This window comes from Scyliorhinus torazame, chromosome 9, assembly GCF_047496885.1.
Source record: "Scyliorhinus torazame isolate Kashiwa2021f chromosome 9, sScyTor2.1, whole genome shotgun sequence".
NCBI classification, from domain to species: Eukaryota; Metazoa; Chordata; class Chondrichthyes; order Carcharhiniformes; family Scyliorhinidae; genus Scyliorhinus; species Scyliorhinus torazame.
The window spans coordinates 140,633,893-140,922,250 of NC_092715.1; the positions used below are offsets into that span (position 1 = coordinate 140,633,893).

At 48.0% G+C, this 288,358-nt stretch overlaps 1 protein-coding gene and 1 non-coding gene across 7 annotated transcripts; both read left to right on the forward strand.

Moving 5' to 3' along the window:
- The first annotated feature begins 88,688 nt into the window (after positions 1–88,688).
- Positions 88,689–223,117, forward strand: gramd2b (GRAM domain-containing protein 2B). Of its 6 annotated transcripts, none has more exons than XM_072516562.1 (15): positions 88,689–88,817; positions 179,180–179,308; positions 191,994–192,075; positions 202,638–202,707; positions 203,380–203,483; positions 209,918–210,013; positions 210,098–210,169; positions 212,086–212,166; positions 214,687–214,792; positions 215,495–215,614; positions 215,968–216,058; positions 217,288–217,398; positions 220,658–220,751; positions 221,286–221,341; positions 221,989–223,117. In XM_072516562.1, exons 1-15 carry the CDS (start codon positions 88,705–88,707, stop codon positions 222,014–222,016), a joined length of 1,353 nt encoding a protein of 450 aa, XP_072372663.1. In that variant the 5' UTR covers positions 88,689–88,704; the 3' UTR covers positions 222,017–223,117. The 6 variants fall into 6 exon arrangements, with proteins under 6 accessions (XP_072372663.1, XP_072372665.1, XP_072372668.1 ...); XM_072516563.1 differs by lacking the exon at positions 88,689–88,817 and adding an exon at positions 155,658–155,972; XM_072516566.1 differs by lacking the exon at positions 88,689–88,817 and adding an exon at positions 174,901–175,074.
- Positions 184,460–184,653, forward strand: LOC140430154 (U2 spliceosomal RNA). The gene has a single exon (XR_011949337.1). It is a non-coding gene; the product is annotated as a U2 spliceosomal RNA (small nuclear RNA).
- Positions 223,118–288,358: the final 65,241 nt, after the last annotated feature.

Here is a 288,358-nt window from a genome sequence, read left to right on the forward strand (position 1 = left end):
GGGGATATGGGGGAAGGGGGAGGGGGGATATGGGGAGGGGGTGATATGGGGAGGGGGGATATGGGGGAAGGGGGATATGGGGGAGGGGGGATATGGGGGAGGGGGGTATATGGGGAGGGGGGATATGGGGGATATGGGGTAGGGGGGATATGGGGGATATGCGGGAGGGGGGATATGGGGGAGGGGGGATATGGGGAGGGGGGGATATGGGGGAGAGGGGATATGGGGGAAGGGGGGATATGGGGAGGGGGGATATGGTGGAGGGGGGATATGGGGGAGGGGGGATATGGGGGAGGCTCACCCTGCCTGCTCTGACGAGGTCGTTCACCTTCTTGTGGCACTGGGTGCCTGTCCGTGGTGTCAGGGCCGCAGCGGTGACGGCCTCTGCCGCCTTCATGGTTGACAGAGTCAAAGTCCTTTGCGAGATCGAAGAAGGCCATGTACAGAGGTTGAAGCTGCTCCTTCTACCGTCCCCTCAAAAACAGCGCCATGGTTATTGGGCATGCGCACACAAGGCTGAGTTCGACATTTACATTTACCCCACCTACTCCTTGTGAACTCCACATTCTCATTACTCTCTGAATAAAAACATTTATTTTGAATTACCCATGTGGTTTCTTGGTAACTATTTTATATTGATGACCTCTAGTTTTCCTCTTCCCCAAATTTGCAAACATATTCTTTTGCATGTTTATATTATCAAAACTTTTCATAATTTAGAAGACGTCTATTTGGTCTCTTTCAAGAGAAAAGAGACCCAGCCTGTTCATCCTTTCTGAACAAGTATACTCTTATTTCTTGGATCTTCCTTGTAAATCTTTTTTTGCCTACCCTCTGGTGTCTCTATATCCTTTTCAAAATATGGTTTGCAATGTGCATCATCCAGGGATGTGTTGACAAGGATTTTGGTTATGCTGCCTTATTTAGGCCTTCGACTCTCTCAACTGGGAATGGGGGGGTGGATTGTGGAGTTAAAAATGAATGAAAATTAAATGAAAATCGCTTATTGTCACAAGTAGGCTTCAAATGAAGTTACTGTGAAAAGCCCCGAGTCGCCACATTCCGGCGCCTGTTCGGGGAGGCTGGTACGGGAATTGAACCGTGCTGCTGGCCTGCCTTGGTCTGCTTTCAAAGCCAGCGATTTAGCCCTGTGCTAAACCAGCCCCTGATCTCCTCATATTTGGCTGTTCGCAGAAATTTGTCACCAGCCTCTCTGACGACATGGAAGCCACGATGCACAGACGCAAGATGAGTGCAAACAGTGGTCAAGCAAGGCTGTGTCATCACACGGGCACTTTTTTCTACCTTCCTTGCTGCAATACCCCATCGAGCTACCCATCAGAATGGAGCTATTCTACAGGATGAGCGGAAACTGCCCAACCTACATCACCTCCAGTCCAGAACCAAGATCACTCCAAATTCTGTCATCAAGCTGCAGTACAATGATGAAGCCTGTGTATGTGCAAGCTCCAAACTATTGTTGATGCATTCACGGAGGTGCAAATTAAAGACTGGGCCTTAGGCTAAACATCCAGAAGTCAAAGGCCCTCTACCAGCCTGCTCCCAGTGAGCAATGCTGCCCCCAGAATATCAAGATCTATGGCGATCCATTGGACAATGTGGATCACTTCTCCTATTTTGGGAGCTTCCTGTCAGTGAGATAGACATCAACGATGAAACTCAACATTGCCATTGTAGCCTTCAGTCAACTGAGGAAAATAGTTTTTGATGATAAATACCTCAAATCCGGCACAAAGCTCATGGTCTACATGGCTGCAATACTACCTGCACTCCTGTATACATCAGAGACGTTAAATCCCTGGAGAAATATCACCAGCGACGTCGCTGCAAAATGCTGCAAATTCAATGGCAGGATAGGCTCCAAAACGAATGCCCTCTCTCAGGCCAACATCCCCAGCATCGAGGCACTGGTTATGGTTAATCAGCTACATTGGGTGGGCCATTTGGTCCATATTCCTGACAGAAGACTCCCTAAACCAGCACTCTACTCCAAGCTCTGTTGTGGAAAGAGGTTACCAGGAGGGCAGAGGTATCAGGGATGTCCTCAAAAGCCTCCCTGAAAAAATGCAACATCCCCAACGATCTTACTCAAGCCCACCCAAACTGCAAAAGAAGTGCCCACGAAAGTGCCAACCATTTGATGTCTTCACCAGACCGAAGGTGGAGGCCAAGTGTAAACAGCAGAAGGTGGAGTTTTATTGGGACATTGGTGAACCATGGGCAGCACGGAAGTACAGTGGTTAGCACTGTTGTTTCACAGCGCCAGGGACTCGGGTTCGATTCCCAGCTTGGGTCACTGTCTGTGCGGAGTCTGTACGTTCTCCCCGTGTCTGCATGTGTTTCCTCCAGGTGCCCCAGTTTCCTCCCACAGTCCAAAGATGTGCAGGTTAGGTGGATTGGCCATGCAAAATTGCCTCGTAGTATCCAAAGGTTAGTTGGGGTTACTGGGTTACGGGTCAGGGTGGAGGTGTGGGCTTAAGTAGGGCTGTGTAGACTCGATGGGCTGAATGACTTCCTTCTGCACTGTACATTTTATGATTATAACCAGATCAGTTTTAACAGCAATTGATGATAGTTGTCATAGTCACCATCACTAATGACTAGCTTTATATTCAAATATAAATTCCACCATCTGCCATGGTGGGATTTGAATCCATATCCCCAGAACATTATCGTGGGCCTTTGACTTATTAGTCCAGTGACATGACCACTACACCACCATCTCCCCAAAACAAAGGGCAGAAGGAGTCTATCAAAATCCAAATATCCCATCCATCCACCTCATCAAACTCCACCTGCCCCACTGGTGCAGAATGTTCAGATCTAGCATTGGACTTCTCAGTCAACTCAGGACCCACAACTCTGGAGTGGAGGAAAGTCATCCTTGGTTCTGAGGGACTGCCTATGAAGATGATAATGGCCGTGATTTTCCAGCCCTTCCCACTGACTTCTTGTTTCACTGAAGGTGACTCCTGTGGCAGGGGCGCTGGCCAGAACTGTGTGCAGTACTCCAAGTGTGATACAAGTTTAGTATAACTTCTCTACTTTTCAATTTTCACCTTGTAGAAATAAGTCTAGTATTTGGTTTGCTTATTTGTGTGTAGCTTTTTAACCTGTGCTGTTACTTTCAGTGATTTGTGCATTCTCAGGCTCCTTTGCATTTCTAAAAAATTATTTTTTTAAGCGTACCCAATTTTTTTTTTTCTTCCAATTAAGGGGCAATTTAGCTTGGCCAATCCACCTAACCTGCACATCTTTGGGTTGTGGGGGTGAAACCCACGCAGACACAGGCGAATGTGCAAACTCCACACGGACAGTGATCCAGGGCCGGGATGCTAACCACTGTGCCATGTGCCGCCTTCCCCATTCTTAGCTTACTAGTCATTTTCGACCTCTTTATTTTTCTTACCAAAATGTACTATCTCATATTTATGTGTTGAAATTCATTTCCAATTATATACCTATTTCTGAAACTTTATTTGTGTATTTTGTGATTTTTTGTGGCCCTCCTCAGTACTGAATATCCACCTTCTCCTATCCCCAAACTTTGGGCGGGATTCTCCCGCACTTGGCGCGATGGCCTGACACCGGCTCCAAGAGCGGCTCGAGCCACTCCGGCGTCGGGCCACCCGAAAGTTGCGGAATCCTCCGCACTTCCAGGGGCTGGGCCGGCGCTGGAGGGGTTGATGCCGCTCCAACCGGCGCCAAAGGATAGCAAATGTTGTCCCCTTGTTCAAGAAGGGAAGTAGAGACAACCCCGGTAACTATAGACCAGTGAGCCTTACTTCTGTTGTGGGCAAAATCTTGGAAAGGTTTACAAGAGATAGGATGTATAATCATCTGGAAAGGAATAATTTGATTAGAGATAATCAACACTGTTTTGTGAAGGGTAGGTCATGCCTCACAAACCTTATTGAGTTCTTTGAGAAGGTGACCAGACAGGTAGATGAGGGTAAAGTCTTTGATGTGGTGTATATGGATTTCAGTAAAGCGTTTGATAAGGTTCCCCACGGTAGGCTACTGCCGAAAATACAGAGGCATGGGATTCAGGGTGATTTAGCAGTTTGGATCAGAAATTGGCTAGCTGGAAGAAGACAAAGGGTTGATGGGAAATGTTCAGACTGGAGTCCAGTTACTCGTGGTGTACCACAAGGATCTGTTTTGGAGCCACTGCTGTTTGTCATTTTTATAAATGACCTGGAGGAGGGCGTCGAAGCATGGGTGAGTAAATTTGCAGATGACACTGAAATCGGTGGAGTTGTGGACAGTGTGGAAGGATGTTACAAGTTACAGAGGGACATAGATAAGCTGCAGCGCTGGGCTGAGAGGTGGCAAATGGAGTTTAATGCAGAAAAGTGTGAGGTGATTCATTTTGGAAGGAATAACAGGAAGACAGAGTACTGGGCTAATGGTAAGATTCTTGGCAGTGTGGATGAGCAGAGAGATCTCGGTGTCCATGTACATCGATCCCTGATAGTTGCCACCCAGGTTGAGAGGGTTGTTAAGAAGGCGTATGGTGTGTTAGCTTTTATTGGTAGAGGGATTGAGTTTCGGAGCCATGAGGTCATGTTGCAGCTGTACAAAACTCTGGTGCGGCCGCATTTGGAGTATTGCGTGCAATTCTGGTCACAGCATTATAGGAAGGATGTGGAAGCATTGGAAAGGGTGCAGAGGAGATTTACCAGAATGTTGCCTGGTATGGAGGGAAGATCTTATGAGGAAAGGCTGAGGGACTTGAGGCTGTTTTCGTTAGAGAGAAGAAGGTTAAGAGATGACTTAATTGAGGCACACAAGATGATCAGAGGATTGGATAAGGTGGACAGTGAGGGCCTTTTTCCTCGGATGGTGAAGTCTAGCACGAGGGGACATAGCTTTAAATTGAGGGGAGATAGATATAGGACAGATGTCAGAGGTAGGTTCTTTACTCAGAGAGTAGTAAGGATGTGGAATGCCCTGCCTGCAGCAGTAGTGGACTCGCCAACACTAAGGGTATTCAAATGGTCATTGGATAGACATATGGACGATAAGGGAATAGTGTAGATGGGCTTTAGAGTGGTTTCACAGGTCGGCGCAACATCGAGAGCCGAAGGGCCTGTACTACGCTGTAATGTTCTATGTTCTATAAAGGGCCGCCCAGGTCCCGCGCATGTGCAGAACCGCCGGCATGTTGCTGCGCATGTGCAGGGGGTTATTCTCCGCGTTGGCCATGGCGGAGCCCTACAGAGGCCAGCGCGGAGGGAAAGAGAGCCCCCATGGCACAGGCCGCCCGCAGATCGGTGGGTCCCGATAGCGGGCCAGGCCACCGTAGGGGCCCCCCCGGGGACGGATCCCCCCGCACCTCCCCTGAGGACTGCGCTAGACGACCCTCCAGCCAGGTCCCGCCATGTGGGACCATGTCCATTTCATGCCGGCGGGACTGGCCGAAAAAGTGCAGCCGCTCGGCCCATCGGGGCCCAGAGAATTGCCAGGGGGGCCGCTGCCAACGGCCCCCGACCGGCGGGTGTGATCACCGCCCCTGCCCGAAAACCGGCGCCGGACAATTCGGCAGCCGGTGTTGGAGCGCGGGACGGGATTCACGCCGCCCCCCGGGGATTCTCCGCCCGGCGGGGGGTCGGAGAATCCCGCCCTTTGTTTTTGCGTCCTTTGAAAATTTAGAAATCTTGGGCTGAATTCTCCATCGTCGGGTGCTCCATTTTGCTGGCAGCTCGGGGGTTTCCTGATGGCGTGGGGTGCCCAACAATGGGAAATCCCATTGACCAGCCAGCGAAACGGAGCATCCCGCCGGCGCACTGAACCAGGGGCGAGATTCTCCGACCCCCCGCCGGGTCGGAGAATTGCCGGGGGCTGGCGTGAATCCCGCCCCCGCCGGTTGCCGAAGTCTCCGGCACTGGAGATTCGGCGGGGGCGGGTATCGCGCCGCGCCGGTTGGCGGGCCCCCCCACTCGATTCGCCGGCCCGGATGGGCCGAAATTCCGCCGCTAAAATGCCTGTCCCGCCGGCGTAAATTAAACCACCTACCTTACGGGCGGGACAAGGCGGCGCGGGCGGGCTCCAGGGTCCTGGGGGGGGCGCGGGGCGATCTGGCCCTGGGGGGTGCCCCCACGGTGGCCTGGCCCGCGATCGGGGCCCACCGATCCGCGGGCGGGCCTGTGCCATGGGGGCACCCTTTTCCTTCCGCCTCCGCCACAGTCTCCACCATGGCAGAGGCGGAAGAGACTCCCTCCACTGCGCATGCGCGGGAATGCCGTCAGCGGCCGCTGACGCTACTGCGCATGCGCCGCCTGGAGATGTCATTTCCGCGCCAGCTGGCGGGGCACCAAAGGCCTTTTCCGCCAGCTGGCGGGGCGGAAATTCGTCCGGCGCCGACCTAGCCCCTCAATGTTGGGGCTCGGCCCCCAAAGATGCGGAGCATTCCGCATCTTTGGGACGGCGCGATGCCCGTCTGATTTGCGCCGTTTTGGGCGCCGGTCGGCGGACATCGCGCCGTTTCCGGAGAATTTCGCCCCAGAAATCTGGCGCGGAGGGACAGAGGATCCAGCCCTCTATTTTTATTCAAAAATCTAAATCATTGTAAATTATATAATAGGGGCTGGTTTAGCACAGTGCTAAATTGCTGGCTTTGAAAGCAGACCAAGGCAGGCCAGCAGCACGGTTCAATTCCCGTATCAGCCTCTCGGAACAGGTGCCGGAATGTGGCGACTAGGGGCTTTTCACAGTAACTTCATTTGAAGCCTACTTGTGACAATAAGTGATTTTCATTTCATTGTGAACAGTGATGCCACAATTGATTCTTGTGAGACCTCACTTTCTAACTTCTGCCACTCTGAAGAGCTAAACGTTATGTTACTCAGAGTTTTCTGCCCTGCAGCTAGCTGGCTATCTATTCTGCTCTTTGTCCTATAACTGCACATTCTGGGTGCGATTTACCAGCCTCATCCCGCCCGATTTGGTGATGCAACGAGACCATTTAGTCCCACGAGAGGCCTTTCGTGAGATTTGCAATGCTCAAGACATCTCGCGAGAGTCAATCGAACTTCGCGAGACGTCACGGTCTGGATCTCATTAACCCTTGGAAGTGGTACCGACTTTAGGAGTATGCACGCACCTCTCTCTCCCTCACACACATACACACACTCACATCTCATTCTCTCACATTCACCCCTCTCTCTCACAAACGCTCACCCTTCTCTCACACACACACTCATCAATCTCTCACTTACAGACATTCATCCCTCTCTCTCTCATACGCACCCACTCATCATCACTCCTAGTCCATCCTCACTAATACACACATTCATCCCTCCCTCTCTCACATACACTCATCCCTCTACAGCCCTCTCTCACTCACACACTCGCCCCTTCTCACATACGCTCACCCCCTCCCACACACACACTCACCCCCCTCCCTCACACACACTTACCCCTCTCTCACACACACATTCATCCCTCTCGCTCTCTCACACACTTCTCTCTTACAGACACACATTCATCCCTCTCTCTCTCACACACACACATCCCTCCCTCATATCCAATAGACTTATCCCCTCTCACACCCAACACACGCATCCCCCTCTCACATACACACACCCCTCTCTCTCTCACACATACACACACTCATCCCTCTCTCACACACTCGCTCATCCTCTATCACACTCTTTGCCACCTCTTTTCCGTTGGCTCTTACCTCACCTTATGGTTGTGTTATAATTCCCTGACTGACCACTAGGAGTCTCACTAGTATATGTTAAAGTCAGCTGACCCCTCAAACTGGCTAGAGGGAATCAAAGAGAGAGGTTGCTTGGACATGATTTTACTGTTTTCTCATCTGTTCTCTTATGTATAGTTTACATACACTTCTTAAATAATATATTTTTATCCTCCTCATATTCCACATTTTCATCAAATATACAGCCAACAACAGATAACCAACAATTACAAATACAATAGCAATCCCTGACCAACAACCCCTTTATCCTACAAACCCAAACCTCCCCCCTACATCCCAAATACAAAACATGAAAGAAAAAGAGAATCCACGGTCATCCCATACATGATCACCAATAAGCCACATACCCAAACCCACCCCTAACACCATCCCCCCCTAATATTCGATGGCATCCATTCTCGAAAGTGCAAGATAAACAATGCCCATGAATTGGGGAACCCTCCCTCTCAGCTCAAACTTCAGCTTCTCGAGCATTTAAAATTCCAGCAGGTCCCCCCCACCATGCTGGGGCACAGGGCGGAGTAGTTGACCTCCACCACAACAGGACCCGCCTTCGAACAATCAGCGAGGCGAAGGCTAAGACATCTGCCTCCGCACCCACATCCAGCCCCGGCTGGTCCGATACCCTGAAAATGGCTTCTAGGGGCCCTTGCTTGAACCTCAGTGCGCCACCCACAAGGTGATCTTGAAGACCTCCCTCCATTACCCCTCCAGTTTCAGACAGGAGCAAAACATGTGAACATGGTTTTCGGGGCTCCTCCCACAATGCTCACACACTTCTTCCACCCCCTCAAAGAGTGGGCTCATCCTCGCCCTCATGAGATGCGCCCTATACACAACCTTCAACTGTATCAGCCCCAACCTCGTGCACAAAGTTGAGGCTATACCCTCCGGAGCACCTCATGCCACAGCCCATACTCTATACCCTCCCCCAACTCTTCCTCCCACTTTGCTTTAATCCCTTCCAATGATACCTTGTCCTCCCCCAGAATTCTCCCATAGATCGCCGACACCACCTCCCTCGCCATTCCCTCTGCCGTCAATACCTCCTCCAGCAATTTGGAGGCCGGTGCTATCGGGAAGCTCTGAACCTCCTTCCTGGCAAAATCTCAGACCTGCAGATATCTAAACATCTCCCCCTGCCCCAGCGCATATTTCTCCCCCAACTCCTCCAGCCTCGTAAAACGGGCCCCCAGAAACAAATCCTTTAATACCCTAACTCCCCTCTCCTCCCATCTCCAAAAACTCCCATCACACTTCCCTAGCTCAAACTATGGTTCCCCCGATTCGGCATCTCCCTTGACGTCGCCCACAACTTAAAGTGCTGCGTCAATGCCTCCAAATCTTCAACATTGCCACCATCACTGGACACCCCGAATATTTACCCTGAGCCATCGGGAGCGGCACTGTTGCCAACGCCCTCAGCCCTGACGCCCTGCACAGACCCCTCCATTCTAACCCACTGGGTGTCCCCCCCTTTGATCCAGCTCCTTACCTTTTCAGCATTCGTCGCCCAGTAATAATACAATAGATTCAGAAGGCCCAACCCCCCTACCTGCCGTCCTCTCTGCAGAAGCACCGTCCTAAATCTAGCCACCTTCCCCCCCCCCCCCCCCCCAGGTTTACCCATACTTAATGTTAATAAATCATTATAGCTTTAACCACAAGTGTTCTTGTACTAAATAAGGCCATCCAACAAGAACATTAAAGCCGCAGGCTTTTCTGCCAAGAACAGCGAGATGAAAGAAATGAAATGGGCCAATCAGAGGAAGGTCCCTCAGAGCACTGGATGCTGATAGACTGACTAGGCCTTGCGCTGATTGGTCTGATTGGTCTCTTTCATTTCTGTAATTATTTTTAAATTTGTCAATTGTTCCTGAGTTCAAACTGGCATTTGCTGGTCACTTGGCGGCCACCAGCTCTGTGACACCCTGGTAGCCCTTTCGACCACAGTTTGGGAACCCCTGCATTAGTCAATCATATGATACTCTATTGAAGGGTTTTAGAAACCTAGATAAATTAAATCTATTACATTACCTTTGTCTACTCACTTTATTACCTCGTGAAATAATTTAATGAGTTTAGTCAAGCAAGACCTTCTATTTGTAATACATGTAAACTATTCATTATTGTATTCTTGGTTTTTAAATTGTTTCTTTTTTTTTCTTTACTAGGGATTTCATTGTTTTTCCAACCATTGCAATTAAGCTGGCTGGTCTATAATTTCCTGGGTATATTCCATCTCCCTTCTTAACTGGAATGATCACATTGGCTAACTGACAGCCCTCTGGTACTAAACAATTTTTAACAAGCTATTAAATATTTTTAATAGTGTCTCTGCTTTCTCTTCTAGATTATTTTAAAATGCGCAGATGAAATATGCCTGTCCCGAATTGTTATCATTTGTGTATTTAGTCAGTTCATTTAAAATTTCTCCTATTTATTTTAAATACATAACTTTTCATCTCATTTTACAATATTATATCCACTTGATATGTCTCTCTAATGAAGCAAAGTACTTACTTAAGTATATATTAAGAAATGGGGTTAGTTCAGCAAGGAATTGAGGTGGAGAATCAGCCTTTTAGGGCAGCACGGTAGCACAGTGGTTAGCACAGTTGCTTCACAGCTCCAGGGTCCCAGGTTCGATTCCCGGCGTGGGTCACTGTCTGTGCGGAGTCTGCACGTTCTCCTCGTGTGTGCGAGGGTTTCCTCCGGGTGCTCCGGTTTCCTCCCACAGTCCAAAGGTGTGCAGGTTAGGTGGATTGGCTATGCTAAATTGCCCGTAATGTCCAAAAGAACGTTAGGTGGGGTTACGGGGATAGGGTGGAGGTGTCAGGATAGGGTGGAGACGGGGGCTTAGGTAGGGTGATCTTTCCAAGGGCCGGTGTCGACTCGATGGGCTGAATGGCCTTCTTCTGCACTGTAAATTCTATGATTCTATGATGATCACATTGAAAGGAGCAACAAGTTCAAAGGGCTGAATAGCTTAATGCTGCTCCTATTCCTTATCTTATTTTTCCCTGAATAAACACCTTAAAACATGCTTTTTTGACCAAGCTTTTGGTAACCTGACCTAATGGGCAGGATTCTCCATCCCGCCGCACCAGTTTTCTGGTGTGGCACGCCCCTGCCGGCAGCGGGATCCTCTGACCCGGCAGCCAGCCAGCCAATGGGGTTTCCAATTGTGAGCACCCCCACACCATCGGGAAATCCATGGGCGTGAGTGCACTGCCAGCGAAGCAGAGGATCCTGCCGAAGGAGAATCCTGCCCAATATCTCTCTATGTTGCTCGGTGTCATACTGTGTTTTAGAATGCTCTTGAGAAGTGCATTGGAAGGTTTAATCACGTTACAGGTGCTGTTATTGTTATAAGTTATTTTTGTTGTTTTCTTAGTATTACTTCCTTTTCATTCACTATCTGTGATTTTAACCTTAGTTGCCCTATTTCCATGCCAGCTTTTCTTTTTTAGTTTAGTTGCCTGTAGGATATTTTACTTTTTCTTTGCTCTTTGATAATTTAATTTGCTACTTCCTCTTTGCCTTTTTTTCATATCTCTCCTAAATATTGCTCCATCACGTTGTCCATGTACTGAGTGTAGGCTTCTTTCCTTAGCCTCAATCTTTTCCTTGTCCTTATTCATCCAAGGATTTTTAGGGTTATTTTGTTTAGTGTATTTTAGTGGAATATATTTTTCATGGACTCTGATCGACTCCATTTTAAATGTTTCCCATTTCTGATCTAAATCATTGTTTGTTAACATTGTTGACCATCTTATCGTCTCAAGTTCAATTCTCAGCCCCTCAAAATGGATCTATCTCCAATCCTTTATCTTGGAGCAGGATTTTTCAGTCCCACTTTCTGCTGGGATCGTCTAGACTTTTGGCCAAGCCGCCACCTTTACCGGCGTTGGGTCCTGCTGCAGGGGGGACGGAAAATGTTGGCCCTGGTTATGGTCTGTGGGGTAGGGCAAGAAAGTGGAGTTGAGGAAGAAGATCAGCCTTGACCTTATTGAATGGTAGATCAGGCTCGAGAGGCCGCACGGCCTACTCTAATTTCTATTTCTACTCCTCATGAAATGTACCAGCCTAATGGAGATGAACAGTAATTCCTACATTTCACTGGTGACACTTCAAAGATATTTTATTGTTTTTAAATCACTTTGGGATATCCTGAGGTTGTGAAGGGCACTATATGAAGCTAAGTTCTTTCTTTTTAGTACAACATCAATGCTCCATCTGTCAAAACTGGCAGTCACTGCTGTATTATGGACTCATTAATACACTTCACTTGTTATGTTACAAAAGAAAATCTAAAAACTAAGGGAATCGCTGGAGGACATGAACAGGAATTCATTCAGCTTCACATTTGACTGCAATCTTAAATAGTTGATTTAGGCTAGGATGTATTCTGTCATATGCTACACTTCAACTGCAGCTTTTTAAACACATCATTTGATTCATATTACATATTAAAACCTAAGGAATTGAATGGGTAATATCAATTTCAGATTATGCTGAACAAATGCCTTGTTCTTTTTCCCCTTCATTTGTCTTCCCTTCACACTGCTCTCTTTTGTATGTTAGTTAACAGAAAGTGCTCAATGGCACAGAACAGAGCTCTCTCTCTCTAGTAATCTCTTATAATTTTCACACCCACTTTATGGAACACCACCATTAAAAATGTGCTCTCCTTAGTGACCTGGTCATATCCTCTCATGGTGGTTTTGAGTATTTCCGTTCGGGTTTTAAAATCTGGACATAAAAGAGGTGGTATTAGTTAAAGTGGCTTGAAGCTGCCAGATTGCTGTGAAAACCCAACTGGTTTCCTAATGCAGTCTGTAATGGTGCACTTTCAGAGAGTTCATTAGTTGAACAAAATAGGATTTATTTAATGATCTTCAAGGGCAGCAGCATGTTTGCAGCTGGTTCTAAAATACTGCAGCCTCGGAGAACCCTTCTCCTAAGATGATTTCCCACTGAGTCCCAATTGGTCACCCAGGCCAGGTGACCTTTACTCTGCTGTGTTGACGTTATAGAGACAATCACCACACAGTCCGATTTACCTCGCCCGGGGGGACTCCAATCATCTCCTCTCAATGGAGACAATGGGTTTTGTCAGGAAGGTGATTGATCCCCTCTGGCATCATTTGTTTGTTCGCTCTGTAAAGCCCTGAGAAGAACTTTTATCAGCACTTAACGTGTCTGCACACCTTCCAAGCATTCCAAGAGAATGAGCAGAATTTTGTGGGATGTTTTCCATTATTCATAAATACAGGAATTTCCAGTTCATACAGCTGAATTTTACAGCTGTTATAACACCCATGAGGACCACGAAGAAACCATTGTTGATCTCCTCATAGGACTCGTGGAGTACGAGCTTCCCAGACAGGAGGCCGCCCAGCTGGAGCTCATTAGAAACAAATATAAAAGCCGGCCCAAAACAGGGCCTGGTGTGGTTAGTTCTCCCAGCAAGGACTCTACTGGGAGCATGTTGTTGCCTTGAGCTGAATATTGTATATAGTTAAATAAACATCTGTTCTTTTATCGCTGGCTTCCTCAAGTTACAAAACTAGCGATGAGGAAAAAAGGAAACTCCAGACTTGCTCGTTGAACTGCCTAGCCACCAGTAATTTGCTATCCTGGGAACTAGGGTCATAACAGTTCAAAATGTCGCTTTTCAGGAAGTTTGGAAGTCTGGACGACTGGAGCCAGTATGAGGCGCGTATGACGTATTATTTCCAGGAAAACGGGATTTGGGGAAGACCCTAAGAAAGTCCTCCTCCTGATCGCCTGCGGGGCCCAGACTTTTAGGATCATAAAAAGTCTGACTTACGCAGCTGCACCGGATTCCAAACCCGATAAAAAGCTGGTCGCTTTGGTTTCTGAATACTCTGACCCCAAGTCTTCCATAATTGTGCAGCGGTATTATTTTAATACGGCGGTGCATTCTCTGGTGAATCGGTCACTGACTTCATTCATATGCAGTTTACAGAATGGGCTGGACCCATGGTGCCAGTAATGAAGCCCGACAAATTTGTCCGACTCTGGAGATAGTTTCTCGCCTGGACTGGTACCCGACCCCTAGTGTGGAGAATTTGTATAAAAAACTGGCTGGAGGATGCTCCTTCACGAAGTTTGACACGAGCCACTCTTATTTACAGGTGGAGCAAGACTCGGAGTCCAGGGAATTTGCAATCATAAACACTCATCGGGGATTGTTTGAATGCACCCACCTCCCATTTGGGGTTTAATTGGCTCCGGCAATTTTCCAGCGGGCAATGGAGAAAATCCTGCAGGAATTGCCAAAAGTGGCCATCTATCTGAACAACGTGCTCATCAAGGCACCACAGAGGAGGGGTTTATGGACAACTACAGGAAGTGCTCCGGCGGTTTTGCCAAGTAGGTGCCCGGCAGGTGAGGCAGCCGCGACGAGGGGGTCCCCCACGAGCGATGGTGGTACGCTTTCACAGGTATCTGGACAAGGAACGGGTGCTGCAATGGGCAAAGAGCACACAAAGCTGTACCTGGGACAATACCACCCTGCGTGTTTACCAAGATTTGAGCGCTGAGGTGGCCCGGAGGAGGGGAGGCTACTGGCAGGTGAAGGAGATATTGTATAAAAACAAGGTGAAATTCGGGCTGCTTTTTCCAGTGCGACTGTAGGTTACGTATGAGGGTCAGCACCACTATTTTGAGGAATGCGTTAAGAAGCAAGGGCTGGCCCTGACCTGTGGACGTTTGGACTCATGTTAGAACTTTTAAGTGTATGTGGTGTCTCTCCCGTTTTGAAAAGTGCCTGCATGTTTGGGTCCGTTTTTGTCATTTCTTTTTTCAACCTTTTTAGGGTGTTGGAAGGTGGTAGAGATGTGGGGGGTTTTTGTGTGCTTTTTGCGTGGTTTACCTGAATGTTTCCTGTTCGGGCTCTTTGATTAGTTGGAGTTTGGCTGGGGGGAAAATAATAAAGAAAACAGTTAAAAGGGTTGGGTTAAAATGGATGCTGCAGGGGAACTTTGCAATCTTTTTCTGTGTCTGTATGGGAAGGACTGAGAGTGCCTGTTATTTCTTATCTCTTTTTTTCTTCTTGTTTAACTTGAATTGTGCTATTGTGGGGGTTGTTTATGACTTGTACAGAGTGTTTTCTTAAGTAGGGCTGATCTGGGGAAGTGGAATGGATGGGTCAGGGGAGGGGTGAGTGGGAACAATGGGTGGGAGATGTGCTGGCACCGAGGCTGGGAGCCCCAGGCGAGCTGAGTGGGACTAGTGGGGGATGTGCATATAGTTAGATTAGAGCAGGGGTTGGGTGATAGGATGGTGTTGCTCGGTGGGGGGGGGGGGGGGGTCGTTCTGCTGACGGGGATGGAAACTGGGCATGGCAACAGTGAGGAGGTCATGGCTGGAGCTAATCAGGAGGCGAGCCAGATGAAGTGCGAAACATGGCTGGGGGGCTGGCCAAGGAAAGGGGATGGCTGATCGGCAAAGTGGGGGAGGTGAAGTGCCCCCCAACCAGGCTGATCACCTGGAATGTTAGAGGGTTAAACGGGCCAGTGAAGAGGGCATGTGTGTTTGCACATCTGCGGGTTCTGAAGGCAGACATAGTCTTGCTGCAGGAGATGCACCTGAAAGTGGCAGACCAGGTTAGGTTAAGGAAGGGTTGCGTCAGTCAGGTCTTTCATTCGGAGCTTGATTGTAAGACAATGGGGTTGCGATCCTGATGAATAAAAGGGTACAATCTGAGGTGGAGGGCACAGTCGTGGATGGGGGTGGCAGGTTAGTTATGGTGAGGGGTAAGCTCAAAGGGCTGAGAGTAGTCCTGATCAGTGTGTATGCCCCTAATTGGGACGATGTGGATTTTATTAGGAGGATGCTAGGGAAGATCCCCGACTTGGACTAGCGTAAGCTGATCATTGGCGGGGACTTTAATACAATCCTGGACCCGAGCCTGGATCGGTCATGTTCAAGAACGGGCAGGTTGCCAGCGATGGCAAAGGAACTGAGAGGGTTCATGAAGCAAATGGGGGGAGCAGATCCGGGGAGATTTAGCTGGCCGACGGCGTAGGAGTTTTCATATTACTCCCACATCCACAAGGTGTATTTCCGAATTGACTACTTTGTTGTGAGTAGGGACCTGCTGGCCGGAATGGTGGGGGCAGAATATTCAGTAATTGCCATATCGGACCAAGCTCCGCACTGGGTAGACCTGCAGTTTTGTAAGAACAGCTTTCAGCGCCCACCATAGAGGCTGGACATTGGATTACTCGCGGACGAGGCGGTGTGTGAGAAGCTGAGGAAATGCATGCAGAATTACCTGCAGGTGAACGATACTGGAGAAGTCTCGGCAGCAGTGCTCTGGGAGGCACTGAAGGCAGTGGTGAGAGGGGAGCTGATTTCAATCAGGGCGTACAGGGACAGGACAGACAGGGCAGAGACGGACCAACTGATTAAGGAAATTCTACGGACGGACAGGATTTACGCGGAATTCCCGAGGCCAGAGTTACTCAGGAAACGACAGAGGCTGCACGCCGAATTTGGGGTGCTGACTACAGGCAAGCTTGTAGAGCAGCTTAGAAAGGTAAAAGGCACGATTTATGAGCATGGGGAGAAGGCCAGTAGAATGCTTGAGCAACAACTAAGGAAGAGGGAAGCGGCTAGGGAAATAGGGAGGGTAACGGATGGGGAAGGTAATCGGGTGGGTGATCCGGCAGGGCTGAAGAAGGTCTTTATGGACTTTTATAGGAAGCTGTACACTTCGGAACCAGCCGGGGGACCGGGGGGGGGATGAGGCGATTCCTGGATGGACTGACCTTCCCAAGAATGGGGAGGGGGTTGGTGGACGGACTGGGGGCCCTGGTCAGGATCAAAGAGGTATAGGAGGCCTGAAGGTCATGCAGTCGGGTAAAGCCCCGGGGCCGGACGATTTGCAAAAGATTTGCCGGGATAGTGGGGCCAGTGCTGGTCAGGGTCTTTAACGAGGCAAGAGACAGAGGGAGTTTACCCCCAACGATGTCGCAGGCCACCATCTCGCTCATCCTGAAACGGGATAAGGACCCGGAGGCCTATGGGTCATACAGGCCGATCTCTTTGATCAACGTAGACGCCAAGTTACTGGCCAAGACCAGAATTGAGGACTGTGTACCGGATGTAATTGTGGAGGACCGAACCGGGTTTGTAAAGGGGAGGCAGCTGGTGGCCAACCTAAGAAGGCTGCTCAACGTGATTATGATGCCCCCGGAGAGTAGGGAGGGAGAGATAGTGGTAGCCATAGATGCTGAAAATGCTTTTGACTGGGTCGAGTGGGATTATCTGTGGGTGGTACTAGGATGGTTCGGGTTCGGGACGGGGTTCATCGACTGGGTTAGGCTATTGTATCAGGCCCCGGAGGCAAATGTAAGGACGAACAGGACAGCATCGGACTACTTTAGACTGCCCCGTGGGACAAGACAGGGCTGCCCTCTCTCCCCACTGCTGTTTGCTCTGGCCATCGAGACGCTGGCAATTGCACTGAGAGCTTCTAGGGACTGGAAAGGGCTGGTCCAGGGGGGGGGGGGGGGGGGGGGGAGTGGAACTTCGAGTTTCGTTATACACGGATGATCTGCTGTTAGATGTATCGGACCCAATGGTGGGGATGGACGGTATTATGGCAACCCTGAGGGAATTTGGCCGGTTCTCCAGATACAAACTGAACATGGTTAAGAGCGAGTTGTTTGTAATTCAGGCGAGGGGGCAGGAGAGAAGGCTGAAGGGATTGCCGTTCAGGCTAGTGGGGGAGAGTTTCCGATATTTGGGGATTCAAGTGGCACGGGACTGGGGCAAGTTGCATAAGCTCAACCTGTCCCGACTGGTGGAACGAGTGAGGGAGGAGGTCCGGAGGTGGGATGCACTCCCGCTGTCATTGGCGGGGAGGGTGCCGGCTGTTAAGATGATGATTCTTCTGCGGTTCTTGTTTGTTTTTCAGTGTCTCTCCATCTTTATCCCGCGGTCCTTCTTTAAGAGGCTGAATAAAATTATTCTGGGATTTGTATGGGCAGGGAAGTCCCCGCTGGTGAAGAGGGTGATGCTTGAAAGGAACAGAGGAGAAGGGAGGCTTGCGTTGCCGAACATCAGCAACTATTACTGGGCAGCCAACATAGCGATGATAAGGAAATGGATGGTGGGTGCGGGGTCGGTTTGGGAGCGGATGGAGGCTGCTTCGTGCAGGGACACTAGCTTAGCAGCCCTGGTCACGGCGCCTCTGCCGCTTCTGCTGGCACGGTACTCCACCAGCCCGATAGTGGTGGCGGCTCTTCGGATCTGGGGCCAGTGGAGGAGGTATGTAGGGGAGGTAAGAGCATCGGTGTGGACCCCAATCTGCGGCAACCACCGATTTGCCCGGGGGACATGGACGGGGGGTATCGACTGTGGAGGAGGGCGGGGATTGTGAGGATGGGGGATCTGTTCCTGGAAGGGAGCTTTCTGAGCATGAGGGCGCTGGAGGAGAAGTTTGCGCTGGCGAGAGATAACGACTTTAGATACCTACAGGTGCGGGATTTTGTACGCAGACTGGTGCCGTCCTTCCCACGTCTCCCGCCAAAGGGGAGGCAGGACAGGGTAGTTTCTAGGGGAGAGGTGGGAGAGGGTAGAGTCTCAGACGTCTACTTGGAGCTAATGGGAGCTGAGGATACGCAGACCGAGGACCTGAAGCTTAAGTGGGAGGAAGAGCTCGGGGGGGACTGGAGGACGGTATTTGGGCAGAGGCCCTGAGCAGAGTAAACACGACCGCAACATGCGCCAGGCTCCGCTTGATCCAGTTTAAGGTCGTGCACCGGGCCCACATGACGGTGGCCCGGATGAGCAAATTCTTCGGGCTGGAGGGCAAGTGTGCTAGAGCGCCGGAGGGCCGGCTAACCATGTACACATGTTCTGGTTGTGCCCTAAACTCAGGGGGTACTGGCAGGGATTCGCAGATGTCATGTCCCGGGTATTGAAAACTGAGGTGGTAATGAGCCCTGAGATGGCAATCTTTGGGGTTTCGGAGGACCCGGGAGTCCAGGAAGAGAGGGAGGCCGATGTTCTGGCCTTTGCTTCCCTGGTAGCCCGGCGACGAATACTGTTAGCATGGAGGGACGCAAAGCCCCCAAGGGCTGAGGTATGGCTATCGGACATGGCAAGCTTTCTTGGCCTAGAGAAAGTCAAGTTCGCCTTGAGAGGTTCGCTATTAGGGTTCGCCAAAGGTGGCAGCCATTTATTGACTTCTTCGCAGAGGAGTAAGTGTAAGCAGGCGGGTGGGGGGGGGGGGGAGCGCTAGGATAGAGAAGAGTAGAGTAGGGGGATATTGAGGCAGATCCTTGCGTGAACAGAGCCGTGGTTTGCACTATGTTTAATTTGTGTCTTGACTTCTTTTTTTTTGTACTGTACAATGTCACTTTTTCTATAGCCTAAAATAACTCAATAAAATTGTTTGTTGAAAAAAAAACAGCTGTCATCTACGCAGTCCCTCACGCATTATGATCCGGTTCAGCCTCTAATCTTGAAATGGGTGCCCCCCTCTATGGTATCGGTGTGGTGCTGGCCCATGGATAGGATGACAGCAAGGAATTTCCCATTGCGTTCACTTCAAGGACTCTGGTGGACGCAGAGCGATGTTATGCTCGAATAAAGAAAGAGAACTTGCCGGTAATTTTTGATGTCAAGAAGTTCCACCAGTACGTTTATGGGTGGCATTTTTCCATTGTGACAGACCACAAGCCACTGCTTGGCTTTTTTAGGGAGGATAAGGGAATCCCACTTTTATGAGGGAAATGAAGAGTCCAGCATGAGTTTGTAGAGTCAAACAGAAAGTAACTTTTATTTACAACAATATTTACACAGCACCAGTAGTTCCCTACTGGTTCTCTCGCTCTAGGGGTACCACTCTGGCCAGCTCTATTTATACAACTGAAAGGTTAATGATTGCCCCCCCCCCCCCCATTGGGGCAGCTCATATTCCCCAAGAGTCACGGGGTAATCAATTGTCCCCAGCCAATAGCATCTGGGCAGGTTATAACACTCACCCATCACTCTGGTTGGAATTCAGTGTTGGGCGCTTCTGCTTGCTGCATATGAATATTCATTTCAACACGGCCCAGGTATGCAGATTGTCCATGTCGGTGCCCTCAGCCATCTACCATTGCCCATGAGTGCCCTGTCCCCACCAGTGGTGGATGAGGCGGTTGCAACTCTCAACTTTATGGACACCTTGCTAATAAAGGTTGTATTGTTCTTTGTTCTTTAGGGTTTTGGCAAAGGTTGGTACAGGCTTGGAGGGCCGAACGGCCTGTTCCTGTGCTGTATTGTTCTTTGTTCTTTATAGCGGCTACTCAGGTGAGAGCATAGATGCAGCGAGATCCGGGATTGGCGAAGCTTTGCCTCATGCTGTTGAGCGGTGGAGTAACTGTAACCTCCGGCCTTTTTCCTAGAAGTCCTCAGAACTCAGAGTAGAAGACGGCGTCATGTTGTGGGCAGGTCACATGGCCATCCTACTGCAGAACCAGGAATTCCTGCTTCAGGACCTTCACAGAGACCAACTCAGCACCTCGAAAATGAAGATGTTGGCCCGTAGTTATGTCTGGTGCCTGGCATTGATGGGGGCTTCAAGAGGGTCATGCGCAGCTACCCGACATACCAGGAGCTTCAGAAGCTTCCATTGGCAGCCTCCCTTCATCCCTGGAAATGGCCAGGACGCCCATGGTTGCATCTACATGCGGATTTTGTGGGACCTTTCATGGTGTCCATACTCATTGTTATCATGGATGCCCACTCAAAGTGGCTAGAGGTGTATAAGATGGCCTCAACACCATCCAGGGGCCAAAATAGAAAAGCTTCAGGGCTCGTTTCGCACCCATGGGATCCCTGAAGTCCTGGTAACAGATAACAAGATGCCGTTCTCCAGTGAAGAATTTGCCCCGTTTACGAAGCGAAACGGCATTCCGCATTTTCAAAACACCTCTCATCACCCTACTTCAACAGCTGCGGCACCTGGACCAATTCCATTACTGTTGAAGGACTAGCACCGAAACTGGGTGGACACAATCGATTCCAATGAAAAACGGTGCGGGATTCACCGGGTCCATGATTGACACTTGGGAGGCTGACAAGCTGCAGCTGCATATACACATTACACTCCCCGCACACACACATCCCAGCCAACAGGATGGCACTGGTTGTTCTGGCACGTGCCCAAACAGCTAATGGATTGGCTGGGGCCAGAGGCCACCCGGGGGGGAGGGGGGGGGGCACACCAGAGGTCACCTAGATGGGGTGCCTAGGGGGGACAACTATACGACCCGTGGCACTAAGTTCAAAATGTGCAATTGCATGGTTGCTTTGCCAGCTGTGGCAATGGTCTTCCATGTCCGTCCACCTCAACCCCACAGCCCACCTCCTGGCCACACCCCGCTACTCCCCCCCAGCCCTGGCAGATGCCCCCCAGCCAGTGGCACAACTATCAGCAATTTTGGACACTTTCCATACCTCTGCTCTCTCCCTCAGCAGCCGCCACGCCGGTTTCACGATTTTTAAAAGCACAAGTGAACCGCGCTGTCGGGAACCCGGCCCATCGGAGGCAGAGAATTGTGGAGGCCACAGAGAATACCAGGTCAGGCTCACACATACACACACACTCACTCCTTTCTCCCTCTCACACGCACTCATCTCACTCTCACACATGCACACACTCACTCCTCTCTCCCTCTCACACGCACTCATCTCACTCTCACACATGCACACACTCACTCCTCTCTCCCTCTCACACACACTCATCTCACTCTCACACATACGCACACTCACCTCTCTCTCACACACACAACTCACCTCTCTCACACACACATACACACCTCTCTCTTTCACACACATACACACACTCACATCTCTCTCACACATATGCCAACTTACCTGTCTTGCACACACACACACTCACCTCTCTCTCACACACACTCACCTTTCTCACACATGCGCACACTCACATCTCCCTCTCAAACACACACCTCTCTCTCATGCATGTGCACACTCGCCTCTCACTCACACATGTATTCACTCACCTCTCCCTCCCTCTCTCACACACACACCACACTCATATCTCTCTCTCACTCACACAAACACATACACTTTGCTGTTCTGGCCCAATATCTTAGCCACTGTTGGGATCTAACCAGGAGTCTGTAACAGCTGTAGGAGGAGAGGCACAGGCGTAGGTGGTCCAGGACCAGCAGGGAGTTCAAGGCAGAATGATCCACAGAAGACGCCAATATCCTGCAGTCAGAGTCTGCAATAGTCCAACCACCTCAACATATCCGGGTTCTAGTGCCAAAGGGTGCTCTGTGTCTGTAGGGAATTGTCATCACCATATGCTAGATGATTGGGCCGGAGATCACCTCCAACTTTGTGGCTGACCACCTTATGCCAGTGGTTCTTAAGGTCACAGTAAGCCTCAACATCTAGGCCTCCAGTTATTTTCAGGGGTCTAAGGGGGATCTGTGCAGCTGCCCACCGATGAGTCAAGCTCGCTTCTGACATTCTCTTCAGATGGTTAATGACATTCATTCATTTCCGACACATGAGGTCAGCCAGGCTTCACGGCAATTATTGGCTTCCCCACATCCAGGGTACCATCGACTGCAATCAAGGCACTGCATGTTAGCTGGACTCAGCATGGTCCTATTCTCCAGCAGTCCTCTCTGACTGCCACCACTCTGAACACTCTCTGCCTCTGCCAGCTCCTCATGCAAGTGTGATGTGCACTAACCACTGTGCAATACAATCAGAGCTGATGAACTAATGCCCACCAACATACTTGTATCTGCATTGGTGCCTGGTTCAGAGAGAGGTTGTGACGTGGGTTCATGGGGAGGGTGTGTTGTGGATTCAGAGAGAGGGTGTGACCTGGGTTCAGAGAGAGGGTGTGACATGGGTGCAGATTTCAGTGTCTCCTCCTCAGGAATCAAAGGGAGGGTCCTCGGTGTCACTGGAGTCTTGTGCAGATGGCACATGTGCAGGAGGACAATATGTTAGTACATTCAATCATCACAGTCAATGGGCATGCTAAGCAGGCTGTTGAGACAATGGAGAACTGAAGCATGCCACCATCTTGATTGTAGGGCCCTCTTGTTTTTATATTTCCATTTAAGATGAGAGATCCTACAGTGTTTGTACTCCTCTTCTATCTGTGCACTGCACTCTTACCGAGAGACCTGCCTCACCCCAGCCAGTGGAACGAACTCCACGGTGGCATTCTAGCTGTCGGGCATTTATTGTACAGCGGGTCAGGACCAGGATATTGGGCTCCCCACTGCCTGTTCTTCAGTGTTCTGCCAAATGATGGCTTCGCTTTTCCTGAATGGGCAGAAGAGAATTCAGCATTAGTGCTCCCTCTCCCTGCAGCATCAATCCAGCCTGGCCCACCCTCCCACGGGCCAAGTTACGGAGATAACAGAGTGGCACACCTCACTCTCCAATGCACTCGGACCGAGTAAGCAGATCTCTCAATCTTGGCCGGCACAGATTTCAGTGCCAGTTGGCACACACATTCTTACACCCCTGAGTGCGATGAGGAATCACCTCCCAAGTACACATCTTCACACTGCTCCATGCCAACTCTGTACTCACCCTTGCCAATTGCAGGAGAACATTAAACTTTTTGTGGCACTGAATCTAGCCCATATCTTCTTGCTCACATGTGATGGTCGCCTCTTGCCATCCCTTTGGCACTGACCTGCTATATGAGTATGACCAGGCACACGGTGCAGGGGAGCAGGGGCGCAGAAGGCTCATTGGACTTCCTCATGCCAACCAGCTTCCTGTGCCCACCAAGTGCTGAGGCCATTGTCATGGAACATAATCCTACTTTTCATTGTTGCAACCAGCTTTCTCAGCCTCCTCCACAACTCCTGAGGATCCAAAACCCGGTTCATTCCCACCCCACCCATACTGTCAGGCCAATCGGAGGATGCACTTCATGCTGGGGGGGAGGGGGGGGGGGGCATCCAGCACAAAATTACCTTTACAAAGCAATCTCCCCTGACAGTGGATTCTACAGCTGCTTCCGGTCCCATCACCTCGAAGGCCAGACAGGTAAGAAATTCAGGCCATGAAATCCATCTCCATCCATTATTACACACAGCAAATAAGCCAGTGTTCTTCTCTAGGATGTACAAACAGCACATCACTTATTTACATAGAACCTTATTGTCCTTTGCAAGTAATAAAAATGATAATTTCACCCACATGCACTGAAACCTGACCAGTGTAGGTTTTGCTGCTGCAGTGGAGACAGACTGCTGTTCCTAATGCCCCCTCTACTGCAATGACTTTGGCGGCTGTCCTCTGATCTCCTGAAGCTGTGAGGGCCCAGTGTAGCCCTCTCAGGCATGTTTCACCTCAGCCTCCAGCAGCTACATAGTCACTGTTATGTACCCTCACCAGTTTGTGGCTCCCTTAATTCCGCGGCACGATTTCCTCATCAAGGTGTAAGTATCTGAGCTGGTGCTGGGTGCAGAGAAATGATATGATGCTACACCCTCTGGTGTTTCCTCTTCCTCTTCAGAGGTTAGTGTCGTACCCTTGGGACTTTTGCCAGCAGCAATCGGTGCACTGATGCAAAAGACAAATGTAGGAAGGTTGATGCCATCTTCACACTATTTGCACTCTGAGATATTGGGACAGGAGAGGGAAATGGGATGGACTGTAATCCTTATGAAGGAAGACGAACTCCTAAATTTGTATTGCAAATGTTGTGTTCTCTAATATGCTTAAACATGATATAAGTTTTTTAAAAACCTGCCAACATGCCCTTTCATAATAAATCCCTGATAGTTGCAGATTTGTACATTAGCTATCTGGCAAACATTTACTGTATGTTTGGATTAATTAATTGGCCTGAACAAGAATCTTATTAACATGGTTTGCAATTAGACAGAGATAAGTAGGGCACACAGAGCAGCATGATGGACAAAGCAGGAGAGTCAGTGAAATGGTTTACATTTTGCCTTTAAAAAGAATAAATACCTCCATAACCTTTTCTCAGATAATTATCCTCCCTATTAGCCTGTTGCAATTTGATAATTTTTGATATCTGGGATTATGGTGGATTTCCTCACAGTTCTTAAGCGGCTAATATATTTTAAACTGCATAATCATGTTGTGCGGGGTTAGCAAACTTCATTTACAGCTGGTTGCAAGATCATACTGCTGACTCGTCAACCTATTCTGAGCCAAAGCAAAGGATTATGCCTGCTGCTCATATGACCTAATTTCCCATGAGTCGCTGATTGGCTAGGTTAGCTGGAACAGCAGAATTCTCAAGGTACAAAATTGATCCTTTGCCGTTCTGGTGTGAAGCTACTATTATTGTCAAACATTCAAGTGTTTTTCACTTTACAGCAGCCTGTTCGTGCATGAAGAGTTGGAAGGAAGTCAAGAGCTCATTGTTTCCTGCTTATGTGTGATGAAACTTAACATTAATCCAGATACTTCAGTATGTCCCTGAAGTTCTTACTAAGAGCTACAAGGAAAGGTTAAAATTATGTGACAGGGAGTAAAAGATTTGTTTTCCTCTTATCAAATACAACACATTCTCTGGTACAAATTAGTTTGTTAAAGCATCTGTCCACTGGATAGAGAAATCACAGATATCTAGTTCATAAACACATTAGTAGAAATCTTTATACATACATATTTAGCTGCAAAAAACACCTGAACTATTTCTGGAAAAATGTATGATTCTACTTAAATATTTTACATAGAGAATAATGAAACATAGCCTTTATCTCATTCCCTGGCATCTACTTGGATAGACAAATAAACAGGACGCAATTATTATTTGCGTTCCCCCTGTTGGTGCCAAATGGGGTAACGAGTGGACTGATGGATGAAGCACACTGGACGGGATTCTCTGTCCAGCGCGATGCCGGAATCGCAAAACACAATTGAGCGGAGAATCACGCGTCAGCCGAACATCATGGCCGCGCCATGCGCCCGATGGAAGGCCATGCACCGGTGCCTTGACAGCGGCATCAATGCATTCTACTTCGCGCGTACAGTAAACGCCATTGGCATATCATTAATGGGCCCGACTCAATATTCTCCAAAGTTTCCGCGATGATACGAATCCACCAGAGGGATTACTGACGCCGAGTTTCACCTGTGCTTTTAAAAATCAGGAAACAGGCGCAATGGCTGCTCAGAGTGACACTGACCGTATTGATACACCCAAACCCACACCCCACCCCTCTCTCCACCCCACCTACACCACACTAACCCCCCCCCCATACCCACAGCCGAACGCCACCCATCGGCAGGGCACCACGTGGCTCACCCAAGGGCAACGCCCACGATCTCCCCTACCAGAGGGTGCCTGATGGGGGCCACAGGTCATACTGTTGGCAAGGGCAGTGCCAGCTACCAGTACCCCTGTCGGAAGGGATGGGTGCTGAGGCCAAAGGCCCCCGGGCACCGATGGAGGGCTAGGGTTGCAATGTAGAAGGCAGAGTGCTAGGGGGTAAGACCGGAGGAGGGTGTGGGGATGGGAGAGGAGAGAGGGGAGAGAGGGACAAGCATGGGCAACAGACCGGGCCACAGTGTAGCCCACTGGACCTGGTTGAGCATGGGAGAATGCACTATGTTAACATGTCTGCATTTCACCCCCTGCAGACAAGGGATTCAGGAATCCAACCAGGAATGGTTGCCATCTGCCTTGCCGGCACAGCCTTGGGGGATGCAACAAGCCTGCACAAGCAGGAGCTGCTTGGGAGGAACCTGCAACAGTGGAGCCTGCCCCAGTGGAACAGAGGGAAGCCAGTGAGGATGGAGAGCCGACCGCCCAACAGGTCGAGGAGGAGGAAGTAGGAAGGAGGCATCGCATGAGGCCTCGAGTGTACCAGTAGCGCCTGTCATTAGAGGACCTGCCAGACCGGGCAGACCGTCGAAGACTCCCGCTGAGCAGGGAGACAGTGCAATATACCTGCCAGATCATAGCGCACCTAGCACCAGAGGGATATGGGGGAGGATACCCCACTCCTGGTGGCTGTCAAGGTGATGGTCACCCTGAACCTTTACGCCACGGGGTCCTTCCAGGTGCCGAGTGGAGACCTGTCTGGAATCTCACAGACCTCAGTGCACAGGTGCATCCGCACTGTCACCGGAGCCATAAATACTCGTCGGCACAATATATTCAATGTGGACCAAGCCCACCAGGATACCCGGCCGGCAGGGTTTGCCATCATCACCCAGATGCCCCGGGTCCAGGGGGTGATTGACGGGATGTATGCCCCCTACAAGCATCAGCCCATGACAGGCCAGTCTTCACAAGCCGAAAGGGATTCCACTCGATGAATGTGCAACTGTTGTGTGCCCATGAGATGCACATCATACATGTCTGCGCTCGATACCTGGGCAGTGTGCACAACGCATTCATCCTGGCACACTCACTGATTCCTGACCTCTTTGGGTCGCACACCCGGGTGAGGGGTTGGTTATTGGGTGACAGGGTTAACCACTGTGATCGTGGCTGTTGACGCCTAACCGGAGGCCACAGACCGACGCGGAGGCCCGCTACGACACCCATGCTACGACCAGTGCTACGGCATCCTGAAGATATGGTTCAGGTGCCTGGACTGCTCTGGATAGCCCTCCATTTTGTGCTAGGCTCCCTCACCATGGTGTCCTGCTGCATCCCCCATAACATCGCACAGCAAAGGGGCAACGTGCTGGAGGAGGAGGATGAATGCCTGGCCTCATCCGATGAGGAGGATGCGGAAGAGGGCCAGGATGGGCATGACATGGGGCCCAGGTTGGCACAGGAGGCCACACAGTGTGTGCGCAGGGACAACGTGCACGGGACACTCTAATCGTCTCCAGGTTTGCCGACTAGGGAGCCTGACCAGCGGCCAGCAGCACAGACATCCCATCCCAACCCCAGACCACCCTGCCCAACCACCTCCTCCCATGAACACCCTCCCTATGCCTGCACCTCACCCTTCATAATACATGTGCCATGGGAAACTACAACCCAGCAGGGTCTCACTTGCTCGTCCAATGCCAACTTCCGCCTCGGTGACTGCCTTCTCTCCGGGCCCAAGTCTCAGATCTAAGACCTGCTGCTCTGCTGCGGTGAGGGGCCGCTGGTCGTGAGGTCTCCTTCCAGTCTTTTCCCTCTCCCGGCGGTTGAGGGCCACCTTCTCCTGGAGGTGAGGGAGACAGGAAATGCACGGTGTTAAACAGTCGGACGCATGCAGCACAGGCTTTGGCAGCTGGTGGTCTTCGTTGCCATGCCCCATCCCTGCACTCCTGGCCCCGTCGGTGCGCAGTATCATGAGGCCTCTGGCCCTGGCACCTGACCCTGATGCCAGGGTACCGTCGACTGACACTGCCCTTGCCAGCGGTAGTTCCACGGTCCCCATCCAGCACCTCCATAGGGACTACAGTGGACATTGCTCTGGGTGGGCTGCCTGATGCCCTGCCAGCGGCACAGGCATCCCATCCCAACCCCACCCCACCCATATGGCCGGTGCCACTCTGCAGAACCAGGGCAAGGTGGATTGTCAGTGGGGTACGCAGCAAGATGGCTGCCTTGCAGGGTGCGGCAATGGCCGTCCGCGCATGGACACTGGTCCAATCCCGCGTGGGATCACCCTGGCCACTCAGCCCCTCCTCCCGTCACCCCCCCCCCACTCCCCGGCCCCGGCTAGGCACCCCCCCCCCCCCTCACCCAACCAGCCCGGCCAGTGTCTGGCCCGGCAGCCCACAGTCGCGCCTCTCCGGGTCCTACCTCCTGTCTCTCTCCCTCATCAGTCACGATGTCGGTTTCATGATTTTTAAAAGCAAAAGTGAACTGTGCCACCGGGAACTCAGCCCATCGGAGGCGGAGTATAGCAGAGGCCCCAGAGACTACCGGGTCAGGCCCGCCAATGATATGCAAACGGTGTTTACTTTGTGTATGTTCCGGAACACAATGACGCTGCTGTCGAGGTGACGGAGAATTGCGATTTGCCATCAATTCTCCACCCAATCGCTTTTTCCGATTTCGACAACAGCCAATGGAGAATCCGCCCCACATATATAAAAATATTATCATGGGAGTTATAGTTTTCACCCCACTCCAAGAGGCTATGCCATGAAAACTGACAGGCAGTAAATGTAACAATATTTATTTTTCTTCATTCGTGGGATATGGGCATCGCTGGCTCGGCCAGAATTAATAGTCTATCCTTATTACCCTTGAGAAGGTGTCAGGGAGCTGCTGTTCCTGAGGTGTAGGTGCACCCATAGCGTTGTGAGGAAGGGAGTTCCATCATTTTGACCCAGTCACAGTGAATGGTAATATCTTTCCAAGACAGGATGGTTAGTGGCTTGATGGGGAACCTGCAGGTGGTGGTGTTCCCAGACATGTGCTGCCCTTGTCCCTCTAGGTGCTACAGGTTGCAGGTTTGGAACATGCTGTTGAATGAGCCCTGGTGAATTGCTGAAGTGCATCTTGTAGATGGTACACGTTGTTACCCTTGTGTGTCGGTGGTGAAGGGAGTGGATGTTGAAGGTGGTGGATGGGGTGCCAATCAAGCAGCCTGCTTTTTTCTGAATGCTGTAGAGCTTCTTGAGTGTTGTTGGAGCTGCACTCATCCAGGCAAGTGAAAAATTAAAATCGCTTATTGTCACAAGTAAGCTTCAAATGAAGATACTGTGAAAAGCCCCTAGTCACCACATTCCGGCACCTGTTCAGGGAGGCTGTTACAGGAATCGAACCGTGCTGCTGGCCTGCCTTAGTCTGCTTTCAAAGCCAGCGATTTAGCCCTGTGCTAAGTGGAAGGTATTCCATCACAATCCTGACTTGTGCCATGTAGATTGAGGACAGGCTTTGGGGAGTCAGGACATGAGTTACACGTCACAGAATTTTCAGCTTCTGAGCAACTCTTGAGCCACAGTATTTATATGATGAGTCCAATTCAGGTTTTGGTAATTGGTAACCACCAGCTGTCGATATTGGGGAATTCAGTGATGGTTATGTCTTTGAATATCAAGAGAGATGTTTGGATTCTCTCTTGTTGCAGATGGTCTTTGCCTGGCACTTGTGTGGCAGAAATGTCACTTGCCATTTATGAGCCAAACCTTGATATTGTCCAGGTCTTGTTGCATATGGCCTTCCATATCTGAGGATTGCTAATGCAATCATCAGCAAAAGTCCCCACTTCTGACCTTATGATGGAGGGAAGATTATTGATGAAGTGGCTGAAGATGGTTGGGCCGAGGACACTACCCTTGTTCTTTAACTCCTGCAGTGATAGGGCAGCACGATAGCACAGTGGTTAGCACTGCTGCCTCACAGCGCTGAGTACCTGGGTTCGAACCCGGGTCACTGTCCATGGGGAGTTCGCACATTCTTCCTGTGTGGATCTCACCCCCACAAACCAAAAAGATGTGCAGGGTAAGTCAATTGGCCACCCTAAATTGCCCCCTAATTGGAAAAAAAAGAATTGGGTACTCTAAATTTTTTTTAAAAAAATAACTCCTACAGTGATGTTCTGGGACTGAGATGGTTGACCACCAACAACCATCTACCTTTAAGATAGGTATGACTCCAGCCAGTAGAGAGTTTTTCCCTTAATCCCATTGTTTCCAGTTTTGCAAGGGCTCTGTGATGCCGCACTCAGTCAAATGCTGCTTTGATGTCAAAGGCATGTCACTCTCACCTCACCTCCTGAGCTCAGCTATTTTGTCCATGTTAGAACCAATGAGGTCAGGAGCTGAATGACCCAGGCAGAGCCCAAATTGAGAATCAGTGAGCGGGATATTGCTGTGCATGTGCCCCTTGATGGCACTGTCAATGACCCCTTTACAATGACCGAGAGTAGGTTGATAGGGTAGTACTTGGCCATGTTGGATTTGTTCTATTTTATGTGAACAACACATACTTAATTTTTAACATTGGTGGATGCCAGTTTTATAGCTGTACTGGAACAGCTTGGCCAGGGTTGCGGCAAGTTCTGGAGCACAAGTCTTCAGTACTATTGCCGGAATATCATCAGGGCCCATTGCCTTTGCAGTATCCAGTGCCTTCAGCCACTTCTTGATATCACTTGGAATGAATCAAATTGGCTGAAAACTTTCATCTATGGTGCTAGCGACTTCCGGAGGAGGCCAAGATGGATCATCCGCGCAACATTTCTGGCTACTGATTTTTGCAAATACTTCAGACTTAACTTTTGCATTGATGTGCTGGGCTTCTCCATCATTGAGGATGGGGATATTTGTGGAGCCTCCTCCTCCAGTGAGTGGTTTAATTATCCACCACCATTCACTTTAAAAAAAAAAAATTTAGCATACCCAATTCATTTTTTCCAATTAAGGGGCAATTTAGCGTGGCCAATCCACCTGCCCTGCACATCTTTGGGTTGTGGGGGTGAAACCCACGCAAACACGGGGAGAATGTGCAAACTCCACACGGACAGTGACCCAGAGCTGGGATCGGACCTGGGACCTCGGCGCTGTGAGGCAGCAATGCTAACCACTGCGCCACCGTGCTGCCCTGTCCACCACCAGTCATGACTGGATGTGGCAGGATTCAGGTGGTAGTTATTGTTTCACCAGGTTGACACCTCACATTTAGGTATGCCTAATCCTGCCCCTGGTAAGCCCTCCTGCACTCTTTATTGAACCAGGGTTGATCCCGGATATGCCGGACCATGAGGTTACTGATTGTGGTTGAATATAATTCTTCTGCTGTCGATGCTTCACAGTGCCTCATGCATGTCCAGTTTTGAGTTACTAGATCTGTACAAATAATATCCCACTTAGCATGGTCATAGTGCCACACAGCACAATGAATGGTCTCCTCAATGAGAAGGCCGGACTTCATCTCTACAAAGAATGTATGGTGGTCACTCCTGCCAACACTGTCATGGACAGATGCATCTGTGAAAGGCACATTAGTGAGGCTGAGGTCATCATAGAATTTACAGTGAAGAAGGAGGCCATTCGGCCCATCAAGTCTGCACCGGCTCTTGGAAAGAACACCCTACCCAAGGTCCACACCTCAACCCTATCCCCATAACCCAGTAACCCCACCCAACACTAAGGGCAATTTTGGACACTAAGGGCAATTTAGCATGGCCAATCCACCTAACCTGCACATCTTTGGACTGTGGGAGGAAACCAGAGCACCCGGAGGAAACCCACGCAAACATGGGGAGGATGTGCAGACTCCGCACAGACAGTGACCCAAGCCGGAATCCAACCTTGGACCCTGGAACTGTGAAGCAATTGTGCTATCCACAATGCTACCATGCTGCCCTTATTGAGGTCAAGGATGTTGTTTCCCCTTGTTAGTTCCCTCACCATGTGCTGCAGACTCATTCTATTGGCAAGAGTATTACATAGAAAACAAGAGAACACAGTTATAAGTTTAGTTGTAAAAGTTTGAGGATGAAGAACAGCAATTTCTGTTTACACTGAGGATTGTGAGGCTTTCAGATCATCCGCTCTACTGATTGGAAAAGAGATAGAGGCTGGTACTTTGTCAGATGACAGGAGTCTTGCACATTGGTCGGAGAACTAGTGGGGAACCCTTTGTTCCGTGGGTGAAGCTCATCGGATTCAAGAGCACTTCAGGCACGCAAGTGGCCACCGGTGGGCCTTAATGGCAATTCAGGTCCTTGACAGTCACACCCACCAAGAGCTGCCAGCGGGAATGGTGACTGCTGGCAACACTGCAACCCCACACCAAAGGTGAGTGAGAGCAGGTTGGGAGGTCACCTGAGGAGGAAGCGGGTTGAAGGCAAGGAAAGGGTGCTAGCCACTCCCTATCTAATGTCAGGTTCTTCAATTGGGCATGGAGCGCCGAATAACAGGGGAACCCCACAGGAGGTGACTGGTAAATATGACAGGGATTGCTGGATGGCCTTCTGAGGGCACAGGAAAACTATGCAGCCTCCATTTAATCACTGCACCACCACTAACTAAATTGAGTGTCAATTAGTTAAATGAATCTAATGGCACCAATGGCAGGAATCCTATGTCAACTGTTTCCACCCGCCCACTTAATTGGGGAAGGTTTGCTTTGGGTTTGGAGATTGACGTGGGGCCATTCATACTATGAAGTAGGCCTGATGACATGTTTTCTGCACTGCAATAAATTCAACCCTAAATTCATATTTAAGATTAGATTAGAAAGATGGTTAAAGGAAAGGGAGATAAAGGAAAATTAGAACATGATGGGCATATCGGGGAGGATTACTGCCCGTGTATATGTTGAGCCAAATAGCTTCTTTTGTATAATAATTCTATTTCACAATAACATTTTTGTGGGAAATCCATTATTTGATAAAGAGGCTTTAAATACTCATAACGTTCAGCTCTCAAGTAGTGGAGTCAATCCTCGGTCAAAAGTGCATTGCAGAATCGCATCTTTGTGTGACTTTTCACCTTCCCAATCTCTTTCAGTCTGTGGATCACCATATATGCTTAGCATTACCATCTTTACAGGAAAATCTCAGGGACAGGTGGTTTAGGTTCATTGCAGGGTGACAGGATGTAATTATGATGGCTAATTTAAGGAAAGAATTATGTTGGCGAGATAATCCACCCATTTTACCGACAAAACTATCTCGCCTGAAAACAGGAAGCTTTCTCAAGGAAATGTAGCAAGGCTGTGGTGAATGTATTGCTGTAACAATTCACCATGTACATAGCTGTATTATGCTGTTGCCCATGTGGAACACCACCTATGGACCATTGTAAGGTATTACCTATGATGTAGCATGTTGGGGCCTGTGTGGGCTCCGCCCCTGGCTCCACCCCTTGAGGGGAGGTATAAGAGCAGTCGACCTGTATGCGGCTCCCACTAACAGATCAGTCACAGGCAGGCACTGTTCTAGTTGATTAAAGCCACAGTTTACTTCTACTTCTGGTTTCGTGTGAATTGATGGTCGCATCAAAGGCTGAACGACTAATTTTCTGGGCAAACTTAATGATTTTTTTTCAGTGTTGATAGATGTTTTACTGTATACATTAATCTGAGGAAGTAACGAACACAGTGAAGAAACCCTTTGAGAAAGTTAATTGGCTAACGTTCTGATTGTTTTTTTCCCCTGATTTTCTTCTGTATTGGTTTCGACTTTTAATTACATCACATTTATCTTGTTAACAATTTAACTGATAAATTATTATTTGAGATAGTTATGACTTTTTTTCTCCCATCCAGATAGGGTAGGTTGAGATGTGGCATTTCTGAAGCTGCTCCAAAGTTGTGACTCTATTGTAAGGTATGAGTGCATTCTGAATTCAAGTTTTAATTAGATTCGGATTTAGATTTATTGTCACGTATGCCAAGATACAGTGAAAAGTATTGTACTGTTTACAGTCCAGGCAGATTGTTCCATACATGAAAAACATAGGACATATGACAGATACACAATGTAAATACATATACATAGACATCGGGTGAAGTATACGGAGTGTAGTGCTACACAGCAGAGAAGATGCGTGGAGAGATCAGATCAGTCCATAAGAGGGTCATTCACGAGTAGGTAACAGTGGGGAAGAAGCTGTTTTTGAAACTGTTAGTGCATGCTCTCAGACTTTTGTATCTTCTGCCCGATGGTAGAGGTTGGAAGAGATAATAACCCAGGTGGGAGGGATTTTGATTATGCTGCCCGCTTTCCCAAGGCAGCAGGAAGTGTAGACAGAGTCAATGGATGGAAGGCAGGTTAGCGGGATGGACTGCACTCTGTTCACGACTCTAGTTTCTTACGGTCCTGGCTCGAGCAGTTGCCATACCAGGCCGTGATGCAGCCAGATAGGATGCTTTCTATGGTGCATCTGTAAAAATTGGTAAAAGTCAATGTGGACATACCAAATTTCCTTAGTTTCCTGAGGAAGTAAAGGCGCTGTTGTGCTTTCTTGGTCGTAGCGTCGACGTGGGTGGACCAGGACAGATTGTTGGTGATGTGCACACATACGAATTTGAAGCTGTCAACCATCTCCACCTCGGCACCATTGAAGCAGACAGGGGTGTGTACAGTACTTTGCTTCCTGAAGTCAATGACCAGCTCCTTAGTTTTGCTGACATTGAGGGAGAGATTGTTGTCATCGCACCATGCCTCTACCTCCCTACTGTGCTGTGACTCATCATTGTTTGAGATCCAACCCACTATGGTTGTGTCATCAGCAAACTTGTAGATGGAGTTTGAGCCACATTTTGCCACACAGTCGTGTGTGTATAGGGAGTATAGTATGGGTCTAAATACACAGCCTTTTCCGGGCCCCGGTATTGAGGACTATTGTGGAGGAGGTGTTGTTGTTTATTCTTACTGATTATGGTCTGTAGGTCAGAATGTCAAGGATCTAGTTGCAGAGTGAGGAGTCAAGTCCTAGGTTTGGAGTTTTTTTATGAGCTTGGCTGGAATTAACGTGTTGAAGGCGGAGCTGTAGTCAATGAATAGGAGTCTGACGTAGGAGTCCTTGTTGTCAAGATACTCCAGGGATGAGTGTAGGGCCAGGGAGCTAGTGTCTGCTGTGGTCCGGTTGTAGTGGCATGCAAATTGCAGTGGATCAAAGCATTCTCAAAGTATGGAGTTGATGTGTCTCATAACCAACCTCTCAAAGCACTTCATAATGATCGATGTCAAGGTCACCAGATGGTAGTCATTAAGGTACATTGCCTGGTTCTTCTTTGGCACCGAAATTATGGTGGTCTTGTTGAAGCAGGTGGGGACCTCGGAACGGAGTAGGGAGAGCTTGAATAAGTCTGTGAACACATCTGCCAGTTGGTCCGCGGAGGATCTGAGTGCACGACCGGGGACGCCGTCAGGACCCGTTCCTTTCAGAGGGTTCACTTTCAAGAAGGCCGATCTGAATTCTGAGGCTGTGACGGTAGATATGGGGTGTTCGAGGCTGTTGGGACAGTAGACAATGGTTTGTTGGTTTCCTGCTCAAAACGAGCTTAGAATGCATTGAGTTCATCGGGGAGGGGGTTCTCTGTTACCAGAGATTCTACTCGGCTTTGCTTTGTAACCCGATATGTTGTTTAAGCCTTGCCATAACCGATAAGAGTTTGTGTCATTATTCTGTGACTCTAGCTTAGTCTGGTATTGTCACTTGATATCCTTGATGGCTTTGCAGATTTCTTGGATAGGTTAGAGTCGCCTGTCTTGAACGCCTCAGACCTGGCCTTCAATAGGGAGTGAATCTCCCAGTTAAGCCATGGTTTCTGGTTGGGGAACGCACAAACTACCTTCTTTGGCATGCAATCTTCTACACACTTACTGATGAAGTCTGTGACAGTGGTGGCATACTCGTTGAAGTTGGCCACTAAGTTCTTGAATATGGACCAGTCCAAGCAGTCGCATAGGCACATATCTGATGCAAATAATTAAAGAAGATAACGCAAATGGTGACAGGCAACATTATTTCTACAGCATATCAACAAATATGGATCAGACCAATTAATCAAATACCTCACAGATAAGGATAGCAATACTGAAATCAAAGCCTAAAATAGCACCACACTATGGAGGTTGGAAAACAGGCTTACAGTTTGCAACGTACAAACTTTTCATTGTGTGTGAATCAAAACAAAGGATTTACAATGCCATAAGCAGATCAGGGAGCTGTGGAAAATTCTTTGCCAAGGACACAGTCACCTGCTGCTGTATCGCTCTCTAATTATTATGAAGTTTATTCCGGACCGTTGATTATAAAACTGTCAGGGATCTGCAAGCCCAAAGTGAAGGCCATTGTGAAGAAGATGAACTGCAAAGCAAAGTGTAAAGTTTTTGCTATTCTGAAACCCAGGAAGGATTTAATCAGGTGAGGTTTATTCTTAGCATAAATAGGGGAAGGAAATAATGCTAAATTAGAATAACCGCAGAAATAAGTCGATTCTGTAGTAATTTACATCAAGGCAATATTCCTTCATTGACATTTGTAATTATTCACTTTGTTCATCATATACACAGGGATTTCTGTAGTTATAACTCATGCTTGGGAAAATATTAATGAGGGGGAAATAATAATGAGCAGAAAATAGATTTCTGTTTGTTTTCAATATTAATGGATACTTTATTTAGCCTAAACACTAAATTCAGGATTTAGAGATCATAGAAACTGAAATTCACATATCTTTAAATATAGGCATCCTTAATTTGACAAGGCTTCTAGGCCTAATTAGTCTATAAGCACTTTAAATAACTATGCTTGTGTACATGGTCCTGACCGCAATAATAATATGAAGATTCCACAATATAATCAAATTAATTAATAAGATACTTCCTATACAGTCCTAAACCAGGATACAATAAATAGCTATGATGCAACATTTGTTCAAGACTTCTGTTTTTACATATTGCTTTGCCTGATTTCTGCAATAAGAGCTAGGTTTCACCCTTTAAAAGGTCATTTTGTTTGACAAAAATCAAGAACACATGAGATCTACATGAAAATGAAACAATGCTAACTGGACATTTAGATTGCAAATCATATTTGCGGGCTGCACGGTAGCACAGTGGTTAACACTGTTGCTTCACAGTGACAGGGACCCGGGTTCGATTCCCACTTGAGTCACTGGCTTTGCGGAGTCTGCACATTCTCGCCGTGTCTGCATGGATTTCCTCCGGGTGCTCCGGCTTCCTCCCACAAGCCCCGAAAGACATGCTTGTTAGGTGAATTGGACATTCTGAATTCTCCCTCAGTGTACCCGAACAAGCGCCGGAGTGTGGCGACTTGGGGATTTTCACAGTAACTTCATTGCAGTGTTAATGTAACCTACTTGTGACACTAATAAAGATTATTATTATTCTATATTATACATTGTAGCTGTGCTAAATGCCAGGTGCTATATTTTATTTTCACAAGCCCCGTTAGATCTTACAGCACTGATAAGAGTAATTATAATCTCAGGTGGTGTTTTTATTCGAAACTGTAAGTTAAATATTTGCTGCAGCAAATTAATTCTAAAAGTTAAACTTTGAAGTGTCAATGGTGAATACAGCAGCATTTCAAGCAAGTTACAGCTCCAGGCCCCTGAAGACATGAGCCAGATTTTTGCTATCGAGACAGGTAGCTCGAGTCAGGAAGTTTCCCAACTCGATTTCAAGGGCCCTATTTTTGGTCCGAGGAGGCAGGGATAGGATTGTGTGAGATCCACTGACCCCATAAGACCTTAGATGGCCATGGGGGCAGTTGAGTACTGACGTGGGCTGGTTAGAAGGCCTGTCTCGGTTCTCTGGGACTTAATGTTTTAGAACCTGTTAGGCTCACTAGTCCTCACTCCTCACCCCCTCAATCCCCAACCACCACTCATGCCAATTTATGCCCCCCACTCACCCATACCCCTTCAAAATCCTCTGCCACCTCATGCTCCCACCATTCTCCAATTCCCCGTCATGCCACCTACACAGATCCCATGCCTCCTTCTGTCCCTTTGCCACCTCCATAGATGCACACCCAATGTCCACCAGAGGTAGAACTCAAGAGCCATATGGAAATGGAAAAAAACTTCTAACAATTTAATACACTTCTCATTCCCACACAGAAAAATTTCCATTCATGAAATCCGTTCAAAGCTTTTAAATTTCCCCAAGTGGTTAATCTCTTTAGCAAGCAACTTTTCTTCAAGCCTCACATCAAAGGCAACTAATCATTTAATAGCCTGTTTGGGTGTCAATAGAACGTGAACTCAGAATTCACAGCTAATATAATTACCATGGGGAAATGTTAACAAAGGCCCCTATTTAAAATTCACAAATAGGTGGTTGTTTTTCCGACCTACACCAGATAGCCTACCAATCAAAGAAGTCCAGTGGATGGTGTTTTTTTCAAACTCTCATGGGCAATTTAAGCCTATCTTTTCAGGTTTGAAGAGCAGGGTATTTAAAAACAAACTTCAGATCATGACCCAGAAATAAACCTTATCTGCCCTTCAATAGCATTTATATCTATACCATAAATGTGTGACTCCCACATTGTGGGTCCAGACCCTTGAAACAACTTGGGTCTTTTTAACCTCATCACTAATTTCAAATGGCTCTGCTCAGTTCAGGTTCTCCTATTGTGTGAATCATGCCCACTCCCTATCATTACTCGCAAAAACTGTATCTGTCTGAAATGGGGTAGCACATCCACATCCAGATCCCACCCATCATTTTTAAAGGTTTGCGCAGTCTTCCAGATTCCATGAAAATCCGGCCCCAAGTATGTAAAAGTTGAGAGCCAATGTTATTGGAGATGAAGGCAGGCAAATTTAGACTTACCCTTTAGTTTACAAAGTCGTTGGATGTTTGCACATTTCTTTTTGGAACAAATAAGGTGAAGAAGAAAGGTGAATTAGATCTTTGAAAGGTTTTAAGGTATGAATAATGCAGATACAACTATGATCCAAATTACTGTGTGTATAGTAATGCTACTATATGTTTATTGCTGATTATGATAGGCTTTGTACTTGAATTAATTATTTATTATTCTGCAATCTCCGCTTAAGGGACAGGAAGTTAGGTTCTGTAGTTGATGTTTTGGATCTTATGAAATGTCCTAAAGTGCAAAAATGGCTTCCATGATGTGCACGCACATTTGTGACATGAAATGAGACAAATATTTTATTTGTAAAGTGATCTGTGTGCATGCGCCTAATGATCACAGCAGCATGTACACCAGACAGATCGTAACATCAATCAATGTGCAATGCTAATTTGATAACAGAGTTCCACATTCAGACATATGCCCTGTCTCAACTTTGCCCTGCGGAAAATAATGTTAAATGATGTCAAATACTCTCCACCAACTTTACTTAAAGGGATCATGAATTCTTACAGGTTAGTTGGTTTATTGTCTGTTGGTGCAATTCTACACATTTTGCCAGCTTTTCAATATTTGTCTAAAGTTTCAGTGAACCATCAGGAGTGGTCTGGCTGGTGTTAAAGTTATTTTGGGGCAGAAACCAATTTCTTCTGTACATGAGTGGCCAAGAGAATGAAGAGAGGTCTCACAGAGTACAACAAGCTGCTTGAAGAAGAATGAGGAGGAGGACGGAGTGGGGAAGGAAGAACTGGAAGAGGACAGGAGGTTACAACATAGGCAGCCCTTTCTGCCAGGACTGCACATATTCAAATAATTCATGACTTCTAACAGTAGTATCAATCAGAATTCCCCATTCACAAACAATCTCATACTCCTTAACTGTCTTCAGTCACTGATCCTCACTTAGTGCTCGTTCTCACAGGGCGGAAATAAAACCAACAAATAATAAATATTCCAATACAAAATTAAAATTCGAGTCATGACATAATGCATACCAAAATCAACTAATCCCCCTCTCCAGTCCCTTTGTGTCTCTTCAATGTGCCTTTGGCTCTCCGAGTGCTCCTTCCCCAGTGGCTGCAGCTGGAGGAAGGCTGTTGAACGTCAGTGGAGAAGATTACAGATTATCTAAGAGGAGAATCTCGAGTAGCTCTAGAAGGCCCTGTTTCAGACTCTATCATCCCATTATGTGTCTATGTGAGACAACAGTTTGGGTTGACTGGCTGGTAACTGCAAAGATACTGGTGGAGAGATAGGATGAATGCTGATAACTTGAAAGAGGAGAGCAGGTTCATATTCCTTGGAGTCACTAACTCTCTCCTGGGTCAGGCCTTGGTAATCCTGGCCCCTTATTGGGGAAGAAATTACTGCAGTGTTGTTATGCCCTGGTAACATCTTTGAACATTGGTATCAGGACCCATAATGGTAGTAGCCTGAGCTTTGACTGCAGCACTCTGATCTTTGATGGAAACTGTGCTGCAATAGAAGCTGAGACTTCAACAATCTCATACTCCATCATGGTGCATTCCGCTGGTGTTCTAGAGAAGGCAACCACCCAGCCCATTTTGGCAAGGATGAACGCCAAGCCCTGCACAAACTCCGTGCCAAGTTGGTACTGGACCCCATGCTCATCAAACACAGGTTTCCTGATAGAGTTTCCGGTATTCTGATCACTTGGCTATGTACACCTATCAGCCTGCTTCTTTAATTTGCCCCAAAGTCCTCGGGCTGAATTTTCAGACGTTCGGATTCTGCGTTTTGCCAGCAGCCTGGGGGTTTCCCGATGGCGTGTGGCTGCCCCACAATGGGAAACCCCATTGACCAGCCGGCGAAATGGAGAAACCTGACAGCGTGCCACACTAGAAATCTGGTGCTGCGGGACGGAGAATCCCGACCCTCATCTGAATCCTCCACTAACCTGTGTGTAGTGATCTCTGTATATGTTAATACATGATTAGTTAATGTGCAGTCAGTACAGTCAGATGATCACTAAATGGCAATGCTAACAGGAACTAAGGAGTTTCCCGAGTTAGTGTGTGTGTATTGACCTAGAGGATAGACGTGACCAGCTCAGAGTGTATTGTATTATATTAATTGTTAATTTAATCTAATCTTAGTTAATTCTATTACGAGTCAAAGTATTAAAGTAAAAGAACTCACAAGTATATTTTATTTTGTTACTCAATCAATAATTTGTCATCAATTGGAAGACTTTGACTGTTTATCATCAAGTTAAATACAACTCGGCAAGACAAATGAGTAATATATATATTACACCTCTGTAATATGACAGTGTGACTTCACCCTCTGGTGAGGTCTGCTATGCTTGTCCGCTGCACTAAACTCCTGCACACTTGATGAGTAATTCACAACACGCTTTCTCTGTCTTAGCCCCTACAACCCATGCCATGGTCACTATGTCTGAGATCAAATGATGGTGTCTCTTCAGCTTAATTTTGCTCTTCCATTTCCTCCGTTGCATGGGCAGGTTCCAGTTTGGAGTATCTGAAATGAAAAAAGAACGAGGGTTGGATTGTGGTGAAGGGTAGGAGATGTAAATCTGCAGTCACTCAGTTTGAAGAGATTGAGAGATGAGAAAGAAACGAGAATACTCTCTTATCAATCACTTCAAAACCAGCAGCTGGCAACACCTCAGGAATGTTCCTTTCCATGTTGGTCAACGTTATGTCCATGGGGGATTAAGACATTCAGGCTTACCCCACTCTTGTTAATTCCTGCTACCTCCTGTTATGAGTCACCTTCTCCTGCTGGAAAGAGGGAAGTGTGGTAGTGAGTCACCTGAAATCTGTTTGGACAATTTGGCTGTCTTGACTAAATACAATGGCTGGAATTCCCCGTTTGGGAGACTATGGGCTGGATTCTCAGATTTTGCAGCCAAAAAGTCGCCGCATACCCCGCACCGATGCTCCGCCCGGTGGGGGGTTTGCAGCTGCACGACATAAAGCCCCCGGCTTTACCTGCAGATACGGATACAGAATGGCCAGGTCCGTGGCCGCGCATGTGCGCGGTGGCAGCCTACGCCGGCCACACCATACAACATGGTGCCAGTCGCACACGGAACCGGCCTAACAGATAGTGACCCCTGTAACCCCCTTTGCCACCCCAGGACCACCCCCCACCGGTACCCCCAGTCCCCGCCGAAACCCCCCCTGCCAGCGGAATGGCTCCCCCACCCCAACCCCCGACTGTAGATGCACTGGACAAAGTCTGCAGCCGCCATGCGAGGTTCCAGAAAATTGAGAGGACACGCGACCGACCCCATCGGGAAGTCAGGCCATCGAAGGTGGAGCATCGGGCGAGGGCCTCAGGTGACTTTCTGAGGCCGTCCCAAATTCCTGTGGCGTACTCCTCGAGTATGCCGTTTTTGGGGGCAGAGATTTCGGCCTAAAAACGGATTCTCCGGCCAATCGCCGAAAGCTATTTCGGCGTCGGCAATCGGAGAATCCCGCCCGTGATGAATTGCCTCTGATTTGCGCTGGTGCACAAATCAGAGGCGATTCACAATCCCGTCCATGCAAATTTATGCACGGTGGGGATTGTGAGGGATTCCACCATGAAATCTGCCATTGGGCCACCATTTTGAGCAGGCAGCACGATAGCGAGTTCCAACAGCTGGGCCCATTCCCCTCCGCAACACAAGTCTGCCCCCCTCTCACCACATAATTTTCTGGGTCCCCCCTGCTACTGTGCAAGGGTTACCCGCCCCCCCCCCCCCCCACCGATTCCCCCAGAGACCCTCCATAAGAGAAATCCCACCAGAAACCCCCCATAAGAAAGTCCCCATGAGAGACCCACCCATAAGAGAGACCCCCACTTGCGACCCCCCCATAAGAGAGACCCCACTGGAGACCACCCCGTAAGAGAGACCTGCATCTGAAAATTCCCCATTACAGAGTACCCTGCCTGGGGGCCCTCCCCATAAGAAAGACTCCTGCCTGGAAACCCCATTACAGAGACCCCTGCCTGGAAGCTAGAAAGTAGTCCAGACAGAGACAGTGAAAATATTCACTGCTTTAAAACTTATCTCTGCAATACACCTGCTGGTTCAGGCAGAGAAAGCAACACCTGTAAATTACTAGAAAGGGAAAACCGCATCAGCTGGGTTTATATCCCCTCAGTTTTTTGATCTGCAAGTCTTTCATTCACATCAATGTGAAATTGATTTTACTAGCTGTGATTTGACAGCTTGCACACAGTTAGTTGTCTAGAATGTTGAATCCCACTTCCCTTCAGTCTCGAATGCATTTCAAGTAGCCTGCAATGAAACTAATCACAAGGTTTAGAAACATCGAGATATGATTGACAGCTCTTAGACCACATCAAAGGCAGTTAAGTGGTTTCTGCAGAGAAAAAGAGGAAGTGAGAGCATTTAACTGTCTTTGATGTGGCCCTCTGATGGACTTTGGAGGCAACGCCCTAAAAATGTTACCCCCTTGGGCCAACTTGTGATCCACAGCGCCAGGGCAGCGTTGGGAAGTACCTGCACCAATTCTCGCCCACATGAATCCCGGCCCAGAGGAGAACCCAGTGTCCAGCACGTTAATAGGTCAAATGGGACAAATTGACCAATTTGCATCCCATGATTCTCACGGGGCAAAAACCTCGATGCCGCTGCCAGTGAGCGGCGCCCCTGTATTTTGGCTGATGCTAGATTCTCCACCACATCGGCAACTCTGCTACCAGCGGCAGGCGGTGGGGAATCCAGCCCAATGTGTCTTAAATTTCTAACAACCATTTTGGTGAAGGAGGAGGCCAGAAGTTAAATAAAAAACAGATATTGCTGGATAGACGCAGCAGGTCTGGCAGCATCTGTGGAGCGAGAAGCAGAGTTAATGTTTTGAGTCCATTTGACCCTTCTGCAGAACGGATGAGGGATAGAAATGAAATGAATTATACAGTTGGGAGAGGGAGGTGGGACAGAACTGAAGATCAGAATGAAAGAGAAATTGGCAAAGATGTCATGGATATCGAAAAAGGGAGTGTGACGGGTCCGTGACACCTTTATAAATGTCTCCTTAACCCAACCTATCTCTGACCTTCTGTTGTGTCCCATCCTCCCTCTCCACCTATTTAATTCATTACATTTTTACCCCTCTTCAATTCTGTAGAAGGGTCATATGGACTCAAAGCATTAGCTCTGTTTATCTCTCCACAGACATTGCCAGACCTGGCTGAGTTTATCCTGCACCTTCTGTTCTTATTTCAGATTTCCAGGATCCACAGTATTTTGCTTTTATTTGGCCAGAAGTAAATCTTTGGTCAGTTTAGCTTTATTCGTAAACTGAAACATTACAAATGTATAGTTCCCAAACTGACTCACCATGCCAGTATCAATACATCTCTCTTTACATGTGCTCAAATGATGAATGCCTTCCACCTATTTATCCTTCTCTTTAATTTATACAATTAACAGATTATTTTGGCTCAATGAAACTTTAACCATCAATGCTCACAACATTAATTCAGAACAAAACAAAGAAGAAGGAAAAAATGATTTTCCTTATTCTACATACATAGTAAAATATTACAAGATGCCATTCTTCCAGGACCCCCAGTAATTTATTGGTACAAGCAGTTCACTTTGTGAAACAACCAGATGATTCATGATTTCCATCAAGCCATTTCATCTCGGAGGCTTCCTTCCTCTCTTAATTGTTCCATACTAGTATTTTGTGGTGTCTCAGCCAGGGATGGGAGCATGGGTGGGTGGGCTGCCATTCTGTAGGGCAGGGACTCACTTTAGATCCTGGGGGTGCAGGTTGTCCGGGAGAGGAGTGCTCCGCAGGTACAACATTTCTAGTTTGGTGGGGAGAGTTGAAGCTGATCTGGCAAGGTGGGATGGTCTCCCTTTGTCACTGGCGGGTCGGGTACAGACGGTTAAAATGAACGTGTTTCCGCAATTTCTGTTTATTTTCCAATGCCTGCCAATTTTCCTGCCAAATGCATTTTTTAGAGAGATTGAAGGAATGATTACCTCGTTCATGTGGGGAGGGAAGATGGCCAGAGTTAGAAAGGTGCTGCTACAGAGGGGAAGACAGGCAGGGGGTTTGGGTCTTCCGAACCTGATGTATTATTAGTGGGCGGCGAATGTGGAGAAGGTGCAGAGCTGGGTCACAGGGGTTGATTCCCAGTGGATCAGAATGGAGGAGAGTCTGTTTAGGGGATGGGGATTGAAGGCGCTAGCAACAGCGCCGCTCCCGATGGCCCCGAGGAAATACTCAGGGAGTTCGGTAATAATAGCTTCATTGAAAATTTGTAGGCAGTTTCGCCAACACTTCGGGTTGGGGGCAGGGTCGAGGGAAATGCCGATTCGGGGGAACCACAGATTTGAGCCAGAGAAGTGGGACGGAAATTTCCGGAAATGGGAGGAGAAAAGGATTAAGACACTAAAAGATTTGTTTCTTGAGGGTCGGTTTGTAGGATTGAAGGAGCTGGGAGCGAAGTATGGGCTGGGCTGGAGCAGGGGGAAATGTTTAGATGCATGCAGGTTCGAGATTTTGCCAGGAAGGATATACAGAGCTTCCCAGTGGAGTCGGCCTCCACATTGCAGGAGGAGGTGCTGACGACAGGGGGACTGGAGAAGGGGGTACTGTCGGCAGTTTAGGGAGCTATTTTGGAAGAGGAGAGGGCACTACTAGAAGGGATCAAAGCAAAGTGGGAGGAAGAGTTGGGAGAGGGTATGCAGGATGGGTTCTGGTGTGAGGTGCTCTGGAGAGTGAACGCCTCCCCCTCGTGCGAGTGGTTGGGGCTGACACAGCTGAAGGTGGTATACAGAGCACACCTCACAAGGGCGAGGATGAGCTGGCTCTTTGAGGGGGTAGAAGATGTATGAGAACGTTGCGGGGGGGGGGCTCACAAATTGCGTTCATAAGTTTTGGTCCTGTCCAAAGCTGGAGGATTACTGGAAGGAGGACTTTAGGGTAATTTCTAAAGGGGTGCATGTGAAACTGGATTCGGGTCCTCAGGAGGCCATATTCGGGGTGCCGGACCAGCCGGGGTTGGAAACGGGTGCGGAGGCAGATGGTGTAGCCTTTCCTTTGTTGATCGCCCGAAGGCGGATCTTGTTGGGATGGAGAGCAACCTCTCCACCCTGTGCCCTGGCGTGGCGGGGGGACCAGTTGGAATTCTTGACTCTTGAGAAGGTTAAGTTTGAACTGAGGAGAAGGATGGAGGGGTTTTACAATTCATGGGCGTTATTCATTATGCGTTCATTATTCATTCACGGGCGTTATTCATTATGGGGGACGGTGTGTGTTAATGGTGGCTATGGGTGATTCCTGATTCCTTTTTGTTATTTGTTTATGTTAAAATGCGGGCAGTAGTTTGGGGGTTGGTGGGAGGATGGGATTCTTGTTGTTGATATGGGGATTTACATAATATATTCGTTACTGCTTATTGTTTATTGTTTGTGGGTGCAAAGTTTGGAGAAAATGTGAAAAAGGAGGAGAATAAAAATAAATAATTGTTCCACTCTAGCAAAGTCAACTCTTAATCTTCTTTCACTTATATTTTTATGCAGAGTGCATGTCATCCCACAAGGAAATGATTATCTATCTAACATTCAATGGGAAATCTGTTTTCAGTACACCCCTTGTACCTCCTAAAATATTTGACAAATACAGTCCCATATGCACTGCTTTCATAAAAAACAGTGTTTCACAGCGAAAGAACGTTTAACAACCTTTTTAATTTTCTTAGTTACCAGGCTAAAAAGGGCAACATTTCCCATTTTCACCCACCAAAATGTTATGAAACTAGCTCCACTTGGATAAACATCAGGGAAAATCACTAAAAATAGCTAATTTCATGTGCTTTTCTCACCCAAGGATGGAAACGTACGTATGCTTTTTTCCCCTGTTTAATATTTTAATGCTTATTTTTCCTTGCACAATTAACTGGTATAGGAGTAACACTCTCTAAGTAAGATTGCTGATTCAAAGTTACCCAGACTCATGCCTATGCTGAATGTCTAAACCAATACATTTAAAACCCCTGGGCCTCAACTTCCAATCTTAACTTTCTCTTTAAACTTATTCATAAAATATTTTTCAAATTTCGCAATCCCAGCCCATAGTCATTACGGCAATGTTCATGTTCTCATACATTTGTAAATATGCCAGTAGCAAATTCTCCTCCATTATCCATGGAGCAATCTGGGATGGCCACGTCCCGATTACAAAATGGACACTTGCAAAGAATGCAGAGAAAATTGGACAATGCTAAGAAACAAGCAGGTGCAAGCTCTGTCTGTTGATTAGAACCTTAAACTCTCAAACAGGACAGAAACTACCAAGCAATCTACAAACTAATGAGTGTGATGAACGGTTACTGCCTTATCATCATGTAAGGTGATGTCCCCTTTAAGACCGGGCTTGGAACCCTGGGGACTCCGCCTCTGGCTCCGCCCATCTGTGAGCCATATATAAAGGGCTGCCTCATGGGCTGTGTAGCAGTCAGCACTTGTCTCAGCTCTAACATAGTTCTTAGTCTAATAAAGCCTTCTTTACAGTTTAATCTCTAAGCTTCATTATTGAGGGTACCCCGGCGCCAGAAGAGGCTAAGACAAAGCAGACTGACAGTCACCAGGACACGCCCAGCTATCAGGGAACCACCCCTCTATTGGAGGAAAATCGATACAAATGATTGGGAAAGACCCAATTAGTTGAGGCCAAGTTCAAGGCCCACCCAAAAGCGCACAAAGCCCTTTTCAGTATAAAAGGTATCCCCCAAGGGGGAATCTTCCTCCTTTGGCTTTGGCTCTCATCAAAGAGAGAGACCAGCCGAGCAGCTGTACCAAACCAAGTAAGTCCCAAGTCAACGCACGCTTTGAGATAGACGCTCCTAGTTGCTACCCTGTAAACAGCTCAGCCCAGCAGCTGTTTAGAACCGAGCAACGGCCATTGTTCCTCTGACTGAGTGGCCACCCAAAGCTAAGTATAGGCTTTAGTAATAGTGGTAGTTTAGTTTGTAGAGTTTATGCATGAGTAGATTTGACTGTGTGTAAATAAATTAGCATTGCTTTAAAACTTACTAACTGGTGTATCGAGTCATTGATCAGTATTCGGTTCGGAACCGTGTGGCGGTGTCGAAAGATACCTGGCGACTCTTGAGCAAACGTGATTAAACAGAGCCAAATTAAGAGCCAACCAAACATTAGCAACATCCATCAGAAACTTAGCTCTAAATTCAGCTTTGAATGTCCATTTGTCTCTGACTTTATCTACAATCACCCTGTTCGCCTTGCCATGTATTACTTAAAAAGACTAAGGGGGACATTTTCCGGCTGTTCTCGCCAGCGGGATCTTAATGTCGCGGGATTCCCAGTGGCGGGAGTTGATTCAATGGGATATCCCATTGACAGCAGTGGGACCAGAAGATTCCATCGCCGACAGGCCCAGAGAGAAATATACCGTGGTGGGTGGTGGCAAATCGCCCCTAAATCTGGTTGCCATGTCTATAAAATATAAAATATTTCAGTCTTTGCCCCATACTTTTAGATCGATAGCAAGTATCTCATTAATGTAATTTTGGATTCAAATTCGGATTTGTTTATTGTCACATGTACCGAGGTACAGTGAAAAGTATTTTTCTGCGAGCAGCTCAGCAGATCATTAAGTACATGGGAAGAAAAGGGAATAAAAGAAAATACATAATAGGGCAACACAAGGTATATAATGTAACTACATAAGCACCGGCATCGGATGAAGCATACAGGGTGTAGTATTAATGAGGTCAGTCCATAAGAGAGTCATTTAGGAGTCTGGTAACAGCGGGGTAGAAGCTGTTTTTGAGTCTGTTCGTGCGTGTTCTCAGACTTCTGTATCTCCTGCCTGATGGAAGAAGTTGGAAAAGTGAGTAAACCGGATGGAAGGGGTCTTTGATTATGCTGCCCGCTTTCCCCAGGCAGCGGGAGGTGTAGATGGAGTCAATGGATGGGAGGCAGGTTTGTGTGATGGACTGGGCGGTGTTCACGACTCTCTGAAGTTTATAAGTTAAGTAAAAAGTGGATCTGTTGGGGAGAGCTTGCAGAGAGTCGCCTCGCTCTGGCGCCATCTTCTGTACTTCTATTTACCAATAGAAGAATTGCAACAGGATGTAGCGGTGCCGACTGATACTTTTAACATATTCCACATTTTGCACTCATCCCTTCGATGAGCCTTGTATGGTCCACATCAACCACACCTACATCCTTTGGAAAAGTTTTGAACCTTTGACAAGGAAGGTGAGCAAATTGCCTGTACACCTTTCATACAATCTCACCTGATGCCACTAATACCTTTCTAACATTCGGATTATAAACATTCTATTTTGTTAGATGCAATTTACAATTTGATACAATTTACCCTGACTGGGTAAACTGCAGATCCACTGAGTTTTCAAAAACAATTGCTTTACTGTAATATTCCGCACGGGACCTACAGAGTGGGAATGCTTGTCTTCCCGTGCTCCTTGCGGAGTACGAGCTCCCTAGGGGCGGTGTATCTCAATTAAACAAAATATAAAAGGTCAGCCAGGATGACACCGACCAGAGTGGAACTCAGTAAGGATTTTCCGGGTAGTGTACATATTGTTTATGTAAATAAAACTTTGTTTCTGATTTTACTCTGTGTGAACTCCCCGTGAGCTTATTAAATTTACCATGCTCCATCTCCAGTTTCATTCGTGCCCCATGGAAGGACCATAAAACAGTAGCAGCAGGAGAAGTCATTTTGCCCATCGAGTTTGCTCCACCATTCGATGGGATCATGACTGATCGGTGTGATAATCCTCAACTCCACTTTTCCAGTTTACCCCCGTAACCCTTTTCTCCCACATTTTCTCCCAAATTTACACCCACCAACAATAAACAATAAGCAGCAAAGAATGTATTGTCAATCCCCATATCAATAACAACAATCCCATCCTCCCACCAACCCCCAAACAACTGCCGCATGTTAACATAAACAAATAATGACTGAAAACATTTGTGTTTTCAAGATTTAAACTTTTTTTCTTTACTTTCAGAATCAGAGGATGGCATGTTATTGGCTCCTTGAACTTTCTGGTTTTTGTAAACAGATGTGGTGGCAGAGTTTTGAAGTGGTTCTCCATCCACCTTCCTCTTAATTTTCAAATGGAATTTGAGGTGTTGGGTGCTCTGAGGTACAGACGAACCAACACGGTTGCGATTGGTACAATGCAGTTTTATTCCATCTAACTATTTATACATCATACTTGGTACTCAGCACGTTGTGACTGTGTGAGTGTCTTGCTATGAGGTCCTGGCCCTGTGCTGTCTCCAGATGGACCGCCCAGGAAGTGTCGTGTTTCTTGTCTTATACTGTGTCTGCTCTTGTCTGTGATTGGCTGTCTGTTATGTGTGCTAATTGTTCCGTTGGTCTGTCTATCATTATGTATGTGTTATGATGTATGTTTGAATATCATGACATCCCCCCTTTTTTACAAGATTATGTGCCTACGTGGTTATAAATATAAATGTGTCCTGAGTGCAGCTAAAGGTGTGTGTGTGTGCATAATATTTACATCATGTACATGGGGCTTAACTATATACAAGGGGCGATGTCAGGTGTGACATGCTAACGAGGATGTACCATAACAAAAGAAGAACAACGTGGAAATTTGGAACGATCAAACGAGGCCTGTAACGATAAAACAGTGACACGTTATAAAACAGTGGTTGCAAAAGTTTGACGTGTGAACAGTCTCATAAGTCCAGTCTAGTAGGTGGGCGATGAATTCGGGTTGACCGCCTCAAGGGTGGGTCGAGAACCACCGGCTGAGGTGCGAGCCTGGCCACAGGCGGCGACAGAAGGGGCATGGTATATGGCAGCTCCATAAAGTCACTATCAGGAACCAGTGGAGGACACGGCGTCTGTGTAGGGTCCCGTTGCGAGCGTGGAAGTAAGCGAAGGGCTCGGCGATTGCGCCTACGCACGGATCCATCCGGCATGCGTACCAGGAACGAGCGGGGAGCCACGCGTCGGAGAACTTCGGCAGGTGCTGACCAGCCACCGTCTGGTAGGTGGATGCGGACGTTGTCTCCAGGGGCCAGGGAGGGAAGATCAGTTGCCCGTATGTCATACGATCTCTTCTGGCGATCGCGCTGCAGTTGCATCCTATGCAGTACCGGAGCATGGTCTATTGTTGGTGCCAGGATGGAAGGCACAGTGGTTCTGAGGGCGCGACCCATCAGCAGCTGTGCTGGTGAGAGACCAGTGGCTAGTGGGGCCGAGCGATAGGCCAGCAGGGCGAGGTAGAAGTCCGACCCGGAAGCAGCAGCCTTGCAGAGGAGCCGCTTGGCAATGTGAATGCCCTTCTCCGCCTTTCCATTGGATTGGGGATGCAGAGGGCTGGGCGTCACGTGTGTGAAGCCATACGAAGCAGCAAAGGACGACCATTCATGGCTGGCAAAACAGGGCCCATTGTCTGACATGACAGTCATCGGAATGCCGTGGCGAGCAAAGGTGTCTTTGCAGGCTCTGATGACAGCAGACGATGTCAAATCGTGCAGGCGTATGACTTCTGGGTAGTTTGAGAAGTAGTCAACTATGATGACATAGTCCATGCCGAGCGCGTGAAATAGGCCGACACCCACCTTCGCCCAGGGGGGCGTCACCAGCTCATGGGGCAGAAGCGTCTCAGGAGGTTGCGCCGGCTGAAACCTTTGGCAGGTTGTACAGTTGAGCACCATGTTGGCAATATCGTCACTGATGCCCGGCCAGTATACCGCCCCTCGAGCCCTCCGTCTGCACTTCTCGACCCCCATGTGGCCTTCATGTACTTGGTCGAGAACCAGCTGGCGCATGCTGTGCGGAATCACAATCCGGTCCAGCTTCAGAAGGACACCATCAATGATGGCTAGGTCGTCTCATACATTGTAGAATTGTGGGCACTGCCCCTTGAGCCACCTTTCCGTCATGTGGCGCATCACACGTTGTAGAAGGGGGTCAGCCGCAGTCTCACGGCAAATGTGGGCCAGACGTGCATCAGTAGCTGGCAGATTGGCCGATGTGAATGCCACCTGTGCCTCGACCTGACATCCGAACCCCTCCGCATCTGGCGGCGTGCTCACTGCTCTGGATAGGGCATCCGCTACGATGAGGTCCTTCCCTGGAGTGTAGACCAGCTGGAAGTCGTACCTCCTGAGTTTAAGTAGGATGCGCTGGAAGTGAGGGGTCACCTCGTTCAAGTCCTTGTTTATTATGCTGACCAGGGGGCGGTGGTCAGTTTCGACCGTGAACCGTGGAAGACCATAGACATAATCGTAGAACTTATCTAAACGGGTTAGCAAGCCCAGGCATTCTTTTCAATTTGCGCGTAGCGCTGCTCTGATCTGAGGGGGTCATGGCCCGCGATGCATAGGCCACTGGGGCCCATGATGTCGTGTCATCCCTCTGCAGGAGCACTGCTCCAATGCCGGATTGGCTGGCATCAGTTGAGATTTTGGTGGCACGAGACGTGTCAAAAAACGCCAACACTGGTGCCGTAGTGAGTTTGCGTTTGAGCTCCTCCCATTCCAGCTGGTGCGTGTGTTGCCATTGGAACTCTGTGGATTTTCTGACGAGGTGGCGCAGAGTCGTCGTGTGGGAGGGAAGGTTGGGAATGAACTTCCCCAGGAAGTTGACCATGCCAAGGAAGCGTAGGACAGCCTTCTTGTCGGCCGGCTGCGGCATGGCTGTGATGGCGCTCACCTTGTCTGCATCCGGACGGACCCCTGACCGGGAGATATGGTCCCCCAGGAACTTCAACTCGGTCTGGCCAAAGGAGCACTTGGCTCGGTTGAGGCGCAGGCCGTTTTCCCGTATGCGGGCAAAAACGCGTTGGAGACGATATATGTGCTCCTGCGGTGTGGTGGACCAGATGATGACATCGTCCACATATACGCGCACCCCTTCGATGCCTTCCATCATCCGCTCCATGATTCTATGGAAGACCTCGGATGCCGAGATGGTGCCAAATGGCATCCGGTTGTAGCAGAACCTGCCGAAAGGGGTGTTGAAGGTACATAGCTTTCGGATGGACGGGTCCAGTTGGATCTGCCAAAATCCTTTAGAAGCATCCAGTTTCGTGAATATCTTCGCCTGGGCCATTTCACTGGTGATCTCCTCAATTTGGGTATGGGATAATGTTCCCTCATAATATGATTATTGAGGTCTTTGGGGTCAATACAGATGCAGAGCTCGCCAGAGGGCTTCTTGACACACACCATGGAGCTGACACATGGCGTGGGCTCCGTGACCTGGATAGGACCCCTTGGTCCTGGAGATCCTGCAGCTGCTGCTTGAGGCGGTCTTTAAGTGGCGCAGGAACCCTGCGAGGTGCGTGAACGACCGGGATGGCATCCGGTTTGAGGCGAATTCGGTAGGTGTATGGCAGTGTTCCCATGCCTTCGAATGCCTCCTGGTTGTGGGCGAGGAGCGATTGGAGCTGTGCGTTGAACTCTGCATCCGGGAAGTCAGACGTGCCGTCTGGAGAGAGAGAGAGGATTTGTTGCACAAGGTGGAGAGCCTTGCATGCCTGTGCACCCAGCAGGGAGTCCTTCGATGAGCCAACTATCTCGAACGAGAATGTGGCCGTGTGTGTGTTGTGTGTCACCTGAAGCTGGCAGGATCCCATGGCCGGGATAACGTTCCCGTTGTAGTCGACCAGCTTGCACCGGGATGGCTGGATTGGTGGTCTGACCTTTATGGCGTAGAAGGCTGACCATGCTATGATGTTGGCGGAGGCGCCAGTGTCCAGGCGGAAAGTGATCGGCGATCGGTTGACCGTTAGGGTGGCACTCCATTCATTGCCCGGATTGATGGTGTTGACCCGGTTTGCATCAATGACCGCAACCCGGAAGGCGTCTTGGTCATCTGTGTCGTCGGTTTGGATGTCGTGATGTGGAGGCTGAATGGTCCGCACGTTCCTGCGAGGTTGTCGGAGATGTGGAAGATCAACAGGTTGAGCCGCTCGACAGTAGGCAGCGTAGTGGCCCATCTTGCCACAGCGTAGGCATTGTCGGGTTTTTGCAGGACATTGCCCTTTTAAATGTGCAGCTCCACAGTTGCCGCACGTCATGACGTCATGGCGTTTGTTACGCCACTGCGCATGCACATTTCGGTCTTGTGTCGGGCGCGCCTGCGCAACACGTCCCTCAGTGTTGCCGTAGGTTTTGGCATGCACATACGCGGGAGGCCTTAAAAAGCGCGCGAAACGGTCGCCCTCGTCCGGGCCGTGGGCCGGGAGAAACTCGATTGCCTGGACGCGTTCGGCCTCGTGGGCGGCCTGGCTTGCCGATTCGATCGCGTGGGACCCCCTCCGTGCCGATTCATTCGCCTGAAATTGGGCATATCGGCTGGTCGCATTCTCATGCAGGACACAGGCTTCAACTGCAGATGCTAAGGTCAGGCCTTTAATTTTTAGAAGCTGCTGGCGTAGGCCACTGGAGGCAACGCCAAAAACGATCTGGTCCCGGATCATGGACTCTGAGGTGGTGTCGTAACCGCGGGACTGCGCGAGTATGCGGAGGTGCGTCAGGAAGGACTGAAAGAGCTCATCCTTACCTTGCAGGCGCTGCTGAAAGACATACCTCTCAAAGCTTTCGTTGACCTCAACGGTGAAGTGCTTGCCGAGCTTGAGGAGGACCGTGTCATACTTAGCTTTGTTCTTGCCTTCCGCGAACACCAAGGAGTTGTATACATCGATGGCGTGCTGACCTGCGTCAGTGAGGAGCATGGCAATCTTTGTTTCGTCCGAGGCGCCCTGTTTTTCGTTGGCTTGTATGCAGAGTTCGAAGCGCTGCTTGAAGAGCTTCCAATTTGTGCCCAGGTTCCCAGCGACTTGCAACGGCTGCGGTTTGTTGCGGGTGTCCATGGCTCAGGATGGCAGATTTGCCGGTAGGTATCGATTCACTCCTGGTATCATGAGGTGTTGGGTGCTCTGAGGTACAGATGAACCAACACGGTTGCGATTGGTACAACGCAGTTTCATTCCATCTAACTATTTATACATCAGACTTGGTACTCAGCACATTGTGACTGTGTGAGTGTCTTGCTATGAGGCCCTGGCCCTGTGCTGTCTCCAGATGGACCGCCCAGGAAGTGTTGTGCTTCTTGTCTTATACTGTGTCTGCTCTTGTCTGTGATTGGCTGTCGTGTTATGTGTGCTAATTGGTCCGTTGGTCTGTCTATCATTATGTATGTGTTATGATGTATGTTTGAATATCATGACAGAATTGATTACTGATTATTTCAACTTCTTTGCTATTTCCTTCCTTTACCTTGAAGAGGCACTTTAAAAGGGTGTGGGTTAATCAGCTGTTCGTTTGATGTCACTTTATAGTCCTTGCTATCCTCATCCTGAACAACTAATGCCATGTTATTATGTATATTTTCCTTCAAAACAGGAATGCTCTGGGAAGTATTTAGACCTGAAGTGAATGATAATCGGTTTACGGCAAGAAGTTGTAACAAGTTACTTTTAGGAAAGTCCAATTTCCTTTCTTCGTCCAATTTGCTGTCTTCTTTCCTAGTTTTGGAAGAATTACTTGCCATTTGTTCAAGATCAGTTAGTAACAGACCTTCGGTGCAGTTGTTTATCATTACTTCATAATGGGGCAGCACGGTAACATTGTGCTTAGCACAATTGCTTCACAGCTCCAAGGTCCCAGGTTCGATTCCGGCTTGGGTCACTGTCTGTGCAGAGTCTGCACGTTCTCCCCGTGTGTGCATGGGTTTCCATCGGGCGCTCCGGTTTCCTCCCACAGTCCAAAGATGTGCAGGTTAGGTGGATTGGCCATGCTAAATTGCCCTTAGTGTCCAAAATTGCCCTTAGTGTTGGGTGGGGTTACTGGGTTATGGGATAGGGTGGAGGTGTGGACCTTTGGTAGGGTGCTCTTTCCAAGAGCTGGTGCAGACTCAATGGGCCGAATGGCCTCCTTCTGCACTGTAAATTCTATGATTATCAGAACCAAAATTGGATTCAGAACTCTCGTCTGACTCTTCATCACTGTTATTAGTATTAAGTTTGGACTCCTCTTTCTTATGACCACCTTCGGTCTTGGAGTTCTAAGAATCTGATTTCTATTAGATTTTATTTTTGACAGGTTTCTATGAGGAATCATTCTTGTAGGGATAATTTCATCAGTATCAGCAGAATCGGATTCACTACCATTGTCATTTGATATGTGATTAATGTCTTTCAACATTTCTTTCTTTGAGCCATGTAATGCCCAAATATATTTTCTAATTCCCACATGCCCTACTGTTGGCATCTTATGTGCTATCTGCAATATTTCCCTCAGACCCTCTGTAATCATGGGTAAAGCTACAACCTTCACTCCACCTATCCCATTCTCTAATATCATAGCTTTCATTGAACTTTCTGGTGGGAAAAGTAAGACCTTCTCCAGTAAGAGAGCTTGAGTAGCACCTACAGATAGTTATGGGTTTGGTTACATCAGTTGATGAAAATGGAGTGATCTTCCCCTTAGACAAAAATGCTGCCTATCTCTCCCCTACCTCATTCATCACACCTGCTCCCACAGCAGTTTACCGTAGGTCTCCTAAGTCCAGTTAAAGCTACAGTCTGTCTTATAGCAGTTAGTTGCCCTTCAGAAGGTGGTGGTGAGTTGCCTTCTTGAACCGCTGCAGTCCCTGAGATGTAGCTACGCCCACTGGGCTGTTAGGGGGAAGTTCCAGGATTTTGCCCCAGCCACAGTGAAGGAACGGCGATTTATTTCCAAGTCAGGGTGGTGAGTGACTTGGGGGGGAATCTCAAGGTGGTGGGGTTCCCAGGTATCTGCTGCTCTTGTCCTTCTAGATGGTAATCTAGATGGTAGAAAGGTGCTTTCTATGGAACCTTGACGAATTACTGCAGTGCATCTTATAGATGGTACACACGGCTGCCACTGTTCGTCATTGATGGAGGGTTTAAATGTTTGTGGCAGGGGTAGCAATCAAGCGGGCTACTTTGTCCTGGATAGTGTTGAGTTTCTTGAGTGTTGTTGAAGCTGCACTCATCCAGGCAAGTGGAGATGTTTCCATTACACTCCTGACTTTGTTCCTTGTAGATGGTGGACAGGTTTTGGAGGGCAGGAGGTGAGTTACTTGCCATACGATTTCTAGCTTTTGACCTTCCCTGGTGGGCATTGTAGCCACAGTATTAATATGGCTAGTCCAGTTCAGTTGCTGATCAACGGTTACCCCCAGGATGTTGATTTTATGGGATTCAGCGATGGTAATGCCATTGAATGTTAAGGGACAATGGGTAGATCCTCTCTTGATGGTCATTGCCTGGCATTTGTGTGGCGCAAATGCAACTGGCCACTTGCCAGCCCAAGCCTGGATATTGTCCAGGTCTTGCTGCATTTGGACTTGGACTGATTCATTATCTGAGGAGTCGCAAATGGTGCTGAACATTGTGCAGTCATCCGCAAACATCCCACTGCTGACCTTATGATGGAAGGGAGGTCATTGATGAAGCAGCTGAAGATGGTTCTGCCGAGGACACTACCCTGAGGAACTCCTGCAGTGATGTCCTGGGGCTGAGATGATTGACCTCCAACTACCACAACCATCTTCTTTTGTGCCAGGTATGACTCCAATCAGTGGAGAGTTTTCCCCTTGATTCCCATTGACTCGAGTTTAGCTAGGACTCCTTGATGCCATACTCGGTCAAATGCTGCCTTGATGTCAAGGCCAGTCACTCTTACCTCACCTCTGGCACTCAGCTCTTTTGTCCATGTTTGAACAAGGTTCTCTGCAACCTCAGTATTACAGCACTCACAGCCTTTCTGGAGAGGAAGAAAAGGCTGATCCATGTCTTTCTGTGTCCAGGAGTCAAACTGAGCTCCTTGGGATTCTGAAAACCATTCCACTGGGACATGATCCAATCATCAGCTGCTACCGGGCATAATATGGCATTTTGGGCCAATCAATCAAACCGAGTCCTACTCCATCTCTCTCTCTGGTGCCGGAAAGTCTGAAGCTCTTGTTCAAACTAACAGAGACTAGCAGAGTGTTCCCTCCTGTAACTTCGGAATCCTTCATTCTCTCTGCTACTTGACTTAAAGAAGTCTTACAACACCAGTTTAAAGTCCAACAGGTTTGTTTCAAATCACTCACTTTCAGAGCACTGCTCCTTCCTCAGGTGAATGAAGAGGTATGTTCCAGAAACATATATATAGACAAAGTCAAAGATGAGGACCTGAGGAAGGAGCAGTGCTCCGAAAGCTAGTGATTTGAAACAAACCTTTTGGACTTTAACCTGGTGTTGTAAGACGTCTTACGGTGCTCACCCCAGTCCAACGCCGGCATCTCCACAACTTGACTTAAAGATTTATGTCCTTTAATCGCCCTTGGATCAAAAATGATACCAGCAAAATAAAAGAAAGTGGAAATAAGGGAATAAAGAGGAAGGACCCTTACACTAGGATATTATCATATGTCGCTATTGCCATTATGTGGAGATATAGAATAGAACATAGAACATAGAACATAGAACAATACAGCGCAGTACAGGCCCTTCGGCCCACGATGTTGCACCGAAACAAAAGCCATCTAACCTACACTATGCCAGTATCATCCATATGTTTATCCAATAAACTTTTAAATGCCCTCAATGTTGGCGAGTTCACTACTGTAGCAGGTAGGGCATTCCACGGCCTCACTACTCTTTGCGTAAAGAACCTACCTCTGACCTCTGTCCTATATCTATTACCCCTCAGTTTAAAGTTATGTCCCCTCGTGCCAGCCATTTCCATCCGCGGGAGAAGGCTCTCACTGTCCACCCTATCTAACCCCCTGATCATTTTGTATGCCTCTATTAAGTCTCCTCTTAACCTTCTTCTCTCCAACGAAAACAACCTCAAGTCCATCAGCCTTTCCTCATAAGATTTTCCCTCCATACCAGGCAACATCCTGGTAAATCTCCTCTGCACCCGCTCCAAAGCCTCCACGTCCTTCCTATAATGCGGTGACCAGAACTGTACGCAATACTCCAAATGCGGCCGTACCAGAGTTTTGTACAGCTGCAACATGACCTCCTGACTCCGGAACTCAATCCCTCTACCAATAAAGGCCAACACTCCATAGGCCTTCTTCACAACCCTATCAACCTGGGTGGCAACTTTCAGGGATCTATGTACATGGACACCTAGATCCCTCTGCTCATCCACACTTTCAAGAACTTTACCATTAGCCAAATATTCCGCATTCCTGTTATTCCTTCCAAAGTGAATCACCTCACACTTCTCTACATTAAACTCCATTTGCCACCTCTCAGCCCAGCTCTGCAGCTTTTCTATATCCCTCTGTAACCTGCTACATCCTTCCACACTATCGACAACACCACCGACTTTAGTATCGTCTGCAAATTTGCTCACCCACCCTTCTGCGCCTTCCTCTAGGTCATTGATAAAAATGACAAACAGCAACGGCCCCAGAACAGATCCTTGTGGTACTCCACTTGTGACTGTACTCCATTCTGAACATTTCCCATCAACCACCACCCTCTGTCTTCTTTCAGCTAGCCAATTTCTGATCCACATCTCTAAATCACCCTCAATCCCCAGCCTCCGTATTTTCTGCAATAGCCTACCGTGGGGAACCTTATCAAACGCTTTGCTGAAATCCATATACACCACATCAACTGCTCTACCCTCATCTACCTGTTCAGTCACCTTCTCAAAGAACTCAATAAGGTTTGTGAGGCATGACCTACCCTTCACAAAGCCATGCTGACTATCCCTGATCATATTATTCCTATCTAGATGATTATAAATCTTGTCTCTTATAATCCCCTCCAAGACTTTACCCACTACAGACGTGAGACTCACCGGTCTATAGTTGCCGGGGTTGTCTCTGCTCCCCTTTTTGAACAAAGGGACCACATTTGCTGTCTTGTTATATATCCTTTATCACTTGAAGAGCTGGGAAAAATCTAGAGTCAGAAATCCTCAGTGTAAGTGCAGTGGGGCAGATGCTGGTGACTCCTGCTCCTCATCTTGATTCATGATCCAGGGTAAGGACAGCTTCAATTAATTGAAATAGCAGACATGTCACTATGATTGGCACATGCAAGAGGAGGAGTCATTGCCACTCATCGTAAATCAGTGGCCCGATGTCACCCTCTATATGACATAAACATTTTTATTGTTCTGGAAGAGCATCTCCTCAGATTCAGTATGAATAATAGTCAAATAGGAAAAGCTTTCTGAATTTCCCTTTAAGATTTACTTCCTCGACACTTCCGGTGGCAGCAATGAGTGAGTGAGCCGCACATTCGGGGGCTCTCACTCTGGTGGGATGTGTGGACCTGGTTCCCCGGTTTTGCGGGACTGTGGAGCGCTGAAACGACGGCCACGGGGGGCTAAGGAGCGAGCAGAGCTGCATGGAACTGCGGGAGAGCAGAAAGCAGCGCAAACGGGAGAGGAAGGGACAAAGGCAAGGTGCAGGGGAAGCTGACCCGGGAGCAAAGATGGCGGACTTACGGACCTCGGACCCGGCGATCCAGCAGGCTCTGGAAAACATGCTGCAGGTCATAAAGAGCAGTTTTGAGTCGTTGAAGCGGGATAACTTGGACCCATTTCAGAAGGCAGTGGCTCAGCTGAATTGGAGACTTGATGACCAGGACGAAAAAGTTAAGGAGCTGGGGGAAGCGGTGGAGGAGCAGGCGGACGCGCAGACGATTGCCGCGCTCGAAATCGACAGGTTGAAGGAGAGACAGAGAAGACTGCTGGACAGAGTAGAGGAGCTGGAAAATAGAGCCCGCAGACAAAATCTGAGGATCATCGGCCTCCCGGAGGGGGCGGAGGGAGCTGATGCCACAGCGTTCGTGGCGGACCTGTTGATGCAGCTGATGGGGGCTGAAGCCTGTCCGCGACCGCCGGAGCTGGAGGGGGCACACAGAGTACAGGTGTGTCCGGGGGGCCCCCCCATCCGATGGTGATTAGGTTCCACAGGTTTGTGGAGAGGGAGCGGGTGCTGCAGTGGGCAAAGAGTGCTAAGAGCAGCACGTGGAATAACAGTGTCCCTCGCATTTACCAGGACCTAAGCCAGGAGGTGGCCAGGCGGCGAGCAGCCTTTAAACAAGTTAAGGAGGTGTTGTTCAAAAAGCACGTGACGGTTGGTCTGCTCTTCCTGGCCCGTCTTTGGGTAACGCATCAGGGCCAACACCACTACTTCTCCGAGCCCGAAGAAGCGATGGACTTTGTGAGGGATCAGGGGCTGGTCTCGAAAAAAGGACCCACGATCACAAGCTAGGGTCCGAGAATTACTGGTTGAAGGGACGTTTACTGTGCCTGGACTGCAGGTCGATTGTTTACTGCTTTAAAGGCGCCTTGTGGTGTATTTGTTGTGGGCAGTTTTTGCCTGTGGGGGATTTGGGAGGGAGGGTATCCCCTCCCTCTCGTATGGTCTTTTTCCTTTTTTCTGTTGTCTTTTTTTTTCTCTCCTCTTCTGGTGTGGTGGGTACCTTTTGTTGGGCTCTCTGAGTGCGCTGGAGCCTGTATTGTCACCAAAGGGTGGCCGGTCAGCAATGGGGATTAAAGATGTTGGTTGGGGGCTTTTATTTCATTTATGTCTATGGTTTTTATGTTTGTTTCGGATGGGGGATGTACGGGTACTGGGTTATTGCGGTGTTATATATATTTTTTTGGTGCTCAGAAAGGGACGTGGGTTAACACTTTTCTGTGTACACAGCTGGAACTGTGTTGTACCTGGAGCAGCCTCGCGGTGCTGATTGATGTTTACATCGTGTTTGATCTTTCCCATCTTAGTGAGACTGCTCCAGTGGGTCGGAGTGGGGGATGGTGTGCTGGGGAGGGGGGAGATGAGGTCTGGGAAACACTGGGGGTGAGACAAGGGAGCGCTGGAACGATGAGTCACCGGGCTAGCAGATTGGCTACTCAAGGGAGTCAGGTGGGGGGGGGGCGAGAATACAGCCAGTGAATGGCAGGGGTGGGGTTATCGCGGGATGTTGCTAGCGGGGGGGGGGGGGGGGGAGTTATTTTGCTGACGTGGGGGGGGGATCTGAAGTAGGTAATGGAAAGGAGGTCGGGGGTGGAGGCAGCCAAGAGGAGAGCCAGGAATGGCACGGCGCATGGGCTGGGGGCGGGCCCAAGAAAGGTTATGGCTGACCAGCAAGGGGGGGGTTGTGCCCCCCAACCAGGCTGGTCACCTGGAATGTCATGGGACTAAATGGGCCAGTTAAAAGGGCACGTGTGTTTGCGCATTTGCGGGCTCTGAAGGCGGACGTAATTATGTTGCAGGAGACACATCTGAAAGTGTCTGACCAGACTAGGCTAAGGAAGGGCTGGATCAGCCAGGTCTTCCACTCGGACATGGATGCTAAGTCCATGGGGGTAGCAATTATGATCAATAAGCGGGTTCAATTTGAGGCGGAGGGCGTAGTCGCAGACGGCGGGGGCAGATTCCTTATGGTAAGGGGCAAGCTGGAGGGGAGAAGAGTTGTGCTGGTGAACATATATGCGCCGAACAGGGACAACGTTGACTTTATCAAAAGAGTGCTGGGGGAGATCCCGGACCTAGACTCACGTAAGTTGATAATGTGGGGGACACTTTAATACGGTCCTTGACCCGGGGCTGGACCGGTCATGTCCCAGAACGGGCAGACTCGCAGCAATGGCAAGGGAGCTGAAAGGGTTCATGGAGCAAATGGGGGCGGTTGACCCATGGAGAGCCAGACAGTCGATGGGAAGGGGCTACTCGTTCTATTCGCATGTTCATAAAGTATATTCTAGGATTGATTTTTTTATCATGAGCAGGGACTGTGTAGGGGAGTTAAAGAATACGGAATACTCGGCAATCACTATCTCGGACCATGCCCCGCACTGGGTGGACCTGCAGGTCGGGGGGGCGAATTACCAACGCCCGCAATGGAGGTTAGGCGTAGGACTGTTGTCGGAGGAGGGGATATGTGAGAGACTTCGGAAGTGTGTGCAAAATTACTTGCAGGTGAACGATACGGGGGAGGTTTCAGCAGCGACCCTGTGGGAGGCGCTGAAGGTAGTAGTGAGGGGGGAGCTGATCTCAATTCGAGCTCACAGGGTCAGGGCGGACAGAGCAGAAATGGACAGATTGGTTAGGGAATTTCACCGGATAGACGAGGAGCATGCGGGGTCCCCGGGGGAGGACCTACTCAGGGAGAGACGGAGATTGCAGGTGGAACTGGGGGTGCTATCCACAAGTAGGGCCATGGAACAACTTAGGAAGGCGAGGGGAGTGGTGTATGAGCATGGGGAGAAGGCCAGTAGATTGCTAGCGCAGCAACTCAGGAAGAGGGAGGCGGCCAGGGAAATAAGTAGAGTGGTTGATGGGGAGGGGAGCAGAGTGGAGGACCCGGCAGGACTGAATAAGGTATTTTGGGACTTCTATAGAAAGCTGTACACTTCAGAACCCCCGGAAGAGCCGGAGGAGATGAAAAGGTTCCTGGATGGACTAACCTTCCCAAATGTAGGCAGGGGACTAGTGGACGGGCTGGGGGCCCCGGTTAGAGTGGAGGAGGTATTGGGGGGCCTAAAGACCATGCAGTCGGGGAAAGCCCCGGGACCGGATGGATACCCAGTAGAGTTTTACAAGAAGTTTTCGGAGATAGTGGGACCGGTCCTGACAAGGGTTATTAATGAGGCAAGGGACAGTGGAATCCTGCCACCGACGATGTCGCAAGCCACCATCTCGCTGGTACTGAAGCGGGATAAGGACCCAGAATCCTGCGGGTCATTTAGGCCAATCTCCCTGATCAATGTGGATGCCAAGCTCCTGGCCAAGGTCCTGGCGATTAGAATTGAGGACTGCATGGTTTTGAACATGGCGGCGGGCGGGGCTGGGTAGGGTGGGCGATATGTTCCTGGAGGGGAGCTTTGCGAGTTTGAGGGGCTTGGAGGAGAAATTTTGACTGGTAAGGGGAAATGACTTTAGGTACTTACAGATGCGGGACTTTGTATGCAGACAGGTCCCATCCTTCCCACGCCTCCCGCCAATAGTGATCCAGGACAGAATAGTCTCCAGAGGGGAAGGAGGAGAGGGTAGAGTCTCGGATATCTACAAGGTGCTCATGAAGGGGGGAGAGTCCCAGACGGAGGAAGTGAAACTCAAATGGGAGGAGGAGTTTGGCGGGGAGATGGAGGACGGGCTGTGGGCGGAAGCTCTGAGTAGGGTAAACTCAACCGCAACATGTGCCAGGCTCGCCCTGATTCAATTTAAGGTCGTTCACCGGGCCCACATGACGGTAGCTCGGATGAACAAATTCTTTGGGGTAGAGGACAAGTGCGCTAAATGCGCGGGAGGACCAGCGAACCACGTTCACATGTTTTGGGCATGTCCTAAGCTTAGGGGGTACTGGGAGGGATTTGCAGGGGTCATGTCCCGGGTGCTGAAAACAAGGGTGGTGATGAGTCATGGGGTGGCAATTTTCAGGGTTTCGGAAGACCTGGGAGCCCAGGGGGAGAAAGAGGCAGATGTTCTGGCCTTTGCTTCCCTAATAGCCCGGCGGCGAATACTGCTGGCATGGAGGGACTCAAAATACCCGAAGACCGAACTATGGCTTTCGGACATGTCAAGTTTTCTGGGTATGGAAAAAATTAAGTTCGCCTTGAGGGGATCTGTACTGGGGTTCACCCGAAGGTGGCAACCATTCATCGACTTCTTCGCGGGAGAGTGAACGCGGCGGGGGCGGGCGGGGGGGGGGGGGTGATTAGAGTAGAGTAGGAGGGATAAATAGGCGGGTAGTGTCTAGGGGAGAGGAGCGGGCATGTGCAGTATGGTTTGATTGAAGTATTGGTTTTATATTGATGTTTGCACATTTCTGTTATCTGTAACTGTTTGCAATGCCAAAAAATACCTCAATAAAATTGTTTGTTAAAAAAAAAGATTTACTTCCTCTCACATTTTATCACACTCTGTTGATAGTATTCTTATTCTTACAGAATACTATTTTCCCTGAATCACCGTGAACACTGTCAGGAGGTATCTTATTATCCATAAAAAATGCATGTCTAGGGCAAATTTGTTGCATAACATCTCAGGCATCATGGTTACCTCTATCCATAAAATATTCTGTATCACATTTATACCTATTGGCTTCAATTTCATGTTCACATGTCAGTAACAAATCATAGATAGATTAGCAAATAGGACATAAAAGCCACAATTATGCATTTCAAAGAATCACAAATCAAAAGAGAACATTTAGCAACAACTACTAATATTACATTTCAACCTATTTCATGGTTTTCATTGTATATATTCCATGCAAAAATCTATTTATGCGACTCCAGTATTTATTTCAGGCACAAGATGGCCTTTGATCCACCGAGCTCACCTATCCATAGTACTCGCTTAGTGCATTTCTAGTAACTCTCATTCCTATTTGTTGACAAGAATCTGCCTTATTCCTCCTTGAAATCCACTCAGGCTTTTTGTTCCATCACCCACACTGGTAATTTATTCCATACTACCTGTAATGACTAAAGAAAAGGTGAATTACCTTTCAGGGCTCCCCTCCAGGAACATATCGCCCACCCTACCCAGCCCCGCCCGCCGCCATGTTCAAAACCCTCCATCCATGTTCCCGGGGGCGAATCGATGGTTATCACATATTGGAGCCCAGACCCCCCCCTACATGCAGACGCTGTAAAATAAACAAATTGTGCAGGCAATGGCATCAGAACTTTCAGTAGTCATTCTTTCCCAATTAGAACAGTTGCTTGAATTAACCTCTCACTTAGAATAATGTAAAATCTTGCCTCAGATATAAAAAAATTACATCAAGAATGTCAGCTTTTTAAATCTGAAATACTTTCATGAAAACCAACCAGACGAAGGAGCCTCAGAGAAAAACAATCCCCGCCTTTTATCACCTTTAATTTCACTGAACAAAACTGCTGTGGCAACAGAGAGATCTTATAATTATATTACCCATTAATGATAAAATGGGGAGCCAATTCTTTTGCGAAAACATCTAGCTTTCACCAGCCATTATAATGTGGCAATTCAGAAATTCCATTCTGATCTAACATCAATGTGCAGCAAGGTACTTATAAAGACATTCCTGGGAAAAAAAACACTGGCTCGACGCTGTTAAAACTATTTCACACAACACACTGCTGCCAGATAGCTAAATTGAATGGAGCGCTACTCAAATGAACATTCCAGTTAGCACATCAAAATGAGCTATCTGATCTAATTTCACAGGAGGACCAAAGCCAAAAAACAGTTAACAACAAAATATTTTGCACCTTAAGCATAGCCAAATGCCCTAATGCAGCTAAAAAACAGACTTGCATTTATATTGCATCTTTCATAGCCTTAGCACATCCTAAATGCTTTACACCCACTGTTGCAATATAGGACAGCCGGCAGCCAAGTTGTACACAGCAAGCTCCCACTAAAAGCAATATGTTAATGGCCAAATAACCATTTTTTTGTGATGTTGACTATGGGGAAATGCTAGCTAGGATAAAGCGCATAAATCCCCAACTCTTCTTTTGAATAGTTTCATTGGGTCTTCTACATCCACCTGAGAGGGTAGGTGCATCCTGAGTTTAAAGTCTAATCCAATAGGCAGCACCTCTGACGGTGCAAAATCAGCCTTGGCATTTGTGCTGAAGTTCTGGAGTAGACTTAAACTCACAACTTTCAGACACAGAGGCAAGATTGGCATCAACTGACACATGGCTGATCAAACTGATAACACAGGGAAGGTAGACATTGCACAAAGAGAGAAGTTAGGGGTGGGGGTATCCAGCGGAGTGATTGATTTAGAACAAAGCACAAAGAAAAGTACAGCACAGGAATAGGTCCTTCGGCTCTCCAGGCCTGCACCAACCATGCTGCCCGTCTAAACGAAAATCTTCTACACTTCCGGGATCCGTACCCCTCTATTCCCATCCTATTCATGTATTTGTCAAGGTGCCCCTTAAACGTCACTATCGTCCCTGCATCCACCACCTCCTCCGGCAGCAAGTTCCAGGCACCCACTACCTTCAGTGTAAAAAATTTGCCTCGTACATCTCTTCTAAACTTTGCCCTTCGCACCTTGAACCTATGCCCCCTAGTGAATGACCCCTCTACCCTGGGAAAAAGTCTCCACTCTGTCTACGCCCCTCATAATTTTGTAGACCTCTATCAGGTCGCCCCTCAACCTCCTTCGTTCCAGTGAGAACAAACCAAGTTTATTCAACCTCTCCTCATAGCTAATGCCCTCCATACCAGGCAACATCCGGTAAATCTCTTCTGCACCCTCTCTAAAGTCACCACATCCTTCTGGTAGTGTGGCGATCAGAATTGAACACTATATTCCAAGTGTGGCCTAACTAAGGTTCTATACAACTGCAACATGACTTGCCAATTTTTATACTCAATACATCGGCCAATGAAGGCAAGCATGCCGTATGCCTTCTTGACTACCTTCTCCACCTGTGTTGCCCCTTTCAGTGACCTGTGGACCTGTACACCTAGATCTCTATGACTGTCAATACTCTTGAGGGTTCTACCATTCACTGTATATTCCCTACCTGTATTAGACCTTCCAAAATGCATTACCTCATATTTGTCCGGATTAAACTCCATCTGCCATCTCTCCACCCAATTCTCCAAATGGTCTAAATCCTGCTGTATCCTCTGACAGTCCTCATCGCTATCCGCAATTCCACCAATCTTTGTGTCGTCCGCAAACTTACTAATCAGACTAGTTACATTTTCCTACAAATCATTTATATATACTACAAACAGCAAAGGTCCTAGCACTGAACCCTGTGGAACACCAATAGTCACAGCCCTCCAATCAGAAAAGCACCCTTCCATTGCTACTCTCTGCCTTCTGTGACCTAGCCAGTTCTGTATCCATCTTGCCAGCTCACCTCTGATCCTGTGTGACTTCACCTTTTGTACCAGTCTGTCATGAGGGACCTTGTTAAAGGCCTTACTGAAGTCCAGATAGACAACATCCACTGCCTTACCTGCATCAATCATCATTGTGACCTCCTCGAAAAACTCTATCAAGTTAGTGAGACATGACCTCCCCTTCACAAAACTGTGCTGCCTCTCGCTAATACATCCATTTGCTTCCAAATGGGAGTAGATCCTGTCTCGAAGAATTCTCTCCAGTAATTTCCCTACCACTGACGTAAGGCTCACTACCGGCCTGTACTTCCCTGGATTATCCTTGCTACCCTTCTTAAACAAAGGAACAACATTGGCTATTCTCCAGTCCTCTGGGACATCACCTGAAGATAGTGAGATTTAGTTTCAAAGAAAGCTCTGGGCATGACACTAGACTGAAGAAAAAGAAGAGATTTAAGGAAAAGAGTGTAAGATCACAACATTTGTGCTGAGGGGGTGGGGTTTGACAGTGGGCCAGTGAGTGCTGCAAGATTGTAGGGGAGATTTATTTGGCATAAAATAGGATGCAGCATTTTATCAGGCTGGAGTTTATGTGGGATGGAATTTAGAATGCATGAAAATGTTCATCTTGAGATCAAAGTGACATTTTTAGTACTGGGAGTGGGGAAGTGTGGAGACCATGAATATTACAGGCATAAAGCTGTGAAGACTTAATGATGGGTAGGATGTAGGATTTGAAACAGGGCACTGAGATTAGATGCCGTCAGCTTCAAGATGAGAAGCCAGGGTCAAGGATGTGATCAGACACTCGAGTCAGGAGCTTCTAGCCAGAGTTGGGCAAATTGGGTTCATTTTTGTCAACGTAAGGTAGAGAATGTTCTCACCCGTAAGGCCAACTTTCTGACCCTTGTTTGGAAAAGCTGGATTCTCTGCCTCAGGCCAGTGGAAACGTGAATCTTGATCAGTGGAAGAATCAGGCGTCCAGCAAAAATCAAAATTCGCACCGGTGGTGATTCGGGCGGCATATCCTGCCCCACCCTGGCGAAGAAAACATGGTTTGCACCCCACACCAGCGGGGGCATGCAAAACCGGCATTTGCATGCATTTAAGTCTACTTAGGTGGTTGGACACACTATGCTCTGCCCTTTCGCGATGCCTGGCCCCTCTCAAGTGGAAGTCATGTGGGCACGATTTACGACAAGTATTTATGAACGGGAACTGGGCGCCATGTCTGCTGGGTGATTGGAATGCACTTAGTGACTGGAATGAATTCATCTCTCTTTGATGTGGTTGATGTTTGTAAACATTGGGGTTTAAGTACTTAGAGTCATGAATGGCTTGCAGCTAATGGATCTGAGGGGTTTAGGTCACAGCTGTTCTCTTTCCAGGAATAGACAGGTGGAGCCTCCAGGTAAGTATTATAACAGTAATTTGTTTCACTGCCCCTGGCTGGAATGGTCTTTAGCTTCCAGACAGGGGTCTTTTTTCTGGGGGGGGGGGGGGGTCCCTCTATTTAGGAGGTCCCTGTGTGGGGGCCCATCGTCGAAACCGATTTTGGCGTCGCCAAACGGAGAATCCCGCCCAATACATTTGATCTTCCTCACTTATGACGGTAAATTGTATTCAGTTCTGCAAACTTAAAGCCGTGATGTTGCATGGCAACAAAATAATTCCACCTTGTATATTGCAAATTTCACTCACGAAAAACAGTGAAATCGACGGTTATGTCCATCGGACGTTTCCAACTCGAAGCCGAGATTTAACTTTGAGTTCCAAAGTACCAAAGGGCTGCTTAATCAGTCTGAGGATTTGACACCCTGTGTGCCATCCCACCTACCTAAAAACATTCCCCAATGCTGTATCAATATAGATACGTGAATCCAGCCTTAAGGAAATATAATTAATCTTATTATCGTGTCAGCATATAAATTCAAAATAAATGTCCGAAATCAGGCAATACTTCATTTACTGTGCATCAGCCATCCACGTTTTTCAGGCACTGTCTCATTTTAAATCAAATCGACAGCAAAATATTTCAATGCACACAGGAAAAAATCATGGGCACAATCTGCCGGCTGTTCATACCTGCGGGATATTTTGGTTCCACGGGTTTTCCGACGAGGAGGAGTGCAGTCACCGGAAATGCACGTTGACAGCGGCACGGTCGGTAAATCCCGCTGGCGGGGCGTCTCCACTGCCAAAAAACACGCGGTGGGTTGGTTGGTAAATCCTGCCCACTGAGGTGGGTTATGAGATAATGATGATACTCTTCAAACTCTGAAGCCATAGCCTGCCTACACGGTAGGAAATTCGAGAGTCGGGCAGAATCCACTGACCAGGGAAGTTCCAGTACTGCTGCTTCAGTCGCAATTCAAACGGGATTCACTGAACATTTTAAAATACAACTCTCTACCAATTCCTACCTATCCTTTTCATAAAGGGCGCGTAACTTGAATTGTATGAGGCAGTACTTAGCTTTTACTCCGCATTAAAGGTCCTCATGCTGGCTCTGTCATCTGAGAGGTCCTCGCTGTCATACCGCCTTATACAAAATGCCGCTATAAACAGAACAGAACCAGTGTTGATCCCACAGCCATTCCAAATATTATATTTCATAATGAAACATTGTAGTTGTGCATTGGTTAGGTAATACATTTCGGAATGTGTATGTTTTTCTTTGGACAGATCAATTTAAGGCAGCAAAAAATTTACCCAGAGGAAAAATGGAAAAAAAGATCAGGCGATCCTTGGGAATCAATTTTGGTGACCCATTTTTCACCACCCATTTTGATGGTGGTGGGATGGAGTGAAGGGTGGAGGAACAGGGGAGGATGTGAGAGACTATGGGGAAGGAGGTTGGTGGGGGGGGGGGGGGTTGGAATGTGGAAAGTATGGTGAGGAGGGGCAGGGTGGCGGAGCAGCCAGTGGCCAGGCCTCTGAAAATCTGTTGGTGATTAGGTTTTCCCGCATGCAGCAGCCCTGGATCACACGTTGGACAGTCTGCCGTGCCAGCCCGGGCTCAATGCCCGGATTGTCCTGGACACCCTCCTCACCCTCCTCGTCGGAAAAGGCCTGATGTTCTTCCTCCTCCTCCAGCATGACTCTCTCTACTGCGCGATGTTATGAAGGACGCATCAGGCCACCACAATGTTGGATACCCTCCTGGGGCTATATTGGAGAGCCCCACCAGAGTGGTCCAGGCATCGGAACCACATCTTTAGGACACTAATGCAACGCTCAATGACACTCCTGGTTGCTGCATGGGTGTTGTTGCAGTGGTTCTCCACCTCGGCCTGGGGCATCCGCAAACACATCATCATCCACGACTGCAATAGCCAACCTCTCACCTGAGAGAGCACCTCGAAGTGCGTCAGGATGTACAAGTTATGGGCACTGCCCGGTATCAGGTGCGCATTTGAGTATTATGTGAAGCTGGTGATCACACACCAACTGCATGTTCAACTTGCTATTTATGAAGGGCACCCCATGATGGGCCGGTGCTCGTAGAAGGACATGTGACCCGTCTATCACCCCCTGGACCTAAGGCATGCCGGAGATGGCAGCGAATCCTCCTGCCCGGGCATCCTAGTGGGCTTTGTCTATACTGAAGGAGATATAGTCCACTGTTGGGGCAAATGGGACATCCGTAATAGCGCAGAAGCACTTGCGAACAGATGTCTGAGAGATCACAGACAGGTCCCCGCTCAGCACCTGGAAGGACCCGGAGGCAAAGACGTACAGGGCGACCATCACCTTGAAGGCCACCGGGAGCGGGTGTTATCCTACATACCTCCGTGATGCCAGGTGCGCCACCATCTGGCACAGATGCCGCATGGTCTTCCTGCTTAGCCTGAGTCTTTGACATCACATGTGTTCCGACAGGTCCTGAAATGACAGGTGCTGACAGCACAAACATGGCCTGATGTGGCGTCTCCTTCTCACTCCTCCCTCTCGGCCTTTTGGACGACCACCTCTCCTGAAAGGCTGGCCCCTGCTCTTTTGGGGCAGGCTCCTCTTGTGCAAGGTCCTCCACGAGTAGGCCCTATACCTCCAGCCTCTGTGCATCCATGACAGCAGTTGCGGCCAGGCAGACTGTGAGCTTTCCTGACTGAAGTTTGAAATCTATCTTCTGCAGGGGGGAAAAGACATGTTAGCAAGATGAGTATTCCCTTGCCGATCCAGATCCAACAGGCTGCATGGTGACCCTGAGTTGCACTTCAGCTCTGCCCTTCACATGCACCCCAAACCTGCCCACACCCTCAGCCATTCCCCCCGGTATGTTGCCTTCCATACTGCACCCCTGTCCACATCAGTGAATGACCCCATTAATGATGTGAGGAGTCTCTATCCTCACCACCCATTCTTGGCAACATGGGCACCAGTGGATGCCGCAATCAAGCTGCGATGGCCTCTGTGGCCCTGTCCTGTTTCCCCAGTGGGGTTTACTATGGGTGTCCTGATTGGGTAGGCCCTATTTTATCCCACCAGTAGGGTGGTTCCTGGTTTTGCGGTGAAGAGGCTCATGGTGTGCCCCAATCACCTTCATGCCAAGAGGCTTGCCTGTGGGCAGGTCCTACAGATGGGGGTGAGGCAAGGAAATATGCGTCTGCTGGGAGTGTAGCTGCAGTGTGATGTGGGTCTGGGGTGTGACAACCTGGCCAGGGGCAGGATGGATGGGAGTAGGAGCGCGGTGGACAGGCAGGGCTTGTAGACAGCTGGTCCTGTGGAGTGGACTAGCTGATAGTGTTACTGGTGAAGTCCCTGCCCTGAGTGTGCCAGGGAGGGTTCCAAAGGCCATGGTGCATGTCTCCTTTGTTTGGGGTTTCTCTGCTATTCCCCTGCTTCCCCCGAAGTGTGGGAGCACTTCTGATGAGTGCACTGAGTGGCAGCACATGGTGTGCCACTGATTGAGTTTGGCCACACCCATCCAAAGATGTGCGGGTTAGGTGGATTGGCCATACTAAATTGCCCATAGTGTCCAAAATTGCCCTTAGTGTTGGGTGGGGTTGCTGGGTTGTGGGGATAGGGTGGAGGTGTGGACCTTGGGTAGGGTGCTCTTTCTAAGAGCCGGTGCAGACTCGATGGGCCGAATGGCCTCCTTCTGCACTGTAGATTCTATGATCTATGATCCCGTTAATGGGCCAGCTGGGGTCTGAGGGTTTCCAGAGGGTGTGATGATATGCATAAAGCAAGTTTGTACATAATGTTATCCACAACCTCCGACCACTAGATGGTGGTATAAACCCACCACGTGCCCCTGTGGCTGGGGAGTTGGGAGTAGGTCATGCTAGGGGATGGATGGATTTTGCAGTAGCTCTACAATAGTTAATTAATGTCAGTAGTTTATTATTTAATTTAATTTAGTTATCTTTAGCATGCAGTTGTTTAATAATAAATAATTTAAACTAGATGTTCTGTACTGCATAAATTACTTTGGCCAGTGCACAGAATATAACAGAGGGGTGACCTGGATGGGCTCCCAAATGACCAGAGGCTCTGTGAACATTTGCAGGACACAGTGAGCAGTCAGCAGATGGAGCAATCTGGGGCGTGTACCAAATGGGTGTGTTTAAAACAAATACTGCAGCAATGGCAGCCTGAGCCAGGTCACCCCGATCCCGAGGGGGACACCCTGAATCCAGGGAGCTGTCACCAAGTCACTCCCCCCTACTCCCCCGGCCCTGGCAGCCGCCACCTAGCAAGTGCTACAACTTTAATGTTTTTTAAAACTTTGCTTACCTTCTCTCACCCCCTCAGCAGCGTGCCTTGTATATACCTGTTGTGAGCCACGCCTACGTGACTGCCGCCTAACAGGGGCAGAGAATCGTGGAGACCCATAGCAACCTAGATCCAATCAGCTAATGAAATGTAAATGAATTTAAATTACGGTTTGCAAGCTGCCGCCAGCAATGAGGTATCAGCTGGGAAGGCCCCTGGGCCGGATGGGTACCCGGCGGACTTTTATGAGGAATTCACGATGGACGTAGCACCACAATTAAGCACTGGAGAAGGGGGAGCTGCCGGAGACGATGACGCAGGCAGTAATCATACTAATCCCGAAAAAGGGGAAGAACCCGGCGGAATGTGGGTCGTATAGGCCCATATCACTATTGAACACGGATGTGAAAGTATTGGCTAAGTTGTTGGCGGGGAGGATGGAGGATTGTGTCCCTGGGTTGGTGGCAGAAGATCAAACAGGCTTCGTGAAGGGCAGGCAGCTCGCAAGTAATATAAGACGGCTGTTGAATGTGGTGATGAATCTGTTGGGGGCTCTGGTACCGGAGGTGGTGGTGTCCATGGACGCGGAGAAGGCATTTGATCGGGTGGAGTGGCGGTACTCGTTCGAGGTTTTGGGAAGGTTTGGGTTTGGGCCGAGATTTGTGGCATGGGTACGGTTGCTGCATGTGGCACCAAGGGCGAGGGTGAGAATGAATGATATGAGCTTACAAAGCTTTGACTTACACAGGGGTATGAGGCAGGGGTTCCTGCTGTCACCGCTGCTGTTTGCGCTGGCCATAGAGCCATTGGTGATGGCTCTTCGGGGGTCTGCAGAGTGGCGAGGGATTATGAGGGGACAGAAGGATCATCGGGTGTCGCTCTATGCCAATGACTTCTTGCTGTATGTTTCGGATCCGTTGGAGAATATGGGAAGGATTATGGGCCTGCTGGGAAGGTTTGGAGCGTTCTCAGGGTACAAGCTGAATGTAGGGAAAAGTGAGGTGTTCCCAGTGAATGAGCTGGCACTGCAGGCTAATTTAGGGGGGACACCATTTACGGTAGCGAGGGATAGGTTTAGGTACTTGGGGATTCAGGTAGCGAGGGAATGGACGGGACTCCATAAGTGGAACTTAATGAAGCTGGTGGAGGAGGCTAGGGAGGCTCTTAAGAGGTGGGATACACTGCACTTACCGCTGGCGGGGAGGGTCCAAGTGGTGAAAATGAATATTCTGCCAAGGTTCTTGTTTATCTTTCAAGCTCTCCCGATCTTTATACCAAAGGCCTCTTTTCGGAAAGTGGACACGATCATTTCTGACTTTGTATGGGCGGGAAAGGTGCCGAGGGTGGGGAGGGCCCTGCTACAGAGGTAGAGGCAGCAGGGGGCGTTGGCGTTGCCGAACTTGCTTCATTATTACTGGGCAGCGAATGTGGACAAGGTGCGGTGGTGGTGGGAAGGAGAAGGGGTAGAGTGGGTTAGGATGGAGGAGGAATCTTGTAAGGTGACGGCAGCATTGCCAATGGCTCCGAGTATGTATTCAAGGAGCTCAATGGTGCAATCCACAGTGAAGATATGGAATCAGCTGAGGAGGCATTTGAGGGTGGAAGGGATGTCGGTGCTAACGCTGCTGTGCGAGAATCATGGGTTTGAGCCGGGAGGATGGATAGTGTATACAGGAGGGGGAGGGAGGTGGGGTGGTCAAGGTGAGGGATCTGTATTTGGAGGGAGGGTTCGCCACTCTGGAGGAGCTAAGGGAGAGGGTAGAGCTGCCGAGGAGGAGTGAGGTCAGGTGTCTGCAGGTTAGGGACTTTGCCGTAAGGGGTTGCCTAAGTTGCCGGGATACACCCTGCTGGAGCAACTGTTGCTTCCAGATATGGAATGGGAGGGAAGAATTGGGGATGTATACAAGTGGCTGGGGGAGCAGAGAGGCGAGCGGGTGGTGAAGATCAAGGAGAAGCGGAGTTGGGAGGGGAGATCAATTGGGGAGGATGGAGTGAGGCACTGCGTAGGGTAATTGAGACCTCATCTTGTGCAAGGATGAGCCTGATACAGTTTAAGCTGGTGAACAGGGTGCATATGACTCGGGCAAGAATGAGAGGGTTCTTTCAGGGGGAAGCAGATGAGTATGAAAGGTGTGGGCTGTGGCCAGTGAATCACACGCACATGTTTTGGGGTTGCGAAAATTTGGGAAGATTCTGGGCAGTCTTAGCCAGGATAGTGGAGGCGGAGGTGGACCCGAACCCTTTGGTGGTGATATTTGGGGTTTCAGAGAAGTCAGAGCTCATGGAGAGGAGGAAGGTCGATGTCATGGCCTTCGCCTCTCTGATTGCACGGCGGTGAATTTTGCTGGAGTGGTGGTCAGCATTGCCACCTGGGATAGCGGCTTGGTTGGGTGACCTGTACGACTTCCTGCAATTAGAGAAGATAAAGTATGAGTTAAGGGGCTCTTCAGGGGGGTTTGAGGAAAGGTGGGGGATGTTTGTGACTGTGTTTGAGGGGCTGTTCGTCGCGGGGGAGGGTGGGCGAAAAAGGGGAAAGATCTGTACAGATTGTATAGTTGATTGTTGGGAAGTATGTTTCCCTGGGTGTTTACTCGCTGTAACCTGTTTTGATACATGTTTGTAATAAAATACATTTTAAAAAAACAATGAGGTACCAGAGCATGGCGTTCGGTTCAGCGCCGGGAATGAAGTTTGATTTCAGCCGGACGTGGGATTCCCTGCCCAATCGCTGTTGCGTTTCCAGCATCGAGGGGCAGATAATTTTGTCGATGCTAATGGATCAACACTCTGCAGCCGTGAATTCCAAGCAATTCCGCCCGGCAACCGGAGAATCCTGCTCAAGGTGAATGGACTTTTCCATTGTCTGCGTCTCACCCATAGTGAGTGGGCGGGGTGGAAGAATACAGCCCTTAGACATTTTTGGTCAAATCAGTTCCTACATTTTATTGACCTGGAATCAGAAACAAAAAAGAAACATGAAAGATTTTATATTTGGAAGGATTTGAGTTCCAAAGAGATGTGAGAACAATGAAACCGAAATGGAAAAAAAGGTATTTTAGAATTACTATGGAGATCTTAAGAGTTGGTTGTGTGAGGATGATCTCCTAGATACAGATCTGAGCTTGGAGAAGGTGCATTTTAAATCAGCCACCAGTCAAACCAGAAAAGTGTTGGCGCTGCAAAAAACAGTCTTGTTTCTAAAGGTTTTTTATATGACAACAGCATAGTAGAAGAGATTTTGAAAGTTTGTGTGGTATACCTTATTAAAATGAGAGCAGTTTGCATTTGGTAATATTACTGGATTTTTATAGTTAAACATCTATAAGGAAGTGTTGCCTGGAAGGTGTTCACTTGTGGGTCTGGCCAAGCATGGAGTTTTTTGTAAGACTAATTTTAACAGTGCAAATGTAATCTTATGTGCTTAAGTTTTCTTCTTGTTTGTAAATCTTTTTACTTTTAATTTTTAAAATCACAAAAGTGCTACCCGGCTCCTTTTTACTGAGATCAGTAAATTTCTTCTTGTTTTCAGAATACTAAAAAAGGGATATGGACACATAAACCAAATTTTCCTTTGGGATTTGGTTTGCAACTAGCATCTGCTATGATCATAACAATAATTTATATTCTACCACAAATAGCCTGTTAATTAATGTTTAATTAATGTTTTCATTTCATTTCAACTCATATTAATTCTGAATGTCGAGTATAGGATAGATAGTATTTAGTCTTTGTTTTGTTGATTCTTGTGTAGTAAAATCCTTCTGTTGTAAACCAAACACACTTGTTCACTCTTTTAGCAAATACTGGCAATTTCCCAAATTTTGTCTGCTTTAAAGAAAAAGTTATTGGTCTCTAGTGTGACCATGACATTATGTATAGAATCAAAAATATTCATCTGTATACTGGGTCAGTTAGAAATAACAGGAAGAAGTTAAAGAAAAACAAAATGCATCCTTTTCCTCTTAAATTTAGTTATGTCAGACAACTTAATTTTTAAATTATAGACTATTTTTCATGTGATGTATTTATAAGAGCTGGCTAGAATTGTTATCTTTCTTTTACTCAGAGGTGACTGCAGTTTGATTTCAAGGCTTCTGGAGAATTTGTGCAAACAAGCTACAAGATTAGTCTCTAATGGGCAAATATTTGCCTGCAGCTTCATGTATCATAATCTATCATCAATTTTCCATATAACCCTTGAGGCTGTATATTAAAATTGCCCTCATTGTATTTATTATTTTTATGCTATGCATCATTCAAAAACCACAGTCATATGTATGACCCTGCATGGATAAATAAATACAACATATATTTGTACTTGTCACCATCAGGACCCTAGAGGGAGAGTTGCAGTAAAGCAAAATGTCAATGTCTCCTGTCTCCTGACAGGACAAAGGGCATAACAAGTGAGCTAACGAAAGTCATTAGATAAGCTGGTGCAATTGGAACAGCAAGAATACACAACCAACCTCACTCTTTACCTTCTGGTTTTAAACATGAAGTGGTCACCAAGATATCTTCTAGTGATTCTTTAATTGGAACTTTCATTCTATGGAGGGAAAACAAATGTGTATTTACACATTGCCCTGCACAGCATCAGGATTTCCCAAAGTGCTTTGCAGCCAATGGATTACTTTGAAATAGTATCTGCTGTTTTACAGGCAAATATGATAGCCAAGTTTGCACACTGCATGTCTCACAAACTACAACTGTGAGATTAATGACCTATTTGTGTGTTTTGGTAGTGTTGTGTCCGGGATGAAAACCTGTCAAGTCACACTCTGTCCCTGGAATCTTTCATGTTCACCTGTATAGACAGATGGGTCTTTGGTTTAACATCCCACCTGAAAGACATCAGCTTCAACAATGTAGCACTCCCTCAGTTGGGAGTACTCAAATCTCAGAGAGGGGCTTGAATCTACAATGTTGTGGCTCAGAGCTACAAGTGCTACCACTGAGGTAAACTAACACCTTTGTATTCTTGTAAAATAACCACACATCACAGATCTGGTGATAGATTAGCTTAATTATAAGACATAAATGTTACCAGAAGGCTTCTCTTAAAAGTTCAATATTCAAGCAGACACATTGCTATTGTAAGCAGCCTTTTGTCTTCCACGCATTTCCACAATCTCGCAAACACGTTGCGATTAAGTTGCAATAGTCAGGAATCAAGTTCATCTCTAAAGCTCGGTATGCATTTGTGCTAACTACTGTACCACCGTCGCTTTAAACAGGTGCCTGAGTGGCACTGCATGTGTGCTAGGGGCACTGCCAGGCTGGCAGTGCCAGGTTGCCCAGGTGGCACTTCCAGAGATGCCAGGCTGGCAGTGCCAAGGTACTCGGTTACCAGGAGAAGTCTCAGGGTACTACCCTGCCTTATCCCAGACCAGCCAAGGGCTTCCAATGGCCTGAGAGCCCTCCCAGGTGCCATTACACCTGGTCCACATTTGTGTAGATCAGTACTAAACGGCACCCTGGTGAGGCCTCACAGGCATGCCTGTTGAGTCCCAGGCGTCAGGTGAATCCGGTGTCAAGGTATTTAAATGAACCATTAGGGTCATTTAAATATGTAGATCTGGATCTTGCACAGTGAGGGTGAGATCCGGATTACGCCGGTGGAGCAGGTCCAGTGATTCATGGTCGGTCCGGCCCCGGGAGCCTGATTTAGGGCTCTCGCACGATTCACTAGCTCAAATGGCGACGTTAACTGGAAAACTACTGTTTACCAGTTTAATGGCCCTCTTCCCCCCCCACCCCAACCCACGTAAGGGGAAGTTGCCTCTCCCAGTGGGGAAAGGTTTTCCAGTTGAGCTAACCATTAGAGAATGAGAATAGATGAAAATGGGCATCTTAACTGGAAATTTTGCTTCCCTCAGTTCTGCAAAGTGTCAGCATCGAATCTATTTTTTTTCCAAAGGCATGAGCATAATTATTGATGGAGGTCATAAAGAACAATGGGCTGGATTCTCCCGCCCCACCCGCCGCAAGAACACCACTGGTTAGCCACGTAAAATGGAAAAATCCAATGACCTCGGGTGGGATTCTCTGGTCGCCGGGCAAACGCGGCCGGAGAATCCCGCCCAACGAGGTGAGATTTCTTCTCCTGATAATATTATCAAAAATGTCAATGTATTTACAAAAAACAGCAGTTTTCACATTCATGTCAATTTCTTCACTAAAACGTGGAACAGAGATTTCAGTCGATATCGCCAAATCTATCTCCTAAATCCTACTTTATACAAAACAAACCAGAAAAGATTTAGCCCAATCAGACAGAAGCTATTCAATTTTCCACTTCAGTTAATTCATCAAAAGTACTGTGGGGAAAAATAATAAATTATGTTGATGAGACAAATAGGGAGGAGGTTCGTGAGGAGCATAAATATCAGCAGAATCCATTCATTAAGGTGTGGCCTGACAAGGAACCAATTAATGCTCTCCAGCTCAACCCTCCAACTCATACTGCAGTTGAGTCCCAATGACCATATTGGAACTTGATCTGTATATTTAAACAAGACCCTGCTTCATTCCCACAAGTTTCATGATTATTTGCTCAAAAGAATATGTTAACATTGGAACCAAAGTGGAAGGCAGCAGGATCAGGGGCGTCATTCTCCGACCCCCCAGCGTTAATGGCGCCGCTGCCGTCGGAGAATGGCACGGTTCTGCACAAGGCAGCCGATTTTCGGCCTGCCGATATTCTCCCTTCCGGATGGGCCGAAGTCCCGTCGACGTGATGACCGTTCACGTCGATGTAAATCAAACCTCCTTTTCATCGGCGTGACCCTGTGCTCCAGGTTCACGCCGACCAGCGTGGAGGTGAGTGACGGCCTGGGGGGTTGGCCGCTGGGCAGGCGATGGCGTGGCCGCAGTCTGAATGTGTGAGGAGAAGTGTGTCTCGGGTTGTGAGTGTGTGTGCGGCGGGGGGGGGGGGTGGTTAGAGTGGGCTGGGCTCCGGGGAAGTGCCGGGAGGGGGGTCCGTGCCGGGGAGGGGGATGGGGGGGTCCGTGCCGGGGAGGAGGTTGGGGGGGGGTCCGTGCCGGGGAGGGCGTTGGGGGGGTCCGTGCCGGGGAGGGGGATGGGGGGGTCCGTGCCGGGGAGGAGGTTGGGGGTGTCCGTGCCGGGGAGGGGAATGGGGGGGTCCGTGCCGGGGAGGAGGATGGGGGGATACGTGCCGGGGAGGGGGATGGGGGGTCCGTGCCGGGGAGGAGGTTGGGGGGTCTATGCCGGGGAGGAGGTTGGGGTCCGTGCCGGGGAGGGGGATGGGGGGTCCGTGCCGGGGAGGGGGATGGGGGGTCCGTGCCGGGGAGGGGGATGGGGGTCCGTGCCGGGGAGGGGGATGGGGGGGATGGCGGGTCCATGCCGGGGAGGGGGATGGGGGGGGTCCGTGCCGGGGAGGAGGGTGGGGGGGGGGGGGCCCATGCCGGAGAGGACGATGGGGGGGGGTCCGTGCCGGGGAGGGGGATGGGGGGGTCCGTGCCGGGGAGGAGGATGGGGGGTCCGTGCCAGGGAGGAGGATGGGGGGGTCCGTGCCGGGGAGGAGGATGGGGGGGGGGTCCGTGCCGGGGAGGGGGTGGGGGGGGTGGTCCGTGCCGGGGAGGGGGATGGGGGAGTCCGTGCCGGGGAGGGGGGGGTGCGAGGGCAAGTGAGTTGGTCCACCTGGCCAGGTGCCAGCCTCCAACAGTTGGACCCATGCGGTCCATGCCACCTGGCTGGGGGGAAGGAGGGGATATGGGCAATGATGACATGTCGTCGTTCCCACCCGCCCCCCCCCCCAACCAGGCCGTCATATTTTCCGATCATCCAGCGATGTTGGCCGCCGTGTCGGCAGCCGCTAATGTCCATGTTGCCCTGGATGAGGAGGAGGAGGAGGAGCGTGCCAGAGAGGCGGTGCAGGCTGCCGCAGAGGGGCAGGCGGCAGTCGCACAGGCTGGAGGGACACCTGACCGACAGGACGAGGAGGGGGAGGAGGACGTCGTGGCCCCACAGCAACGGAGGCACCCGAGGGCGCCCCGTGTGTACCGGCCCCAGCAGTCATACCAGGATCTCACGGACCGAGAATGCAGGAGGAGACTCCGGATGAGGTGGGAAACCGTGGCACACATCTGCCACCTGCTGGCACACCTGTCACCGCGTGGCACTGGCGGGGGACACCATCTCCCCGTGTCCGTCAATGTTACGGTGGCCCTGAACTTTTATGCAACGGGGTCATTCCAGGCACCGAGTGGGACCTGTCCGGCATATCGCAGACATCGGTGCATCGGTGCATCCGGGCAGTGACAGGTGCCCTATATGCCATGGCGCACCGCTACACCGCTTCCCTGTGGACCGGGCCAGCCAAGATGCCCGGGCCGTGGGCTTCTCCGCCGTGGCCGGGTTCCCCAGGGTCCAGGGCGCGATTGATGGGATGCACGTCGCCGTGCGGCCACCTGCAGATAACAGGGCCGTGTTCACCAATAGGAAGGGGACCTATTCGATGAACATACAGGTGGTCTGCGACCACCGCATGATGATCCTGCAAGTCTGCGCCCGTTACCCAGGCAGTGTACATGACTCATACGTGTTGTTGCGGTCATCCATCCCCGGCATGTACGAGGGACGCCATCCCCGGCTGAGGGGCTGGTTGCTGGGCGACAGGGGCTACCCATTGCGATCGTGGCTGATGACGCCTATACGGAGGCCACGCAATGAGGCGGAGAACTGCTATAATGATGCCCATGTAGCGACAAGGGGAGTGATAGAGAGGTGCTTTGGCGTGCTGAAGATGCGTTTCAGGTGCCTGGACCTCTCTGGGGGCGCCCTCCGGTATCGGTCAGATAGGGTCGGCCGTATCATTGTGGTGTGCTGCGTCCTGCACAACAGAGCCCAGCAGAGGGGCGATGTGCCGCAGGCAGAGGAGGGCGGAGTGGAGGAGCAGCAGGAAGAGGCGCAGTCCTCCCCAGATGAGGGGGATGGGGGTAATGGTCAGGGCAGACGGGGTAGACACAGGCGGGTGGCTGTCCACCGTTACCGGCTGGCCCAGCGGGCACGGGACAGACTGATAGCCGCCCGCTTCACTGACTAGATGGGCGTGGGAATCGGGTAGTATGGCCACAGACCGCACACCACGGCAACAGCCGACCACCCACACCCCCCACCCATCCACCCACCCAGCACCTTCCCCAACCCCACCCACCCCACCCGCATGCACACCACCCCCCCATTGCCGATCCACCTGCGGCACAACGGGCCGGGCTCACACAGTTGCGGGTGGACGCGTGTCTATTGCAGGCCATGGAGGATGATGACAACCCGCCCTGCGATGAGCTCCTGGCTCCACATCGTTGGACTATGTCTGACCCATGGCCACAGTACCACCATCCACCCGGACCATCCCTGCATGCGGCAGTGACACTGCAGCGCACGGTCCCGTCCTCTGCCTGGGGGGATGTTGATGGCGGCCCAGGGGGAACGGGGCAGACTCACCTGGGGCTGAGGTAAGACCACCCCTCACACACACACTTGCGCTCAACGTACATGACACCCCCGCACACTTTGGACAGAGCACAAAGGCAGCTTCTGTAGGTGTAACATTGACTTTAATAACCAAACGAGTTCATGCACGTGCCCTAGCCCCTAAAACTCATCTGTGCCGTGCACCCGTGCACTTACTCAGTGTCTAATTGTTTGGCCTTACGGGCCCTTTGACTACGTCTACGTGGTTCCCCAGACGGTACAGCAGAACTGGAGGTGGACTCCTGTGATTCCTGCCCTCTGACACTGGATCCCTTTGGCGGCTGTTTCCTGGGGCGTCCTGGCCTAGATGGGCCAGGCTGCGGCCCGGGCGACTGGGATGGCGAGCTGCCAGCCTGTCCTGCCCGTTGCCCACCCGATGGACCTGGGACGGAAGGGGGGGAGTCCGAGGTGTTGCGGTGTTCCGGGACCTCCCCTACAGGGGAAGCCGGGACGGACCACACCACCTCCTCCTCCCTCGGGGTGCCCGATGGCCCCCAGGCCTCTACATGGGTGGGGGATGCGAACGGACTGGCCATCCGACGTCCCCCCGACATCTGGCGCTGCCAGTCCTGGAGGCCCGTGCTGGTATCGACAGGGGTCTGCAGGTTTGCAGCCATGGAGCCCAGGGGGTTGGCAAACCCTGTCTGTGACAGTGTGACGCCGGCTCGCACATGGCCACTGGCGCCGATGCCCTCAGCGATGGCCTGCTGAGACTGGGCCATGGCCTGCAGAGACTGGGCCATGGCCTGCAGAGACTGGGCTATGGTGTTGAGCGCCTCTGCCATCTGGCGCTGGCACTGGCTCATGGCCTCCTGTGAGAGGGCAGCCATGTCCTGGGCCACAGACGCCGCCTGCATGAAAGCCCCAGGCCTCGCAAACCGTTCCCTATGTCTGACACCGTCGCACCCTTTGCCTCCACCGCGGACGCCACCCGTGCGGTGTCGGCCTGGGTGGCACGCATGACCGGCACCACTTCCAGCTCCTGGACGCGGGTGGACTCCTCCACCTGCGACTGCAGCCGCCGCAAGCCGGCCTTCACCCTCTTCGCTCATCTCCGGGTCGGTGGTTGCATCGGATCTATGTGTGGGTGTGGAAATTCCAGGAACCCGGGATCCATCTGGGCGGCAGATGTTCGCTTGGGCTGGGCTGCCCTCTGACCGCCCGGTCCCTCTGCTGCTCCTACCTCCACCTGCTGTACCGGGACGGCTGTGTTGTGCGCACCAGTGAGTGTACCAGACGCCTCATCACTAAAGTGCCCAACCGAGGTGAGTGTTTCTGCGATGGTGGAGGGTGTTGGTGACAGCAGTGGCGTTGTGTCGTGCTCTTCGTCCCACTCTGAGTCCATGGCACTTTGGGGTGGGGGTTCGTCTCCACCCATCCACTCTGAGTCACTGTCCGGTATTTCGCCTTCCTGGGTAGTGCTGTCCCGGGTAGGGGTGTCCTGGGCAGTGCTGTCCCTGGTGGTGGTGTCCTGGGCAGTGCTGTCCCGGGTGGTGGTGTCCTGGGTAGTGCTGTCCCGGGTAGGGGTGTCCTCGATAGTGGTGTCCTGGGTAGAGGTGTCCTGGCTCGGATGTGACTGGGGTCTGTGGCTGCCCCCCTCGTCGCTGGGTGGTCGCTCCCGCACGTGACGGGGGTGTCGTCTCCCTGTTGCTCCAGGTCTCTCCGTCTCCCGTGGTGTGCGAGGGGCATCCTGCGGGCGTCGCAAGCTGGAGGGTCCGGGTCTCTCTGTCTCCCGTGGCCTCCGAGGGGCATCCTGCGGGCGTCGCATGCTGGAGGGTCCGGGTCTCTCTGTCTCCCGTGGCCTCCGAGGGGCATCCTGCGGGCGTCGCATGCTGGAGTGTCCGGATCTCTCTGTCTCCCGTGGCCTCCGAGGGGCATCCTGCGGGCGGTCTGCATCTGCGGGGATGGGTGCCTGGACGTTTGGTCCTGCGATACACAATGAAGCATGCATGGTTGGACATGCAGGCAGTGATCAGGTGATATGGGGGAGGGGAATATAGGGGAGGGGGGATAAGGGGACGGGCTGTCGGTGGCTCACTTGCTAGTATGCCCCTGACCTCTGCATCAGCAACCTCCCGGTCCTCAGGTCTGCCAGCCAGTTCCAGGGTCCTTTCCTCATGTTCGGTCAGTGGCCTCTCATCAGCGGGGCCTCCTCCAGTCCTGACATGCTCCCTATTGTTGTGTGCGCGCTTCTCCTGTGGGGGGGGGGGGGTAAAAGGCAACACTGTTAGGCAGGTATATGAATGCACGCCATCGGTTGCGCGTGCATTGCAGAGGTTAAGGTTAGGGCTGGATTCACTTGGGGATATGGGGGAGGGGGGATATGGGGGAGGAGGGATATGGGGAGGGGGATATGGGGGAGGGGGGATATGGGGAGGGGGGATATGGGGGAGGGGGGATATGGGGAGGGGGATATGGGGGATATGGGGGAGGGGGGATATGGGGGAGGGGGGATATGGGGAGGGGGAATATGGGGGAGGGGGATATGGGGGAGGGGGGATATGGGGGAGGGGGGAAATGGGGAGGGGGATATGGGGAGGGGGATATGGGGAGGGGGAATATGGGGGAGGGGGGATATGGGGGAGGGGGATAAGGGGGATATGGGGGAGGGGGGATTTGGGGGAGGGGGGATATGGGGAGGGGGAATATGGGGGAGGGGGATATGGGGAGGGGGAATATGGGGGCGGGGGGATATGGGGGAGGGGGGATATGGGGGATATGGGGGGGATATGGGGGAGGGGGATATGGGGGAGGGGGATATGAGGGATATGGGGGAGGTGGGATATGGGGAGGGGGGATATGGGGGGATATGGGAGTGGGGGATATGGGGGAGGGGGGATATGGGGGAGGGGGGGATATGGGTGAGGGGGGATATGGGGGAGGGGGGATATGGGGGAGGGGGATATGGGGGAGGGGGGATATGGGGGAGGGGAGATATGGGGAGGCTCACCCTGCCTGCTCTGACGAGGTCGTTCACCTTCTTGTGGCACTGGGTGCCTGTCCGTGGTGTCAGGGCCACAGCGGTGACGGCCTCTGCCACTTCCCTCCACAGACACCGGCTGTGGCGTGGGGCAACTCTGCGGCCGTGCCCGGGATACAGGGCGTCCCTCCTCTGCTCCACTGCGTCCAGGAGCGCCTCCACATCCCGTGACTCGAACCTCGGGGCTGAACGGCGGCCAGCCATCCAGTCGGGTGTTCCGGTCGGGTATTCCGGTTGGGTGGGGGGGAGCAGCGCGGCCTTATGAGCCGTCACGCCGTGCGGCGCGTATGACGCTGCACGGCGTGAACCACTGCGCAAGCGCGGATCCCGTTACGTCGCTGCTAGCCCATTTCGGGCCGGAGACTTTCGACCCATTTTTCTGACGTGACGCAAGTCGGATTTGTGCCGTTCTTTGCGCCGATCGGCGGATTTTGCGCCAATAACGGAGAATTTCGCCCCAGAATTGTGAAGTAACAGGCCTAATTTTAGCTGTCCACCTCTCCACTTCCTTCAGTTTTGATGAGGCAGTGGGAGCTAAAATTAGGATAAGGTTGTTTAAAATTATGTTTTCTTTACTAATTCATGGGATGTGGGCTTCTTTGGCTGAGCCAGAATGTATTGCCCATCCCTAATTGCCCTTGTGTCCCAATGTGGTGAAGGTGGTGATGAACTACCTTCTTGAGCCGCTGCAGTCCATGTGGTGTAGGCACACCCACAGCGCTGTTAGGGAGGGATTTCCAGGATTTTGACCCAGCGACAGTGAAGGGACGGCGATATATTTCCAAGTCAGGATTGTGAGTGATTTAAAGGGGACCTTGCTGGTGTTGGGGTTCCAATGTGTCTTCTGTCCTTGTCCTTCTAGATGGTAGTGGTTGTTGGCTTGGAAGGTGCTGTTTAAGGAACCTTGGTCAGTTCCTGCAGTGCATCTTGTTGAAGGTACACACTGAGCAGGATTCTCCGGTCTGCCAGCCGTGTGTTACTCAGCCGTACGCCGTTTGCTGGCGGCAGGATTCTATCTTCCCGCCGATTGTCAATAGGATTTCCTACTTTAACCACACCATGGCGCCATGAAACCCGTTGTTGGGGCTGCGCTGCCTACGGGAAAATTGAATCACAACAACCAGAGAATTCCGTTGTCTGTTACTACTGTGTGTTGGTGGTGGAGGGAGTGAATGTTTTTGGATGTGATGCCAATCACGTGGGCTGCTTTGTCCTGGATAGTATTGAGCTTCTTTAGTGTTCTTGGAGCTGCACTCATCCAGGCAAGTGGAGAGTTTTCCATTACACTCTTGACTTGTACCTTGTAGATTGTGGACAATCTTTTGAAGTCAGGAGGTGATTTGCCGCAGGATGCCTCTGACCTGCTCTTGTAGCCACGGAATTTATATGGCTAGTCCACTTCAGTTTCTAGTCAATGGTAACCCCCCAGAATGTTGATAGTGGGGGATTTAGCAATGGTAATGCCATTGAATGTTAAGAGACAATGGTTAAATTCTTTATTGTTGGTGATGGTCGTTGCCTGGCAGTTGTCAGCCCAAGCCTAAATATAAAAGTGTAGATTCTGGATTAGTTATTTGGATTATATAGCTCAGGGAGGGCTTAGAAGTATACAAGATATGGAAGCATGGAGTTAGGTTACATTCCAGAAAGCATTTATTTTTTCCAAGAGTCATCAAACTCAGGAATGGATTTGCAGAAATGCACTGAGTATTGATTTTCTCTTGGCCTTCCAAAGGGAGCTAGTTGAATTAAAGTCATTGAAGACATGTGGACCCAGCAAACACTAATGTTCACAATTATTACTATTCTCTGGGGTTTTTTCTATTGCTCTTGGATGCCGGAAAGGATATTCCCAGAGCTTTTGTCCTACATTGATCTAAGATACTTCTTCTCTTTTTTTTTGTTGCCTCTCCCAGGAGATTGTGTGACTGGGGAGCAGATTAATGGTGCACATAGGCTGAACTTTGCCTGTACAGGTCAGACTGGATGGATCAGAGATCTTTTTTGTATGTTCAGAATTACTAGGCTGAATCAACTTATGTTGAAAAGGAGCTGCCTATATTTCTTTCAATACAGATGTTGGAAGCCATCAGCTCTGCAGGTTTTTGTCAGTCAAATAGCTTGTAGCCGCTTTTATAGATTTTGAGCGTAGCAATCACGCTCAACATCCATTGTGTTAGGAGAATCATATATGCTGAGCCAATTAGTTAGAAGCAAGTACTATTGTTTTTGTTCATAGAGGTAGAAAAGGCTGAAAACATGCTGGCCACAGTGGCATGAATTTTGTTGTACCCGCTCAAGGCTATTTATAAAGATTAATTTGCTATTTAATGTAGAGTTAATGTACAACAAAATAACTACTGAAGAAAGTAATGGTTTCTTTAGAAACATGCTTATCAGGTGACCTGAGCAGCTGTCACAGTGGAGGAATAATAAATATATCATGCATTAACTGATAAGAACCAGCTGGACTGGGCAAGCTGGGCTGGGCTGGGCTGTTCTACCTCATAAGTTCCATGTAGATATCATGTGAAGTCCAACCTTCTGCGCAACAGGAATTAGACCGTACTCGGGTTTTTTTGTCTTGCTATTGTCAATTTAACAAAATGGTCAAATGTGTTTCTTTGGATGATCCTGTTCTGTGTCTTGATGGAACTAGTTTTGTCATGAAATCTTCCCAATCCAGTCCAACAGAGAGTGTAAAATCTCTGTTTGCGAGGTAAGTTTTGCACATTTTTTGAAAAGCTTATATCAAAATAAGTTCAAAGCCATCACATTTTGATTACCCTAGCATCCGACCTTAAACACAAGACTATATTTCAAATCCATGTCAAATTTAACGCATAACTCAACCAATCACTAGTGCTTATCCCTTCTGAAAAGTCTGAAATAGCTTTCAAGCTGAATTTAAAGAGAAAATGCTTTAGTTCAAAAAGAATAGTCTAGATCATTACAACTGTTCATACTGAATCTAGGCAGTAGACATTCTTTAAGGCCCTGTACTTGCAGCAAGAAATCTATTTTGCACAATGACAAAACTTTTAAGAAACGCATTTATGGCTGGAAATGACTTGTTATTAGTGGATGAACACTTAACATTTGTATGACAATTCTCTTCCTACAGTTTTAACCAGCTTACGTTAAACAAATACTTAACGCTTCCATACTTCTGTTAATATTGCAGACAAGACTTGACTGACAAAAATATTAAGCATTTATCTGCTAATATTACTAACAATAAGTTCTATCTTTAGTGACAACAAACTGCTAATACTGCATCATCCTTATACAATAATTCTGTTTGAATAGGTTCAGAAACAAGTTATATTTCTCATGCCCAATTTTGCATGCTTTTGTTATAAAATAGACCCAGCCAAATAAAAAATCTTCAAAGCTTTTATGTAACAGCAATCCATGTTAAGAATAACTGCATGTTGTAAAAAGCACTGTTGAACTCTTCCACCATTTGTTAATAGACAACCAGTTCTCAGGTTCATGCAACGTGCAAACCCAAGGGGAAGCAATCCGTGTCCCAATATTCACTATGTGAACATGAGTATACAAGATCAGCTTGCAATTTAGGCACAGACAATAGTTACTGTTTACTTGTGTGTGCCAAGTCAGCTGATCATAACCAGCATGGTGTTGATGGCTGAAAATTAACCTTAGTGTCCCGGGACTAAGCAGGGGAAATTCTATCCTCGATTGTTATCCTGTCTCTTGTAGGAGAGTGCACACATGTGCCATTGTGGGTAAAGTTAAGTCTGGCTGCACCCACTGTTTAAATTCTTGTGAAGAGTGGAGACTTATATTAGGGTGAATACAATACCTGTGAATCCATATAGTCGAGGAAGCAAAAAGGGAGAAAAATGGATTGAAAAGCTACTTGCCAGAATAACAGTGAACATTATCTAGGACATATTATAGAAGCAGTCCTATCCTTTAAAAATCTTTCCCAGTTACTGTATGCTACTGTCAGTTCAGTTTTTATTTCCACAGAAATTTTTCAAGGCCAGTTGATTTATTTCTTCTCTGCTTTAGTAACAACTGGTATTTTCAATGGTTTGATTCCATTTTAAAAGAAATATGATAGTTACAGTCTGCAAAATGTATCTAAATTATGCTCTGCGCTTTTTTTTCTGTCAGATGAATAAGTCTTTAAAATATAAATGGCCATGTGACATAAAGTAATACAGTAGTTCCATACAATCTAGGTATAGCATTGTGGAACCATCACAACAATATTTTACTATGGAAGTAAATTTTCTATATTAATTAAATTGTGAGTTTTGTAAACGTTACACACAGCTATTTCTTAGTTTGATTGACCTTATAAACTTACACAAGTTTATGTTCAATTTATTATTTGAGGCTGGCTATCGTGAGTGGTCTTGTTGCTCCAACCATTTCATGATCTGATCAGGATACTGGGCTGCAGGTGCAAATATATCCTGCAATGGGTGGCACTTTGGCACAATGGTTAGCACTACTGTCTCACAGTGCCAGGGACCTTGGGTGACTGTCTGTGTGGAGTTTGCCCATTCTCCCTGTGTCTGCGTGGGTTTCCTCCGGGTGGTCCAATTTCCTCCCACAGTCCAAAAACGTGCAGATTAGGTGGATTGGCCATGTTAATTTTTGTTTTAATTCATTTATGCAATGTGGGCGTCACTAGTTAGGCCAGCATTTATTGCCATCCCTAGTTACCCTTCAGAGGTTGGTGGTGAGTTGCCTTCTTGAACTGCTGCAGTCCCTGAGGTGTAGGTACACCCACAGTGCTGTTAGGGAGGAAGTTCCAGGATTTTGACCCAGTGAAGGAACGGCGATGTATTTCCAAGTTGGGGAGGTGAGTGACTTGGAGGAGGTCCTCCAGGTGGTGGGATTCCCCAGAAATCTTCTGCTCTTGTCCTTCAAGATGGTAGTGGTCATGGATTTGTAAGGTGCTACCAAAGGAACCTTGGCGAGTTCCTGCAGTACATCTTATAGATGGTACACAGGGCTGGCACTGTTCATCGGTGGGGGGGGGGGGGTTTGAATGTTTGTGGAAGGGGGAGCAATCAAGCGGGCTGCTTTGCCCTGGATGGTGCCGTGCATCTTGAGTGTTGTTGGAGCTACACTCATCCAGGCAAGTGGAGAGAATTCCATCACAGTCCTGACTTGTGCCATGTCAATGGTGGACAGGCTGTGGGGGGTCAGGAGGTGAGATAAATTTCCCCTTAGTGTCCAGGGTTAGGTGAGGTTACAGGGCTGCAGGGATAGAGTGGGAGCCTGGTTCTGCACTGTAGGGATTCTATGATTCTATTCTATGTCCAGTTGTTTAAAGGATGGAAAAAATAAAAGCAAATCTAGATGGCATAGAAGTGTGGTTTGTGGATGCACAGAAATATAATTGGTCACCCTGAGCCGCAGAAGAGATAGATCAAGAAAGGCAAATGGGGCAAACACTATGCCATCTAGTTGAGTTTTGTTTCTTCATATTGAAAATTATTGAACACTGCAGCATGCTTTGCATCTGGGGGTCAAAATGCTGATTTTATGATAAATATTCATTTTGGCCAACAAAACCACTCAACAGTCTGTTCACATTACAGACTACTGATACTGAATCTGTGGCCAGTGGGGTGATGTTTCCTAGTGGTTTGAGACTGGTATTTCACGAGGTGTTCACATCTTTTCCTCCAGAATGCAATCTTTAATTGATTCTCCCAGTCACATTCTGCACTTAATTATAGAAGGACACTGAATAACTGTACTGAATCTACAAAACATAGAAAGACTCAGTTTATCAAGTGCCCATATATGTTTAACATTGGAAACTGCAATCCCCCTGCTGCCTGGTCAGTCAGGGTTGTACTAACCAATATCAATATCATTTATAATCATTAAACGGATAATTTGACAACAGAAAAAGATGTTCCAAAAGAAGTAGCAATTATTGAAACAGCAGACAAAAATCATCCTGTCTACAGGACAATGTTTTTATTGACAAAGGCCTAAACAACCATCTTACTTGTCTAAAAATCATTAGTTCAGACACTGTCTGCCTCTAGGGTTACAATCCCCTGTGAATATCCTGCTTTCAGTTGACATTTCTCTCCATTCGCCATCATTCTGTCACATTGCTCCAGCAACTTCATTATAAATTGACCTTTACTGCAAGTGTTATTGATTAGCAAATTACTATTAATTTATGCCATTAATGATAATATGTTATATCTAAGCATTTAAATGCTCTTTTATCTGGAAATAGTGCAGAGAAACATAATTTGTTTAGCATATAAAACTATTCACTTTGTGGTGGTGATCACCATGTGACAAATTAAGTTGGCCTGGATTTTACAGTAAGTGGTGAAGGAACGATACTTACCGTTTAGTACACTGACGTATGCCAACAGAGTTTTCATGAGAATTTGCACATAAACTTGCTGTCTTTAGGTGTTTATTTCAGAGCGTCTGTAGTGTCTGAAAGCAGGAAGAGATACAGAGAGGTGTTTCAACCAATCAGATTGAAGAATCGTTGTTGAGAAACACAGCGCTGAATTCTTAATTACCTTCATGACGCACCAGGCATTGGCAAACTGAAAGCCACAGAGAAAGCAGATGTTGGGATTCCCCTGCACTCCATGCAGTTTGATCTTGTGGTTTGACGGAGCAGACTCGATGGGCCAAGTGGCCGAATTCTGCTCCGATGTCTTATGGACATCAGCAGTCAGTTGCCCACACAGAGGTCAAGCCTAATCAACAGGCTGGCATCTAGTTAGGTGGGGAGCCAGCTGATGAAGGCTACAGGACCAGGTAAACCTATGCCAGAGAGGAGGCAAGTGGTTGGGCTGACAATCCTATGCAGGTCAGAGGCCTCAGTGGGGGAAGGTCTGCGGGGAGGCCTGTGATTGAATTTGAGGCCTGAAGAGACCTCAGGGACCTGAGCAAGGAGGCAATTCAGATGCCTACTGGACTGAATTGGTGGTACGGTAGGAGGAAAAGGTACCTGATTGCAAGGGTTCCTCAAGTATGCAAGCTGGATCAAGCAGGTGTTGCTAACTTTTGGTTGACTCTTAAATGTTGCTCGTTGCGTCTTTACTTAATTTGCTCTGTTTCTATAACCTTTGCTCTAGAGTCGCCAGGTATCTTTATGATACCGTCACGAGGTTCAAGTTCAAGTACTGATCAATAACTCAATACACCAGTTAGTAAGTTTCAAATCAAAAGACATTTATTATACACAGTCAATCACTACTCATGCATAAATCTCTACTTACTAGACTATCTCTAACACTATAGGCCTAGACTTAGCTTTGGACTGGCCCACCAGGTCAGGGGAACAAATGGCCTTTCGTTCGGGTTCTGAATCTGCGGGATTCAAAGCTGGTACGGACTAGTAGCTAGGAGCGCCTATCTCATAGCGTGCATTGGCTGGAGATTTACTTGGTTGGTGCAGCAACCAGGCAGTTCACTGTCAAGGGTTGGTTCGAGCTGCTGAGTGACCCTGCCAAGAAGGATGAATTGAACTTGGGGACTCTATTTTATAGTCCCCAGGGGCTTCCCGCCCCTTTGGACGGACCCCGTACCTGGTTGCAAGTGATTGGACTACGTTCCGATCACTTGGATCGATTTCTCCAATACTGGAGCTGTTCCCTGATCGTTGGGCTGTCCCTAGGTGGCCGTTGGCCTTTCTTTGTCTTGGCTCCTGCTGGCGCCGAGGAGTCTGGCTTGACCTTGTTTTACTAAATGTTTCCAATTGTTCCCGGGGATCGCTCATTAGTATGCAGATTGTCGGTAGTTTCAGTGCTGTCTGGGTTTCTGCAAAGTCTAATACACAGGAAACTTTGCACCTGTTAGTTTTGCCTGTGTTGGCTGAATTTCTCTGTAGTCTTTGCGGATCTCCATTTTAAGTCGGGAAGTCGCCAACCCAGGTGGCTACACTCCCTCCTTGTGATGCCTAACGCGAAGCGTGAAGGGTCACATAACTGCGTCATCTTTACTCCCTGACCCAGCGAGCACTCTTCCATTTTTTTTTTAAACCAAATATTTGAACAAGACATCTAAGAAAATACTGCCGTACTGCGAGCCGTCTGGCAGCCTGTGTGATTTATCATCCTAGTGTTTGAGGATGTAAATAGCATAGGGAAGCAACCCTAAGGTTGCCAAAACCAAACAAAAGAATTTTGAACGTAATAGAGCCGAAAATGGGGTGCCTATGGGCCGCGGCGGGTATGATTTGGATGGAATCCCCGAGTAGGATGGTGATCAATGCGTATGTGCTCTACCCGAGCGTGGCTGACCAGAGGGGGGAATCCTCAGGCAGGGCAGGGATCAATGCCGTTTCTCCACTGCCTGAGCAACTGGCAAGAACGGGCAAAAATGTAGTCATCGTGGGGGGTTGCTGTAAAGGTTCTACTGTCGAACCAGAAGAGCAGTTATGAGCGGGGGTCTGGCAAGCTCTCAGCGGTTCCTGCCGATAAGCGTACTGGCAAGTTTTCACAGGTTTCTGCCGACAAATATGGCGTGTGGCCATGGAAGCGGTATAAATTGAAACAAAGAACATTAGGCAAACATAAACAAACAAACATGCAACGAATGTTGTGCAGGTTCCATCAGAAAGGACACCGTTTCTCCCAAGTGGTTCCTTTTAAAACATCATCTGGACACCTCAGTTATCAGTTGCGAACAGGGTCGCAAAGGGGTTCTCGTTTTGGGAGTCAGACTCAATGTCATCATCTTCTCCCGGATGCCATACTCGTGAATGGATGAGGATTGCTTTTAGGGTCCGATTCATTCGCTCCACGATACCACTTGACTGGGGGTGGTATGCGATGTGCAATTTTTGGGTAATGCCAAATATCATGAGGACGTTCTTCATGACACGTCCCGTAAAATGGGAACCGTGGTCGGATTCAATGCTGCGGGGGAGTTCTCATCTCGTAAAGATGTGGTGGGTTAAAATCTTTGCGGTAGTCTTTGCCGTGTTCGTTCTAGATGGGAATGCTTCTACCCATTTTGTAAACGTGTTTATAATGACTAAGACATACTTGTAACCATTCCTGGAAGGGGGCAATGGTCCTATAAAATCAATCTGGAGGTTAGTCCAGGGGCGATTAACGGGGCGGGTGTGACTAAGCTGAGCTTTCTTTGCGTATCTGTCCGGATTGTTTTGGGCACATATAAGGCAATTTTCCACATAGTGCGTGACGTCTTCTTTTAAGTTCGACCACCAACAGAGCTGTCTGAGGTGGGCTGTAGTGGGGCCAATTCTCTGATGCCCATGACTGCCATGGAACAAACAAATGAGCTGATTCCTCTCCTGTTCGGGAACCACATAAAGGGTGTCTTTTAGGATCACACCGTCATGTGTGGTCATTGCATTTTTAAACCTATTGTATGGGGCTGGAAATTTTCCTTTTACAATCTTCCTGAGATTACTATCTTGTTTCTGGGCCTGCACTAAATGCTCGATATTAGTCTGTGAGACCTGAACTGCATTTACTGGGACGCTTTCGGAGGGGGGGTTCCAAAAATATCCATGTCTGGAACCTGCTTTAGCCAGTGCGTTGGCTTTTACATTTCCAGGGGGGAGGAACGGTGGTGACTTCGAACTTTAACGATGCCAAACATCCTGTCCTGTGCTTTGTCTAAAATGTGCCGGAGCAATGGGGCTGAAGGGAGGGGTTTTCCGTCTGCGGAAACAAATCCTCTTGCTTTCCACAGTGGTAGGAATTCTGTGAGGCTGTTACAGACATAGAGGCAGTCCGAGTATATGTCTGCTGGGCTGGGGAAGGGATCTGGGTGATCCACAATGTATGCAATGGCTGCTAGTTCTGCCGCCTGCGCGCCTAAGTGTCCTGGTAGTTTTAACGAGATTTCTTCTAGGGCGTGTCCCTGCGCGTCCTCAACATAGATGCCGCATCCTGTAATGCGCTTCCCGTCTAATACAGTGGAAGAACCATCCACATATATTCTCAAGGGTGCGCATGTGTCTGTGCGCTGGGGGCTCTACCTATCTTTCTGGAGGGTGTTTTTGTGATAAAGGGGCCTGTGTTGTGGTGTGGTGAGATGATTTCACATTCGTGGGGGGTGTCTGGGTACTGAAGGTTCTCGGCTAGGAAAGTGTGGGTCTTGGTCCTTTTAACAGTGATGTCCCGTCCCTGCAAAAGAAGGGTCCATCTGGCTGCTCTGATCTGGCTTACTGTACCGTCCTTAAGTCGTCCGTCTAGTAAATGTTGGGTGGGGGTGTGTTCCGTGAGGATTGCGATGGGGTTTAGTCCGGTGATGTATGAAAAGTACTGAACTGCCCAGAAAACTGCGAGCAGGTGCCTTTCACAGGCCGAAAATCCCTGCTCCACAGGATCTAAAACTCTGGAGGCGTAAGCCACGGGTCTTATCTGTTCGTGCCATTCCTGTAGGAGCACGGCCGAAAGGGTGCGATCAGTGCTAGCTATCTCTATGGCATAGTGGGAAAGCGGGTTTGGAACCTGTAGTGCAGGGGCTGCAATGAGTGCACGCTTTAAAACATCTACAGCATCCGTGTGCTGCGGAAGCCATTCCCAAGGGGCTCCTTTCTTTAGGAGTTCCGAGAGGGGTGCGCCTTTGGTGGCGAAACCGTCAATATGGTTAATTTCAATGTTAAGTCAATTAGTTTGAACAGTTACCCTGCTCCCTGTGGAGGAAGAAAGGGGTATCTCTGACAACAACTACTGAATTTCTGCATTTAACTGCATATGTGCAAACAAGTTGCTGCCTGATTTGTGTTTGCCTCATCATTAATATCAGTGCAAAATCTGGGCCAATGTTTAACAATCCATACCCTCCGTGCATTCACAATACAATTTAGGAGTATTTACAGCACCAATTTAATTGAAAACTTTAAATGCATCGTAATTTAAGAGTATTTGAATAGGAGACTCTGTAGTTTGTGTGTTGCCTGCAATATTATGGAGAAAATTCCAAAGCATTAAAAGCTACAGAATATTACAAACCTATTTGCACTTCAAATAGATCTCTGGGGCGTCATTCTCCGACCCCCCGCCGGGTCGGAGAATGGCCGTTGGCCGCCGTGAATCCCGCCCCCGCCCCCGCCGAAGTCTCCGAAGGGAGAAAAGTCGGCGGGGCGTTAATGGCGCCGCTGCCGCGGAGAATGTCACGGGTCTGCGCAAGGCAGCCGATTTTCGGCCTGCCGATATTCTCCCTTCCGGATGGGCCGAAGTCCCGTCGACGTGATGACCATTCACGTCGACGTGAATCAAACCTCCTTTTCATCGGCGTGACCCGGTGCTCCAGGCTCACGCCGACCAGCGAGGAGGTGAGTGACGGCCTGGGGGGTTGGCTCTGGGCAGGAAATGGCGTGGCCGCAGACTGATTGCGTGAGGAGAGGTGTGTCTCGGCTTGTGTGTGTGTGTGTGCGGCAGGGGGGGGGGGGGGGGTGGTTAGAGTAGGCTGGGCTCCGGGGGAGTGCCGGGAGGGGGTCCGTGCTGGGGTGGAGGTTGGGGGTTGGGGGGGGGGGGTCCGTGCCGGGGTGGAGGTTGGGGGTTGGGGGGGGGGTCCGTGCTGGGGTGGAGGTTGGGGAGGGGGTCCGTGCTGGGGTGGAGGTTGGGGGGGGGTCCGTGCCGGGGTGGAGGTTGGGGGTTGGGGGGGGGGGGGTCCGTGCTGGGGTGGAGGTTGGGGAGGGGGTCCGTGCTGGGGTGGAGGTTGGGGGGGGTCCGTGCCGGGGTGGAGGTTGGGGGTTGGGGGGGGGGGGGTCCGTGCTGGGGTGGAGGTTGGGGGTTGGGGAGGGGGTCCGTGCCGGGGTGGAGGTTGGGGGGGGGGGGGTCCGTGCCGGGGTGGAGGTTGGGGGTTGGGGAGGGGGTCCGTGCCGGGGTGGAGGTTGGGGGGGGGGTCCGTGCTGGGGTGGAGGTTGGGGTTTGGGGAGGGGGTCCATGCCGGGGTGGAGGTTGGGGGGGGGTCCGTGCTGGGGTGGAGGTTGGGGGTTGGGGAGGGGGTCCGTGCCGGGGTGGAGGTTGGGGGGGGGTCCGTGCTGGGGTGGAGGTTGGGGAGGGGGTCCGTGCTGGGGTGGAGGTTGGGGAGGGGGTCCGTGCTGGGGTGGAGGTTGGGGAGGGGGTCCGTACCGGGGTGGGTGATGGGAGGGCAAATGAGTTGGTCCACCTGGCCAGGTGCCAGCCTCCAACAGTTGGACCCATGCGGTCCATGCCACCTGGCTGGGGGGAGGAGTGGATATGGGCAATGATGACATGTCGTCGTTCCCCTCCCCCCCACCAGGCCGTCATGTTTTCAGACCATCCAGCGATGTTGGCCGCCGTGGTGGCAGCCGCTCATGTCTATGTTGCCCTGGATGAGGAGGAGGAGGAGGAGGAGGAGCGTGCCAGAGAGGCGGCGCAGGCTGCCGCAGAGGGGCAGGCGGCAGCCGCCCAGGCTGGAGGGACACCTGACCGACAGGACGAGGAGGGGGAGGAGGACGTCGCGGCCCCACGGCAACGGAGGCACCCGAGGGCGCCCCGTGTGTACCGGCCCCGGCAGTCATACCAGGACCTCCCGGACCGGGAATGCAGGAGGAGACTCCGGATGAGCCGGGAAACCGTGGCACACATCTGCCACCTGCTGGCACACCTGTCACCGCGTGGCACTGGCGGGGGACACCCTCTCCCCGTGTCCGTCAAGGTTACGGTGGCCCTGAACTTTTATGCAACGGGGTCATTCCAGGCACCGAGTGGGACCTGTCCGGCATATCGCAGACATCGGTGCATCGGTGCATCCGGGCAGTGACAGATGCCCTTTATGCCATGGCGCACCGCTACATCCGCTTCCCCGTGGACCGGGCCAGCCAAGATGCCCGGGCCGTGGGCTTCTCTGCCGCTGCCGGGTTCCCCATGGTCCAGGGCGCGATCGATGGGATGCACGTCGCCGTGCAGCCACCTGCAGAGAACAGGGCCGTGTTCACTAATAGGAAGGGGACCTATTCGATGAACGTACAGGTGGTCTGCGACCACCACATGATGATCCTGCACGTCTGCGCCCGTCACCCAGGCAGTGTACACGACTCATTCGTGTTGTCGCGGTCATCCATCACCGGCATGTACGAGGGACGCCATCCCCGGCTGAGGGGCTGGTTGCTGGGCGACAGGGGCTACCCATTGCGATCGTGGCTGATGACGCCTATACGGAGGCCACGCAATGAGGCGGAGAACCGCTACAATGATGCCCATGTAGCGACAAGGGGAGTGATCGAGAGGTGCTTTGGCGTGCTGAAGATGCGTTTCAGGTGCCTGGACCTCTCTGGGGGCGCCCTCCAGTATCGGTCAGATAGGGTCGGCCGCATCTTTGTGGTGTGCTGCGTCCTGCACAACATAGCCCAGCAGAGGGGCGATGTGCCGCAGGCAGAGGAGGGCGGAGTGGAGGAGCAGCAGGAAGAGGCCCAGTCCTCCCCAGATGAGGGGGATGGGGGCAATGGTCAGGGCAGACGGGGTAGACACAGGCGGGTGGCTGTCCACCGTTACCGGCTGGCCCAGCGGGCACGGGACAGACTGATAGACGCCCGCTTCACTGACTAGATGGGCGTGGGAATCGGGTAGTATGGCCACAGACCGCACACCATGGCAACAGCCGACCACCCACACCCCCCACCCATCCACCCACCCAGCACCCTCACCCCTCTCCCCAACCCCACACACCCCACCCGCATGCACACCACCCCCCCCCCCCTCCAATTGCCGATCCACCGGCGGCACAACGGGCCGGGCTCACCCAGTTGCGGGTGGACGCGTGTCTATCGCAGGCCATGGAGGATGATGACAACCCGCCTCCGATGAGCTCCTGGCTCTACATCGTTGGACTATGTCTGACCCATGGCCACAGTACCACCATCCACCCGGACCATCCCTGCATGCGGCTGTGACACTGCAGCGCACGGTCCCGTCCTCTGCCCGGGGGATGTTGATGGCGGCCCAGGGGGAAGGGGGCAGACACACCTGGGGCTGAGGTAAGACCACCCGTCACACACACACTTGCGCTCACCGTACATGACACGCCCGCACACTTTGGACAGAGCACAAAGGCAGCTTCGGTAGGTGTAACATTGACTTTAATAACCAAAGGAGTTCATGCACGTGCCCTAGCCCCTAAAACTCATCTGTGCCCTGCACCCGTGCCAACTTACTCAGTGTCTAATTGTTTGGCCTTACGGGCCCTTTGACTACGTCTACGTGGTTCCCCAGACGGGACAGCAGAACTGGAGGTGGACTCCTGTGATTCCTGCCCTCTGACACTGGATCCCTTTGGCGGCCGTTTCCTGGGGCGTCCTGGCCTAGATGGGCCAGGCTGCGGCCCGGGCGACTGGGATGGCGAGCTGCCAGCCTGTCCTGCCCGTTGCCCACCCGATGCACCTGGGACGGAAGGGGGGGGAGTCCGAGGTGTCGCGGTGTACCGGGACCTCCCCTACAGAGGGAGCCGGGACGGACCACACCACCTCCTCCTCCCTCGGGGTGGCCGATGGCCCCCAGGCCTCTACATCGGTGGGGGATGCGAACGGACTGGCCATCCGACGCGCCCCCGACATCTGGCGCTGCCAGTCCTGGAGGCCCGTGCTGGTATCGACAGGGGTCTGCAGGTTTGCAGCCATGGAGCCCAGGGGGTTGTCAAACCCTGTCTGTGACGGTGCGACGCCGGCTCGCACATGGCCACTGGCGCCGATGCCCTCAGCGATGGCCTGCTGAGACTGGGCCATGGCCTGCAGAGACTGTGCCATGGCCTGCAGACACTGGGCCATGGCCTGCAGACACTGGGCTATGGCCTGCTGAGACTGGGCTATGGCCTGCTGAGACTGGGCCATGGCCTGCTGAGACTGGGCCATGGCCTGCTGAGACTGGGCTATGGCGTTGAGCGCCTCTGCCATCTGGCACTGGCATTGGCTCATGGCCTCCTGTGAGAGGGCAGCCATTTCCTGGGCCACAGACGCCGCCTGCACGGAAGGCCCCAGGCCTCGCAAACCGTTCCCCATGTCTGACACCGTCGCACCCATTGCCTCCACCGCGGACGCCACCCGTGCGGTGTCAGCCTGGGTGGCACGCATGACCGGGACCACTCCCAGCTCCTGGACGCGGGTGGACTCCTCCACCTGCGACCGCAGCCGCCGCAAGCCACCCGTCACCCTCTTCGCTCGTCTCCGGGTCGGTGGTTGCATCGGATCTATGTGTGGGTGTGGTAACTGCAGGAACCCGGGATCCATCTGGGCGGCAGATATTCGCTTGGCCTGGGCTGCCCTCCGACCGCCCGGTCCCTCTGCTGCTCCTACCTCCACCTGCTGTACCGGGACGGCTGTGTTGTGCGCACCAGTGAGTGTACCAGACGCCTCATCACTAAAGTGCCCAACCGTGGTGAGTGTTTTCTGCGATGGTGGAGGGTGGTTGGTGACAGCAGTGGCGTTGTGTCGTGCTCTTCGTCCCACTCTGACTCCATGGCACTTTGGGGGTGGGGGTTCGTCTCCACCCATCCACTCTGAGTCACTGTCCGGTATTTCGTCTTCCCGGGTAGGGGTGTCCTGGGTAGTGCTGTCCCGGGTAGTGCTGTCCCGGGGTAGTGCTGTCCCGGGTAGTGCTGTCCCGGGTAGTGGTGTCCCGGGTAGGGGTGTCATGGGTAGTGGTGTCCCGGGTCGGGTGTCCTGGATAGTGGTGTCCTGGGTAGTGGTGTCCTGGCTCGGATGTGACGGGGGCCTGTGGCTGCCCCCCTCATCGCTGGGTGGTCGCTACCGCACGTGACGGGGGTGTCGTCTCCCTGTTGCTCCAGGTCTCCGTCTCCCGTGGTGTGCGAGGGGCATCCTGCGGGCGTCGCATGCTGGAGGGTCCGGGTCTCTCCGTCTCCCGTGGTCTCCGAGGGGCATCCTGCGGGCGTCGCATGCTGGAGGGTCCGGGTCTCTCCGTCTCCCATGGTCTCCGAGGGGCATCCTGCGGGCGTCGCATGCTGGAGGGTCCGGGTCTCTCCGTCTCCCGTGGGCTCCGAGGGGCATCCTGTGGGCGTCGCATGCTGGAGGGTCCGGGTCTCTCCGTCTCCCGTGGTCTCCGAGGGGCATCCTGCGGGAGTCGCATGCTGGAGGGTGCGGGTCTCTCCGTCTCCTGTGGTCTCCGAGGGGCATCCTGCGGGCGGGTGTGCATCTGCGGGGATGGGTGCCTGGACGTTTGGTCCTGCGATACACAATGAAGCATGCATGGTTAGACATCAGGCAGTGATCAGGTGATACGGGGGAGGGGGATATAGGGGGAGGGGGGATATGGGGACGGGCTGTTGGTGGCTCACTTGCTCGTGGGCCCCCGACCTCTGCATCAGCAACCTCCCGGTCCTCAGGTCCGCCAGCCAGTTCCAGGGCCCTTTCCTCGTGTACGGTCAGTGGCCTCTCATCAGCGGGCCCTCCTCCAGTCCTCACATGCTCCCTATTGTTGTGTGCGCGCTTCTCCTGTGGGGGGGGGGGTGGTGGCAGGGGTAAAAGGCAACAGTGTTAGGCAGGTATATGAATGCACGCCATCGGTTGCGCGTGCATTGCAGAGGTTAAGGTTAGGGCTGGATTCACTTGGGGATATGGGGGATATGGGGGAGGGGGGATATGGGGGAGGGGGGGATATGGGGGAGGGGGGGGATATGGGGGATATGGGGAGAGGGATATGGGGGATATGGGGGAGGGGGGATATGGGGGAGGGGGGGATATGGGGGAGGGGGGTATGGGGGAGGGGGGATATGGGGGGAGGGGGGGATATGGGGGAGGGGGATATGGGGGAGGGGGTATATGGGGGAGGGGGGGATATGGGGGAGGGGGGGATATGGGGGAGGGGGGATATGGGGGAGGGGGGGATATGGGGGAGGGGGGGGATATGGGGGAGGGGGGATATGGGGGAGGGGGGGATATGGGGAAGGGGGATATGGGGGAGGGGGTATGGGGGAGGGGGGGGTGTGGGGGAGGGGGGATATGGGGGAGGGGGGATATGGGGGATATGGGGGAGGGGGGGGATTTGGGGGAGGGGGGGATATGGGGGAGGGGGGGATATGGGGGAGGCTCACCCTGCCTGCTCTGACGAGGTCGTTCACCTTCTTGTGGCACTGGGTGCCTGTCCGTGGTGTCAGGGCCACAGCGGGTGACGGCCTCTGCCACTTCCCTCCACAGACGCCGGCTGTGGCGTGGGGCAACTCTGCGGCCGTGCCCGGGATACAGGGCGTCCCTCCTCTGCTCCACCGCGTCCAGGAGCGCCTCCACATCGCGTGACTCGAACCTCGGGGCTGAGCGACGGCTAGCCATCCAGTCGGTGTTGCGGTCGGGTGTTCCGGTCGGGTGGGGGGGAGCTGCGCGGCCTTATGAGCCGTCACGCCGTGCAGCGCGTACGACGCTGCACGGCGTGAACACTGCGCAAGCGCGGATCCCGTCACGTCGCTGCTAGCCCATTTCGGGCCGGAGACTATCGGCCCATTTTTATGACGTGACGCAAGTGGGATTTGCGCCGTTTTTTGCTCCGATCGGCGGACTTTCCGCCGATAACGGAGAATTTCGCCCCTGATCTGAAGGGGGCATTGGAGTGGGATTTCACTGCGAATGAGATTGACTTTTGTACATATAAAGGCATCATGCAGTGACAAAGGCACCTACTCGAGGGTGTGCATGCATGCTTACTTTCTGATCGAAAGCTGATTTAATTTTATCTGAGCTGTTTACACCTCTGAAGATTCAGGATATGAAAATATATTTTTGAGGTACAGCAACTTTCTGACGATTGTGGCGATGGAGTTGACCTGGCAGTAATTACATCAGAATGTGAAATGGAAAAAGAGAAGGGGAATAAACTATTTGATACATTTCGACCTTGCAATCAGTTACATTCCTTTGCGGCATATGTCAGTTATCACATGCTTATTACACATTCACTCAGCAATCTACATTTCTTGTATCTGACTGAAGCTATAAAAGCAACAGAAGGCAAGATGTGGAGCAAAAAATATTATTTAAATCCAGAACCTGTTACTTCATTGTGATTGAGAGGAATGGTGGTGGTGATGGTGGAGGGGGGTATGTATGTATTGGGGAGCATGGGGAGTGGGTTGCAGTTTATATAAGTGAGGGTTTTATTGTATGCCAACTTTCTAGATGTGGGGAATGTGAATAGAGCTCGAGGCATGATCTTGATGCCACAAAAGTGATTTCAGCTCCTAAATCATGTGTGGATTTTGTAATGGATATAAATATCATAGTATGTTCCGCATTTTACCATTAGTCAAATATCAATCTTTTAACCTAAAATCATAAGAAGGTGTTTTACAATAATGTCCATTTAAGTAACATGGTGTGTCACATAGAATACGTTATCTAAAAAATAATTAGTCTAAACTGTTATACGTAATCCTTCTCAGGACCTAATGAAGAAGCATACTGTATATATCATTCTTATTTTTTAATGAAGGTTTAATGCAAACTTGCATGTTCAGAATTAATACCATTTTGATTTTATTACATTTTATATTATTAATCTTGTACATCCTAATTAGATTGGATTTGAGTCTCATCATTTTCTTCCCAAAAAGGGCTTTGTTAAAATTCATGACATAACAGTTTAAATTTGACAATATATAAAGTGCAATACAGGTCAGTTTCATTCAGTACAGTACATAAAGTGCTTCACTACACTTGCCATGAAGATATGCATTGCTGCAACTCTAATGTTGTGACAAAAGGAGATAATGGTGCAGTGGTAATGTCACTGGACTAGTCATTAAGAGATCCACGCCAATGCTCTGGGATAAGTGTTCAAATCTCATCATAGCAACTTGTGGAATTTAAATTCAAGGGATAGATAATTTTTAAAAAAACTTGGAATTGAAAGCTCGCCTCAATAAATGGTGACCATGACCACGGGCAGCACGGTAGCATCGTGGATAGCACAATTGCTTCACAGCTCCAGCGTCCCAGGTTCGATTCCGGCTTGGGTCACTGTCTGTGCGGAGTCTGCACATCCTCCCCGTGTGTGCATGGGTTTCCTCCGGGTCCTCCGGTTTCCCCCCACAGTCCAAAGATGTGCAGGTTAGGTGGATTGGCCATGATAAATTGCCCTTAGTGTCAAAAATTGCCCTTAGTGTTGGGTGAGGTTACTGGGTTATGGGGATAGGGTGGAGGTGTTGACCTTGGGTAGGGTGCTCTTTCCAAGAGCCGGTGCAGACTCGATAGGCTGAATGGCCTCCTTCTGCACTGTAAATTCTATGATGAAACTCTCGTCGATTGTTGTAAAAACCCATTTGGTTCACTCACATCCTTTAAGGAGGAAATCTGCCAATCTTACTTGGTCTGGCCTAAATGTGACTCCAGATCCACAACAATCACTCTTAACTGCCCTCTGAAATGGCCCTGGAAGCCATAGAATTTGAGGGCAATTAGGATGGGCAACAAATGCTGGCCTTGTCAGTGATGCCACATCCCATAAAAGAAATGTAAAATCAATGTGAATGCCACAGGCTGGATTCTCCGTCGGCGAGATCCTCCGTTTTGCCGGCAGCGCACTCTCGCCCGCGGATTTCCCAAGGGCATTGGGGGTGTCCACAATGGGAAACCCCATTGGCCGTCTGCCGGGATGGAGAATCCCGCTGCCGGCGGGTGAGCGCCGCACCAGAAAGCGGGTGCGGTGGGACAGAGAATCCTGCCCCACAAATTTCAGAGTCAGGATAACCCCACATCTGGGGCCATCACTGGCCTGAAATGGGCTAGCCTCGCCCTAGAAGAACATTATCCCTCAATACTTTATTCATCGGATTTGTATAAGTACATTACATAACAATTCAAATTTGACAATACAGATGTGCTATCCAGATCAATTTATTTTCGTACATTACATGACCTCCCTCACTACATTTGCCATTACAGGTTATATTTACAATGTGCATTAACATGTTAAGCATTATCTGGTGCATACAACCCGAGTGGTTTTACATGGTTGACAGCCGCTCAGTACAGTTTAGTGGGAGGACTTTTAGAGTGGTCTTTTTCTGTTGGAACTATTGTGGCAGCTGTCCCAGGTTTTAATGTATCCCTCACCACATGGTCCTGGGCCTTGGAATGTGCCAGTCTGTAACACCCAACCTTGGACAGCTTGCAGATGGGTCGATGTCCCAGATGCTGAGAGGGCTGAGGGTCAGGGCACTGTCAGGAATCCTCATCACTCACGGTTATGTTCTCTTGCTTTCAGTTTTTGATTCAGGAGTCTAACATCAATTCACTTTTGTGGTCCGAGCGGGTGGTCCTTGTGATGGTGCCTACATTCATGGGCAGAGCGGTAAAGCCATTGGTCGCACACTGCAGGAGAATGATGATAACTTGCATTGAAGACTGAGCGATGCTCCTACATCCTCTGAGAAATGCCTCACTCCTTCTTGACAGGGAGCTGAACGCATCCTGCCAATGAACAGGCTTATATTACTTCTCATCTACTGCAGCACCCCCCCCCCCCCCACATCCCCCCCCCCCCCACATCCCCCCCCCCCCCCCCCCCCCATCCCCCCACCATCCCCCCCACCCCCCCCCCCCCCCCCCCCCCCCCCCCCCCCCCCCGAGGTAAGGGGCCCTGGTGTTTTTCTCCAGCTTACGTACAAAGTGGGCAGGCTCGCAACATTTGGCAGCCCTTGGCATCCTCATCACTAGAGAAGAGTGGCAGACATGAGAGGGCATGAGTGTTGATGCTGTGGGGGGGGGGGGGGGGGGGGTTGAGGTGTTACCTTCCTTGCGGGTAGGTGCTAGGAGGGGAGGGCTGTGCCAGCAGCGGCACAGCTTTACTGTGTTGTCAGTGTGGGAGGTGGGAGAGACATAGCACTGTGATTCTCACACTCCACAGGGATGAAACACTGAGTGCGCACAGCGGTTTGCAGAGTATAGCGCCATGAAATGACAACATGGAGGATCATAAGTGTGAACAAAGTGATTTTTAATTCAAGTGTGATATTACAATCGTGACCTATCTCTAGTAGTGCAGAGGTTCACCCATGCCCACCAGATGCCTTGCAGTTTCTTAATCTTCTTCACCCTCCTGCTATGCCAAGTGTATCCCCAGCTGAGGTTGAGGAGGCCTACTGCCTTCCACACCCTGTTGCCTGAGATGACCTTGGCGGGCGGCCTCTGGAGGACCTGGACCTTGAGGTCTACATTCGGACTGCACCGGTGTTGCATTGCTGCCCTCCTCGGTGTACTTGGCTGGAGGTGTGTCGCTCACAAGGAGGGGGATGTCAGATGGGCTGGACACTCCCAGTGTCTCTTTGGTGGAAGGCCCCGGGCTTCATTTATGCCTATCCACTTCCCTTCGGATATCTGATGACCCCTGGACCCATTGGATAGAGGGGCAACTGGAGTAAGAGCCACAAGACCCGCCGTCCTCTGGCACTGACACCCGTGGATTGCCAAGAGAAGGAGGTAGAAGCCTTTTTCATTTCATTTGAGAAGATAGCTAAACAAATGAAATGGCCACAGGACATGTGGGTATTATTGATTCAAACAAAGCTGGTCGGTAGGGCTAATGAAGTGTTTGCATCGCTACCAGAGGAGGTATCTGGGACATATGAGGAGGTGAAAAAATCCATCATAGGTGCATATGAACTGGTGCCTGAAGCCTACAGACAAAGGTTTAGAAATTTAAGGAAAGAATTTGGTCAAACATACATGGAGTTTGAAAGGATGAAACAGTAATTTTGATTGGTGGATGAGGGCTTTGAAAATAGATCAAACGTATGAAGCTTTCAGAGAGATTATACTTTTGGAGGAGTTTAAAAATTCCTGATGTAGTGAGAACTCATATGGAAGAGCAGAGGGTTAAAACTGTGAGATTAGCATCAGAAATAGCAGATGATTATGAATTAGTTCATAAATCAAAGTTTGGTTTACGACATCAGTTTCAGCCTGTGAGGGATAGAAACTGGGGACATGAGAAATACTCAAGTGGTAGAGGTAAAGGAGATCTGATGGGAGATAATAAGGAGAGTACACCTCAGATTTAAAAGGAAATCCAGGAGGGTGGAAGAGACATGAAAAGTTGAAAATGTTTTCACTGTAATAAACTAGGCCATGTAATGTCACTGTGTTGGTGGTGGAAGAAAAGCAATGGGAAGGCTGATATGGTAAAACAGGATAAGACAGTGGGGTTTGTTAAAATGGTAAAGGAAAGCCCAAGTGAAGCGAAGGAGGTACAAAATATTGTACAGCCTGATCAAGAGGTGATTGATAAGAAGGTGCCAGATCTCTTTAAAGAATTTACTTGTGTGGGTAAAGTTTACTCATGTGTATCAGGAGGAACATAGAACATAGAACATAGAACAATACAGCGCAGTACAGGCCCTTCGGCCCACGATGTTGCACCGAAACAAAAGCCATCTAACCTACACTATACCATTATCATCCATATGTTTATCCAAAAGGAGCAGGTAAAGAAGTCACAATTTTAAGAGATACGGGAGCTAGTCAATCTTTAATGGTAAGAGATGAGGAGTTATGTAGTTTGGGAAGAACGTTGCCAGAAAAGGTGGTAATATGTGGAATTCAGGGTGAGAAGAGTAGTGTTCCATTATATAAGGTAAGGTTGGAAAGCCCAGTGAAGAGTGGTGAAGTGGTAGTAGGAGTAATAGGGAAATTGTCTTGTCCAGGAATACAGTTTATCTGAGGTAATAATATAGCTGGATTGCAGGTGGGAGTGATGCCTACTGTGGTTGATAAGCCAATGCAAAATCAGACAACTGAAGTGTTGAAGGACGAATATCCTGGGATTTTTCCGTATTGCGTAGTAACAAGGTCACAAAGTCACAGGTTAAGACAAGAGAAGAAACCAAAGAGTGAAGATGAAGTTGAAGTGCAATTATCAGAAACGATTTTTGATCAGATGGTTGGAAAAGAACAGGTGGAGGATGAGGCGGATATTTTTAGTTCAGGAAAATCGACGGAGTTACAACAGAAAGATATAGAAATAAAACGGATGTATCAGAAAGCATACACGGAAGAGGAAACATTTTTATTGGCCTGGACTACATAAAGATGTAATTAAATTTTGTCGATCATGTCACACATGTCAAGTGATAGGGAAACCTCAAGCAGTGATAAAACCAGCGCACTTAATGCCCATTCCAGCATTTGAGGAATCTTTTACAAGGGTCCTAATTGATTGCGTAGGACCGTTTGGGAATCAAAGTGGGAATCAATATCTTTTGACTATAATGGATGTGTCTGCTAGATTTCCAGAGGCCATTCCAGTACGTAATATTACAGCTAAAAAGATTGTGGAGGAGTTACTTAAATTCTTTACTAGATATGGACTACCCACAGAAATACAATCGGATCAAGGATCGAATTTTACCCCAAAGTTATTGAAAGAAGTTATGGATAGCTTAGGAATAAAACAATTAAAATTAACTGTGTACCATCCAGAATCACGGAGCGTTAGAAAGGTGGCATCAGATATTAAAGACAATGTTGAGGGCTTATTGTCAAGATTATCCAGAGGATTGGGATAAAGGAATTCCAATCGTACTGTTTGCAATTAGGGATGCACCTAATGAGTCAACCAAATTCAGTCCTTTTGAACTAATTTTTGGTCATGAGGTAAGAGGATCACTTAAATTGATTAAGGAAAAATTGGTGAATGAGCAGTCGGTACATACATTATTGGATTACATGTCAAATTTTAGGGAATGATTAAATAGAGCAGGTGAATTGGCGAGACAGCATTTAAAAGGTGCACAACATGTGATGAAACGGGTAGCGGACAAGAAATCCAAAGTTTGTAGTTTTGCCTGTGGGAATAAAGTTTTAGAATTGTTACCAGTGGAAGGTGAACCTTTAAAAGCAAGGTTTTGTGGACTTTATCAGATTGAAAGGAAATTAAGTGAGATGAATTATGTGGTAAGAACGCCAGATAGAAGGAAAACTCACCGAGTGTGTCATGTGAATATGCTGAAAAGGTACTTTGAAAGGGAAGGAGAGAAAAAGGAAGAGGTTTTAATGATTCTAACTCAAAGTGACGAACCAAATCCAGATGACTTAGAATATGACATACCTCAAATTAAATTGGAAAACGAGGATGTTCTTAAAAATTGGGATAAATTGCTGAGTTACCTTCCAGAGGAAAAACGGACTGACCTGAAAGAGTTATTGATATCACATGGGCAAGTTTGTGGAGATAAGTTGGGAAGCATTAAAATGGCTGTACATGATGTATATGTGGGAAATGCTGTTCTAATCAAACAACATCCATATAGACTTAACCCTTAAAATTGGCACAGGTTAACAAAGAGATTGAGAGTATGCTTAAAAATGGCATAATTGAAGTGGGTTGCAGCCAATGGAGCTCACCCATAGTGATGGTACCTAAACCGGATGGTACCCAACGGTTGTGTGTGGACTATAGAAAGGTTAATGCAGTTACAAGAACGGACTCTTATCCTATTCCACGTTTGGAGGATTGCATTGAAAAATTGGGACAATCAGCTTTTATTTCCAAACTGGATTTACTTAAAGGTTACTGGCAGGTACCTTTATCCGACAGGGCGAAGGAAATTTCAGCTTTTGTGACTCCAGATGGTATATACCAATTCAAAGTTATGCCATTTGGCATGAAAAACGCCCAAGCCACATTTCAACGGTTAACTAACAAAGTCGTTTCAGGATTACCCAATTGTGCGGTATACCTCGACAATTTGGTAATTTTCAGCCAGACATGGGAAGAACATTTAGAACATCTGATGGAGTTATACGATCAACTTCAGGTGGCGGGTTTGGTGGTAAACCTAGCCAAAAGTGAATTTTTATAAAAGCCCAAGTCACTTTCCTTGGCCATACAATCGGACAGGGTCGAATGGTCACACGGGATGTGAAAACAAAAGTTATTGAGGAGTTTCCAATACCCTCGACACAAAGCAAAATAATGCGGTTTCTTGTCATGAGTGGATTTGATCGATCATTTGTGCCAAATCTTTGTAGCGTGGTTACTCCACTGATGGACTTGCTGAAGAAACGTCAAAAATTTTGTTGGACAGTGGAGTTTCAACAGGCAGTTGACTGCCTGAAAGCTGTGATAACCAATGCTCCTGTGTTGGAGAATTACAAGGGACTCTGTGATCAGATTGAACTAAAGTATCTGACTTTAAAGAGAAATGCCGAGGCGTAGAGAAATGGATGGATCATGCAGAGACCTTCTTGCCCAAAGAGACTGTCAATCGAGAAGGATTCCAGTTGGAGGAAGAAGAACAAAAATGGACTGTTATTATTAAATGTTTGCTTGTTTTGTTTTGTTAAAAAAAAACGTATATTCATTGTCCATATTTCTTAAAGGAAAGTGAAAAGATGAAAAATGAAACCATCTTGAAGTTGATGGTTTATTTCATTTTCTTGGGGGGAGGTGTCATGTGAGAGTACCTTTTAAGAAATAGGGGTTTATCGAATAGCTGTAGTGGGGCTACCTTTAAGAAATGGGTGTTTATTAGAGAGCTGCAGTGATGTCAGAGAGTGGGTGGAGCTGGGCTGTCTGTCTGCTTTATTTTTGTTTTCGGCGTTTGCTACAGGGTGTGGTTAGTTTCGTTTTGAGAGCTGGATAGCTGCAGGAAAAGCAAGAAGCTGTATAAGGATCTCTCTGCAAACTAAAGACTGTCTCCAAATCAATTGGGTGATTTCAAAGTGCTGACTGCTCTCAATAGTGAATGTAAACCTGACCTCTGTGTTAAAAAGGGTATTTTGTCTTCCGGATGTTGTTTGGGAATTTATTAAAGGTTATCTATCGAGTACTGTATTCTTTGTGGATTTATTGGTGTTGATAGTTGTTACGATGTTTACTGTGGGTTTATAAAGGGTTAACTGGTTTCATAAATAAACATTGTTTTATTTTAAAAGTACTGTAAAGCTCTGTTGCACCACATCTGTGGAGTGGACCGTGTGCTCCCCATACCACAATCTAGTAAAAGCCGTGGGTCAGGTGAACTCCATGATACACTTTGGGGTTCTCTAAACCCTCGCCCATAACACATGTCATGAACAGTGTCCTGGTCTCCAGCATCCCTCCAAGTGCCGGTTCCCTGGGACGTTCCTTCCCCCACCTGCTGTGGATCTTTCGCTGTGAGGTGCTTACCAGTCAGTCACCCAGGAACCTGCCTTCTAGTTAATCCCACCGATATATGAGTATCTGTGCTGGTAGAGGATGCAGGTGACAACTGTTCTGCCTCCTCAATTCTTGTCCCCGAGATGTCTCCCCTGGAGCTGTTTGGGTCTGTGATTTCTAGAGGGTGCAAAGGATGGTCCAGGCTGATTGGATGATTGCTCTGCAAGGGAAGCGAGATGGCATTAACAACACAAGAATTAGGAGCAGGTGTAGGAAATTCAGCCTCTCGAGCCCACTCCACCATTCAGTACGATCATGGCTGATCGCATCTCGGCCTCAACTCTACTTTCCTGCCCATTCTCCATAACCCTTAAACCCATTACTAATTAAAAATCTGTCTATCTTCTCCTTAAATTTACTCAATGTCCCAGCATTCACCGCACTCTGGTGTATGGAATTCCACGGATTCAAGATTCATTGAGATTTCTCCTCATTTCTGTTTTAAATCTGCTATCCCTTATCATAAACTACAACCTCTCAATTTAGATTGTCATAGAAGAGGAAACATCCACTTTACGTCAACTTTGTCAAAAACTTTTATCATCTTACATACCTCAATTAGATCTCCTCCAAAATTTAAAGGAACAGCGCATAACTGAGATGCAGAGTGACCATTGCTTAAAGTGGCTTCACAGACCTGAGTCCCTAAAGGGAGGACACTTAGGAAGCTACTTGCAAGGAAAGGGAGAGAGAGTGGCAGCGTGGGAATCATCCACCCTGTTCCTCTTCTGGACGGGATGTGCTGGCTGGAGTGTGACATCTCAGAATTCAGATGAACCCGTTGATGCCACTGACTGATCTTGTGTGGCAAGCAGAGGAATCTTCTCCCTCGGCTTTGGAATATCTTTTTTGCACTGGAGCAGCAGAATCTCAGATGCTGAAGGTTTAAACTGCAGAGCTATCTTTAAAAAAAAGCCTGCAAGTTGATATCCAACTCGAACACAAGGCTAGCTGTGCTATAAATATGGAGCCAGGCTCCTACACGACCATGAGAAAAATGCAGGCTTCCCGATGTCAGAGCCGCACCTATCACGTGATGTGGCAACACCGTGGTTCAGCCAATCACCACTGATGAGCCCTGATATTTGGTCTCCAGGCCCATCAGCTGGGCCCATGACCGTAGGATTAAATCCAGCCCAGGGTGTCAGGATTGCACCACCTTTTCAAATTGATAGTGTACCTTTTCATTTTTGTTGTTGGGCTTTTAATTGGTCAATTATTGGCAAAAGAATCTTTAACCCCTCAAAAAGTGTAATTAATGAATTTCTCTCTCTGAGTAAAATATCTCTCAGTCTCTCTGAGCAAAAATCTGTCTTGTTTTCAACAAACTAATCGTGCAGTAATAATTATCAGGAACTGACGGCAGCATGGTGGCGCAGTGGTTAGCACGGCTGACTCACGGCTCCGAGGATCTGGGTTCGATCCCAGCTCTGGGTCACTGTCCATGTGGAGTTTGCACATTCTCCGTGTCTGCGTGGGTCTCACCGTCACAACCCATAGATGTGCAGGGTAGGTAGATTGGCCAAGCTAAATTGCCCCTTAATTGGAAAAATAAGAATTGGGTACTCTAAATTTTAAAAAAATACAATTGTCAGGAACCTCCTGGATCACCAGCAGGAAATTTACATAGACTCAAATATATGACATCAACTATAACATGCATGCTTTACTTAAAGACACCTGACATGACATAATAATAGACATCCCACGTTGTATACCATCTAAACTTATTCATGTTTTTGAAATACAGTGACAGGCAATAATTGTTCTTGCATATTAAGTTCATTAATTGCTCCTAGCTTCAGCTGAGATTTTCCGCCACTCTCCCACTCAATGGGCATAATCATGTGAAGGCAGCAGGTGTTTCAGCCACCAGTGAGGTAATAACAATAATAATAATCTTTATTAGTGTCACAAGTATGCTTACATTTTTTTTTTAAATTATTTTTTTAAATATAAATTTAGAATACCCAATTATTTTTTTCCAATTCAGGAGCAATTTAGTGTGGCCAATCCACCTACCCTGCACATCTTTGGGTTGTGGGGGTGAAACCCACGCTGACACGAGGAGAATGTGCAAACTCCACACAGACAGTGACCCAGGGCCAGGATCGAACCCGGGTCCTCAGTTTTGTAGGCAGCAGTGCTAACCACTGCTCCCGTATGCTTATATTAACACTGCAATTAAGTTACTGTGAAATGCCCCTAGTCGTCACACTCCGGCCCTGAATGGGTACACTGAGGGAGAATTCAGAATATCCAATTCACCTAACAAGCACATCTTTTGGGACTCCGGTCATCTCTTTTCAGGAAGGCGCACCATATCGTGTGCTACTCAGGCACTTGATAGATCAATGGTGGGTCTTCCACCCCAGGGATCAAGCACCCGAGAGGTGGAAGTCCCGCCCACCAAGAGTTGCCGACCAATCGGAGACGAGCAGCTCTTTTGTACTCAGCAATTCCATGGAGGAGGCAGTGGCTGCTGCTGGTACTACATTCATTCGAGGCCTTGGATCGAGGCAGGATCCAGGCACAGGTGAATGCTTGCAGAAGGGAGGTCATGCGATGATGGTCATGGCGGAGTGGTTGAGGGTAGTTAGCAGCAAGCGCAGGGGGTGACTTTCAGCCAGCCACCCTTTACTCGATGCTGGCTTCCACAATCAGATACTGATTTCCTTTGACCGAGGGAACCCCCTCCCCCCACAAGAGCCCATAAGCAAATACATCAGGGTTTGCTTGTCATGGTCCCAGCTTGGTGAGCCCCATGCCTGCCATAGGGTCAATACCAACAGCAAAAGGATGAGGCCCTTAAAAGGGCATTAAGCGCTTTAATTGATTAGGTGCAAAGGCCATCATGGGACTTCCTGCCACAGACTTAATCGAGGTTACGATGGGAAGGTGGCAGGATCTCACCACCATTATCCCACCTGATTAAATTCTGTAGTCCACCAAACTCACCACGAGGGAGAGCACAAGATTCCACCCCATCTGCGTAAAATACCTGTCGGACTGGTGTGCGAGGGGCGATCTTCTGAAGGGTCATGTGACTTGCTCGTCCATTCAGTAACTAGTGCGCAGGATCACCCGAGCAGAGCGTGGGCTTTTGCTCAGTTAGATCCTGGAGATGTGGCTGGAAGCATTAAATCTGCATCACCCTGTAAATAGTTGTGTTAATAAACATTTATGGCTCGTTCATAACTAGTTGAGCCAAGATATTACATTTGGCGACAAGGTAAAAAATCAGCAACGCGCTTGCAAGATCATCAGCTCAGAACCTGTTCCAGTCAAATTCAAACTTACGAAGTCGAAGAGAGCTGCAGAGATACCTATACTTGGGTTGAATGGATCCTTTCAATGTCTCCATTGAAGAGTGGTTATGGTATGTGTGGTAAACCACTGTTACACGTTTATTAGGTGATGTAAGGTAGGACCTGTATTACAAGTTCGCCGGGAGTCCCTGCCTGCTGGCTCTGCCCAGTAGGCGGAGTATAAATATGCGTGTCCTCCATTCAGCAGCCATTTCACCAGCTGTAGAGCAATAAAGCCTCAGTTGTATCCAACTTAGTCTTTGGTCAATTGATCGTGCATCAATTTATTGCTCTAAGATTTTCCAAAAGATGGACCTCCGTATCAAGCCAGATCGCCTGCAGCTGGATCCGCAATCAAGCGAGGAGGCTCAGAAGATACAGATCCTGTACTCAAGGTTGAGCTCCAACATGTTTCCGCTGATCCAGGACCCCCCGAACTGACGCCCCGAACTATGCCGACGCCATGGCGCTTCTCAAAGAAAACTACGCACAGAAGACGAACACGCTCTTCGCCAGGCACGTACTCGCCACTTACTCTCAACTCCCTGGTGAGTCCATAGAAGACTTCTGGCTGGCCCTAATCCCACTCGTCCGGGACTGTGACTGTCAGGCCGTTACGGCCACTGAACATTCGAACCTCCTTATCCGGGACGCGTTCGTTACAGGGATTGGGTCGGATCTCATACGGCAAAGACTGTTAGAAGGGGCCACACTCTATCGGTCTTCCAAAGGGAGATGGATCAAATGGTCGACCGGTACGGTTTGCGGGCCACCTTCCCGTACCTAGACAACGTCACCATCTGTGGCCATGACCAGCAGGACCACGATGCCAACCTTGCCAAATTTCTCCACACCTCCACTCTCCTCAACCTCACCTACAACAAGGAAAAGTGCATGTTTAGCACGACCCGCTTAGTCATATTTGGCAAGGTGGGGCCGAACGGAGTTCTGGGGCCCGGTCCCGACCGCATGCGCCTCCTCCTGGAGCTCCCCCTTCCCCACTGCCCCAAAGCCCCCAAACGCTGCCCAGTGGGTCCCAAACTATGCGGACAAGGCCCGCCCACTCATACAGTCCACACACTTTCCCCTGGCGGCCGAGGCACAACAGGCCTTCGCCCTTATCAGAGCCAATATCACCAAAGCCGGGATGCATGCAGTAGACAAGACACTGCCCTTTCAAGTAGAGAGCGACGCATCGGACGTTGCCCTAGCCGCCACCCTCAATCAGGCAGGCAGACCCGTGGCAATCTTCTCCAGCACACTTCATGCCTCAGAAATTCGGCACTCATCCATCAAAACAGAGGCCCAAGCTATTGTTGAGGCTGTGCGGCATTGGAGGCATTACCTGGCCGACAGGAGATTCACCCTCCTCACTGACCAATGGTCAGTAGCCTTCATATTCAATAACACACAGCGGGGCAAGATCAAAAACGATAAAATCTTGAGGTGGAGGATCGAGCGCTCCACCCATAATTACGAGATTTTGTATCGCCCCAGCAAACTCAACGAGTCTCCAGATGCCCTATCCCAAGGTACATGTGCCAGCGCACAAGTGGACCGACTCCAGGCCCTGCACGACAGCCTTTGTCACCCGGGAGTCACACGGTTGTACCATTTTGTCAAGGCTCGCAATCTGCCCTACTCTGTTGAGGAAGTACGGACAGTCACCAGGGACTGACAGGTCTGTGCGGAGTGCAAGCCGCACTTCTACCGACCAGACCGTGCGCGCCTGGTGAAGGCCTCTCACCTCTTTGAACGCCTCAGCATGGATTTCAAAGGGCCCCTCCCCTCCACCGACCGAAACACATATATTCTCAGTGTGGTCGATGAGTACTCCAGATTCCCCTTCGCCATCCCATGCCCCGATATGACGTCTGCCACCGTCATCAAAACCCTAAACACTATCTTTGCTCTGTTCGGTTTCCCCGCCTACATCCACAGTGATAGGGGACCCTCATTCATGAGCGATCAGCTGCATCAGTTCCTGCTCAGCAGGGGTATCGCCTCCAGCAGGACGACCAGCCAAAACCCCCGGGGAAACGGGCAGGTATAGAGGGAGAACAGGACGGTATGGAGGGCCATCCAACTGGCCCCACGGTCCAGGAACCTCCCAGCCTCTCGCTGGCAGGAAGTCCTCCCTGATGTACTCCACTCCATTCAGTCACTGCTGTGCACTGCCACTAACAACACACCCCATGAACGTCCTTTTGCCTTCCCCAGGAAGTCCACATCCGGGGTGTCACTCCCGACTTGGCTCGCAGCTCCAGGACCAGTCCTGCTCCGTAGGCACGTCCGACTCCACAAGGCGGACCGTTGGTAGAGAGGGTGCAATTGCTCCATGCAAACTCCCAGTATGCCTACGTGGCGTACCCCAACAACCTCCAGGATCCTGTCTCCCTCAGGGACCTGGCATCAGCAGGTTCCACACACACACACCCCTCCGGCCCGGTGCCACCCGCCCCTCCCCCGGCGCTCCCAGCATTATCCCCACCAGGACCACCCGTCTTTCCCCTGCTCACGCCCGAGGATGAAGAGGATTTCGGCACGCTCCCGGAGTCACCGAACATCGGGCCAACATCGACATCGCCACCACGACTACGTCGCTCCCAGCGGAACATCAAGGCACCGGACCGGCTAAACCTCTAATTGGTCCACCGGACTTCAAAAGACATTTTTTTCCTGCTCAAATACTGTAAATATAGATTCATTGCTGTATATAGTTCTCCACCACCCCCGCCGGTGAATGTGGTAAACCACTGTTACACCTTTATTAGGTGACGTAAGGTAGGACCTGTACTACAGGTTCGCCGGTAGGCCCTGCCTGCTGGCTCCGCCCAGTAGGCAGAGTATAAATATGCGTGTGCTCCATTCAGCAGCCATTTCGCCAGCTGCTGTGGAAGGCCACACATCTTAGAGCAATAAAGCCTCAGTTGTATCCAACTCTAGCCTTTGTTCAATTGATTGTGCATCAGTATGTTGAATGATTAGAATACTTCTTCAAAACAAATGGAGTTGGACTTCCGGTGACGGCGGGCGGGAGGCGGCCGCACAATGGAGGGCTCCCATTCGGGAACGGCATTTTCGGGGCTTTAAGCCCGGTCCCAGGGTCCACGGAGGCGGCAAAAGCAGGGCGAAGGCACAGAGGCGGCCGAGTGAAGGCACAGTGAAGAAAAATGTCGAGGGTGAGCAAAAGAACGTCCGTAATGAAAACAGCTGAAGGTCCATCGGGGCGTGGAAAGGTCACCGCGGGGTCACCAAGGAAAATGGAGGCTGGAGCACCAGGGGAGGCCACATTGCTTACGGCTGAAGAAATAACTAAGGTGATGGCTGCGGAATTCGAAAGGCAGTTTGCAAAATACATGGAGACAATGAGGAAGGAGATGAGAGAGGTTTTGAGTGTGCTGGTGGAAGAGGCGATTTCCCCGGTGACGAAAGCGGTGGCAAGCACAGTGGCGGAGGTGCAAGAGCAAGGGGAGGCGCTGAAGGAAGTGGAGGAGACGGTATTGCAGCACGGTGATCAACTTGCCTCGATGGGGAAGGAGATGTGGAAGGTGATGGACATTAACAAGGATCTGCGAGGAAAAATGGAAGACCTGGAAAACAGATCCAGGCGACAGAATTTGAGGATTGTGGGGCTGCCTGAAGGAGTTGAAGGACCGAGGCCGACTGAGTATTTTGCCGCGATGCTGGCGAAACTATTGGAGGAGGGGGAGGATCCCTCCCGATATGAACTGGATCGGGCTCATCGGTCGTGGAGGCCTGTACCAAAGGCGAGTGAGCCGCCAAGGGCAGTGACTCTGTGCTTCCGTAGGTACAGTGTGAAGGAGAAGGTCCTGAGCTGGGCCAAGCAGAAGCGGGTGGTGCAGTGGGCTGGAGCTGGTATATGTGTATACCAGGACTTTACGGTGGAGCTGGCGAGGAGGCGTGCTGCCTTTAACCGGGTGAAGAGGGCACTGTACATTAGCAAGGTGCAGTGTGGCATTGTATATCCAGCGAAGCTGAGGGTGACTTACAAGCTCAGGGACTTTTATTTTGGAACGGCGGAAGCAGCGGAGGAGTTTGCGAAGGCAGAAGGACTGTGGCAGAACTGAGAAATTGAGGAATGGCCATGTGCCGATGGAACCTCATGACTGTATTTTCTTCTTTTTTGTTTCACTGCGTGCGGGTGTATTGGCTAAAGGAGCCAATGTTGTATATATTTGGACAAGGGAAATGAGGGCTCTTTGGGGTGTAGATGGATATGCGGGGTTTGTGTGCTAAAAGGGGATTTCTGAGCTTTCCTAGGGCCGGGCAAGGGGGAAAGGGACCCGGGCGGGGGCCTCGACGCTGGCCGGTTTAAGCCAGCCAGTGAGCGGGAGTGAGGTGGGAGGAGGGGCTGCGGCCATTGGAGCCTGGCAGAACAGGGTCCAAGTGGTCTAGCCGGGATGGAAAGTTGGGGGGAAGGAACCAAGGTTGGGAGGAGGAGTTTTACAAGAGGCAGTGGACGGGAAGAGTTGGAGACTGGGGGGGGGGTTACAACTCTTGGGTATCATGTACGGTACTCTTTCAGAGGTTGGAGGGCGTTGAGTGTAGGGAGGGAGGGGGAGTGGATTCTATAGGTCAATGGTGACCATGGGCGGTCCTGGACTCCTTTTTCTTTTTCTCCTTTGTTTTTTTGTTGCCACCGTGGGAGGGTTTGTTTTATTGGATGCATATATTGACAGGTGGGCCGTTGTTTGGGGTGGTGGGAGGATGGGATCGTTGGTATTGTTAAGGGGATTGATTTTGTATTTGTTACCGTTTACTGTTTGTGGGTGGGGTGTAAACTTTGAAGGAAAATGTGAAAATGGAGAATAAAAACATTTTAAAAAACAAAAAAAACAATTGGAGTTGAAGAGGAAGGAAAGAAGAAGGCAACATTATTAAATGTGGCTGGGACCCAAATCTATAATTTAATCTGTAGCCTTATGTCCCCAGACATGCCTGTTGCAACCTCCTTTATAGAGATCGTGAATTTAGTAAAAGGGCACTATCACCCAATCCCTTGCGTGATTCTGCAACAATTTAAGTTCAATTTCATGGGGAGAGCTGCAAGGCAGACCATGCAACCTACATTGCAAGGCTTAGGAAAATTGCAGAGCACTGTCTCTTCAGGACAACACTAAATGATATGCTGAGGGATGGCTTGGTTTGCGAAGTCAATGATGAGGCAATACAGAGTCAGTTGCTGGCAGAAACTGAGATTAATTTTCAAAAGGGCTGTAAATAGCATTAGTGATGGAGAGTGCTGAGAAAGGTGCCCAGGAACTTCAGAGAGAACAGAATGGTGCAGGCAGCAAAGACACCAGTGTAAACTGAGAAACAAATGCAGGAGCCGGCCGAGTTAGAAGATTCAAAGAACAAAGAACAAAGAAATGTACAGCACAGGAACAGGCCCTTCGGCCCTCCAAGCCCGTGCCGACCATGCTGCCCAACTAAACTACAATCTTCTACACTTCCTGGGTCCATATCCCTCTATTCCCATCCGATCATGTATTTGTCAAGATGCCCCTTAAATGTCACTATCGTCCCTGCTTCCACCACCTCCTCCGGTAGCGAGTTCCAGGCACCCACTACCCTCTGTGTAAAAAAACTTGCCTCGTGCATCTACTCTAAACCTTGCCCCTCTCACCTTAAACCTATGCCCCCTAGTAATTGACCCCTCTACCCTGGGGAAAAGCCTCTGACTATCTACTCTGTCTATGCCCCTCATAATCTTGTAGACCTCTATCAGGTCGCCCCTCAACCTCCGTCGTTCCAGTGAGAACAAACCGAGTTTATTCAACCGCTCCTCATAGCTAATGCCCTCCATCACAGGCAACATTCTGGTAAATCTCTTCTGCACCCTCTCTAAAGCCTCCACATCCTTCTGGTAGTGTGGCGACCAGAATTGAACACTATACTCCAAGTGTGGCCTAACTAAGCTTCTATACAGCTGCAACATGACTTGCCAATTCTTATACTCAATGCCCCGGTCAATGAAGGCAAGCATGCCGTATGCCTTCTTGACTACCTTCTCCACCTGTGTTGCCCCTTTCAGTGACCTGTGGACCTGTACTTCTAGATCTCTCTGACTTTCAATACTCTTGAGGTTTCTACCATTAACTGTATATTCCCTACCTGCATTAGACCTTCCAAAATGCATTACCTCAAATTTGTCCGGATTAAACTCCATCTGCCATCTCTCCGCCCAAGTCTCCAAACAATCTAAATCCTGCTGTATCCTCTGACAGTCCTCATCGCTATCCGCAATTCCACCAACCTTTGTGTCGTCTGCAAACTTACTAATCAGACCAGTTACATTTTCCTCCAAATCATTTATATATACTACAAACAGCAAAGGTCCCAGCACTGATCCCTGCGGAACACCACTGGTCACCACCCTCCAATTAGAAAAGCATCCTTCCATTGCTACTCTCTGCCTTCTATGACCTAGCCAGTTCTGTATCCACCTTGCCAGCTCACCCCTGATCCCGTGTGACTTCACCATTTGTACGGGAGAATGAATCACCAACCTAGGATCGGTACAGGTGTGAGGGAAATCACTCCCCAGAGATTTGTAGATTCAAGTAAGAAGAATGCTTTGTGTGCCACCGGAAGGACCATTTGAGGCACACATGCAAGAGTATGCAGAGCCTTCCCGGTAGCAATAGAGTGAACAGTGCAGCATCAGAACACAATGTTGAAGATTTTTCTGTGAGTGGTCGGAACATTCTTCAGATGAATAATGTGAAAACAGGCAAGGTAGCCCTCATTACTGTGGTGTTATTGGTTAATGGTAGACCATTAAGAATGGAAGGAGAGACTGGAGGATCAGCCACTGTAGTGTGGGAGAAGACCTAAAAATATCTTCAAGAAGGGGTACAGCCTCTGGGTTTGAAGAACACATCAGCTAGATTAGCATACACATGGGGGAGGCCATTAGGATAGTGAGGACGACCGAAACCCCTGTGAGCTAGGGGAAACAATCTGCCCAACCTTCGTCAATCGTGGAATCTGGCCGAGGACCAAGTCTAATGGGATGTGGCTGGCTCCAAGAAATTAAACTCAGCTGGTTGGAAATATTCAGAATTAAGGAAGGAGGCCTGTCTGAAGCAATCTGGAAGTATCAGGACATTTTTCAAGATTAACATGGCAAAATTAAAGACTTAGAGGCAAAAATTTATGTAAACCCAGAAGCCACACCAAATTTTTCAGGGCTTGACAGGTGCCCTATGCTTTGTTGGATAAAGTTGAGTCTGACCTAAAAATCTGGGTATCATCTGGCCAGTTGAGTTTGCAGAATGGGCAGCCCCCATCGTGCCTGTTGTAAAATCAGATAAAACATCTGCAGATACTATAAATTAACAGTTAACCAAGCAGCAAAGCTGGATAGATACTCTACCCCAAAGATAGTGGATTTATATGCAAGACTCGCTGGATGACAGACATATACAAAATTAGATATGAGTCATGCATATCAACAGTTAGAGTTGGATGATGCTTCCAGAGGAAAGGTGACTATTAACACCCATAAAGGATTATATCAGTATAAATGCTTGTCTTACGGCATTTCATCAGCTTGCGCAATATTTTGAAGAACCATGGAAAGTTTATTATAGGGCTTACAGCATCTCATTGCATATTTGGATGATGTATTGATTACTGGTGCAACCGAAAAGAACACTTGACTAATCTAGAAGAATTACTGAGAAGATTTCTGAAGGCGGGAGTTCACCTAAAAGAAGAAAAATGCACTTTCCAGGCCAGCAAAGTAGCTTACCTCAGTTACCATGTGGATGCCCAGGGAGTGCATCCTATAGAGCACAAAGTAAGGGCAATAAAGGAGGCAACGGCCCCTTGGAACACCTCAGAGCACAAATAATTTCTGGGGATGGTACAGGCGTTTCCTTCCAAATCTGTCAACACTATTGGCTCCTTTACACGTGTTACTGAAGAAACACCAGAGATTGTTCTGGAAAGCACCACAGAGAGAAACAGTTAAGGTCAAGCAACTATTACATTCATCTTGCCTGCTGGTACATTTTGACACATCCAAGAGGTTGGTGACATGTGATGCCTTCCAATACCTTGTTGGGTCAATTTTATCTCACAGAATGGATGAAATGTCTCAGAAGCCCATTGCACAAGTGTCTAGTACCCTTTCAGAAGCTGAGAAATGTTTTCTACAGATAGAAAAGTAAGGACTTTCTGTTGTGTACGGAGTGAGAAAATTCCACCTGTATGTCTATGGAAGGCATATTACTGTTGTAACGCACCACGAGCCGCTGTTGAGTCTTTTAAGGAGGACAAGGCTGCAGGGCAGCACGGTAGCACAGTGGGTAGCACTGTTGCTTCACAGCTCCAGGGTCCCAGATTTGATTCCCAGCTTGGGTCACTTTTTGTGCAGAGTCTGCACGTTCTCCCCCTGTCTGCGTGTGATTCCTCCGGGTGCTTCGGTTTCCTCCCACAAGTCCCGAAAGACATTTTGAATTCTCCCTCTGTGTACCCGAACTGGCGCCGGAGTGTGATGACTCGGGGCTTTTCACAGTAATTTCATTGCAGTGTTAATGTAAGCCTACTTGATTATTATTATTATTAAAGCTATTCTCCCGATTGCATCGACCAGGATTCAGTGGTGGGTATTGATCTTATCAGCCTAAGAATACACATTTGTTCACTGACTAGGGATACAAATAACCAATGCTGATGCCCTTAGTCGCCTTCCACTGCCAGAGAGTGCACCACCCAGTACTGCAAGGAATCATGATGGTAGTGAATTTTCATGGCACTTTGCCAGTGTGAGCACAGCAAATAAAACTTTGGACCAGCAGAGACCCGATGTTATCAAAGATAAGACACAATATATTAGTGAGTTGGCAGAATGAAATGTTTCTGCAGCCACACCACATTAGGAAAGACAAGTTAAGCTGTGAGGACAGCATCATCCTATGGGGAACGAGAGTAATCCTCCCTGTGCCAGGAAGGGAATTGCTCCTGGCAGAGTTGTATAGTACCCATCTGGACGTGTCAAAATGAAGATGCTTGCCAGAAGCTATGTTTGGTGGTGAGGCATCGATGCCGATATTGAGAGAGTAGTGAAGCACTGGGATCAGTGCCAGTTAGAGCAAACGTTATCTGCTTCCGCCCCTTTACACCCTTGGGAATGGCCAGAGGTGTGAGTTCACATAAGTTATGTAGGGCTATTTTTGGGCACCATGTTTCTACTATTGGTATCCGCCCACTCCAAATGGCTGAAAGTATTTGAGATGAGATCCACAACCGCACAATCCTCAGTCAATAACAATAATAATCTTTGTTAGTGTCACAAGTTGGCTTACATTAACACTGCAATGAAGTTACTGTGAAAATCAGAGCACGAGGACCTGGGTTCGATTCTGACCTTGGGTGACTGACCATGTGGAGTTTGTACATTCTCCCCATGTCTGCATGGGTTTACACTGGGAGCTCCAGTTTCCTCCCACAGTCCAAAGATGTGCAGGTTCGGTGGATTGCCAATGCTAAATTGCCCCTTAGTGTCCAAAGGTTAGATGGGGTTCTGGGGATAGGGTGGGAGGGGTGGGTCATTGCAGACTCGATGGGCCAAATTTTGTTCTTCTGCACTGTTGGTATTCTATGATTCTATAAGATGAAATCCCCTAATATAATCGCTATTGTACTAACGCTCCGTGTCCCCTCTCTCTGTCAAACTAGTTAAATCTTCCAACAGCACAGCAAACCCACCCACAAGTTAAGGATACCAATTTCCCATGCAAAATGATTGTTGAAGAAACAGAAAATCCTGGAAACATTCAGTGGTCAATTCTGTGGAGAAAGAAACTCAAACTGGGATTTCCCACCTGAAGTCAACGGACCTTTTGCTGATCCATTAAATTTTCCATCCGGCTTGAAACAATTCTAGCCTCGGGGGGGGGGGGGGGGCGGGACAATTCTAGCATTGAAATCCCAGTCACAGAGTTAATGGATGGAATCGTGAGAACTTAGTCCTGTCAGAATAGCACAACCCCTCTTGGGTCAGGAACCTGATCAGAGCTCGGATGAAAAGTTGTCCAGCTGAAACATTGTCTGGATTTTGTTCGAGCGACACAGGTCCCCTGGCACTGTTTGGAGAATCAATAGAAATCCTATGTTGTTTCCGAGGGAGAAGCCCAATATCATGAGGTGGCTATGCAATCAAGAGCCCAGTGGGGTGGAAATCCCACCCCAAGATCTGCTGATCAATCTGAGGCCAGCAGTTTCTCATTGCCAGCAGTGCCAGCTGGACTGGTAGTTGCTGCCAGTAATACACTGAGGCCTAGCCGCAGGATTGAAGTTGGATCCTGGGACACCTGTGAGTGAGGGCAGGATGGAGGCTGCAGGGAGTTACCGGAGAGGACAATCCAGGGGCTAACATTCAACAAACATTCCATTCCGCTGTCAGGTCCCTTGATAAGACTCAAAGTGTATGACAATGAGTGACCCTCCCACCCCACCTCACCCCCCACCCCCACCCAAGGCCACAGGCAAACCCAATAGGGCCTTCAAGAGTCAAGGGAGAGCCATGTGAGTTCTGTTAAATTCCTGGGCCACCATTAAATCCCAATGGGTTTGGTTATAATTAGCTTTAAATGGGCCTTTGGGCAGGATTCCTGCATTGTGCCCTTCACTTATAGTTTGTGACCACAGTGATAATCTGTCTAAAATGATGACATATTTTATGCCTGTGGCAAAATTTGTTATTTATGCATTTTCATAACAGTACATCAGAATTAGTATAGATTAAACGGCACCATAAAATAATTAATGCCACCGTTTCCACACCGGTTAATCTCAGTGATTGTAATCTTTAAAATGTGCAGTAAAGGCTTTGAAGTCTTCAAAGCAAACAAAAAATCTTGACTTCACATCCTTTCTGTCTCTTTGTAATGGGTGGGATTCTCCGACCTCCCGCCGTGTCGGAGGATCACCGGGGGGTAGCGTGAATCCCGCCCCCTGCGGCTGCCGAATTCTCCGGCGCCGGGGTTTTGGGGCGGGAATCGCACCACGCCGGTCGGTGGCCGCTGGTAGCAGCCCCCCCGGCGATTCTCCAGCCCGTGATGGGCCGAGTGGCCGCCCGTTTTTTGCCCGTCCCGCCAGCGTAAATTAGAGTAGGTCCTTACCGGCGGGACCTGGCGGCGTGGGCAGCCTCTGGGGTTCTCGGGGGGCGCGGGGGGATCTGGCCCCGGGAGATGCCCCCACGGTGGCCTGGCCCATGATCGGGGCCCACTGATCTGTGGGCGGGCCTGTGCCATGGGGGCACTCTATTCCGCACCAGCGGCTGTAGCGGTCCGCCATGGCCGGTGCGGAGACGAAGCCCTCTGCACATGCGCTGGGATGACGCCAGCACATGCTGGCACTCCCGCGCATGCAGCAACTCGTGCCGGTCGGCGGAGGCCTTTCGCCGCCAGTTGGCGTGGCGCCAAGCCCCTTCCCCGCCGGCCGACGCGGCACAAACCACTCCGGGGCCGGCCTAGCCCCTGAAGGTGTGGAGGATTCCGCACCTTCGGGGCGGCCTGACGCCAGAGTGGTTCACGCCACTCCTTCCCGCCGGAGTTGCCCGCCCTGCCGATTACAGCAGAATCCCGCTCCTTGTCTTACATCCAGGAAATAAAGAGATGCAAGGTAAAAATAACATTTGAAAAACAAAATAAAGAAAATGTTTCTATGAAGTGGACTGAATATCCAACAGATTTCTTTCCATAATTCACTCAATTATTTTCTTTCACATAATTTTTTGAATTAACAATTTTAATCTTACAAATATGAAACACAAATCTCTAAGGTCACACAAAATTATTATCTCAAAAATATTACAACAAAACATATTTATTTTCACAGTGAATTTACTTTCATTTGCTTTACTTGCTTTGACTCTAGTTTAATTAGATTTATAATTTTTACTATATGGTTTCCACTAGTCATTCTCTATATCCTCAGTGCCACTCTCAAAATCCTCAGGATCAAAATCTACATCTACACCTATTTCCTCAGTGTTTATTAGCACTCTGAATCGTTCATCGTCAGTCTCAAAGGCAACATCTGTAGTATCACTCTCGACATTTTCAGTGACACTATTTGCATTTTCAATGTTTGTAGAAATATTTCATGTTAGACCACATTAGAAAAGTTTCCTTCTTGAGCCAAAATAAAGAGATTTCTTAGTGATCCTACTCAGCTCTTATATTTTCTAGTTCTATGTTTTTCAAGAATTATATTGCTTTTGTTGTTGTTCCCCTAAGAAGAACATTCAATATGGTCTGGTAGCTCACTTAAGAATGGCAAATGTACTTTAGCATTTGTGCAATATGTTGAAGGAGGGACTTTATTTCCACTTTTTTCAGCTCAATATGTATATACCTCTGACCTACTGCTAATATGTTGGGCGCGATTCTCCACTCCCACGCCGGTTGGGAGAATCGCCTGGGCCGCCAAAATTTCTGGGGATGCCGGTCCGACGCCCTCCCACGATTCTCTCAAGCGGCGGGAACGGCCCGGTCGAGTTTCGCGGGCCGCAGGCCGGAGAATCACCGGAGACACCCCCGGCACCCCCGCTATTCTGAGGCCCGGATGGGCCGAGCGGCCAGGCCAAAACGGCGGGTTCCCCCCGGCGCCGTCCACACCTGGTCGCTGCAGTCGTGGGCGGTGCGTGAACGCTGGGGGTGGGTGGCCTGCGGGGGGGGCGAGGGGGGATCCTGCACCGGGCTTTACCTGAAATGTGGGGTGGCCCGCGATCGGTGCCCACCGATCGTCGGGCCGTCCTCTCTGAAGGAGGACCTCCTTCCTTCCGCGGCCCCGCAAGATCCGTCCCCCACCTTCTTGCGGGGCGGACTTAGAGAGTACGGCAACCACGCATGCACGGGTGACGCCCGTTATGCGGCGTCGGCCACGTCATCTATGCGCCGCCGCTTTTACGCGGGCGACACGGCCTGGCACGGGTAGATGACGCGGCCCCGATACTGGCCCATTGTCAGGGCCTGAATCGGTCGAGACCGGGGCCGTTCCGCGCCGTCGTGAACATCGACGGCGTTCACGAAGGCGCGGCCACTTCGGCGTGGGAGTGGAGAATCGCGCCCCATATTCTGGGTCTGACTCATTATTATGATGAGAATCATAAACAAAAGCTTACTCAAGGAATCTTGGTCTCCAACTTGCAACGATGATGCTTCCATCATTCTTTCACGCTGTCAACTTTTTGCCTTCGAGTTTCTTCATCTTCCCCAAGCTCTGTGTGGTGCTTGTCATTTTTCCTCATCTAGTAATAACATGTAGTGTCTCAAAACATAACTAACATGGAACAAATATAGTTGGAAAATAAATTAAATATGGAAGAAAATTGAGGATTTATGATGGAAATTTGTTGCATTTTTTCTTGGAATGTATAACATAGAACATACAGTGCAGAAGGAGGCCATTCGGCCCATCGAGTCTGCACCGACCCACTTAAGCCCTCACTTCCACCCTATCCCCGTAACCCAATAACCCCTCCTAACTTTTTTTGGCCACTAAGGGCAATTTATCATGGTCAATCCACCTAACCTGCACGTCTTTGGACTGTGGGAGGAAACCGGAGCACCCGGAGTAAACCCACGCAAACACGGGGAGAACGTGCAGACTCCACACAGACAGTGACCCAGCAGGGAATCAAACCTGGGACCCTGGCGCTGTGAAGCACAGTGCTATCCACCGTGCTGCCGTATGGTTAAGGTTGGTTAAATGATGTCTGAGTTATGGGGCAAGATTCTCCCAACCCCCGCCGGATCGGAGAATCGCCGGGGGCTGGTGTGAATCCCGACCCCGCCGGTTGCCGAATTCTCCGGCACCGGAGATTCGGCGGGGGTGGGAATTGCGCCGCGCCGGTTGGCGGGGCCCCCCCCCCCGCGATTCTCTGGCCCGGATGGGCCGAAGTCCCGCTGCTAGAATGCCTGTCCCGCTGGCGTGGATTAAACCACCGGCGGGACAAGGTGGCGCGGGCGGGCTCCGGGGTCCTGGGGGGTCGCGGGGCGATCTGGCCCCTGGGTGTGCCCCCACGGTGGCCTGGCCCGTGATCGGGGCCCACCGATCCGCGGGCGGGCCTGTGCCGTGGGGGCACTCTTTTCCTTCCGCCTTCGCCACGGTCTCCACCATGGCGGAGGCGGAAGAGACTCACTCCACAGCGCATGTGCAGGGATGCCGTGAGCGGCCGCTAACGCTCCCGCGCATGCGCCGCCCGGCAATGTCATTTCTGTGCCAGCTTGCGGGGCACTTCCGCCAGCTTGCGGGGCACTTCCGCCAGCTGGCGGGGCGGAAATCAGTCCGGCGCGGGCCTAGCCCCTCAAGGTTAGGGCTGTGCCCTCCAAGATGCGGAGGATTCCGCACCTTTGGGGCGGCGCGATGCCCGACTGATTTGCGCCGTTTTTGGCGCCGGTCGGCGGACATCGCGCCGATACCGGAGAATTTCGCCCATGGTCTCAGCAGGAAGGCAGTGTAGGCAGGGCTGTGGGATCTACTTCTGGGAGGCAAGAGCATCCCCCCCACCCAACTTAATTCAAGTAATTTGATGTGCCCCTTGGACCAAGGTATTATCTCACACATTTGTTTGAAATTGTTACAAGGAAGAGTTTTTTTTTTAACAAACAATTTTATTGAGGTATTTTAAGCATATAGAAAAAGTGACATTGTACAGTACAGAAAAAAGAAGTCAAGACACAAATTGAACATAGTGCAAACCACGGCTCTGATCATGCAAGGACCTGCCTCAATATCCCCCTACTCTACTCTACTCTACCCTAGCCCCCCCCCGCCCCCGCCCCCCCCCTGCTGACACTTATTCCTCTGCGAAGAAGTCAATAAATGGCTGCCACCTTTGGCGAACCCTAATAGCGAACCTCTCAAGGCGAACTAGACTTTCTCTAGGCCAAGAAAGCTTGCCATGTCCGATAGCCATACCTCAGCCCTCGGGAGCTTTGCGTCCCTCCATGCTAACAGTATTCATCGCCGGGCTACCAGAAAAGCAAAGGCCAGAACATCGGCCTCCCTCTCTTCCTGGACTCCCGGGTCCTCTGAAACCCCAAAGATTGCCATCTCAGGGCTCATTACCACCTCAGTTTTCAATACCCGGGACATGACATCTGCGAATCCCTGCCAATACCCCATGAGTTTAGGGCATGACCAGAACATGTGTACATGGTTAGCCGGCCCTCCGGCGCTCTAGCACACTTGTCCTCCAGCCCAAAGAATTTGCTCATCCTGGCCACCGTCATGTGGGCCCGTTGCACGACCTTAAACTCTATCAGGCTGAGCCTGGCGCATGTTGCGGTCGTTTTTACTCTGCCCAGGGCTTCTGCCCAAATACCGTCCTCCATCTCCTCCCCGAGCTCCTCTTCCCACTTAAGCTTCAGGTCCTCGGTCTGCGTATCCTCAGCTCCCATTAGTTCCTTGTGGACGTCTGAGACTCTACCCTCTCCCACCTCTCCCCTAGAAACTACCCTGTCCTGCCTCTCCTTCGGCGGGAGATGTGGGAAGGACGGCACTAGTGTGCGTACAAAATCCCACACCTGTAGGTATCTAAAGTCGTTCCCTCTCGCCAGCCCAAGCTTCTCCTCCAGCGCCCTCATGCTCGGAAAGCTCCATTCCAGGAACAGATCCCCCATCCTCACAATCCCCGCCCTCCTCCACAGTTGAAACCCCCCCGTCCATGTTCCCCGGGGCAAATCGGTGGTTGCTGTAGATTGGGGTCCACACCGATGCTCTTACCTCCCTACAAGCCTCCTCCACTGGCCCCAGATCCGAAGAGCCGCCACCACTATCGGGCTGGTGGAGTACCGTGTCGACGGAAGCGGCAGAGGCGCCGTGACCAGGGTTGATAGGCTAGTGCACCTGTACGAAGCAGCCTCCATCCGCTCCCAAACCGACCCCGCACCCACCATCCATTTCCTTATCATCGCTATGTTGGCCGCCCAGTAATAGTTGCTGAAGTTCGGCAACGCCAGCCCCCCTTCTCCTCTGTTCCTTTCAAGCATCACCCTCTTCACCCGCGGGGACTTACCTGCCCATACAAATCCCAGAATAATTTTATTCAGCCTCTTAAAGAAGGACCGCGGGGTAAAGATGGGGAGACCCACTGAAAAACAAACAAGAACCGGGAGAGAATCGTCATCTTAACAGTTTGCACCCTCCCCGCCAATGATAGTGGGAGCGCATCCCACCTCCGGACTTCCTCCCTCACTCGTTCCACCAGTCGGGACAGGTTGAGCTTATGCAACTTGCCCCAGTCCCATGCCACCTGAATCCCCAAATATCAGAAACTCTCCCCCACTGGACTGAACGGCAATCCCTTCAGCCTACTCTCCTGCCCCCTCGCCTGAATTACAAACAACTTGCTCTTAGCCATGTTCAGTTTGTATCCGGAGAACCAGCCAAATTCCCTCAGGGTTGCCATAATACCGTCCATCCCCCTCCATGGGGTCCGATACGTATAACAGCAGATCATCTGCGTATAACGAGACTCTATGTCCCACTCCCCCCCGGACCAGCCCTTTCCAGCCCCTAGAAGCTCTCAGTGCAATTGCCAGGGGCTCTATGGCCAGCGCAAACAGCAGTGGGGAGAGAGGGCAGCCCTGTCTTGTCCCACGGTGCAGTCTAAAGTAGTCCGATGTCATCCTGTTTGTCCTTACACTCGCCTCCGGGGCCTGATATAATAGCCTAACCCAGTCGATGAACCCCGCCCGAACCCGAACCGTCCTAGTACCAGCCACAGATAATCCCACTCGACCCGGTCAAAAGCCTTTTCAGCATCCATGGCTACCACTATCTCTACCTCCCTACTCTCCGGGGGCATCATAATCACGTTAAGCAGCCTTCTTAGGTTGGCCACCAGCTGCCTCCCCTTTACAAACCCGGTTTGGTCCTCCCCAATTACATCCTCAATTTTAGTCGCCAAGATCTTAGCCAGTAACTTGGCGTCTACGTTGATCAAAGGGATCGGCCTGTATGACCCACAAGCCTCTGGGTGCTTATCCCGTTTTAGAATAAGCGAGATGGTGGCCTGCGACATCGTTGGGGGTAAACTCCCTCTGTCTCTTGCCTCGTTAAAGACCCTGACCAGCACCGGCCCCATTATCCCGGCAAAAGACTGCACAAAGTTCCCCTGAAGCATCCGTCTTAGCCCAGCCCTTTTAACTGTTTTCTTTATTATTTCCCCCCCAGCCAAACTCCAACTAATCAAAGAGCCCAAAAAGGAAACATTCAGGTAAACCACGCAAAAAGCATGCAAAAAAAAGACATCTCTACCACCTTCCAACACCCTAAAAAGGTCGAAAAAAGAATGACAAAAACGGACCCAAACATGCAGGCACTTTTCAAAATGGGAGAGACACCACATACACTTAAAAGTTCTAACATGAGTCCAAACGTCCTCAGCTCAGGGCCAGCCGTTGCTTCTTAACGAAGTCCATCGCCTCTTCGGGTTCCTCGAAATAGTGGTGCTGACCCTCATACGTAACCCACAGTCGTGCCGGAAAATGCAGCCTGAATTTCACCTTGTTTTTATACAGTATCTCCTTCACCTGCCGGTAGCCTCCCCGCCTCCGGGCCACCTCAGCGCTCAAATCTTGGTCAACACGCAGGGTGGTATTGTCCCAGGTACAGCTTTGTGTGCTGACCCCCTCGTCGCGGCTGCCTCACCTGCACTCTGTGTGCCCTGTCCACCACCGGCGGGCGCGGGAACACCTCGTTCCCCAGCAACTTCTGAAACATGCCCTCCACAAATGCGGCAGCGTCCAGCCACTCTGCCCCCTCCAGGAGGCCCACGATTCTCACGTTCTGCCGACGAGATCTGTTGTCCAGGTCCTCCAGCTTTTCCAGAAGCACTTTTTGCTGGTCCCTCAACCTCCGACTCTCCACATCCGCCACCGTTTGAAAGGCAGCCTGCTCCTCCACTGACTTCTCCAACTGCTGGAGCTTCTCAGCCTGATCATCCAGCCTCTTTTCCATCTGGTCAATCGACTTCTGTAGCGGCTCCAAGTTGTCACGCTTAAGAGCCAAAAAGCCCTCCTGCATAGTCTGCAGCAGCTGCTCCATTGTGGGCTGGGCTGTCGGCTCCTTGCTCTGAACACCAGCCATGCTGGTCTCTCTCACAGCCTCCACTGTGCCCTTACTCGACCACTTCTTCTGCTGTTTACGGTTCCTCCGGCTTCTTAGGTCCATACAATTCTGTATGGGTCCTGTGCCTAAGTGCTATTGCTTTCCAGTTCCGCACTCAAAAGCGCGAAATAGTCGGGGAAAAAGGTGCAAAAGTCCGACCGACACAGGAGCCACCAAATGTGCGACCTGCTCCCTCATAGCCGCCGCCGGAAGTCAGATTGTTCCAAGGAGGAGTTGGCCAACAGTTGGACATTTTGGGCGGGATTCTCTCAGCCCGGGGCCGGGCCAGAGAATCCCTGCGACCGGTGCAAAACACGCAGAGCGGAGAATCAGCGCCATTGGCGCCGGCGTGGTTGGTGCGGCACCGGTCAGGGGCCACTCTACGCGGCCGGAATGCCGATTCTCGGCCCGGGATGATCCGAGCGGCCGTCGTAAAAAGTCGAGTCCCGCCGGCGCCATCCACACCTGCTCTCAGCCGGCGGGAACTCGCCGTGGAAGGGTCAGGGGGGGTCCTGTGGTGGGGGGCAGGAGGGTTCTGACCCCGGGAGGGGCCTCCGATGTTGCCTGGCTCGCGATCGGGGCCCACCGCTTGGCAGGCCGGCCTCTCTGGCTGGGGGCCTCCTTTCTTCCGCGCCGGTCCCTGAAGTCCTGCGCCATGTTGCGTCGGGGCCGACGTTTTGAAGGAAGCCACTACGCATGCGCGGATCCCGTGGCGCCCATTTGATGCCGGGATCAGCAGCTGGAGTGGCGTGAACCGCTCCAGTGCCATGCTGGCCCCCTGTAGGGGCCAGAATTGCTGCTCCTGAGGCCGTGTTGACGCCATCAAGTAACGCGACGCCGTTTCTGACGGCGTCAACACTTAGCCTCAGGATCACAGAATCCCGCCCTTTATTCTTATATACTTTTTCAAAAATAAATTTAGAGTACCCAATTCCTTTTTTCCAATTAAGTGGCCATTTAGCGTGGCCAATCCACCTACCCCGCACATCTTTTGGGTTGTGGGGGTGAAACCCCGCCGACATTGGGAGAATGTGCAAACTCCACACGGACAGTGACCCAGGGCCGGGATCAAACCTGGGCCCTGAATGCCATGAGACAGCAGTGCTAACCACTGCACCACCGTACTGCCCTTATTCTTATATACTTAGATTATATACCCACTTTCAGGTCTACCAGATGCCTATGTATCCCGTTGAGCATACATGTTTAATATTTCAACCTCATTAATGCCCGAGCATCATTTAAAATGTACAAATTTTAATACACTTGTACAATTTAAATAGTACTTAATAGCATGACTTGCCATCAAGGTGAGAGATTAGATTGTTTGTTTGAGCATAGACACAATGGCCAGGATTTTCCAATTCTGCCTGCTGATGGGATCTTCTGGTCCAGCCAAAGTCACTGGCTAGCTTGCTGCACCTGCTGCAGTGCATCGCCCTATAGCGGGGCTGAAAATCCTGCCCAAGTTTTAAATCATAAGTTGCTCACTGAAGCAGAATGACAAATTTTTGTGCATCCAATGTTTGGGTGAGTAATCCTATTGTTAAACCTCTGCCTCTCCTCTGCAAGCCCCAGACTTTCTATCCTTGTTGACGTTTTTCTGTTGCAGTTTTTCAAATTATTGTCAATTATCTGACTATGGGAATAGTTTTTCATATTCTGGTATCATTGTGCACATGCTGTGCGGACTTTTAAAGATGAAAGTTGCCAAACTCCACTCTCTTGGAATCATAGAATCCTGCAGCACAGATGGAAGGCATACCCAAATCTAGGTAATTTATCCCTGTACTGCAGAATGTGGGAGCTTGTGGACAATGAGACTGGCCTGAGTAAACACGTCTACAGGCCATGTTTCGATCTAAAATCTCTCAGGCTCACAATCACAGCAAGCTGAAGTCTGAGATATAAGGAGAGGAAGATTTTATGGGCAGTTTTATCCAGCATACAGTCACATCCCTGAGGAAAACACAGGTTCAGAAACGAGAGGGTGCAATTGATAAGGAGCCGGATAGTAGGGATTTAGGAGAGGTTGTGAAGAAGGTCCCATAGACACTAGTCCTGTCCAACAGGTGTGATGTACTTGGGAGAAAGAGTGCAGGGAAGACAGTCGAAGAGACTCCTGGCTGGGATAAACATGCTCCACATTTCTGGAGGAGCCAGAAATCCACATAGACCTCTCCCTCAGGGACAGACCTGCTAACCTGTCCCTGGGAAAGATACAACAGATAGAACACAAGTCAGAGCACAAGACACAGAATCACTGAATTTGTAACGGCACAGACGGAGGCCATTTGGCCTGTTGTGTCTGCACCAGTCTATCAGGAAGCATTGTAATTTAATTTTTCTTCATACACACGCAATGTGTACATACATTGCACACACACAGGCGTATGCATCCAACAATTTGGAATCACTGCTCCTCTTGTTCGTATTTATATTGCTAAATCGTTTCTATTCAAATATCTTTAAGCAATTGCTACTCTAAATTTCTCATGCATATACCTGATGCAAAACTTGGACTACTAGTAATGTGAAGAAGTAAATGCTTCATTCCTTTTTAGAAATGCAATCTTGGCAACATTTAAAGGAATTAGACTGATTTTTGTGGTTTTCTTGGGCGTTTAGTCAGTGTGGGAACAAATCAATCACGGCTCTAATGTAAACGGCTGACATAATATCCCATCAGAAATATTTTTTTACATTGATATTTAATGGATTATAAATATATTGTATGTGCTTTTGCAAATGTACCTAATTATCTTTTCATAAACACAGCACATCATTTAATAACGATCAATAAACCATGTCCGGCTCCCCTGAATGCAAATTAAATATATAGGGCAGTATTTAATCATGCACTGGTTTGTACTCCCTTATGCAAATAACCTGGCTTTTGCAAGGCAGCTATGAGCATTCTTAATATTTAATAAGGAAGACTGAACAGTCAGCAACTCGTCAAAAAAAAGGAAAATTAAGCACTATGCAAGATTAATCCTCTGGACCAACGAGAGCAGTGTCATTAAAAATGCACCTCTTTCCTGAAGAAAATAAATTTGTTTATATTTATCTTTCTGAAGAATATTCATTGGAGTTTAGGAGGTTGAGGGGAGATCTAATAGAAACTTACAAGATAATGAATGGCTTAGATAGGGTGGATGTAGGGAAGTTGTTTCCATTAGCAGGGGAGACTAGGACCCGGGGGCACAGCCTTAGAATAAAAGGGAGTCACTTTAGAACAGAGATGAGGAGAAATGTCTTCAGCCAGAGAGTGGTGGGTCTGTGGAATTCATTGCCACAGAGGGCGGTGGAGGCCGGGACGTTGAGTGTCTTTAAGACAGAAGTTGATAAATTCTTGATTTCACGAGGAATTAAGGGCTATGGAAAGAGAGCGGGTAAATGGAGTTGAAATCAGCCATGATTGAATGGTGGAGTGGACTCGATGGGCCGAATGGCCTTACTTCCGCTCCTATGTCTTATGGTCTTATGGTCTTATTATCTTGACAGAGAACAGAGTTATGTGCATCAGCACTCCTCCTGTCAACCTTAATTTCTTTTGGCAATTTCAGATCAATTTTTCAATTGCAATTCTGCCAAATAGAACCCTTTGCACAAGTTAGATTTTAAAATATTATTCATGACATTCTGCCATAATCAAGTAGATTAACAAAAAATTCAATATTGAAATGTTCCAATGAATCATTTTACTGCCCAGAGTGTTCATGAACCATCTAAACCAGAAAAGCCCCAAGTTCAATTTCTGATCTATGCTGAGTTACCTCAGCCGGGATTTTGCGGGGCTCTCACCCTCCGGTCAGAGTATTATAATACGCTGCTCATTCACTGAGCACAGAAGAAATTTGAGCTAATCTTTCTTTAACATTGGTTTATTCAAAAAACCCAGAGAATTCAGGCACAAAGTCCCTTTTCCTCCCCACCACATTTGGAAACTGGTTTGCATATACATTTAAGAATAATGCCTGAAGCTTTCACCGATTAGTAACTGTTGTTCTTGCTCACAATGAGAGCATGCATTTCATTGTGCCAGGATTGCAACATTAACACGGAGAACTAGCCATGTACTCCCATCAATTCCACGAGGTGAACCAACAGAATCAACAACTTGGAGGTCATGAGAGGGGGACAGTGGGATCAGAGGCAAGAGCAGTGGAATGGATTTCAATGGCCATCCCCCTGCTTGATGCCAGGTCAATCGAGCACAAAGTGCCTGATTACAAGGTACCCTCCCCAAAGGCAAACTCAATAGGATTCATTGGCAGCCTTCCAAAGTTGCTGGACAGACATACAATCCCTATTTCATTCCTGAGCCATCACTCAACTGCAGGATAATGGATGTCAATTGGCTCATTAATCAGAGGAAGTTTTCATATCATCGGGAGGCTGACACAGAACACTGATGTCATCCAAGGCCTCAAAATGGTTGTGCTCGAACCCAAGGGCACTCACGGTCTTGACTGTGGTGGCCAAATGTCTGAGCGGACCCCTGCTCGGACGGAATTCCACATTGGCCCCAAGCCCCATAGCCTCCCTCAGGAGCTGTTGCTCCATAATCCTAGCCACATCGCGGAAATACCGTCCGTGCCTTTTCGCACTGGCTGCTGCACACCTTTCACCTCCTTGCCTTCGCCTGCTGTCCAGACATGCCTTGGCATGCCTCGTTGCCGTCTTGCCTCGGAGGTCCCCAATGGGAACCATCGGGATCGGGGTCCACCGATCAGCAGGCTGGCCTCTCTGGCTGGGGGCATCCTTTCCTACGCGCCAGCCCCTGTAGTCCTACGCCATGTTGCGTCATGGCCGGCGCGTTGAAGGAGGCCACTGCGCATTCACGCGACTGGACAAGATAGTTTCTCTATTACTCCTACTACCACTTCACCACTCTTCACTGGACTTTCTAACCTTACCTTATATAATGGAACACTACTCCTCTCACCCTGAATTCCACATATTACCACCTTTTCTGGCAACATTCTTTCCAAACTACATAACTCCTCATCTCTTACCATTAAAGATTGACTCGCTCCCGTATCTCTTAAAATTGTGACTTCTTTACCTGCTCCTCCTGATACACATGAGTAAACTTTACCCACACATGTATATTCTTTAAAGAGATCTGGCACCTTCTTATCAATCACCTCTTGATCAGGCTGTACAATCTTTTGCACAGCCTTTGCTTCACTTGGGCTTTCCTTCACCACTTTAACAAACCCTACTGTCTTATCCTGTTTTACCACATCTGCTTTTCCAGTGCTTTTCTTCAACCACCAGCACTGTGACTTTACATTGCCAAGTTTATTACAGTGAAAACATTTGAAACTTTTCATTTCTTTTCCACCCTCCTGGATTTCTTTTTTAATCTGAGGTACACTCTCCTTATTATCTCCCATCAGATCACCTTTACCACTTGAGTATTTCTCATGTCCCCAGTTTTTATCCCTCACAGGCTGAAACTGATGTCGGAAACCAAGCTTTGATTTATGAACTAATTCATAATCATCTGCCATTTCTGCTGCTAATCTCGCAGTTTTAACTATCTGCTCTTCCACATGAATTCTCACTACATCAGGAATTGAATTTTTAAACTCCTCCAAAAGTATAATTTCTCTGCGGGCTTCATACGTTTGGTCTATTTTCAAAGCCCTTATCCACCTATCAAAATTACTCTGTTTCAAATTCCATGTATGTTTGACCAAATCCTTTCCTTAAATATCTAAACCTTTGTCTGTAAGCTTCAGGCACTAGTTCATATGCATCTAAGATGGATTTTTTTCACCTCCTCATACATCCCAGATACCTCCTCCGGTAGTGATGCAAACACTTCACTAGCCCTACCTATCAGCTTTGTTTGAATCAGTAATACCCACAAGTCGTGTGGCCATTTCATTTGTTTAGCTACCTTCTCAAATGAAATGAAAAAGGCTTCTACCTCCTTCTCATCAAACCTTGGCAATGCTTGGACATATTTAAATAGATCCCCACCAAGCCGTCGACTATGATGCTCTTTCTCACTATCCTCATCACTATCATCCAACTATACATTTCCCTTTATGTCTGCCAATTTTAACTGACTGTCAATTTTCATGGCCATTTTCTGAAGTTCAAACTTCTCTCTTTATCTTTTTCCCTGATCTGTATCTCACTTTCTCTTTTTTTTTCAGCTTGGGCTATTCTTAATTTTCTTCTTTCTTCTCTCTCGCTTTCTTTTTCCTCTCTCTCTCTTTCGTATTCAACCTGCTTTAATTCTTTCTCGTGTCCCATTGTTTCAGGTGTAACTGAATTTTTGCCATTTCCAATGAGTCAAACTGTATCTCAGGCAACTTTAAATGCTTAGCCACCAGCATAATTACCTCATCTTTTTGCATTTTGTCAGGTAATGTTAACAGCAATGTTTTTGCCAAATCTAACAGTCTGCTTTTAGCCCCTGTCCGTAAGGTACTGCGTGTGATCGTCTCCACCCCCAAAAACGTCAGAGCCTCTGAAAGAGCCATTGTCCACAACACACTCCCCACTTAAACTAGAATACCACACCTGATACCAGCCTCCCCGAACAGGCGCCGGAATGTGGCGACTAGGGGCTTTTCACAGTAACTTCATTGAAGCCTACTCGTGACAATAAGCGATTTTCATTTTCATTTTCATAAGCAACCACAATATGCTCACCCCCTCACTGTCTTTAAGTTCACTAAGCCAATCCAATAGATAGTGTTTTATCCCCCTCGAGTCCCCAATTTGTTATGGGCCAAGGTTTAAAGAACCCCAAAGTGTATCACGGAGTTCACCTGACCCACAACTTTTAATAGATTGTGGTATGAGGAGCACACGGCCCACTCTACAGGTGTGGTACAGCAGAAATGGAAAAGTATTTTTTAAAGCAAAACAATATTTGTTCTATCATCTCAAGTTAACCTTTTTGAAACATACAGTGAACATCTTAGCAACCATTAATTCAAATACAACCCCAAAGACTACAACACTAAGTAATCCTTTAAGCTATCCTTTTAACATCCATACAACATAAAACACCTTTTACCAGAAGCACATCAGGTTAAAGTCACTACTGTTATTAGTTTTAAATTAACAGAATCGATTTACAGTCTTTAGATTACAGAGAGAGATTCATACACCTTCTGGCTGTGACTGCAGCTATCCAGCTCTGAAAACAAAACTAAAACCCACCCTGCAGCCTGCTCAAAAATGAAAGTAAAAAGCTGACAGACAGCCCAGCTCCACCCACTCTCTGACATCACTGCAGTAGTAAACACCTATTTCTTAAAGGTACTCTCACTACAGATATTTATATACACACCCATTTATAAACACCCATTTCTTAAAGGTACTCTCACATGACAGGTGGAGCGATGAACTTAAATGTCCATGACTCACCCCCATTTGTGTGGAGATATCCGAGTGTCAACTGGTGTCCGGGGGGGTATTGTGCCGGGCGCTCGGGGTGAGTGAGGCCCGGCTCTTGAGGGGGAGGTGAGGCCACTTCATCCCCACTGTTGGGAGGAAAATCTCCCTCTTGTGGGTATTTTGATCCGATTCCTGGGGCGACTGTGCCCGAAGCTCGGTGTGCTGCTCCCCCCCTCTGCTCCCCCCCGCCCCCCCCCCCCCCCCCCATCCCCCGTCCCCAGCACGGCTCCTCTCGGTGATGTATCTGGGGAAATGAGGCTTGTGCGGACCCGAGAGTTCATCTGCTGAGATAGGCCCTCCAACACCCCCCCCACCACCACCACCACCCTCTCTCGAGGACCTCTGGTTAACAGTCTATAAAGAAGAAACTTAACTCAGGAACAAAGCAGTATAAATATGATTTCTTGAGGTATGGTTTTGTCCTTTATGAGGACCTACATGTGCAAGGTAGGATGTTTCATTTTTGTGAAGATGAAGATGTCACAAAGGAACTGCCTGGAGTCTGCACCTGATATGCTCATTGGCCTTTACACTTTATTCATGTGAGAACATGAGGACCAAGCCAGGCTCCCCTTTTGCATTAACAGTAAGCAAACGTGGCATGGGGCGCGAAGGTTGGCTGGCCGGTGTGGGTCCTGATGGTCAGCTGATTGGTAAAAGTGGGTCCTGGGAAAAAAGTTTGGAAAACACTGCTGTAGGCTGCCATTTCTGACCCCAGTTCAATTAAGATTTTTAACTGTGAAACGCTAAAGTAGTACAGCTGTCTTGATAATTGAAACAAAATAGGCGAACTATCTCGTGGAACTTGCATCTGACGAGTGACTTAAGCTGGTATCCAGCAAGAAAGGTTTGATGGACCTTTGGTTCCACACACAATCTGAGTATCTTGGACTTGCCCACACAGCTCAGAAACATTTGCTTGCATTCCGTCCAACAAACATTGCAAAATCGGATTTTCCACACCTGTGAGCTTGTAAATAAAGATGAAGAGCTGGCTGAATGCGGAGAACAACATTATACTGGAGCTCTCCAGTTGGAGCCAGTCATTACCTCATTGGTGTCTCAAAAACAGAGCCTTTCTTCCCCTTAATTCTGAATAGTTTTTTTTGTAGTGGTAAACAAGAGTGGGTGGGGTAGTCCATGGGGTCTTTTGTGGCAAATGTTTTGCCCCACCTTAGTAGCATTAAGGATTACACCATCAGGTGTGGTTTCAACGACATCTATTTCATAATAGTGTTGGGTCATGTATAGGAACCAGGTCTAGAAAATAACTGGCCCTTGTAAGCTTCCATACTTCATGAGTTCAGTGTCAGTATGAAAGTAAAACTGCTGTACACTGCACTAAACCAGCCATGTCAATCAGAGAGTGGAATAGAGTAAGTTAACTCCTCCAGGAAGTCTTGCTTTGCTTCATTCTGGTATCAGGATCAATTGTAACACTGGATTCATGCTGCCTTTACATTTCATCTTCAATGTTAAGCAAAGCCTTCTCCCAAATACAAATGGATTGAAGAGTCCAGAATCAGAAAGAGATCATAAACTGCAATGACTGGCTCAGAATTTTCCTATGGTTTAACAATAAAAATAGTTTGGTTGCATAGTTAACAGTCGATAAAGAGCTTTGACTGGGCCTTTTGCATTAATTCACTTTACTTAACAGAATACTGTAATGAGATAGGGACTTAATTTAGACAAACTCACAAGTACAGCTACCTGAAAGTACAAGTTTAACTTTGTCCCCATAGTACCCAATATCTAACTAGCAACAGCATTGCACCCCTGGGTTATAATCCCTTTGTGATCTGGACTAGATATTTATCATCTGTTACACATACACCTTCACTGAAATTGAAAGAGTTTATCGAACAATGATTTGAGCCTGCTTTTTTGTTGAGTCGTGAATCTCCGTGGACCTGCCAAGATGGTGGGCAAGACCCAGATCCGGAGGTCCAGCACCCCATTTCCAACAGATTTTATTTTTACCGGTAGGGAAAAAGCATCGGGTTTGACTGACACATAAAAGAAATCAGAGCTCAGTGGGACAAGCTCAAACTGACACCATTTTCACAGTTGCAAGAGTAGAGTGGATATAAATGTTCTTGAAGGGTGGGAGAGGTCTGCAGAACTATCAAGCTGTGAAGTTACTTAAATCCCCTAAATTAATCCAGTCCTGCAGACGTCTACAGCTGTTTTATGGCTCGCTCGTCCCACCGAGGGGTGTCGCCTTTGGCAGGACCAGAAGATCCCTTTGGTGGTAAGGGCGGGAAGATCCCACTGCTCGCCTCGCAATTACAATAGATGCTTGTTGACATTACCCTATGTTTTGTCATTTGCCATTAATTACATCACTTGATCCCAATCAGATCCCATGACCTGCTTACCTAAGTCTAAACACAGTAGGCGGGTTTATCCAGTCCAGTAGCTGCATTTTCCAGCATGGCAAACCCCCGCCAGCAGTGGGATTCTCTGTTCCCGCAGCTGGCCAATGGGGTTTCCTATTGTGGCCACCCCTCACCGTCAGGAAACCCGCGGGTGTGGGTGCACTGCCGGTGGACCAGAGGATCCCGCCGACAAAGAATTCTGCTAAATGTCTCAAATTATCTGTCCTCCAGTAAATCTCCAGCAGTCATAATAAAATTCCACTAGGCCTGTCTTTGTGAATACATACATGGTTGGAATGAATGATGATCTCACTTTTACGACATCTTAACTGCACCGATTGCAGACACACCGTCTGCCTGTAGGTCAATCCAGGATCTATTTTAAATATTACTGTAACAGATGTTTATATCTTAACCCAGGCTTTTAATAACATTACTGCCCCATATATATATAAAACTATCTATGTAAGGATTTTCTACATTTATCGCACATTACTAATGGTTGCCTGCTTTCCACCTTCTTTTTTTTTTAAAGTATTTTTATTAAGGTTTTGCAGAATTTTTCATAATAAAACAGTAGTAACAATAATAACAAAACAAACAAGAGTGAACATTAACATAGTGTAAAAAGAGAATATTCAATAACAATTAAATAGACATTACCCCACGCGACGCAGTCTTCCCACACCATCCCAATGAAGCACTCACCACCACCACCCCCCCCCCCCTCCCCCCCCCCCCCCACAGATTGCTGCTGCTGACATTTTAATTTTCCCCGAGAAAATCGACGAACGGCTGCCACCTCCGAGAGAACCCCGGCGAAGACCCTCTTAAGGCAAACTTTATTTCCTCGAGGCTGAGAAACCCAGCCATGTCGTTAACCCAAGTCTCTACACTCGGGGGCTTCGAGTCCCTCCACATTAATAAAATCTGTCTCCGGGCTACAGGGGAGGCAAAGGCCAAGACGTCAGCCTCTTTCGCCCCCTGAACCCCCGGGTCTTCTGACACTCCAAAGATCGCTGTCTCTGGACTCGGCACCACCCGTGTGTTAAGCACCTTGGACATTGCCCTCGCGCACCCTTGCCAGAACTCTCTAAGCTCCGGGCATGCCCAAAACAGGTGGACATGTTTGCAGGGCTGCCCTTGCACCTCATACAACTGTCTTCTACCCCAAAACCTTGATCATTCTCGTTGCCGACATGTGTGCCCGGTGGACCACCTTAAATTGAATTAGACTGAGCCTGGCACATGATGAGGAGGAATTAACCCTGCCCAGCACCTCTGCCCACAGACCCGCTTCCAACTCCTCACCTAGCTCCTCCTCCCACTTGCCCTTGAGCTCCTCCACCGTGGTTTTCTCCGCCTCCTGTAGTTCCTGGTAGATATCCGACACCTTCCCCTCCCCCACCCAGGTGCCGGAGACAACACTCCTGTATACTCAGTGGCGGTAGCGTCGGAAAGGTCACTACCTGTTTTTTCAGGAAGGCTCGTACTTGCAGATATTTAAAGGCGTTTCCTGGCGGCAGATTAAATTTGTCCTCTAGCTCCTTCAAACTGGGAAAGCTTCTGTCTATGAACAGATCTCCCGTCCTTCTGATGCCTGCACTCTGCCAGCTCTGGAACCCACCATCCATCCTACCCGGGACAAACCTGTGGTTGTTACATATCGGGGTCCAGACCGACGCTCCCTCCACCTTCTTCTACCTCCTCCACTGTCCCCAGATCCGCAGTGTTGCCACCACCACTGGACTTGTGGAGTAACGGGTCGGCGAGAACGGGTAAGGAGCCATTATCAAAGCTCCCAGACTAGTACCTTTACATGACGCCGCCTCCAGCGGCTCCCCCCCCCCCATCGCCCCACTTCCTAATCATAGCTATATTGGCTGCCCAGTAGTAGTTGCGAAAGTTCGGCAGCACCAACCCACCCCCAACCTCCCCCGCCGACTGCGCTCCAACAGCGATCTCCTTACTCGCGGGGTCTTATTCGCCCACACAAAGCCCATAATGATCCTACTCACTCGCTTAAAAAAGGCCTTAGGGATTAAGGTAGGGAGGCACTGAAAGCAAACAAAAATCTGGGGATCACAGACATTTTCACGGTCTGCACCCTCCTTGCCAGTGACAGTGGGAGCATGTCCCACCTTTTAAAGTCCCCTTCCATTTGCTCCACCAACCGGGTCAGGTTGAGCCTGTGCAGGGCATCCCATTTCCTGGCCACCTGTATACCCAGGTAACGAAAACTTTTCTCTACCATCCTGGGCGGCAGCTCTTTCAGTCTCTCCTCCTGCTCCTTGGCCTGGATCACAAACAACTCACTCTTTTCCATCTTCAGTTTGTACCCTGAAAAACTACCAAAATCCCTCCGGATCAGCAAAACCGCCCCCATCCTCTCCACAGGGTCCAAAATGTACAGGAGCAAATCATCCGCATATAGCGAGACCCGATGTGGGACCTGAGTGACCCAAGCCGGTGGGACTCAGCCAAACTTGTCAGCCACTCGGCCCATCGGGGCCCGGAGAATCGCCGGGGGGGGGGGGTGGGGGCCGCTGTCAACGGCCCCTGACCGGTGCGGCCGGAATCACGCGGGCGCCTGAGAATCGGCACCGGAGAATGGGGATGCCGGTGGGAAGGCGTGATTGTCATGTTCCCGCAGGGATTCTCCGACCCGGCACCGTGTCATAAGAACATAAGAACTAGGAACAGGAGTAGGCCATCTGGCCCCTCGAGCCTGCTCCGCCATTCAATGAGATCATGGCTGATCTTTTGTGGACTCACCTCCACTTTCCAGCCCGAATACCATAACCCTTAATCCCTTTATTCTTCAAAAAACCATCTATCTTTATCTTAAAAACATTTAATGAAGGAGCCTCTACTGCTTCACTGGGCAAGGAATTCCATAGATTCACAACCCTTTGGGTGAAGACGTTCCTCCTAAACTCAGTCCTAAATCTACTTCCCCTTATTTTGAGGCTATGCTCCCTAGTTCTGCTTTCACCCGCCAGTGGAAACAACCTGCCCGCATCTATCCTATCTATTCCCTTCATAATTTTATATGTTTCTATAAGATTCCCCCTCATCCTTCTAAATTCCAACGAGTACAGTCCCAGTCTACTCAACCTCTCCTTGTAATCCAACCCCTTCAGCTCTGGGATTAACCTAGTGAATCTCCTCTGCACACTCTCCAGCGCCAGTACATCCTTTCTCAAGTAAGGAGATCAAAACTGAACACAATACTCCAGGTGTGGCCTCATTAACACCTTGTACAATTGCGGCATAACCTCCCTAGTCTTAAGCTCCATCCCTCTAGCAATGAAGGTCAAAATTCCATTCGCCGTCTTAATCACCTGTTGCACCTGTAAACCAGCTTTTTGCGACTCGTGCACTAGCACACCCAGGTCTCTCTGCACAGCAGCATGTTTTAATATTTTATCATTTAAATAATAATCCCTTTTGCTGTTATTCCTACCAAAGTGGATAATCTCACATTTGTCAACATTGTATTCCATCTGCCATACCCTAGCCCATTCACTTAACCTATCCAAATCCCTCTGCAGACTTCCAGTATCCTCTGCACTTTTTGCTTTGCCACTCATCTTAGTATCGTCTGCAAACTTGGACACATTGCCCTTGGTCCCCAACTCCAAATCATCTATGTAAATTGTGAACAATTCTGGGCCCAACACTGATCCTTGAGGGACACCACTAGCTATTGATTGCCAACCAGAGAAACACCCATTAATCCCCACTCTTTGCTTTCTATTAATTAACCAATCCTCTATCCATGCTACTACATTACCCTTAATGCCATGCATCTTTATCTTATGCAGCAATCTTTTGTGTGGCACCTTGTCAAAGGCTTTCTGGAAATCCAGATATGCCATATCCATTGGCTCCCCGTTATCTACCGCACTGGTAATGTCCTCAAAAAATTCCACTAAATTAGTTAAGCACGACCTGCCCTTTATGAACCCATGCTGCGTCTGCCCAATGGGCCAATTTCCATCCAGATGCCTCGCTATTTCTTCCTTGATGATAGATTCCAGCATCTTCCCTACTACTGAAGTTAAGCTCACTGGCCTATAATTACCTGCTTTCTGCCTACCATCTTTTTTAAACAGTGTCGTCACGTTTGCTAATTTCCAATCCGCCGGGACCACCCCAGAGTCTAGTGAATTTTGGTAAATTATCACTAGTGCATTTGCAATTTCCCTAGCCATCTCTTTTAGCACTCTGGGATGCATTCCATCAGGGCCAGGAGACTTGTCTACCTTTAGCCCCATTAGCTTGCCCATCACTACCTCCTTAGTGATAACAATCCTCTCAAGGTCCTCACCTGTCATAGCCTCATTTCTATCAGTCACTGGCATGTTATTTGTGTCTTCCACTGTGAAGACCGACCCAAAAAACCTGTTCAGTTCCTCCAGCCATTTCCTTATCTCCCATTATTAAATCTCCCTTCTCATCTTCTAAAGGACCAATATTTACCTTAGCCACTCTTTTTTGTTTTATATATTTGTAGAAACGTTTACCATCTGTTTTTATATTCTGAGCAAGTTTACTCTCATAATCTATCTTACTCTTCTTTATAGCTTTTTTAGTAGCTTTCTGTTGCCCCCTAAAGATTTCCCAGTCCTCTAGTCTCCCACTAAGCTTTGCCACTTTGTATGCTTTTTCCTTCAATTTGATACTCTACCTTATTTCCTTAGATGTCCACGGTCGATTTTCCCTCTTTCTACCATCCTTCCTTTTTGTTAGTATAAACCTTTGCTGAGCACTGTGAAAAATCGCTTGGTAGGTTCTCAGTGTTCCTCAACTGTTTCACTATAAAGTCTTTGCTTCCAGTTTACCTTAGCTAGTTCTTCTCTCATCCCATTGTAATCTCCTTTGTTTAAGCACAAAACACTAGTGTTTGATTTTACCTTCTCACCCTCCATCTGTATTTTAAATTCCACCACATTGTGATCGCTCCTTCCGAGAGGATCCCTAACTATGAGATCATGAATCAATCCTGTCTCATTACACAGGACCAGATCTAGGACCGCTTGTTCCCTCATAGGTTCCATTACATACTGTTCTAGGAAACTATCGTGGATACATTCTATAAACTCCTCCTCAAGGCTGCCTTGACCGACCTGGTTAAACCAATCGACATGTAGATTAAAATCCCCCATGATAACTGCCGGACCATTTCTACATGCATCCGTTATTTATTTGTTTATTGCCTGCCCCACCATAATCTTACTATTTGGTGGCCTATAGACTACTCCTATCAGTGACTTTTTCGCCTTACTCTTCCTGATTTCCACCCAAATGGATTCAACCTTGTCCTCCATAGCACCGATGTCATCCCTTACTATTGCCCGGATGTCATCCTTAAATAACAGAACTACACCACCTCCCTTACCATCCACTCTATCCCTCCGAATAGTTTGATACCCTTGGATATTTAATTCCCAGTCGTGACCATGTTTCAGTAATGGCCACTTTAACCATGTTTCAATGGTTTGCACAATAAAATGGATAAACTAACGATACAAATGTAGATAAACGATTTAGGTCTAATAACCATTAGAGAGACATGGGACTGGATTCTCCATCCCGCCGCACCAGATTTCTGGTTCAGCACGCCGGCGGGAAGCTCCATTACGCTGGCTGGCCATTGTGGGGCAGGCCCACGCCATTGGGAAACCTCCGTGCTGCTGGCAAAATGGAGCATCCCAACAGCGGAGAATCGAGCCCATGGTTACAAGGTGACCAAGGTTAGGAAATAAATACCTCATGGTTCACAACATTTTGAAAAGAGAGGTGGATTGGAAAAGGTGGAGGGGTAGTCCTGATAATAAAGAATAGCATAAGGGCATCAGTGAGAAAAAATCCTGATGCAGAATGTCAGGAAGTAGAAGGAGCATAGGTGGAGACAGGAATAGCAAGGATCAGCAAATGCTGGTGGGAGCAGCAGATGGGGCATACTGTTTGATACGAGCAACTGGTGGAGCTATTTTTTTTCAAGCTGCTACTATGCAGGAGCAATGGGGGTGGTATTCATCACTAACAGGATGCTGATGTCAAGCCAAAAAGATGGCTACCTATTTTGTACCTATTACAAAAATGCACAATGTGGTATATGAATTTTAGTGCTAGTGGATGCTAGATATGCAAGCCATACATCCCAAACACTGGTGCATCGTATCAATATATTAATTGATGATATAAATTGTGTGAAGTGTTGAGGCCCCAGCACTGATCCCTGTAGTGCACCGCTCGTTAAATCTTGCCAACCAGAAAAAGACCTATTTATGCCTATTCAGGGGCGTCATTCTCCGACCCCCCGCCGGGTCGGAGAATGGCCGTTGGCTGCCGTGAATCCCGCCCCCGCCGAAGTCTCCGGTACCGGAGATTGGGCGGGGGCGGGAATCGGGCCGCGCCGGTTGGCGGGCCCCCCCGCTCAATTCTCCAGCCCGGATGGGCCGAAGTCCCGCCGAGAAATTGCCTGTCCCGTCGGCGTAAATTAAAGTAGGTATTTACCGGCGGGACAAGGGCTCCGGGGTCCTGGGGGTGGCGCGGGGCGATCTGACCCCGGGGGGTGCCCCCCCACGGTGGCCTGGCCCGCGATCGGGGCCCACCGATCCGCGGGCGGGCCTGTGCCGTGGGGGCACTCTTTCCTTTCCGCCTCCGCAACGGCCTCCACCATGGCGGAGGCGGAAGAGACTCTCCCCACTGCGCATGCGCGGGAAACTGTCAGCGGCCGCTGACACTCCCGCGCATGCGCCGCCCGGGGATGTCATTTCCGCGCCAACTGGCGGGGCAACAAAGGCCGTTTCCACCAGCTGGCGGGGCGGAAATCCCTCCGGCGCCGGCCTAGCCCCTCAATGTCGGGGCTCGGCCCCCAAAGATGCGGAGCATTCCGCACCTTTGGGGCGGCGCGATGCCCATCTGATTGGCGCCGTTTTGGGCGCCAGTCGGTGGACATCGCGCCGTTGGGGGAGAATTTCGCCCCTGTTTCCTGTTAGTCAGCCAATATTCTGTCTGTGCCAATATGTTACTCCCATTAGCTTTTACTTTCCACATTAACCTTTGATGTGGCACTTTAATGCCTTCTGGAAATCCAAACACAGTAAATCAAAGGACATCCACTGGTTCCCCTTTATCCACAGCACGTTACTTCTTCAAAGAATTTCAATAAATTGATTAAACATGATTTCCCTCTCACAAAACCATGTTGACTCTGCCTGATTCCATTGGATTTATCTAAGTGCCCTGCTATAATCTTTTTAATAATTGTTTCTAACATTTTCCACAAAAGATATGAAGCCAAATGGTCTGTAAGGTAAAGGTAAGGTAAAGGTAATGTCCTGTTATTTGTCTGCCTCCCTTTTTGAACCAAATATTTATAATTCCAATCGAGTTGAATCTTCTCCGGATAGGGGGAATTTTGGCAATTTTAAGCCAGCACATCAATCTCACTTGTCATTTATTTTAAGACCCTAGAAGAAGCTCATCAGGATCAAGGGATTTGTCACCCACAGATCCAGGAATTTCCTCAGTAACACCTCCTTGCTGATGGTATTGCTAGAAATAGGAAGATAGAGCAGATAAACACGTGGCTAAACAGCTGGTGTAGGAGGGAGGGTTTCCATTATCTGGACCACTGGGAGCTCTTCCGGGGCAGGTGTGACCTGTATAAGAAGGACGGGTTGCATCTAAACCGGAGAGGCATAAATATCCTGGCCGCGAGGTTTGCTAGTGTCACACGGGAGGGTTTAAACTAGTATGGCAGGGGGGTGGGCACGGGAGCAATAGGTCAGAAGGTGAGAGCATTGAGGGAGAACTCGGGAATAGGGACAGTGTGGCTCTGAGGCAGAGCAAACGGGGAGAAGTTGCTGAACACAGCGGGTCTGGTGGCCTGAAGTGCATATGTTTTAATGCAAGGAGCATTACGGGTAAGGCAGATGAACTTAGAGCTTGGATTACTACTTGGAACTATGATGTTGTTGCCATTACAGAGACCTGGTTGAGGGAAGGGCAGGATTGGCAGCTAAACGTTCCAGGATTTAGATGTTTCAGGCGGGATAGAGGGGGATGTAAAAGGGGAGGTGGAGTTGCGCTACTTGTTCGGGAGAATATCACAGCTGTACTGCGAGAGGACACCTCAGAGGGCAGTGAGGCTATATGGGTAGAGATCAGGAATAAGAAGGGTGCAGTCACAATGTTGGGGGTATACTACAGGCCTCCCAACAGCCAGCGGGAGATAGAGGAGCAGATAGGTAGACAGATTTTGGAAAAGAGTAAAAACAACAGGGTTGTGGTGATGGGGGACTTCAACTTCCCCAATATTGACTGGGACTCACTTAGTGCCATGGGCTTAGACGGGGCGGAGTTTGTAAGGAGCATCCAGGAGGGCTTCTTAAAACAATATGTAAACAGTCCAACTAGGGAAGGGGCGGTACTGGTATTGGGGAATGAGCCCGGCCAGGTGGTAGATGTTTCAGTAGGGGAGCATTTCGGTAACAGTGACCACAATTCAGTAAGTTTTAAAGTACTGGTGGACAAGGATAAGAGTGGTCCGAGGATGAATGTGCTAAATTGGGGGAAGGCTAATTATAACAATATTAGGCGGGAACTGAAGAACATAGATTGGGGGCGGATGTTTGAGGGCAAATCAACATCTGACATGTGGGAGGCTTTCAAGTGTCAGTTGAAAGGAATACAGGACCGGCATGTTCCTGTGAGGAAGAAAGATAAATACGGCAATTTTCGGGAACCTTGGATGACGAGTGATATTGTAGGCCTCGTCAAAAAGAAAAAGGAGGCATTTGTCAGGGCTAAAAGGCTGGGAACAGACGAAGCCTGTGTGGCATATAAGGAAAGTAGGAAGGAACTTAAGCAAGGAGTCAGGAGGGCTAGAAGGGGTCACGAAAAGTCATTAGCAAATAGGGTTAAGGAAAATCCCAAGGCTTTTTACACGTACATAAAAAGCAAGAGGGTAGCCAGGGAAAGGGTTGGCCCACTGAAGGATAGGCAAGGGAATCTATGTGTGGAGCCAGAGGAAATGGGCGAGGTACTAAATGAATACTTTGCATCAGTATTCACCAAAGAGAAGGAATTGGTAGATGTTGAGTCTGGAGAAGGGGGTGTAGATAGCCTGGGTCACATTGTGATCCAAAAAGACGAGGTGTTGGGTGTCTTAAAAAATATTAAGGTAGATAAGTCCCCAGGGCCTGATGGGATCTACCCCAGAATACTGAAGGAGGCTGGAGAGGAAATTGCTGAGGCCTTGACAGAAATCTTTGGATCCTCGCTGTCTTCAGGGGATGTCCCGGAGGACTGGAGAATAGCCAATGTTGTTCCTCTGTTTAAGAAGGGTAGCAAGGATAATCCCGGGAACTACAGGCCGGTGAGCCTTACATCAGTGGTAGGGAAATTACTGGAGAGAATTCTTCGAGACAGGATCTACTCCCATTTGGAAGCAAATGGACGTATTAGTGAGAGGCAGCACGGTTTTGTGAAGGGGAGGTCGTGTCTCACTAACTTGATAGAGTTTTTCGAGGAGGTCACTAAGATGATTGATGCAGGTAGGGCAGTAGATGTTGTCTATATGGACTTCAGTAAGGCCTTTGACAAGGTCCCTCATGGTAGACTAGTACAAAAGGTGAAGTCACACGGGATCAGGGGTGAACTGGCAAGGTGGATACAGAACTGGCTAGGCCATAGAAGGCAGAGGGTAGCAATGGAGGGATGCTTTTCTAATTGGAGGGCTGTGACCAGTGGTGTTCCACAGGGATCAGTGCTGGGACCTTTGCTCTTTGTAGTATATATAAATGATTTGGAGGAAAATGTAACTGGTCTGATTAGTAAGTTTGCAGACGACACAAAGGTTGGTGGAATTGCGGATAGCGATGAGGACTGTCTGAGGATACAGCAGGATTTAGATTGTCTGGAGACTTGGGCGGAGAGATGGCAGATGGAGTTTAATCCGGACAAATGTGAGGTAATGCATTTTGGAAGGTCTAATGCAGGTAGGGAATATACAGTGAATGGTAGAACCCTCAAGAGTATTGAAAGTCAAAGAGATCTAGGAGTACAGGTCCACAGGTCATTGAAAGGGGCAACACAGGTGGAGAAGGTAGTCAAGAAGGCGTACGGCATGCTTGCCTTCATTGGCCGGGGCATTGAGTATAAGAATTGGCAAGTCATGTTGCAGCTGTATAGAACCTTAGTTAGGCCACACTTGGAGTATAGTGTTCAATTCTGGTCGCCACACTACCAGAAGGATGTGGAGGCTTTAGAGAGGGTGCAGAAGAGATTTACCAGAATGTTGCCTGGTATGGAGGGCATAAGCTATGAGGAGCGGTTGAATAAACTCGGTTTGTTCTCACTGGAACGAAGGAGGTTGAGGGGCGACCTGATAGAGGTATACAAAATTATGAGGGGCATAGACAGAGTGGATAGTCAGAGGCTTTTCCCCAGGGTAGAGGGGTCAATTACTAGGGGGCATAGGTTTAAGGTGAGAGGGGCAAGGTTTAGAGTAGATGTACAAGGCACGTTTTTTACGCAGAGGGTAGTGGGTACCTGGAACTCGCTACCGGAGGAGGTAGTGGAAGCAGGCACGATAGGGACATTTAAGGGGCATCTTGACAAATATATGAATAGGATGGGAATAGAAGGATACGGACCCAGGAAGTGTAGAAGATTCTAGTTTAGTCGGGCAGTATGGTCGGCACGGGCTTGGAGGGCCGAAGGGCCTGTTCCTGTGCTGTACATTTCTTTGTTCTTTGTTGTTCTTTGTATTTTTTAAAGAGTTCCTCCCTTCACCGCAGCGGGTGGACACTAAGAACAGTGCAATGGAAACATTCACAGCGGTGTAACAATATGGATATTGTATGGCATATGAAGGGTAAATAATTTTATGTAAATACATCTAGCCACCAGAGGGTGATCAAGAGCAGTCACATAGGTCACGTGACACCCTTGAGTCAGGGAGAAGGTGTTTAGACCTGAGAGTAGTTGTGTATTTTGTAGATAGTTATCGCATAGTTTATTTAGCAGCCTTTGTACTTAGGAAGACATTAGGATCTCGTTCTAAGTAGTGCTAATAAATTAGCTTTTGTTAATCAACATAGCTTGATGTTCTTTGTTGGACACTACACATTAAAGCCATCCTTACCAAGAAACAGAGAACATCACAAGTGGTACTCGGGAAAAATGGAAATGTCCCATTTAACCTCCGTTTTACCGCCATTCCCAAAATGTCATAGCCCAGCAGCAAATAGAAGCGCTACAAGTAGGAGTTATAATGTATTCCACCCACTAGAGGGCTAAGCAGCTCACTGCAGTGCCCCAAGCCCATCATTTATGGGGAGGAAAGGTGGAGAGAATGCCTGTGCGCAATGTACCAAAACTATGAAGAGATTCTTCACACATTTAAACGTGTCCGCCATTTCAGTATGTTATGCTGAGGACATCTTCTACTGGTTTGAGATTACTTTTCCAAATTGTCGGCAACAGCCGAAGGCGAATAAATAACGTGACATTGCAGGACGAGTGCCCGGGCGGTATTAAAGAACTTCTTCAGGTGGAAGAAGGCATTAAGTCTCTAACTTGGCCCCATTCGGTCCTCAATTTTATGACACTGAGACACTGCAGAAATTTTAATTATTTTCAATCAACTAAAATACTACTCAGAAAGAGAAAGCCAGAGTAACATCAGAGGGACTCCCAAGAAAAGTGTCTTGTCCAAGGGGAGGGGAGGGAGGTCAATACCTCCTAGTAGAGCCTCAATAGGGGAAACTGCTGCTCGGTGATTGTGAACGGGTTTGATTGCTGCTCCTGCGAGAACAGGATACAATTTCCCCGCAGTGTTACTTGATACCGTGCAATCAATCTTCTCATTAATCGAAATGTATGGGTACCTGGTGAAGTAATATCCTGTCTAAATAATTCACAGTATGTGCTACATCATTGATAGCTGCAAGAGATTCGAGATTGTCTGTATTCATGTGCTGCGGAACTAACAGGAGTTGGTTTTACGATTGATTTTTTTTGGGGGGGGGGGCGTACTGAATACTGCACAATTGGAGGTGTTCCCTCTGCACGATAGGCGGATTCTGCAGTTGCATCTGAAATAAAGTTTCCGCCCATGCTTTGAGAAAGTTTGCAACAGTTGCCCCAGTCGAGTAGTTGTTGCCGAGCAGTTTTCTTCGGCTTCACGCAGGGAAGGCGGTCCTCACTTTTTGGACAGGGCCCAGCAGTGCTAGCTCAATCGACTCACGTCCGCCTGGAACAAAGAACGTCCCTCCCCTCCCCCCGCACCGAAGTCCAAGGAAGCTTTGTACACGCTGTCAAAGACACTTTGTGAAAGAAAGAATCCCCAAGAAAGAATCCTAATGATTGAGCAAAGCCACAACTGTGTTCCCGGGGAGGAACTGAAGTCTACGAGGTTTCCCAGTAAAAGAGACTCTAAAAACGTTTCACTTAAGTAAGTACGACTTATTCCCTCCAAAGCGTTAACTTGCAGTTGCTGAAGGCAGCATTGTTTCCAAAGAAGGTCTGATTTTGAAACTTGATAATCTGCTTTGCAGTTTATTTTGTGTATAACCCCACTGATATTGTCGACTTTCGTTTCAAGTTTACTTTTGGATTAAATCACTTTTCATTCAAATAACATTAGATAATTTGCATGTGCCTTATAAAATGCCACATTGTTTTATATTTAAATGGTATTTATGAATAAGGGGTTGGGTGCCTTGCAAATTACCCTTGCACCTATTGCTTGATACATTTCATGGTGATCATAGAATTTACAGTGCAGGAGGCCATTCGGCCCATCGAGTCTGCACCTGCCCTTGGAACGTGCATTCTACCCAAGCCCACACCCCATCCCAGTAACCCCACGTAACTTTCTTGGATACTAAGGACAATTTCGCATGACCAATCCACCGAACCCACACATCTTTGGACTGCGGGAGGAAACCGGAGCACCCGGAGGGAACCCACGCAAACACTGGAAGAACGTGCAGACTCCGCACAGACAGTGACCCAAGCCGGGAATTGAAACTGGGACCCTGGAGCTGTGAAGCAACTGTGCTACCCACTGTGCTACCATGATCACCTCTATAAATATACAAAGGGCCAATATATAAGTTGACTGACACCCCCAACGTGGCTTCCAGGAAATGGAGGTATTTAGAAACTGGGTACTTAAAACAAAGTCTAAAGCAAGTAATATTGTTAATGAAGTATTTCTTGATAGACTTTGGTGTTTTTAGAAGACAAACATTCCTTTTCAATAGGATTAAACTTGCCCTTCTGCATTGTTGGATTGAAGACTAAGTTTTTCACCATCCTTGAAAATTTACATGGGTACGATAATTGTAACATAAAGGTGTAACCGTTGCCTATAAGTGAGTTGTCACTAAATTCCACAATCAACTGCTGATCTCACTCTGATCCATCATTGTGAGGCCTCCTGGGGAGGCTATAGTGAACCACTTGAGCTTGACATTCCATACTCCTCTTCAAAATAGTTCCCTGAGATCTTTTGCATCCACCCCACAGAGGGCAGGATGTGCCTTGGTTTGAAGAAGACCACTCCTCTGCTAGTGCAATATTCTTCAATCATGTGCTGCAATATCAGCCTAAATTTTGTGCTCTAGTCTCTGGAGCAGAACCTGAAACCACAGACTTCTGATTCCAAGGTCAGAATGCTTCCACTGAGGTCTTGCACAAACATTGTACTTCAAGCGAGATTTACTTGAGAAATGCAATTCCTACACTTGGATTATGCTATGTACCTTACAGCCTGCTCCTTAGAAAAACAGATTCACATCCTCTTAGAACATAGAAAATACAGTGCAGAAGGAGGCCATTCAGCCCATTGAATCTGCACCGACCCACTTAAGCCCTCACTTCCACCCTATCCCTGTAACCCAACAACCCCTCCTAACCTTTTTTGGTCACTAAGGGCAATTTATCATGGCCAATCCACCTAACCTGCACGTCTTTGGACTGTGGGAGGAAACCGGAGCACCCGGAGGAAACCCACACAGACACGGGGAGAACTTGCAAACTCCGCACAAACAGTGACCCAGCAGGGAATCGACCCTGGCGCTGTGAAGCCACAGTGCTAATCACTTGTGCTACCCTCTTGTAGCTACTCTGTCTCTACAGAATTTATTTTCTGTGGTTCAGTGCTTCAGCTTCACATCACTACTGTCCGTTCCATGTTTTGCTGCAACACCTTGAATGGGGTTGTCCTTGTCCTGTTCACACCTGCAACCTGCTCCAGTAGTCTGTTTCTAACTGCTAGTCCTACACTGCTGTTTGCTAAGTACCCACAGTGCTTTCAGCCCTATTTTCTTCCAAGCCCAGCGCACTCATCAATGATTAAAGCATGATGCTTGACTTACTCCTTCAGTGCTCCTATGTCCAAGCCAATCGTGATCTAGTTGCTGCTCCATTGCTCTCTTTTGGCCTCTTCCATGACTTCACTTAATCCTTCCAGTCTGTGTTCCATCCACTTTCTCACACGTAGACTGATTACCCAGATTCCTTTAGGTTCTTTTCACTATCATACTCGGTCACACCCTCCACCAATCTTGCCCAGTCCGCAATGAGACCATAAGACATAGGAGAAGTAGGCCATTCGGCCCATTGAGTCTACTCCCCCCATTCAATGAGATCATGGCTAATCTGATAATGCTCAATTCCTTTCCTGCCTTATTCCTGTATTAATTAAGAATCTCTGCCTTGAACATACTTAATGACCACACTTTACAGCTCTCTGCGGTATAGAATACTGCAGATTCACTGCACTCGGAGAGAAGTGAGGCACAATAGTTAGCACTGCTGCCTCACAGCACCAGGGGCCCGGGTTTAATTCCAACCTCGGGTGACTGTGTGGAGTATCCTGACATTGGTAATGAGAAAATGCTGGAGGAGTCAATTATTAAGGATGAAATAACTGAGCATTTGGAAAGTGGGGCAGGATCGGTCCAAGTCAGCATGGATTCACTAAAGGGAAATCATGCTTGACAAATCTTCTGGAATATTTTGAGGATGTGACCAGTAGAGTGGGCAAGGATGAACCAGTGGATGTTGTGTATCTGGACTTTCAAAAGGCTGTTGACAAGGTCCCACACAAGAGATTACTGAGCAAAATTAAAGGTCATGGTGGGGTAATGTATTGATGTGGATAGAGAACTGGTTGGCAGACAGGAAGTGGAGAGTGCGAATAAATGGGTCCTTTTCCGAGTGGCAGGCAGTAACTAGTGGGGTACCACAGTGTTCCCTGCTGGGACCCCAGTTGCTCACAATATATGTTAATGGTTTAGATGAAGGAATTGCATGCACTATCTCCTATTCTGCAGATGACACTGCTGGTTGGCAATGTATGCTGTGAGGAGGATGCAATGAGGCTGTAGGGTGACTTGGATAGGCTGGCTGAGTGGGCAAATACTTGGCTAATGCAATATAATGTGGGTAAATGTGAAGTTATCCACTTTGGTGGAAAAAAACAGGAAGGCAGATTATTATCTGAATGGTGGTAATTTAGGAAAAGGGAAAGTGCAACAAGACCTGGGTGTCATGGTGGAAGAGTCGCTGAAGGTTGATATGCAGGTACAGCAGACGGTGAGGAAAGCTAATGGCATTCTGGCCTTCATAGCGAGAGGATTTGAGTATAGGAATAGGGATGTCTTACTGCAGTTATACAGGGCCTTGGCGAGGCCACACTGAGTATTGTGTGCAGTTTTGGTCTAGTTTGAGGAAGGACATTCTTAATATTGAGGGTGTCCAGCGAAGGTTTACCAGACTAATTCCAGGCATGGCAGGACTGACATGAAGAAAGACTGGATCGACTGGGCTTGTACTCACTAGAGTTTAGAAGAATAAGAGGGCATCTCAGAAACATATACAATCCTGATGGGACTAGACATGCCAGATGCGGGAAGAATTTTCCCGATATTGGGGACTTCCAGAAACAAGAGTCACAGCCTAAGAATAAAGGGTAAGCTGTTTAGGACTGAGATGAGGAAGAGCTTCTTCAAGTTGTGAACTTGTGGAATTCTCTACCACAGAAAGCTGTTGGTGGCCAATTCGTTGGATATATTCAAGAGTGAGCTGGTCATGGCCCTTGCGGCTAAAGGGATCACGGGGCATGGAGAGAAAGCGGGAGTGGGATACTGAATTTGCATGATCAGCCATGATCATATTGAATGGTAGTGGAGGCTCACCTATTTTCTATGTTTGTACGTTCTCCCCATGTCTACGTGGGTTTCCTCTGTGTGCTCCGGTTTCCTCCCTCTAGTCCAAAGATGTGTAGGTTAGGTGGATGGCCATTCTAAATTGACCCTTGTAGGTAGGGGTAAGGGGATAGGGCAGTGAAGTGGACCTTGCTCGGGTGCTGTTTCAGAGGGTTGGTGCAGATTCGATGGGCCAAAAGACTTCCTGCATTGTAGGGATTCTATTCTATGATTCTCTGTCTGAAATGGGCGACCTCATATTCTGAGATTATGCCATCTGGTCCTAGACGCTCCCACAAGGGGAAGCAACCTCCGTCCCTACCCTGGCAAGCCGTTTGAGATTCTTTATGTCTCAATAAGGTTGTGTCTCATTCTTTTAAACGCCAATACATACAGGCTCAACCTCTCCTTGTAAGAACATCCCTCTGTAACCGGGATCAACCTATTAAACCTTCTCTAAGCTGCCTCCAATGCCAGTATATTTTTCCTTCGATAAAGGGACCAAAACTGTTCACAATATTCCAGGTATAGTCTAACTAGTGCCTTGTATAGTTCTAGCAGGACTTGCCTATTTTTATACCCCATTCCTTTTAAATAAAGGCCAACATCCCATTTGCCTTCTGTATCACCTGCTGAATGTGCATGCTAGCTTTTTATGATTTATGCGCAAGGCCCCCCCAAATCCTTCTGTATTGCAGTCTTTCAGTATTTAAATAATATTCAGTTCCTTTATTCTTCCTACCAAGTGCATAACTTCACATTTTCTTACTATATTAAGTGCATGCCAAGTGTGTGGTCCAAAATGCAGCTCCCGGATCAGGCTCATCAGCCATGGAAGGACCCATGATCAGTAACACGGGGTTTCTTAGGTGGACATACTCGTTAGCGAGTGATCGCTGAAGAAGAAGATAAAGTACTGTTTATTTGACCTCTAGATCCTTGTTCCAATTTGTATGCCTGCCTGAGCTCTCCATATCTATAGCTGGGATGGAGAGCTGTGACGTGAGAACTATGTATTTTGCAAAAGTATTTCCCAAAAGAAAGACACTGTGATATTCATCAACCGCTCACTGTTAACCTTTTGGGCAAAGCTCAGAACATCTGATTTCTCAGCTGTTGTCCTTCCAGTCTTCAGCAGCACCCTGTTGTATTTCTTTGCTGAATCACTTAACTTTGGAAGTAATTCTTCAGCCAGGAACAGTAAGTAGTACGGGAGTCCTGAGTGTAGAACCAAAGCAAGTGCACAGCCTTTGATGACAAAGGGATTGGAGCTAGAACATTTGAAATGGACCTGGGATAATGTTGGACCACTTTGTGGGGAAACCTAGCAGAAAAGATAAAATGCTGAAGTAAATATTAACTTCTGGGATAGGGAGACTGAATTGTAAAAAATAAAAGTGGCACAGGTTATTGAAGCAATGTTGGATCTCATGTGAAGCAATTGTGCTATCCACAATGCTACCGTGCTGCCCGTTTAGACCTATACTTGCTAGAGTTTAGAAGAATAAGAGGGAATCTAATTGAGGTTTATAAGACGATAAAGGGATTGACAATGTAAACTTGAGAGGATGTTTCCTCTTTGTAAAGTAATCTATAGCAAGTGGTCATAGTTTTAGTATAAGGGGTCGTATTGAATGGTAGTGGGCTCAAGGGGCTGAATTGTCTACTTCTGCTCCTAGTTCTTAAATAAACTATTTTGTATTGATTTGCACCATTTCACTCTGGCTCGAGACTGACAGCTCTACAAATTGGTCGTGCAAAAAGCACATATTCCTAAATTTTTCTTCTACGCTTAGAATGCAAGTTCAGAGATGCCATACTATTAACAACTGAGCTGCCATCTCTAGCCATGGATGAATTGTCACAAAGGTGTCAATTAAAGAATTTTTATTTTTACTTTACTGGTAAGATAAGTTTAATGTAGTAAGAGTTTGAGAAAAAATATAGTAGACTGAATAAACAGTTAATTAACACATGGAAAACACTTTAGTCAAATGGATGTTGATGTTCATTGGAGAAGGTTTGAAAGTGATGTACTCCAGGTATCAGTGCAGAATCCACATTCGTTCGCCATAAGGAGGGTTAAGAAGTCAAAAGACGACAGTTGGCACACAAATAGAGGGCGAGATTCTCCGACCCCCCGCCGGGTCGGAGAATTGCCGGGGGCTGGCGTGAATCCCGCCCCCGCCGGTTGCCGAATTCTCCACCACCGGATATTCGGCGGGAGCGGGAATTGCGCCGGTTGGCGGGCCACCCCCTGCGATTCTCCGGCCCGGATGGGCCGAAGTCCCGCCGCTAAAATACCTGTCTCGCTGGCGTAGATTAAACCACCTACCTTACTGACAGCGCGAGCGGGCTCCGGGGTCCTGGGGGGGCGCGGGGCGATCTGGCCCCGGGGGGTGCCCCCACGGTGGCCTGGCCCGCGATCGGGGCCCACCGATCCGCGGGCGGGCCTGTGCCGTGGGGGCACTCTTTCCCTTCCGCCTTCGCCACGGTCTCCACCATGGCGGAGGCAGAAGGGACTCTCTCCACTGCGCATGTGTGGGAATGCCGTCAGAGGCCGCTAACGCTCCTGTGCATGCGCCGCCCGGAGATGTCATTTCCGTGCCAGCTGGCGGGGCACCAAAGGCCTTTTCCGCCAGCTGGCGGGGTGGAAATTAGTCCGGCGCCTACCTAGCCCCTTAAGGTTGGGGCTCGGCCCCCAAAGATGCGGAGCATTCCGCACCTTTGGGGCGGCGCGATGCCCGACTGATTTGCGCCATTTTGGGCGCCAGTCGGCGGACATCGCGCCGTTTCCGGGGAATTTCGCCCAGAATGTGGAAAAATGAGGTAACACGTTTGGGAGAAAATAGAGAATGGAGTATACCCTCAATATAAAGATGCTAACCATTCTAGCTGGAAGAACAGCACCTACCTGTTCAAAAATATAATTCGTCAAAAGTGAGTACACGTGGTCAAATCATAGAAAAGGACAACCGCAAATTGCTGAGCCTCCTTCAACACCAACCCCTCAAACAAACTGCTGGCACCACCTAGAAAGGTGAGGGAAGCAGATGCATGGAAACCCTTCATCTTCCAAGTCACCACATCATCCTGACTTGGACATGTATTGCTTTTGCTTCACTGTGGCTGGATTTATAATTTTTTTTTTTACTGAACAGAATTATTGGGGTTCCTTCACGACATAGACTGGAGTGGTCCAAATAAATGATCGACTAACCTCTTGAATGACTGAGGATGAGTCAATTACAGCTTTTCCAATGGCATTAACATCCCAGGCAATTAAATGAATGCGGCTTTATAATTTGAAGGCCTAGATGGGAGTTAATTACAAACCTGTATAAAACATAGGTCAGCTCATAGTTTCAAAGTACTGTATACGATTTTGTGTCCCATTACCAGAAAGATATTAAAGCTACAGTGGGCATGCAACATATGTTTAACAAGCTAATGGCAGGAATAGTAAACAGCAGCTAGGAGAAAAAACTTGAAATAACAATTACTTTTCCTTGAAGCAGAGAATTTGTGACAACGATTAATTGATTTAAAATTGTCACTGACACCAAGAGTTGATTTGAGGCATTTCTTTATGCAGCGGATTACTCAAACCCATTTACTATGAGATCATCTTAAAAGGATGTCAAAGAAATATTTGAAGCAAAGGATGATGCACTAGGGAGAGAGTGGAGAAGCGAAATTATTTTTATTTGTAGTAAAAGAGCTAATGCAGATACAGTAGGCTGAATGGCTCCCTCCTGTGCAGTAAATTTCATTCATGGAAAGATTAATGTTCGGTCCACGTTGTGAGGCAAACGTAAGAGATAAAGATGGATAATTGGCCTTTACGTTTTGAATAATCTTTGTTAATGTCATAAGTAGGCTGACATTTGCACTGCAAAGAATTTACTGTGAGAATTCCCTAGTCGCAACACTCCGGCGCCTGTTCGAATACTCCTGAGGGAGAAATCAGAATGTCCAATTCACCTAACAAGCATGTCTTTCGGAACTTGTGGGAGGAAACCAGAGCACCTGGAGGAAACCCACGCAGACATGGGGAGAACATGCAGACACCGCACAGACAATGACCCAAACCGGGAATCGAACCTGGGTCCCTGGCACTGTGAAACAAAGAGTGCTAACCACTGTGCTACCATGTACCTAATAATGGCTAGGCTTTATAATGTAAAAATATACTTTGCTTTTCCAAATCCAATGATGGATCCTACCCTTCGTATGGTTAATTCTGTGCAATATCATAGCTTAATAATAGCGAGCTTTACTCTGCTATTAAGAATATTATGACAATCTCTCCCCACCACCTGTGCCCATCATCTGTCAGCTCCTCTTCCTGGAGGACTAACCTGTTTCTTGTTGTTGTGCCCAAGTAGCTATTTTTAGTGTTTTGGTGTGGTTTTTGGCTTTAGAGGTGTAGCCATCTGGGATGGCCACTTCCAACTAGGTGCAAAGGAACTCGCAAAGACTGGCGGGTAAAATGGACAAGCCAAGAATCAGGCAGGCCCAGAACCTGAAATGCATATTTGTCAGCAAAAGTCCAGACTGTATCGAAACTCCGTCCCATGAGCATGTTAATCATTTTGATGGCCCATCTCCACCAAAACAAAGGACTGGCACTCGAGCAACCGGGACAGTCCCAGACATTTCGGCGCCACTCCCTGTTCAAAGAAAACTCAAAAATGGGGTCAGTGACCACTCGGGACTCACCCAGCCATCCAGATCCCCGCCCACTTATTGGTTAAGGAATCAAACGGAGTGATCCAGGATCATCCAAATCGAAGGACAGCCCAAAAGAGCGCGAAAACCCCTGAGTATAAGAAGAACAGTTTGCCACATGTTCGCTCTCTTTTGGCCTTGATATCACGGTCATCGCCAATCGTAACAACACCAGAAGCGAGTCCAAGTTCAACGCCCGCTACCAGACGGATGAGCCCAGCTGAACAGCAGTTACTCCTTCGAACCCGAGAGATCCAGAATTGAACAGCGGCCACTGTTTCTCTGACCTGGGCCGGGTGCCCGAAGTTAAGTACAGGTTGTCTTAGCTGATAGGTGTAGTTAACTAGTAGTGTTTATGTTGCATGACTAATTGTGTGTAAATGAAGTATCCTTGACCTTGTACTAACTAACTGGTGTTTGGCTCTTTGATCGCTAGCCGGTTGAAACTTGTGGTGGTATCGTTCGATACCTGCCGACTCTAAGCATTCGGACATAGATAGCATAGAAAGAAAGGCAAATTCACTGACTGCCCTAATTGGAACAGACCCACAGAAAAGACCAAGTAGAAAAAGAAACTAGCAACAGAAGATAACATAGCATCAGGCAAGGGCAGATTAACTATGTCAAGGAACATAAGAACTAAGAGCAGAAGTAGGCCATCTGGCCCCTCGAGCCTGCTCCGCCATTCAATGAGATCATGGCTGATCTTTTGTTGACTCAGCTCCACTTTCCGGCCCAAACACCATAACCCTTAATCCCTTTATTCTTCAAAAGACTATCTATCTTTATCTTAAAAACATTTAATGAAGGAGCCTCTACTGCTTCACTGGGCAAGGAATTCCATAGATTCCCAACCCTTTGGGTGAAGAAGTTCCTCCTAAACTCAGTCCTAAATCTACTTCCCCTTATTTTGAGGCTATGCCCCCTAGTTCTGCTTTCACCCGCCAGTGGAAACAACCTGCCCGCATCTATCCTATCTATTCCCTTCATAATTTTATATGTTTCTATAAGATCTCTTTCTCCCCCCCCCCCCCCCCCCCCCCCTTCATCCTTCTAAATTCCAATGAATATAGACACAGTCTACTCAACCTCTCCTCGTAATCCAACCCCTTCAGCTCTGGGATTAACCTAGTGAATCTCCTCTGCACACCCTCCAGTGCCAGTACGTCCTTTCTCAAGTAAGGAGACCAAAACTGAACACAATACTCCAGGTGTGGCCTCACTAACACCTTGTACAATTGCAGCATAACCTCCCTAGTCTTAAACTCCATCCCTCTAGCAATGAAGGACAAAATTCCATTCGCCTTCTTAATCACCTGTCAACCAACATTTTGCGACTCATGCACTAGCCCACCCAGGTCTCTCTGCACAGCAGCATGTTTTAATATTTTATCATTTAAATAATAATCCCTTTTGCTGTTATTTGTACCAAAATGGATAACCTCACATTTGTCAACATTGTATTCCATCTGCCAGACCCTAGCCCATTCACTTAGCCAATCCAAATCCCTCTGCAGACTTCCAGTATCCTCTGCACTTTTTGCTTTACCACTCATCTTAGTGTCGTCTGCAAACTTGGACACATTGCCCTTAGTCCCCAACTCTAAATCATCTATGTAAATTGTGAACAATTGTGGGCCCAACACTGATCCTTGAGGGACACCACTAGATTGCCAACCAGAGAAACACCCATTAATCCCCACTCTTTGCTTTCTATTAATTAACCAATCCTCTGTCCATGCTACTACATTACCCTTAATGCCATGCATCTTTATCTGATGCAGCAATCGTTTGTGTGGCACCTTGTCAAAGGCTTTCTGGAAATCCAGATATACCACATCCATTGGCTCCCCATTATCTGCCGCACTGGTAATGTCCTCAAAAGATTCCACTAGATTAGTTAGGCACGACCTGCCCATGCTGCATCTGCCCAATGGGACAACTTCCATCCATTTGCCTCGCTATTTCTTCCTTGATGATAGATTCCAGCATCTTCCCTACTACCGAAGTTAAGCTCACTCGCCTATAATTACCTGCTTTCTGCTTACCTCCTTTTTTAAAAGGTGGTGTCACGTTTGCTAATTTCTAACCTGCCGGGACCACCCCAGAGTCTAGTGAATTTTGGTAAATGATCACTAGTGCATTTGCAATTTCCCTAGCCATCTCTTTTAGCACTCTGGGATGCATTCCATCAGGGCCATCAGGACGAAACCTTGCGGTTTTGTGGGCTACCCCTTCCCGAGGCTAGGATGATTGTGCCATTTCTGTCTCCAGGTTTGGATTGTACCTGGCACTTTACTTTGCTGTTCCCCACTTGTTATCAAAAGAACTTTGGAAAAGATTGATGCAGTCAATAAAAATAACTGTGTGCATTCTGTTTTCTATTGCCATGTCTCAGTATGGCCATTTATACACATCACGCTGTGTTGTTTATAAATGTTTGACAATAATATGATCAAAGGTCAAAGTACGTATGAAGCAAAAAGTCCGAAAGTCAAATTCCCCTAACCCACAAATAGTAAATGTCACAAAAATAGATAGAGGAAAGTACTTAACCTGCCAATAATCAGATTGAGGCAGTGGTGTTATGTGAAATGTGAACTCTGCCAAGAACATGACCTGACCTAACGTGACAAGAATTTCATACACAAGTACTGACTAAGTTATGAAGAATAACCTGAATCTCCTTCACTGACACTCTTAGTTTCAAGTAGAAATTTTATCCCTTCAGTTAAGAGAGAAACCTGGATCAAAAATACTCTCCCAGGTTTCAGAAACTATTCATTGCATTTCTGATGGCGTTTTAGTCACTGCTTTCCAATACTGCTAGCTAAAAGTCTATTTGTCATAGAATTCCAGAAATCTCTCTGCAGTTTAGCCATGCCATACTGCAGGGAATCAGTTTTGAGGCTGGAGCCCTCAGAAAGCAACATGGGCTAATTTGACACGGTTATATTGGATATGCTTGTGTGACAGGAGGAAACCGAGAAATAACGATTTGCATTTATATAACACCTTGCCTGACAGCAGGATGTCCCATAATGCATTTACAGCAAATGACTTTGAAAGTACTTAAATGTTGGAACGCAGGAAATGTGGCAATCAGTTTGCACACAGCAAACCAGGTAATCTGATTTTGTAATGTTGATTTGAGGGGTGAATATTGACCAGGGGGGAGTCCCCTCCACACTTTGTGCCATGGGATCTTTTATGTCCACGCCTCTGACCGGGCAGATGGAACCTCAGTTTAATGGCTAATCTAAATGTTAGCAACTCCAGCAATACAACACGCACACCTCCAACAATAGAACACTCAATGCTGTGCTAGAGTATCAGTCAGCATCAATTTGACGACAGCCAGCTTGAATTTACTGCAGCTACTCTAATGCCTCCACTATTGCTAAATTTTCTAACCACTTGCCTGACACATTCCATATTAGTGCTTAGAAATTTCTTCTAATAATGATCTTTATTATTGTCACCAGTAGGCTTACATTAACATTGCAATGAAGACTGAAAATCTCCTAGTCGCCACACTCCGGCGCCTGTTTGGGTACACAGGACGGCATAGTGGCGCAATGGTTAGCACTGCTTCCTCATGACCTGGGTTCGATCCTGGCACCCGGTCACTGTCCATGTGCAGTTTACGCATTCTCCCTGTGTCGGTGTGGGTCTCACCCCCACAACCCAAAAAGATGTGCAGGGTAGGTGAATTGGCCATGCTAAATTGCCCCTTGATTGGAAGAAAGAGAATTGGGTACTCTAAATTTTTTATTTTTTTTAATGAAATTTCTTCTAATAAATATTGGCTGAAGCCATTGCCCCAGATTTTGCATTCAGTGGTGAAATGACAACATTTGTTGAAAATGTCCACAAATATCTAGCAGTCTCTGTGACATGGACTCCTCCTCCCTTCCATGACTGTAGCTTCAATCTGGTGCCAAGTCAGTGGCAGTGATTTCAGCAAGCAGATAAACAACCAATTACATTGAAGTAGTTGCACATCAAGCCAACAAGTGTTTAATATCATTCAGTTTTTATTTAAACTTGCAGATAGTGAAATAAATTATTGTTAATTTCACCGCTAAATTAAAGAAACTTGATGTTGATGTGGAATTTTATGATTATGGAGAAATGTGACAGTCCACAAATATAAAATAAGCTTCTCGTGGCAAATATGATGAAATGAGTACGCTATTGAATGAGTGTAAGGCCCAACTTTTTCTGAAGGTTTTTGCAGAGACAGTAAATGGTACAGGGTGGTCCCATTAATTACATTTTCACCATTCCACCCACTGGAGAAGCAAAGAATCACTGATGGGCACATCAGGATTTAAATCTTTTTTTTTTCCAAAAGGTGCTGAGAGTTTCAGTGGAGTAATGATGGTGAACACTAATGGTTTTGGTGCCATTACCATCACAAAATCCTGCCCATCGTATTTGGCCCCTGTCACAAATTTCTTTCCCTAGCCACCGAATCCATCCTGTTCCCTGATAACTTCCTTGGGCTGATCCATATCATTGACATATTTTGCCTTGAGATGAACTCTTAGCCACATACACATTTTCACCTCCATGTCACCTGAATCTGCAACTATCTTCACTCCTCTGCTGAAACCATTATCTCTATCTTTGTAGTATCTCTAGATATGCCTCTTCAAATATTCTGCTGGCTGCCCTCCAATCTTTCATCTTGGTAAACATGATGCCATCTAAAACTACCCATGTTCTAACTTACACCAAGTCCTTGTCATAATATACACCAGTATATCATGGTGCAGACACACACTGATGGACACATAGTGGGACCAATCAACACACACAACACCACAGCCAATCACCAGTTAGAGCACGCGCACTATAAAGACAGGGGGCATCAGAGTTCCCGCTCATTCGAGTTGCAGCTAGCTAGGAGGACAGAGCTCACTGCCTGTAACACAGACATTTACCATGTGCTGAGTGCATCGACTGGTTAGGACATGGCAAAGGTCTTTAGTTAAAGCTAGTATTGTATTAACCCACAGTCTAAGTATGTTTAAACAGTTAATGATTCAATAAAATAGTGTTGCACTATTTCAAGTGTTGGTGACCTGTATGTGTTCCACGGATCCAGAACACCGAACACATCATGATACCAGGAGTTGAGGGATATTAACACTACTTAGACTTACCTGCAAGTGATCTGCCTTCCGCCAGCATTCCGTCATCCTGCAACATGGACAACATCAGCCCGCCGCCGCCGCTCCGCATCGCTGGCAACCTAGGGGCCAACTGGAGGATATTCAAACAGCGCTTCCAGCTCTTCCTTGAAGCCACAGACCGGGAGGATGCCTCGGATACTAGGAAGATTGCTCTCCTCCTCTCCACGGCCGGAGACCATGCCATCCACATTTTCAATTCTCTCACCTTTGCGGATAATGAAGATAAAACAAAGTTCAAGACGGTCCTCCTCAAGTTTGACACTCACTGCAGCATAGAGGTGAATGAAAGTTTCAAGCGCTACGTGTTCCAACAGCATTTGCAGAGTAAGGATGAACCTTTCCAATCCTTTCTCACGCACCTCCGCATCCTTGCGCAGTCTTGCAGCTATGGGCCCACCTCCGACTCCATGATACGAGACCAGATCGTTTTCGGTGTTCAGTCGGACCCCCTATAACAGCAGCTCCTCAAAGTAAAGCAGCTCACCCTAGCGACCACCATTTGAGGTCTGTGTCTTACACGAAAACGCCACGAGTCGGTATTCCCATATCCAAGCGGCTGAAACGGCGCGGCAAGGTCCCCATGAGGCAGAACGGGTCCAAGTGATTGAGCAACTCCAGGGCCTCAGCCTGGATGAGGGCGGCCATTTCGCGCGCTTTTCACGGACTTCCGCGCTTGTGCGCACCAAACGAGGAGACGGCGACGTCGAAGAACTTAATGCGCACCACGCACGACCGCACCACGCATGTGCGTGGCGCAGCGAACGTGCTGACTCTACGACGTGCGGCAACTGTGGCTCCGCCCATTTAAAAAGGCAATGCCTTGCCAAATCTCAACAATGCCTACGATGTGGCAGACTTGGCCACTATGCTGCCTACTGCCAAGCAGCTCAGCCTGCCAATTCATATCGCTTCAGCCAGCCTCGCAGGAATGTCCGGGCAATTCAACCCACGGTCACCGAGTCCGATGCGGACCTCCGACACCGCAGTGATACCGAGGACCCGAAGGCGCCTTTTCGAGTCGGTGTTGTGACAAAAAACAGGCTGTCCCCGAAGCAACGACACTAGCCGCAGTCTGTATACAGCATCGATCCAGACGATGAGTGCTGTGCCACCCTGACGGTCAACCGGTCCCAAATACGATTCCGCTTGGACACTGGTGCCTCCGCCAATCTCATGGTGCGGTCTGACTTCCAAAGCCTTTGTGTCAAACCAGCCATCCTTCCATCAGCCTGCCAGCTATTGATTATACTGCCTTTCAGGACGCAACTCGACGCCATCATCGACCAGCACCACGACGTCTTCGAAGGCATAGGCACGCTCCCATATACCTACAAGATCTTATTGAATCAGAACGCCACGCCTGTGGTGCACGCACCTCGCAGGGTCTCCGCACCCCTTAAGGACCGCCTCAAGCAGCAGCTGCAGGACCTCCAGGACCACGGAGTGATCTCCAGAGTCATGGAACCAACCGACTGGGTCAGTTCCATGGTATGTGTAAAAAAAGCCTTCCGGCGAGTTGAGAATTTGCATTGATCCCAAGGATCTGAATCGCAATATCATGAGAGAGCATTATTCAATTCCCAAGCGCGAAGAGATCACGTGCGAGATGGCTCGCGCCAAGCTCTTCACCAAACTCGACGCCTCGAAAGGATTTTGGCAAATCCAGCTCGACAAATCCAGCAGGAAACTGTGTACATTCAATACCCCCTTTGGCAGATATTGTTCCAACAGGATGCCGTTTGGGATCATATCTGCTCTAGAAGTGTTCCATAGGATCATGGAACAAATGATGGAAGGCATTGAAGGTGTTCTATGTCGACGACGACAATCATTTGGTCCACCACCCCGCAGGGGCATGTTAGTCGCCTCCAGCGCTACCGGATGGCTCCATTCTGCGCCGCAATCAACGTGCCCTTCGTCTTGTTCCGTGCTCGCTACGTGATCCTCCACTGTCGCCTCGCCCTCCTGCTGACCCTGCAATGGACTATGAGAGATCCCGGTAACTCTGCATCCTCCTCACTCTGATGCAGTCCAGCCCGCTCCTCAGCCGGCGGCTCCCGACCCGCCCTTGAGGCGGTCAACCAGAATTCGTCGCCCACCTCGGAGACTTAATTTGTGAACTTTGTGGACTTATGGACTTTCTGATTTGTTCTGTTCTTCCGTTTAATCGTTTACGTGGTTTGTATATAGTGTTCATCTCGTTATTCTTGTGACACACTGTTTTTCTGCACCAGGCACCTTCCCATGTAAATAGCTTGATTCTCATGTCCATAGTCCTGTAAATATTTCGCACACACTCAGTCAGGGACATTCTCACCATACACTATTTATTGCCACACAGGTACATTTTTTATAAAATCGGGGATGTCATAATATACACCGTTATATCATGGTGCAGACACACACTGATGGACACACAGTGGGACCAATCAACACACACAACACCGCAGCCAATCACCAGTTAGAGCACATGCACTATAAAGACAGCGGGCATCAGAGTTCCCGCTCATTCGAGTTGCAGCTAGCTAGGACGACAGAGCTCACAGCCTGTAACACAGACATTTACCATGTGCTGAGTGCATCGACTGGTTAGGACAAGGCAAAGGTCTTCAGTTAAAGCTAGTATCGTGTTCACCCACAGTCAGAGTATGTTAAACAGTTAATGGTTCAATAAAATAGTGTTGCACTACTTCAAGTGTTGGTGACCTGTATGTGTTCCACGGATCCAGAACACCCAACACATCAGTCCTGTTTGTCCATCACCTCCCTTTGAGTGAGCTAGCACAGTGGGCTAAACAGCTGGCTTGTAATGCAAAACAAGGCCAGCAGCGTGGGTTCAATTCACGTACCGGCCTCACTGAACAGGCGCCAGAATGTGGCGACAAGGGGCTTTTCACAGTAATTTTATTGTGGGCAGCACGGTAGCACAAGTGGATAGCACTGTGGCTTCACAGCGCTAGGGTCCCAGGTTTGATTCCCCGCTGGGTCACTGTGCGGAGTCTGCACGTTCTCCCCGTGTCTGCGTGGGTTTCCTCCGGGTGCTCCAGTTTCCTCCCACAGTCCAAAGACGTGCAGGTTAGGTAGATTGGCCATGATAAATTGCCCTTAGTGACCAAAAAGGTTGGGGGGGGGGGGTGGAAGTGGGGGCTTGGGTGGTTTGGTGCAGACTCGATGAGCCAGGTGGCCTCCTTCTATGTTCTTTGTGACCTACATTTGCACTTTGCTAAGTAAAGCCTCAACTTTAAAATTCTCATCCTTATTTTGAAATTCTGCCGGGGCCTCGCCTTCCCCTATCTCTGCAATTTCCTCTAGCCCTACAACCCTCTGGAGATAACTGTGCTCCTCCAATTCTGGCCTCTTTCACACATCTTTTATGTTAATCATGCCATCATTAGTGGCTGAACCTTCAGCTGCTGATGCTCTTAGCTCTAAAACACACCCATTCTTTTTGTGTCTCTTTCCTCCTTTAAACACTCCTTAAAGCCTACCCCTGACTAGTTCATCTGCTCAAATAACTTGTGTGGCTTGGTCTCAAATTCTGTTTTGTAACACTCTTGAGACGTGTCTGGGGATATTTCATGTGTTATTTTATGGGAGGTTCAAAGAGTTCAGTCTAGGGGTAAAGTATCAGATATGAGGCTGAAGTTAAGAAAGCAATGGGGATTGAGTGTCAGTGGACGCATGCCTGATACAGTTTCTTTCAAGAGTTTTGACCTTAATTGCTGAGGGTTAACCTTGTTTCAACTAAATCCAGTATGATAGTGTTACAAATTGCAAAGGTCCCACTAGGTGTGGCCATTTAAATTTGGATTTAACCAATCTAACCCATGACTTCCACCACTAGATTATATTTGTATTTCCTTATTTAAATCTTCTGCCTAACAATTAAAAATCCTTTCTATCTTCAGTATATATTTTTGAAATAGTCTTAAGATTGCTTTTTTACAATGTACTAGTATTCTTGGTGTACAAACTCTTTTGCACGGAGAACTTTTTTGAGCTGATTAATGGGCATTATTGACTGTTCTCTTATAATGGAAGAGATGTTGAAAATGGGTCAACTTTTGTCAAGTTAGTTGGTGAAATAGCCAAAACTACTGCTTTGACAAAGGACTTTTAGCAATGGGTCTCTGTGGTGTCTGTAAGGACAAGTGCTGGCCAAGCCTTGTACAACAAAACGTTCAATATTTGATTATCATCAAAACCCAATCTATAATGAGAACATTCACTATAATGCAAAATGCCAAAAGAAAAATGTTTTGCCCATGGAAAGTTGTTGTTATTGAGTTTAATGTGCTGTCGCTCAGTAGTCAGGCAGTAAAATATCATTTTTAAATTGTAAGTTGTTTGCTATCATTCTCATTGTAATTTGGTAGCAAAATTGAGATGCTGTATCCTGATTTTTTTTTTTGGGTGTTCACGACTTAACTCGTAGTGTTTGCCTCATTGGGAAGAAAACATCATGTTAAACTGCTGCATTTTATATGCCTAGCATTGTTACTTTGCAGGTAGCAAAACGTTTTTTTTCCTCTGCTATTTTGTACCAAAGAAAAATAGATTTACATTTATATAGGACCTTTTCAAGAGTCTGAGAGTTGTCAAAGAAGTACTGCTGAAGTGTAGTTAGTTACTGCTATAGGTAACACGGCAGCAGCACCTCCACATCATTGTTAAATGTGTATAAGCAGGAGCATATTTGCCAGAGACGTTGACAATTTTCTTATAAAACTCATCCAGTTAAATAAAAACAGACAATTCTGGATAATGCCCAACAGATCTGGCAGCATCTGTGGAGGGAGAAACCGGGTTAACGTTTCGAGTTCATGTGACTCTTCAGTAAAATAGCCTGATTATTTGACTCTTGCTGCATGTCAGTCAGCCTTGTGAAGATTGCTGAATTAGACGGGAGCTGAGAGAGACATAAGCAAAACAATGTAGTGTATTCATCAGAATGTCTCCGTTCTCTTTCTCTCTTCCACCCCCCCCCCCCCCCCATTAAAAATCTAATGATTTAAATTCACGCAATGAAAGATTGAGTTTTGAATTCTAATTTTGATTAGTTGAATGGTGTGAATTTCGAGTCGCTTAGTCATTTAAAGGCCCTCTCGGCCTCGGAGTGGCCTGGAGGGGAATGTTCCAATGCCTGCTGGTTTCCCGGCAGCATTCGGGTGGCCGCCTGATAATCCCCAAAGCCCCGGGGCCGAAGCGTTTGACCTAATTGAGTTCCTGCAGAGTTCTGTGACCTCCGAAAGCAGGATGTGTGTCAGGTGGTGTCGGGTTACAGAAGCTTGATGTGATGCAACAGTGCCCAGCATGTAGCAGGAAGTAAAGGCGAATTTCAAACTTTTAGAAGTGCAGACTGCTTCTGAAGTCCCTGGATCGGAGAAACTTCAATGATCGCGGGGAGGTGGGAGTGTTTTCGTTGCTGTTTTTTTTTTCTAATATTTGCTCCGGGCGCGAGTGTCTGGTGTAAAATTGGTCCAAGTTTGCATTGCTGGTGTTTGTGCGGAGTAGGCCTACAGGCAGCGAGCTGCAACATCCCCAAATATATATCGGCGGTCCCTTCGTTATCAACAACCATTTATAGAGAAAAATGATGCCTGTTTTTTATTAATCTTTTGCAGTTTAAAAAAAATAATCATTTTGGTAAAGTTGAAGGAACCGTGCCCAAAGCTCGGTAACTTGGCTCAGTCCGTGAAGCCCTCGCCCACTGCTGTACAGGCGCCGAGGTTTCCTGTCATCTCGGCCCTTTTTCTCGACACGCACTGTAGGCATCAAAACACTTGGGTGTTGAACTGTCTCCAGGAGAGAACAGCTGTACTTTTTGCAGAGGTCGTGTCAGAGTTTCATGTTGGCTCAAGTTTTGACCTGTCTTCTCCTCCTTCACCCCCCGAGTATTCATACTGGTTCCTGGAAAGCAGAATTGCCTCTGGTCAATGCAATTTGCAGGGAATGGAAATTCATATATGGGGCAATTGATGCATTGATTATCAGGCACATTTAATTTTAAATGCCCTTTTTTATGTTCATTTGCCAGCTGGCTACTATGCTAGTCAAGGTGTGTGCATGTGAAATGGAAGGAGAGAGAATGAGCAGCAACAGGAAAGCTGCCTGACTGGAATAACTATGGGTGTTTTTCAACTGCTTTACTGACTTGAGGAATTGTTGAGATGAAACAGATTGAAGCCAACACTCCAATTCTAACAAGCTGAGATGTCATTTTCCAAATTAGATCCACATGAATGTTTTTTAAGATGGTGGCAAATACAATTAGTTTTTTTTTCCTGCCGTGATTGCCATTTACAGAATAGTACAGAAATCATTTACAGAAATCAAACTGACCTAAATTCTATTGTTGTGATGCAAAAGGGTTCACTTATCATTAAATCATTTTCACAGCATACCAATTACACTTTTTTATAAAACCAATGCAGTTTACTTTGGATTTATTACAGTAGAGGACCATGGAATAAAGAGTATTGGATTGTCTAAAACCTTTTGTGCTGGCACTTTTGTGCTTAATGACAGAAATTAATAAATTTATGTTATAGTTGTGGCACGGAATGCAGTTTGGGGAGTTTGAGGATTTTCTTTTTGTCTGTACGAACCTCATATAGGGTAGTAAATGTAGTTAGAACCATAGAACTCCTACAGTGCAGAATGAGACCGTTCGACCCATTGGGTCTACACCAACCCTGTGAAAGCGCATCTGACCTAAGCCCACTCCCCTGGACCCTAGCACTGTGAGGCAGCAGTGCTAGCCACCGTACTGCCCTCTGTATTGCAGATAATTTCATTTTCAGACTACAACTGTAAATGGTTGCCATATGCAGCTGCTCATTCCTGCTAAATGCAATTATTAGTCCTTTCTCTCTTTGCCAATGCAGTTCTGTTACAAAATATAGGCTGGTACTCATGAGCATAATTAAAATCAATAGTCAATTTCATTTTGTAACTGGTATATTTAATAGCAGGAGTAAATGGATAGTTTTTCTCTTGGCAAGTATTGAACAAAACCTTACATTAGTAGAATTACTTCAATACATTTTAAGCTATTGTCTACAGCCTTTTCTATTCGGAAGTTATTGTGGTTTTTTTGGCATTTATTGCCAATTCCTAATTGCCCTCTAACTGAGTGGTTTGCTAGGCCATTTGAAAGGGTATAACATTGCTGTGGGTCTGGAGTCACATGTAAACCAGACCAGGTAAGGATGGTAGATTTCGTTCCCTAAAGGAATGCCAATGGTTTCACGGTCATCATCAAATTTTAATTCCCAAAATGTCACAATCTGCTATGGTGAGATTTGAACCACATGTTCCCAGAGCATTACACTGGGTCTCTGGGTTACTAGTCCAGTGACAATGCCACTATGTCACCGCTTCCCCTAAATTGATTGATCGTATCTGGCTAGACATCCATTTTTTAAAATTTGGAATATTCTAGTTGACTTTTTCCACTAACTACAGAAAATTATTTCCATGCAAAATCTATTACTTCAGTTACATCCTTTGTTTACCCTTTTCCAAAATATCCCCCCCCCCCCCCCTTCTTTGGCCACTGACTTGCAATGATGTGATTTGAGAGCAGCAGTTGCCTTCAAATGCCTCGCTAAGTCTCCAGTTTTCAAGGTGTGAATCATATTTTCCAGCATTCCTGTTATTCTAATTCAAAGGACATGACTGTCAAACCTGACATCCACAGAAGTTCATTTTAGGATCACTGGTTAACAGTCAGAAAATCAGCCCATTTTTAACCCAATGCACCAGGGCACTGGAGCCAGGTTGTAACACAACCTGCAACTGTGGCCTCAGCAAAAGCTATGAATCAACCACATGATCTCTTTGATGGCTTAGTTGTGTAGTTTACCCACTAGCCATCAATGTTTTACCTTTAAGATCAGTGAAGTCTTTGCAAACTTTTTATTCTGTGCTTTCATATTTGTTTAACTGCTACATTCTTGACTTCCAATCTGATGAGCATCAAGTCCGATTGCTGGTGAGATGCTACTTTAGATATCCTGAAGCTCCTTCAGGATTCCCAACCTTTGCTCTGTTTATAAATGCATGTGATTACTCAAAACGAGGGTGAACTGGTCTCTGCTGAGTAAGCTAACTTCACAAACATGTTGGGGTGTCACAGATGGAATCCCCTCAACACATCTGGGAAATGTAAAGAAAAGTGGGAAGGGATTCCATTCCTGGTAATTTTCCAGCGGTGTTTGCTCAATATAGACCTGTCTGAATTCTAGATGAGGACATTTGGAGTGTGGCTGGTAGTGCAAGACCCACATACCAAAGCTTGTACCATTCGTTTGAGTCTCAATAATAAAAATAACTGTTAGCCTGTCTCCGATTTATTAGAATTATGTCAGCATTTGGCTCACAGATGCCGACATCTCAGATTGAAAATCATGCTATGGTAAATGGGAGGAGGAGCTGGGAGAGGAGATTGAGGAGGGGTTATGGGCTGATGCCCTAGGTAGGGTTAATTCCTCCTCCTCGTGTGCCAGGCTCCGCCTGATACAATTTAAGGTGGTTCACAGAGCGCACTTGACAGGGGCGAGGTTGAGTAAGTTTTTTGGGATAGAGGACAGATGTGGAAGGTGCTCAGGGAGTCTGGCGAACCATGTCCATATGTTTTGGTCATGCCCGGCACTGGAGGGGTTCTGGAGAGGAGTGGCGGGAACAATATCTCAGGTGGTGAAAGTCCGGGTCAAGCCAAGCTGGGGGCTAGCAATATTTGGAGTAGTGGACGAGCCAGGAGTGCAGGAGGCGAAAGAGGCCCGCATTCTGGCCTTTGCGTCCCTAGTAGCCCGGCAAAGGATCTTGCTAATGTGGAAGGCGGCGAAGCCCCCCAGCCTGGAGGCCTGGATAAATGATATGGCTGGGTTCATAAAGTTGGAGAGGATTAAGTTCGCCTTGAGAGGGTCTGTGCAGGGGTTCTACAGGCGGTGGCAACCGTTCCTAGACTATCTCGCGGAGCGTTTGAAGAAGGTCGGTCAGCAGCAACCCAGGGGGTGGGGGGGTGGGTTGGGGGGAAGGGGGGGTTGCCTAGGGGGTGTTTGAGCAAGAGAACACATGAAAGATTTGGGAAACTGGCATGTACGGGAGGGAGCCAGTGTACAAAGCTCTAACATATCGTTTTACCATGTATATATCTTGCTATGTGCGTTTTCTTTCTATTTTGTTACAAGGGGGGGGGTTTACTGTTTGTAAGGGTGAAAAATTGTGTTTAAAAAAACTTTAATAAATATATTTAAAAAAAAAAAGAAAATCATGCTATTATAAAACAATTTTATTGTGGCTCATCTTGTTATGCATAAAGCACGGCACTGTTTAGGAAACCAATGGATGGCATTGTAACAGGATAGTTGTGAACCATGAACTTTTAGTTTGGCGAACCTGATGATGAAATTGCCATGGTAATGTGCACAAAACTGTATTTTCTTTTCTTAATAAAATTTTTATTTTCAACTGACTGATCTGTAATCTGACTATAAATGTGTCTGCAGTTCAGAGCTGGAAAATGCAGGGGTGGAAGAAAAAACAAAGAAAACTGGGAAGCTGCTTAATCCGCAGCTCCAATCTCTGAATCTGGACGCAGAAATTTTTGAAACCAAGAAGAGAAATTATCTAACCAGGTAAGAGATCTATTTTTTGTTACAATAGTCACGGAAACAACCAAACTTGCAGAATATAAACTTTATTCTATTCAATGTTTTAAATTTCTGTAATGGTGCCAACTTAATGTTAGACCAATTCTTTTGGTATCCTATCAAAACTTTAATCTCTTCCCTTACCCTACCAACCAAAAGCAATACAAGAATGTTCATTTTATTAGGGAAGATTTTAACATCAGCATACTGCCAATTGAAAATTGGAACTGAATGTGTACTTGCACAAGTCTTACTCCAGTTATCAATATAAGACCAGAATGGTTGCTAAAACATCTGGGGCTGGATTCTCCGCTCCCCTACGCCGAAATGGAGTTCGGCGACGAGTCGGAGAATCCGTTTCGCATGAAATCGGGAGCGGCGCCGGTTCTTCAATTCTCTTCCCCCCCCCCCCCGAAAATCGTACGCTGCGCTGAGTATGCACCGTCTCACGCCATTGCCAGAGGCCCGCTCCGCGATGCTCCATTGCCGACCGGCCGAATTCCCGACTGCGTGGCTTACGTGTGCTCACACCGTCCAGGATACGCACACGGCAGCTGCGGGCTCAGCCCAGGGCTGCCACAGTCGGGGGAGGGCTGATCGGCGGGCAGGGGGGTTTTCATTCGGGGCTGGGGGCAATGTGGGCGGGCAGTCCGGGGCATGTGAATGGCCAGTGTGGGGCATTATTTTGCCAGTCAAGGTCTGCAGGCTGAGTCCGTCATGGAGCACGGCGAGGCCGCTGGCGTGCGCATGCGCGTCTTCTGACCCAGAAGTGCAAGGGGCCGTATCGGTAGCTAGAGCTGCGAGCTCTATGACGGCTGCCTGCTAGCCCACAGCAAAAAGATCTGTGGTCTTTTGACGCCAGTTTTCCTGGTGTAAAAGACCACAGTTTTCCCATGGCATGGCATCTCAAAACAGGAGAATCCGTTGTGGTGGTGACAATGGAGTGAAAGGTCGCACATTCAGCAGTTCTCGCCCTTAGTGGTTTTTTTAATGGTTTTTAAGCCGGACTTTTCAGGAAATTTCTCAACATAGGTTGATCGAAGGGAGAGGAAAAGGAGGTGACTCTCAATTTATAGAATCGTGTCCAAATAAGAGTCAAAAAACAAAAAAAAAAAAGGTGAGTGAAAGCCAGGCTCAGAGGCCACCGAGCATAATGGTAACGATACAAAGCGTGTCCACGCCAGCTCACTGGTCGATGGAGCAATGGGTCGAGTACCTGGATGAGAAATTTGCCCGGCATCGTAAGGAGTGTGCAGAAGACATGACCCAGGCGATACCCTCGATTTAAGGTGTGACCGGGTGGAGGAGAAAATGATGACCCAGGGACAGGAGATTCAAAAGTTGCAGGAGCAGGCGACTGAACGAGAGGAGGAGTCCACTGCAATGGCTTTGGAAATTAGCACACTACAGGACAGCCAGAAACGACTGCTGGATAAAGTAGAAGACTTGGAGAACTGGTCTCGCAGGCAAAATATCCGAATCGTCGGGCTACCAGAGGGGAAGGAGGGATCAGATGCGGGTACGTATGTGGGGAAGATGTTGCAGGAGGTGGTCGGGGCCGATGTGGTTGACAAGCCGCTTGAGGTGGACCGGGCACATGGGGTGCTCGTACGTAAGCCCCAGGGTCGTGACCCCCCCCCCCCCCGTGTGCCATGGTGGTGAGGCTACATCGATTCCTCGACAAGGAGCGTATCATGAAGTGGGCCAGGCAGACAAAACGGTACATGTGGGAAGAATCCGAGATCCGGGTGTACCAAGACTGGGGACCATAACTCTCAAAAGAGGAGAGCAAGTTTCAAAAAAGTTAAGGCGGCCCTGTTTGCAAAAGACATTGGGCGGAATGACATTGGGCGGAATTCTCCGCTACCCGGGGGGGGGGGAGGGGGGAGGGAGAAGAAAGAGGGGGGAGAATGGCGTGAACCACTCCAGCGCCGGGCCGTCCCAAAAGGTTAACTCCACACCTTCAGGGGCGAGGCCGGCCCCGGAGTGGCTTGCGCCGCGGCGGGAAGGGGCTTGGCGCCACGCCAACTGGCGCCGAAGGGCCTCCATGAGTTGGCACATGCGCAGGAGCGCCAGCGTGTGCTGGCGTCATCCCAGCGCATGCGCAGGGGGGTTCATCTCCGCGTCGGCCATCGCAGAGGACCACAGCGGCCTACGCGGAACAATAGAGTGCCCCCAAGGCACAGACCCGCCCGCGGATCAATGGGTCCCGATCGCGGACAGGCCACCGTGGAGGCACCCCCCGGGGCCAGATTTCCCCCCCCCCCCCCCCCCCCCCCCGCGCAGCCATGTCCCGCTGGCAAATACATGGTGTAACATATGCTGGCAGTACTGGCCGAAAACGGGCGGCCACTCGGCCCATCGCGGGTCGGAGAATCGCTGGGGGCAGCTGCCAGCGGCCGCCGACCGGCGCGGTACGATTCCCTTCCCTGCCAAATCCCCGTCGGCGGAGAATTCGGCAGCCGGGGTCGGAGAATCCCGCCCATTACATTTGGACTGCTATATCCGGCTAGTCTTTGGGTGGCATATGAGAACCAAGAGCTGTACTTCAACTCTCCGGAAGAAGTGGCTACTTTTATGAAGGACAATAATCTGGTTAAAGGACTTTTAAATTCAAACTGTGGTGGATTGAGTTTGGGGGAAGGGATAAAGTGGGGGGCAGAGAAAAATAGTTCTGTCTTTTGTTTTGTCTTGTTTAAAATTTCAGTCTTTCCAATTCTGAGTTAAGTCGCGATGTTCGGGAAGAAAAGGTTCTTGTGTATTTTGATGTATTGCTTTATGTACTGGGTTACAAAGGAAAAAACTTAGTTGCAACTCGGAGGGTTTTCTTTTCTGTAAGAAAGATGGTTGATTCTTGCATGCATAATTTTGCTTAAGCTGCTTGATGCTTCTTCTGTTTGATTCTGTTTGAAGGTGATGAGACTGATAAGAATCGGTTAAAGGGGAGGGGTGGGACCCTGTTGCCTGTGCGTTGGGGGAGGTGTGTTTGCTTTTGGGGAATGTTGTTGTTGTGTTGAGTGCTCATGCTATGTTTAGGGGGGATGGAATCTGGCAGATGGCAGGTTTTGTGACGCCAGAGGTTGAGAGCTGATGGGCTAGCTGGATAGCTAGTTCACGGGAGCAAAGTGGGGGGAGAGCTGAGGAAAGACAAATTGGGGAGGGGTGGGGGTGGGAGGGTTTGGTATTGCTGACGGGTAAGGGACAGCGAGGATACTGGAGATTAGATGGTGGTCGCCGCAGAGGTGCGGAACACGGGCTAGGAGATGGCCTAGGAAAGATCATGGCTGATCGACAGATGAGGGGGGCAAGGGCCCCCCCAACCAGACTGGTTACGCGGAATGTTCGTGGACTGAACAGGCCGGTTAAGAGAGCCTGTGTGTTCGCACACCTGAGACAGTTAAAAGCGGACGTGGCCATGTTACAGGAGACCGACCTGAAGCTGGGAGACCAAATTAGATAAAAGAAGGGATGGGTCGGGCAAGTGTTTCATTAAGGACTGGACTTTAAAACAAGGGGAGTGGCTCTCCTGATTAACAAAAGGGTGACATTCGAGGTGGGGAAGATAGAGGCAGACCCGGGAGGCAGATTTGTTATGGTTATTGGGAAGCTAGAGGGAATGGCAGTGGTGCTGGTGAATATATATGCCCCAAACATTTGTCAGGAATGTGCTGGGAAAGATCCCAGACCTTGACTCGCACCGGCTGATCATGGGTGGTGACTTTAATACGGTCCTGGACCCGAGATTGGGCCAGTCGAGTGCTAGATCAGTGAAACTGTCAGCAATGGCAAAGTAACTGCAGGGGGTTCATGGAGCGCATGGGAGGGGTAGATCCGTGGAGATTTGAGAGATCTAAGGAGCAGGGAAATTCTACTCCCATGTACATAAGGCGTACTCCAGGATTGAGTACTCAGCAATTGTGGTTTCAGATCACGCACCACACTGGATAGAGCTACAGGCAGGCACGGGAATGCCCCAGTGCCCACAGTGAAGATTAGATACAGGGCTGTTAGCAGATGAGGAGATCTGTGAGAGAGGCCATTCGGGGGTACGTAAAGACCAACGACACTGGAGCGATTGCGGCTGGGAGGCACTGAAAGTGGTTATTAGAGGAGAATGTATTTCGATTCAAGCCCACAGGGATAAACCTGAGTGGTCGGAGCTGGACAGGTTAGAATCATAGAATTGACAGTGCTGAAGGAGGCCGTTCGCCCTATCGAGTCTGCACCGGCCCTTGGAAAGAGCACCCTACCCAAGCCCACACCTCCACCCTGTCCCTGCAACCCAGTAACCCCACTTAACCTTTTTTTTTTGGACACAAAGGGCATTTAGCAGAGCCAATCCACCTAACCCGCACATCTTGTGACTGTGGGAGGAAACCGGAGCACCCGGAGGAAACCCACGCACACAAGGGGAGAACGTGCAGGCAGTGACCCAAGCCGGGAATCGAACCTGAGACCCTGGAGCTGAGAAGTAACTGTGCTAACCACTATGCTACCGTGCTGCCCTAATTGGTTGGTAGTAGAAATCTTACAGGTGGACAGGAGATATTCGGAGTCTCTAAATGAGGAGCTCCTGAAGGAGCGTCAGACTTCAAATGGAGTTTGGACTACTTTCCACGGGTAAGGCGGAGGGTCAGCTGAGGAGGGTAAAATGGGCAATATATGAGTGAAGTGGGTAATAACCTGTCCACACCAAAGAGTTGCGTCAAGTCCATTTATTGGGAAAAGCTTTTGGGAGAAGAGCCGGCAGTCCGCAGTGCTCGCAGCCGCCTTCTCAATTTCACAGGGGCAGTTAGCCTTTTTTATACATGTTCCTCAGTAGCTTGAAGGGGTTACATATATGACCAATTAGGTCCCCCTAGCAACAATTAGCTTCCAATCCCATTCCTCTGAAAACATTCGATAACTGATGTCCACAACTCCTTGTTTTCAGTTACAAGAATAGCAGGTGTCCCAACAGTAAACGGTTAGTTTGTTGCACTTTTGTATCAGAACTTTGCAGAATCTTCCAATTACATTATTGCAAGCTGCACCAGATCTTTGCAGAATCCCAATTACATTATTGCAAGCATAATTAAAACAGAGAGACCCTTAATTTTAACTTTTCCATGTACATGTACAATTTTTACCTTAACAATCGCTTCTCGGCCTTTTGGCTAAGATCAAGTGTATGTAGATTGAGCCTTTGGTTCAGATCTGGTATGTCTCGCTTGTGGGGACCATTAATTGGATTCAATTTGAATTAGTTTTTTGAAGCAGGCGAGGGGCTGGATTTGGGGTTCGCCCCTGACCCACACTCTGAGCCCTGGCTTGGTAACTCAGAAAAGGTTTTTTTTTTTTAAAAAATGTTTAAATAATTTTTTTTACCTTAACAATGAGCATGGGGAGAAAGCTAGCAGGATGCTGGCGCATCAGCTGAGGATCCGGAGGCGACGAGAGAAATAGGGAAAATAAAGGATATGAATATGAGGGGGAAGATGGTGACAGACCCGGGGGCAGTGACTGAAGTGTTGCGGGAATTTTATAGCCAGCTATACAAGTCTGAACCCCCGGTTGGGGAGGAGGGCATGAATCAATTCCTGGGGAGGCTAGAGTTCCCAAAGGTAAATGAGGAGCTGGTGGAGGCGCTTGGGGGCCCGATTGGGCTTGGGGAGGTGATAGATGGACTGGGACGATGCAATCGGGTAAAGCCCCAGGACCTTACAGATTCCCAGTGGAATTTTATAAGAAGTTCTGTGAGTTACTGGGGCCGCTCCTGGTTAAAGCTTTTAACGAGTCCAAGGAGCTGGGAGTACTCTTCCCAAACGTTATCACAGGCATCAATTTCTCTCAACCTGAAGCGAGACAAGGATCCGGAGAGCTGTGGATCGTAGAGGTCAATTTCCCTCTTGAATGTAGGTGCCAACTTATTGGCATAGATCCTGGCCACTCGAATAGAGGATTGTGTCCCGGAGATAATTGGGGAGGATCAGACGGGATTTGTAAAGGGCAGGCACCTGACATCCAACATTAGACGGCTTCTTACTGTAATTATGATGCCAGCGGAGGGGCGTGAGGCTGAGGTGGTAGTCGCCATGGACGTGGAGAAGGCTTTCGACCGGGTGGAGTGGAAGTATCTATGGGATATTTTCGGCAGGTTTGAGTTTGGGCAGGGATTTGTGGAGTGGGTCCGATTATTGTACCAGGCCCCGGTGGCAAATGTAAGAACAAACCGAGTATACTTTAGCCTATGTCGGGGGACAAGGCAGGGATGCCTGCTCTCCCCATTACTGTTTGCCCTGGCCATAGAACCCTTGGCAATGGCCCTGAGAGTAGCGAATGCCTGGCGGGGTGGAACACAGGATCTCTCTCTTTGTAGACTATTTGCTGCTTTATTCACGGACCCGGTGGGGGGATGACCGGAATCATGGAGGTATTAGGAGAATTTGGGCGATTTTCAGTCTATTTTATGGGAAAGAGTGAGATGTTCGTGACCCAGGCACGGGGGCAGGAAAGGAGACTGAAGGAGCTACCTTTTAAAGTGGTTGGAAGGGGTTTGAGGTATCTGGAGATTCATGTGGCCACGGATTGGGGGCAGCTTCACAAGTTAAATTTGGGCAAAGCAGTGGATCAAATGAGAAGGGATTTCTGTAGCTGGGACATGTTCCCATGGACGCTGGTGGGGAGGGTTCAGACAGTGAAGATGACGGTCCTTCCGAGACTGCTTTTCTTTTTTCAATGTCTCCCGATTTTTGTCCCAAAGGCTTTTTTCCGATGTATGAATGCAGTGATATGGAGGTTTATATGGGTGGGTAAAACACCGAGAGTAAAGAGGACACTCCTGGAACGGGCCTGCGGGGAAGGGGGTTGGCTCTCCCGAGCTTTATTAACTATTACTGGGCTGCCAACATATCGATGGTCAGGAAGTGGGTAGTGGGGGAGGGGTCGTTTTGGGAGCGAATGGAGGCAGCATCTTGCAACGGTAGGGGTTTGGAGGCTTCACTGACAGCGCACCTGCCGTTCTCGCCGGCTCGGTACTCTACAAGTCCGGTGGTGGTAGCAGCCCTAAGGGTATGGGGGCAATGGAGGCAGCATATGAGACTGGAGGAGGTGTCAGTGTGGTCACCGATCTGTGATAATCACCTAAGTCCCAGGAGGGTTGGATGGGGGCTTTAAGGTATGGCAGAGGGCAGGGATTGAGAGGGAGTATGATTTTGCCGAGTGGGAACGGGTTTCGGTACCTTCACGTGCGGGACTTTGTACGGGGGCAGGTCCCAAGCTTTCCTCGCCTCCCCCTGAGGGGACGACAGGATAAAGTACTGTCAAAAACAGGGGTTGGAGGTGGGAAGGTTTCAGAGATATACATGGAATTATTAGAGGGGAAGGGGCCCCTATCAGAAAGGTGAAGAGGAACTAGGGGGGGGGGAGCTGGAAACTGAACTGTGGGGGGGGAAAAGCCTTGAAAAGGGTAAATTCAGTCTCGCCCTGTGCTAGACTTAGCTTGATTCAGTTCAAGGTAGTCCACAGGGCCCACATAACGGTAGCCCGGATGAGTAAGGTCTACGAGGAGGTGGAGGACAGATCTGGACGGTGTGGGGGTAGCCTGGCCAACCATGTTCATATGTTTTGGGCAGCACGGTAGCACAAGTGGATAGCACTGTGGCTTCACAGCGCCAGGGTCCCAGGTTCGATTCCCCGCTGGGTCACTGTCTGTGCGGAGTCTGCACATCCTCCCTGTGTCTGCGTGGGTTTCCTCCGGGTGCTCCGGTTTCCTCCCACAGTCCAAAGACGTGCAGGTTAGGTGGATTGGCCATGATAAATTGCCTTTCGTGTCCAAAAAGGTTAGGAAGGGTTATTGGGTTAGGGTGGAAGTGAGGACTTAAGTGGGTCGGTGCAGACTCGATGGGCTGAATGGCCTCCTTCTGCACTATTCTATGTTCTATGTTTTGGGCATGTCCGAAGCTGAGAGAATTATGGCAGGGATTTGCGGATGTTAACTCCCTTGTCCAGAATTGGCAATATTTGGGGTGTCCGAGGATCCGGGGGCAAAGTGGGGGAGGGAGGCAGATATCCTGGCCTTCGCCTCCCTGGTGGCCCGGAGACGGATCTTGCTGAGATGGAGGGACTCAGAGCCCCCGAAATCAGGAGTGTGGGTCAGCGATATAATATCCTCAGTCTGGAGAAAATCAAGTTCGCTCTGAGAGGATCAATGCAGGGATTCGCCCGGAGTTGACAGCCGTTCATCGATTTCTTTAATAAAAATTGAACGTTAGCAGTAAGGGGGGGAAAGGGAAATGGGGGGGTGGGGGAGGAAAACAGGAGGCAGGGTAATGTTAAATAAGGACAGGGAGGTTAGTATATGGGTAATTGGGGACAGGGCAGGAGAAGTGGGGGACAAGGTTTGTTCTTTTAGGGGGTATTTTGTGCGTCGGTTGTTTTAGAAATGTCAACATGTTAAATTGTGAAAATTACAAATGCTTCAATAAAATATTCTCTTTAAAAAAAAAAAAAGGAGAATATTTTTTTTGGTATGGTTGCATACAAATTTGCATATAGTTATAGTCAGTTTGCGGATTATCAAATATAAATAACTTCTAAACTTGCCACGACCCCAACATTTTACTATTAATTAATATAAGTAACATTTATTAAATGCAGAGCAGACCATGTGATATAATTTAAAGAAGACCAAGGGGCTGGTTTAGCACAGTGGGCTAAATCGCTGGCTTGTAATGCAGAGCACAGCCAGCAGAGCGGGTTCAATTCCCGTACCAGCCTCCCCAAACAGGCGCCAGAATGTGGCGACTAGGGGCTTTTCACAGTAACATTGAAGCCTACTTATTATTAAACACTGCGCAAGTGACAAAACCTGCTGAATTAATTAAGTGCTGCAAGTTAAGTAAAATAAGCAAATTGTAGACCTAATTAATAAATACTGACTAGTGTGTGTTTCATTTGGAAGCTTTCATGTTAATGTCCAATTGTACATATTTATCTTGTGGTTTAACAATTCCTTTTCTCAAATTAAATTTGCAGAGGAGAGACGTGAATTATAAGCTGCACCGCATGACTAAAGTCTTGTTAGAGGATGTGCGCTCCATTTCCAAGGGTTACAGCAGTTGTATTGGTTCCCTTGATTCAGTCCCCCACAGGGGGCAGAACGGTGCTGGAGTGGTTCATGCCGCTCCAGCCTCCCAAATGGGCGCCGCGCCAACCTGCGTATGCGCGGGGGACTTCTTCAGTGCGCTGGCCCGACTCAACATGGCGTCGGTGTTCAGGGGCCGGCCGCGCAGGAAAGTAGGCCCGGGGGGAGAGGCCGGCCCGCCGATCGGTGGGCCCCGATCGCAAGCCAGACCCCATCGGAGGGCCCCCCCCCACAGGCCGCCCCCCGACCCTTCGTGCAGAGTTCCCGCCAGCAGCAACCAGAGGTGAATGGCGCCGGTGAGACTGTCGTATTCGCTCAGCCCATACGGGCCAGAGAATTGGCGGCCCTGTCGATTTCAGCGGCCGGCGCCGCGTCAAACGCGTCGGCGCAAATGGTGCCGATTCACCACACCTCAAAATCGAGCGGCGGCATCGTGGCACGGTTGCGCCGATTCTCCGGCGCGGGGCTCGGAGAATCGTCCCCATAGTTTCTGTAGATTATGGGTGGAACTTTCCCATGCCACTGCCGGTGGATTCAATGACCGGGGGAATTCTCCCATGAAGTTTGGTGGGAGGACCAGAAATCGGTTTTGCATCAATTTGAACTTCCACCATGAAAGACCAGGAAACCCATTGGAGGCTGGCATGGAATGGATTTACATCCTGCTGATGGGATGCCCCGTTATGGAATAGGCACAAAACAGTTGCATAATTGAGGCCTGAGCCGGAGTATTGTGTGTTTCCACCAGCCTCCGCAGCAGGAAGCACTCCATTTTCGCGCCACGGTAATCAGTCCAGGATGGGAGAATTCCACCGGATATAACTGAAACACATGAGTGCCAGCTAAGTGAAGAGGACAGCTGTAATGTCTACCCATGCAAATTCATTGTTTGGTCTAAATTTTTTTTTATTTAAAAAAGGACTAGTGGTATGAATGGCCTTTTGATTCTCAGCGGAGATCTGGCTTTGATGATTTTAAAAAAAAATTTAGAGTGCCCAATTCATTTTTTCCAATTAAGGGGCAATTGTAGCGTAGCCAATCCACCTGCTCTGCACATCTTTGGGTTGTGGGGGCGAAACCCACGCAAACACTGGGAGAATGTGCAAACACGACAGTGACCCAGAGCTGGGATCGAACCTAGGGCCTTAGCGCCGTGAGGCAACAGTGCTAACCATGTGCCACCGTGCTGCCTTGGCTTTGATAATTTGACTTAGCAAGCCAGAATATATATTTTATGTGTGATAAAGTCCAAGATCATTAAAGGGCCACCAGATTACTGAAAATGGATGAATCAAGTTTATCCAACATTATATAAATTGCAGCAAACTCAAGCAATTATTTAATTCAATGAACAAAGTTTGAACAATTTTTCTTTTAGTGTTTAAGTATCACTTTATTATATTGAGGCCAGAATTTATGTAAGTTGCTGTGTTTTATTCTTTCTCATTGAAGTTTGAATGTAAAATCAAGATGTGCACCCTCTGATTTTTTTTTTTCCCCATGTAGTCCTTTTACCAACTTAGTCCTGGATCTTCTGACTCTTGTGATTGTCGATTTCACCATTGGTTCAGTAACATATGACTTTTTGTTAACTTTAGAGTGCCCAATTCATTTTTCCCAATTAAGGGGTAATTTAGCGTAGCCAATCCACCTACTCTGCACATCTTTGAGTTGTGGGGGCGAAACCCACGCATACATGGGGAAAATGTGCAAACTCCACATGGACAGTGACCCAGAGCTGGGATCGAACCTGGGATCTCGGCACCACCTTGCTGCCCTCACAAATGTGACTTTAACCTTGTTGACAATGAAAGTGATGGAATTGGTCATGTGTGCTCACTCAGAAATTGAGCTCCAGGTCATTGAATGTTTCTCCGAAGCGATGGGAAAATGGACCTTTCATTAAACACCCAAAAAACTAAAGGTCTCTTCTAACTAGCTCCCATAGCACATCTTCCGCTGACGATTAAGATCATTGTCGAGATCCTGGAAAATGTGGTCCATTTTCCATATCTAGGGAGCCTCTTTGATAAAGGCAGACATGGATGACAATAATTCATCATCACCTTCGGTGATGCAAACTGAGCAGCAGAGTACTCAAGGACCAGGAACCCGCACCCAAAACTAAGGTCATAGTTACTGGATGACAGTGATACCCATGTTCCTATATACGCGTGCTACTGTAGGTTTGTATATTTGAGGTGCTGCTGTAGGATGTTCAAATCTCCCAAGTACTGGAGATACCGTCGACGGTGCCTTCACAAGATCCTCCAAATCTGGTGGCAAGACGAGTGGTCCAACAGCAGTGTCTTCTCCCAAGCCAACATGCCCAGCAGCAGGACATGAATCACTCAACTTGCTCTGCTGGGTGTGACATGTTGTTCCTATCGTGACACCAACTCTTTTTAAGCAGTTGCTCTACTTGGAGCTCGGTCAGCACAGGAGACTCAAAATGTTGGTGGAAATGCTTTTGGAAAGTCCTCAAAGCATCCCTGAAGAAGTCCAATGTCCTTGCTGATTCATGGAGTCCTGACTTTATGACTGACTAAATGGAGACGTCTAATCCAGGCAGGCATCGATCACATCAAGACCTCATTTGGAATGTGCAATGGTGAAGTAAAGATAGCAGATGGAGTTCAAAAACTTCCAAACAACCCTTCGAGCATCGCCTGCCGGGCATATGGCAGAGTCTGCAGATCGTGAACTATCAGCCATCTCAGAACCCATCAATTCGGAGTGGAAGCAAGTCGGGACAGCCTGAGAAGAGGAGAAAGGTGGGAGCTATTTTTCTTCAAATCTTTCCCTTCAAAGTGTGTCCTCCTTCAGCCCCTGAAGACCAACTGCACTGAAAATTGCCAATAGCTGGATAATAGTGGGTGGCACAGTTTCTTCACGGCTCCAGGGTCCCAGGTTCGATTTCCGGCTTGGATCGCTGTCTGTGCAGAGTCTGCACATTCTCGCCATGTCTGCGTGGGTTTCCTCCGGGTACTCCGGTTTCTTCCCACGGTCCAAAGATGTACAGGTTAGGTGGATTCACTATGATGATTCCCCTTAGTGCTCAAAAAGGTGAGGTGGGGTTAATTGGTTACGGGGATAGGGTGGAGGCGTGGGCTTAAGTAGGGTGTTCTTTCCAAGAGCCGGTGCATATTTGATGGGTTGAATGGCCCTGTAAATTCTATGATTCTATGCCTATTGTTATCTTTTGAATTTTGAGACAATCTCTTCTGTGCCTTTTTTAAGGCTGACAAAAGATTATTTCTCCCTGCCATCCCAGCAATATCCCTTCCAGCTCTTGCCCATGTGAAAAGTGCTCTAATTATACAAAGAATTTGGATGATAGAAAAGTACAGATTTATTCTAAACGGACATCTTCATTATTATGATGTGAGCTGCAAGAGTCACCTGCTCTCCAGTAAGGATTGCTGATCTGTTGCATCACGCATTCATGACTAAGCAAATGTGTACGCTATAAAATTTGACGGCAGCTGTATATTAACCTAAACAAACCTGTAACCTGCTAATCAAGTAATTGATTTTGTTTTCCAGATCAAAGACTTATGATACGGTATTTCCACCCAGCCCTACAGAATATGAAACAAAACTTGAACGAAAAAAGTCCACATTCAATGTGAGTATTTTAATATGCTCTGCTCTTTTTTGTCTTTCCTTCACCTTTTGGTCTCTCCAGATTATGCAGCTGTGTGGGTATCTAGTTAACCTTTTTCTGACCTCTGCCAGTTTTACTCCTGGGCTAAAATACTAAACGCTCAGATGACAATTTTTACATAAAAACATTTGAACTTGTACGGAGAAGCTAATATTGCACCATATTACATTAGTTACGGGCCAGGGTTTAGAGAACCCCAAAGTATAACATGGAGTTCACATGACCCACAACTTTTAATAGATTTTGGTTATGGGGAGCACAGGGGCCACTCTACAGGTGTGACGCAACAGAGATCTAAAAAGTATTTTTTATATGTTTATTCTATGAATCCAGTTAACATTTTATAAACACACAGTAAACAGTTTATCAACAACCAATCCTGATAACCACCCAAAAGATACAGTACTCTATAGATAACCCTTAATAACCTTCCAAACAATATCCACAAGTTAAACCCTTTTTAAATAAAGGCAGCAGGTTTAAATTCTATACAGAAACAGGTATTACTTGGAAATCATCAAGTGATTTGGAGACATTCTTTAGATTGCAGAGAGAGATCATAGCATATTTTTGCTGTGAATGCAGCTCTCTAACTCTGAAAACAAAACTAAACACACTGCAGCTCCCAGCTCAAAACGAAAGTGAAAGACAGCCCAGCTCCACCCACACACTGACATTACTGCAGCTATTTGATAAACACCCATTTCTTAAAGGTACATCCAACTGACAACATCTACCAAATTGTTTTTTTCCAAACTGTACCTTCTGGTATGTCCACTTCAGTAAGGGGTCAGTAAACTAATTGACGTGAATCTTAGTAGTAGAAAAATACTCGCGTGCACACATAATGTGATTTGTGGCTGACTTCACAATTTCCCCAAATTTAGTATTAACATAGAACACATGCATTGAAGCAAACATTTCACTCTGAGCTCTTAGAACTGTTGCCCACAAAATTCTACACGTTAATACTTGTGGTCTGAAACTTGGGGCTCAAATCAGCTAAATGGGAACAAGGTCCCATAACGAATGCGATCAGGCGCGTGGTTCCTGGCACTCGCAGTGCCGAGAAACCCGTTGTATAAGTGACCTCAGTGAGGAACGTATGGCCGAGGCTTCACATAGCCCCGTTTTCTATACTCAGGAACTCCACTCGCCAGAACTCCCCAGTGTAGCGAGAGATTGGAAAATGGTATCCTGATCTCCAAGGCATTTGAAGTGACCCCTCTTTCCAGGCTGGCACTGCCAGGTTCCCAGGTGATACCAGCAGTGCCAGGGCACCACCCTGCCCAAATGGTAAAGTCCCGTCTGGTCCCTGTTTGTGGAGACCAGTGCTGAACGGCATTTTTCCAAGGTCTGAGGCGAAGGGAATAAATCCCAAAATCTCAGGTACCTCGGGAATCTGCACATTAAAGTGAGGCTAACTGTCTTGCTCTAATATGCAGATTTACCAAAAGGTGATTCCACCCTCAATGGGCGGGATTAATGTCTTGCGAGATCATGTTGGATCTAAGCGAGCAGGGTAGAGGAGCGGGGTCTCCCGGCTTTTATCGGCCATGCTATGCCGTGATGAGCTGCTTTTCGGGTGCAACATGGCCATTGGATCACGCTCATAACATTTCTACTTGGTCTGTGCACACCTGTGATATTGGTCTTTAACTTCATAGGTCTTAATTAGTTGTATAATCAAAATGTCCTTTTGGAGTTTGTTTTCATGTAATTTAGTGGGCAATTCTTTATTGGACCCAAAAATAAAAATAAAACCTGGTGGGAAAACAAAAATGGCAGTATGTTTTTTGAAGAAGGTTACCCTGATCTAAATGCTTTCAGCAGCTTATCAGACTGGAAATATCTGATCAGAAAGTGTAATGCTCTAGCTCCCTTGTTTTTGGATAGGTTTTAAGAAAGTTTAAAAGAGAAAAAATGAGTGGGGGAAAATAAAACAAGAGGGCGATTTTGAGCCTGCGTTGGCTGTGCGTGGGTTCAGCAACATGGGCTGTGATGAATACAGAAATTTCCTATGTAATTTGTGCAGTAAGGGTTCAAAACCCCTGTGTTAGTGTGTGATGACTGCTGTGTGTGCTTTTAAAAATCCTGGTTTGCAAGACAGCTAGGTTTATGGTGAGCCAGAGGTGCAATTAAAGCATCATAAAAGTTTGGGCTAATCGATATTTGATAAGAGACTCCCTGCTGAGTATTTAATTAGGGACATTGTGTCCAGTTTAGTAATGTATAATTAATGGGAGGAGTCCAGGGCCCATCAGGCGTTGAGAACAAAGAACAAAGAAAAGTACAGCACAGGACCAGGTCCTTCGGCCCTCCAAGCCTGTGCCGACCATGCTGCCCGTCTAAACGAAAATCTTTTATACTTCCGGGGTCCGTATCCCTCTATTCCCATCTTATTCATGTATTTGTCAAGATGCTCCTTAAATGTCACTATCGTCCCTGCTTCCACCACCTCCCCGGCAGCGAGTTCCAGGCATCCGCTACCCTCTGAGTTTAAAAAAAAAAAAACTTACCTCTTACATCTCCTCTAAACCTTGCCCCTCGCACCTTAAACCTATGCCCCCTAGTAATTGACCCCTCTACCCTGGGGAAAAAGTCTCTGACTATCCACTCTGTCTGTGCCCCTCATAATTTTGTAGACCTCTATCAGGTCGCCCCTCAACCTCCTTCATTCCAGTGAGAACAAACCGAGTTTATTCAACCTCTCCTCATAGCTAATGCCCTCCATACCAGGCAACATCCTGGTAAATCTCTTCTGCACCCTCGCTAAAGCCTCCACATCCTTCTGGTAGTGTGGCGACCAGAATTGAACACTATACTCCAAGTGTGGCCTAACTAAGGTTCTATACAGCTGCAACATGACTTGCCAATTTTTGTACTCAATGCTCCGGCCAATGAAGGCAAGCATGCCGTATGCCTTCTTGTCTACCTTCTCCACCTGTGTTGCCCCTTTCAATGACCTGTGGACCTGTACTCCTAGATCTCTTTGACTTTCAATACTCTTGAGGGTTCTACCATTCATTGTATATTCCATACCTGTATTAGACCTTCCAAATTGCATGACCTCATATTTGTCCGGATTAAACTCCACCTGCCATCTCGCCGCCCAAGTCTCCAAACGATCTAAATCCTGCTGTATCCTCTGACCGTCCTCATCGCTATCCGCAATTCCACCAACCTTTGTGTCGTCTGCAAACTTACTAATCAGACCAGTTACATTTTCCTCCAAACCATTTATATATACCACGAACAGCAACGGTCCCAGTACTGATCGCTGTGGAACACCACTAGTCACATATAGACAACATCCACTGCCCTACCTGCATCAATCATCTTTGTGACCTCCTCGAAAAACTCTATCAAGTTAGTGAGACACAACCTCCCCTTCACAAAACCGTGCTGCCTCTCGCTAATACGACCACTTGCTTCCAAATGGGAGTAGATCCTGTCTCGAAGAATTCTCTCCAGTAATTTCCCTACCACCGACGGAAGGCTCACCGGCCTGTAGTTCCCTGGATTATCTTTGCTACCCTTCTTAAACAGAGGAACAACATTGGCTATCCTCCAGTCCTCCAGGACATCACCGGAAGACAGTGAGGATCCTAAGATTTCTGTCAAGGCCTCAGCAATTTCCTCTCTTGCCTCCTTCAGTATTCTGGGGTAGATCCCATCAGGCCCTGGGGACTTATCCACCTTAATACTTTTCAAGACGCCCTTCCATAATGGGAGCTGAGGCTCCACATTGGGAGCAACTGTGAGGTCCCTGGGTGGGGTTCCATGAGTGACCATTCTGTATGGGCGGAATGGGAGATTCTGGAATGGGGTGCATACCTGCATCATGAGTCCTAAAACCCCCCTCCCCTGGGGGAAGGACGCCAGCAGTGCGATTTCCCACACTCCGGAAGCAAGTGTGAAGACAAAGGGGGAAAGTTGTCTGGAAGTTCAAATCCACTGGTCAGGAAGATTTTGAGTGTCAGGAATTAGTTTACGGGTGGATGGCTGTAGCTGATGGGAGGTTGGTAACTCTGCAGCCCTTGTGACCTGGCAGAATGAGGGTGCCCTTTGGGCATGAGCTAATTGGCACAGGGTCAATAAGATTAAGGAGGTAAGTGTGTGGCTCAATGATTGGTGTGGGAGGAATAGGTTTGAATTCATGGGACATTGGCACCAGTACTGGGGAAGAGGGGACCTGTTCCGATGGGAGGTTCTTCATCTGAATCATGCTGGGACCAGAATCCTGGTGAGTCATATAACTAGGGCTTTAAACTAAATTATGGTGGGGAGGGTTCAGTAATATAAAGAATTAGAAAATCAAAATTGAAGGAGAGGGTAGAGATATAAATGTCCAAGGATATGTGTCCTATTCAAAAGGAGAGGCAAATGGGCAAAGAGGGTGGGGTTGCATTGTTAGTAAGGAATGAAGTTCAAGAGATATAGGATCAGGAGGACTTCTGGTGACGGCGGGCGGGAGGCGGCCGCACAATGGAGAGCCCCCGCTCGGGAACGGCATTTTCGGGGCTTTAAGCCCGGTCCCAGGGTCTGCGGAGGCGGCAGAAGAAGGGAGGAGGCACTGAGAAGACACAGGAGGAAAAAAAGAACAAAGAAAAACGTTGAGGGTGAGCAGAAAAACGGCCGAAAAAAGCCCAGCTGGAGGTCCGTCGGGGAGTGCAAAGGTCACCGCGGGGTCACCAGGAAAAATGGAGGCTGGAGCACCAGGGAAGGCCGCACTGCTTAAGGCTGAAGAAATAACCAAGGTGATGGCTGCGGAATTTGAAAAGCAGTTGGCGCAGATTGCGAAATGCATGGAGACGGTGAGGAAGGAGATGAGGGAGGCTTTGAGTGCTGGTGGAGGAGGCGGTTTCCCCGGTGAGGACGGAGGTGGCGAGCGCAGTAGCGGAGGTGCGAGAGCAAGGGGAGGCGCTGAAGGAAGTGGAGGAGACGGTATTGCAGCACGATGATCAACTTACCTCGATGGGGAAAGAGAGGCGGAAGGTGCCGGACACGGACAAGAATCTGCGAGGAAAAATGGAAGACCTGGAAAACTGATCCAGGCGACAGAATTTGAGGATTGTGGGGCTGCCCGAAGGAATTAAAGGACCGAAGCCGACTGAGTATTTTGCCGCGATGCTGGCAAAACTACTGGGGGAGGGGGAGGACCCCTCCCGATATGAACTGGATTGGGCTCATCGGTCGTGGAGGCCTGTACCAAAGGCGAATGAGCCGCCAAGGGCAGTGACTCTGTGCTTCCGTAAGTACAGGGTGAAGGAGAAGGTCCTGAGCTGGACCAAGCAGAAGCGGGTGGTGCAGTGGGCTGGAGCTGGTATACGTGTATACCAGGACTTTACGGTGGAGCTGGCGAGGAGGCGGGCTGCCTTCAACCGGGTGAAGAGGGCACTGTACATTGGCAAGGTGCAGTGTGGCATTGTATATCCAGCGAAGCTGAGGGTGACTTACAAGCTCAGGGACTTTTATTTTGGAACGGCGGAAGCAGCGGAGGAGTTTGCGAAGGCAGAAGGACTGTGGCAGAACTGACAATTTGAGGAATGGTCATGTGCCGATGTAACCTCATGACTGTATTTTCTTCTTTCTTTTTGTGTCACTGCGCGCGGGGGTAGAGGCTAAAGGAGCCAATGTTGCATATATTTGGACAAGGGAAGGGACGGGACTTTCACTCGAAATTAGAGTTCTTTGGGGTATAGGTGGATAGGTGGGTTGTGTGCTAAAAGGGGATCTTTGGGCTTTCCTGGGGCCGGGCAAGTGGGAAAGGGACCTGGGCGGGGCCTCCACGCTGGCCGGTGTGTGCCGGCCAGTGAACGGGAGTGAGGTGGGGGGAGGGGCTGCGGCCATCGGAGCCTGGAAGAACAGGGTCCGAGTGGTCTAGACGGGGTGGAAAGTTGGGGGGGGGGAAGGAACCGAGGGTAGGGGGAGGAGTTTTACAAGCAGCAGTGGACGGGAGGAGCTGGAGGCCTGGGGTAGGGGGTGGGAGCTGTGTAAGATTAAGGGTGACTACGGGTAATCCCTGATTTATTTTTGTCATTTGTTTATGTAAACATGCGGGTTGAGGTTTGGGGGTTGGTGGGTAGATGGGATCGTTGTTGTTATTATGGGGACTGACATATCTTATTGTTTATTGTTGATGGATGTAAATGTGGGAGAAAATGTGAAAATGGAGGAGAATTTAAAAACAATTTATTTTATTTAAAAAAAGAGATATAGGATCAGAAGGCATAGAATCTCTGGATAGAGTTGAGGAATCACAAAGGTAAAAAGACCCTGATGTGAGTTATGTATAGGCCCCCTAGCAGTTGTCAGAATGTGGGGCAGAAAATAAATCAGAAGATAGAAAAGGCATGTAAAAAAGACAATATTACAATAATCATGGGGGACTTCAATATGCAGGTGGACTGGGAAAATCAGGTTGGTAGTGGATCCCAAGAAAAAGAATTTGTGGAATGTCTAAGAGATGTTTTTTAGGAGCAGCTTCTAACAGAGCCTACTAGGGAACAGGCAATTCTGATTTGGTGATGTTCAATGAGGCAGACTTGATTAGGCAACTTAAGGTGAAGGAACCCTTGGGGAGCGGTGACCACAATATGATAGAATTTACCTTGCAATTTTCAGAGTGAGAAGCTGAAATCCGATGTAAGGGTACAACAATTAAATAAGGGTAACTACAAAGGCATGAGGGAGGAGCTGGCCAGAGTTCATTGGAAAAGGAGCCTAGCAGGGAAGACAGTGGAACTGCAATGGCAGGGTTTTTTGGGGGGGGGGGGGTTATTAGGGAGGCACAACAGAAATTCATCCCAAGGAGGAGGAAACATGCTAAGAGGAGGACGAGGAATCCATGGCTGACGAGGCAAGTCCAGGACAGCATTAAAAAAAAAAAAAGCATACAAAGTGGCGAGGATTCGTGGGAGGCCAGAGGATTGGGAAGCCTTTAGAGGCGAGCAGAGGACAACTTAAAAAGCAATAAGGGGGGGGAGAAGATGAAACCTGAGTGTAAGCTAGCTAGTAACACAAAAGAATATAGGAAGAGATTTTTTTTTCCAATATATAAAAGTTGAGAGAGGGAAAAATAGATATTGGACCACTGGAAAATGAGACTGGAGAAGGAAACCAAGAAATGGCAGAGGAACTGAATAGTTACTTTGCATCGGTCTTCACGGTGGAAGACACCAGTGGGATGCCAGAGCTCTAGGAGAATCGGGAGCACAGGCGAGTGTAGTGGCTATCACTTAAGAAGGTGGTTCTGGGGAAACTGAAAGGTCTGAAGGTGGATAAATCACCTGGACTGGATGGACGACACCCCAGGGTTCTAAGAGAGATAGCTGAGGAAATTGTGGAGGCATGGGTGGTGATCTTTCAGGAATCACTGGAGGTAGGGAGGATTGTGAAGTGGCTAATGTAACACCACTGTTTAAGAAGGGAGGGAGGCAGAAGGTGGGAAATTATAGGCCGGTTAGCCTGACTTCAGTCATTGGTAAGATTTTAGAGTCCATTATTAAAGATGAGATCAGAGTACTTGGAAGTGAGTGATAAAATTCAAGGGGAGGTCATGTCTGACAAATTTGTTAGATTTATTTTGAGGAGTAACAAGGAAGTTAGACAAAGGAGAACCAGTGGACGTGATTTATTTAGATTTCCAGAAGGCCTTTGACAAGGTGGCGCATAGGAGACTGTTAATAAGTTAAGAGCCCATGGTGTTGAGGGTAAGATCCTGGCATCGATAGAGGATTGGCTGACTGGTAGAAGGCAAAGATTGGAGATAAATGGGTCTTTTTCAGGATGGCAGCCAGTGACTAATGGTGTACCTCAGGGGTCAGTGCTGGGACACAACCTTTCACAATATACATTGATAATCTGGAAGAAGGAACTGAAGGCACTGTTGCTAAGTTTGCAAATGATACAAAGGTATGTAGAGGGGCAGGTAATATTGAGGAAGTAGGGGGTCTATAGACTGACTTTGACAGGCTAGGAGAGTGGACAAAGAAGTGGCAGGTGGAATACTATGTGGAAAAGTGAGAGGTTATGCACTTTGGAAGGATGTTTAGGAAATTAGAAGCACAAAGGGAATTGGGAGTCCTTGTTCAAGATTCTCTCAAGGTTAACTTGCAGGTTCAGTCGGCAGTTAGAAAGGCAAATGTAATGTTAGCATTCATGTCGAAAGGGCTAGAGTACAAGAGCAGTGATGCCCTTCTGAGGCTGTATAAGGCTCTGGTCAGACTCCATTTGGAGTATTGTGAGCAGTTTTGCGCCCAGTATCTGAGGAAGGCTGTGCTGGCCTTGAAACTAGTCTAGAGGAGGTTCATCAGAATGATCCCTGGAGTGAAAAGTTTGTCGTATGAGGAACGGTTGAGGACTCCGGGTCTCTACTCGTTGGAATTTTGAAGGATGAAGGGGGATCTTATCGAAATTACAGGATACTGCGAGGCCTGGATAGAGTGGACATGGAGAGGATGTTTCCACTTGTAGGAAAAACTAGAACCAGAGGACACAATCTCAGACTAAAGGAACGACCCTTTAAAACAGATGAGGAGGAATTTCTTCAGCCAGAGGGTGGTGAATCTGTGGAACTCTGCCGCAGAAGGCCGTGGAGGCCAAACTAAGACCGAGATAGATAGGTTCTTGATTGATAAGGGGTTATGGGGAGACGGCAGAAGAATAGGGATGAGAAAAATATCAGCCATGATTGAATGGCGGAGCAGACTCGATGAGCCGAGTGGCCTAATTCTTCTCCTATGGTCTTATGATGAGCTTGACTTGGTAATTGCAGTCTTTACACAAATCAGGTGTACCTTGTCTACCACAAGGAACCCATTGCCTGATCAGCTGCCTCTCCCTTCCTTGACTCGTCAATTGCACCACTTAAATCAGTAGGCATAAACTTTAATGCAATTGATTGGAGTCACGTTCTTAGCAGTTCATCTGTGACCCAGAAGTCTGCCTACTACTTAATCTCATCGAGGTGCAGGTGACAGATGTGACACCTCTTCTATGCTGATGTCTGAGAATTCTCCCTCTGAGCTACTCGGGTCTGTGGTGTCCAGAGGGTGTGAGAATGGTCCAGGCTGGTCAACTGATTGACCTGCAAGGGAAGGGAGATGCATTAGTGCATCACGGGGGATAAATGAAGAGAGAATGCTTACTTATGTGACGCTTGAACTATGACTGTGTCTTGAGGGTTCTCACTTTTGTCTGGTGCCCCTTCTGTGCAGGCGTGGTCTTGCTCTGTTCCAATCAACAGAAGGACCTTTTTTTTTTTGCTCAAGGGCATGAGGCATCTAAGTTTGGGCTTGACTCTGGCTGGCTACGCCCGCTCGCAACTGTTTGCACAGGTTTGTCCTGCAGTGCGACAGATGGGGAGAGTGTAGGTGGGTGTCCTGCCAATTCAGATGGTGGTAAGGTATGGCATGTGGAAGCGGGGATGTGAGGAGCAGAGTGGCTACTGGTGAAGGGTGGGGAATAATGGGAATTGGGGAGGGGGTGCGGGCGGAGAGTCCATGATGGGTGTATGCACCGTGAGGCGGCTGGGTTAGAGATCACCTTGGTTGTCTGAGAGGGTGCAGCGAGACACTGGAGGAGGCAGATTTTGCCCTGGCCATGTGAAGAAGGTAATTTATCTTGCAGCTCTGGTGCTCTGCCCTCTTCTGAAGTGAGCTGGCACTGACTAAGGCTGCCACTGCCTCCCAGGTGGAGATGGTCACTTTGCTGGAAGGACGTTTGCACTACTGTGGATAGAGAACATCCTGCCTCTGCTGCACACCATCCAAAAGTGTGATCAGGGTTCCCTCTGACAATCTAGGCGCAGGCTTCCTGGCAGCCATCCCCTCATGGATCTGGAACAAGTGCTGGACAGGCATTTATATGGAAATCCCCACTCGTTGCAGAGATTAAGTTATCCCAGGACGAGCAAATCAGCGGGAGGCTGCCACGGGCACAGCATGGATTTCATGTAGGGGGGAAAGAATTTGTTAAGGAAACTCCGTATTCCATGACATTTCCTGCCGCCGGCAGGATTCACACTGGTTTTTACACCGGAACTGTCACTTGCCAAATTCTGTTAAGATTCTGCCCAATGTCTGTGATATGATGAAAGGCAGGCAGAGATTAAATGCCAAAATGGTGCAAGCCTAAATTATCAACTAAATCATTACTAAAAATAGTGAAAAGAGCTGGTTATTTTTCTTAATTTGGAGTCCCCAATTGTTTCCAATTAAGGGACAATTTAGCGTGGCCAATCCACCTAACCTGCACATCTTTGGATTGTGGGGGTGACACCCACGCAGACACGAGAGTATCTCACAAGACAGTGACCCAGGGCTGGGACCGAACCTGGGTCCTCAGCGCCGTAGGCAGCAGTGCTAACCACTGTGCCACCATGCTTCCCTGGAAACATTGGAAATTAGTATAACCAAATAACTTAACTGATTTCTCTTTTGCTTTCATGTATTCCTCTTTAATTTGGAGGAGCAGAGAGGAGATGTACATGTGATTATTTACTTTCTGTCTTTTTTTAGCCTTCGAAGACTAATGCAACCTACCACAAGCTCTTTAAGCATGTTGAAAAGGATGAATTATTAAAGCAAAGTAAGTGGCAACTCCCCTTTTGTAACTGACCAGTACCTATGTCATAAATGCCCAAATAGGTGACTGGTTCAACATGTGCACAATTTCTCCTTCCAAGTAAAGGGGAGGTCTCTCCCTTCACACTAAGAAAAGATCAAATTTACAATCTGCATAATTACTACCCTGTGCTGCTTTTGTTACAGTATCTGGCTCCATGGGCGCTGGGTGTTTCTTAGTACCTTGTCTTAAGTGACTATTATGAATCCAAATAGTGCACTTTAAAGCCTATTCAATCATTGTTGGATCACATAAATTTAATCCTGCCTTTCATTGCTGGCAGAGCTGCACTTCAGATGGAGCCATTGGATAAATCAAGAGTTATAAACCTTGGTTTTCCCTTCTTTCTACCCCTACCGCTAACTCCAAGCTCAGCGGTATGGAATCAATTTCTCTGTTGCTACTGCAGCTCTGAGCCCACTAGCGAACTCAGCACTGCCAGCAACTGGAAAACTATTTAAGATCACCAAAACAAAGCCTGATCAATTTGGGTATCAGTGTTTTGGAAGTGCTTGCACTTTTTCTTTTAAGCAAAAAAGTCCAAGTCCTACACTGTATCAAATTATAGCATTTCTGATGACTTAAGAAGCAAAAGTAACCTTTCTTCTAAAATACCGGCACTAATTTTATTTGTAGGTTTTACGTGTGCTTTACAAAAGGACATACTATACCAAGGGAAATTGTTTGTGTCTGAAAACTGGATTTGCTTTAATTCAAAAGTTTTTGGAAGAGATATTAAGGTATGTACTGTTTATATCCGGGAGAAAAGAAGGCTTTGCTAGACCTGGCCATTATGACTATATTTAATTGGAAATGTCATGTAAACCTTTACCTTGAGCAAGAAATTTAGTGGCCTGATTCTGCATCAGATTTTTTTTTTAACTGGGTGAAGATCATTGAGGAAAATTAAAGCCCAGGATTCTAAAACTGTTAACTGTTGCATTATCTTCCATCTTAAGCTTTGCATTCTGGTAAGTCATTGTATTTGTTTGGAAAGATACGCTTGGCTCCTTAGCTTTGGGTTTTCCCATAGCCGTTTGCCTTGTCAAAAATATTGAATTAATCTCAAAGGATGTAAGGAATCATTTTTTAAAAAATATATATATTTTATTCAAGATTTTTTGGCCAAACATAACAGTACACAGTTTTTCTTTCTAACAACAATAAAACAATATAAATAACAGTGGCCAGTTTTAAACAAATAAATAAATAATATATAAACAAAAACTAAATGGCAACTGCCTTATCAAAAATAGTTACTCTCCAAAAGTACAATCTAACAGTCCAACATACATTACCTAAAACAAATGCCTATACATATACAATGACATCCCTGAGAGCCCGCCCGGGTCCTCCCCCCCGCCTCCCCCCTGGGTTGCTGCTGTTGCCTTCTTTCTTTTCCATTCCCTTTATCATTCTGTGAGGTAGTTGACAAACGGTTGCCACCGCCTGGTGAACCCCTGAGCCGAACCCCTTAATACGAACTTGATCTGTTCTAGCTTTATAAACCCTGCCATGTCATTTATCCAGGTCTCCACGCCCGGCGGTTTGGCTTCCTTCCACATAAGCAATATCCTGCGCCGGGCTACTAGGGACGCAAAGGCCAAAACATCAGCCGCTCTTGCCTCCTGTACTCCCGGCTCTTCTGCGACCCCGAATATAGCCAAACCCCAGCTTGGCTTGACCCGGACCCCCACCACCTTCGAAAGCACCTTCGCCACCCCCACCCAGAACCCCTGTAGTGCCGGACATGACCAGAACATGTGGGTGTGATTCGCTGGGCTTCTTGAGCATTTCCCACACCTATCCTCTACCCCGAAAAGTTTACTGAGCCGTGCTCCAGTCATATGCGCCCTGTGTAAAAGCTTAAATTGTATCAAGCTTAGCCTGGCACACGAGGACAACGGGTTTACCCTACGTAGGGCATCAGCCCATAGCCCCTCTTCGATCTCTTCCCCCAACTCTTCCTCCCATTTCCCTTTCAGCTCATCTATCATGATCTCCCCCTCGTCCCTCATTTCCCTATATATATCCGACACCCTACCATCCCCCACCCATGTCTCTGAGATCACTCTATCTTGCACCTCCTGCGTCGGAAGCTGCGGGAATTCCCTCACTTGTTGCCTCGCAAACGCCCTCAGTTGCATATACCTAAACGCATTCCCATGGGGCAACCCATACTTTTCCGTCAGCTCTCCCATACTTGAAAACGTCCCATCCAGGAACAGATCTCTCAGTTGTACTACCCCAGCTCTTTGCCATACTCCAAATCCCCCATCCATTCTCCCCGGAACAAACCTATGGTTATTTCTTATCGGGGACCGCACCGAGGCTCCCGTCCTTCCCCTATGCCGTCTCCACTGCCCCCAAATTTTTAGTGTTGCCACCACCACTGGGCTTGTGGTGTATTTCTTCAGTGAGAACGGCAATGGTGCCGTCACCATTGCTTGTAGACTGGTCCCCTTGCAGGACGCCCTCTCCAATCTCTTCCACGCCGCTCCCTCCCCTTCTCCCATCCACTTACACACCATTGAGATATTGGCGGCCCAGTAATAATCGTTTAAGCTCGGTAGTGCCAGCCCCCCCCCTCTATCTCTACTACGCTGCAAGAACCCCCTCCTCACTCTCGGGGTCTTCCCGGCCCACACAAAACTCATAATACTTTTCTTAATTCTCTTTAAAAAAAAGCCTTCGTGACCATCACCGGGAGGCACTGAAACACAGAGGAATCTCGGGAGAACCACCATTTTAACCGCCTGCACCCTACCTGCCAGTGACAGGGACACCATGTCCCATCTCTTGAAATCCTCCTCCATCTGTTCCACCAATCGTGTTAAATTAAGCCGGTGTAAGGTTCCCCAATTCTTGGCTATCTGAATCCCTAAGTACCGGAAGTCTCTTGTTACCTTCCTCAGCGGTAAATCCTCTATTTCCCTGCTCTGCTCCCCCGGATGCACCACAAACAACTCACTTTTCCCCATATTCAATTTGTACCCCGAAAAATCCCCAAACTCCCCAAGTATCCGCATTATCTCTGGCTTCCCCTCCACCGGGTCCGCAACATACAACAACAAAATCATCCGCATACAAAGATACCCGGAGTTCTTCTCCTCCCCTAAACACTCCCCTCCACTTCCTGGAACCCCTCAGTGCTATGGCCAGGGGCTCAATCGCCAAGGCAAACAATAACGGAGACAGGGGACACCCCTGCCTCGTCCCTCTATGAAGCCGGAAATAATCAGACCTCCGTCCATTCGTGACCACACTCGCCATCGGGGCCCTATACAGCAACTGTACCCATCCGATATACCCATCTCCAAAGCCAAATCTCCTCAGCACCTCCCACAGATAATCCCACTCCACTCTGTTGAATGCTTTCTCGGCATCTATCGCCACCACTATCTCCGCTCCCCCCTCTGGTGGGGGCATCATCATTACCCCTAGCAACCTTCGTATGTTCGTGTTCAGCTGTCTCCCCTTCACAAACCCGGTTTGGTCCTCATGGACCACCCCCGGGACACAGTTCTCTATCCTCGTCGCCATCACCTTGGCCAGAATCTTAGCATCCTCGTTTAAAAGGGAAATGGGCCTATAGGACCCGCATTGCAGCGGGTCTTTTTCCTTCTTTAAGAGGAGCGATATCATTGCCTCTGACATAGTCGGGGGCAGCTGCCCCCTTTCCCTAGCCTCATTAAAGGTTCTCGTCAAAAGCGGGGCCAGCAAGTCCATATACTTCCTATAACATTCCACCGGGAATCCGTCTGGTCCCGGGGCCTTCCCCGTCTGCATGCTCCCAAAACCCTTTCACTACCTCCTCCATCTCAATCTGTGCTCCCAGTCCCGCCCTCTCCTGTTCCTCCACCTTAGGGAATTCCAGCTGATCCAGAAAGCACATCATTCTCTCCTTCCCTTCCGGGGGCTGAGCTTTATATAATCTTTCGTAGAATGCCTTGAACACCCCATTCACTCTCTCCGCTCCCCGCTCCATCTCCCTCCTCATCGCTCACCCCCCTATCTCCCTCGCCGCTCCCCTCTTCCTCAGTTGGTGGGCCAGCAACCGGCTCGCCTTCTCTCCATATTCGTACTGTACACCCTGTGCCTCTGCATTACCTGTAGTCAACAAGTCAAATTCTACATGTAGCCTTTGTCTTTCCCTGTACAGTCCCTCCTCCGGTGCCTCCGCATATTGTCTGTCCACCCTCAAAAGTTCTTTCAGCCACCGTTCCCTTTCCCTACCCTCCTGCTTTCCTTTTATGTGCCCTGATAGATATCAGCTCCCCTCTAACCACTGCCTTCAACGCCTCCCAGACCACTCCCACCTGAACCTCCCCATTGTCATTAAGCTCCAAGTACCTTTTCAATACACCCCCTCACCCTTAAACATACCCCCTCATCCGCCAATAATCCCATGTCCATTCTCCAGGGTGGGTGCTGTTCTTTTTCCTCTCCTATCTCCAGGTCCACCCAATGTGGAGCGTGGTCCGAGATAGCAATGGCCGTATACTCCATCCCTGTCACCTTCGGGATCAATGCCCTTCCCAAAACAAAAAAGTCTATCCGTGAATATACTTTATGAACATAGGAGAAAAATGAGAACTCCTTACTCCTAGGCCTGCTAAATCTCCAGGGGTCTATTCCTCCCATCTGCTCCATGAAGTCCTTGAGCACCCTAGCTGCAGCCGGCCTCCTCCCGGTCCTGGACCTCGATCTGTCCAGCCCTGGGTCCAGCACCGTATTGAAGTCTCCCCCCATTACCAACTTTCCCACCTCTAGGTCCGGGATACGTCCCAACCTACGCCTCATAAAATTTGCATCATCCCAGGTCGGGGCATATACGTTCACTAGAACCACCGCCTCCCCTTGCAATCTACCACTCACCATCATGTATCTACCCCCACTATCCGCCACTATGGTCTTTGCCTCAAACAGTACCCGTTTCCCCACTAATATAGCCACCCCCCTGTTCTTTGCATCTAACCCCGAATGGAACACCTGCCCCACCCATCCTTTGCGTAGTCTGACCTGGTCTATCAGTTTCAGATGCGTCTCCTGCAGCATAACCACATCTGCCTTTAATTTCTTTAGGTGTGCGAGTACCCGTGTCCTTTTAATCGGCCCGTTCAGCCCTCTCACATTCCACGTGATCAGCCGGGTTGGGGGGCTCTTTACCCCCCCCCCCTCCTTGTCGACTAGCCATCCCCTTTTTTAATCCAGCTCCTCACCCGGTTCCCACGTACCCGTATATCCCCCCCCGATGGCGCCCTCCCGCCTCGACCACCCCACCCCATACCAGCTCCCCCCTCTCCCCAGCAGCAACAACCCAGTTAACCCCCCCGCTAGATCCCTTTTCTAGCATAGTTGCACCCCCCATGTTACTCCCAGAAGTCAGCAAACTCTGGCTGACCTCAGCTTCCCCCCCCGTGACCTCGGCCCCCACTGTGCGAGGCCCCCTGCTTCCCTGTTACCGCCATGATTACCATAGCGCGGGAACAAAGCCCGTGTTTCCCACTTGGCCCCGCCCCTAATGACCGGCGCCCACAGTTCCTCATCCTCCCCCCCCCCTCCCCCACAACATGGGGAAGAGAGAAAAGTTACAGGGTCGCAAGATTGACAACTTGAAAAATCATCCCCTCCCCTTTTCCCCCCCTTCACCCCACCACTTTGTCCCAAACGTTCTTTTTCTTGCCCGCCTATTCCAGCTTCTCATCCACAATAAATGTCCACGCCTCTTCTGCCGTCTCAAAGTAGTGGTGTTTCCCTTGGTGTGTGACCCACAATCTTGCCGGCTGCAACATTCCAAATTTGACCTTCCTTTTGTGAAGCACCGCCTTAGCCCGATTAAAACTTGCCCTCCTTCTCGCCACCTCCGCACTCCAATCTTGATATTCGCAGATCACCGCGTTCTCCCACCTACTGCTCCGAGTTTTCTTCGCCCATCTGAGGACCATCTCTCTGTCATTATAGCGGAGAAATCTCACCACTATGGCTCGAGGTATTTCTCCAGCCCTCGGTCTTCGCGCCATAACTCGATAAGCTCCCTCCACCTCCAACGGGCCCGTCGGGGCCTCCGATCCCATTAACGAGTGAAGCATCGTGCTCACATATGCCCCGACGTCCGCCCCTTCTGCGCCTTCGGGAAGACCAAGAATTCTTAAATTCTTCCTCCTCGCACTATTCTCCAGCACCTCCAGCCTTTCCACACACCTTTTGTGTTGTGCCTCGTGCATCTCTGTCTTCACCACCAGGCCCTGTATTTCGTCTTCATTTTCCGCGGCCTTTGCCTTCACGACCCGAAGCTCCCGCTCCTGGGTCTTTTGCTCCTCCTTTAGCCCTTCAATCGCCTGTAATATCGGGGCCAGCAGCTCCTTCTTCTTCTCCTTTTTTAGTTCTTCCACACAGCGCCGCAGGAACTCTTGTTGGTCAGGGCCCCATACTAAACGGCCACCTTCCGACGCCATCTTGCTTTGTGCTTGCCTTCCTTGCCGCTGCTCTAGAGGATCCTCCACAATCCGGCCGCTTTCCTCTCCTTTTTCCATCCGTATCCAGGGGGGATTCCCTTCTGGTTTACCACACAGTGTTTTTAGCCGTTAAAATTGCCGTTGGGGCTCCTATTAAGAGCACAAAAGTCCGTTCCACCGGGAGCTGCCGAAACGTGCGACTTAGCTGGTCATCGCCGCACCCGGAAGTCTCGTAAGGAATCATTTTGAATCGTCCTGCTCCCAGGATGGAATCTTGCTAGATCGGTGCACAGGTTGGAGATGAGACCTTGCAAAATTTACCCTTGGTGTTTTCCAGTATTTGGATTTTAAAGTGCAATTCTGTGTAATTTTCTATAACTCTGAAGTATCTAGGTGGCGCAGTGCTACCTCAAGGCGCTGAGGTCCCAGGTTCGATCCCGGCCCTGGATCACTGTCCGTGTGGAGTTTGCACATTCTCCCCATGTCTGCCCGGGGTCTCGCCCCCACAACCCAAAAGATGTGCAGGATAGGTGGATTGGCCATGCTAAATTGCCCCTTAATTGGGGGGGAAAAAATTGGATATTCTAAATTAATAAAACAAAACTCAGTAGCACAGAATCAGAAGTATGAAGTATCACAGAATCAGAAGAATGAAAGCTGGCATGAGATGAATTGGGTGTACAGTTTCTAACGTTCTATTTTACATTGCTTTTTAGATTGCGATACCTGCCTTTACTGTGACTCAGATTAAGAAACAGAAAACTGCCTTGCTGGTGCCAAATGCTCTATGCATATCAACAGAAACCGAGAAGGTGAGTATCCAGTCATGCAACAAATTCTGCCACTTGCACAGCAAGTATGATCTTAATAATGTTCTTAAACTCTTTTTGTTACAGTTTATGTTTGTTTCATTGCTGTCCAGAGATGCAACCTATAAGCTTCTGAAATCTGTTTGTATACATCTGGAGGTGAGTCCAAGTAATTGATAAGATTATGGATCAGAATATTTTTCTTTTTCAGAGGTTTTCTTTTTAAGAAGAGGGTATCAGAAAAAAATATCACTATTTTCATCTGGTTCATTAGATGGTTCCATGGCTATAGTGGTTTTCAACCTTTAACTTGGCCATTCTTGTGGTTGGTAGCTGCCTGTCCATTGAGCACCTTCCTGACTCCATCAGATATCCTAATATGTTGGGCAACTTGGAAGTTCTGGACCGGCACATGTGCATTTCCAGCAAGTGTGGAGCAAAGAAATTTTCTGCAGATTCTTGCTGCATTGTTTGTGGGCCCACAAGGCTGAGTTAATAGTTCTGTGTATGAAAAACATCTACTTCCCCTTTGTATTGATTTGCATTGTGAATCTGGTCTGTAACTTTGAACTGCCGCAAGAACTTTCATCCAGGGATCCTGATTGGAAGATTGACACGTATTAGAGGCCCAACCTGAAAATGGCATTTCCGGCCGGGATGTAAAGGCCCTGCTGAACTCAGCATCTGCCTCAGATTGTGACTTCTCTCACCAACCAACAGGAATTCAGTACCAAAGATTTTCTGAGCACATTGAAATAGTGTGACGAATAAACGGCAGCCATGAAAACACCAAGTATGAGCTCACCGGAGGATGAGATTACACATTTTTGCTGAAAAGGACTCCTGAGCTGTTCAATAGGGTATCCTGCAGAAGCACGCTGATAGAAATGCAGAACAAAATGCTTGGTGCTTGGGAAGCCTACCAGAACCTTGGTTTAACTTCTCAAGTGCCAGCCTTGGTTTCATTGTACCAAGCCCTGGAGTGGGATTTGAAACTGGGATCTCATGCTGCTGATTCAATCCGAGTATTTCATGGTGAGGGTTATTCTGGAGATTCCTCTTTCTGGCTAAAAGTATGCAAATCTTCCAACCTCGTTTAAGTCCTCACTTCAATTTGATTTCTTCAGTGTGAATGTGAGTTCTCACCCGCACTCTGTGTGGTGAACAATAGAGACTGGTACTGGTGTTCTCGCTCGCGCTTAAAGTCATTAAAAATTAACACGTGAATGCACCAGTGGGTCAGCAATGGCTCAACTGGTAGCACTCATGCCTCTGAACTATAAGCTCTGTTTCAAATCCCACTCCAGGACTTGGTACAATGAAACCAAGGCTGACACTTGAGAAGTTAAATCAAGATTCCTTCAATCAACATCAGATAATTTTTTTTTTAATACAGTTTTAGAGAACCCAATTTTTTGTTTCCAATTTAGTGTGGCCGATCCATCTACCCTGCACATCTTTGGGTTGTGGGGGTGAGACCCACACAGGGGAGAATGTGCAAACTCCACACGGATAGTGACCCGGGGCCGGGATTTAACCCGGGTCCTCAAAGTTATGAGGCAGCATCATTATCACATTGTTAACCACATTCGTAATAAAAAAAACATTGGCACAATACAAATTTTTGTTCATGCTGATGCAACCAAAACAGAACTTTTATTTTGGTTTGGTCAGTAGGTAACCACTGAATCTTTGTACCATTTGTGTATTTTAATGCCAAGTCTCTTGATAATGTGCTAAGTTTCTGGAACTCTGCAACTTGCAGATTTCTGCATTTATTTGTGGAGTTTGGCACCAGATGTTGCAGTCCAATTTATTCTGAACGCTGATAGGAATGAGGCTAGCACATAATCCCGGCCATTATACCTATTTCTAATTTTAACATTGGGATAAATTAAATTTTGCTCTTTGCTATTTTGTTCAACTTGTACCATTAAAGGTAAGGGCATGGGTACTTGCTATTTTGGCACTTTTGCGGAACAAACAAACATGTTATTGTGTTCTTCTATCTAGCTTGAGGAGAACCATTTCATCTCTGCACAACAATATTCTGACAAGTTTGTACTTTTTCATAGGTTAGATTGGATGAACTCAGTCCAAACCCATCCTCTCTTGAAAATAGTTTTAGAGCTGAGCGTCCAATGTCTTTGCCTCTGGTAAGTGGAAACTAATACCCCCTGAATGGATCTTTTATATGTTTTAGTTCAGAGCATCATGACTTGTGAAATTTGGCTGTACTGATATAAGGAGCTGGTTATTACATTTATATTGAATAACCGTGATTATAGATCTTTAAGTGTTTTGGTGTATATTTTCACGTGTTAAGTTGGAGAGATGTGTAGCGTAGCAACCAATTGAGAGAATTTTCCAGAGAAGCCTCATAAAAATAATTTCAAACCTTACTCTGGTAAAATATAAAAGTTATCATAGGAAGTCAAAATATTTTAAGCATGGAGCATTTTTGATGCACAGATCATAGAAACACAGAATCCCTGCAGAAGGAGGCCATTTGGCCCATCAAGTCTGTACCGGCCGCTGAGAGAGCACCCTATATAGACAATTCCCTACCTTATCCCCGAAACCCCCACCAAGGGACAATTTAACATAGCCAATCTAGCTAACTTGCACATCTTTGGACAGTGGGAGGAAACCGGAGCACCCGGAGGAAACTCCCGTTGGAAAGAGGGAGTTTTAGTTATCAAGAGAGATTGGATATATCGGAGTTGTCTTCCTTGGAAATGAATTGACTCGGAGGGGGGTGCGGTGGGGAGAAGACCTGATTAAGATGTATAAATTTATATGGGGCATAGAGTAGATAGAAAGAAACTTTCCCCTTGATGGAGGGATGAGTGACCAGGGAGCATAGATTTAATGTAAGGGGCAGGAGGTTTAGAGGGGATATGAGGAAAATCTTTTTCACCCAGAGGGTGATGGGAGTCTGGAACTCTTTGCCTGAAAGGGTGGTGGAGGCAGAGACCCTCCTAACATTTAGATGTGCACTTACAATGCCATGGGCCAAGTGCCCATGGGATTAGAATATTTTGGTGTTTGTTTTTGACCAGTACAAGGGCCTTTTCTGAGTTGAGGATCTCTGACATTCTTGCTGCAAAAGCTATAGTCACTCCTGCAGCTATTTTTGTTATAAATTATCCTTTAGAAAATAAAATACTCGGTCAGCAGTGGATAATAATTCATTTATTTGCCTACATAGGCAGTAAGTATTTGACAAAAAGATGAATGCCATCTGGAAAGTTATTTTACCTGACCGTCACAAAGCAAACTTTTATGCAGAAACTGATGATCTTGCCACAGGCGAATAAGTTGAAGTTGAGTTATTATATTGCTATGAGGTTGTATATATTAGAACCGTGTATACAGATTACAGCTGCAGTCAGAGTGGATGCTAGTGGTTTGTCAAATACAGTAAATGGTATACACTGAACATTTATATTTGACTGGGCAGGTCTGTCTGAATAAATTCAAGCTGATTACGTACAAACTTGATCCTACAAGTCCTTGTCTGGTAACTTTCAATTGATATAAACATTTATTTTAATTTCAGTGGATCACCAAAAATGGTAAATCCTGGCTGTATTCTCCATTAGCAAGAAAATGCTAAGAATGTGATTTGCTCGTCTATACAGAGATCAGCAGTATTCCCATCTGAATGTGCCAATAAACTATTGAGTTCCAAATCCAGATTGGCTGGAAGTGGATTTCTGCTTATCCATTCTGCCAGACATGGGTTTATTTTTATTACTATGTAATGGCGCTGGTCTATTACTAATCATTTGTGAAACTACTTTCTTCCTCCGCCTGTCTCATTCCATTAATCCTATCAATTATTTTCCTTTCAGGACCATACAAGGCGATCTCTATAGTCAAAATGATTTCCAGAGCTTGCCTCCCCCCTCAAATAAATCTCAATCCTTGCTTCCTCACATAGTGAGTTGTTCAATATCATGGGATCCTGTTTTGTATCAGTGTCTGTTAAGACAAGTGTCAGCCAATGAGTTGGAGGCAGGGCAAGAGTTGTAGCAATACCCACAGCAAATAGTCTATTTTGCAGCAAACACTGACTCTAAGGTTCTAGGAACTTGAGGCAACAGAACCCGTGACTTAAACTACAGAAATTTCTACGAACGAAAATGGGGATGATTTCCCCAGAAAATTACAGTGAGCAGAGGATAATTATGTACATAAAATCAATCCCAGTCACTTTCAACGGTGAGATCTTGGATATGATTGGCAGAGGTTGTCTAACCATCTCCAATTTGACTGGCAATAGTGGTGTCCATTTATATGCAGTTGATTTTTAAGCCAGGTATTCTCAAATTGATGAAAGGACAGTAAATCACAAGAAGCTCGTCACTAGTTTGAACATGAAAGTGACAGAAGTTAAAAGCAAATTACTGTAGATGCTGGAATCTGAAACAAAAACAAAAGATACTGGACAATCTCCGATCTGACAGCGTCTGTGAGAATGAGAAGGGGAGCTATTGTTTCGAGTCTGGGTGACTTTTTGTTAATCTGTGGTTTCCATGTGCTGCAATTGCTGGCTACATATGAAGACTAGACCTTGAAATTGTGTAAGGACGGATTTCTATTGATATGTATATACAATCACAAAGCAAACTCATATAAAATTTATAAAATGTCCTTTATTTTTTAAAAAGGAGTTCAATATAGAAGATTTGTCTGGTCTTGCAGTATGTAGAAGGCGGGAATTGGAGCAATCTAGTAGCTCTGGATCTCAAACTCCAGAGTCTGAAAATTCTCAAGGTTGGTCTGTTTTGTTATTGCATCAGAATAAGGAGTCATTTTGATAATTTAGTGGTCCCATTGTCAAAAAGCAGTATTTAATTTTAACAAGATTAGTCACTCACCTTGAGTATCTGCCTAGCTTTTTAGAATTCAAAAGGTGACTTTTAACTGTGTAGGATTTTGTTAAATAATCGGGCAAAGGCGATTTGGTTAGTTAAAATGTATGAAAGTTATCCAGGCACCGTAGTGTAATTATGGCGTTAAATGTTAATGCAGAAATTGTGAGCATTAAAACATCTATTGAAACTTAATGATGAACAAAAACGCAGTATACCTTGGTGAACATTAGAATGATTTTAAAGCACATGCATTACTAATAGAAGGAGCTGGAAACATTACATTATGATTTTTATATCTGTTGCAATTGAGAACTAGTAACTGGAATAGTTCTATGCTCAGCAAGCACTTGGAGCTGGAACAGTTCTTGTGATATTTACTGAGCAAGTAAGAATGCATGTTAAATAATTTGGCTGGCAAGGTTTTGAATATTAATAATCTGATGCATTCACTTAAATTCTTCATTGCAACACCATCAATGCTGTAAAAATGCCTCGTGTACAAGGTTGAGCATATAGGTTACAGTGCCATTCTACTTGCTTAGAACACGGGTGTTTCTTTGCAACATGTCTAAATACAAATTATTAACTTTGTCATTAACAGAGTTTACCAGTTCAACCCAAACCTTATTGAAAATTGCAAAAAATGCCGAAATTCCAGTGCTTGCTGATGTTCACGTTAAAGAAATGCCTGAAGTAAAGAGAAGAAGCTGTCATGACAAGAGTAAGTATTGGTATCTGGTTGATATATGCAAATTAGTGACCAGAAATTAATTTAAAGCGCCTGCAATAATTGAAAGTTCCTGAATGTGGTTCAGTTGTGTTTTCGTCACTAATATAATAAACTTGGAGCAAGTCCTAACAGGAGAATATTTGAGATTTTGTCACTTGTTCCTTTCTTGTCCTGATTTTTGAAAAGCAGCTGCCTTTTAGTTACTGCAGCTTTGGACATTGATTATCACTACTATTTCAGAAAGAAAATGATCAGGTCTTCGTTTTTCTCATTTCTGCTTGCATGGTTTGCATAGGTATGCAATTGGTTTTTGAGAGTTTTGTCCTGGTCTTTTATATTTGCAGGACATTCCTTGGTACACTTATTGAACAGAGTGAAATCTAATGGTGTCCAGTATCTTTCTGTAAATACCTTACTGGTGCTCTATCTGATTATGTGAGTATTGTTTTGAATTACTTAATGACTATAGAAAGAGCTATTTGTTAATAGATATATTTGATATAGTTTGCATATGTTGTCATCCGATCTCTTAAATTTAAATAAAGACTGGATGTCCTATTTTATTAGGACCCTTTGCCTCTGGGACCTGGATTTGATCCCAACCTGGACTGATGTATCTTTTTGTACTTCTGTCTGTAAGGGTCCTATTGTGCCTGGTCATTTTTCATCCCAGTAGGCTTCAGGCCACAATACCCAGCTACCCACAAACTAAAAATCTCCCTCTGAAGGGTAAATGGTAAATTTGTGCAGTAACAGATACAGATACAGAGTAGCATTGTAAAAGGGGCCTCCGCATGGAACGCGCAGTCGAGACCGTCCCGTTTTGTACGGGCAGCTCTGCTTGCTGGAAGTCCCCAGTGTAGCAAGAGACCGGGGCATTATTTTTAAATAGCATCCCGATCTCAAGACCCCTGAAGCGACTCTTTCTCTCTCTTTTCTCTCCCCCCCCCCCCAAAAAAACACGCAGGCCACCCCCGGCTGATCGTAAGCTTGCAAAAAATGCCAGCATGACACCTTTGGCAGTGCCAAGCTGGAACCCAGGTACCACTGCCAAGGTGCCAGTTGGCACTGCCAGGGTGCCCAGGTGGCACGAGCAGTGCCAGGACACCACCCTGCCCAAAGAGCATGCAGCTGGGAGACTCCTAGGAGTGCCGGTCCATTGGTTTGTGGACACCAGTGCTGAATGGTGCTTGCCCGAGGTCTCTGAGGTGAAGGATGAATCCCAATGCCTCGTGTACCTCGGATCTGCACATTAGAGTGATACTAACGGTCTTGCTGTAATATGCAGATTTGCCAAAGTGATCCCGCCCACAATGGGCAGGATTTACTTCGCAGCACCTCACGAGATCACGTTGGATCTCACGAGGCATTGCGAGCCAAGTAGATCCCAGGAGCGGGGTCTCCTGGCTTTTATCGGCCACACTCAGCCGCGGCGAGCTGCTTTTTGGCCGCAGAGTGGCCATTGGATCACACCCCAAATCTTAGTTACATAAAATGTGATTTATACATTAGGTATAGCTGCTGTTGAAAACTTCTTTCTGCAAATGTAATATTGAATTTATTCACTGTTGCACATTGGAAAATGTAGCTGGCTACAGAAATGTGGGAATCTGTCTCGTACCAAGAAACAGAAAATGATTGCTAAAGAACCATTTATTTTACAGAGTCATTGTGCTAGTTCTGTCATCCTTCTACATGGGCTTAAAAATAATTGCTTTGGAACAGCGTCTAGCCTCACTTGGAGCTTTGCCAGAATACCATGCACATCACAAAGAGTAAGTATTCGCTTTCATTGGCTGAGCAATTTATTTGCTCTGCTTTTGTAATTGAGATATTCATTGGTTAAGCTGTAGTGACTGTAAACTGGGTTGATGTTTGATGAACTGTTGTAACCTCTCTTCATTGCCTAGATTAACCCCTCTTCACTGCCTAAATTATAATTGGAAGCCTCATGTTGGAAATATTGCTAATGGTTATTTCCAGCAACATGGGCGGTATTCTCCTCAGCCCCGTGCCAAAATCACGTTTAGTGCGGGGGCAGAGAATCATTGTTTACGTGGGAATCATGGCCGGCGTCGCTCGCGCTTAGTGCGCCTGGGGGGCCATTGCCAGAGGCTCCCCTGCGATTCTCTGGGCAAATCTGGCTGAGTTCCCGACAGCGTGGTTCTAACCACATATTGCCGGTCGGGGACCTCAGATGGTGGCTGCGGTCTCCGTCCGCGGCCGCCCTGGTGGGGGCGGGGGGATCGAGCATGGGCGGGGCAGCGACCGGGCGGCTCGGATCCACCGGCGCGCGCCATCTCGGAGGGGCCTACATTGTCAATGTCAGTCCGAGTCCGCCATGGCGCACGTGCAGCCGCTGCAGGCCATCGGCGTGCACTCGCGCGGACTCCCGACTGGAAGTGTGGGGGCCCGTATCCACAGCCAGAGCTGCAAGAAGCACTCCGGGGCCCTGCTAGCCCCCTGCAGGTAAGTGAATCGCCCTTGACTTTTTTAAGGAAAGTCAAGAGTGAAACGCCAGCGTGGGGAAATAGCCCCATTTTTGGAGAATCCAGCCCCATGTTTCAGAAGAGCTAAAATTGGCCTATCCAAAAATGTGTGCGTTTTTAAAAAAAAAAAATCATGTAGTGATTCGAGAATTTTTCAGTTAAACTCCATTTTGAAATGGTGTAATGCTTGCTGAGCACCATGCCAACATTGCAGCTACAAAACCACACACCTGGCAAAATTGGTGCATCTCCAACTTTTGTGATGAACTTTCAAAGCTAAAATGTGATGCTGCTTTGTATCAAATATGTCGTCCGAATTGAACTTTACAAATCGGGAAGATCTGTGCTGAGTTAGCCAATCTCTGGCAAAACTACTATGCAACCATGCAATTGTATTCCTGGGTTTTGGAACAGCGGGGGAAAAGCGACCAGAATTCCTGCTTTTAACGACTCACCAGGGATCTGCGTTTCCGCAGTGTGGTTTGCACAGTGTGGTTGGTCTCCTTCTCCTCTTACACCAAATGCAGTTGAATATAGCTTCACATGGAGTGGTCTGTATAGAAAGGTGCTGGTATGAGGTCTGCACTGCCTGTGAAAATTTACATCAACATAGTTCCCACTTTGCTTGGGAAGAAAAGCTAAACTGCATAGTGTGATGAAACTGACCTCCATAACAATCAAATACCGATTAAAATGTGCTCTAGGCACATACCAGAACACAGATTAAAGTTTGCCTATCCCATCATTACCACATGCACTGATGTATATTTGTCTAATGTCTTTAAATCTGTAGATAGCCTCACATCTACCAAACTCTTAACATTCTCCAGCTATCTGCCCTCCACTCCCTACTCCGCCTGTAATGCACCCCTAATTCCCCATCCTCCCTGGTCACAGTGGTTTCAATTGCCTCGGACCCAGTCTCTGAAATTCCTTCTTTTAAATCTTTCCACATTTACAGAACCCCTTCTTTTAAGACCTTTTTAAAACCCATCGTGGGGCAGCACGGTAGCATTGTGGATAGCACAATTGCTTCACAGCTCCAGGGTCCCAGGTTCGATTCCGGCTTGGGTCACTGTCTGTGCGGAGTCTGCACATCCTCCCCGTGTGTGCGTGGGTTTCCTCCGGGTGCTCCGGTTTCCTCCCACAGTCCAAAGATGTGCAGGTTAGGTGGATTGGCCATGATAAATTGCCTTTAGTGTCCAAAATTGCCCTTAGTGTTGGGTGGGTTACTGGGTTATGGGGATAGGGTGAAGGTGTTGACCTTGGGTAGGGTGCTCTTTCCAAGAGCCAGTGCAGACTCGATGGGCCAAATGGCCTCCTTCTGTACTGTAAATTCTATGATGATCTCCTTAACCAACCTTTTGGTCACTCCTGCTAAATCTTTTTTGCCTTGTCTGTTTTCTTTGCACCTCTGAATCGCCTTGAGACGTTTTCCTACGAATAAATGTGTAGTGATGAGTCTTTAACTAACGAGTATGAATATCCACTTAAGAAACTCTGTTACTGGTCTTGGGTTCTGGGAATCCTTGTGTGGCTGATGAGCTCGATCCTAGAGCCGCATCTTCGACCGCACACTTGGCAGGTGTTTCCGGGAGGTGGGATCAGTCATTGGACTCTAGATCACAGGATTCTCGGGCTTCTTTTCCAGGCCTCCTCTTGCCATCGGGTGCCCTTGAAGAATCATGTCCCATCAGTCAGGAGATTCCTCTGAGCAAGGGGCCTTCCCAGGCGTTGATGTCTATGTTTCATTTCCTGAGGTAGGCCTTCAGGGTTGTCTTTAAAGCACTTCCTTTTTCCTCTGTCTGTCACGTTACCCCACAGTCCTCAATACTACTTGGCCGTCTTCAAAATATCATCTGTTGTTTTCAAATCCAACCAGTTCTGTCTGAGTTCTTAAAATCTTTTATATTTGCTATTGCTTTAATTCCAGGCTACAAACAGCCAGTTGTATAGGACCATGACTATTTTTGTAGAATGTATAGTGTTTCTATTTGGAAATTTACTAATGAGTTATTGTTCTGAATAAGCTTGAAATGACCATACGTATATTTTTGTTGACTTATCCTGGGAAAAGGCATTTTCCAATGCTCAATACGCTAATAATTGGCAGTTTTTCCTCCCCATGTTGAACATGGCCGACCCTAATAGCTAGTTCGAAACGATATAGGTCTGTAGGCTGGAACTGTAGAGCGCATTAGCTTTTAAATGACTTGTTTTGTGAAATTGCACTATGTGCAAAACTTTGATTTAGGCCCATGCCACTGTTTAAAATACAAGTGAATTATCTCAACTGGTATGAAAAGCTTTCCATGAACCAATTCTTCCATGAGCTACGATTTATATTTCTGTAAGCATGTTATTCCATTATGTTGACTATATTTTATATCCTTGCTGAACCTCAGCCATTGGTTTATTGGTAACTAGTGGTGTGTGGAAGGAGTGAATTTAAACTCTGTCAGGTGACCTATTCAGCCTTTTGGTCTTCAGTTCCAATTGCTTTGTTTTATTAATTCAGTAATGAATTTCTTCTGTTTTTGTACAGTTCTTTTGCTCAGCGGGACATGGGATTAGAGTTCCACATTAATACAGATGTGATCTATGATGAATTGTCAGAAAATCTTGCAAAATTGGAAAAGGTGAGCTAGAATTTATTGGAATACTGAGAAATAAAATAAAACAGTAGAGTATGGATTGTGAGATGTTTTAAATTATACAGTACAATGACATGTTGGGAATTTTGAAAAAGGAATAATATCTTTGATGGCAGAATAGTTGAGTCAGAAATGCAATATATTTGTGCCTTGTTTTCAGCCAGGTCAGCAATGGGGTTATAACATGCGATTTTAGTATGCCTGTGACACATACTGGTGGGGAAAATTGGTTAGGGTTCCAACTTCTGGTGAATGGGCATTGGACACCATAGAAAATAGAATTAGATTTTACTGTAAATGGAACTGCTGACTTCAGCTAAATGCAATACTCCATTGTAGATGGCTACTGTGAAGTGCTAACACATTGTGCCAGTATGTCACAAATCTTTGCCCTTTGGAGAGGAGGACAAGAAGAAAATCCTATGGAAGTAAGATGAGAAGCATACAAGCATCAATACAATGTAAATGCAAGTTATTTGTGTAATCATCGAAATACTAGCATTTTCTTTCCTTCTGAAGAGTCTTGAGGAGTTGGCGTTGGCTGTTTGCCCAAGATTGGATCAACCTTCTACAATGTATGTCTCTCTGACCATTATTGGGGGTGATTTTTGCAGTCGAGAATTCTGTGTAGACCAATGTTCATGGAGAATCATGCTAACCAAGAAAAGACAGGGAGAAAACAGGGAACTGTATAGACCAGTTAACCCTGCATCAATTGTAAGGAATATGCTGGCGTTTATCATGTGGGATATGTTATGGCTTTAATTCCAGCTCGTAAGTCCCCAGTTGTGTGGAAGACCATTTCCATGGAATACAGAGCTTAAACAACAGATTAGGACATTTACTAATGAGTTGTGGCAAATTTTTATTCATGGGTTAACTTAATGGCCATGTTTATAAATTTTGGCTGGTTTATCCTGGGAAAAGGCACTTGTGATTAGGCAGAGTTGACACTTGTTTATGAAAGAGAATCCTGTTTTACAAATCGCTCGTTTTAAGATGAAGCTAGTAGGTAGATGGAACTAGTGGATCTAGTATACTTGTATTTTTAAAAGTCGCATGTGTGTGTGTGGCATTTTTTGAAAACTTCGGGCTATGGTTACTTTTGTGTTCTAAATTCAATTTCTGTCTACTGAAATTTGCTGTTGGAGGTCATCGTGAGAAAACAATTATGCACTTTTTCCTCCATACATTGCTCAAATTCTGTACCTTTTACTTTCAGATACAGAAGAATCTGCAGAAGCTTCTAGAGGGAACTGAGTGAGGTGCTCTACTTATGATCATCAGTACATTTTGTGCTCTCCAAGGTCACACATCTCTGGAATGTAATGTCAACTCTGCAGGACAGAGTCTACGATTGTTTAAGCTTCATTCAATCTTGCATTTATCAGAATTCTGCGTGGCCTTCTAAAGAAATATGCAAGTAATCTTCACGTATCTGTGCAATAAAGCATTCCATTGATCAGTAAATATCTAAAAATTAACTTTACACGTTTGGAAAATAGTAAAGTGGTTTGTAATGCAAGGAGGTTTATAGTGTTATCACCTATGTTCTGTATAAGAAATCTGCTTTCTAGGAATAGTCTGGTCATTGGCTCTAAAAGCACTCCATAATCTAAAAGTTATGAAAATACTTTGTGTAAATCATATGTTGAACATGTGTATTCTCTTCTTGCCCAATAGTCTGATATGAACAATTGTAAAGTGTGGTATTTTCAAAGAAAATGGAGTAGGTTTTCATATTTGGTGTGTTAGTACAGTTTATCAGCAAAATTTTGAAGAGGTTATAATTGACTGGCATGCAACAGATTTTCCTTCCATTAAAGTAAATGGTAATAAAACTGAGCATACATAGTTACAGACACGCAACTCCACCACCATCACCACCCCCTCTCCCCCTCACTAAATTTCCATCTTTGAACTGTGGCCAGGCACTGCCAGGGACTAAAGGTGGAAATCTACCCCACTTAATTTGACCAGCTCAGGGATTGCAATTATGACTTTAGAAGTACTATAAATATGTTCTTGTACTATAAATATGTTCTTGTACTGAGTGCATTTACAACTGTTTGCAATCTGATGCTATTTATGTAAAATGTAATTAATGAAGTGTTCTTTTAAAACCATTTCTATGAAATGATTTCTCACTTGAAATTTTGTAAATAAAATTCTCGCACATTAAAATAATATTGTTTCAAGAGGTAAAGTGCATGCTATAGAAATTGTTTCATTTGGGTCATACTTAAACCATTATTAATTCTGTTTTGGCAAATGTAGATGCTGTTCTTAAAAAGGTGTTGCATATATTGAACCAGATGATTTTTACACATAAACTAAACGACTCAAACACTTTTTGGTTCATTTCTTGTAGTGTGACATCTTAATTTGTATATGCACTCCAGCTTTTTCATTATGTGGAATGTGTGAAAAAGTCTGAAAACTGATACTTTGGTTTTTTTAAAAAAACACACGTCTAGCAACTTGCTCATCAACAGACATTCCTGAGCAATTTCCAACCTATTGAATGTTGGGCAGGAGGAAAAACCAGTAAAGAAGGATTAGGAGACTAAAATGGCAGAGTTGTGATATGAAGTGAAAATGTAAATAATCTTTATTGTCATAAGTAGGCGTACATTAATGAAGTTGCTGTGAAAAGCCCCGAGTCGCCACATTCTGGCGCCTGTTCGGGTACACAGGGAGAATTCAGAATTCTCAGCTGGTATGGGAATTGAACCCGCGCTGCTGGCTTTGTTCTGCATCACAAGCAAGCCGTCTAGCCCACTAAACTAAACCAGCCTCAAGTGTTCTGAGATGAAGATTCTGTAGAAAGGGATGCAAAAGCAAAGGCGTAGCTGACTGTTGACAATGGAGCCAAAATGGGGACTGAGAGGAGTAGGTTGGACATGCAACTGAAGAAGAGTGAAGGTCAGGTGTTGAACCAGGGTTTGGTAGAAGTCAATTGGAAAATTGAAGAGGTTTGAGGGTTTTTTTTGAGGAACGGATGTTCATATTTTTCAAACAGTGTAGGATCTGCAACAGATGATTGGGATGGATTGATCTTCACTATTATGGGACTAAGAAAGGAACATTGGATGGTCAGGAGCTGGGATGGAAAGAGAGACTTCACATGTTTAAGGGAGTAGTTAAAGGATCTCTTCTCCCAATGCTGACAATGAACAGATTTAACTTCATTTATCTTGATTGGGATTTGTAGGATCTTATGTGGAAATAGGTTGCTGTGTTTACAGTGTACATTTTCTTTTGAATATGAAGAGATTTTCTTTTTTATTATATTTTTAATCAAGGTATTTGACAAATATACACCAAATATTAGAAGAAAACATATCAAACCCTCCAGCCTCCCTGACAGCAACCCCCCCCCCCCCTCCCCAATCCCCCTTGTTGACCCCTCAATTGTCCTTGAAGAAATCGACCAATGGTTTTCACCTCCAGGTGAACCTCTAACAACCCTAGTAGAGTGAACTTAACCTTTACCAACCTCAGGAATTCTGTCAGGTTGCTCACCCACACCCTGGTTTTGTCTCTCTCTCGAGTCCTGCCACTCCAGCAAAATCCGTCTCCGGGCTATTGGGGAGGCAAAGGCCAATACATCAACCTCTCTATTCCCACCCCCTCCCCCGCCTCCCCGGTCTTCTGCCACATCAAATAGTGGCAACTCCAGACTCTGAACCACCCCCGCTCCCAATACCTCGGACATAATGTCCAAGAACCCCTACCAAAATCCCCTCTATCTTGAACACGCCCAAAACATATGGACGTGATTCGTGACACCCCTCACACCCAGCACAGTCCACACCAATCCTCTACCCACAAATAATAGAATCATAGAATTTACAGTGCAGAAGGAGGCCATTCGGCCCATCGAGTCTGCACTGCCTCTTGGAAAGAGCACCCTACTCAAGCCCACACATCCACCCTATTGCCATACCCCAGTAATCCCACCCAACACTAAGGGCAATTTTGGACACTACCTAACCTGCACATCTTTGGACTGTGGGAAGAAACCGGAGCACCAGGAGGAAACCCACGCAGACACGGGGAGAACGCACAGAGACAGTGACCCAAACCGGGAATCAAACCTGGGACCCTGGAACTGTGAAGCAATTGTGCTAACCGCTATGGTACTGTGCTGCCCAGAACTTGCTTATCCTCTCCACTATCCTGTGGGCCCTCTGCACCACTTTAAACTGGATGAGGTTTAACCTCACATAATGAGGATGTGTTCACCCTCCGCAAGGCCTCAGCCTGTGTTCCGACTCCCACCTCCTCTCCCATCTCCACCCATTGCTGCCCCATACCCTTAAAGACAACGCCACTACTGGGCTGCGGAGTACCTGGCTGGCGAACAGCAAAGGCGCCAGCAACAACGCCCTCAAACTAGTGCCCCTATTCGATGCTGCCTCCATGACGACCTCCACAGCCCATTTCCTCACCATCGCAATATTTGACGGCCAAAAATAATTTGTCAGAGGTAGTCGGGGCGGGGGTGCAGGAGGCACGGGCATGTGGCTGGCCTAAAAAAAGAGATGGTTAGTCGACAGGGCGGGGGGAAAAAAGGAGATGGCTAGTCGACGGGTGGGGGGGGCAAGTAGCCCCCTGATCCAGCTGATAACTTGGAATGTGAGGGGCCTGAATGGGCCGCTCAAGAGGGCCCGGGTGTTCGCGCACTTAAAGGGACTGAAGGCAGACGTGGTTATGCTCCAGGAAACGCATCTGAAGGTGACAGATCAGGTTAGGCTGAGAAAGGGATGGGGAGGGCAGGTCTTTCATTCAGGGCTGGATGTGAAGAACAGAGGCTTGCAATACTGGTGGGAGAGCGGGTGTCGTTCGAGGCGCTGAATATTGTGGTGGATAATGGAGGTCGATATGTGATGGTGAATGGTAGGTTGCAGTGGGTGCGGGTGGTACTGGTGAACGTATATGCCCCGAATTGGGATGATGCCGGATTTATGAAACGCATGCTGGGTCAGATTCCGCATCTGGAGGTAGGAAGCTTGATAATGGGGGGGGGGACTTCAACACGGTGCTGGAGGCCGGCTGCGGCCAAGGTGCTCGGGGTTTATGGACCAGATGGGGGGAGTGGATCCATGGAGGTTTGCCAGGCCGCTGGCCAGGGAATTTTCTTTTTTTTTCCCCGTATCCATAGAACCTACTCCCGGATAGATTTTTTCATCTTGAGTAGGGCGCTAATCCCGAAAATGAACGGAATATTCGGCCATAGCCATCTCGGATCACGCCCCGCATTGGGTGGAGCTGGAGTTGGGGGGAGGAGAGGTACCAGCACCCATTGTAGCGCGTCGATGTGGGACTGTTGGCGGATGAGGAAGAGTGCGAGCGGGTTCGTGGCTGTATTGAAAGATACTTGGAGGCCAACGACAGTGGGGAGGTGCAGGTGGGGTAGTCCCGGAGGCGTTGAAGGCGGTGGTCAGGGGAGAGCTAATCTCCATTAGGGCCCACAGGGAGAGGAAGGAGAGGTTGGTGGGGGAGATTTTAAGGGTGGACAGGAGCTATGCAGAGGCCCCCAAGGAGGGCTACTTAGGGAGCGCCGGAACCTCCAGACGGAATTCGACCTGATGACGACAGGGAAAGCAGAGGCACAGTGGAGGAAAGCGCAAGGGGCGGCGTATGAGTATGAGGAGAAGGCGAGTCGGACGCTTAGTTCGCCCATATGTTCTGGTCGTGCCCGGCGCTGGATGGGTTTTGCAGGGGTTTTGCGAGGACTATGTCCAAGGTGGTAAACGCCCGGGTCAAGCCGAGCTGGGGGTCAGCATTATTTGGGGTATCGGACGAGCCGGGAGTGCAGGAGGCGAAAGAGGCTGGAATTCTGGCCTTTGCGTCCCTGGTAGCCCGGCGGAGGATTTTGTTATTGTGAAAAGATGCGAAGCCCCCTAGTGTGGAAGCTTGGATCAATGACATGGCAGGGTTCATCAAGCTGGAGAGGATAAAGTTTGCCTTGCGAGGGTCTGTGCAGGGGTTCCTCAGGCGGTGGCAACCGTTCCTAGAGTATCTCGCGGAGCGTAAGGAGGAGGTTAGCAGCAGCAGCAACCCGGGGGGGGGGGGGGGGGGGGGAGGGGAAGGTTTCTTTTGGGGTGGCGTTTGGGTTAAGGTGGGGTGTTTCCCTATTTATGTTTTCTACTGTTATATGGGGGGTTATTGTATTTGGGGGAAATCCTATATAATTCCTGCTTGTGTTTTTTCTTGTCGGGGGTTTTTGGTGAAAATTTGTTGGAAAATTTGAATAAATATATATATATTTTCAAAATAATAATTTGGCAATGCCAGCCCTGCCCCCATTCGAAAAAAGCCCACCACACTCCCACCCACATAAACCCAGACATCAGCCCATTGACTTAACAAAAGACTTGGGGACAAAGATAGGGAAGTTCTGAAATACGAATCGAAACCTTGGCAGCATCATCATTTTCACTGTTTGCACCTGCCCAGCCAGCGACAGTGGCAAAACGTTCCACCTCTTATCCGCCTTTATCACCTCCACAATCAGGCCAAGATGGCAAGATGGGCCCAGCTCCGCACCATTTGAATACCTAGGTACCTGAAGCTCGTCCCCACCACACAAAACTATAACTTCCCTACTCTACTTTCTTGCCCTCTGGCATTGATCGGGAACACCTCACTCTCCTGTTCAATTTATATCCCGAAAACCGGCCCCAATGCTGCCCAACAGGTCAGAAATATATATTAACAATTCATCCGCTTACAGCAAAAGCTTATGTTCGCGACCCCCCCCCCACCCCCCCCCCACCTCCCCACCCAATTCCTCGACGCCCCAAGTGCCATTGCCAACAGCACTATTGCCAAGGCGAACAGCGTTAGGGAGCGCGGGCAGGTGACCCGCGGGTCCCGGGCTGAATCCTAGAGTACCCAAACTCACTCTGTTCATCCGCACGCTCTGCACCACCACCTTGTACAGCAGCCAGACCGAATCCACAAACCCCTGTCTGAACCCGAACAACCCCAGCACCTCAAAACAGATACCCCCACTTCACCCGATGGAAAACCTTCTCCCCGCCTACTGCTACCTCAACCTCCTACTCCTCCGAGGGTATCATAATCACATTAAGTAATCTCCGTACATTTGCTGATAGCTGCCTTCCCATCACAAAATCCACCTGACCCTCCTCAATCACCCCTAGCATGCAGTCCTCTATCCACAATGCACGCACCTTCGCCAGGAGCTTGGCATCGCCATTCAATAATAATATCGCGTGGTATGACCCCCACTGCTCCGGGTCCTTATACTTCCTTAAATTCAGGGAGATGGAAACCTGCGACAAAGTAGGGGGGGAGGCTCTCTTTTCCCCACATCTAACCTCCATTATGGCTGCTGGGCCTCCCATTGAACCACCTGCAAATCCACCCATGGCGAGACTCGACCGGTCCAGACCTGGGTCTAGGACCATCTTGAAATCACCCACCCCCCCCATAATCAACCGACGTGGTGCGTGTCCAGGTCTGGGGCTGGATTCTCCGCCCTGCCCCGCCATGCCACATTTCTGCCTCGACCCGCCGGTGGGATTCTCTGTTACGCCAGCCGGTCAATTAGGTTTCCCATTGTGGTGCAGCCCCACGCTGTCGAGAAACCCCCGAGCACTGACAAAACTGAGGATCCCGCCGGCAGAGAATCCCGCCTCTGAAATCTTCTCCATCACCCACCTCAAAATCCATATCATCCCAACTTGGGGCATAAACGTTTACCACGACCACCCAGCATTCCCTCAGTTTCTCACTGGCAACCATATACCTACCCTCGCCCCTGGATCGGCACCATGCTCCCTATCTCAAAAGCCACCCTCTTGTTCATCAACACCGCCACCCTCCTCTCCTTAACTTCATATCCATCCCCGAATGGAACACCTGCCCCACCCATCCCTTCCTCAGCATCGTCTGATCACCAACCTCCGCTGTGTCTCCTGTAAAAACGCCACAGGTGGGTTTCTCCAGTCCACCAGCCGAGTTTTCCTACACTGCCCCTCTCGCCAGCAGTGAGATCCTCCGATCCGGCAGCCAGCCATTGTGGCTAGCCCACGTAGTCGGGAAACCCGCAGTGGTGAGTGCGTTTACAGCGGAGGGTAGGATTCCGCCGACAGACTCCTCAGATGCATGAGCACACGCAACCGTTTAACCGGCCCATTCAGTCCTCTCTCATTCCATGTGACCAGCCTGGTCAGGGGCCACCAACCACCCTCCCCTGCCAATCAGCCATATCCATCCTTGAGCCGACGCACATCACGCAACCCTCAGGCCCGCCATCTGATGTCTGCTGCCATCTTTCCCTTCCCAACTGTATATGAAGATGTTTTCAAAGTGGTGGAATAACATGGCCGAGATTCTTCATTTTGGATCCTGGGGGCTGGATTCTCCGTTTCTGAGGCTAATTGCGGAGGATCTGTGGTGTTTTAAAAATCGGCGGTGCCCCCTCACTGATCCTGCGACTGGTGAGGGGCTAGCAACTGTGCCACATAAAGCTCCCAGCTCCCACAAAATAAACGGCTGGAGAATGGCCGAGTCCGTGGCTGCGCATGGTGATGAACTGCAGCGGCCGCATCGTAAAACATTGCACCGGCCATGTGCGGACCCGACCTGCCACATAGTGCCCCCTTGACCAGCAGTCCCCCCAGACCTCACATAGGCCCCCCCCCCCCCAGCCAGCAGCACGGCTTCCGCCTAACTGTGGTGGCACTGGACATAGTCCGCAGCCGCCACGCCGGGTTCCTGACTGCTGAGACCACACGTCAACCGCGCGGTTGGGAACTTGGCTCATCGCGAGCGGAGCATCGGCAGAGGCCTTCAGGTGACGTGCTGAAGCCGTCCCAACGGCGTATGCCAAGAGCACGATTACACCGTTTCAGATGGGGCAGAGCATACCTGCGTCAAACAGGCGCCGCCCCCGGTATCAAAAGGGATTCCCCACCCGACCGCCGATTACGAATTTGCCGCCGGAGAACGGAGAATCCCGCTATGAGTGCTTCCACCCAGCTGTGCCTGAACCATTAAACTGTCAATCATACACTCATGAGGTATTGCTCTTTGAAATTGAATGGCTGCTTAGCATTTCAAAGGCTGTCGATGACTTAAAGCCTTTTGACAGAATATTACAATGCAGAAGAGGCCCTTCAGCCCATCAACTCTGCACTGATGTGTGAAAGGCCCTGACCTGCCCACCTAATCCCACTTGGCAGCACTTGGCCCATAGCCTTGAATGTTATGGTGTGCCATGTACTCATCCAGGTACTTTTTAAAGGATGTGAGGCATCCCGCCTCCCACCCTCCCAGGCAGTGCATTCTAGACCGTCACCACTCTGGGTAAAAAAAGTGTTTCCTCAAAAAACCCTTAAACCTCCCACCCCTCACTTTGAACTTGTGTCCCCCGTAACTGACCCTTCAACTAGGGGAAACAGCTGTTCCCTATAGACCCTGTCCATGCCCCTCATAATGTTGTACATCTTAACCAGGTCACCACTCAATCTTCTCTGCACCAGAGAAAACAACCCAAGCCTATCCAACCTCTCTTTATAACTTAAATGTTCCATCTCAGGCAACATTCTGGTGAATCTTCTCTGCACCCTCTCCAGTCCAGTTAATCCTTCCACTAATGTGGCGACCAGAAATTACACTCAGTACAAGTGTTGTTGGCTTTTGAGGAAGTCTCTGACACTTGTAACATCTGCTGTTTTAAAGGTTTTGACTGAGCGAGCAGATGTTAGGAAAGGAAAACACATTTTGCATTGATTCTTTGTTGGACTGCTCTTCAGCTGTCAGGCAGAATTTTTTTTAAAACAGTGGTGCTGTTGGGCAGAAGTCTGCCTGAGATCACCATGTCAGGGTGATCTTCAGGTTGCCATGGGCTGGAAGGGCAGACCAGACATGGAACCCCGGGCGGGGGTTAAGAATTGGGCCTCCAGTCCATTAATTGCATGCTTATCATGAATCTGCATTTTCCTGCTGGCATGGGGTGGGTATTGGGGGAGCAGAGAATGGCATTGGGTCTGTTGACTGCCGCAGATCCTAGGGTGAAATCGCGTTTGGCGACAGCCCGGAGAAACCAAATTCCCAACAGAATCGGGGTCGGCGCCACTTCCGCGATGCACCACCCCCTCCGCCGCACCACGTATCCATAGCCTCAGACCATTGCCTGAGGCCCGCCCCCCGATGCTGCGTCCCCGACCTGCCGAGTTCCAGACGGCATGGGACACGTGTGGTCTCACCCGTCGGGAACTCGGTGTGGCGGCTGCGGACTGAGAACAGTGCTGCCACAGTCGGGGAGGGCCGTTCCACGGGCAGGGGGGACTTCATCGGGGGCTGGGGGCACTGTGGTGGGGCGGTTTTGGGCGCGCAAGCCGGCCGAGGCAGGGGACTATTTTGCGGGCCAGGTCTGCAAGCGGCATCCACCATCAAGCACGGCGCGGCCGCTGCAGGCTGCCACCGTGCGCATGTGCGGCCACATACCCGGCAAGTCTCCAGGCTGGGTGCTGTACACTGCCGACCTGCTAACCCCCAGCAAAACAGGGAATCGGTGTCCATTTTGCTCCAGTTTTCCTGGCATGAAACGTCACCATTCCCACGCCGGAGTGGGGACATGGTCTCCAACATGGAGAATCCAGCCCATGTTCTTTTTTTAAAAATAATTTTTATTCATATTTTCACAATATTACAGATTATCATAGAATTTACAGTGCAGAAGGAGGCCATTTGGCCCATCGAGTCTGCACCTGTTCTTGGAAAGAGCACCCTGCCCAAGGTCAACACCTCCACCCCATCCCCATAACCCAGTAACCCCACCCAACACTAAGGGCAATTTTGGACACTAAGGGCGATTTATCATGGCCAATCCACCTAACCTGCACATCTTTGGACTGTGGGAGGAAACCGGAGCACCCGGAGGAAACCCACGCACACACGGGGAGGATGTGCAGACTCCGCACAGATAGTGACCCAAGCCGGAATCGAACCTGGGACCCAGGAGCTGTGAAGCAATTGTGCTATCCACAATGCTACCGTGCTGCCCCTGGGGCCCGCCCCCCGATGCTGCGCCCCTGACCTGCCGAGTTCCAGACGGCGTGGGACACGCAACAAAATACAGAAAGAAAAGAACAACCCCCCCCCCGCCCATATACATAAATAATAAATTAAGAGCCTTCATCAACACAAAGGCAAAAATACACGCCCACTCAAGACAAAACGAAAACGAAAAACAACCCCCCCCAGGTTGCTGCTGCAGTTGCTAGCCCCTCACCCTCTCCAATTTAATGAACCCTGCCATATCGCTGATCCAGGATTCCACACTTGGGAGCCTCGTATCCTTCCACTGAAGAAGAATCCTTCGCCGGGCTACCTGGGACGCAAAGGCCAGAATACCGGCCTCTTTCGCCTCCTGCACTCCCGGCTCCTCTGCCACCCCAAATATTGCGAGCCCCCAGCCCGGCTTGACCCTGGAACCTACCACCCTCGACACCGTCCTCGCTACACCCTTCCAAAAGTCCTCCAGCGCTGGGCAAGCCCAGAACATGTGGGTGTGGTTTGCTGGGTTCCCTGAGCACCTAACACACCTGTCCTCGCACCCAAAGAACCAGCTAATCCTTGAACCGGTCATGTGAGCCCTATGCAGCACCTTAAATTGTATGAGGCTAAGCCTCGTGCAAGAGGAGGAAGAGTTCACTTTCCCTAGGGCATCCGCCCACATCCCCTCGTCAATCTCCTCATCCAACTCCTCCTCCCACTTACCCTTTAGCTCCTCCACCGAGGCGTCCTCCTCCTCCTGCATCACCTGATATGTTGCCGAGATCCTTCCCTCTCCAACCCACACCCCCGACAGCACCTTGTCCTGGACCCCGCTTGGCGGCAGCCGTGGGAACTCCATCACCTGCCGCCGAACAAACGCCCTTACCTGCATATATCTGAAGGTGCTCCCCGGGGGGACCCCAAACTTCTCCTCCAGCTCCCCCAGGCTCCCGGACTTCCCGTCCACAAACAGGTCCCCCATCCTTCCAATATCTACCCTGTGCCAGCTCAGAAACCCTCCGTCCATCTTCCCCGGGACAAACCGGTGGTTCCCCCGAATGGGGGCCCACACCGAGGCCCCCACCTCCCCCCTGTGACGTCTCCATTCCCCCCAAATTTTGAGCGTAGCCGCCACCACCGGGCTCGTGGTGTACCTCATTAGAGAAAGCGGCAGCGGCGCCATCACCAGCACCTCCAGGCTCGTGCCCACACAGGACGCCATCTCCAGCCTCTTCCATGCCGCCTCATCCCCCTCTATCACCCACTATCACCCTCTATCACCCACTTACGCACCATCGTTGGTGGCCCAATGAGGTTAGGCAGCAGGAGCTATCCCTGCACCGCTCCAGGAACACCCTTCTCACCCTTGGGATCTTCTGCGCCCACACAAACCCCATAACGCTCTTGTTAACCCGCCTGAAGAAGGCCCTAGGGATCATGATGGGGAGGCATTGGAACAGGAACAAAAACCTTGGGAGCACCGTCATTTTAACTGACAGCACCCTACCCGCCAGGGAGAGTGGCAGCACGTCCTACCTCTTAAACTCCTCCTCCATCTGCTCCACCAGCCTCGTGAAGTTGAGCTTATGCAGGGCGCCCCAGCTCCTGGCCACCTGGACCCCCAGGTACCTGAAACTCCTCTCCGTCCTTTTTAGCGGGAGCTCACCAATCCCCCTCTCCTGGTCCCCCGGGTGCACTACGAACAACTCGCACTTCCCCATATTAAGCTTGTACCCGGAGAAATCCCCAAACTCCTTAAGTATCCTCATCACCTCCGGCATTCCCCCCACCGGGACCGCCACATATAGCAACAAATCATCCGCATAGAGCGACACCCAATGTTCCTCCCCACCCCGCACCAGCCCCCTCCAGTTCCTCGACTCCCTCAACGCCATGGCCAGGGGTTCAATCGCCAGTGCAAAGAGCAGGGGGACAGGGGACACCCCTGCCTCGTCCCCCTGTGTAGCCGGAAATACTCTGACCTCCTTCTGTTCGTGGCCACACTCACCACCGGGGCCTCATACAGCTGCCTCACCCATCTGACGAACCCCTCCCCGAACCCGAACCTTTCCAGCACCTCCCACAGGTACCCCCACTCCACCCTATCAAAGGCCTTCTCCGCATCCATTGCCGCCACTATCTCCGCCTCCCCTTCCATCGCCGGCATCATTATAACATTCAAGAGCCTCCGTACATTGGTATTCAACTGCCTCCCTTTCATAAACCCCGCCTGATCCTCGTGTATGACCTGCGGCACACAGTCCTCTATCCTCATGGCCAAAATCTTTGCCAGCAACTTTGCATCCACATTTAAGAGTGAGATCGGCCTGTATGACCCACACTGTAGGGGATCCTTGTCCCGCTTCAGGATCAGGGAAACCAGCGCTCTAGACATCGTCGGGGGCAGAGCCCCCCCTTCCTTTGCCTCGTTAAAGGTCCTTACCAAACGTGGGCCCAGCAGGTCCGCATACTTCTTGTAAAATTCAACCGGGAACCCATCAGGCCCCGGTGCCTTCCCCGCCTGCATGTTCCCAATCCCTTTGACCAACTCCTCCAACCCAACAGGCGCCTCAAACCCCGCCACCTGCGCCTCCTCCACCCTCGGAAACCTCAGCCGATCCAGGAAGCGACCCATCCCTCCCTCTTCCAGATGGGGGCTCAGACCGGTACAGTTCCTCGTAGAAGTCCCTGAAGACCCCATTGATACCCACCGCACTTCGCACCGTGTTCCCTCCTCCATCCCTAACTCCCCCAATCTCCCTAGCTGCCTCTCGCTTCCGAAGCTGGTGCTCCAGCATACGGCTCGCCTTTTCTCCGTATTCATAGACCGCCCCCTGCGCCTTCCTCCACTGCGCCTCCGCCTTCCTGGTGGTCAACAAATCAAACTCAGCCTGGAGGCTATGCCGTTCCCTAAGCAATCCCCCCTCCGGGGCCTCCGCTAACCTCCTATCCACCCTCACCATCCTCTCCCTCTCTCTCCTCTCCCCCCTCTCCTTGTGTGCCCTAATGGAGATCAGCTCTCCTCTGACCACCGCCTTCAGCGCCTCCCAGAACACCCCTACTTGCACCTCCCCATTGTCATTCGCCTCCAGGTATCTCTCTATACACTTCCGGACCCGCCCGCTCACCTCCTCGTCCGCCAGCACCCCCACCTTTAGGCACCACAGCGGGCTCTGGTCCCTCGCCTCCCCCACCACGAGGTCCACCCAGTGCGGAGCATGATCAGAAATGGCTATCGCCGAGTACTCCGTATCCTCCACCCTCGGAATCCGCGCCCTGCTCATGACAAAAAAGTCAATCCAGGAGTAGGCCTTGTGAACATGGGAGAAGAATGAAAATTCCCTGGCCCCCGGCCTCGCAAACCTCCATGGATCCACCCCTCCCATCTGGTCCATGAACCCCCTCAGCACCTTGGCCGCCGCCGGCTTCCTGCCCCACCTAGACCTAGAGCGATCCAATGTCGGATCTAGCACCGTGTTGAAATCCCCCCCCATTATCATGCCCCCTGGCTCCAGGTCCGGAGTCCGGCTCAGCATACGCCGCATGAACCTCGCATCGTCCCAATTCGGGGCATATACATTGACCAACACCACCCGCTCCCCCTACAGCTTGCCACTTACCATCACATACCTACCGCCATTGTCTGCCACAATGCCTTGTGCCTTGAACGACACTCTCTTCCCCACCAAGATCGCCACCCCCCAATTTTTTGCATCCAAACCCGAATGAAACACCTGCCCTACCCACCCCTTTCTCAACCGTACCTGATCCGCCACCCTCAGGTGCGTCTCCTGAAGCATGGCCACATCCACCTTCAGCCCCTACAGATGCGCGAACACCCGGGCCCGCTTGACCGGCCCATTCAGTCCCCTTACATTCCAGGTTATCAGCCGGATCAGGGGGCTACCCACCCCTCTCCCCCGCTGACTAGCCATATCCCCTCCTAGGCCAGCCACGTGCCCGCGCCCCCCGCACGGCCCGTTCCCCACAGCGGCAGACCTCCACCCCAACCTCTTCTACCAACTTCAGCTCCCCCTTGGCCATTCCAGCAGCAACCCAGTCCCCCGCCCCCTGTTCCAGCTAGGTCTCCCCCTAGCTGCATTGCTCTCCCCATTGCACACCCGTAAGTCAGCTGACTCCTGCTGACCCTGGCCACTCCCGCCGCTCCATCGACCCCCCCGCAGTGTGGAACTTCCCCTCCCGCCCCGTCCACCAGCGGGATCTCATCCATTCCACTCCCTGCGCGGGAGAAAAAGCCCGCACTTCCCAGCTCTGGCACCGCCCCTTCAGCCCTAAACGTGGGAAAACAAGCCCGCGCTTTCCACTCGCCCGGCCCCGCCTCCTCTGGCGCAGCACCCTTTCCAGGCCCGGTCCCACTACCCCCAACTCAGGCCTCACCCACCACCACCCCCCCCCCCCCCCCCCCCCCCCCCGTGGGGCCCCATCTCCCCGACCGACCATCAACCGCCCAAGCAGTTTACCTACCCCCCCCCCCCATGAGCCTGCCCGGCGGACCTAATTAAAACAATGCCCAATCAACCCCCAAAAAACAAAGAACCCCCCCTCGAAACACAACCCAACAATCCCCAACCATCCCTCCACCGCGACCCCTCATTCTGAGTCCAGTTTTTCGGCCTGAACAAAGACCCACGCCTCCTCCGGGGACTCGAAATAGTGGTGTCGATCCTTATAGGTGACCCACAGACGCGCCGGCTGCAGCATACCGAACTTCACCCCCTTCCTGTGCAGCACTGCCTTCGCCCGGCTGTACCCGGCCCTCTTCTTCGCCACCTCCGCACTCCAATCCTGGTAGATCCGGACCTCCGCGTTCTCCAACCTGCTGACCTGCTGCTCCGCTCCTTATTGGTCCACCTTATCACACACTCTTGATCAGCAAACCAGTGGAACCTCATCAACACCGCCCGCGGCGGCTCGTTGGGCTTGGGCCTCCTTGCCAACACTCGGTGGGCCCCCTCCAGCTCCAAGGGCCCCTGAAAGGCCCCCGCTCCCATCAGCGAATTCAGCATTCTCCATCTCCTCGAACCTCGCCTGCCATTTCTTGTGGAGCGCCTCGTGCGCCTCCACCTTCACCGCCAGGCCCAGGATCTCGTCCTCGTTCTCCGAGACCTTCTGCCGGACCTCCCGGATCGCCGCCCCTTGGGCCGTCTGGGTCTCCAGCAGCTTATCGATTGAAGCCTTCATTGGCTCCAGCAGCTCTGCTTTTAGTTCCTTAAAACAGCGCTGGAGAACCTCCTGCTGCTCTTGCGCCCACTGCCTCCACGCTGCCTGGTCTCCGCCCGCCGCCATCTTGGTCCTCCTCCCTCACACCTTTCTCTGCTTCAATGCCACTTTTTTAATCGCCCCCACGCCATACACTATCGGGGGAATGGTGTTGTCTCCTTCCCACACCGGGAAACGTCGAACAAGCGCCGTTACGGGCCCTAAAAAAACCCAAAAGTCAATTTTTAGCGGGAGCTGCCGAACGTGCGACTTAGCTCCGCATAACTGCAACCGGAAGTCAGCCCATGTTTTTCAGGCAACGCTTCATCCTCTGCCGGACATGCGTGTGTGTGTCCGTGTGTTTGTACCAAGAAATATGTTTGCCTTGTTCATATTGCTGTATCCCAAAGATACTTGGGTGATGGTTATGGGCAAGTATAGATATTAAAGGAGCATATAAATAAACCAGACATGGCAGTTTAATCATAGCTTCTCATAGAAATTATGATCTCACGAAAAGCTGAAATAAAGATTTCCAAGCAATGAGAAATTAAGTGCTCAATCTTTGTGGTACATACTGCCCCCTATTGGAACTCCAGTTAAATCTGATGAGTTCTTGCTCTAACAAGTTAGGCAAATATAAATGATAACTCTGCAAAACTGTATCCAGCAAAATGAGCCCAACATTATTCATTGTCTTTTTGTTTACTTCAAATTTTGACATTGCTATCTTGCAACTAGTTATATAAGGCTATTGAGGCAGGTATATTTTCCAACTCGGCAGACCTGGCTCAGTTTAAAGGGCACATTAGACTATTTTTGCTCCTGGAGACAAGGACAAGATGGAGTCAAGCCCACCAACTCCAGAAACCGATCTTAGGTGGCCGGGGGGGAGGTGGATGAGAACTGAGACAGGCTGGTTAGAATGATTTCGTCTCAGATGTTTTCGACTCTGTTAGGCCCAAACCCCCTCATAACTCCTTGCTCCTTCCATAGCCTCTCCAGAGCTGTGGAGATGGAAAAAAAATTCTTACAATTTTAATATGTTCTCGCGTAGACTTGAGAGAGAGAGAGACTAAAAACTCCTTGTTTAAGAAACCAATTCAAAGCTTCAGAAAGGGAAGAGAGAGTTCCAAAGATTCACACAACTTTCAGAGAAAATGACTCCTCATCTCTATCTTAATTGGGAGACCCCTTATTTTCAAACTGTGCCTCCTTCTTATCATCCTCTTACAAGAGGAAACATCTTTTCAGCATCCACCCTGTTAAAATTGCCTCAGGATCTTGTGTTAATAAGATCACACCTCAACCTTCTAAACTCAAATAAATACAGACCTAATCTGTTCAACTTTTCCTTAATAACCCCTTCATCCAGGAATCAGTTGAGTGAACCTTCTCTGAACTGCTACTAATGCAATTATATCCTTTCTTAAATGAGACCAAAACTGTACACCGTACTTCAGATGTGGTCTCACCAACACCCTGTCCAGCTAGCAAAACATCCTTATGTTATTATTCTATTTCCCCCTTGCAACAAATGCCAACATTCTACTTGCCTTCCTTTTTAAAAAAATTTAGAGTACCCACCAATTCATTTTTCCCAATTAAGGGGCAATTTAGCACGGCCAATCCACCTACCCTGCACATCTTTGAGTTGTGGGGGCGAAACCCACGTAAACACGGGGAGAATGTGCAAACTCCACACGGACAGTGACCCAGAGCCGGGATCGAACTTCGGACCTCGGCGCCGTGAGACAGCAGGGCTAACCCACTGCGCCACCGTGCTGCCCGTTACTTGCCTTCCTAATCACTTGCTGCACCCGCATATCAACGTTTTGTGGTTCATGAAATGAAAAATGAAATGAAAATCGCTTATTGTCACAAGTAGGCTTCAAATGAAGTTACTGTGAAAAGCCCCTTGTCGCCACATTCCGGCGCCTGTTCGGGGAGGCTGTTACGGGAATCGACCCGTGCTGCTGGCCTGCCTTGGTCTGCTTTCAAAGCCAGCGATTTAGCCATGTGCTAAACAGCCCCTTTCTGCCCCTGAATATCCAGATCCCTCTCTACTGTAAGACTTCTGCCATCTCATTTGGTTAATATACTTTTTTATTCTTCCTGCTGAAGTGGACAAACCCTACATTTTCCCACACATATTCCCTTTGTCAAATTTTTAGCGTTCAGTTAACCTATCTAAATCACACTGTAGACTCTTTATGACCACTTGACCTATCTACCGAACTATCTTTGTGACCCGTACCTTCAGCCCTTTCATCCAAGTCACCAATATAAATTGTACATAGTTGAGGCCCCTGCACTGATCCTATGGCACTCCACTAGCAACAACCAACCTAAAAATTACCCATTTATTCTTGCTCTCTACTTACTATTCGCTAACTTGAAAATTACCCATTTATCCCTACTCTATTTACTGTTTGTGAACCAATCTCTGTCTACATAATGGAAGAAATTGGCTGTAGTGAATGATTGAAGTCATTTTGTTCAAGTTTTTGTTTTTTAAAATTACAACTTCTGTTTGTGTACTGACCAGTGTAACCTTGAAAGCATTTCATTATTGAGTAGTTCATGCTTGTTGACTCTTTCTTTCTGCCAGGCAGCAGTGCAGAATTAGGATTATATTTGTATGCAGGAGCAGGTGTTTGACTGAAAAACACCTGGGGCGACATTCTCCGACCCCCCGCCGGGTCGCTGGCCTGAATCCCGCCCCCGCTGGTTGCCGAAGTCTCCGGCACCGGATATTCGGCGGGGGCGGGAATCGCGCCAGTTGGCGGACCCCCCGCTTGATTCTCCGGCCGAAGTCCCGCTGCTAAAATGCCTGTCCTGCCGGTGTAGATGAAACCACCTACCTTACAGCGGGACAAGGCGGCGCGGGCGGGCTCCGGGGTCCTGGGGGGGGGCGCGGGGCAATCTGGCCCCGGGGGGTGCCCCCATGGTGGCCTGGCCCGCGATCGGGGCCCACCGATCCGCGGGCGGGCCTGTGCCATGGGGGCACTCTTTCCCTTCCGCCTCAGCCACGGTCTCCACCATGGTGGAGGTGGAAGAGACTCCCTCCACTGCGCATGCATGGGAAACTGTCAGCAGCCGCTGACGCTCCTGCGCATGCGCCGCCTGGAGATGTAATTTCTGCGCCAGCTGGTGGGGCAACAAAGGCCGTTTCCGCCATCTGGCAGGGCGGAAATTCCTCCGGCGTCGGCCTAGCCCCTCAATGTTGGGGCTCGGCCCCCAAAGATGCGGAGCATTCTGCACCTTTGGGGCGGCGCGATGCCCATCTGATTGGCGCCGTTTTGGGCGCCAGTTGGCGGACATCGCGCCGTTTCCGGAGAATTTCGCGCTGATCAGGAAATACTGCACTTTCCTCAATTACAATTAACAGAGATCCTACAATGAGAAAATGGAAGGACAACCGTCTGGCATACATTTGTGTGCATGAACATTTGGCTGCACTTAGTTTTTTGTTATCAAATACCTGTTAAATGGCATCTGTTAAAATAACTCCCTTGGTGACAAAAAGCTGCTTATTGAATGTCAAGTTTTTGAATGTAAGCTGCAATTATGATATTTAAAGTTTGCTGTCTTTCCTGATCACTTTTTAAATGCATGTTGAGGCCTGTTATTAGACTGAACAATCAAATTTACAATGCTTATTAACTGGAATGATCCCATTTTACATGAATTTACTTCAGCCCCCCCCCTTTATTTTTAAGAAGTGGTTGGATGAGGCCATTTTTTAAAGAAGTGTTTGGACGTCAGGAAAAGTTGTAGAATAGTGCTTCTAATTCAAAGAAACAAAGAAATTTACAATACAGAAGGAAGCCATTTGGACCATAATATCTATCCTACTTTCCAGCTCTCTATCCGGGTTACTTCAAGTACATACCCAAATATTTTTCCACATGTAACAAGTTTTCTGCATCTACCACCCTTGTGAGGCAGTGAGCTCCACACCCCTAACACCCTCTGGATGAAAACGTTTCTCAATTTCTGCTGTAATCCTTGCATGAATTACTTGACATTCATGATCCCTGGTTATTGACTTCTTGGCTAAGGAAAAGAAACCCAGCCTGTGCAGTCAGTCCCATCTAAGCCCCTCATAATTTTATACACCTCAATTAAATCTGCTGTTGGCTTCCTCTTGATCCAATGAAAATAACCCTAGCCTATTCCGTCTTTCCCTGTAACTAAACATTTTCCAGAGTTGCAACATCTTCAAAAAATTACTTGTACCCTCTAGCGCAATGTTTTCCAACCTGTGTGCCGTAAAATTTTGTACAGCGGTAATAAACAAAGATATTGTTTCATTTTAAACAATTTTCAATCCAACCAAAATTATTTCTCATAAAACTGGTGAAAAATGAGCTGTCAATCTTTTGATTATAAAACGTGAACATTCTAAACACAGGTGGCCAAAATGTGGAATTGAGATGACGTGATAGTTTTTACCAGTCACCATAGAAACCAAGCAACGGTGTTCGTGGGCTTTTTTTAAAATTTGGAGTACCCAATTCATTCCACACGGACAGTGACCCAGAGCCGGAATCGAACATGGGACCTTGGCGCCGTGAGACAGCAGTGCTAACCACTGCACCACCGTGCTGCCCCCATGGGCTTTTTTAATGATAGTAAAATCAGACAAAACAAGCTAGCAAACAGAGTGAAATTGACCGTATCCACATTTGTTTCCGGATCTATTCTGTATCCCCTGATCTAAGAAGAAATGGGTAAGTTTGATTCCTCCACTTATTCATTCATTGATGAATCCAAGAGCCGAGGGTGGACAGGTCAAGCCCCAGGTAGATGGGTAGGGTACGAATGGCAAGGGAGCTGGGAGGGTTTATGGAGAGGATGGGTATGGTGGATCCATGGCGCTTTTAGAACCCAGGGGAAGGGAGTCTTCCTTCTTTTCACACGTCGATTAGGTGTATTCGAGGATTGATTACTTTGTAGTGAGTCAGGAGATTTTGATTGGGGTGGAGGGGGCAGAGTATGCGGAGATAGATATCTTGGACCATGCACCCCACTGGCTGGAGATTCGGTTTAGATCGGGACGAGAGCAGAGGCCGGGGTGCAGGTTTGACTCGGGGTTATTGGCGGATGGAGGTTTTTGTGATAAGGTGCGGACGCCGATTAAGGAGTATGTGGAGTTGGATCAGAATGGGGAGGTGTTGGCAGCCATTTTTGGGAAGCATTGAAGGCAGTGATCCGGGGGGGGGAAATTATTTCATTTAAGGCTCATGCGGATAGGGAAGGGGGAGGGGGTGGGGGGGGTGGGGACATGACCGTCTCATGAGCAAGATAGTGGAAGTTTTCAGGGAATATTCAAGGGTGCCAACCGTGGAGGGATTGGCGAGGAGGAAAAAGTTGCAGGGGCAGTTTGACAGGCTGACAACAGGGTGGGCGATAGGGCAACTGCATAGGGCAAGGGGGGTGCAACACGAGTATGGGGAGAAGGCGAGCCACATGCTGGCGCACCAGCTGCGGAGGCAGGCTGCATCCAGCGAAATATTGAAGATACGGACGGGCTGGGAATGTGGTGTCAGAGCCAGGGAAGATAAATGAGGCATTTAGGGAATACTACCAGCGGCTTTATGAGGCAAACCCAGGAGGAGAGGAGGGGGACATGGGGCGGTTTCTGGACAAGCTGGAGTATCCCCAGGTGGAGGAAGCAAAGAGGCCGGCGTTGGAGGAGCCCCTGGGGCTGAGGGAGGTGCTGGATATCAGGGGTATGAAGTCGGGGAAGGCACCTGGGCCGAATGGGTACCCGGAGGAATTTTGTAAGGAATTTGCGGCGGACCTGGCACCACAGCTGTTGGGGGTGTTTAATGAAGCACTGGAGAAGGGGGAGTTGCTGCAGACGATGATGCAGGCAGTAATCACACTAATCCCAAAAATGGGGAAGGACCCAGTGGAAATGTGGGTCGTATAGGCCAATATCACTATTGAACACGGATGTGAAAGTATTGGCTAAGCTGTTGGTGGGGAGGATGGAGGAGTGTGTCCCCGAGATGGTGGCAGAGGATCAAACAGGCTTTGTGAAGGACAGGCAGCTCGCGAGTAATATCGCGGTGAATGAGCTGGCACAGCGGGTTAATTTAGGCAGGGACGCCATTTACGGTAGCGAGGGATAGGTTTACGTATTTGGGGTTTCAGGTAGCGAGGAATTGGACGGGGCTCCATGGGCGAAATTCTCCTACCCGCCCCGCCACATTTCTGCGCCGACCGGCTGGCGGGAGTCTCCGTAACACCGGCCGGTCAATGGGGTTTCCCATTGTGGGGCAGCCCCACGCCGTCGGGAAACCCCCGGGCGCCGGCAGAATGGAGAATCCCGCCGGCGGAGAATGACGCCCCATAAGTGGAACTTAACGAACCTAATGGAGGAGGCTAGGGAGGATCTTAAGAGGTGGGATACACTGCACTTAACGCTGGCGGGGAGGGTCTAAGTGGTGAAAATGAATACTCTGCCAAGGTTCTTGTTTATCTTTCAAGCTCTCCCGATCTTTATACCTAAGGCCTTTTTTCGGAAAGTGAACACGATCATTTTTGACCTTGTATGGGTGGGAAAGGTGCCGAGGGCCCTGCTACAGAGGCAGCAGGGACGGTTGGTGTTGCCGAACTTGCTTCATTATTATTGGGCGGAGAATGTGGACAAGGTGCGGCGGTGGTGGGAAGGAGAAGGGGTAGAGCGGGTCAGAATGGAGAAGGAATCGTGTAAAGGGTGTAGTTTGAGGGCTATGGTGACGGCAGCATTGCCAATGGCTCCGAGTAGGTATTCAGCGAGTCCAGTGGTGCAGTCCACAGTGAAGATATGGAATCAGCTGAGGAGGCATTTGAGGGTGGAAGGGATGTCGGTGCTAACGCCGCTGTGCGAGAATCATGGGTTTGAGCCGGGGGGGGGGGGGGGTATAGTATGTACAGGAGGTGGAGGGAAGTGGGGCTCTTCAAGGTGAGGGATCTGTATTTGGATCAAACAGCAGCAGGGGCAGCCGGCATCCCTGCCGCGTGCCTCTGTGCAACCAGAATTATCCGGAGTGGTGTTTGTCCATACATTCGCCATGAGAGCACTGTCTTGTCATTCCACCCAGGAGATAAACCCTGACCCAAACCCAAACCGCTTCAGTACCTCTATGAGTTACTTCCATTCGACCCTGCTAACGGCTTCTTCTGCATCCAGGGAGATGATAACTTCTGGATTTCTCTCCCCAGATGGGGTCATAATCACATTCAGCAGGCGCATGATGTTCGCTGTTAGCTGCCTGCCCTTGACAAAGCTTGTCTGAATTCTGCAGCTACCTCTGGCATGTGGCTCTCCAGTTGCCTTCCCCGGGCCTTTGCCAGGCTTTAGTGTCTGTGTTAAGGAGTGAGATGGGTCTGTAGGACCTGCACTCTGTCGGGTCTTTGTCTTTTTGGGGATCAACAATATTGAGGCTTGAGCCAGCGTTGGTGGCAGAGTTCCCCTTGCTCGAGTCTGCGAATACTCCCACAGGTGCAGGGCCAGTGCTGGCGCAAATTTATTTAGAAGTCTACCGGGAATCCATCCGGCCTCTCAGCAGATCCCCATCACCGAAGGTCCCAGCTTTACAGTTCTGACCTGTCTGCCAAGTGGGACCTTGTCAAATCAATGTGGAAAGCTTCAAATGTGCTACCAGCGTTGACCCTTCCTGTTGAACTCCTCATAAAATTCAACCAAGTTAGTCAAACATCACAGACCCTTGGCAAGTTAATTATGACTGTCCTTGATTAATCCATGCCTTTCTAAATAACAATACTGTCCCTTCACCTTTTCCAATAATTTGCCCACCTCAAGGTTAGGCTGAATGGCCTGTAACTGCTGCATATCCCATTCTCCCTTTCTGAACAATGGACAAAATGAGCAGTCCCCCACCTGTAGGCAAAAAGGATCAAATACTTCAGTCATAAGTTTGTGAAATTGCAATCAGTAACAGTTCGACTTGGACTTTACGTAAAGCACAATACAGCTCAAGTTCTTCTCATAAGTAGATGGCATTCTTGAGGTATCTCAATGCAATTGCAATTACACATGATCTTTACATTCCATGACAAAGATACTGCACAAGGGGTTGAGCAGTTTCCAGCCTCTCCAGTGCACTACAGCAGATAGACTTTAGACAATGTCCTTTCCCTATCGAGTCTTTGCAACTGCTGCATGGAAAATGATGGTTAACACCTCTGTTATCGCCTCCTAGTTTATTTTAATAGTTTGGCTGCAGATCTGACAATTTAAACTACTTTATATTTCCTCTCACTGTGTATTTTCTCTCCAATATTGCATACTCTTTCTTATGGGTAACACAGTAGTTAGCACTGCTGCCTCACAGCGCCAGAGTCCCGGCTTCAAATCTGATCTTGGGTGACTGTCTGTGTGGAGTTTGCACTTTCTTCCTGGGTCTGTGTGGGTTTCCTCCAATTCCCACAGTCCAAAGATGTGCAGGTTAGGTAGATTGGTCATGCTAAAATTGTCCCTTAATGTCCAACAGTGGAGTTATGGGAATAGGGTGTGTGAATGGGCCTAGATATGGTGCTCTTTAAGATAGTCGGTGCATACTCGATGGGCCAAATGGCCTCCTTCTGCACTGCAAGGATTCTATGATGAACTATAATTTCCACCTCTTCACCCTCTTTTGCGAATTAGTTCTGAGAAGAAACCAAGTATTTCCAGTGATTTGCATTTTGATGAAAGAACAGACGAATACAAAACTCATTTAAATGTGAATCTAGACTGAGATTGGATGTACTCCAATTTCAAGCCTTAAGCTACTGCATTATGTAAGAGGCTGCGTTATTTAACTACATTGACTTAAAGGTCAAATCTTAACACTGTTTTGCGCAAATACCGAATCCAAGATTTTGTGCAGATACTTTATTTAGACTTAGAACATACAGTGCAGAAGGAGGCCATTCGGCCCATCGAGTCTGCACCGACCCATTTAAGCCCTCACTTCCACCCTATCCCCGTAACCCAACAACCCCTCCTAACCTTTTTGGGCACTAAGGGCAATTTAGCATGGTCAATCCATCTAACCTGCACGTCTTTGGACTGTGGGAGGAAACCTGAGCACCCGGCGGAAACCCACACAGACATGGGGAGAACATGCAGACTCTGCACAGACAGTGACCCAGCAGGGAATCGAACCTGGGACCCTGGCGCTGTGAAGCCAAGTGCTATCCACTTGTGCTACCGTGCTGCCCTATTCGTAGGACTCCTTTACACAGCAGTGCAAACATCATTCCTGAGGATTTGTATTCCATCAACTAGTATTCATGCTCTCATTACTGTTTTGAAGGTAATGGATGCCACTGAGAATTCCTGATACCTTCGAGCTTACCCTTTGTAACAATTCATTTTATGATAAATTCTAATGATTGTGATACTTGAGGTTTTCTTGACTAGCATGTTTCCAGTTTCATGAAATCCAATGCAGATTGAAGTTGCCAACAAATATATGAAAGACGCCAGATTGACGTCTTTGATCTTTGTAACTAAAATTTGTTCTCTGTTGCCAGAACAAATCCTATAAAAGATGCATAAGATGCATACAGTTTTGTAATTTTCAAACAGAACAACTGAAGCTAGCAAGACTCCTTAGTACATTTTCCTCTGTAGCCCTTGAGCTGTTGTTGAAATAACTTTATTTATAAAATATTCTATATTAGATTGGGTAATTTAGTTTTTATTTTATGTCTGCCTGTGGTTTGCTATATGAAGAATGAGATTGATGTTACATCGAAACATGCATAGAAAATGGAAGCAGGAGGAGGCCATTCAGCCCTTCGAGCCTGCTCCACCATTCATTATGATCATGGCTGATCATCAAGTTCAATACCGTTATCTCCCCTTCCCCCCATATCCTAAAGCCGAAAGAGCTATATCCAATTCCTTCTTGAAATTACACAATGTTTTTGCCTGAACTTAACTTTTGTGGAAGTGAATTCCACAGATTCACCACTCTCTGGGTGAAGAGATTTCTCCTCACCTCAGTCCTAAAGGTTTACCCCTTATCTTCAAACTATGACCCTGAGTTCTGCCCCCTCGACCCCCTCGACCCCCCCCCCCCCCCGCACCCCCACCATTTCTATGAGATTCCCCCTCACTCTTCTAAACTCCAATGAATATAATCTTTTTTTTTACCAATTATGGGACAATTTAGCGTGGCCAATCCACCTACCCTGGACATCTTTTGGGTTGTGAGGGTGAAATCCACAGAGACGCAGGGAGAATGTACAAACTCCTCAAGGACAGAGACCCAGGGCCAGGATTGAACCTGGGTCCTCAGCACCATAGAATCATAGAATTTACAGTGCAGAAGTAGACCATTCGGCCCATTGAGTCTGCACCGGCTCTTGGAAAGAGTACCCTACCCAAGGTCAACACCTCCACCCTATCCCCATAACCCAGTAACCCCACCCAACACTAAGGGCAATTTTGGACACTAAGGGCAATTTATCATGGCCAATCCACCTAACCTGCACATCTTTGGACTGTGGGAGGAAACCGGAGCACCCGGAGGAAACCCACGCACACACGGGGAGGATGTGCTGACTCCGCACAGACAGTGACCCAAGCTGGAATCGAACCATGAGGCAGCAATGCTAACCACAGCACATCCGTGCCGTCCCTTCCAATGAATGTAATCCTAACCGATTTAGTCTCTCCTCCTATGACAGGCCCGCAATCCCAGGAATCAGCCTGGTAAACCTTTGCTGCACCTCCTCCATAGCAAGAACATCCTTCCTTAGATAAGGACACCAAAACTGTACACAAGGCTCCAGGTGTGGCCTCACCAGTATCCTATACAAATGTAGTAAAACATCTCTATTCCCATACTCAAATCCTCTCACTATGAAGGCCAACAACCATTTGCCATCTTTACTGCCTGCTATACTGCGTGCTTACTTTCAGCGACTAATGCACAAGGACACCAAGGTATCGCTGAGTATCCACCTCTCTCAATTTACACCCATTAAAATAATCTACCTTCCTATTTTTGCTACCAGAGTGGATAACCTCACATTTATCCACATTATACTGCATCTGCCATGCATGTGCCCACTCACTCAGCCTGCTCAAATCCCACTGAAGCATTTCTGCATCCTTCTCACAGTTCACCTTCCCACACAACTTTGTATCATCTGCAAATTTGGAAATACTACATTTAGTTCCCCTCGTCCAAATCATTAATATATAATGTGAACAGTTGGGGCCCTAGCACAAACCCTGCGGGATCAGTCCGAGCACAGATCCCACTTGTCATTGCCTCCCAGGAAAAGACCTATTTATTCTGACTTTATGCTTCCTGTCTGCGAAACGGCTTTCTATCCATCTCAAGATTCCATGCACTTTAATTTTACATATTAATTTACGATGTGAGACCTTTGTTATGGGCGAGGCTTTTCAGAACCCCAAAATGTATCACGGAGTTCAACCAACCTCTCCCTTTAATGGATTTGTTGCTTTACTGAGCACACGGCTTTTTCCCTAGGTGTGGGATTACAATTATGAACACGTGGGTTTGTAAACACAAAACACTGTTCATTCCATGAACTCAACTTAACATCTTAAATAAACATTGGATCTCTCAAAACCCCTTACTTCAAAGATAACTCAGAAAATATTGCAACAGTAAATACTTCCTTAAAATGTTCCTTCAAACTTCCAAGAGACTTAACACCTTTAAACAGTATCACATAAGGTTAAAGGATATATATATATAGTAGAATGGCAGAGACTGTCGCAAACTGGCTTTCTACTTTTAAACTGCTCTCAGCAAAACCAGCCAGGCACTTTTTAGCTGCTCTCAGCAAAACCAAACTGCAAAACTTGCAGCTCTCTGGAAACACACAGATACTGTTTTAAAACTGAAACTAAAAACCTGCAAAATGGCTGACCTAAAGCCCAGCCCCACCCACTCTCTGACATCACTGTTTTCTTAAAGGTACATTGCTTACACATCTATTTCTTAAAGGCACTCTTGCATGACACCTCCCCCCAAGAAAAAAAATAAACCATCAACTTCAAGATGGTTTCATTTTTCACTTTTGCACCATCCACTAAGAAATGTACACAGTAAATATACCTTTTCATTTTTAAAAAAAACAACACATGCAAACAGGTATAATAATATAGTCCATTTTTCTTTGCTCTTCTTCTTCCAACCGAAATCCTTCTCGATTGACAGTCTCTTTGAACAAAGTCTCTGCACGATCCATCCATTCCTCTAAAAGAACAAAGAACAAAGAAATGTACAGCACAGGAACAGGCCCTTCGGCCCTCCAAGCCCGTGCCGACCATGCTGCCCGACTAAACTACAATCTTCTAAAAGAACTCCTCGGCATTTCTCTTTAGAATCAGATACTTTAGTTCAATCTGACCACAGAGCCCCTTGCAATTCTCCAATACAGGAGCATTGGTTTTCACAGCTTTCAGGCAGTCAAATGCCTGTTGAAAGTCCGCTGTCCATTGAAATGTTTTATGTTTCTTCAGCAATTCCATCAATGGAGTAATCACACCACAAAACCTTTGCACAAAGGGTCGATCAAATTCATTCATGCTAAGAGATTGCATTATTTCTCTTCGTCTTGAAGATATCTGAAACTCCGTAAGGAAAGTGATTTGGGCTTCTCCAAATTTACTTTCGGCTAGGTTCATCACCAAACCCGCCACCTGAAGTCGATCGAAGAACTCCATACGATGTTTTAAATGTTCTTTCCATGTCTGGAAGTTGAAAATAAAAGCAGATTGTCCCACTTTCTCCATGCAATCCCTCAAACGTGGGATAGGATAAGAGTCTGTTCTTGTAACTGCATTCACCTTTTGAAAGTCCACACACAACCGTTGGGTACCATCTGGTTTAGGTACCATCACTATGGGTGAGCTCCATTGACTTCAACCCACTTCAATTATGCCATTCTTCAGCATACTCTCAATCTCTCTGTTAACCTGTACCAATTTTAAAGGATTAAGTCTATATGGATGTTGTTTGATAGGAACAGCATTTCCCACATCTATATCAGGTCTAGCCATTTTAGTACTTCCCAATTTATCTCTACAAACTTGCCCCTATGATATCAATAACTCTTTCAGATCAGTTCATTTTTCCTCTGGAAGGTAACTTAACAATTCATCCCAATTTTTAAGAACATCCTAATTTTCCAATTTAATTTGAGGTATGTCAAATTCACAGTCATCTGGATTTGAGTTACTTTGAGTTAGAATCATTAAAACCTCCTTTTTCTCTCCTTCCCTTTCAAAGTACCTTTTAAGCATATTCACATGACACACTCGGTGAGTCTTCCTTCTATCTGGTGTTTTTACCACATAATTCACCTCACTTAATTTCCTTTCAATCTGATACGGTCCACAAAACCTAGCTTTTAAAGGCTCCCCTACCACTGGGAACAACACTAAAACTTTATCCCCACTGGCAAAACTATGAACTTTTGATTTCTTGTCCGCTACCCGTTTCATCACATTTTGTGCAACTTTCAAATGTTGTCTAGACAATTCACCTGCTCTATTTAATCGTTCCCTAAAATTTGACACGTAATCCAACAGTGTAATTTCCGATTTCTCACCCACCAATTTTTCCTTAATCAATTTAAGTGGTCCTCTTACCTCATGACCAAAAATTAGTTCAAAAGGACTACATTTGGTAGACTCATTAGGTGCATTCCTAATTGCAAACAATACAAATGGAATTCCTTTATCACAATCCTCTGGATAATCTTGACAATACGCCCTCAACATTGTCTTTAATGTCTGATGCCACCTTTCTAACGCTCCCTGCGATTCTGGATGGTACGCAGTTGATTTAAATTGTTTTATTCCTAAGCTATCCATAACTTCTTTGAATAACTTTGAAGTAAAATTCGTTACTTGATCTGATTGAATTTCTGTGGGTAGTCCAAATCTAATAAAGAATTTAAGTAACTCCTCCACAATCTTTTTAGCTGTAATATTACATACTGGAATGGCCTCTGGAAACCTAGTAGACACATCCATTATAGTCAAAAGATATTGATTCCCACTTTTTGTTTTAGGAAGCGGTCCTACACAATCGATTAGGACCCTTGTAAAAGGTTCCTCAAATGCTGGAATGGGTATTAAGGGCGCTGGTTTTATCACTGCCTGAGGTTTCCCTATCACTTGACATGTGTGACATGATTGACAAAATTTAACTACACCTTTATGTAGTCCAGGCCAATAAAAATGTTTCTGGATTTTAGCTTGAGTTTTCCTTAATCCCAAATGACCTCCCGCTGGTACCTCATGTGCAACTCGCAACACCTCCTTTCTATACCCTACCAGCAATACTACTTGATGAACTTCTGCCCGTAAAGTACTACGTGTGACATTCTTCACCCCGGAAAACCTCTGAGCCTCTGAAAGAGCCATTGTTCACAACACACTCCCCACTTAAACTAAAATACCACACCGGAAAAGCAACAATCCTTCACTGCCTTTAAGTTCACAAAAGCCAATCCAATAGATAGATTTTTATCCCCCTCGAGCCCCCAATTGTTATGGGCGAGACTTTTCAGAACCCCAAAATGTATCATGGAGTTCAACCAACCTCTCCCTTTAATGGATTTGTTGCTTTACCGAGCACACGGCGTTTTCCCTAGGTGTGGGATTACATTTATGGACACGTGGGTTTGTAAACACAAAACACTGTTTATTCCATGAACTCAACTTAACATCTTAAATAAACATTGGATCTCTTAAAACCCCTTACTTCAAAGATAACTCCGAAAATATTGCAACAGTAAATAACTCCTTAAAATATTCCTTCAAACTTACAAGAGACTTAACACCTTTAAACAGTATCACATCAGGTTAAAGGATATATATATATTTTGTAGAATGGCAGAGACTGTCGCAAACTGGCTTTCTACTTTTAAACTGCTCTCAGCAAAACCAGCCAGGCACCTTTTAGCTGCTCTCATCAAAACCAAACTGCAAAACTTGCAGCTCTCTGGAAACACACAGACACTGCTTTTAAAACTGAAATTAAAAACCTGCAAAATGGCTGACCTAAAGCCCAGCCCCACCCACTCTCTGACATCACTGTTTCCTTAAAGGTACATTGTTTACACATCCATTTCTTAAAGGCACTCTTGCATGACACCTTGTTGAAATTCTTCTGAAAGCCTAAATAAACCACATCCACCAGGGCTCCCTGGTCAACTCTACTAGTTAAATCTTCAAAAAAAATTCCAGTACATTTGTCAAGCATGATTTCTCTTTTGTAAATCCATGCTGACTTTGTCTGATTATACCGCTGCTTTCCAAATACTGTGCTATGAAATCCATGATAACAGACTCTAGCAATTTCCCATTTACCAACATTAGGCTCACTGATCTATAGTTCCCTATTTTCTCTCTACCTCCCTTTTTGAATAGCAGGGTTATATTAGCTACCGTCCAATCTGTAGGAACCATTCCAGAGTCCAAAGAATTTTGGAAAATGACCGCCCACGGATTTACTATTTCTAGAGCTACTTCCTTAAGTACTCTAAGATGAAGATTGTCAGGCCTTTGAGATTTATCTGCCTTCAATCCCATTAATTTCCCTAAAACATTTCTCTAATAATACTAATTTCCTTCTGCTCCTTACTAAAGCTTGTGTTTCTCAGAACTTCCGGTACATTATTCGTGTCTTCCTTTGTCAAGACAGAAGCAAAGTACGAATTTAGTTCCTCAGCCATTTCTTTGTTCCATGTTATGATGTCCCTGTTTCTGACTGTAAGGGGCCTACATTAGTTTTTATCAATCTTTACATACCTATAAAAACTTTTACAGTCAGTTTTTACATTGCCCTCTAGTTTACTTTGATATTGTATTTCCCCCTTCTTAATCAATCCTTTGGTCTGCCTTTGCTGTATTTTAAACTGTTCCCAATCCTCAGGTCTATTGCTTTTTCTTGCTAACTTGTATGCTTCTTCTTTGAATCTAATACTATCTCTAATTTCCCTTGTAAACCATGGTTTGGCCACAATTCCCTTTCTACTCTTGCACAAAATAGGAATAAACAACTTTTGGAGTTCACTCATTCGTTTCTTGAATGCCTGCCATTGCCTTTCAGTAATGTTTCCCAGTCTATCATAATCATAGCCATCTGTAGTGCTTATTTTATGAACAAATAGGTACCAGAGACATTGATAGGCCACATGGAATGAAAATGAATATAGTATTTATAAGGTGGGCCTCCATATTATGTGTATAATTTGTAAGAAGTGAGAATACCCAGAGTATATAATCAGCAGCTTCTTGGGGTTCGTGGCCACTGGCCAACTAATAGCATAAAAAGTCTGTAATCTTGTTAATGGTAGCTGCAGGACATTGAAACCCAGATCAAGGTCGTTAAACTAATGTGTTAAAGATCTCCACTATTATTAATTGTGTAATTATATTTGACATGGTGACCCAATCACAAGACTTGCATACTGTAGTATTTAGTCTAGTTTATTATTTTGTGAGCTACAAACATGTTGCATTTTAACAGAGAAACTTTAATTGTGAAGTTTACTTATTGTAACACACATCAATTTAAATTGAAGATTTTGGAAAATCTTGCACTTTTGACTATTGTTTTGACCGTGACTTTTGAAAAGTGCAAGTTCTTAACTCAGTGAATGCATGATTTTAAATGACACAGGCACAGTTACTCAAGCTACAGTGAAAATTTCACACCTTGCTGATAGACGGTGAAACATTAATGATGAGTCTGAATGTCCTGGCCAAATGTATCCCTCAGTCAACATTACAAGAAAATGTCTAGTTATTATACCACTCCTGTGTGTGAAAGCTTACTGTGTGCAAATTGGCTGCATGCTATGGAACAACAATGACTATGGGCTGGATTTTTCGGACGTGCCCGCCGTAAGATCGCACGGATGGAACGGGAACCATGTAAATATCCATTGACCTCGGGTGGGAATTTTCGGTTGCCAGGCGGGTGCGGTTGAACAATCCCGCCCTATACTTAAAAAATACTTTCATGGCTGTCAGGCATTTTGGGGTGTCCTGAGGTTGGGTATGGTGCAAATTCTTTTTTCTTTTAATAAAACTTTCAACAGATCATTGGGTGAAAAGGGAGGAACTTATGTTTTTGGCAAGGGCTGTAAATTTCCAGCCCTTACTGGACCACTTATAGGGGATCCAGGGGCCAGCCAAACATCCACTGACTGCAAATCAAATGGCATTGTAGTTGAAGCAAAGTATTCAGTAACAATTCTGAGAACTCGTTTAAGATTCAATTTACTTGGGCAGCACGGTGGCACAGTGGTTAGCATTGCTGCCTCACGGCGCCGAGATCCCAGGTTCGATCCCGGCTCTGGGATTGATTGGATTGGATTTGTTTATTGTCACGTGTACCGAGGTACAGTGAAAAGTATTTTTCTGCGAGCAGCTCAACAGATCATTAAGTACATGGGAAGAAAAGGGAATAAAAGAAAATACATAATAGGGCAAAACAAGGTATACAATGTAACTATATAAGCACCAGCATCGGATGAAGCATACAGGGTGTAGTGTTAATGAGGTCAGTCCATAAGAGGGTCATTTAGGAGTCTGGTAACAGAGGGGAAGGAGCTGTTTTTGAGTCTGTTCGTGCGTGTTCTCAGACTTCTGTATCTCCTGCCTGATGTAAGAAGTTGGAAGAGTGAGTAAGCCAGGTGGGAGGGGTCTTTGATTATGCTGCCCGCTTTCCCCAGACAGCGGGAGGTGTAGATGGAGTCAATGGATGGGAGGCAGGTTTGTGTGATGGACTGGGTGGTGTTCGCGACTCTCTGAAGTTTCTTGCGGTCCTGTGCCGAGCAGTTGCCATACCAGGCTGTGATGCAGCCCGATAGGATGCTTTCTATGGTGCATTTGTAAAAGTTGGTAAGGGTTAATGTGGACATGCCAAATTTCCTTAGTTTCCTGAGGAAGTCTCGGCGCTGTTGTGCTTTCTTGGTGGTAGCGTCGACGTGGGTGGACAAGGACAGATTTTTGGAGATGTGCACCCCTAGGAATTTGAAACTGCTAACCATCTCCACTTTGGCCCCGTTGATGCTGACAGGGGTGTGTACAGTACTTTGCTTCCTGAACTCAATGACTAGCTCTTTAGTTTTGCTGGCATTGAGGGAGAGATTGTTGTCGCTGCACCACTCTACTAGGTTCTCAATCTCCCACCTGTATTCTGACTCGTCGTTATCCGAGATCCAGACCACTATAGTCGTATCGTCAGCAAACTTGTAGATGGAGTTGGAACCAAATTTTGGCATGCAGTCGTGTGTGTTCAGGGAGTATAGTAGGGGGCTAAGTACACAGCCTTGCGGGGCCCCGGTATTGAGGACTATTGTGGAGGAGGTGTTGTTGTTCATTCTTACTGATTGTGGTCTGTTGGTCAGAAAATAGAGGATCCAGTTGCAGAGTGGGGAGCCAAGTCCTAGGTTTTGGAGCTTTGATATGAGCTTGGCTGGGATTATGGTGTTGAAGGCGGAGCTGTAGTCAATAAATAAGAGTCTGATGTCGGAGACCTTGTTGTCGAGAGGCTCTAGGGATGAGAGTAGGGCCAGGGAAATGGCGTCTGTTGTGGACCGGTTGCGACGGTATGCGAATTGCAGTGGATCAAGGCGTTCTGGTGTGTATGGAGGTGATGCGCTTCATGACCAACCTCTCGAAGCACTTCATTACGACTGAAGTCAGGGCCACCGGACGGTAGTCATTGAGGCAGGTTGCCTGGTTCTTCTTTGGCACCGGTATGATGGTGGTCTTCTTGAAGCAGGTGGGGACCTCAGAGTGGAGTAGGGACAGGTAAAAGGTGTCCGCGAACACCTCTGCCAGCTGGTCCCCGTAGGCTCTGAGTGCACGACAAGGGATCCCGTCCGGGCCCGTCGCCTTCCGAGGGTTCACTTTCAGGAAGGCCGATCTGACTTCGGAAGCTGTGATGGTGGGTACGGGTGAGTTATGGGCTGCTGGTGTGATGCACCGTCAATTACCACAAGACGAGGATGGTGGAACAATCGAGGCTTTATTGAACAAGATGTTGTGCCTCCTGTAGCTGGAACCAGAATAGCTGCAGCACAGAAGAACACACACATTGATACGCCGCCTGCTGGATGGAGCCAGCATGCAGGGATTTACCATTCTCCCTCTAATATAAGGGCAGTGCTATAATACATATAATATACCAGTGGTGACTACCACATGGTGCACTCAACAGCGGATTGTTGGTTACCTGCTCGAACCGAGCATAGAATGCATTGAGTCATCGGGGAGGGGTGCGCTGCTGCCGGAGATACTGCTCGGCTTCACTTTGTAGCCCGCTTTGTTGTTTAGTCCTTGTCACAATTGCCGAGAGTCTGTCTGTGACTCTAGCTTGGTTTGATATTCTCTCTTGGCATCTCGGATGGCTTTGCGGAGGTCGTATCTGGATTTCTTGTATAGGTCAGGGTCGTCTGACTTGAATGCCTCAGATCTGTCCTTCAGTAGGGAGTCAATCTCGCGATTGAGCCATGGTTTCCGGTTGGGGAACGCACGTACTGCTTTCTTTGGCACGCAGTCGTCCACACATTTGCTGATGAAGTCTGTGACGGTGGTGGCATACTCATTTAAGTTGTCGCTGAGTTCTTAAATATGGACCAGTCCATTGTCTCTAAGCAGTCACGTAGGAACTCTTCTGTTTCCTCGGACCAGCACTGCACAACCTTCTTAGCTGGATTCTCCCGCTTGAGTTTCTGCTTGTATGCCGGGAGAAAGAGCACCGTCTTAAGGTCTGATTTCCCAAAGTGCGGTCGGGGGATGGAACAGTAGGCGCCCTTGATTTTTGAGTAGCAGTGGTCAAGAGTGTTGTCGCCCCTGGTGGGACAGGAGATGTGCTGGTGGAATTTTGGCAGTACACTCTTGAGGTTGGCCTTGTTGAGGTCTCTGGCCATGATGAACAAGGCCTCCGGGTGTTCTGTTCTGTAGATGTTTATAACTGTGAACAGTTCGTCCAGCGCCTTCCTCACTTCTGCCTGGGGTGGGATGTCGACTGCTGTGATAATGGCTGAAGTGAACTCACGTGGAAGATAATATGGGCGGCACTTCACGGTCAGGTATTCCAGGTCCGCGGAGCAGTAGGTCACCAGGGTCGCCACATCCAAGCACCAGGAGGAGTTGATGAGGAGGCAAACCCCTCCACCCTTCGCTTTGCCTGATGATGCCGTGCGGTCCGCCCGGTGAATTGAGAAGCCTTCAGGTTGTATGGCACAGTCCAGTGAGGCGGGAGTGAACCATGTCTCTGTGAAACAGAGCACACAGCAGTCTCTTACTTCCCTCTGAGAGGTAAGTCTGGCGTTAAGTTCATCCAGCTTGTTTTCAATCGCTTGGACGTTTGCCAGGAGTATGCTGGGGAGAGGGGTCGTGAAACCGCGTTGCTTCAGTCTAACCTGCAGACCACTGCATTTCCCTCGCTTCCTTGGTCAGCGGCTGTGGCTGGATGATTGGCTGGATGATCCTGGGATCCAATGGGAGATATCAGCTCTTGTGGAAGGTAGATGGTTGCGTCTGGCGGGGTTCAGGGTGCTGGCGGGAACCAGGGCACTGGTTATGTTTCCGGGGTCGTGTCTGGCAGTGTCACGGGCGCCGGTTGAGGTACAGGGGTTGCTAGGGGGGCATGTTTGCGATCCGGATGGGTCCCGGCATTCTGCGGGCATGTGAATACCTTGCAGCGCGTTCGGGTCCTCGCGCGGGGTCTCTGCCATTTCGGGGGTCCTGGGTTGTGGGTAGGGGCTTCCTGAGGCAGGTTGGGCTGAGTCCCGTGGTCTGTTCCGTCCCTGGGCGCTCCTGGGGTCGGGTCTTCAAGTAAGCCCGGTCGGGCCTCCACGTGGATTTTTCTTTCTTCCATCTCCAGGTAGGTTGGGTTGCTGGGCGGGCCTCTCCAGGTCGGATCACTGGGAAGATCTCTCGGGGTCGAGCTGGGCTGGGTCTCGTCGTCGGGGGTCAGGTCGGTAGCTCCTAGGACTGGGCCGGGCGAGCCAGGGACTGGCGTCGGTTGTTAGGCCGGGTTGGGAGCTCCGAGAGCCGGGTCGGCTCCAAATCGAGGTTGGGGCTTCACTTCCGGTTTGGGCCCGATCCACTTCCAGGTGGTGGAGGTCAGGTCGGGTCGTGTCACAAGGTCTCCACGGGCCTCGGAAGTTGTTCAAACCTGCAAGAAAAGATAAAAGGGAGAGGTTAGTAATAATGTTAGTCTTAGAATTAAATTTTAAAAGATTAGAACGAGTATAAGTTAAGTAAAAAGTGGATCTGTTGGGTAGAGCTCGCAGAGAGTCGCCTTGCTCCGGCGCCATCTTCCGCCACTTTCTGTATGAGTCACTGTCCAATGGAGTTTGCACATTCTCCACATGTTTGCATGGGATTCGCCCCCACAACCCAAAAGATGTGCAGGGTATGTGGTTTGGACACGCTAAATTGCCCCTTAATTGGAAAAAATGAGTGGGTACATTTTGTGAGGGCCACGAAGAATCCAGCACGAGTTTTAAGGATACAAAGTAATAACACTTATTTACAATAACATATATATATATATATATATATATATATATAACAGCGGCAGCAACCTCCCTTGCTGCACACTCCTTCCTGCTGGTTCCAAATTGGCCAGCTTTATTTATACTTGGAGTTTACTAATGGTTTCTCCACCCCCCTCATTGGGGAAGCTCATACTCCCACAGGATTGTGGGATTGCCATTAGTCCCCAACCAATGGTAAGCAGGCAGGTTATAACATCCCTCCCCCCCCAAAGTCCAAGGAATCCACCGAAGACCCTGGCGAAGGAGGGCATTGGACTCGTTTTGCCGCAGGCCGGACACCATTTGCACGCGGCGCTGGATCAGGCGGCGTGTAACGAGACGGAGACCGGCGCTTCCATGATGAACGGCATAACGGTTGTACATCCACAGCCCATGGACCCGAGGATTCCCCCTCTGATGCGTCCTGTGTCTCCATCTCGGAGTCAGAGTCTGCTGCCTCCGTCATGTCAGCGTCTCTATCTCCATTCGGTTCTGTAACGACCTGCGCAGGCTTCGAGTGAGGCACTAGTGGAAGATTGTAAGGACTACCTTCCCTTGTCCCTGGTCTCTGCGACTGTAGAAATGAGCTCCGGGGCGGGGAATCTTTGGAGGGGATAGTCTTCTGGACCGAACCTGGTCTACATGTTTGCGCTGGAAACGACCCTGGGCTTGCACCTGGTAAGATATAGGGCCCGTTTGGCGAAAGATTACGCCAGGAACCGACTGGGCACCACCAGCAGAATTCCGAACGAACACTGGGTCACCGGGCGCAAACTGCCGAATCGGCCGATGCCGAGAAATCCCTGTCCCTGCTGTTCTCGTGTGCGGTGTACTTTTGCGCCAGTGTCCGGGAAAACCATACTAAGGCGGGTGCGAAGTCTCCGGCCCATCAGGAGTTCTGCGGGAGCTACCCCAGTCACCGCATGGGGGGTGGTCCTATACGTAAACAAAAAGTGAGCCAGTCTCGTGTCCATTGATCCGGAAGACTGCTTCTTTAGGACTCTTTTGAATGTCTGCACTGCACGCTCTGCCAACCCATTTGAAGCCGGGTGGTAAGGGGCAGTGCGGATATGGCGTATGCCGTTCATCTTCATGAACCTCGCAAACTCCTCACTCGTGAATGGAGTGCCGTTATCCGTAACCAGCACCTCGGGGAGGCCATGCGTACTAAAAGACAAATGCATCTTTTCAATTGTTGCGCAGGACGTTGTCCCCTGCATCTTATGCACCTCTAGCCATTTAGACTGGGCGTCGATTAATAGAAGGAACATGGATCCTTGAAAAGGGCCTGCAAAATCTGCATGCAAGCGTGCCCAAGGCCGCCCTGGCCATTCCCAGTGATGTAGGGGCGCGGCCGGCGGAAGCTTCTGATGCTCCTGGCAAATGGAGCAGTTTTGGGCCACCTTCTCAATGTCGGTGTCGAGGCCTGGCCGCCAGACATAACTCCGGGCCAACATTTTCATTTTGGTCACACCTGGATGCCCATTGTGCAAGTCTCTTAGTATCAGCTCCTGGCCTTTTTCCGGGACAATCACACGCGTCCCCCACAAGAGGATGCCGTCTTCCACGCTGTATTCTGACAGCTTGGAGGAAAATGCCCGCAACTCGCCTGGGAGCTGTCTATGCTGCCCACCATACAGGACTATGTGCCGAACCTTTGACATGACTGGCTCCGTCTGGGTCCACTCACGGATCTGTGATGCCGTGACAGGCAAGGTGTCCATAAAATTTAGGGCTGCAACTACCTCACCGGTCGTGGGGGACGACATGGGGCCGGTCGATAAAGGCAATCAGCTCAGTGCGTCGGCATTTGCTATCTGCGTTCCTGGTTTGTGCTCCAGAGAATAGTCGTATGCAGCAAGCAACAAAGCCCAGCGCTGGATCCGTGCGGAAGCAATGGGCGGTATTGGCGTATCCTCTCTGAAAAGTCCCAGCAGAGGCTTATGATCAATCACGATAATGAAATGGCGGCCATACACGTACTGGTGGAAGCGTTTCACCACAAAAACCGCTGCCAGGCCCTCCTTCTCGATCTGCGCGTACTTTTTCTCCGCTGCAGTCCATGTGCGGGAGGCGAAAGTTATCGGTTACTCAGCCCCGTTCTCCATCTTGTGGGACAGGACGGCCCCAATACCATACGGGGATGCATCACATGTGATGAGCAAAGGTTTTCCAGGATCATAGTGGGTTAGTAACCCAGACAACGACAATTGTTGCTTTACCCGCCGGAAAGCGGTTTCTTGGTGCTGACCCCAAACCCAGGTGTGATTTTTCTTTAGCAGAAGGTGCAACGGAGCCAGCATAGTTGCCAGATTGGGGAGGAACTTCCCGTTATAGTTTACGAGACCGAGAAAAGAACGAAGATGCGTAGTGTCAGTCGGGGCGGGGGCCTGTTGAATTGCACGCACCTTCTCTGTGACGGGGTGCAAACCTTCGCGGTCCACCCGATAACCTAGGTAGACTACCTCCTTAGCCTGAAATACGCACTTTGTGCGACGTAAACGGACTCCAGCCTCCGAAAAGCGTCTAAGGACAGCCTCCAGATGTTCCAAATGTTCCTGCTCCGACGTCCCTGTAATCAAAACGTCATCTAAGTAGACAGCAACACGTGGTAAACCTCTCAAAATGCCCTCCATAACACGTTGAAAAATAGCGCAGGCAGAGGATACTCCAAAGGGCAACCGTGTATATTCATACAGGCCCCGGTGTGTATTAATCGTTACATATGGTCGGGAGGCAGGGACCAGCTCCAACTGCAGGTAGGCGTGATTCATATCTAATTTTGTGAACGAGAGTCCACCTGCAAGCTTCGCGTAGAGATCCTCTATGCGAGGCATTGGATATCGGTCGAGTCGGGAAGCCGTATTTGCTGTCAGTTTATAGTTGCCACACAAAAGAACTGTGGTATCTGGCTTCATTACAGGTACAATTGGTGCTGCCCAGTCAGCAAAAGTACGGGCCTGATAATACCCAAACTCTCCAAACGAGTGAGCTCCCCTTCTACCTTCTCGAGCAAGGCGTAAGGCACCGGGCGTGCCCGGAAATAGCGCGGCGTGGCTCCTGGTTCGACTTGGATACGGGCTACGGCCCCTTTTATTTTCCCCAAACCGGGCTGGAATACATCTGGGTATCGTCCTAGCACCTCAGTCAACCCTTCAGAAACTGTTTGGAGGATGTGCTGCCATTGCAACCGCAAATGGCGCAACCAGTCCCGACCCAACAGGCTGGGCCCACGGCCACGCACCACGATAAGTGGGAAACGCCCCTCCTGGCGTCCATAAACAACAGGGGTCATTGTAGTTCCTGCAATGTCCAGTGGTTCCCCCATGTAGGTGGCCAACCTGGCCTGTGAGTCAGTTAATGTAAGGGTCTGTATACCCTGCTTGATGCGGTCGAATGTCCTCTGGGCGATCACGGAGACCGCAGCGCCAGTGTCCAACTCCATCTCAAGCGGGTGACCATTGACCCGTACTGTCACCTTAATGGGGGCAACACGGGGAGCTGCCACACAATGCAGCTGCAGGCAGTCGTCCGTCTCCACGTCCTCAGGAGTTGTCGCCGCAGGTTCATCCACATGGAAGGTACGGCCCCTGGGCTGGTCCCAGTTTCGGTCGGAACGACGCGCCCCCAGGACCTGCGTCCGCGACGGGGTCGGCGCCTACAAGTCTGACATGGACATGGCTCCTCATCCATTGGTTCTGGAGAAGGCTCCCTTCGGGGAGGAATGTCCGACGGCCACTGGCGTCGGTCCGGACATCGCCTCGCCCAAGGTACCGCAGGAGTGCGGGGGGACGTTTTCGGACGGAAGGGGTTGCGCCCCAAGACATGCACTTCCATTCCCTGTAGCTCCTGTACTCCTTGCTCTGCGCTCTCTCGGGACAAGACTATTTGAATGGCCTGTTGAAAAGTCAATGTTGGCTCCGCTAACAACTTTCTCTGGGTGGCCGCATTGTTAATGCCGCAAACCAAACGGTCGCGTAACATTTCTGACAAGGTCTCACCATAGTCACAGTACTCCGCAATCCTGCGTAGCCTGGATAGAAAATCGGCAAGGGATTCTCCAGGGGTCCTTTCAGTGGTTTTAAACCGGTAACGCTGGACTATCGTGGACGGGGTTGGGTTAAAATGTTGCCTCACTATATTCACAAGTTCATCAAACATTTTGGTGTCCGGCGCAGCTGGGTACGTAAGGCTCCTAATCACCCCAAACGTATGCAGGCTGCAGGCGGTGTGCAATATGACCACCTGGCGCTCGTTTTCGGTGATATTGTTTGCCCGGAAATAGTAACGCATCCGTTGTGCGTACTGGTTCCAGCTTTCCAGCGCAGCATCAAAAACATCCAAACATCCGTACAGAGGCATGGTATAATAGAAAACAACTTCCAACCTGTATCCAACAAAAATCCAGGGAGGTGGCTTCAGCAGTGTAGACAGCTATTCACTTTAACCCTTGGCGCCAGTTTTGTGAGAGCCACTAAGAATCCAGCACGAGTTTTAAGGATACAAAGTAATAACATTTATTTACAATAACATATATATATATATATATATATATATATATATAACAGCGGCAGCAACTTCCCTTGCTGTACACTCCTTCCTGCTGGTTCCAAACTGGCCAGCTTTATTTATACTTGTCTTTACTAATGGTTTCTCCACCCCCCTCATTGGGGAAGCTCATACTCCCACAGGATTGTGGGATTGTCATTAGTCCCCAGCCAATGGTAAGCAGGCAGGTTATAACAGTACACTAAATTTTTTTTTTTTAAAGATTCAAATTACTTTTTGCATAAAAGTATACGTTTGCATTGTCGTAAGAGTATGTGTAAAAACTCACTTTATTGGGAATGTGATGCTGAACAGGATGCGGCTGTATCTCTTCATGAACAGTCAAAAGATTATTCCCGACTAGAGTAAAAAATTTTATATTCTCAACCAGGTGTTCTTTATATTTTCATCATCCACTGACCATAGATGGTAAATCTAGTCCATAAAGAACTTAAGTAATCTTGAAAAATTCATTCTCTGATCAATCAATTGCAAAACTGCTGCTGGAGCTGACCCATTTATATGATAATTTCTAGGACAGGTCTCTGACACTGAACTCCATTTTCCACCCACCTTTCTCCCTCTTTGCTACAACATGCACAGTGTGAACTTGTTGAGCTTACCTTAACGGGACCTCCTAGTCCGCTACCATGTAGAGGAAAAGAGCAGCAATGCAATCAGCACACCAACCCCAGGTTCCCCCATGAAGTCACACATTATCCTTACTTGGAATTAACTGTACTTCATTGGTAAAAGGGGTTGACATCTTAACTAACCCCGTTATTGAGAGCGAGATCAGCTGAAGAATTTCAGCAGGACAAAGACCACTACTGTTACCTTAGAGAAAGTAAGGATAGGCAATAAAACAGTCTTGCCTGTGTCTTCATCATCCCCAAGAACAATTTTTTAAAAAAATACACATAGTATTCTTTATTTTATTGATTTTTGTGTCTTACCTAACAGGTTGCTACTTACACCAATAAAAAGCATTTAAGTGCAGCTAGAACATCGTTCCTTTTCGGTAGTTGATGCTATTTTTTACCAGTTTGGCACCAGTTTCCTGCAGTGGTTGAAGTCTGCAGGGCATGGTCACAACTGTGTAGATGTTTGCAAATTTGCTCTGTCCACAAGAAAATTTGAAAGTACTAAGTTATTTCATTGGCCCGATACAGATTAAAGCTGCCTATAATCAACCTAACAGTATGGTTTAATGCTGGTGGTGTGATTTGTATTAATCTTTTCATTTTTCACCAACTTTCTTTGTGGTCTTGCCAATGTATTTGTCGCTGAGATGCCTCCAAGAATGGGTCAAGTGAATGGAGTCTGCACAATTTCACCTCCTGTTAGCTGATCTCATCAACTGAGGGAGAAACGACTTCTGTCCTTTGGTCTGTGCTTTGTTGAACATGTGGTGAAAGGTTCACTAAGTTGTGAACTATCTTCTCTCAAGGAATTGTTAATTACAAGTTATGTCACAGAAAATAATTTGCATTTACATGGAGTTTTACACCCCAGCTGTTTATGACAGTTGGCAGGGAGTCCTCCACACTGTTTAACACCTTGTTGTTTAAAATACAATTTGATGTTGTTATGCGTATGTTGTGGAATTCTTCATTCTGGATAGATGAAGTGGGATGAACTAAATATTGAGGAGGACTTCCACCCAGCAACAGTGGAGGTATGGTGATATTTCCATGTTAGGATGGTTTGTGACTTAGAAGGGAACTTTCAGATGGCGGGTTCTCCTGCACAACACTCTTCAGGTAGGTTTGTGGGTTTGGCTGGTTAGTCAGGAAGGCATTGGCTCGTCTTATTCTTACTGAAAAATAAGTTCATGAACTTCTTGATATCTGTGAGATTGATTATTAATTTTAGCTACACGTATATAATAAAATGGGGAACTAATTTGTATTCCATTTACAACAGAGATCTAGGGCGAGATTCTCTGACACCCCGCCGGGTCGAAGAATCGCTGGGGGCTGGCGTGAATCCCGCCCCCGCCGGTTGCCAAATTCTCCGGCACCGGATATTCGGCGGGGGTGGGAATCGCGCCGCGCCGGTTGGCGCCCCCCCCCCCCCCGCGATTCTCCGGCCCGAATGGGCCGAAGTCCCGCTCCTAAAATGCCTGTCCCGCCGGCGTAGATTAAACCACCTACCTTACCGGCAGGACAAGGCGGCGCGGGCGGGCTCCGGGGTCCTGGGGGGGGCGCGGGGCGATCTGGCCCCGGGGGGTGCCCCCAAGGTGGCCTGGCCCGCGATCGGGGCCCACCGATCTGCGGGCGGGCCTGTGCCGTGGGGGCACTCTTCCCCTTCCGCCTTCGCCACGGTCTCCACCATGGCGGAGGCGGAAGTGACTCCCTCCACTGAGCATGCGCGGGAATGCCGTCAGCGGCCGCTAACGCTCCCGCGCATGCGCCGCGCGGAGATGTCATTTCCGCGCCAGCTGGCGGGGCACCAAAGGCCTTTTCCGCCAGCTGGCGGGGCGGAAATTGGTCCGGCGCGGCCCTAGCCCCTTAAGGTTGGGGCTCGGCCCCCCAAGATGCGGAGCATTCCGCACCTTTGGGACGGCGCGATGCCCGACTGATTTGCGCCATTTTGGGCGCCAGTCGGCGGACATCGCGCCGATACCGGAGAATTTCGCCCCTGATTTATTCTTTATATAATGCTGAAATATATTTTAAAACTACATCAGTACCAAAATGTAACCAAGCTTTCCATGATTCCCTGCATGGAATTAGTAGTATTAGTGTACCGAAGTCGGCTTATTTAAAGCTATGCTGCACCATATATTCTTTGTTTTAATATAAAGTACTAGTTTGTGGCTTTCCTAGTCGTATCTCAACTAGAAAATAAGTTAAAGGGATATGGGGAACATGCAGGGAGGTGGCTTTGAGACCAGGAAGAGATCAGCCATGATCTGATTGAACAGCAGAGCAGGCTCGAAGGGCTGAATTGCCTACTTCTGCTCCTAATTCCAATGTTCCTAAATGGCCTTCCTCATCCTTATCTATCTTGTGACAAGAACTGGTGAAACTTTGCAACAAAGTTGAGCGATACGTAGAGTACATCTGATGGCCTTCAAGTATCTCCTCAGTTGAGACAGTAGTGAAAAATTAGTTAGGATTCAAATAAAAAGGAAATGACTGAATTAGAAAGAAGCAGCTGTGAATGCCACTGGAAAAGTGGGTTCCAAATTGCCTAAAGCAAAGGTTAGAAAAGTCTCTCCGTATAAAATTCCAAACAATCTGACGGAAGATCAAGTCCTATCTTTGGTGCCATTCTGGTAGTTTTGCTTTGATCAATTGTGCTTTGCAAATAAGCATTACTCCAGCTGTCGATTCTTCAACTGTATAACTAGAAGTCATTAAGGGGTAAGAGAAATAGGAAATAATTTTACCTATGTACAGAAAAATTACATTTGAGTTCTTCAATTTAGAGGAAGTGACATTAATAATAAAACACTATTATCTCCATTCTTCATTTCAGCTGGATTCTAGAAGTCTGTGACATTTTCATTTCAGCTGGATTCTAGAAATCTGTGACATTTTAAAATGTCATGGAGAGAACATGCAGATCAATTAGAATATTGCAAATGTTGAATGTTGCTTTGTACATTTTTAAGAATTAGATGTGAAATTCAGATCTATTCTTTGTCTGATCTACATTACTACTGCAAGAACAATAACAGCTTACTTTTAAATAATGGGCACGTTTCTCCGGTCCTCCAGCTGAGTGTTTATCAGTGGCGCCCAGTTCACTGGCAGCGGGATTCTCGCTTTCCCCTGCTTGTCAATGGGATTTCCCGTTGAAGCCACCCCCCGCCACCAAAAACTTGCGGGCAGGGGTGCGCTGCCAGTGGGAAAAGAGAATCCCAATGGCCGGAGAATTTTGGCCTGTGTCTTTTGAATGTTTTTGGAGCACAGATACAACCCTCCTGGCCCAACAGATCCTTGCCAGTGCTTCAAACAGGTCCTCTCACACGTCTCTTCATATAATCACATTAACATATCTTTCTGTTTCTTTCTCCCTCATGTCTCATATCTAGGTTCTCCTTGAATGCTCTTCCCCTTTGTCGAGATATCATGGTTGTGTTGTAATTCACCGACTGACCACTAGGAGTCCTATTAGCACATAAGTGAATGTTAGAGTCAGGTGACCACAGACTGACGAAGGAGCTGGGAGAGAGGTTGCTTGTGCATGTTCATATTATTATTCATCCATTGTTTGTATACATTTGACCCACAGTTAATGTTAATAAATCATTTATAGCTTTAGCTACAAGTATTTTTGTTATATAAATCAGGCCAACCGACAAGGGAGGCAGTGGCCTACTGGTTTTGTCACTGGTCTAGTAATCTAGAGACCCAGGGTAATGCTCTGGGGGCCCGGGTTCAAATCATGTCATGGCCATTGGTAGAATTTGAATTCAATAAAAGTCTGTAATTAACAGTCTAAAAGGTGACTTACATGTGACTCCAGACCACAGCAATGTGGTTGACTCTTAAATACCCTCAGGGATGGGCAACAAATACTGACCCCAATTCCGGTTGCAGCGATGCGGAGCTAAGCCGCACATTTCGGCAGCTCCCGCTAGAACTGACTTTTGGGCTCTCCAGAGGAGCCCCAACGGAAATTTTTCGACGACTTCCCGTGTGGGAAGGTGAGAGCAAGGTCCCCCTTCCATAGTATATGGTGTGGACCAGAAGTGCAGCGGTCAAAAAAGCGGTTTTGGAGCAGCGAAAGAAGCGAGGGAGAAAAACAAGATGGCGGAGGGCAGAGATCGAGCGGCATGGGGGCCGGAGCAGCAGGAGTTTCTCAGGCGCTGCGTGGAGGAGCTTAAGAAAGAGGTGCTGGTGCTGACGGTGATCGAGGGGCTAAAGGAGACCCAGAAGGCCCATGGGGTAGAGATCCGAGAGGTGCGGGAAAAAGCCACCGAGAACGAGGACGAGATCTTGGGCCTGGCGGTGAAGATGGAGGTGCACGAGGCGCTGCACAAGAGGTGGGCCGAAAGATTCGAGGACCTGGCGAACAGGTCGAGGAGGAAGAATCTTTGGATTCTGGGTCTCCCTGAAGGGGTGGAGGGGGCCGATGCCGGGGCATATGTGAGCACGATGCTCCATTCGCTGATGGGTGCGGAGGCCTCTCCGAGTCCCCTGGAGCTAGATGGGGCTCATCGGGTCCTGGCGAGGAGACCCAAGACCAACGAGCCGCCTAGGGCGGTAGTGGTGAGGTTTCATCGTTTCGTGGACAAAGAGTGTGTCCTGAGATGGGCCAAGAAAGAGCGGAGCAGCAGGTGGGAGAATGCGGTGATCCGAATCTATCAGGACTGGAGTACGGAGGTGGCAAAGAAGAGAGCTGGTTTTAATCGGGCCAAGGCTGCATAGGAAGGGGGTGAACTGAGCGCCACTGAGCCGGGAGTGCAGGAGGCGAAACAGGCCGGTATCCTGGCCTTTGCGTCCCTGGTAGCCCGGCGGAGGATCTTGCTATTATGGAAAGACGCGAAGCCCCCCAGTGTGGAAGCCTGGATAAATGACATGGCAGGGTTCATCAAGCTGGAGAGGATAAAGTTTGCCTTGAGAGGGTCTGCGCAGGGGTTCTCCTAGACTTATCTCACGGAACGTTAGATGGAGGTCGGTCAGCAGCAGCAGCAACCCAGGGAAGGGGGGGGGGGAGGGTGGGGGGGTGTCCCTTTCGGGGGGGGGGGGGGGTATATGGGTGGGCAGGGAAGGGGGTTTTCCTAGGGGCACTTGAAAAAGGAAAAACATAAACATATGGGAAGGTCAATATGTGCGGGAGGAACCCATTGTACAAGTTCTGTATTATGTTGGATTGATATGTTTATGTTTTGTTCTGTTACTTCTCTTTTCTTTTTGTTACGGGGGGGGGTTTAAATGGTTGAAAATTTTTGTTGAAAAATTTTGAATAAACATATTTAAAAAAACAAAAAACAAATACTGACCCAGCCAGCGACGCCCACATCCCAAAAACCAATAAAGAAAACAAATTACACCCTCACCCCCTCCTTGTGGTACCACATAAACCATCCTGGGGGGTACTGTAGCACAGTGGTTAGCACAGTTGTTTCACAGCTCCAGGGTCTTGGGTTCGATTCCCGACTTGGGTCACTGTCTGTGTCGAGTCTGCACGTTCTCCCCGTGTGTGCGTGGTTTCCTCCGGGTGCTCCAGTTTCCTCCCACAGTCCAAAGATGTGCAGGTTACGTGGATTGGGCTTGCTAAATTGCCCCTTAGTGCCCAAAAAGGTTAGGTGGGGTTACAGGGATAGGGTGGAGGGGTGGGCTTAGGTAGGATGCTCTTTCCAAGGGCTGGCATAGACTCGATGGGCCGAATGACTTCCTTCTGCACTGTAAATTCTATGATTCTATGAAATGATTCACAAAGTTTAAAACATTTATTTTATGGGATGTAGGCATCGCAGGAAAGGCCAATATATGTTCACCGTCCCTAATTGTCCTTGATTTGAGTGGCTTACTACGCCATTTCAGAGGGCAGTTAAGAGCCAACCACACTGCTGTGGGCCTGGAGTCACATGTAGGCCAGACCAACAAATTACAGTAATTTCCTTCCCTAAAAGGTGTTAGTGAACCAGATGGGTTTTTACAACAATTAACAACAGGTCATGGTCACTGTTATGGGCGAGGCATTTTCAGATGACTGATTTTGCACTGGCTTATCAACCACAGTAGGCATCACTCCCACCTGCGATCCAGCTATATCATTACCCAAGATAAACTGTATTCCTGGACAAGATAGTTTCTCTATTACTCCTACTACCACTTCACCACTCTTCACTGGACTTTTCAACCTTACCTTATATAATGGAACGCTACTCCTCTCACCCTGAATTCCACATATCACCACCTTTTCTGGCAACATTCTTCCCAAACTACATAATACCTCATCTTTTACCATTAAAGATTGACTAGCCCCTGTATCTCTTAATATTGTGACCTCTTTACCTGCTCCTCCTGATACACACGAGTAACCTTTACCCACACAAGTAAATTCTTTAAAGACATTGGGCACCTTCTTAACAATTACTTCTTGAACAGGCTGTATAATCGTTTGCACCTCCTTCGCTTTCCTTGGGCTTTCCTTTACCACTCTAACAAACCCCACTGTCTTATCCTGTTTTACCACTTCAGCCTTCCCTGTGCTTTTCTTCAACCACCAACACTGTGACTTTACATGGCCTAGTTTATGACAGTGAAAACTTTTGAAACTTTTCATTTCTTTTCTACCCTCCTGGATTTCTTTTTTAATCTGAGGTACACTCTCTTTATTGTCTCCCATCAGATCACCAATACCTTTACCACTTGAGTATTTCTCATGTCCCCAGTTTCTATCCCTCACCGGCTGAAACTGATGTCGGAAACCAATCTTTGATTTATGAACTAATTCATAATCATCTGCCATTTCCGCTGCTAATCTCACAGTTTTAACCCTCTGCTCTTCCACATGAGTTCTCACTACATCAGGAATTGAATTTTTTAACTCCTCCAAAAGTATAATTTCTCTGAGAGCTTCATACGTTTGGTCGATTTTCATAGCTCTTATCCACCTATCAAAATTACTCTGTTTGAGCCTTTCAAACTCCATGTATGTTTGACCAAATTCTTTCCTTAAATTTCTAAACCTTTGTCTGTAAGCTTCAGGCTCATATGCACTTCAGATGGATTTCTTCACCTCCTCATACGTTCCAGATACCTCCTCCTGTAGTGATGCAAACACTTCACTAGCTCTACCTACCAGCTTTGTTTGAATCAGTAACACCCACATGTCCTGTGGCCATTTCATTTGTTTAGCTACCTTCTCAAATGAAATGAAAAAGGCTTCCACTTCCTTCTCGTCAAACCTTGGCAATGCTTGGACACATTTAAATAGATTCCCACCAAGCCTTTGACTATGACACTCTTTCTCACTATCCTCATCACTATCATCCAACTGTACGTTTCCCTTTACGTCTGCCAATTTTAACTGATTGTCATGTTTCATGGCCATTTTCTGAAATTCAAACTCCCTCTCTTTATCTTTTTTCCTGATCTGTATCTCCCTTTCTTTTTCTTTTTGTTCTGCTAGGGCTATTCTTTCTTTTCTCCTTTCTTCTCCTTTTCTTTTTCCTCTCTCTCTCTTTCTCTTTCTTTTTCCTCTCTCTCTCTTTGTCTTTTGTCTCTCTCTCACTCTCGTATGCAAGCCGCTTTAATTCTTTCTCATGTTCCATTTGTTTAATTCGCAACTGAATTTTTTGCCATTTCCAATGAGTCAAACTCTATCTCAGGCAACTTTAAATGCTTAACCACCGCCATAATTACCTCATCTTTTCGCATTTTGTCAGGTAATGTTAACTGCAATGTTCTTGCCAAATCTAACAGTCTGCTTTTTGTTTCTGTCCGTAAAGTACTACGTGTGATGTTCTCCACCCCCAAAAACTTCTGAGCCTCTGAAAGAGCCATTGTTCACAACACTTTCCCCACTTAAACTAAAATACCACACCGGAAAAGCAACAATCCTTCACTGTCTTTAAGTTCACAAAAGCCAATCCAATAGATAGACTTTTATCCCCCTCGAGCCCCCAATTGTTATGGGTGAGGCATTTTCAGAACCGCAAAATGTATCATGCAGTTCAACCAACCTCTCCCTTTAATGGATTTGTTGCTTTTCCTAGCACATGGCTTTTTCCCTAGGTGTGGGATTACAATTATGGACACGTGGGTTTTTAAACACAAAACATTGTTTATTCCATGAACTCAACTTAACATCTTAAATAAACATTGGATCTCTTAACACCCCTTACTTCAAAGATAACTCAGAAAATATTGCAACAGTAATACTTCCTTAAAATGTTCCTTCAAACTTCCAAGAGACTTAACACCTTTACACAGTATCACATCAGGTTAGAGGATATATATATTTTCTGTAGAATGGCAGAGATATATTAGCTTGGTTGACTTCAGCTCCAGCACTTTGCTTTCTTCCTGCAGCTCTCTGGACACACACAGACACACACAAACTGCTTTTTCAAACTGCAAAACTAAACTGCAAAACAAAACTGCAAAATGGCTGACCTGGCCTCAGCTCCACCCACTCTCTGACATCACTGTTTTCTTAAAGGTACATTGCTTAAACATCCATGTCTTAAAGGTACCCTCACATGACAGTCACAAAAGACAAGGCATTTGCAGCCAGAGGTGCCGAGTGCATGATCCACCTTGGTCTCTGGTCTAAGGACGCCAGCATCACAGATGCCAGTCTTCAGCCAATTTGATTCATTCCACATCATGTCAAGACTTGGCATGAAAGCACTGGATGATGTAAAGGCTGTGGAACGTGACAACATTCCAGCAATAGTAGAGAAGAATTGTGCTCCAGAAATAGCTAGACAAGCTGTTCCAGTAAAACTACAACACATTTTTAAAATAAATTTAGAGTACCCAATTATATTTTTTTCCAATTAAGGGGCAATTTAGCATGGCCAATCCACCTAACCTGCACATCTTTGGGTTGTGGGGGCGAAACCCACGCAGACATGGGGAGAATGTGCAAACTCCACACGGACAGTGACCCAGGGCCGCAGTTCGAACCCAGGTCCTCAGCACCGCAGTCCCAGTGCTAACCACTGTGCCACATGCCACCCTGTAAAACTACAACACTGAGACCTAGTGTGGAAAATTGCCCAGGTAAGCCCTGTTTCACAAAAGACAGGACAGATCCAACCCAGATTACTGCCCCATCAGTCTACTCTCGATCATCAGCAAAGTGATGGAAAGTGTCATCGACATAGCAATCAAGTGACACTTACTCAGCCGTAACCTGCTCACTGAAGCTCAGCTTGGGTTCTGCCATGGTTACTCCACTCCTGACCTCATTACAGCCTTGGTTCAAATGTGGACAAAGGAGCTGAACTCAAGAGGTGAGGTGAGAGTGACTGCCCTGGACATTAAGGCAGCATTAACCAAGGATAGCATCAAGGAGCCCCAGAAAAACTGAAGTCAATGGAACTTTCTCTGCTGATTGACATACCTGGCACAAAGGAAAATGGTTGTGGCTGTTGGGGATCAATCATCTCAATCCTGCGAGATTGCTACAGGAGTTCTTAAGGGCAGTATCCTAGGCCCAACCACCTTCAATATTTTCATCAATGACCTTCCCTGCATAATAAGATCTGAAGTAGATGTTCGCTAATGAATGTTCAGCACCATTCTCCGCTCCTCAGATACTGAAGTTGTCCGTTCCATATGCAGCAAGACTTGAAAAACATTCAGGCTTGGCTGATAAGTGACAAGTAGCATTCACACCACACAAGTGCCAGGCAATGTTCATCTCCAACAAGAGAGAATCTAACCATCACCCCTTGACATTCAATGGCATTACCATCACTGAATCCTCCATTATCAACATCCTGGGGGTTACCACGGACCAGACATTGAACTGGACTAGCCATACAAATACTATGGCTACAAGATGAGGACAAAACCTGAGAATTCTACAGAGAATAACTTACCTCCTGACTCCCCAAAGTCTGTCCACCATCTGGATTACTCGTCTATGATATTACCACAATGCCCCCATCCCCCTTCCAATTATGGAGTAAAACTTATGAACAGCAAATAAACAAAAAGGAAATATAAAACAGGGTGGCAAAAGCTTGGTCAAAGCAAAGGGTTATAAGGAGGCCTTTAGTTGGATGGGTTGTGAGGTGGTTTGGGGAGGGAATTACAGATTGTGGAACCTAGGTGGTCGAAAGTACTAGCTTGTGAAGGAATGACTTACTGTCAGTGAAATATTGATTTCAGGCACAGGAGGAAGTTTGGAGGTTAGAGAGACAAGATGGGGTTTTGCCTGTGAGACAGGAGGCCAATATAGATCAGTAAGGACATAGTGATGCATATGTTTTTTTTGGTATACAATAGAATGTTGGCAGACGAGTTTTAGATGAGCTGAACTTTATATGGGTAGATGCTGGGAGACGAGCCAGCAGAGAACTCAAATAGTGGGGTGTGGGGGTGGCAAAGGCCTGGCTATTTGTTTCAGCAGTAGATGGAGCCAAGAAGGGGAGGACACAGGCAGTGTTACAAAGGTGGGAGTAGGCGGTCTTTGTGATGGGCAGGACATGAGGTTGGAAGTTCACCTTGATATTAAGTAGCTCAGTTGGTTGGACAGCTGGTTTGTCACACAGAGCGACACCAGCAGTGCAGCTTCAATTCCCATATCAGCTGAGGTTATTCATTGAAGGTTCCGCCTTCCCAACCTTGATCCTCACCTGAAGTGTAGTAATCCTCAGTTAAATTCCAGCATCCGCAGTAATTTGCTTTTATCCATGTGCACTACTGTACTGATCCAGAAGAGGACCATTGGATTCGGGAATATCACTGGATTTCTCCAGATACATTAAAATTCTTCAACATAAATGTGCCAATCATACACAAAGATTGTTGAAACAATAATGTGGGTAATTTATTTGAAGGTATCTGTCGAGGCATATAATGGTTGATATTACTCAGTTGAACAATGAGGATGCTGTTGAGCGCGATGCCTCCTCTGACATTGAGGATGTGGTGGAGGCTGCTAATGAGGTCATGCAAGATTAGGGACCCTTGGGACCACAGGGAAGACACAGTGAGTTACACGTGAGGGACGCTTGGGACACGCTAACGCATTTGTTATGGCCCATACTACCTTGTTGGAACCACTCCAAAAGCCTTAACTTATACGTAGCCCTGCTGGCATCTCCTTCATTTTGTGCTCCATCGCTCAACAGTGCATGAACACTTTATTGAACAACACAGCACAAAAAACACAAACCTTAATATCCACACACAGTTTACACCCATTGTTACAATCCCAGTTATGTTATAACTGGACGGGTAGATCCCAGAATGGAACCTTGGCTCAATATACCGTGGCATTTCTTTTAGAAAGCATGGAGGAATAGAGTCACAGGACCGCTAGTTAGTTTTAACAAGAAAAAAATCATTAAACATGAAAAGTTTGAGTATGATACACTACCCCTTTACCCCCACTTACCTTCACAAATATACACAGATTTTAAAGTTAACACTGGCTACAAACTATATCTTAGGTTATGATGGTCTCATAGTGACACACAGTCCCTTTAAACACACAGGCCTATGGTCAGAACACTCCGCTCTGGAACCTGAGTGAATTTCTTTGGATTTCCCCTCAAAATCCCCCCAGGCAATTCTTATTCCATGAGTCATCTTGTCTTATTGACCTCTGGCTTCCACACAAGTGATTACAAATTCATTTTCAAAAAGACACACTTTCAAATCTTCTGTTAAATAATGCCTTCCCTCAGCTGCTTCCATCAAGGTTTTGCTTCCAGATTTACACCTTCCCCCTTCAGGATTTCTTTCTCTTGACTGGTACATAATCTCTTTTCAATTGCTTTAACTATTGATTTGCAGACTGTATTAGGATGCCACCAAACTTTTAATTTATCTCTGAAGTCTGCTTTCCCACTTTAAATCTGGCTACTGCAATTCAATTCAGAACACTTTGCCTGTTTTTCCTTGAATTCTCCTGAACAGTACTTTGTTCAACATCCTGGCCTCTTTTATAGAATCATACATTTATAGAATTTACAGTGCAGAAGAAGGCCATTCGGCCCTTCGAGTCTACACCGGCCCTTGGAAAGAGCACCCTACCTAAGCCCATACCTCCACCCTATCGCTACATCTCCACCCTATCCCCATAACCCCACCTAACCTTTTTTGGACACTAAGGGCGTTTAGAATAGCCAATCCACCTAACCTGCACATCTTTGGACTGTGGGAGGAAACCGGAGCACCCGGAGGAAACCCACTCAAATACGGGAAGAACGTGCAGACTCCGCACAGACAGTGACCCAAGCCGGGAATCGAACCTGGGACCCTAGACCTGTGAAAGAACTATGTTAACCACTATGCTACCGTGCTGCCCCCTGAATTTCAGTCTTCCTAAGACATTCTTTCTGTCCCAATTCCCTGGTTATCTGGACTTTATCTGCTTCTTTGGGAAGTCTGCCTTTTTGCAGCCCCCTTGTCTTGTTTAGCTTTTCTTCTGACAGAGCTGAGAGATGTCCACTCCCGGACTTCCTATCTTCAACTGCTAATCCAGCTAAAACTAAACTCAAAGAGCCTTCCTACCTTAAACATACCCTTGGTTGCTAAGCAATACCTTTTGGCTTCTGCGGGATTATTTACCTTTTACGCCTTAACACTCTCTAATCACAGTTTGAACTGAGCAAACCCCGACATGTACAAACATCTTTGTCTAGCATGAATCTAACTATAGGTTTACCCTTCCTTACACAGGAATGACAGAGCCTGCTCTCTGATCTCAACTAATGGAGGTACAGCAGTTAAGGAGCCGATATCCACACTTGCAGAATTCTGAGAGGAGCTCCCAGGTGCAGAAACAGCTGCTCATCCTCCCTTGCAAGCCACAATTGCACTTCACTGCTGATCTGAAAAGGAGAAGGAGCTGGTTAAGACGCCTGGTACCTTACCCCTTTCTCGCCTTGCCACTGCTGTACTGAGCTCCTGGGTACAGTGATGGTATACATATCAATGCACATCCCTGGCATCTGATGGCTGGTCTGTTGATCTGCCTTTCCATGAAAGTCACAAATCTCTTGATGGAGGACACCACATGCATAACCTTGGCAACACTCATGGCCTGGTTGCTATTTTCAGCATAAGGGTGTACATAGCCTTTTGAAGCTCCACCAAATATTCGCTCACTTCCTTCTGCATCTCCAGCATGTTCTGTGTTGCCCAAGAATCCAGCTGCCCATCATCAGTTTGGGATTCACGTTGGCCTGGCCACCCAAAGTCTCTGACTGTCAGGGTCCTTAGCTATCACAGTCTCCATCAGCTGTTGTGATATTCTCACCAGTTTGTGTGCCTGTGTCTAAGTGCTACCGCATATTCACTAACGTGAGAGTATGTGTGTTGGTGGAGGGTGTGGGGAATGATGTGACTCTGCACCCTCTGAAGATACCTCAGCTGGTCCAGGTTTCTCCAGCTCTCTGCTCTTTGGTCTGACGATAGTCTGCATGAGAGAACAGATAGAGTTATTAGCTTTCCATTACACCTTGCAACTCTCCCTACTGTGGAACACACTGCGTCATGAGTAATATTCTTTGTCTGTGCCAGATATACCTTTGTGGACCTGCACTCATTCACTCAACCTTTTGCACTGTCATTGTGGGGGAGACAGTGGCATTGTGGTATTGTCACTGGACTAGTATTAGGCCAGGCTAATGCTCGGGGGCCACGGGTTCAAATCCCTCCACGATAGCTGCCAGAATTTTTTTTTTCAAAATATTTTTATTAAGGCATATATAATTTTTAACAACAATTTTCAAGAGGAGAAAAAAAAACAGAGCAAATAACACTCACCCAACCAACAACCAAACCCAGAGAACATGGCTTACATACACAGTTCCCCAGTCCCACTTTCCCACTAACTATTTCCCACCTCAACCAATCCCCCCTGCCTCCCACTTTCCCTTAACCCCCACCCCCATCTGCAGAAAGCTTAGCTTTCCCCAAAGAAGTCAATAATAGGCTGCCACCTCCGGGCAAACCCTAGCATCGATCCTCTCAGGGCGAACTTGATCTTCTCAAGCCTGAGAAAGCCAGCTATGTCACTGACCCATACCCACAATTGTGGGGATTCTAAGGTCCCTCCACGCCAATAAGATCCGTCTCTCGGCTACCAGGGAGGCAAAGGCCAACACATCAGCCTCTCTCGCCCCCTGGACTCCCAGGTCTTCTGACACACCAGAAATCGATACCTCTGGACTCGCAACCACTCGTACCTTCAATACCGTGGACATGACATCGGCAAATCTTTGCCAGAATCCCCTAAGCTTCGGACATGCCCAAAACATGTGGACATGATTTGCGGCCCGCCCGCACACTGCCCACACCTATCCTCCACCCCTTCAAAGAACCTGTTCATACGGGCCACAGTCATATGTGCCCTGTGGACCACCTTGAATTGTATCAGGCTAAGCCTGGCACACGACTGGGATGCATTAAGCTGCCAGAGTTTATAACCAGTGAAAAACTCTGAAATTTAAAGCTAGCATTGACGATGGTGTCCATGAAACTACCATTGATTGTCATAAAAAACATTTGGTTACTACTGCTCTTTAGGGAAGGAAATCTGCTGTCCTTCCCTCTACATGCGACTCCAGACCCACAGCAATGTGGTTGACTCTTAAGTGCCCTCTAAATGGCCTAGGAAGCCATTCAAATCATTGGCAAAATCAAGGGCAATTAGAGATGGGCAAGAAATGCTGGCCTTGCCAAGCACAGCCAAATCCTCGAAAAGAATAAAATAATAAAAAAATCTCCTGCTTTGCTATCAGCAATGGAGCAGCTGCTGTATTCTCCCGTCAGTTCCAAGGCTCCTCTACAAGGAGATAGGTCAGGATGTCTAAATATGACAGCCCTCTGTCTGCCTTCGCCCCTTTCCTTTATGTATGCGCTGTTTTCTCCTGCAAGCACACTAAAGACCAATGTTAGCTTCCCCACAAAGACAAGCACATCACCATTGCTGGTGGCAGTCCAGCGGTCCACAAGAGGGGCACACCCACTGCCACTTGTATGTGGCCACTCTTGAGGGACTGTGTTGGGATTCAGCAAAGATGGACAGATGGGCACTTGTAACCAAGGTGCAACATTCCCTCTTGCAGCATGTACTGCTGCCTAACCACATTGCTACAGACTGGGTGATCTTTCCCTCTCCACCAAGTTCACCATCACACATTGCCACATGCAGCTCCAAAGGGAAAAAATGTGTGAAATCCTTCCCTTGGCAGAACAAATAAGGTTACTGGCACACTTACAGCATTGGATAAAGGTCTTTAAGTGGCCCCACTGCTGCTGGCCTCCTCTGCAATCTCCATCTGGGCTTTCTGGGCTATTCCTCCTGCCATTCCTGAAGGAGTTGACTTCCTGCTTTGTCCTTGTAATCTGGAGGAGAACATGCAGGGAGCCATCACTGAACCGTGGAGCCATCTGGGGTTTTCCTTCTTAAATTGTAAGAAGTCTTACAACACCAGATTAAAGTCCAACAGGTTTGTTTCAAATCACCAGCTTTCGAAGCACTGCTCCTTCCTCAGGTGAATGAAGAGGTGGGTTCCAGAAACATATATATAGACAAAGTCAAAGATGTAATACGATACTTTGAATGCAAGTCTTTGCAGGTAATTAAGTTTACAGGTCCAGACGGAGCAACTGGAGACCAGTGGTTTCTACCATGCTTCGGGACATCATTTCTTGCAGCATATGAGGTAGACAACATTGGCCGAGTCGCACGAGTATGTACCACGTACCTGGTGGCACATTGGCGAGACCATGTAGAAGCTGCGACAACAGATGAACGGACATCACGTGACAATCGCCAGGTAGGAATGTTCCCTTCCAGTCGGGGAACACTTCAGCAGTCAAGGGCATCCAGCCTCTGATCTTCGGGTAAGCGTTTTCCAAGGCAGCCTACAGGACGCGTGACAACGCAGAATCGCCGAGCAGAAACTTATAGCCAAGTTCCGCACACATGAGTACGGCCTCAACTGGGACCTTGGATTCATGTCGCATTACATTCACCCCCCACCATCTGGCCTGGGCTTGCAAAATCCTACCAACTGTCGTGGCTTGAGACAATTCACACCTCTTTAACCTGTGATTATCCCTCTTTCCAGTTGCTCTGTCTAGACCTGTAGACTTAATTACCTGCAAAGACTTGCATTCAAAGTATCGTATTGCATCTACATATATGTTTCTGGAACCCACCTCTTCATTCACCTGAGGAAGGAGCAGTGCTCCGAAAGCTAGTGATTCAAAACAAACCTGTCGGACTTTAACCTGGTGTTGTAAGACTTCTTACTGTGCTCACTCCAGTCCAACGCCAGCATCTCCACATCATTCTTAAATTGTGGCTGCAGATTTCCATTCAGTTCCCTGATCACAAGGATGGCTGTTGCTCCTGAAGGCCAGGCAAGAAGATATTAGCTCCTGAAGGGAAGGCAATAATGAATGCAGCACTGCCAGCCCTTTAAATATGGCACCAACCTCTGCCATAGTCTGATTTAGCGCTGCCTTGTTTCCTGCTACTGTCATTGAATTGGACATCCTAAGCACCTCCTCAAAGTTAATTGGCTGGCCACCATAAGACCACGTGAAGTTGGCCGCTCAACAGGAGTGGTACAAACCACTGGTCTCAACATTGGCAACAGTGAACCTCACTGAATCGCATGCCTGAGGTCAAGAATTCACAAAGCAGGGAAAACATAGGCACAAATGACACAGCAAAATATTCCAAAACAGATAACAATTGTGGTGTTCAGATTATAGTTGTAAACTATTCAAAGTTTGTTTTCATGATTTCAGCATCATCTGAACCCGTTAATTAGATTATACTTAGTGTGCTCATTATGCATGTTTTGTGTCATGTAGCATATGCCATTTTTTATGTCAACTATTGTCCATGACACCTTAATTTGTTTAGATATATCCAACATTAGCGAAGCAATCAAATCCTAATCTCTCTACAATTTTTAAGCATTTTGTCACCACCCAATTGTCTTTTTATTCATTCGCCAGATGTGAGCATTGTTGACTAGGTCGGTATTTTTGTTCACACCTAATTGCCCTTGAGAAGGCGGCGGAGAGTCAGTTCCTCGAACTGCTGTGGTAATGTGCATTAAAGTTTTTCATGGTTTGATAAAAGTAAATGGAGTGCTAAATCATTTTAGAAGGCAATTAAGACTCAACCACTTGCTATGGATATGGAGTTACATATAAACCAGATTAGTTAGGGCTGGCTGCTTTCCTTCCTTCAAAGATATTAGTGAACAAATTGGATTTTTATGTCAATCTGGTAGTTTCATAGTCACCATTACTGAGACTAACTTTCAGATTAACTTAATTAACTGAAATTAAATTTCTAGGCTGCTATATTTGAACTCACTTCTCTGCATTATTACTCCAGACCTCTGGATTACTGGTCCAATAACATAACCACTATGCAATTGTGACCATAAATCCTCATTCCTGCAACTCCATGTTTCACTCAATGAAATTAGGTTTGTGTTTCAATCCACTATTATCAGACTGCTTACCCAATCTTGGATGAGCTAAAATACCTTTCAGTTAAATAGTGAGAACATTGAAAGTGCTATTTTTAGTACCAACTCAAACTGTATACCCTCCCTGTCCACCCACTATCTGACATATCGTTAACATCTGTTATATTTCTTTGTTGCTGCAAAGAGAAAAGGTATGGAGGTGCCCACACTCTGGATTTTTTCAAAACACAATGAGAGGTTTATTAAGGTGTGTTGCTCATACAATCTAAATGGAGAATTGCAAAGCCCGAGCAAATACTCTGCTGAGGTCACGACACATCATGTGACGTTTAACCAGCAGGGATGTATTCTCTGATACATAATACTCCTCCCCCTTTACTTTATTAGTGCAACATCAACAAATAACATTCATACAACAGATCCATTTATGTATTATTTCTATACATATGTGCAATTCAATAAGACCATCTCTTTGGTGGACGTCTATTCTTTTTTGGTTGAATTCGGCATTCTGGAATTTGGCTACTTGAGACCTTGGAGGCCGCCCCATTCCCTTCAGTGTAAGGTATTTCCTCTCCAGTATCTCTCATTATAAGTATTGGAAAGTCCTCTGAAAAAGAATCTGAACTTGTCACTGTGTCTGGTCTCTGTTCCGAAGTATAGTTCTCTAGATTTTCCAAGGCAAGAATCTCTTGAGATGTTTCGGCGCATTCACTTCATGAATCAGGTAGCTGACCAGCATGATGTCGCCAAATTCTTTCATCATCCATCTGTACAGTGTATGATATTGGACCTGTCTTCACAGGATCATAGCAGGAACCTATTTCTTATTGGTGGTGTAGCTCCTAAATAGCACTCTCTCCCCCTGGTTGAAACTTGTTTTTTAGCGTTTTGCTCCCCCCCTAGCAATTTGTGTTTGTTGTTGTCATTTGACAATCTCTGAAGTATCAGGTTGAATTAACAAATCAAACTGTGTTCATAGTTTTCTTTTGAACACTAACTTTGCCAGTGGAAGCTGTGCTGTAGCGTGACCAGTGTCCCTGTAAGGCATTATGAAAATGAAATGAAATGAAAATCGCTTATTGTCACAAGTAGACTTCAAATGAAGTTACTGTGAAAAGCCCCTAGTCGTCACATTCTGGCGCCTGTTCGGGGAGGCTGGTACGGGAATTGAACTGTGCTGCTGGCCTACCTTGGCCTGCTTTCAAAGCCAACGATTTAGCCCTGTGCTAAACAGGGCTAAATTTAGGAATTTGTTTACTCATCTTACCAATGTCTCCTGGTCCTTTGACTCTTTGATGGAATGCTTTGATGATTGCACAAAAAGCTCTGCCAATCCATTCATTGCAGGAGCTGACCTGCTATGGTGTATATCATTTCTCTTCAAACTTCAGAGTAAAATGAGTACCATTGTCACGAGGAATCTGCACCTGAATTCCAAATCTTGTGAATAATTTGTCTTGTTTCTCAATGATCTGCTCTGTCGTCGTTGACTTCATTATCGCAACCTCCTCCCATTTACAGTGCGCATTCACAATCACTAAAGACATGTGGTTCTCCAGTGGAGCAGCATAATCGATGTGTATTCACTGCCATGATTGTGTTGGCTATCCCCACGGGTGTAATGGTTGTAATGATGGAGTGTTCCTTACTTTTGTAGAAGATTGACATTGCCCAACTTTCTCTTTAATTTAAGCATTTAATCCTGACCACAAAAAGTAACTGTGTGCCAATTCCAACAGCCTTACCACACCAAGACATCCCTCATGTAGTTGGTCAAGGACTCTACTACATTATAAGGTAGTTTTGAAAACGGGAGTGAGGGAGGGGAAGATCTCGGAAATTTATAAAGAGTTCATGGAGTGGGAGGGAACCTAGATAGGGGAGGTAAAGCGTAAGTGGGAAGATGAGTTGGGTAAGGAACTAGAGGCAGGTCTGTGGGAGGATGCTCTGAGCAGAGTCAGCACGTCCTCATCATGTGCCAGGCTCAGCCTGATACAATTTAAGGTGGCTCACCGGGCACACGTTACTGGGGCCCGGATGAGCAGGTTTTTTGAGGGGGTGGAGGACAGGTGTTTGCGGTGTGTGGGAGGGCCCGCAAATCATGTCCACATGTTTTGGGCATGTCCGAAGCTTGGGGAACTCTGACAGGGATTTGCGGATGTCATGTCCACGGTGCTAAAAACCAGGGTGGCATCGAGTCCAGAGGTGGCGATTTTTGGAGTGTCGGAAGTCCTGGGAGTCCAGGGGGCGAGAGAGGCTGACGTTTTGGCCTTTGCGTCCCTGGTAGCCTGGAGATGGATCTTATTGGCGTGGAGGGACTCGGAGCCCCGAAATCGGGGATGTGGGTTAGTGACATGACCGACTTTCTCAAGCTTGAGAAAATCAAGTTCACCCTGAGAGGATCAACGTTAGGGTTCGTCCGGAGGTGGCAGCCATTTATCTACTTCTTCGGGGGAAATTAAACTCTTAGCAGATACGATAAGGGGGGGGGTTAGGGAAGGAGGGGGACAGGGGGAGATAGATTAGGCGTGATCAGCGAGTGGAGGAGAAAGGCCTGGAGGAAGGTGTGTGTAAGCCATGTCGACTGGGTATGGTTGCTGGTTGGTTGTGAGGGGATTATTCACTGAGTTATGTTTACATTTGAAATTGTTGTTATAAAATCACAAATGCCTTAATAAAATGTTTTTATAAAAAAGGACTCTACTACATAAGCACGGAGGAATAATCACAAGAATTGGCCATAATAAAACTCCATTCTGCACTGTAAATGTAACGTAGGGCTTGAGATCTGGATTTTTCCTACGGATTTCTGACAGCATTACTTTTTGGACTAAACCCATTACCTTCAATCAAAGAATCCTCCTCCGCCATCGCATTCAAAGAATCCTCCTCCGCCACCTCCGCCAAATCTAGCATGATGCCATCACCAAACACATCTTCCCCTCACTTCCCCTGTCAGCACTTCGCAGCGAACAATCCCTCCGGAATACCCTGGTCCACTCCTCATTCACCCCCAACACCTCACCCTCTTCCCACGACACCTTCCATGCAATCTCAGAAGGTGTAACACCTGCCTCTTCACCTCCCTGCTCACCTTCTCAGGGCCTAAACACACTTTTCAAGTGAGGCAGCGCTTCAATCTGGTCTATTTCATTTGCTGCTCCCAATTTGGTCTACTCTACATTGGAGAGACTAAACGCTGACTGGATGATTGCTTTGCAGGACACCTTTGGTCTGTCCACAAGCAGGGCCCAGACCTTCCTATTGTTTGCCATTCCAACTCACCGTCCTGCTCTCATGTCCAGAAGTCCATCCATGGCCTGCTGCAATGTTCCAGTGAAGTCCAGGGCAAACTGAAGGAACAGCACCTCATCTTCCGATTAGGCGCGTTACAGCCTTACGGAGTTACCATTGGGTTCAACAACTTCGGACTGGGAACTCTCTCCTCAACCTTCACACCATTTTTATTTTTATTTCTATCAATTTATTTTAATTTCTTCCATCGATCTGTTTTTCCCTCATCATAGTCACCTCCTCTCCCCCCGCCCGACTCCTCTTGGGTCATCTGTTCCCTGTTTCTAGTTGCCCTTTGACACACTGCTTATCTTTGTTCTGCCATTAACACATTCTAATCTCTTTGTGCCACTATCAGCACCATTCCTAGCCTTGATTAATCATCTCCATTTACATTCCTTTTGTCTTTCTGTCCATAACGTCTTTGTCAATCTCCACCTATAGCTGGCCCTCCAACCAGCCCCACTGCTCCATGCCCCCTCGCAACAGTATAATAGAGTCATCTAGACTCTAAAACGTTAGCTCCCTTCTCTCTACACAGATGCTGTCAGACCTGCTGAGATTGTGCAGTATTTTCTGTTTTTGTTTTACCTTCCATCAATGGATCGGTTCTTGTACATATCTGAACCTCAGAAGTCACGGGTACATTGCCCATGAGCAAGACATAAAGGATGTTGACAAAATGTTCTTCAGGTTCAATGTTTGACTTGTAACGGCAATCGCGATTAAGCATCAGAATTCGAATGTTGCTCTGACTTGCAATACTGAATATCATAAGTGTGTGCTGACAATATCAATGACTATCTTTGTAATCTACTCACTGCCAAAGAAGGTATACCTTTATATGGCCCAAAGATTGTGGTCAAGTATCGATGATCTGTCAAAAGAATAAAATGATGGACATAAAAGTAAGGGTGGAATCCTCTTACCCAGAAAATGATGCTCAAAGCCTTTTTTTCTGGCTAAGCATAATTTGTTTGTGCTTTAGTTAGAGTGCGTGAAGCAAATGCTATTGGTTGTTTCTCTCCTGAATGCATAACATGAAAGACAACTGCATCAACCCCATAGGGTGAGGTATCACAAGAAAGTTGCAATGGCAGCTGGGATTATAATGAGCCAACAGCTTTGACTCTGTAAGGCTTCTTTTACCTAATTGTATGCATTGTTGTATTCTTGTAACCAGTGCTATGCCTGTTTGGCACATAGCAAAGTGTGTAAAGGCTTCAATCGTGTTGCTAAATTCAGCACGAATTTACAAATAATTTATCAATCCTAAAAATTACCTTAAATGTGTCACATTTTAAGGACATGGTGCTTCTGAGATTGCTGACATTTTCTTTGGCTCCTTGTATAAGCCATCTTTGTCAATGATACGACCTAGGTAATTTATGGATGCCTTGAAAATGTCGGACTTTTCCTTTTTAACTCTCAGGATGCTGTGGTGATGTGCCTTTAAGCAATGTCATGGATGGATGGTGTGCTACTTCCAACCAGTAGGTGGCGGTTAGACACATCATGCGGTCACAAGACAATGGTCACGTGACCAGGGGCTCCAATATAAGTGGGGGCATATCCGATCGTCGGCAGATGGTTGTAGGAGATGGTAGTAAGACATACCGGTGAACAGTCATGCTAGGTGTAGTTCCAGAGGATTACAAAGAAACTCCATGATAACTTGCTCTGTAACAGATCGCTATCTTACCACATGTGATTCAATAAAGATCCTAATTTGAACAAGTCAAGGTATTTGGTGGATTCCTTTGCAAGACATCAAAGAGCAAACACAATGGTTGTTGCTCTGTGAACACTTCAGGATAGCCTAAAAATTCTCCAAGTGTTCCTGTTCACTCGTATCGGTGATTAGTTTGTCATCTAAATAACATTGCACTCCAGTCAGCCCACAGAATTTGATCCATGGGTCTTTGAAAAAGAGCTGGAGCAGATGTTATTCTGAAAGGAAGTCTCCTGTAATGAAACAGCCCTCACTATGGTGAGCAGTTTCTGTGATTCGGCAGCCACATAATCTGCAGGTTTGCCTATCAAAGATCAGGTTTACTGAATTTCTGCCCTCTAGAAAGTCCAGCAACCTAGTCTTCAATCAGTGGTAGTAGATAATGATCTGCACACTATATTGGGTTAATATCTCCACAAATTCTCACTGAACCATCACATTTCAGTACAGGAACTAGTGGTGTTGCCCAATCACTTGTGGCAACAGGTTCAGTGACTCCTGTTCATACTAGTCTTTCTAGTTCTTCTTCGACTTTTGGTTGATGGTATATGGTACGATTCTAGCTTTGAGGCATTTGAGTGTTCTGTCTAGCTTGATTTTAGATGTACCTCAACTCCAGTCACACATCCTAATGAATCTTCGAACATCTTCTCGTACTTCAAAGTTGTTGCAAGTTGCTCGTTGAATTGCCCACGATAATCTTATTGATCCGCTTAAAAAAGACCGCGGATGATGGTGGGGAGGCATTGGAAAACGAATAGGAATCGCGGGAGGACCATCATTTTTACCGACTGCACTCTACCCACCAGAGACAACGGGAGCGCATCCCATCTCCAGAAATCCTCCTTCATCTGATCCACCAACCGGGCCAAGTTCAATTCATGTAGCCTGTCCCAATCCCTCGCCACTTGGATACCCAGGTACCTGAAACTGTCCCCTACCACTCTGAACGGCAGTTCCCCTAGTCGCATTTCCTGTCACCTCGCCTGAACCACAAACATCTCGCTCTTCCCCATATTGAGCTTATACCCCGAAAACCAACCGAATTCCACTAAAATTCCCATAATTTCTTCCATCCCCTCCATTGGGTCTGAGACATACAGCAGTAAGTCATCCACATACAAGTCATCCACATACAGCAAGACACTGTGCTCCACCCCCCCTGCCCCACCCACGGACCAACCCCTTCCAGCCCCTTGAGGCCCTCAGAACAATTGCCAGCGGCTCTGTCGCCAGCGCAAACAGCAGTGGGGAGAGGGGGCATCCCTGTCTCGTCCCCCGGTGCAGCCTGAAATAGTCCGAAGTCATTCTGTTTGTCCGTACACTAGCAACCGGAACCCGGTACAGCAACCTAACCCAGTCAACAAAGCCCCTTCCAAACCCGAACCGTTCCAGCACCTCCCATAAGTAATCCCACTCAACCAGGTTAAAGGCTTTTTCCGCATCCATCGCGACCACCACCTCAACTTCCCTACCTTCCGGGGGCATCATGATCACGTTTTGCAGCCTTCTTACATTAGCCATCAGCTGCCTACGCTTAACGAACCCATTCTGATCCTCCACGATAACGTCCGGTACACAGTCCTCAATCCTGGAGGACAGAATTTTGACCAGAAAATTTGCATCTACGTTCAGCAAGGAAATCGGCCTGTAAGACCCACACAGCTCCGGGTCCTTGTCCCTTTTCAGTGTCATGATATGCAGACACACACATAATGATATACAGACAAGCAGCTAATGGACACAGAGAACAGGACATGACCAATAAGCAGGCAGAACACTCAGGAGTGGGATCTGACTATAAAGGACACGAGGCACTTACACTCCGCCTCTTTCCACTGATGAACATCTAGAGAGTCAGTCAAGGATGTTGTTACAATCTCACACCTCCACCACGTGGCTAAGAGCTAGTCTGGTTCAGTCAGACAGAGTAACCACACTTAAGTTAGCAGAGAGTCGAACTCACAGAGAACTGTGCTAACTGTGCTATTAGTTCAATAAATCTGGTTGAACTAACTTCAAAGTCTGGAGTATCATTCTGATCTAAGCTGCACCCAGTTGCAGCCAGTG

Bases quoted from the DNA above. Each gene is read 5' to 3' on its own strand.
- gramd2b (XM_072516562.1), top strand. From the start codon at position 88,705: ATGGTCAAATGTGTTTCTTTGGATGATCCTGTTCTGTGTCTTGATGGA. The intron at 202,708-203,379 runs GTAAGTGGCAAC...TTTTATTTGTAG, and splicing joins GGATGAATTATTAAAGCAAA to GTTTTACGTGTGCTTTACAA. The intron at 210,014-210,097 runs GTGAGTATCCAG...TTTTTGTTACAG, and splicing joins TATCAACAGAAACCGAGAAG to TTTATGTTTGTTTCATTGCT.